This window comes from Antechinus flavipes, chromosome 3 (genome assembly GCF_016432865.1).
Source record: "Antechinus flavipes isolate AdamAnt ecotype Samford, QLD, Australia chromosome 3, AdamAnt_v2, whole genome shotgun sequence".
Taxonomy (NCBI): domain Eukaryota; kingdom Metazoa; phylum Chordata; class Mammalia; order Dasyuromorphia; family Dasyuridae; genus Antechinus; species Antechinus flavipes.
The window spans coordinates 383,187,167-383,475,524 of record NC_067400.1 but is presented as its reverse complement, the minus strand read 5'-3'; the positions used below and the strand labels follow the sequence as shown (position 1 = coordinate 383,475,524).

Genomic DNA, 288,358 nt, shown 5'->3' with positions numbered 1-288,358 from the left:
CAAGGATAAAAATATCTTAAATTCTACAAAAAAAATTATGAACCATTCAAAGGATTAGAGAAATCACAAGCAAGATGCAACGGGTAGGATGGGAAATTCCCTGTCATTTCAGTATCAGTTCACTGAAACAATGTCCTATGGTTTGAATAGATAAAACAGTAACTTAGGAGAGCTGGAGCGTCTTATCTCTCTGATTGCTATACTCTCATCTTTGAATCTATAGTTTCAGCATCCCAATTCAACATCCTGTCCCCAGGATACCAATGCTCATTCTTCTAATTATAATCCAAGAGGTACCATTTTGACCCATTGAACTTCAACCCCCATCATATATTTTTGTGTCCCAGAGGTACTCAGATTATGTAAGAATTAAATTTTTTTCTATTTATTTTCTTATAGTACAAAAGAAAATGATAATGATTTTCCTATAGTCACAATAATTGATCTTTATATATAGATCAAGAGAACTTTGAACATTAAATAGAAAATTGACCCTGAAATACATAAAATCTAGGTTTAATTCTTGCTATTAACACATAATGACTGTCAATGGTCACATCGACACTGAGTATCTTAATGACCTATGCAACTTCCCAAAACTATAAGTTACCTATGAATTGTCAAACTCCTTTGATGAAGGATATTTTCATATCAAGAATTTCCTACACTAAAGAAATATTAGTCCTATAACCCCTTTCCCCCTTCCCACCAAAAAAAAAATGTTTGAACCCTTTAGGACTTTACCTAATTAATTGATTAACAATTATAACTCAAATATGTCTAATGTTATTTTGTGGTTTTCTAAGTTGATAAATGCCCTGAAATTTCTGATTTTGACACACTTGGTCTAGATAATATCCAAGAGTTCTTCTAGCTTTGAATCTATGTAATCTTTTCCCAAGTCATAGCTTCTCCTCTCAAGGAGTTTATAATCTAATTGGAGATACAAAATTATTACATATATTAACAATAGTGAACCATATATGAAAGTATTCAGTTTCCCCTAAGCAGTGATAATTGATAAAACTAGGTTGCTAGAAGATACCCAGAGGAGTAACTGCAATGCTGTTTCATCAGATATCTCCATCTTTCCCGAATCTAAAACAGCATACTCTTCAATAGCTAGGGAGGTAAGCCCATTGGAGATCTCCGAGCATACATATAAAATTCCATATGCTAGAGGTCAAATTCTAGTACCAATTATACTACTTGACTATAAGCCCAATAAAACATCTCAGTTGTCTTGAGAGCAGGAATACTTATTGTTTTCATCTCTTTATCCCTAATATCTAACACAGTGTCTATACCAAGTACCTGATAAATATCTCTAAAATTGAATGTACACTATTGGGGGAAAATCAATTTACCTTTCTGAGTTTCATTTTTCACATCTGGTGTAATAATGGGGATATATTAGATTGGTCTCAAATCTCTTCCAATGGTATTATTCTATGAGCCAATTATTCCTGGTGAAATGAATACAAATGGTTTACGATCAAAAACTGTATATTTCTGATAAACAATTTGTTTATTAAAGTCAGTAAACCCAAAAAATCACTTTATCAGTTGTTTGTTTAACCACTCATTATTCCACAGTATGCTTTCAAAAGATGAAATAATAGAAGCATTAATAGTTTGAATTACCTTATTACTTAACCTCTTTTTTGCCTTCATACAGAGCTAACACCAGGATGGGGTAATTGGTAATTTTCCCAGAGTTCCAAATTCTAGAGGAGATTGACAACCATTCATTTCTTCAGCTTCTTAAAAACAGAGCTTTTCCATGTAGTTAGCAAGATTAACAAATGATAATAATAAGCTATCAGATTGCAGAGTTGGGGATGAATTCCTCCTTGGTTTCTCTCTGCTTACTATATGTCAGGCACTTCAAGCCTCATGCCGTGGTCCAGCCTACTTCTCAACTAAAGTTCCCTTTATGCTGTTTGCCTCAGGGAAGAAAATTTCTAGTTATGGCTCTCCCTACCTAGGCTATTCAACCATAACATAGGACTTATATTTTATATATGGCATGACCTATGATAATTATAATTCAACAGTAATAATAGTACTGTAGCTGTGAGCCAGCAAAGATAAGACATGTCTTATATTTCCAACCCCTTAGCACATGAGAAAATCCTGATTTTATAATGAATTATACTACATTAGGAATAGTCATATTGGCAGTGCTTCAAAAATTCCCTTAGTTACTGGAGTTTGTTCTTTAATCTGATGATGGGTTGTTTAACCCCTTAACATCAATATAATATAGCTTCTAAAGTAAGACTTGCATAGGAAAGTTATCCAGGACAATTCCTTATTATGAATTTTTCCCCATAGGTTAGATATGTAAGTCCTTTTATATACATGAACAAAGACTTCTTTTTCTTGCCTCACTTCTTCATTGCAATAAACCTATTCTTCTAAAGAAAAAAAAATAAAGGAAAAAGCTTGAGAACTAGCTACTACTACTATTTCTGCCTTTGAGAGCTATATAGAAGTCACCTACACAGAGACTCAGACCTGACTTGTAGGGAGAAATTATCATGGATCTGTATAGGATCCTTTACCCTTTACCCAAAACAAAGAAAAACAGATTAGAACTACTCCTTTCTTACAAATATTCAAGCCTCCTTTAATTTTAATTTCCCTTAGAGATGAAAATGACCTAATTCTCTGATAGGTCACTAGGAGCATTCCTAGACAAACCCCAAGATGGTACTACAGGACTTCAGGACTTTATCTTGTCTAATACATAACAAACTACCTCTTATCTTCCCATTACTTACTTGAGTGGGAAAAAGGAGGTGGATTTCACTGTTTCATTCTTGTGAGTCATTTCCATTCAGATAAAATATCTTCTCTTTTGAGCTAGCAGTCTATCTTACTTAACATTATTTTTAAAACTTCATCCTTCATTTTTATATAATAGGAACATTATGATCATAACATTTTGAGCTAGAGGGACCTTAGCAAGAGGCTAGTCTAACTTTGACTATTTTAAAGATGAAAAAACTGAGACATGAGAAGGTTAAAGAGATTTGTCTAAGGCTAACAGGTAGTATGTGGCAGAGTCAATATTGCGATCCTAGTTTTTTGACTCCAAATTCCACTAATGATCCATCCCACTCTATTCCAGGTTTTTAGGCCATGAAGTGTTTCACAACTAGTCAGTATTTCCAAAACTTCATGTTAGTCTGTTGAACAGATGTAGACAAAAGCATTACTGTATATGGTTTCCTCCAATGTGTCTACAAGCATCAATATCAGTATGAAGCCCAGAAACCAGGAATTCTGAAATCTAGTCTACTAATTAACCATGATTTGCATGGAGGTTTCACATTCTTTTTTCATTTAGGCCCAAACTGGCAGTGAATTCTCAAACAAAATTCTTGATAAGTTCTCCATTTAAGCTTTTCTTGCTGATTTCTTTCTTTTTATTTTTGCTTCACTGTCTTAGTTCAGGAAAATTTAACCCAGGTCAGAACAGTGAAATATATTGTATGCTGATCAGAAACTTTGTATAGCAGTTATATGTTCTAATTCTAGGCTAGAATTCAAAATTTGCCCTGTAATTATTTTATTTTAAACTATAGCACATTTCAATAAAATTGCTATGTGGAGTTCAAAACAGTGTTGTAAAAACAACCATGAGCTAACTTATACTTAAATGTAAATGTATATATTAATTCTAAATGACCCAGAAACATGTAAATTTCCCTTGAAATACACATAGACTTTAAAAAGATTTCTTTAAGGAAAGCTGATTTAAAAATCATTCTTTTTCATATTCATAATATTGTTATATTGTTGTAGTTGCTGTTCAGTTATTTCCGACTGTCTGGGACCCCATATAGTGTTTTGTTTTGTTTTTTGCAAAGATACTGAAGTGGTTTGCCATTTTCTTCTTAATCTAGAAGAAAGAAGAAAGGAAGAAAAAGAAGGAAGAAGAAGAAGAAGAAGAAGAAGAAGAAGAAGAAGAAGAAGAAGAAGAAGAAGAAGAAGAAGAAGAAGAGAAGAAGAAGAAGAAGAAGAAGAAGAAGAAGGAAGAAGGAGGAGGAGGAGGAGGAGGAGGAGGAGGAGGAGAAGGAAGGAAGGAAGGAAGGAAAGAAGGAAGGAAGGATGGAAGGAAGGAAGGAAGGAAGGAAGGAAGGAAGAAAAAGAAAGAAAGAGAAAAAGAAAGAAAGAGCAAAAGAACAAGAAGAGAATAAGAAGAACAAGAAGACGAAGACAAAGAACAACAACAACAACAAGAAACCAACAAGAGGAGATATGAATGCCACGATTTTTTACTATTTCCACTGATCATCAGCATATACCAGGCATGGTGACTTATTATTCCTTCTAACCATCTAAACAGGAAACATGATTACTCTATCAGGGAATGAGGAATCTTTTGAATCAAGCTGAAAGAAGAGTTGATTCAGAAAGTACACACTGAGGAGGGACTCCAAATTTTAGACTATGCAGTTTTGGGGTTCCCAGCAATAAGCAAACACAAAGCTAGTATTCTTCTTCATTGCTTACAAAAGGCAGAAGCAAGCTGATCCTAGGAATAAAGTGGCTTTACAATGCTGGAGGAACAGAGAAAATCAAAGATTTCCCAAGGACTCTGTACATGATGTCAAGAATAGGGGTATTTTTGCAACTAGATAAGATAAGTCCTAAAAAAGGACAAGGCAGAGTTGGGGAAGTTTAACATATATCATTTGTGAAATCAATTATAATCTTTCTTTCTACAGGCTACATAATTCTCCAAGATCAACAAGTAGTCAGAAAATGAAAATGAACATCATAGAAGAATGGTAGATTGTCAAGCAGACAATGACCATTTCCAGTGAACAAGATGTTCTTTTCATTTATTTTTCTTAGGAAAGTAGGTGAAAAGAGTCAGTTTTATAAGCATTTCAGTTAGAGTTGGGAGAATGTTCTTTGAATTTTGCCAACTGCACATCTATCTACTAAATGGAAAACCCAAATTTTCTATCTCTCCCTAACATCTTCCCCCAACCTCCTCAAAACATACACCTTAAACCTCTTGGGTACTGAGTTCAGAATTGAATTGAAGCTTTTTCATATTCTGTTCAGTACTGGCATTGATAATTTCATGTTTCAAATTTAAATATCTAGATTATATCAAATATAAACAGATTTGTTAAGCTTCTTGGATATCAACTAAGTCTTTCAGAACAATAGTTCGATGAATCAAGTGTAAATGAATCAGAAATATGTGGATTAAATTTCCCTTAAAATATACACAGGCAAAGAAATTATGGGGAACAGCAGTTTGGCCAAATACATTCCGAATTTTGCTGAACTCAAAATGTTTTTGGAAAAAAAATATCCTGATTTGCCAGACTCAATACTACTAGGCATACTATCTTTAATTATGAGATATATACATATATCTACAATACATATATACATATATATCATTCCATTATAGAATGAAACACACATATATATTTAATACATAGATTGCCACATATATCTTTCTACATTTCATATGTTATATATTAAGTGTGCTACGGAGAGAGAGGCTGTAAGGCCTGGAGAATATTTTTCTTCTCAATCACAGTGGATTTGTTTTTGTTTGTTTTTTCAGATGAGGGAAAAAAAAGTAATGATTTTCTCCCCAATCATTTTATTCCCATCACTGAAGCCCTCAGGGAGAATCTTTTCTGTGTGATAGAGAAATATGTCCTTTCTCTGTGTTGCAGACCTTGGATTCTTTCCAGAGCCCCCTCTTTTGCCCTGGGGCCAGCTCTCATCAGTTTATGATACGCATTTCATTGCCACGCACTGGAAATGGGAAAAAGTTGTCTGAACCAGCAAAATGGTGATAGCTAAAAGTAGCAAGCTATTCTGCTCAGTGTCTGTGTTGCCAGAAACCTGAAGCCAGATTTGATTTAAAATTTATACAAGAAAAAGAACATCAACACTGAAATAGGGACTCTCTTTTCTCCTCTCTCAAGCTCTGTCACCATTTGGTGACCTTTGTATTTTATGCAGGCATTCATTTTGGGTTACAAATGATCCCCTTTCTTTTCCATAAGAATGCTGCACGTTTTTTGTTTTATTTGTAATTTTGTTTTACATCTTCCTTGTGTTCTTAGTCTTCTTTTGCCTAAATTAAGACATCCTGAATTCTGAGACTAAACACAGAAGAATAAGATGTGTTCAATTGGCTTTTGAGAGAGAAAGAAACAGGACTGGAGAAGAGGGGAAAAAAAATCAGTCTGGTACTATCTGCTCATATAGTGGGGTTGTTAGAAGCCGACTGTATTTAAACATCAATGCAGAATGTTGCCTCAGAGTACATAGATTACTGTCGATATGGAAAAATATCTATTACTTTATCCTTGACATAGCCATCCTTATAAACACTAACTAGATAGTTAGAGGAAAAAGATGAATGATAGCAATCCTTATTCTGCAGATAAGTTAACTAGTGCTGTGGAACAAAATGACAGCTCTGAAGAAAGAGAGGCTGAGTCTAAATGGCAGAATTGGGTGGGCCATTCTGAATTCATTTCAATTTGACTACAGTCATGGGTGATTTCCTCACAATTAATTGAATAGTTACAAAGTTCATGAACAAAACAGAAGTAATAATCAGACTACGGAAGAGTTCAATCAGGTATTCGAGGTTGATATGAGCATCAAATGATATAATAATTGTAAAGTACTTAACACAGTGTCTGGTACATAGTGTTATATAAATATTATTCTTATTATCCCAACAAACAAGTGGAATTGACATACAGCAATCTGATCCATTAATCCTTTCTTATGGAGTTCTTTGGTAGGACTGGAACTGGAAGTCATGAAAAGGGAGCACTGTTCCCCTCAAGATCAGCCATGAATTAGAGAAGATAGAAACTATGGGTTTATATCAATAATTTACCACATCATACTACACTCAGCAACAGACTATGTTCCCCATGCAAGGTTTTCTTCCCTGGAATGATTATTTACCAAGTTCAAGCTATATTGGGCTTAGATGTTCCCAGTTCTTTAAGCAGTTATTCCAGAGTCATAAGATCAGAAGCTAGTGCTGAATAAAGATCCCAAATAAGACCAAATTTTAAAAGTCCCCAGGATAGCCAAAATTGGGAGTCAGGAAACTCATGTCCTAGTCTCTGCTCTAATACTTTCTCATGCTGAGTCCCCTTCTTTAAAATGAATCAATTGGGCAAAATGAAACTAACCTTAGTCTCAGTTTATTTTTTCTTATTAATAATTAATTAAAAATAATAATTTCTTATTAATTAACATACACTTATTCTCTCTTCCTTCCACTTTCCTTCCCTCATCTTCTCCCATCATTTAGGTAACAAAAAACCAAAAAAATCATAACAGCAAATATGCATAGTCAAGCAAAGCAAATTCCCTCTTTAGCTACTCCAATAATGCATTTTTTTCCTTCCTTTCTAAATTTGAGCCTATCACCTGATGGGTAGTGTTTTTTTTCTTTAGCTCCTTGGAATTATGGCTTGTCATTACATTGATCAGAGATCTAACATCTTTTACAGTTATTTTTCTTCATAATATTATCATTATATGAATTTTCCCCCTGCTTTTACTTATTTCACTTGGCATTTACTCTCATAAGCCTTCCTAGTTTTCTCTGCTATTGTGTATTTTGTTGTAACTTTTGTCTAAGGTTCAATCTCTATAAGAGTTAAATGCATCTTTGTGGCCATTTTAACTCTTTGGGGACCTCTATTTTCTTTTCTGTAAAAATAAGGAATTAAACAAGTTTCTTCCATTTCTAACACATTTTTGATAATTTTGAGAGTATTGTTGATTTTTCTGTTATTGTGCTATTGCTCTTGTTGGAGGGGAAAAAGAGCTTCTAGTCCTCCTGTCAGTTTCCTTCTCCCCAAATACCATGAGTGACCATTCCACTTTATCCCCCAATCATCAGGTCACTTGGACACCAAAAATACAACAACAACTGACCAGGAGATTGCTGAAAGGAAATTAAACTCTGTGTCATGAAGAAAACAATGAATGATTTAAAGAAGACATAAAGAAATATGCCTCATTTCTTCAAATTCTTTTAATGAATATAATATATATTATCAAATCCAATCACTATATCATATTTTTCACTGTGGTTTTGCTTTGTCATAAAGATGGGTTTAGTAGCTAAAGGCTGGATATGGGAACTTGTTTGACTTCATGTTTGCTACAAAGCTTTTGTTCTTTTTTTGTTTTTTTGTTGTTTTTTTTTTTCAGTGAGGGAGAAGGAAGGAGAAAGAAAAAAGAGATACTTAATAATTTAAATTTAAAAAAAATCTTTGGGGAATATGTAATAAATAACTTATGAGGTCAAACGTCTTTATAAAATGTCACCTTTTAAAAAAATCTCATTTTAATACTCAAGTATTGAGAATAATTAATTTAAAAAGGAAAGTGCCAGATGACCTAACAGCCTGGCAAAAATGGCAAAGCACTCCAGGATCTTTGCAAAGAAAGCTCTAAATGGGATCATAAAGAATCAGACATGTTGAAATGACAATGACAACAACCACAACACACACACATATACTATATCATATATACATATATAGATTTGTATGTGTTACACACATGTATACACACACATATATAGAATAAACTCAAAGTAATTTTGGGAGGAGAGCTAACAAGTGATGGAACCAGACTATGGAAAGCCTTGAATTCCAAGATAAAATATTTGTATTTTATCCAGTGAGTAACAGGGGACTGTAAGTTCAGATCTTAAGGAATTGGGAGAAAAGAGACAGTTAAGAAGTTTTTATATTAATTCAATTGAGAAGAGATGAAGGTGGTAAGACCATAAAAGAGAGGTAAAAATGAAAGATACTAGAAAGCTAAAATACATAGGATAAAATACATTTGCTCAGATACAAAGAGTGACAGAGAAGGAAGGACTAAAGATGATTCTGAGATTTCTAGACAAGGTAATTCTAGGTTCCAATAACATAAACAGAGAATCTTAGAAGAATATGTTTTGAAGAGAAGGGAAGGGGGTAAGTATTTTTAAGCACCTATTATGTAATAGACACTAGATGAAGAACTTTACAAATATCTCATTTGATCCTTGCAATAACCCTGGGAAGTTATTATATCCATTTTGCAGTTGAGGAAATTCAGAGACAGAGAGTTTAAATGACTTATCCAGGGTCACAAAGCTAGTAAGTGTCTTAGGTCAAATATGAACTCAGGTAGTCCTGACTCTAGCTCCAATGCTGTATCCATGATATCATTTAGCTGCAGTGACAGGCATGATGAGTTTGAGGCACCGGCAAGATATTCAGCTGGAGAGCTACAAGAATGAGTGAGTGAGTGAATGTAGATAGACAAATAAGTAGTGAGGCAGAAAGACAGGTAGATAAAGACAGGTGCATGTGCATGTGTGGTTGTATTATGTATTTGAGAGATCTCTGAAAGAAGGTGATAATTAAAATCATTGAATTAAGATGAAATCACCAAAATTTCATGCCATCTTTAACAGCTCCCATCCTTGTAGAATCATTGACTATAGAATCATAGGATATTAGAACTGAAAAGGATCTTAGAAATCATTTAGTCCAATTCCATCATTTCACTAATGAGCGAACAGAATGCTCAAGATGACATAACTCATAAGGACTACAACCCAGGCTGGCTGACACGAGCCAATTCAAATCACCAGAGTGAGATAATGCATATGAAGCAAGACAGCGTATGTGGCCTTATGGATGTGAGGTTAGGTCCTATAGCTAACTCTCCAGTGGACTGTATATACAAGGTACTTCTCTCCTCTGTGCTTCCATCTCTCCATCTGCAAAATAGCAATAATAATGTTTGCCACCTGCTTCCTTCGCAGGAGTACTGTGAGAATTACTGATATTAATTTAAGATCCGTCAGCTTTCGAGGAGAGCTCTGTGAAATTCTGGATGAAAGGCACTGTAAGTATATAAAATATTATAATCTTTTAAAAAGGGCTTAGCACTCATCTATATATCTTCAAAATCAGAGGCATGAAAATAGTAGCAATTCTATTTATGTTCATCTGAAATTGTGGCCAAAAGAGGATTGGCCAAGACATGACGAAAGGATATGGGCTAGGCTGCCCTTCTGCTGTGTGTCTATTCAACATCTGTCCAAGAGGAAGAGATGGACGGTCTCAGCTTGACTGGAGTCCATTATCATTAGTGCATTATTTGATGCTGGATATATTTAAAGGACAGGTTGGGACATAGAAGACTTGGTTAGATGCAAGGATATCATGTCCCCATTCATAACCCTTGGTTCTGCTAGACAAACAGGTAGAAGGTAAAGAGCAGGATTTCTTTCCCCACCCACCTCCTTTTGCTGTTTCTCACCTCTAACCAGTTTAAAAGTTCAACAACTATTTCTATTGGTTTAGGTAAAAAAAAAAAAAAAACTCCCTCTAAGAGGTGATATGGCTAGGATAATTAATTTTGCTCCTTGACTAGAAGGTGAAAAGCTTTTTATTATGTAAATTGTAAATGTCCTAAAGGGAAACTTTATTTCCCTCTCACCAATGATCCCATCAGGATGCCTGAATCAGGATTTTTTTTTAATGTTTATTAGTCCAGGGGGGCCAGTTAGGACATTTCATTGCATATAAGTGCTGGCATTTATGTGTTGCTTCCAAATAAACCTTGTGGCTGTGAGCCATGAGTGGATCACTAAACAGGGAGGAAGGGAGGTGGGAAAAGCAATAGCAAGAAGACATAAAGTAGTATAGTAGTGACCACTGGGTATTACCTGACAGCAATATGGCATAGTGGAAAGAAGGCTGGATAAGACATTAGGAGACCATATATTTGGATTACCACCACTGTTAATTACTAATAAGTGATATTAGGCAAAATACTTATCTCTGAAGTCCTCAGTTTCCTCATCTTCAAAATAGAGGGTGGCATAGGTACAGAAATATTAAAGCAGCTCTTTTTGTGGCTTTTGATGGCAAAGAACTGGAAATTAAGGGGATACCCATCAATTGTGGATTGACTGAAAATTTGTAGAATATAAATGTGATGGAAAATTACTGGTCTGTAAGAAATGATGAAGAGGGTGGATTCAGAAAAACGTGGGGAATCTTACGTGGATTGATGCAAAATAAAGTGAGCAGACCCAAGAAAACAATTTATACATCAATTTTGTAAAGATAATCAGCTTTGAAATAATTAGGATCTGATCAATACAATGATTAACCATAATTCCAAAGTCTTATGATTCCAGCTCCAGATGGAGAGTTTTGGACTTAGAGGGCATATTGAAACATATTTTCTTCTCTTTCTTTTTTTTTGAATATGACTAATGCAGGAATTTGTTTTATATAACTATACATATTTTTGTAATAGATATTATTTTATTACCTTATCAATGGGTGAGGGAGGAAGAAGAGGGAAATAGAGAATTTGGAACTTAAAATATAATGAAATTTTTAAAAATTAGGAGCTTGGACCAGATAGTCTCCAATGTCTCTTATACCTCTAAATCTATGCTATGATCCCACAGATCTCCCCTCTGCTCCTACCTTTCTTTATCTGTAAAATGAGAGGGTTGCATTAGACTTCTTTTAAAGTCCCTGCCAACCTTAAATCTATGTACCTTTGCTTATCCCTTTTCTCTTGTCTTTCTTCTTCATCTGCATAAATCTTCAGTTCTCCCATGATCCCCTTTGTTGGCACTTAGAGGCAGATAATCACCCAGCTCTAGAGAGTATAGAAACTAAATGTTTCTACAATTACAAGAAGGTTGTATCCTCAATTTTTAAAAAAAAATCCTATTTATGGTTCCTATGATGAAGGAATTACTGCCTGAGCATGTTTTTCCCCCCTATCTTTCTCTATCACATTAAGCTCCTATTATATAGCTTTTCTTGGCAACAATTATTGACTCTGGGCCCCATTAAAATTTTGACCCTAGGAAGTGATGCTTTGCTTTCTGTGGCAGCCTTCCATATATAGAAAGATTCCGACCACATCTTAAGAAATTGAAGATGAGGAAATAGGGAAAGGGAGAGGAAAGTTGCAGAAACACCCAATTTCAGGGCAAACATAGTGGGAAAGAAAGGGACATATGGAGGATATGAAAGGCCTCAGAACTCCCTTAAAACTCTCTTTCAAAAAGTCCTAACATCACTCTTCAAGAAACAAAATGTCTTACTTAGCATCACTTCATATGAGTCTTTTAAAAAAAAGAAAAAGAATATCATATTGTAGATTCAGGAATTGAGATGACCAAATAACCTCAATAAATTGGGAACTCAAGGACTAGAGTCAAGTATTTCTTTATTCTAATGACTTTGCCTCATGTTTCTTTTAAGTAATAGAAATACCATCCTCAAAGAAATCTTGTGAGGAAAATCATTGCATCATCTTTGATACTTCCCCCCCCCCTTCATGATACATCTGATACAGTGGCCAAGACTTATTTATTCTGCCCTTACAGTGGTGGCTCCCCTTTGATCCACTCACAGGATCACCACCCTAGGTCAGATCTCATTATTTTCTTGTTTGGATGATTCCAAAAGCATTTTTATTTTTCTACTTGCCTCCAGTTGCCAAAATTATATTCCTAAAACCCAGGTCTGATTGTCACTCTTCTACCCCAATTCTCCCTATTATCTCTAAGAGAAAATGAAAGTTCCCTTGTTTGGCATTCAATGCCATTTACAATTTTATTCAAGCCTGTCTTCTAAAAGGCATAGAGGTGGTGAAGACAGATAAAAGTTCTGGGTCTGAAGTCAAGAAATTCTTAGTTCAAATCTGGTCTCAACCACTAGTTATATGATTCTGAGCAAGTCATTTAGCCACTGTCTGTCTTAATTTCCTCTACAAAAAGAGGATAATAATATTAATAATAAACCTATTTTCCAGGTTTGTTGTTATGCTCAAATAAGCTATTTGTAAAGCACTTAGCACAATGTGAGTACTAAATAAATGCTTGTTTTTTTTATTCCTTTTAACATTCTCTACCATTCCACCAACTGAATATTCTATTTATCCAATATTCCAGTTCCTTTTTCCATGCATTGGCATAGAAAACCCCCATTCCTAGAATGCTTCTCTTCTTAGAACCCCAAACTCCCTTGAAATTTCAGCTCAAGTGTCACTTCCTACAAGAAGTCTTGCCTGACTCCCACATTGCAGACTCTCTATGGAAACTATTTTGTGTTATGTGGGTGTATTAGCCAATATGGGTCATCCCTTGGAGCATGCACAGATATTCTCTACCTGCTGCCAGACTACCAAATGGAAGCTTCAAAAAAACTATTTCTGGACATAAACAGGATATCACACTATGTGATGATGAAGAATCTCCTTGTTGATGGCTGAGTCAGAAGAGTTGATGACTAAGGGACTTATAATGGAAAATGACAAAAAAAAAATCTGAGATTCTCTTCAAACTAGAGAAACATCAACTACACTGGGTAGACTTGTAAATGACTCCTATTTCTGGCAATAACAATAACAGCAAAAACAACATTTCTATAAAATTATTATTTATCAGGCACTGTGTAGGTGCTTTACAATTATTGTGTCATTTGATCTTTACAATAAGTCCTGAGAGATAGATGTTATTAAAACCTCAATTTTACAGATGAGGAAAATGAGGCAGATAGAGATTATATGACTTGTCTAGTGTTGCACATCTAATGTCTGAGATTAGACTTAAGCTCAGGTCTTCCAGACTCTAGGTCTAGAGCTCTATCCATTGCCCTAAAGTACTATCCATTAATGCCATTTCTAGTGACGTCCCACAGGAATTTTTTCTCAATCTTAGAGAATTGTTAGGTTCTACCAAAACTCAGTTCAAGGGTCATCATTTCCTGCAAAACAAGGTTTCTTTTTAAAAAATTTTTAATAGCCTTTTATCTACAGGTTATATGTATGGATAACTTTACAGCATTGACAATTGCCAAACCTCTTGTTCCAATGATTCCTCTCCTTCCCCCCACTCTCTCCCCCCGAAGGCAGGATGATCAGTAGATGTTAAATATATTAAAGTATAAATTAGATACACAATAAGTATAAATGACCAAATCGTTATTTGCTGTACAAAAAGAATCGGACTCTGAAATATTGTACAATTAGCCTGTGAAGGAAATCCAAAATGCAGGCAGGCGAAAATACAGGGATTGGGAATTCAATGTAATGGTTCTTAGTCATCTCCCAGAGTTCTTTCGCTGGGTGTAGCTGGTTCAGTTCATTACTGCTTTATTGGAACTGATTTGGTTCATCTCATTGCTGAGAATGGCCAGGTCCATCAGAATTGGTCATCATATAGTATTGCTGTTGAAGTATATAATGATCTCCTGGCCCTGCTCGTTTCACTCAGCATCAATTCGTGTAAGTCTCTCCAGGACTTTCTGAAATCATCCTGTTGGTCATTTCTTACCGAACAATAATATTCCATAATATTCATATACCACAATTTATTCAGCCATTCTCCAATTGATGGGCATCCACTCAGTTTCCAGTTTTTTGCTACTACAAACAGGGCTGCCACAAACATTCTTGCACATACAGGTCCCTTTCTCTTCTTTAGTATCTCTTTGGGGTATAAGCCCAGTAGAAACACTGCTGGATCAAAGGGTATGCACAGTTTGATAACTTTTTGAACACAGTTCCAAATTGCTCTCCAGAATGGTTGGATGTATTCACAATTCCACCAACAATGTATTAGTGTCCCTGCAAAACAAGACTTCTTAAACACTTTCTAATCACAATCCCTTTTTGCCCAAGAAATTTTTATGCAATCCTGAGTATATAGGAATATAAAATAGTATACAAATCAAACATTTACTGATAATAAATTATAATCTTGCACCCCTCACAGTCAGTGAGACCCCATATGGTGTCACGAACCACAGTTTTAAGAAACTGGGCCATAGAAAACTTATCTTGACCCATCCAGTTGCTAGCATTCTCTACTGGAAATTATAGTTTGTGTGCATTCATGTGTGCATGTGAATATATGCATGCACTCGTACAGGGAGATATATGATAGAGGAGTGAACCAGAAGTCAGGAAGCCTTGAGTTCAAATCTGACTTCAGATACTTATTAGCTATATGATCCTGTACAAATCACTTAATATCTGTCTGTGTCAATAACCTCATCAGTAAAATAGAGCTACTCATAGTATCTGCTTCCTGGAGTTGTTGCAAGGATCAAATTATATATATATATTTGTGTGTATGTATACATATATGTATGTGTACATATAATATGCTTTATATATATAAAACGCCTTACAAACTTTAAAATGCTATATGTAAATATATCTAATATTATTATATCTTGTATTTGATTTTCTGTATATATGTTGTTATCTCCAAATAGAATATAAACTCTTTGAGGATAGGAAATATTTAATTTTTGAACTTACATTGCCATCATCTGAGCCTGCCATATAATAGGCACTTAATTTCTTTATCATTTGTGCCACTGACTTGTATGAAGTCTTAGAATTCATTGATAAAGGAGAGGAAAACTGAGCATAAGGGAATCCTAAATTTGGAGAGAACAGATTTGAAAAAAGATCTCTCTGGAAAAGTGACAATTAAGATCCCATGATTCAAGATTCTACAAGGAATATAAATGCAAGAGGAAGTTCTCAAGAATAAAACTCCAATGACACAGAAATAATTCTCGTGACTAAGAAAAAGCAGAGCTGTCCAAAAAAAAAAATCCTGAAAGTATTTTTTAAAAGACTCATATAAAAGAGAAACAAAGTTCGGCACATCTTATAAAAATAACATCAGGAATGCTAAAATTAGGAATAAGAGGAATATAGCAATAAATGCTAAAGTTTAACAACATCAACAACAACAACAAAAACAACACAGCAGAATTTTTTGGTATGTGGGGAGAAAGGGAAAAATCAAAGGCATAGACTTGTTTCTTGAAGGGATTAACATAATGATGACTTATGACAGAAAGAAGGCAGCACCACTCAATTCTCATTCTATTTTCTTTGTCAAGGGAAATAGTTTTTTAACTTGGAAGGAAGAACAAAAAACTTTTAACAACTCATGCTAAGTTAAGAAAATGTAAGAAAGTACTTGTTTGCTTTTAATGATTATAAATTTCCAAATGTGGATGAATTAAAAGACAAAGTTCTGAAAGAATCTGAGGATGTGATTCCTCAGCCAATAATAATGATCTGTGGAAGATTATAGAGAATGAGAGAGATGGCAAATTATTATACTAAAGAATGGCAAATACTGTTTTGATTTTCAAAAAAAGGGAAGGGAAGCAGTTTGCAATTTTTAAGCTGGTAGGTTTCACTTCCATTACTGGAAAAATGATAAAATATATAATAGTATGTGCATATACACATATACATGTATCTATATTGTGTAAATAATACATACATGCTTAAGACATTATTGTATTGTTATATACATAATAAAATCATAGAACATAAATATGTCATTAAGTATATATATTGTGCAATAAATATCATTTACACATAAATTTTAACAAAAGATATATTAATAATAGCTACCATATATGTATGTATGTCTATATACAAAGTAGTATATGGCTATTCCAAAGACATTCAAACTATATCTTGTCATTCTGAAGAATTGGGATATCTTTTCTCTACTGCTTCTGTTTCAAGCATCCATTTTATTGTGGTTCCCCTCACATTAACATGACCTGATTAATATCCAATTTCCACTTAACCAATTGACATCACTAAATTTTTCCTTCCAAGCAGTAACCAAAGTACCAACATTGCCCCCAGGCAGGCTTAGTAACCTGTTATTGTGGAGATCAGGCTTAATATAGTTTTTACAGTTTTGATTTCCCTAGATTCATATCCAAATTCAGAAGTACTGCTGGGTCAGTCTTCATCTCAATTAACAACAGACTGGGTTTTAGAAAGTTACTCCTTCTTCCTTAGCCATGGATGTTAATCTGGATGCAAAATGTGGCATGGATTTGAGTGGATAACTGGGCTTCAGGTGACTCACCATAATATTTTAGAGACCACAAGGTCATAGTTATTTATCTCTAATCTTTTTCATCTAAAACATAAGAACAAATTCTAGGACAAAGAACCAAGACCTCTATTCACAGGACACATGGCTCAATAGGGAGGATATAAAGTCTATCTCCTCATATCATTATCTTTTTTCTCTCATCAGATATTGTCAGACTGAAAAAAAGTCATATCAAAAGGAAGGGGAAGCCACCTAGTGCTTTTTAAATGGCTCCCAGTTCTGGCTATATAGTTACAGTCAATAGAAGGGATTCCTATTAACTTTGTGGTTAGCAGACCAGAATTAATTACAGAATATATTTATTTGCTCCAAATCTCTCTAAGGCCCTAGATGTCATCGTGACTCTTCTATAAATAAGCTCTTTAGCCTCTTCCACATGGGGATTTGCATCAATGGTACTCCTCATGTTCATAAGGACTAGATTCAGTGGCCAATACCCCATTACATATCATTACTAAATAACAAAATAATGAGTTTGTATATTCTAATAGAACATATAAATGATCACTAAGAGCCATAGTTGTTTCATCAAGAACATGTCATGCAAGATTAATCTTATTCCCTTTTTTGATATGGTTATTCAATTAAGAAAATGTTACAGATCTAATATACCTAGATTCCAGCAAAACATTTGGCAAAATCGCTGCTACTCTTTGAACAAAATAAAGGTGTTTGGGCTCGATGATCGAGTGAATAGGTAGATTTGGAACAAGTTCAATGACTTTGCCCAAAGAATGAATTATGAATGAGTGAGTGTAAACTTGGAAGCAGTCTCCAAAAATGAGTGCTCCTGGGATCTGTGCTTGGCTCTGTGCTGGTGAACATTTTTATCAATGACTTGGTGGAAGCCATGCTTATTAGATTGTAGATGGCAAAAAGGTGAGAAAGACAACTAACATATGAGATGACAACATTGTAATGGATTTTCCCTCTCTTGAGGTCTTTAGGTAAAAGTTGCAGGAACATTTGCTGGAGAGGTTATAGAAGGGATTCCTACACAGACATGAATTAGACTCTTGAAGTCCTTTCCAAGTATCTGATTATATATAATATATATTTATATATAATATGCAATCATGCTTGCATGTGTATATATTGATCATAAATGAATAAGATATACATATATAGTTTATATGATGGATGACAGAATCAGGATCCAAAAATATTTCAGCAATTTAAGATGAGATGTTATACCTAATAAAATAAAACTGTATAAGAATAAATGAAACATCCTATGTTAACTTTAAAAAAAACAACTATATAAATATGGGACAGGGAATACATAACTAGAAATCAATTTACATGAAAATTACCTGAAACTTTAATTGGGATGCTAGCTCAGTAGAAATCAATAACCTCAAAAGGTAACAATGATAAATAAAAATAAAAGTATACAGATCAAGCATTGCACTTTGTTTGGTCAAATGATATCTGGAATGTTGTATCCAATTGTGGGTATTACATTTTAGGAAGGACACTGATCCAGAGGAATTTATTCAGTGAAAAGATGCAAAACTATATCCAACACACATTGGTTAAAAGAAGGAAGAATGTTATATTCTGAAGAAGAATAGACAAGTTTTCAAGTAGGACAGCAGAGAGGTATCATGTGATAAAGATTGGGTCCCAGGAGGTTATAAATAGGATCAATGGGTTAAAGCTACAGGAAAGCAAATTGTATCTCTACACAAAGAAGAGTTTCCTAACAATAACAACCATATCAAAACATAATGTGTTACTTTGGGAGGTAGTGAATTCCCTATAACTGGATGTCTGAAAGTAGAGGCTAAATGGCTATTGTAAAGGAGAGTATAGTAAAGATTCTTGTTTCAGATGGGGACTGGACAAAATGATGTGTAAATTCCGTCCAATTCTAATTAGCTGGGTAGCAGCCTTGAACAAATTGCATCCCTTCCATTCCTCAGTCTTCCCATCTGTAAATGAGGGCATTGATTGAATGATCACAAAAGGCCTTGCCAGTTCTAACATTATTCTGGTTCAATGAGCACATGGTAAAATATGGTCAAATGAGCAGGCTGCACTCCCTATTTTTTTTAGAACGATGCAGCAAAGAAGCTAAATGTATGTATATCGCCCCATTCCAAGTCAGGGAACATACTCTGTTCACAAATCAAAATTATAAGAGCTTGACTTTTAGAAAGTCAGAGCCTTCTGAAAGAGCAACACCTGGAATCCTAGTATACAGATGTTAGAATACTTCTAGGAAAACTCCCACTGAGGCAGCTGTTTGCCTTTGTTGGCTTATGAGAAAGTAAACAACAATCAGAAGCAATGAAAAATTTTTAGGAAGGGGAGAATAGCTAAAAAGGGATATGGGAATGGGGGGGTGGGGGATAGCTAATTTTTTAAAAGTTACCATTTTTTTCTGTGGCTATAGTCAGTTACAGTATAATGATTTGGTGTAGGCAGAACAAACATGTGGAGGATGCCAACAAGTAAATAAAAGGCAGAGGAGGAAGGATCAACATGTTTTGCTGTCATTTCCAAGAAAGCGATCATGTCCCCACCAGCCTCCCACAGTAGATGACCAGAAAAGAAGGGGGAAAAAAGCAAACAAATACCACTCCTTGGAAGTGAGAGTCCTTACTACTGTTTCACAGCACACCCTCCTCTGAATGCTGGCTGGAGACCAGACCAGCCACTTGGCGCAGCCATGGCAGCCTGCTCGCTCTTGGCACTGACTCCACATGGCAGCTGGATGGCTTGTAGTCAGGGTAGTTTTGCAGCTGGTAGTGGTAGCAGTTGGCAAAAGCCGACTGTCCAGATGGGCACTAAATTTTCTTTAATGTTTATAATATGTCAAAAGAGAATAATCCTATGTCAAAGTGGCTTAGAAGAACATTTACTCAGGAGCTTACAGAGATACTCCCTTTTTGACAAGTCTGAATTTGTTTCATTTCAAATATATATGCAAGTCCTTTTTCTTCAGCTTGAAGTCTGGGTACACCTCCATTATTATCAGTAATATCACTGAGCTCCTGAACGGGGGACAGGAACAGGGACAAGGACTTTGATTTCAATTCATAGCTTGGAGTGTTAAGGTTTCACTGATCATTAGCCACTGTTTTAGGTAGGGAAGAGTCTCAATTTGAATTTAGGAGAATGACCGATTCAAGGTTATGGGGAATAGAGGCATTGTTTTTATTAGTTTTTAGTTTTAGTTTTTTAACAAGATCAATGTCAGTCAAGGCCATGAGAATTGTGTCACATGAACAGAATTGACCAGAAAGACATCTGCCTCCCTGGCTCCTAGATCCTTGACAAGGTGAAGAAGAATGCCACAAAGTTATCTCTTCTTTCTTTGCCAGAATTCCTTGGGTGGGGAAAAACAAATAAGCAAAATCAGATTAATTTTATTTAGGGAAAGAAGAGAAGGAATAGTCTCTTTTTCACATAGGAATTTGGTGAATATTTGCTATCAAAAGAATATTCACCAGAGAAATGACTTTCCTGAAACTTTTCCTTACTAAAATACTGTACCAGTTACAAAGAACTATTTGATTTTTAGAAGAGTATAAGTTTAAAAAATGACAGATACAAATCATTCTTCATATTGCCACAAGGTGTTAGTTTGTGAGACTTTGATTTAAATTCTATAATGGCATGTATTATGTGAACACAAGTAATTAAAATTAAAATGCTCCTTCCTAGTTTTCCTAGCTATATATAGAGATATGATTAGTTTTTGGTTTCTACCTGGTATGACAAAGATTTAAGTGAGGCTCCTACAACAATCTTTTATAGATTTCCCCTATCCTTATTTCCATTTTCCCTAACCCTTGTCTTAATTCTATAGTAGCCCTCCTCACATGGCTACAGATTCTTTATTGCCCATCTAAATAGGTTCTAGACTATTTAATCACAGTTCATATATTTAGTTTATATATATATATATATATATATATATATATATATATATATATATATATTCCTTTCACTTTCTGATACTATGTTGAAAGAAACTCTTTTTTTTTCTTTTGAATTAGTTTCATTTCAAAGTCCTCTATTATTTCCTGTCCCTACTAAAGAGCAGATAACACAGAATTCTGAATGAATCCAGGAGTTGGGGTGGGGGGGGCAGAGAAGAGGGAAGAGAGGAAGGAAAGCAGGAAAGATACACAAGATTTCTTTGTAAGACTGAATAGGATTTTATTTCATTCAACTTAACAGCCACTTATTAAGTGGCTACTATAAAACAAGCACTGGGCATATATAGATAAAATGAAACAATACCTCCCCTCCAAAAGCTTACATCCTTTTGAAGGAAAATGAAAAAAAAAAGCACATATAAATGCATATGTGTGTGTGTGTGTATACAAACATATAAAATATATTGAAAATGATTTCTAAGAGATAAGCACAAATAAAACAAGACTTCTAAAAGCACAATGAAAAGTTCAGAAAGAATGTGATAAGCTACTTGGAGAAATGCTATTGACATAGATGGGTATGAATGGGCAGGGAGTGGTTGTAAGGCAGGGGAGGCTATAATGAGCCTTTAATTCTCACACACAGAGATACTAAATCGTTAGTCCTTCAAAGTAGTAAAGATTTGCTTAGAAATCCCCAAAGAGAAACGGAAAGGGAGAGCGGACCCCAGGAAGTGAGAGGGATTGGTATTTGTGCAAGCAGAGTGTTCATATTCTAGTTCTGCCCAATTCTCAAAGTAGTGGCCAGTGGAGTGCTCAAAGCAAATCTGAAAATTGCAATCTGTAAATGGAAGGTTACATTCTCAAATATGAAAAATATCTACTAAAATTAAAAGTAACCCATGTCTGAAAAGACCAATATTATAAATCTTTGTGCAGTAGTTTCTTCATCAGGACTTATATAATGATAAATGACTGGTATTTCTTAGGGAGAGAGAGTATGAGATTAATAAACAATTGGGCCAGCTCCTCTCTACTTTTCATTATACAGGGCATCATATAGGAGGAGGAGTAACTAGCAGAGGAACAAACACACTATCATAAGAACATCGAGAAGCATTAAAAGCACGTCTTTTTGGTGACAGGAGATTTAATTTCCTTTTTGCCTGACATATTTTCATCATGTGAAACCATTACTCTGGGTCCCTCTTTTCCCCACTGTTGACTCCCACTAAAGAGTCACCATTTTGAGAAAGATCTCAACCATGCTTCCTTTCATTCTGATGTTGATCCTCTCTGGACTCTATCTCCTTTTCCTCATTTACTGTATTGCTCTTGTTTATCCTCTAACCCTTCTGCCTTTCTAGCACCTTTATATATTAAATGTTAGCTTTGGGGCGATAGTCTCTATTGTGCTGCCTTGTATTTGTATCTCTACTGCTTAATAGAGTTCCTGGCCCATGATAAAGCCTTAATAAGTGTTTTAATCATCTGTTTTACCTGAATGGGTAAAGTGAATTAGTGTTAATTCAACAAACTCACCTAGTGTGTATTATTACTATGCCAGGCACTGGGAGATATAAAAATGGCTAAGACAGGTTCTGATTTCAAGGTCCTTATAATCTAAGGGTATGTGATGGGGAGACAAGTACATAATAATTGTGATGAAAGAATGAACTATATAGGAGCAAATCCAAGTCCAGCCACAGTAATAGAAGAAATTTGAGGAGCCAGAGATAATTTGTATCTTGAAAAGGGCAGAAGCAGAGAAGATTTTATGAAGATTACCTCTAACCTAATCCTTGAAGGAAGAGAGAGAATTTAACAGACAGAAAAATACAGTGCACTTTACTCACCTGAGTTGGCCTTTAAAGCCAACAATGGTCATGGAAATGAAATGTCTTTGCATTCAGCCCCACTATTTTGTTTTGGAAGAGAAAGTTCAGAAAACCTTGGTAAACTCTGTATCATATCCACCAACTAATCTCTTTCCACTTTCATTCTCTATGACAGTCAAATCTGCTCAGGAATGAGGAAGGAGTCTGATAGATTGTTATTATTGTTTGGCCTTCAGTTACATCACTGATGATGTCTTGACTTTCTGTAAATTGGATTTAAATAAAGCAGAGCTTCAAAAAGTCATCAGTCTTTTTCTTCCAATGGCAAAATAAAAGTGAACGGTCAGTACAGTTCATGACCTTGATGTTCTTTGATGTCTGACCAAATTCCAAGCACTCCACAGCACTTCTCACACAGCTACTACTTCAATATTACCCTTTCATCTGGAGTAGGTCAGATTTGAGCACAGGGAGATGAGCTTTCCTTACTTGGGATCCAGCATTCTATCCACTATGTCACCTAGATGTCTTGTTTTTAAGGATATCAATGTAGCAATCAGGATTCTGATGTCATCAACCAACAGAAAAGCAATCAGGATTACAGTTGGGAAGAATACAGGCCTTTTAAGACAACAAGACAATATCCAATGCAAACAACTCCAATGTAATTACCAGATGATGAGGAGAAATCCCAAACTTGGTAAATAGAAGGGAATTAGATTAATTGTTGCTTGGGGAAGAGGATCTGCTTATATTTCCACAGGTGGAAAAGGCTAACAATGAGACTGTCAAAAGAACTTTAAAATCTTCAGCCTCCAGCCAGCTCCAGTCTTCATGTCATTCCGGTGAAATCTCGACTTGTAGCGTCTTCCTCTCTAGAACTCTCCGACTGGCCCATTGGCCTATTTATGCTCCTTCCAGAGAGAGGGATTATGGGTAGTTCTACTTAGTACCTTGTTTCAGGTTCTGCCCAAAACATCTTTTTGTAAGATTAGATCAACTCTAACTACTTAGCAGTTAGTAAGGATTCCAACATCTAAAACATAATTTTACCTCAAGTGTATGTGATTTCATCAGTATGGATATCAACTACACTAATACAAACTACAATTCCTCTATAGTTAGTGAACAGCCTTTGAAGGGAAGGAGGAAAAGAAGGATCATGAATTTATTAAGTAGCCATTATGTGCCAGGCATTGTGAAAAGTGTTTTACAAATATCTCATTTGATCTAAATGCTCAAAGGGTATGAATAGGCAGTTTTCAGAAGAAATCAAAGCTATTACATGAAAAAAATGTTCTGGATCACTATTGATTACAGAAATGCACATTAAAGCAACTCTGAGGTACCACCTTACACAGATTGGCTAACATGACAGAAAAGGGAAAAGATGAATTCTGGAAAGGATGTGGAAAAATTGGAATATGTACCAATTGTGGAGTTGTGAACTAGTTCAACTGTCCTAGAGAACAATTTGGAACTATGCCCAAAGGGCTATAAAAACAGTATATATTCTCTGACCCAGCAATACTACTATTAGGTCTGTACCTCAAGGGGAAAAAGATGAATTCTGGAAAGAATGTGGAAAAATTAATACACTAATGTATTGTTGGTATAGTTGTGAACTAGGCCAACCATTCTAGAGAACAATTTGGACATCCAAAGGGCTATGAAACAGTACAAATTTTTTGATCCAACAATATTACTACTAGGTCTGTTCCCCAAATATGTCAAAGAAAAGGGAAAAGGACATATTCGTTCAAAAATATGTACAGCAGATCTTTTTTTGTGGTCGTAAAGAATTGGAAATTTAGGGGTGTCCTTATTTGGGGAATGGCTGAGTAAGTTGTGTTCTATGATTGTGATGAAATATGTTATGCTATGAGAAATGACCTGAGAATGTATGTGAACTGACAAAAAGTGAAATGAGCAGAAACAGAACACTGTACACAATAAGAGCAATATTGTAATGATCATCAACTATGAAAGATTTAGCTATTCAGATCAAGATAATGATCTAAGATAATTCCAGAGTACTCATGACCAAAAATGCTATCTACCTCCAGAGAAAAAAACCAACAAACTCAAAGTGCAGAATGAAGAATATCTTTTAAATTTTTCTTTGTGTATATTGCTTTTTCTTGTTGTTTTGTAACATGGCTAATATGGAAATATGTTATACATAACTTTGCAAATATAATAGATATATTGTTTGCTTTCTTAATAGATAGAAGAGGGGAGGCTGGATTTAACTTCAGGTCTTCCTAGCCAGGAAAGCAACTCTGGTTGGAAAAAACATATCACCCTCCAAGAAACTCAGTAATGAGTTTCAGGCAATTCTAAATTCAGCCAGTAAGTATACAATCCTCTTTATCTGAGCTGTACCTGCATGGTTAGTCTCCATGGGCAGAGCTAATTTATACTTTGATTTCCCAAGTAGGCATTTTAGTACTCTTTAGCACTTGGAACTGCAATTCCAAGAGTAGATAAAGTATACATGTTTGGGTTTCTGCTAGAAATTGTATACTTACAACAAACAAACAAAAGGAACAATTTAAACCACACTTAGGAAGCAGTACTTTCCTAACAAATTCAAAAACGGATTAGGATTAAGCCTGATCCTTAATGATATTTATGCTATGTAGGCAGATTGCAAAGTATTTCTACCGTTCAATAATACATTCCATTTAATTGCTCTAATATTGAATAAAAATCCCCAAAGAATTTTAGCTTCCAGCAACGATTTCTGTCTTTCCTTTGGAGTCTAGACTGATAATGATTTACTGAAATGTGTGGCGAACAACATAAGAAAAGGCCTTAAAATGTTTAATATTTGTGGTTATTGTGGGGCAGGGGGAGGGGGATTAGAGATGGAGCAGGCAAGGAAAGAAAAAGAAAGCAATATTGTGGCTCGGTACTAAATTTCCAGATGGAACTATTATGCTTTAAATAGGACATGAATATCAAAAAGCCCTACTGAAAATAGTTGGAGTTGGTCAAGATGGGAAAGCAGGGTTAGGAGAGAGGATTTTTCAAATCAAACCAGTTTTCTATAAAAGTCTTAATGTGGAATTGTCACAGAACCACTTAAGGAAAAATAAAGTCTTTGAATAAGCAACTTATTTGGATTCTTTTCAACAGTGACTATCAGGCTTTCATGAATATCCATGAATAAATCTACAAACATAATTCAAAAAAGAGTGAGGGGGTGTAAACATTTGTAACATTATATCACAAATTAACTTTTATGATCTCGTTATAATCTTTATTTTGACTATGATGGATCACCCCAAAATGTGTCCATACCCTACCACAACAAATCTCTTCCACTAGTGACCCTTGACTTTTCTAAAAGTATATACAATTTTGCTTAATCTATGGCTTGAAATAATTTCTGATGCCTTTAAAAAACCAATATAACTTACTGTACAAAACAACTAAGACTTCAATTCATTGACGATATTTTGGTTAAGTAAGGACTAATTTTTAAAAGTTGTCAAGCATTTATTAAACACCTATTGTGTATCAAGCATGTGACTAACAATGACTAATATTAATATAGCCTTCATGATCTCATTGGAGCTTTGCAACAACCAACACAATGAATAGAACACTGGGCTTGGAGTCAGAAAAATCTGAATGCAAATATGACCTTAAAAATTCACTAGCTGTGCAACTCTCTCTTTGTCTCCGTTTTTTCAACTGTAAAACAGGGATAATAATAACAGAGGGTTGTCATGAGGATAAATTGAGATTATATTCATAAAGTGCTTAAGTAAATACTGTCATTTAGTCATTTCAGTCATGTACAACTTTCTGTGACCCCAACTGAACTTTTTTCAGCAAAAGTACTGGAATTTGCCATTTCCAGCTCATTTTACACATGAGGAAATTGAGGCAAACAGAGTTAAGTGACTTATTTGCTTAGGGTCACCCAGCTAGGAAGTGTCTGAGGTCAGGTTAGAACTGTCAGGAAGATGAGTTTTCTGATTCCAAGCCCAGTGCTCTATCCATTGTGTTACTTAACTACCCTGCCTAGTACATAATGGGCAAGTTAAATATCTGTTTGCTTCCCTTCCCATTTTATGTATAAGGAAAGATGCTCAATAAGTTTAAGTGACTTTCTCATGATCACATAAGTAATTAAATGGGACTTGAGCACTGGTCTTTCTCACTCCAACTACCTACATCATTCAATTTTAATTTTGTTTTTTAAAAATTGAATTTCAGAGCATAAACAAACAAACAAACAAAACTTCTTCTTCTTCTTTTTTTTTTTTTTTTTTTTTTTTTTGGCTGCCTGGCAATCTTGTGGAACAAATGAGGAAGTGTTGACTCTGGAATTGAAGCCCACAAATGCATTCCATTCCCATTTCTGATGCTTGGATAAAATATCCAGTTTGCCTGGATCTGTTTTTTCATCTGTATGTAGAACATAAGAGATTGAAGGATTCTTATCCCATCTCCCAAACACATTGATGAGCCAGGTCCTCAGCAGACAGCTGGCTGCCTCTCCTCCCTTGGGGATCTAGGGGTACTAAAGAGGGACAGTAGAGTTCTAATGCTAGCATCAGGATGGATTAGGAGACACCCTGTTCCTGCAGCCAAGGCCCAACAAGCAAGCAATGAACTAAGTTTAGTTTGACAATAATCCTTTGCATTGTGGATAAACAGTACTGTAATAAAATCAGAGAACTGATGGTCCCTGAGCTTGGGCAAGCACCAGTAGTACCAGATACGAAGCCCTGCTACAAAAGTACTTTTTGTCATTAGGCAACTTTGCCTCACTGTGGCCTTTTATGACTCACCACTGTTGCCACATTATTTAATTCTTTGTCCTGCCACAAATATATATACATATATATATAGATAGATAGATATAGATATAGATATATCAAGATTTAGTCCCACTGCTCTAGTTCTCCTCCTAGAAGAGACCCCAGTACATGTGTTTAGTTTCCCTCTTCTGACAGAAGAAAGTTTTCTGCTTGGAACCACTGTTAGCTCTTTGGTTTTATTTTATTTTATTTTTCAGAGTTAACAGTTGTGATTAGTTCTGTGAAATTTTGGGTATTTATTTTCAGAGTTAACACTAGTGAACTCTATATTCCACTATTTTCTCCACAATATTAATTGTTAGCTAAAATTGATATTTCCCCTATATTATTGATTGATCCAATGATTATAATACTAATCATTCTCATCTCCCAGTAGGGAGCAAATGGGTGTCAGGGAAGACACCTCTGGTGTAAGGACTGCTGAGCCCTTTGCAGGCTGATTTTTACCATTGATATCCATCTGTCACCCGATTCTCACCTTTGGCTCACAGAAGCCATGCTTCAGTAACCTATTTTGGCAGATGGGCTAAATCAGATTGAGAATAATTAACAGAATAATTATCCAAAAGTAAGTTAGGGGGGTGTCTACGCCATATGTGAGAAAACCTTTCTCCAGTGGAATGGGTGAATATGAACAATGTGTTCTGCAGACCAGCAAGGTGATAGAAGGCGGCACTTGGTTAGACACTGAGCTAGGGGCCATCCACTCCATATTGAGTCATCACCAGTCATCTTGGCTTTTGCCTTGTCTCTGGACTTTGATGACTCTGGAAGAGAGTGTGACATCAGCAATTTCACATAACTCTGCCTCATTTAACTCCAATTTAGGCAAAAATCAATGTCTGATTTCATTTCAACTGATGTCATTTTGGTCCTCTTTAAGAATAAGGGACAACAACTGAATAGCAGCAGTCCACTATTCATTTAACCAATTAAAATCAATTAAAGTACAAAATTCATATTATACCATGCCCCACCCCCCACCCCCCCAAAAAAAGCCTGGGGAGAAATGCTCCTTTCTACCAACTCAGTTATTAATGAAAATTGGCACAAACTTAGAGCAATTGCTAAAAAAAAAATCTACATCAAATTCATTTCCAGATGTTGGCTTGGTTATTGGATGAGTTCTTCCTCAGAACTGATCTGTATTTGGAGTGGGACAAGGAAGTTACTGCTCATCACTCTGCCACTGCCTCTAAGAGCCTAAATTATATGCTATCTAAGGTCACTCTAAGCTTTCAATCTTGTGCCCATGTTTAAGTTTTCCAGATGATCACTTTTGGTTTCAATATGACTGCAAAGAACTGTATGGTGGAGTTAAATCTCAAACAGACCCAGTCAAATCTCCTCATTTTAGAAAGGAGAAAAAAGGCCCAGAAAGGGTTACCCAGCACTTCCCCTCCCTGATAACCCTAATACTTCCTTCACCTTGTCTCTTACTAACAGACAGACAGACAGATAGATACGCACATTGTTTTCTAGTTTCTTGTATTAAGAGTGTCTCTCTATCCATGCATGTTGTATAAACAAACAAAAATGTGACTGAGTATACACAGATTCTGGGACACAAAATTAAAAAGGAAAGAAATATTTCCTTTATTTTCTTAATCTTATTTATCTGAACACAGAAAATAAAAATGGTATCAAGGTCTCATGCAGGCAAAAATGTGAGGGGAGAGCTGAAGTGCTGTTGTCAGGGATGGAACAGTAGATAATCGTGTCATCCAAACTTCAGTAAAACCCTTTAGCATTTGTTATGTTCATGTCTTCAGTTAGCTAGCTGAACATTTCTAGCAGACAAAATGTCCCAAAGGATATATGTGACCCACACTGAGAAACAAACACAGAGATGACAGATACGGACAAGATATGAGAACAACAGTGAAAGATGAGAAATAAGGTCTTTTAAACACAATGCTAATTACTCCCAAGGCTGATTAGGAAGAGTTATCTCCTTGATGCTGTTAGTAAATGAATGGCTAGAGACGTCATGCTGCCCAAAGTCCTTTAAGCAGTGAGTGACTCTGGATTTAGTTGAAGGAAATCAAGAAAGATTTGAATTAGTAGAGAAGAATATATCTTATAAACTGCATAAATTAGGAGAATAAGTCCATATAAAGAAAGGGGGAAGGAAATAAGCATTTATTAAATATGTACTTTATAACAGGTACTTTGCAAATATGATTTCACAACAACCCTGGAAGATAGGTGCTATTCTATCCTCATCTTACAGCTGAGAAAACTCAGGTAAATAGAGATTACATGATTTGCACAGTTAATAAACATTAATATAATGAAAGTATTATTCAGTCTCCCTAAAGATTTTTCACAAATCTAGGTATATATATGACATGGTGTAAAATTTTTTGTGTGTGGGAACATAATATTCAATGTTTAAAATATAATACCTGGGGCTACTCAAGGTTGAAGTTACTTCTGAATAATAAATAACTAATAAATAAGTAACATCTGAGACCAGATTTGTTCTCAGGACCTCCTGACTCCAAATCTAATGTTCTATCCACTGAACCACTGTGGAGGGGAAAGGCAGAAGTGACTGTGTGCAAGAGATAGAGGAGAATGCTAGGACAAAGGTAGAATTAGTGCCAGGCTTCTCACTGGGACATGAAGAAGTACGAACTTCATGGAAGAAGCCCTCCTCTTGTCATTATGTCAGTATTTGGATCAGTAATGAGGACACCCCAATCTGATGACCTGTATCTAAATGGTCAGTCTCTGGATTCCAGGTAGGTTGCACATGGTTCTAATGGCTTTAGTTATGGTGTAACTAAAATCAACTTACCGCCAACTGAGTGGCAGTAAGTTAGTCTATGGTACTTGGTAGTGTTCCATTTAGTGACTTGCAAAGGAGCTAGGTAAAGTTAGGGAGTTTCTTCCCTCTCTTCCTCAATCAGTCTATTCTCTTCTACTCTCATTATCACCAAGTCTGGGAAAACTAGCACTTTTGTGTTGTATGGAATGTAGAACAAAAGGCAGTGATTTTTCTGGAGGCCTGGAGGAGAGGGAGTGAGGAAAAAGTCACCATCTCACTTTTTTTCAGCCCCAGCCTCAGCTTCAATCCCATGATTTGTAGAGTGCATGGTGTGTGTGTGTGTGTGTGTGTGTGCTGATCCAAATACTGACAATCAGCTTCTTACTAGAATCATAGGATCATTGAGTTAGAACTTGGAAAAGACCTTGATGGCCATCTCTTCCAACTTCCCTTTTCATACAGATGATGATAATGAAGACCAGAGAAATTAAATTCGATGCCCAATGACATATTGTAAGAGACCAGTGGTAGAGCCAGGATTTAAATCCAGGTTTTATGTATGCAAATCCAGTGGCCTTTTTACTGTACCATGCTGTCTCCACGTTAAAAGAAATTTTTATAAAATTTTGGTGAGATTGTTAACCAGGGACATCATTAAAAGGATAAGATTAATCTTAGCCCAAGGTTTTTAGCTGTCTTCCTGGATAAATATGATGTCAAATAAACCTACGTTACTCACTAAAAAAAAATTTACACTCATTCCTGCCCTTGCCAGGCTTTACTTATTGCTATACTCCCAAGAGATCAAAGGACAAAGCAAAAGATCACTCTCAAGATATTTGAATAGCTAAAAACCAGAAGGTCATGATAGAAAACTGTCCAAAGACAAAAAGAATAGTACAGAAGCCCAGATGAAATGTCATATTGGATAAGGAGGATGAAATACCCAGCAGGGAGCATCAGAGAGATGTTCAATGACCTTACTAGAAGATACAGGTAACTCCATTGCATAGATGTGTCATGGTTATAGGTGCTGCTGTCTCCATATATATGTTCCCTGGTCACACAGGTTCTTACATATGTGCCCTGAATGCATGTTTCCTAATTACTCATGTTCAATGTATATGTGCTCTGTCCAAGTGATAACATGTAAAATGTGGAAGGCTATACTGCATGTATTTATGATAAGTGAAAATACTTTCTTGTTATGTAATCTGCTATGGTTTTTTGTTTGTTTGTTTGCTTTTGCTGAGACAATTGGGATTAAGTGACTTACCCAAGGTCCCACAGCTAGGAAGTGTTAAGTGTCTGAGGCTAGATTTGAACTCAGGTTCTCCTGACTTCAGGGCTGATACTTTATTCACTGCACCAATTAGCTGCCCTGTTTTTTGTTTAAATGAATTTTGATTTAAACTAATGTGTCTACTAAACACATTAGTAGCATTTATGGGTTATAGCTCTGAGTGGACGTTGATCTCACTAACTTCAACTTTGAATAACCCCAGGTATTACATTTTAAACATTGAACATTATGCTCCCATACACAAAAAAAAATTATACCATGTCATATATCTCTAGATTTGTGAAAAATCTTTAGTGATCCTGAATAATACTTTCATTATATTGAAAATTTCTCTATTTCTTGAGCCATTCTTTATTTCTATGCTTTCACTCCTTTTGGGAAAAACTATTAAATGCAACATTATCACCAAATTCATTCTAGTACAATTTAGAGCTGTAAATTAGCAACAGATTTAAATTAATCTTATCTCTTGAACTAAAAAAGGTGATTTGGAAGACAAAGATTAATGATACATATAAACACAACACAAAGTAATATCATATTCTTGATCTTCATGCTCCAAATGTGTTTTAATTCCATGTTCATGAATTATGAAATCGTTTTACTGGATCATATTCTTTTGTCATTCCATCTTTTTCTCTGTCTTGTGACTTCCAACTCTGTTTCTCTATATTCACTCTGATTTCTAATCTCTGCACTCCATAATTTTTTCACATGCTACCACTCCATCACTGGCTACATTCTGTTCACTTTCCTACCTCAAAGTCTTAATGAATCAATTTGGTCCTTCGCCTCCCTTTAGACTGTTGCTCCCTTTAACCTAACTCTGATTTTTATCTTGACAGTGCTTTGTGTTTGAATACTTCTGTAACACATTGCCTTCATTCTTATGCATGAGGGGTTGCATAAAGCCAAGGAAGAATCAGGAAACCATGCTGACTAGGTCTACCACAAATTATTATAAAAACTCAACTAGGTCCTCATTGCATAAAGACAATTCTTTTATAGTTCCCTAATCCCATTCACTACAAACTTTTTCAAACCTTTTTCAAACCCCTCAAACCATTTGGGCTCTTACTCCCCCCACCCCTCTCAACTGAGAATTCTTTCATATTTCACTGAAAATAATTGAAGCCATTCATGAAGAGCTTCCTTTTCTCTCACCCTCCCCATCTCACATTAATCAGATGTCTTCTTCCATCATTTCCTTCACTTTTGTCTTATATGAAGATATAGGAATTGCTCTTGCCAGGGCAACCCTCTCTACATGTAAAAATTATCCATTTCAGCCTCTCTTCTCAAGCAGATTGATCTTCAGTCTCTCTTTGTCCACCAGATGTATATGTACTGGCTGCAAATATGTTCATGTCTTCATCATCCTCAGAAATCCTCATTCATAGTTGTTAATTCCAATCACCCTTTCTCAAACTTTTTTCTTTTTCTTAACCTCACTGAAGTCTTTGACATTGACAATGTCAAACCGTTTCCCCTTGATAATCTCTTCTGTTAAGGTTTCTATGGCAGATTCTCCTCCTACCTGTTTGGGAACTTCTCAGTTTTTATTGATCTTAATCTAGATTGTACCTCCTAATCAAGAGTGACCCTTAAGACACTCATCTGAGCCTCTTCCCTTTTTTCTCTATACTATTTTGATCAGTGATATCATCAGCTTCTATAGATTAAATTATCATTTGTACACAGATGATCCTCAGATCTAGCCCTAATTTCTTTTGACCTCTAGTCTTTTATGTCCAACTGCTTATTATCTATATATGTAATACCAAAACTGCACCTTATATGGGTCAAGAGACTAGATTTGTATTTTAGCCTACCTCCACAGGTTTCATATGAGGGCATACCAAACTGTCTCATGCCTTGTTAAGACCATGACCATCATACTTTTAAGGATTAGGAAAATGGGTCTCCACATATCCATAAATCCAGTTCCCTAGAAACACAAGTTGAGAATGAACCATGTCAATTTCTGGGCTTGCCATATTGTTAGTAGAGAAGATGTCCAGTGTAGGATTTTTTCTTAAAGAAACTAGTACATATTCTAATAAATACCTCTAACTGCACAGAAAATCTGGTTCTCAGGATATTTTTTCCCTTTGTGGTTTAAAATAAACATGTCCATTGCTTTATAGTTTCCTGTAATAATGACATTTGAGTGCAATTGCAAATTCCTATGACAGACACAACTATTTTTACTGTCTGCAATGATTTATAAAGTTCATTTGTAAACAAGAGCTTTGAGAAGCCACTATATAAAGACTGAGTATAAAAGGAAATATTAAAAGCCCCTCTTTGGAAGATGAAGTGAACCCTAACAGATACTGAGGTTTACTGAGAAATATTAGAAATCTTTGTTTAGCACTGGAAGACACCTCAGACTCACAAATGAATGCCCAACTGAAGTCATTCAGAGAATCTTTGTTCAGAATGGGCTTTTGCCAACTGCTTAAATCATTTAGGCAAAGGCCTTTTTATGAGCGTTAAGGGGAGAAAATGGACTCAGAAAAAAACATTCATCAGTCAAAATTAATCCAAATTTAAGTAGCCAAAATTATTTAAATTCACTAGATAGTAGCTCGAAAGTTCACTTCTTTGAGATAGTTCTGGCTTAGTTGTTTTGTAATTATGATTAATATGCCAATAATGATGTACAGAGCCAGGCTACAAATATGATAACTTGGGTTTGAAGAAAGGAAGGGATGGAATTGAGATACTGAAAAGTTAAAAAGTGATTGTGATTGCAAAACCATACAACCAAATGGAGACGGAGAGAAAGACATCGTAAAGCACCACAATTTAATCACTATGGTAACTCACAAAGTATTTTTGCAGAGCTGTTCTCACAGCTCCCCCACGTACAATCAAAACAAATATGCTGAACACTAAAATTTAAAGAGAATTGGTCATTTTATGTGTTGTATTAACACATTTAATAGTGTCATTGTACATAATGTGAAATTTATGTTAAATCCATATAATGTTATAGTAGTCAAGGCTACTTTTGTTTAATTTAATGAGCATGTATCCTAATATAACATGACTCTAAAGAAATGTTTTCAATGCTGCAATAAAGGTGATATGAAGGAACACAGGGAAATATAAAGCAAATAACACATTTTTGGGGAAGTGAAAATTTTATATAGCTGCCTTTCAAAAATCATGATCACACATATGAAGGTCAATTCCCATAACTATTCAAAAGCATTGAGTAGTATACCTCTTTGGAAGATATGACTCCAAAGTTACAATAATAATTGTTCTCATAATAATCCCATTTTGGAATATTTTAAGATGTTTTTCTCCCCAAATTCTTTCTTGGGTGAAATTTTCCATACTTTGTTTCCAGAAAACTAAAAAAAGTAGAAGCATTAACATTTTTCCTTCCCTTTTTTTTTTTTTGCTTTTAAAGAGTTTAAATTATTCTAAAATTCATTTATAGTTAAATTTCAATAAGCAATGACTTTTTTATTAAAGCTTTTTATTTTTCAAAACATATGCATGGATAATTCTTCAACATTAGCCCTTGAAAAACCCTGTGTTCCAATTTCCTACCTTTCCCCCACACCCTCCCCTAGATGGCAAGTAGTCCAATATATTTTAAACATAGTAGAAATACATGTTCAATCCAATATATGTATACATACTTATACAATTATTGTGCTGCACAGGAAAAAAAAGAGAAGCAAAATAAAATGCAAGCAAACAACAACAAAAAAGAGTGAAAATACTATGTTATGTTCCACACTCAGTTCCCACAATCCTCTCTCTGGGTGTAGATGGCTCTCTTTATCACTGAACAAGTGGAACTGGCCTGAATCATCTCATTGTTGAAGAAAGCTACGTCCATCAGAATTGATCATCATATAGTCTTGTTGTTGCCATATATAATGATCTCCTGGTTCTGCTCATTTCACTCAGCATCAGTTCATGTAAGTTTCTCCAGGCTTTTCTGAAATCATCCTGCTGGTCATTTCTTACAGAACAATAATATTCCATTACATCCATAAACCACTACTGGAAAGAAACTTTCCAGTTTCTTAAGCAATGACTTCTAAGAAGTTTTTTAAGTAACAGGTCCTGGAAGTTAATATATCTGGGGAAGACAGGATGTAGTGGTGAATAAAATGTTGAAATTGGGAAGATGTGGATTCTAATCCTGAACTTGAATTTTCTACAAAATGAGGGGATTGGACTTGATGGCTTCTAAGTATCCTTCCATTTCTTAATCTAGAATCTGATGAATATTCCTTAGCATTGTCCTAATCCATTTTACCAAAATAATCTGCTCACCATCATTCCATACTCATCTTCACTTCAGTGTCTCCTTGTCGTTTTTCTTCCACATAATGTTCCCTCTACAAAATGAGGGGATTGGACTTGATGGCTTCTAAGTATCCTTCCATTTCTTAATCTAGAATCTGATGAATATTCCTTAGCATTGTCCTAATCCATTTTACCAAAATAATCTGCTCACCATCATTCCATACTCATCTTCACTTCAGTGTCTCCTTGTCGTTTTTCTTCCACATAATGTTCCCTCTAACCACCATTTCATCATTACTTATTCTCTTAGCAAAACAGATATACTTGAAATCTTTCTGATCTAAACCTCTCCTGGAGATCATTGTACACAGTAGCAACAAGATTATATAAAGATCAATTCTGACAGATATGGCTCTTTTCAACAATTAGATGATTCAGGCCAGTTCCAATGATCTTATGATAAAGAGTCATCTACCCCCAGAGAGAGGACTGTGGGAACTGAGTGTGGATCACAACATAACATTCTCATTCTTTTTGTTGGTTTTTGCTTGCATTTTATTTTCTTTCTCATTTTTTCCTTTTTGATCTGATTTTTCTTGTGCAGCATAATTGTATATACATGATTTAACATATATATTTTAACATGTTTAACATATATTGCATTATTTCCCATCGAGAGGAGGGAGTGGGGAGGGGGGGGAATTTGGAACACAAGATTTTGCAAAGATCAATGCTGAAAAATTATCCATGCACATGTTTTGAAAATAAAAAGCTTCAATAAAAAATTAAGCCTATCTTGTAAATTATTCCTCTATGTTACAGCTCCTTAATAAGTACATAGTTACATGTAAGATCAAACGATATGAACTAACAGGTTTTTTTTTTAAAAGAACTAAAAACTATTAACAACCAAATGAAAAAATGTTTCACATTACTAAGAAAGGCACACTAGTGTATCACTGGTAAAGCTGTGAACTAATATAACCATTTTGGGGAAGCAATTTGAAATTTGGGGAAGTCAATAAAGAGATTAAAAATCTTTATCTTTTAATGCAGAGATTCTACTAGTAGACTAGAAATTCATTGCTAAGTCTCCATATGAATCAAAATATTTACAGCAGCATTTTTTTTTTGGTGGCAATAAAGAATTTAAAACAAAGTACATGCCCATTGATTGAGAGTTGGCAAAACTTACTGTGAGACATGAATATAATGGGAAATTACTGTGTTGACAGAAACAATGACTACAGAGAAGCATGGAAAGATTTAAATAAAAGGATATAGAGTGAAGTAAGGAAAGCCACGAAAACAACATACACAATGAACTAGCACAATTTAAATGGAAACAACAATAAACATAAAATAATTGAATGTGGCTAAATTATAGAATAAGCATGACCTCAAAGAAGAGATATGAAAAGACCTCCTCCAACTCCTTTGCAGAGGAGGGAGATTAATAGGTGAGACACATTTAATATATTTTTCAGATTTTGTTGCTGTACTGAATGGTTTTGTTGATATATTTTTTTTCTCATTTTCTTCTTTTATTTAAAAAATATTCTTTGTTCCAAGGAATGGCCTTCTGGGATGGGGAAGGGAAAGAAATAAAGGAGAGGTAATTTAGGCAATACAAAAACAAAAAATGAACTATAAAAATTATATTTAAAAAATAAGGACAAAGTAAAAGAAATTATGTGTCATATATTGTTTGGAGATATGATAGTAACAAATTTCTGAGAAGAGACCAAACCCTCTATTCTCTTTTGTAACTCCAAAGCATCTGGTGTTCACCATAGTACTCAATCAATTTTGGTCAAATGAATAAATTTTAAATGTACAACTAGTTGTGTGCATAGAAAATCTTATTAGATTTCAGGATGTGTACTTCTCCTGTGAACCTGAGCATGTCACTTAACCTCTAACATCATTTTTCTCATCTGTACAATTAGGGATTCATTTAGATGATCTCTAAAGTCTCTTCTACCTTTCAGATTTTATTTGCTTCCATAATGACCACATCAGAGAATACACACGGGGACAACGGAATTGCCACTGTGCTCCTGGATTTCCCACATGCTTATGGGACTAAGTCTTTGTGCAACGAGTAAAATGGGAGCCTATCCAGCTTTGTAGAGCTAACACTTATGTATTTCTCGCTTAGAGTTCTTAACCTTAGGGCAAGCATATCATTTCTACACATGGGATTTCCATCAACTGCCCTTGTGTATTTCTCCTATGCTTGACATTCCCTTGGAACTTTGTAAATGAAAACTCTGCAAATAGAAAAACCTTATACAAATAACAAGAGGCCAAAAAGGAAGGTGAGATATGAACAAATGATAAAAACAGCAAAAGACATTGTGTTTCTTGATTACCTGGAGCCTAATTAACAGATTGGTCCTCAGCAAGTGACCAGAGAAGTCAGAAGATCACCCTATGACTCTTGGATTGCAGGTTACGTGACAGCTATCGGTTAAGGGTAGAAGAAAGAATATTAATGGCCCACCTGAATGTTCTGACAAAAGCAGACATTCTGTAGGATCAGCTGCCAGTAGAATAGAGATCGTATTCTGAAGTTTTTGGTATATTCATAGCCACAGCATTTGACCTTTGTAAACACAGATGAGGAATTCTGTCTTCTCACTTGCTTTAGTTTATTCAGGACATGTTGAAAATCAATATTCTTATACTGAGTTTGAAAAGTTCATAAAATAAAAAAATGCACAGACATAAAAATTATAACTTATTTATATGTAACTATCACTTCACGGTATATAGCACACTTTATACACGTCTCATTTAAGAATGACAGCAATACTATGAAGTACGTGGTGCATTCGTTTCACACATGAGGAAACTGAGGCTAAGAGGTGTTAAATGGGTTGTCTCAAGGTCATGCAGATAGTAAATGGCACTTACTAATGGCAAAAATCCTAGGTCATAAAGTCAGACAGAATGAGGCAGGAAAAAATGCTTATACCAAGAACTTCCCACTGAACAAAAGGATAATGGAAGGATGCACAAGCAGTGGAATATTATCCACAAAGACTTGAGCACAAGAAATGGCAGAAAAGATACTAAAGCTATACCTCTATGTAGGAACAGAGCTATAGCTAGTAATTTTTACATCCTGAACAAGCAACATGCAATGTACCTTCAAATAATGTTTTATGACAAGCATATTTGGGAGAAGGGAGGAAAAGGTACCTCAGAAGGACCAACACTGGAGAACAAGGGGAGCAGATAATAAGTTTCTAGTTAATAGGGACCTCAGAAGCTGTGTAGTTCAATGCTCCTAATGCTGAGGTCAGTGATATCATCTGAGTTATCAATGATGACAGGAAAATTCCGTTTCATAAATTCTTTTTAAACTCATTCAGGGCAAAAGTCAGTTGTTTCTCTATCCACTGAAGGATGGTAAATGCTGTCAGCATCTTCTGAATGTAGGTGCTCTGGGATAAAGCCTTCATTAGCCCAACCTAATTAGAGCTTTCCATTAGGCTAAAAAAAAAAGTGGTGGGCTCACCATGTGGTAAAATTGGGAGATAGCAGGGGGTGTAACCCAAGGCTGCCCAGGCAATAATAAATATATATATGTATATGTATATGTATATGTATATCTATATATTTAAAACCACATAGAAAAGCCTCTATGGAGAATGCATAGAAAGAAATGAACAAAAAGGCCAAAAAGTGTAGCTATCTGGATTAATGGGTTAAGAGGAGCATCTATAACAAGAAATCATAGATTAGCAGATCTATGGTGCAGTTGATAAAGTGCCAGGTCTGAAGTTAAGAAGACCTGAATTCAAATCCAGTCTCATATATTTACTAGTGTAAACTTAGGCAAAGCACTTTATCTCTTTGCCTCAGTTTTTTGTCTGTGAAATGGAAATAAGTGATCATATTTATATAGTACTATAAGCTTTATATGAAATTTCAATGTGACTTCAGAAACATCCTGAAAAGTAGTATAAGTATTATTTCTTTACAGGTGAAGAAACTTGAACTGAAAGAGATTCAGTGCCTTGTCTAAGGTCACAGAGTGAGTTTATGGCAATGCTGAAACTTGAACTCAAGGATTCTGATTGTAAATACAGTGAGTCTTATTCTACACAAAACTGTCACATGCAAAGGAATGGGTGGTGGAAGAAAATGAAGTCTTAAATAAATGAATACAGAACTAACTTTTTTAAATGGGTCATCCCTACAAAACACCTGGCATTAGCATCAAGAAAAGTCTGGTTTCTTAGGATAATACCTTGAACATGGACTCAGTGAAGGTCTGTAAAAGAAGTAAGATTGCACCAAACTTTTATTTTCTTAACAGGTCAATTATTTTTGCAGACATTCATTTTCTTGGAGCTCTATTTCATAATCCATTTCTCCCCCTACTACATACTTGGAGAGTATAAAGTACCAAATCAAATCCTCTTTAAAAGAAATCTGGAGGTTGCAACTTAAACAGATTAAACCAATTATTTCAGTTGAAGAATTTTTTTCCATGAGATGAAGTTTTAATGAATTACACCCTTATGTAACAGGACATGTTTTAGTTTGTACTTAAAACACTCCAAAATCCTGTCTTTTAAATTACTCACTTGCATATAAAAAGTAATTATTTATTATAAATAGGAAATATTAATTTATTTTTTTCATCTGTGAGATTATAGTACCTTAAAGACAGTAGGGATTTGATAAATATTTCTTAAATCTGGAGGACAGGTAGTGAAAAAATTTTGAGAACTAGCAATTTTTAACACCCTTTCAAGACTATTTTAATCGAATCTATTAATATATCTTCAAGGATAATTTAGATTTTCCATTAATAAATATAAAAATTACTATATGTTATAATAGGGGCAACATATTTTTTCATCCACTTAGCCCTTGTGTGAATAATCAAAATAAACTCTTTTGAGTAGTTAAAAAGCTTCCTCTTCTTCTAGCAAGCTCTACAATGTATAAAGCTTGATACCAGCAGGAAAATGTCATCTTTGAATTAGGGCATTATGTAGATCTTACAATTCATAGGGAATCCCTCTTCAAATTGGGATTTGTGCTAAATCTCCCCTATCATAGTCCAAACACCTTTGGCAAGCATATATCTCTATGTGTGGTGTATCACCTGATTTTTATGATCAGAAGATGGTTATTTCTGTTATATATTTCAGGCAATCTTGAATGATTTTAATGCATGAATGAGAGATAATTTCAAGATCATTTAAGATGGTGTTTTGTTCTATGTAATCAATTGACCTTACGTTGCTGATAGAAGGCTAAAAGGCTATTTTTCATAGTTAGAAAATCTTTATAAGAATATATATGTATATATATATACATACATATATATATATACATATATATGTATATATATATATATATATATATATATATATATATATAGAGAGAGAGAGAGAGAGAGAGAGACAGAGAGACAGAGAGACAGAGAGAGAGAGAGAGAGAAAGAGAGAGAGAGAGAGAGAGGACAGTATCATGCATACATAGACATATATCAATATATGTGTATGTATACACATTTGATTTAGAAAAAAAGCTCTCCTCCAATAAAGTATCTCAAGAAAATCATTAAAGGTCTAGAGAGATATATCAACATAGCTATTTGACAAATTTTTCACTTGTTTATGACACTGTATATAATAAATGACTCCCTACAAATAGATGGTTGACAAATACTTTTTTGAGTGATGTAATGTTCTACTCCAATGCTTCATTAGGCTCATCAAAATCTGAAGTAGTCCTTGTATTTTTGAAGATGATATCAGCAAATTATAAGCCCTGATGGGTCCTGCCTAGCTGGAAAGGTTTCAGAGATTGGCTGGTGATAGACTATGTGCATCTGTCTTTGAGAAGCAGCTTAGCTGAGTATGGAAAGTCTCAGTGCCCAAAGGTTGGTCACAGCTAAGAACCATGTACCAAGCCAATGTTATGTTTTCTCTTTAGTGAATGGTATATCCACATTAATAAAATCACAGCCTCTTGAAAACACTTAAAGTGCAATTCTATTGCATCAAGCCTTTACACTTCAAAGAATAGACAGTCTTCACATGCTAGAAGCATATATATTATGTGTTTTGAAGAAAACAGATTATTTATAACTTCCAGAGGCCAAAAAGGGAAAAATACATACAATAGAAGGAAAACATAAAAAACTAAAGTTTGGGCTTCTTAAAAAAAGAAAAACATCTAATCTTTATTTTTTTGGTCACTTGCCAATTTTTAAATTGAATGACAACATACAGCTATAAGAACTATAAAAATCACTTGACAAATCAAAGAAAAATACTGAATATAAAGATGTTAATAATAATCAAAATATATTCTCATTCTTACCTGAAGAATTGAGTATAAAGCATCAGTCTGAAATAGAATAAGTGAAACATGCTTAAATATATTTGTAATTAGTCTACCACTTTATAAATGACCTAAAAAATCTTTTATGGCGCTAAATCTATGATACTATGATGCTATTATTCTATTGAATAGTTTAAAGGATAATTGACCTTCTTAATGGTGAGTGCACTTGGTTTTAAATCTACACAATTAACATTCCGGCAGTCATTTCTTCTTGTCAATGTCCACATTTTAATGGATAATTGAGGATTTTGAATAGCGTACTCCAACTGATGAATTATGATTGACATAGTCTCTCCTGCTCAAGTTTGGATCAATGATAAATGTGCGCTTCTGCAATCATCAAAAAAGGTTTTTTATAAAATATCTTTCCTACCTTCCCTCCATCCCTCAGCAAAACACAAACAAAAAATCAAACATCAAAAAACTTCTCTTGTTTATCTTATGGTACAAATGTGGCTTTTTAAATAGACTTCTATGTTTTGAACTCTAACCAGTTTAAATGGCTACCTGATTAAGTTGTTATTTGGCCATGTTCCTTAAACACTCAATGATAAACTGCAACATGTGAAAAAGAAACAAAACATTTATTCTGTCCTTTGCATTTCCATAAGGAACAAGATATTTATTCCCAAGGAAAAGCAAGGGCTCATTTTAAAAGGAATAATAATGTCCTGTGTATTTTTATTTCAATGAAAACTAACATAGCAACAGCAGATGCAATGAACTAACATTAATGGAACATAGCCTAACCACTGATGAGCTGGATTAATCATTTCTAATGAGAGATGAAATATTGAATGACCTTCAAGATGGTCCTTTTCAATTCATTTTCTGCACAAGCATTATCAATCGCCAAGAGGAAATCTTATTTAAATGAGAATAAATTTCAATTTGAAAGATAAATCATTAATGTTTGGAAAACTCCATAAGATAAACATGCATTTCCAGGAAGCCAATAATCAGCTACTTCTCTGAATGCCCTGGTTTGGTATACCTGAAATTAAATGCTTTGTAAGTGCTTGATTTTTTTAAACCAAAAAGGCATATACCCAAAATGCTATTTTAGAATCAAAGAAATCTGTTCTGAATCTCATTTCACTATTTAATAGCGCAGCTGAAAAATGACTTAAAGATGTGGCCATATGGTGTGAAAATCCAGAATCAAGGAAAGAATGAAATACTGTAAACATGAACCTAATGTGAAATTTGAAAAGGCAATAAAAGAAGGCACCTCCAGGTTTGGTTAATGAAAAGCTGATGATGAAGATTGTCTTTTATTGATTACATTTGAGGACAGTGACTCACTGGTGATTTCCAAAACATGAATCCTGCATTTAAAGGGCCATTTAACATATTTCAGGGAGGTTCATCTGAATATTTTTCACTCAGCCTGCAATCACTTGTGCAGAAAATTCTGCCCACGAAATATTGCCATACTTTTAAGCACAGCTCATCTAACTCAAAGACACAGGCGGGAAAGAACTCCAATCTGGTAGCCTCAGACTAGAACCTGGCATTTTATTTGCTTAAACATTTTTCAGGGCATTATTATGCTGCATTAAAATTGGGGGGTTCTAGAGGGAACATAATAGGATGAAGTGTGAGGAGCCTAAACTGACACTCACTTTTGACTGCTGGCTCTGCAGGACGTCAGAATCATATGTTTTCATTTTGGAGCCATTTTACAGGCTGTCTTTGTATGGAATTTTTTAAAAGCATTTTCTTTCCATAAATGCTCTTTTAAAGATGAGCTGGTTTCAATGAAAAAAAAAGAATAAATCTAAACCTTCACCCCAACCTTAGGTTAAACCAAGTTTTTACTGATCTTCAGAAGTTCTACATAGTCTTATTCTTTCTCTCATATATGCCTGTCTATGTTTTGATAAATGTGATGTACATCTGGGTACCATGCCATTTGTAAATGTCTGGGCAAATGATGGCCGTCCATACATAAAGGGAGATTGTGTTCTGATCCAAAACATGTATGTGAATCCAAACTAGGGAAATACAACATGGATTAGTCCAGTTCCAGGGAATATTAACAATTAACATTAATCTAGTGCTTTGGAGTTTGCATAGCACTTTAACATGCTATCTCAGTTGTTTCTCACAACAATGCTGTGAAGTCAATATTACAGATGTTATTATCCAATTTTATAGAGCAATTGAGATTCAGAGAGTATGTGACCTGTGCAGGGTCACAGAGTTAGTAAGTGCTTGAAATAGTCTGAGAATCAAGGTTTTCAGAGCTCCAACTCTAGATGATACCATCTGGGAAATGGCACTTTGAATAAAATTTAATACCTTCACACTATGCTGTCTTGCTATCTTCTGGACTCTTCCCAAATTCATTTCTTAGGAAAATTTTAGACAAACACGTTCTTTGAGACACTATCTTTGTTCTTTTGAAGGTCTTAGATGACTTCTTTCCCCCTCAGAATGTGTGGGTGAGAACAGAAGGCCAACTGGGCTGCATAACTTTGGGAAAGCTTCATCTCTGTTCTGTGCTCTTTAACTGTCTCTAACTACCATGTCTCAAGACAACAACAAAAAAAGGAATAATAATGTTAACGAAATTGAGGATAGCTCACACATTAACAGCTAGCTACTGCCCTCAAACGTACATAGAACCCACAGCCAAAGAAGTCAATACGTATGGAAGCCAAGGCAACCACGTGTTAAATGCTGAGAGATCCAAAAAGCATCAGTGATGGGTTCCCAAAATTAAGTGGGATCCTTCTCAACCCTGGGTGCCAAAAACACAAAGTGTGGCTGCGAGAATGGGCCATCCATAAAGAGCAAGAAATAAAAGGACGCACAAAATGTGTCAGTAAATCCTATCTCACCAATTAAATGGAAAAGTCATCAGCCCTCCTAACATTGCTTTCAATCCAAATGCTCCATACTCAACATGGATTTTTTTGGCCCTTCTCCAAAGGCAGTGCCCTAATGTGCTTCATATGAAAATGAAACAAAGGACACCATTCATCATATTTTTCAACAACTGCTTTCTTTTTCTACATTGAAAGAAAAACTTGGCAATCACACCACTAAATTTTTTTTATATATTTCCCCCCCTCAGATGTCAAAGAAAACTTAAAGAGGAAAGAAAATAGCCCAATAGTGAAGGAATGAAAATACACAAAATCCTTCAGGCCCAACAGGGGCAAATCCTTTCATTCATCTGACACCATGCAGCGGAATGCATCTCTGTGAATGTCTGGCAACCCAGAGAGACCTACTACTTTCTGCTTCTGGAAGATGTGGCTACTTAGAGAAACTCATTTTGGCTCCCAGTGTTAACAGCTCTGCAGATTGGTATCATCCAAAGTGACATTTACCAGATGGTGTCATCTAGAAAACTTCTTTTGAACTAAGAAGAGAAAGAGAATCAGGTTCTTAGGCAATACATGCAAATGGAAATTGAATACAGGTGTGCTGTTTCCTTAAGAAAACCTGGTATCTGAAAATATTAGTTTATGCAACAGATACCTACATTCACTTTATGAGGATATTAAAAACAACAATAGCAATAATTAATTATGACAAAGACAAGATAATAATCATTAATTATATGTAAACAAAGAAACATTGGAAAAATGACTAGGCTGTTTTTTCTTAATGAAATGGAAGCATATATGATAGTGATTTAGTATTAGGTTACTGGCACCACAGATTACAGAAAGGTTAGTGTTAAAAGGTCTAAAAGTAATAATTATGCAAAGAAATGGTAAGGATTGTTAGTTATTTCAGGTTGTGAAAATTTAGCACCTACCAAATTTACAGAAAGACATAATCAAGTAACTAGAATTATATACTAGAAGTTCACTACCATTCAGAAACTAGTAAAAGACTCGTATTACAGATACTGAGTCCCAACTATCAACAAAAAATTAGAACCTGACTATTCTCATAAGTTAACACTATTATCCACAATGACCCCAACATAACATTCATTCATACAAATTTAAGAAGAATGTTTTTAATAGATGTCACCGTACAGGAACTAAAAACTTATAATCTACAAATTACATGAAAAGTTCTAAAAATATATACATAGCCTAAGAAAATCAAAATTACATGGGAATAGAAAGAAAGGGGTATATCTCCATTATCTTGTGTACTACTAGAACTATATTCCATAAATACCTCTATGAGCTCTTAGGAGTTAACAATCCAACATTTTTATTTCAAGGACAATGGGTAATCATTTTATCCATCAACATGTTAGTTTGCCAAATATATTGTAGCATATCAACTTATCCCAGAAATGCATCTACCTGAATGCCATCAAATGTGAGAACTAGAATGTTAATTTGCATTTATAAATTAAGACAGTGTGAATTGCTTTACACACATCTCATTTGATTTTCACTTTTATTGAAAAGACAACTGATAGACAATTGTCAGAAATACATAAATCTGTTTGTTTACGATGGTTAATTTAAAAACCTCCCCATTTATCTCCTTACTGTAAGGTTTCTTATCCTATTCTATGTCATAAACTTTTTTTGGCAAGTGATGAAGTCTATTTATTTATTTATTTATTTATTTAATAATAACTTTGTATTGACAGAATCCATGCCAGGATAATTTTTACACAGCATTATCCCTTGAAATCACTTATGTTTCATTTTTTTCCCCTCCCTCTCTCCTCCCCCCCCCAAGATGGCAAGCAGTCCTATATATGTTAAATATGTTGCAGTATATCCTAGATACAATACACATTTGCAGAACCGAACAGTTCTCCCGCTGCACAGGGAGAATTGGATTCAGAAGGTAAAAATAACTCGGGAAGAAAATCAAAAATGCAAATAGTTCACATTCATTTCCCAGTATTCCTTCTTTGGGTGTAGCTGTTTCTGTCCATCATTTATCCAATGAAACTCAGTTAAGTCTCTTTGTCGGAGAATTCCACTTCCATCAGAATACATCCTCATACAATATCGTTGTCGAAGTGTATAATGATCTCCTGGTTCTGCTCATCTCACTTAGCATCAGTCCATGTAGGTCTCTCCAAGCCTCTCTGTATTCATCCTGCTGGTCATTCCTTACAGAGCAATAATATTCCATAACATTCATATACCACAATTTACCCAGCCATTCTCCAATTGATGGGCATCCATTCATTTTCCAGTTTCTAGCCACTACAAATAGGGCTGCTACAAACATTTTGGCACATACAGGTCCCTTTCCCTTTTTTAGTATCTCTTTGGGGTATAAGCCCAATAGAAACACTGCTGGATCAAAGGGTATGCACAGTTTGATAACTTTTTGGGCATAATTCCAGATTGTTCTCCAGAATGGCTGGATTCGTTCACAACTCCACCAATAATGCATCAGTGTTCCCGTTTTCCCGCATCCCCTCCAACATTCATCATTATTTTTTCCTGTCATCTTAGCCAATCTGACAGGTGTGTAGTGATATCTTAGAGTTGTCTTAATTTGCATTTCTCTGATCAATAGTGATTTGGAACACTCTTTCATGTGAGTGGTAATAGTTTCAATTTCTTCATCTGAAAATTGTCTGTTCATATCCTTTGACCATTTATCAATTGGAGAATGGCTTGATTTTTTATAAATTTGAGTCAGTTCTCTATATATTTTGGAAATGAGGCCTTTATCAGAACCTTTAATTGTAAAGATGTTTTCCCAGTTTGTTGCTTCCCTACTAATCTTGTTTGCATTCGTTCTGTTTGTACAAAGGCTTTTTAATTTGATATAATCAAAATTTTCTATTTTGTGATCAGTAATGGTCTCTAGTTCATCTTTGGTCACAAATTGATGAAGTCTATTTATTGACCCTTGCTAAGAAAAAATATTTTTAAACATATAAAACAAAATACATTGTGTTACAAATGCCACTAAAAGTTAGTGAAAATAAAGATGTAATTTTTTTCCTCATCTAAGTTGACAGATATCCTTGAAACCTATCTATAGATTCTTTGAGATCTCCAGGTTAAAAACCTCTGTCCTAAGGAAAGGAGGCATTTATAGGATATTCTTGCCTTGGTGATTCTTGAGTTAAAGAGAAGTATGACAGAGAGAGTGTTCCCCCAGTCCCAAATCATTGAAAATGAACAGCCTGGAAAACTCTAACTAGATTCTGATGAATTTATGAGTGGCCCTAAAATGCATTAATTTCTTTATTCATCTGGATTTAATTCATGATTATGAGATAGCCAGCTTCCAGGTCCAGAACTTGTACTGAGTCACCAAATCATCTAGTGCTAAGGAAAGGCCTTTTCTTGTGGAAAGATCTATATTTTCAAGTACTCACTCTATGTATCACAGTTATGTGCAGAGGAAGGGAATATGCTAATGAGCATGGAAAAGCCAATAGAATTATTAAAGAAGGGCCAGGAGGTTATAGATGGAACAAAGACATTGACAAATGAAATTCTGCTCCTTAGAGAAAGGTGACTATAGCTATTATTTCAATTTATTTTTGAAATCACATTTCTGTTTTTCTCCCTCCTCACAGAGCCTCCCTTCCTTTATTCCCTACTGATTAGTCCCATGATATCTTCCAATGAGCAACCCTACCCAGGCCTGTTGTTTCCATGGCACTATCTATCCATTTTACCTTCTGCCAACCTCTCTTCCTATTGCTTACAACCTTTCCCAACATCAGGGTTTTTTCTAATGAGTCCTGTTTTTTCATTACATGGTCAAAGTACTTAAGCTTTAGCTTCAGAATTTGATCTTCCAGGGAATAGCCTGAATTGATTTCTTTAATCATTGAATGAATTGATCTTCTTCCTGTTCAAAAGTCTGCTCTAGCACTACAATTTAAATGCTTCAATTCTGAGATGCTCACCTTTCCTTATAGTCCAACTCTCACAGCCATTGCTTGCTACTGGAAAAACCATAACTTTGACTATTTTTGTGGTTTAGTTGTGTCTGATTCTTATGATCCCATTTGGAGTTTTCTTGGTAATGATACCGAAATGGTTTGCTATTTCCTTCTCCAGATCATTTTACAGAGGACTAAATCGAAGCAAACAGGGTTAAGTGACTTGCCCAGAATCACACAGACAAATTAAGTATCTGAGGTCAGATTAGAATCAGAAAGATGAGTCTTTCTGACTCTAGGCCAGGTGTTCTATTCACTGCTCCACCTAGCTGCTCCCAACTTGACTATATAGATATTTGTTGGCAAGGTAATGTCTCTGCTTTTTAGTATTCTGTCCAGATTTGTCATAGCTTTCCTTCCAAGTAGCATCTTTTAATTTCATGGATGCAGTTGCCATCTGCAGTGATCTTTGAGCCCAAGAATATAAATCTGACATTGCTTCTATTTCTTCTCCTTCTATTTGACAGAAAATTATGGAACCAGTTGCCAAGATCTTAGTTTTTTTGATGTTAAGCTTCAAGCCAGCTTTTACACTCTCCTCTTTAACCCTCATCAAAAAGCTTATTAATTCCCTTCACTTTCTACCATCAGAGTAGTATCATCTGCAGATCTGAAGTTCTCCCAACAATCTTAATTCTGGTTTGTGACTTTTCCAGTCCATCATATCATATAACGTACTCTGCATATAAGTTAAATAAAGTGATGATATACTCTCTTGTCATACTCCTTTTCCAATCTTAAGTCAATTGCTTATTCTACATTTGATTCTAACTGTTGCTTTTTGGCTTACATACAGGTTCCTTAGAAGACAAGTAAGATGATCTGATATTTTCATCTCTTTGAGGACTTGTCAAATTTTGTTGTGATCTACACAGCCAAAGGCCTTAGTGTAGTCAATGAAGCAGAAGTAGATGTTTTTTTTGGAACGCTCTTATTTTCTCCTTAATCCAGCAAATGCTGGCAATTTGGTCTCTAGTTCCTCTGCCTCTTCAAAAAAGGAGCCTACTCTTCTGGTATTTCTCAGTTCATATATTGCTAAAGCCTAGCTTGAATAATATTAAACATAGCCTTGAAATGAGCCCAATTATTTAGTAATTTGAATAATCCTTGGCATTGCCCGGCTTTAGGATTGGGACATAAATTGATCTTTCCAATGCAGAGACCATTGTTGAGTTTTCTAAATTTGCTGGAATATTGAGTACAGCACTTTTACAACATCATCTTTTAAGTTTTAGATAGATCAGCAGAATTCCATCACCTCCATTATTGTTAGCAATACTTTCTAAGGCCTACTTAACTTCATTCTTCATTCTTCAGTTGTCTGGTTCTAGATCAGTAACCATACCATCGTGACTATTAGTGATTCTAAGATCACATATATATATATATATATATATATATATATATATATATATACACACACACACACATACGTATATATATACATATATATATAAATGATCTTTGTATATATATACATATATATATATATAAATGATCTTTGTATATATATATACATATATATATAAATGATCTTTGTATATATATATATCTTTTCTATGGAACATCCCATCTCTTAAGTGTCAGGTGTTAGGAAATCTAACAAAGGAATCTAATCAAAATATAGGACACTCTCAGGGTCTGAAAATTTGTGACAGAAATATAATAATAAATAAACTAATATTTACTTAGTGTTTTAAAGATCACAAAACAGTTCACCTATATTATCTCATTTAAGCCTCAAGTGAAGGTGCCCTGTAAGTTAGGTAGAGTGGGTATTATTATGTCTAATTTATAAGGAAATTGAGTTTCATTTCTGTGAGAGTAATTGTAGACATTTTTTCCCCAAGTAACCATTTTGCTACTTTGCTGTCTTTAAAAAAATTAATATTTTTGGACAGTATTACATACAGCTTTGACTCATTTTTACACAGTGCATAACTGGTTTTTTTGTTGTTGATCTTTTTTTTTTTTTCGGTAAATCCTTCCTCCTCCAATTTCTCCACAGCCCAATTGAGAATATTTTGGTGGCTTCTTGATATTTAAAAGTTTCCCACAGGTAGAATTTTACTATTTGTCTTATCTGAAAAATTAGCTGTGCTTCTCAGTGATTCTCTTTAATTCTTCATGAATAGATATTTATCTTTTTGTCATTCTAATAGTTCAATCCCTGGTATTAGACTCTTGATTATATTATATGTAAACTACATATAGGCCCCTGCAAGAAAACAGAAAGAATAGAACCAAAGATAGAGTCTCTTCTTTTGACTATCATAGGGAAAAAAAAAAAAAAAAACTTTCTTTTTAAAAATCTCTTACTTTGGAAGCTCCTTATGTTAGAAGTTATTCTGCATGAATTTACCTCTAGTTTAACTAAGAATCATTAAAAGGGGTTTGCTTTTTCTTAAGTCCTCATTATTGCTATATTATACACTCAGATGTGTAGAGGTGTGTATTGTGAGCATCTCCTATGGCTCAAATTAAAATATATCCCTTTTTAGGTCTCTTAATGGGTGTCTGCTTAGTTGGTTGGCCATTGTCTTTCGTTCTCAAAGAGGACCAAAATGATATCACTTATGTTGGAATCAGGTGTCTGATTATGATTGATCAGACCACTATGAGCTCAGAGTGCTCTGCCACAGATCGGACAAAATTGTCCCTGGAATATTGGGGGTGGACTCTCTAACTTGTGCATCTCACATCTAACTCTCACTTGTGGCTCCAAGAAGCTGTAGCTTGCACAGCAGCCACACCATGGTAAACACAGACAAAGTCTGCTCATCAAAGTAAATACGTGCTAATTGATGGAATTTGAATGAAATGTGGCAGAGGATCATTAGAGGAAACTGTCTTCCTTGGAATTTCATCTCGCTGGTTGTGTCACTTGGAATGAGAAGGGGGTGAAGATACATTTGTAGCCCCTTTCATCTAAGGAAAGCATGGGAAAGGGAGCCATTCTGAGGTATTTCCTGAAAATTGTAATATCCATAATAAAAGAGATTCAAGTCCCTGGTCTCTCTGAAATCTCTAGGAAAGGAGTCTAAACATTCTGTGACCTTCTAGGTGATAACTATAGTTGTTTCTAGTTAGTGGGCACACAAGGGAAGGGTCCTAGAGCCAATTTCATTCAAAATCTGGAAGTGCCCTTCACTATCATCAGACAGGAATACTCCATGCTTCATAGAAAGCTTATCAAGCATGGAGAAAGACCTGTGGTCTCCTCTTACCAATTCCTCACTTTGAGAGAGAAAAAGAACTGTGTGCTCTCTTTTCCTCCTACTCGTTGACCTTAGAAATGCTAGATTTGGCTTTGTACAACTCTGATTACTTGTCATTAAAGAAGTTTCATTCCCATTTATGTTTAATTACAATGCACCACAATAATGGCCATGCATAATATATCACTGGTGCAGTTAAATGGTGCAGTAGATAGAGGTCATGACTGGAGTCAGGAAGACCTGATTCAAATCTAGCCTCACATACTTACTAGCTGTGTGATCCTGGACAAGTTACCTAACTCTGTATACCTCAGTTTCCTCACTTATAAAATGAGCTGGAAAAGGAAATGGCAAACCACTCTAGTATCTTTGCCAAGAAAACTCCAAATGGCATCATGAGGACTTGGATACAGTTGAAACTATTGAAAAATAATAATAATTACTAGCATTTATAAAGTATATTAAATATATAAAGTTAATTTTGTTTGAAATTTTATTTGATGTCATTCCTGAGTTCCTTTGGTTTTTATAGTTTGTTCCTCACATCACGTGACTATTTTCTATCAACTTAAAAAAGTCAGAGGGAATATTCTTCAAAAGACTGCCACTATTCCTCCCATTCCCAAACTCCACTTTTAAATTCATTCAGCAGGTATTTACTATGTAAATACTATATACAGGGGCAGCTAAATGATGGGTGGGACAAGGTACTGAAATCAGGAGTATCTAAATTCTAATGCAGCCTCAGACATTTAACACTTAACAGGTGTAAACCACAGTCAAGTCACAACCTCATTTGCCTCACATACACACAAAAAAAATATTATCTGCAAAGTATTAGGAGAGGGGAGACCTATGAGGCAATTGTTCTTAGTCTTTCAAAGCTTACATAGAATAGGGGAAGTAAGACATGCCTACAAAAAACATATTATAAAGCAATATTTATTTTACTGGCAAGCATCATCCTGAGCACCAAATTCTATCCATTTCATGTAGAAATTGATTTTATGCTTAAATATTTTAAAGAGACAACTATATAATTCCACCCAAAAAAGAACATTTCTTAGGGTGACGTAGAGATAGATTAAGACATATCTGGGGATTATGTACCTGAAACAATTTTAAAACTAAAATTAAAAGTTTTTGTTCTACTACTCTACAATAGTATAACAAATGTAAAGAAGAAATTGGAGACAGACTTTCCTATCCCCCAGAAGAGCTCATGGCCAATACATTCTTGAATAACAAAGAGAGAATTAAAAATTTGTTGTGTTTAGTCAATTCATGGCTACTAAAAGGCCAAAATTACTTAAACATGAGGATAACAGAAAAAGGATCTCTTGGTTGCACTCAAACTTTCCAAAGAGACCAAGGTAAATATAACTGTATACACTAGTTTCTATAAAACAGTCTATTAAATTTTTATTTCTCTCAAGGTGATTTTATTTCCAACAATTTTACTTCCATTACTACACTAACAAAGAAATGAAGAAAATCTCAGTAAAAATTCAATTGCCATTCTATATTTATGCTAAGATGTCAGGTGTTAGAATCTGTATATAGCCAGAACTTTTCAAGAAATCCAGCGATCATGCTGAAACAAAGTTTCTGGTTACCATATCAGAAACAGAATATGGTTTGTACATTAGACCTACTCATTCTCAAATGTTGAAGGGAGAAGGATTGAAAGGATAAGCCCTAAATATATTTAAGTTATTGCTGGGATGGATTTTCAAGACCAGATTGATAAAATGCACCACAGGGTAATGCAGACTAAGGAATACAGTTGGACTGGAATCTGTTGACTTGTCAGAATCCAAATACTGAAGAAAGATTGAGTTTTAAAGGGGCATTATAGTCCAGCTTCTCACTTCCAGAGGAGAAACATTATGAATACAGGAATTGGTGAAGAGGCTGGGGACATGAATTTGGAAAGGTGTTCAAGCACGAGTTCAACTGGGGATCTGAGAAGGAAAAAGGGAAGGGGGACTGGCATAGTTGATATTATAGTCATGGAAATGGCTTCACTCTGTCTTTTGCCCCAACAATCCATGCAATAGCTTGAGGCTATGTTTGAAATAGCCTGATTATCTTGTACTCTTGGATTTTTCATCCAGAAATATTTGATAAAAAATGAATATACTAGTCTTTTCTTCCCCCTGTCCTTACACTGCTGAGTTTCAGGAGCAGGCCAAAGCCAAAGCTGACTCCAGACTCTATTCATTGAGCCATCTAGCTGACCATTTCTGAATAGGAAGTTGTAAAAAGGGACAGAAAATGTAACAGATACATTGTCGGCATTGCTTATGTCTCTTCTTTGGCTGGGGACTCTTGAGCTATATGAGAAGCATATAAATTGATCACTATATTACATGACTTTTTCACAGCATGATATCAAATCTTGAATGATGACCTTTGATATTGCCTGAGCCATAAGAGAGAAAAGAGGCTTGGTTAAGCAGGAGAATGCTCTTATTGTCCTCTATGGACAATGACATTTTACCTTATTTTGGTCCTGAACAAGGGACAAAAAGAAAATACTAAAGGAACTTCACGTCAGTGGAGATAACTAATGAAATGAGTTTTAAAATCATAATTCTATTTTTGTTTGTACTTCATTTTTGCAAAGAGAACCAATGAAATCATAGGTGATGTCTTATGTGTGAATTGGATTTAAAGTGAGGCAAAGTTGCAATGAGTTGAAAACTTTACTTTGTCTTCCTGAGTCATTGAAATCCAGTGGCAGGACAGAAGTCAGGATGACTGGCAATGATTTGGGATACAGTGGATAATTTTTCTGTTTTAGACGCCTCACCAAGTTCTAAGTGCTCCACAGTACCTGCTTCAGTCACCATTATGGGCCATTGGAATAAATTACCCTCTTCCATCCATTCTGCCAGGGAAAATCTTCACATGCTTATGGTAGACATCCCCCTAACTCACTGACAGGTTTGATTACCTTCAATGTAGTTTAGTCTTTCTGCTGAAATGATTTGCTACAGGGTGGCTACTGCATATGTTATAACTTCTCAGAGCCACAGATTAATCAGGAAGACACCAAAGGGATGAGCAGCCCTGAAAAGAGTTCATCAAGCCCTCGCACTACAGTGCCAGCCCTCCTGAATACTCCCTACCCCAACTGCCTCCACGGAGGAGAGAGGAAAGAAGCATCTAAGAGGATTCACTATTTTGATAACTGAACATCTCCAAATCCAAGGATAGCTACAAATGCCAAAGGAAAGAACAATGTGCTTTTGCCATTTTGCCATGATATAGGAAGGCTGTGGGTAAATGATGATCCAGATTTCCATCTAGCCTTGCCTGTATACCCAAAGAATTAATTGGATTAATTAGATACAGTTTTATACACATAAACATAAACAAATATAAAACTAGACTAATGGAAGTTCGGCAAATTAAGGTAACTACTCTGATTCCATTGCTACTTCTCTAGCACTAATACCCAGGTCTCAATTATCACTAGGTATAATACCTTTCGGACTTTTTTATGATTCCTTATTTTGCTTTTGCTTCTGTTCCTAACACAGCCTTATACTTGTGGCCCTTTCGATTCCTTATATATCTGACTGGTTCTTGATTTTATCTTGAAGACACTATAATTCTCACCAGCAACTATTTCCAACTCCATTCCCACAAGTCAAACCAGAAAGGGTTCAATTAGTAAAATTTACACTGTTCAATCAAAGCCCTTTATAGTCCAGAAGAATATTATAATTCTGGCCTAGCTGGGTTGGAGATGAATTGTCCCTTCTCCTAAATTTAATACCCTAGAAAGCTGCGAAAGCATAGAGAAAATCTGTTTTAGTTTCTTGGAATATTTATACTTAAGATAAGGATTCAGAAGAGAAGTATTATCCTTATGAAATCAATACACATATTGTATATATAATTAATATATAGTTTATATGTATCTATATGTGTATATATATTCATATATATATTTCTACTGTAGAATAAACTTGGATTTGTAATAAGATTTGGCCAAATCAGAAAGTATTAAAAGCAGTTTGAAAGCTACAAGTTGCTAGAGAACTACTCCTCACTGAGTCATATTTTAAAAATGAATAACAATTAGCCAGCAATTACTGTTAGGAATAATTGCTAGAAGTAAGCTGTTTCTCTATTTAAGAAATAAAATTTAAGCCTTCACAGTGGAGGTGGCGGGGGAGGGGGGGGATAGGGGAGAAGAATAAAATTTCATGGGGATTTTAGTGCTCTAAGTTGCATACCCAATGTAACTTTCATTCTCCTTGTCTTTTTCTCCCATGTGTTAGCACAACAAAACAAAAACAAAAACAAAACAAAACAAAACAAAAAAAAAACAACAGAATGTGAGTATGAAGCCAGAAAATCACCAGGCAGAGAAGTGAGCTAGACTTTCTGGGATACTAGACCCATTTATAAGCAGCAAATGAAATTAATGAGTAGCAGATATCTCATTTCCCACCCAGCCCTCATTTTTGACTTCTTTGATGTCTCCACCATGCTTTATGTAAACTCATAATTGCAGAATCTCATCATCTTGCAAGATCCAATCAGCCTTGTCACTCATACCTCATCAGTAACCTCTGGCCTTCTGATTGGAGTGGAGAGTTATAAATTCCTCCATTTGAGAAGGGAACAATACTGACATTTCTTTAGATATTCCACCATTACACTAATTTTGGACTTGTCTCTTTTCTACAAGAGAAATTTCCTTTTGACCCAACCTCAGTCCTTTATAGCTTGTGTGTGTGTGTGTGTGTGTGTGTGTGTGTGTGTGTGTGTGTGTATGTGTGTGTGTGTGAGAGAGAGAGAGAGAGAGAGAGAGAGAGAGAGAGAGAGAGAGAGAGAGATAATGAAAGGAGGAATATGGCCAACTGAGCTACCTATAGTCTGAGGCAAATGCTGTTAGTGATGAATATATAGGCAGCAAAATCTATATCCAATACCTTGTTTATAACTATTCTTCTTTCCTAAGGTGTTTAGATGTCCATCTATATATATTATGTACCATATAGGAGTGAGGGGGGAAAATGCCTAAGAGAGTTGGGGGGAAGTCACATGGATGATTTCAAAGTTAACCTTCTTATAGACAATGAAACAATGGAAAGAACTTGCAAGGATTTTTATTTCAATCTAGTCTGAAGTCTAAAGCTATACATCAGTCCCAGGTGGAATTCACTCCAGAGTAAATTATAAAGAAACATTATAATCAAAATTTAGTTGAAAAAAGGTTAGAGTAAGCTATGAATGACAATACTTAAGAATCAATGAAAATAATACCTGAGATTTCGTTTTCTTTATTAAAAAAAAACCTTGCTCTCTATAAATCATCTTTATACAGTGGTGCTTAGTAATATTTTTAAGTTCAGCTGTATTAATAAAGGAGTGTTTATTTTTAAAATAATGACTAGCAAGTTAGATTTAAATCTAGCTCTAAGACAAAATATGTGACTTGTGGTTGGATAATGGAACCACATGAATGAGGAATGGCTCCCACCTATTGGCAGTATACTCTAATTTCAGGAAAAGTACTTAAATGTGTGTGTGTGTGTGTGTGTGTGTGTGTGTGTAAGCTGAGTTTGCAAACCTGAACTTACTAAGTTATAGCAAATGTCGTGGATATAGAGTCATCAGCAAAAATCTTTGACAGAGTGAAGGTCAGTTTACAAACTGCTAGTGATAAAACATAAATATAACCTTGTAGTAAGCAGAATTTTTGTCATTTTTTCATAAACTAAAATAATAATAATATAAAAAAGTAAAACAATTACTTTATATGGAATCAGAAAACCTTGATTTAATTGGTGAAAAGAAGAGAGTTCTGGATTTGGAGTCCTAGAACCTGAGTTAGGACCACTCCTCTATAGTTGCCTGTGTTATTTTTGTTAATTTTAAGCTCTCTAAATCTCAGTTTCCTCATCTTTAAAATAAGAGGATTTGATTAAATGACCTTTGAAGTTTCTTTGAGCGCTAATTGCATAATCCTAAAATCTTGACTGAATTAGTTATCTTTTCTATATTACAACTCTTCCCATTGCAGTCTCAACATATTGCGGGTTGACATAAGAAAGTAAAAGGGAATTTTGGAGTTTTGTGGAATCTCATGCAATGACATGGAAAGGTCAGCAGACAACACCAAGTCTATGACCAAATATTTAGCCCAAATTTTGCAATAAGGTACTGTAAATACCCCATAGAAGAATTTAAAAAAACAGACTTCTTTGGGACAAAGGGAGTGACAAAAAATTTTGCATGAATCTTCCAGATTATACTGGTGCCATATCCCTAACACTTTAAAGATGGAAGGGATGACTGCTTTACTAGATGTGAGGACTTGGGCAAATCAGGTAATACTCTCTGAATCTCATTTTCCTTTTCTGGAAAATGACATGGATGAACTAGTTGATTTGAATTACATTCTAGCTATAAATCCTATGAAGCTATAACATGATGATTTATTTTATTAACTCCTATTACATTTACTGAATCACACATTTCCTGTCTTGTCACCTTATGTTTTTATGTCTTGTTTCGTTCTGAATTTCCTATGGTCTAAGATCATGTCATACCTTCTATAGCAGATAGAATAGTGCTTGATGCATATTAGGGACTTAATAAATATTTCTTCATTATTAGTCAACCAATAAGCATTTGCTAAGTGTTTACAACTTGAAAATCCCTAGACAGAGGGGAAAAAAGATTGTGAAGATTCATTCTGATTTTCTTTTACTTTGTTCTATTTCCCTTTCCCCTTTTCATTTGAAAGGCTTGACAAGGTTACTGTGAAGGAGGTAGAGAGATTTGTGGAAAACCTGCTTTATTACAGGCAGTGCCTCTCACCTGTAGGGGCAGAGCAACAACGATGAGACACCCCTCAGAGCAGCCCATGCAAGTTTAGTATTGATATCAAGTGCCACAAGAGTAACTTCTCATTTAATGGAGCCTGAGCTGGGGAATTAGAGGAAGATACAAGACATGCTCTGGGACAGAGTGCTGAGTCTGACGTCGTGAAGATTCAGCTTCCTGAGTTCAAATCTAGCCTCATAAACTTAGAGACTATGTGACCCTAGGTAAATCACTTAATCCTGTTGCTTCAGTTTCCTCATGTATAAAATAAACTGGAGAAAGAAATGGTAAACCACTTCAGCATCTTTACTGAGAAAATCCCAAATGCGGTCACAAAGAGTTAAATGAAAAATGACCGAACAAGGCTCACTTTAACATAGTGGCCACCTGCTGATAGAGTGTATAGATAGGAAAAGATGGGTGGAAGCTTAGAAAAAATGTTCGGGTAAAACTAATGGAGGTCTAGTTGAAAAAGTGAGACCGTAACTAAAAGGGAAAATTAGTAAAGTTTTCAGGGACTGATGGATTGATTCATGGGGCATTTTTGACACTACATGGCTGCATTTTATAGAGTAGAATAAACTATATCAATGAACACCCTGAGTCTATCCATTTGAATATCTTATCTATAGGCAAAACACTATTAATATTTCTTCCCTTACTCCAGAGATATGTCAAATTTTGTTTGGCTAAAAGGTTCATAAAGACACAGATGAAATGAAGGGAAATTGATAAAGAAGAAAACAAAGAGATAAGACAATAGGAAATTGACAAAGAGAACAAACCAGTAGTCTATCATTTTTGAAAAACTTTGATGATCCTGCAGATTCTCCACCTATGTCTATATGTCTCTATTCTCTCTGCTTAGACTGCCAGAGGGCTTGTTCCCATGCCAAAAAGCTTGGAGGATAAACAGGATCTGATATTTAGGCCTCTGCTCCTTCTCCCAAATCATGCTAAAGTAACCTACATCGATGCTTTATGGGGACCAAATCTGAAAATACACATAAATTAAAGGGAAGCAGCCAATTGATCAAAATTCAGACTAGGTGCTTTGGGCACATCCCACATGCAAAGAAACATTTAACCATAGCTGAATAGTTACAGATGTTTTATTAGAGATTGTTCTTAGTAATTGTCTATACCTATGAAAAATAGATTTTCTTAAGAGCCATGTGCAGGCTTGCTTAAAACAATAAGCCTTTCTAGCCCCCAGAGCACAACATACTCTGGTTGTACAGTCTGGATTCTTATCAGACAAATTCTGGGCTATGCCCTGAAGTTTCTGTGGAAGTACAAACAAGCAAGTCAAAGAAATGCTTTAGAAAAGCGAAGCATTGGAGCACGTAGCCTGTCAGTAAGATACTCATATTCCCACAAAGTAAACAGTAACACGAGAATATTTATACTAAACAAAACTATATATCAAGCCTGCTTTTGCTCAGCCAGAGGGAATGATAAATTCCTTACAGATCTCTATTATAGTGGTCCTTTGTTGACCACGGACTCCACTTCCGAGATGGTGGAAACTAATTACAGTTCAAGGCTTTCTTTTCATGTCAAGCAAAGACAGTATCATTCCCTTCCATTTTCTTCTTTTTTCTTTTTTTTTTTTAGCTACATTTTATTTTATCCACCTTTTACTAGAGTGTTTTTATTTCTTATGATCCAATTCCAAAGTTGTTAGAAAAAAATAGCAACCCACAAAATATTTATCACTCCCAAACTTGCTTTCTTCTCTCCTTGGCCCTCTTAAAAGAAATTAGAGTTTCAAGTTTTAAATTGGGCAGGGTAAGAAATACCAAGCAATTGGTAGAGAATAAATTCTCTATTTTGTCCATGTCAATTTGATTTTGTTCTGGCATGGACACAAATGGGGAGCAAAATGAACTGGAAGGCATAGAGAACTAAGTGGGATGATTCCATCTTCCATATAATACCCATTTTATGCCCAAATGAAGAAAAAATAGAATAAAGAATTAGGATTAGAGTTATTTTAGCTTTTTTATATCATCACTTAATATGGGGTAGGGTATATATCAAAGATCAGTTCATTTCATTGGATTTTCTCCCACATTCATAATACTTGCTAAATGCCAGACCAAACAAGGATAATCATTATATTAAATCTAAATTCATTTCACTCTTCCAGATCTGTGTGGATGGAGCTGTTAACATCTCCATACAATCATAGAAGTCCTAAAGAATGGAGAGTTGGAATAAGGAGATTTTCTAGAGAAATATAGTGAAGATAAAATGAAAGGGAAAAGAGGAGAAGAGAAGGAAAAAGGGGCTGGGTGTAATTTAGTGATCTACTGTTCTTTTTTTCAAAATTCTATTATTTATGACTCAAAAATAATAAGCTAATGTAATTTTAAAATTTAAATGCAATTTTAAAATGCAAATTCTAAAGAAAATCTTGAACTGTAATTAGTTCCACCAATCTTAGAAGTTTAAAATTTAAACACAATTGCCTCAAATTTTCAGTTTGATAAAAGGATTTATGTTTGTTTAAATAAATAAGTACATCTAAAGGTCACATACAATAAGTGAGGTCAACTCAAGAAATAGAAAAAGGAAACTTTATCTACTTTATTAATGTGTATTTATACGCTTTGAGGTACAGATTACATTTTCTAAAGTAATCATGGATTTATATTCTAACAGGATCTGCTTCTTCAAAAAGCATTGGTATGTATTGATGTGGGCATTCACAGAATCTGATAATCATTGAAAGTCATCAAAAAAGTAGATTAACTTCTATACATTTATGATTGGATATGATTTTTATACTAAGCCCAAATGAATAACTTCAAATATTGAGAAAAAGTTTGTAGTCCTGCAACAAGTCTGCAAAGAATTGCTAGAGGAGAAGAAAGTTAGGTGTCACTCCTCCCCATGTTATACCCAGAAGCACACTGACTTATCCAGTCAAATGGGAAAGGCACTTCACACCTCACAACTAAGAGCACATATGACAAATACTCAGATATCATGAAGTATTTCATTGTTTTTCCTTTCACTTTTTCCTTATAATGATAAATAATCAAAATAAAACAAAAATTACAATTCTGGCAAGAAAACCAAGTGGTTGGGTCCAAAGCTTAAATACAAAACATACAGAACATTAGGGTAAATAACAAAATACTAAGGAATAAGTGAGCTCATCTTCTTTTGTAGTCCCTTCAAACAAATTCACATCATGTGCTGTTACCAGACAATTTTGTAATCTTTCTTGCTAAACAAAGGTGATCAAAAAGTCCATCATGAAATTCCATTCATTATGGCTAGACAGGAGCACCATGGAAAATCATGAGTACAATTCGATATAAAATCTGTGTATTTACAGACTATCTCTAAAAATTTCAATAAAAATTCTACGCATTCACAGAATATCTCCAAAGATTTCAAAGCACTTTAAAGACACTAATTGTCACAACAACATGTGCTTCACATGTTGGCTTCTTTTCCCTGAAGTTTCTTCCAACAAATGCCATTCTCCTTACCCAATAGCAATGCATTACTTCATCACTCAGCTTTCCCATTTATATATTCCACATCACTTAAAGTTAATCAATCAATTAACAAACCTTTGTTCAGTATGTACTACATGCTAGATACTGTTGTAGATGGCTAGGGAAACTATCTCTATCTATCTGTAGATATCTAACTTAAAAATCATGTTCACAAGCATGATCATTATGAGAAGCAGTACAGCCAATGACAAATTCTGAGAGATAGAAAATCTTGGTTTAGTCCCAATTCTGATGCTTCCTGAGGGAAGCTTAGGGACTATGAGGTGAGGGACTATAAGCAAGTCATTTAATTGTAAAATGGGGATAATTAGACTTATACTACCTACTTCGCATGGTAGTGATAAAGAAAGTAGTTTTGTTTAAACTCAACCAGTCCATAATTATTTATTGGGTTGTAAACCTTAAATCATTTTTAAAGGTGCTGTTATGTTTTTTTAAAAAATGTAATAGATCCCAATATGAACCCTAAACATAAGATAAACCCTGCTCTCAAGATTACCACCAGAGTACATAAAATGCTATAATGAAGGATATGAAAATATGAAAATAGAAAATGGAGTATTTTTTACAGTTCTCCCCACCCCTCAATCATAAAATTACAGAGTTGGAATGGAGGGACCTCAGAAGTCATATAATGCAACCCGAGGCTTGAGAGTCCTGCCTACCACATCCCCTAGCAGTGGTTATGCTGTTCTGAGTTGTGCTAAGTTATATTATTAAGAGGATTGCTATTTAGCCTATGAAAACCCTCTATATTTCAATGGTTTCTGAAAACTAGATCTATTAAAGTATATTTGAAAAATCCTCTATATTTTAATGGTTTCTGAATACTATATCTATCAAAGTGTGTATTAAAATAAGATAATCATCTATCCTAAAGATGACCTGACTCAATCCCAGTAATCTGATTAAAAACTAGGTAGCATAGTATTCTAGATAGAGTCTTAGAGTTAGGGTCAGGAAGATCTGGATTTAAATCTAACCTCAGATATTTATTAACTCTGCTATCCTGGGAAAACCATGTAACCTCTCTCAACCTTAGTCTCCTCATCTGTAAAATGATATTAATTATAGGACATGTCTTCATGTGGATAAAATATATTTTTAAATGCTTTGCAAACTCTAAAGAGTTATGAATGCTAGATATTATTACTATTACAGGAATTATAGTTCATTAGTGGCAAAAGATAGCAATAATATCCAGAGCTTTAATTAGTATGGGACAATTAGGGATTTATGTCCCCATGCTCTATACTCCTCAGCCCTCCCTTCTTCCAGGATAATGTATAATTTCCACAGAACAACAAATACTTAAAAAAAGTCTCTTGATTGTTAAATTTCATTCCAACATAGCTCTCTCACAACTCTTTGCCTTTTCATTGACAGTCTTCCATGCTTAGAATGTTCTCCTTTCTCTCCTTTGCCTCTTGTCTTCCTTGAAAACTCAAGTTAAATCCTATTTTCTATAGAAGGTTTTTCTCAGTGCCTTCTCACCCATGTTAGTACCTATCTTCTGAGATTACTTCTGTTTCTCTGTATGTATATATATAATAAAAAATATATATTCACCATTATATATCCCTATGCCATTATATATAACATATATGATTATACTAACATTATGTATAATATGTATTATTATACTACACGTGTATATGTACATATATTTACATATTCACACAAATATATTGTTTGTCCTTCATTTGATAAGGACCAGTGAGATCATGGTGTGATGTCTTGACTCTTCTGTGAACTGGATTTAAGTGAGGCAGAGTTGCACAAAGTCATCAGCTTCATTCTCTCTTTCAGAGTCATGGAAGCCCACAGATAAAGTGGATAACTTGGGTCTTTTTGATGTCTGACCAGACTTTAAGCATTCCGTCATTCCTGCTTCAGCTGTCTTCATGGCCAAAGGAATAAATTGTTCTTATCTACCCATTCTGCCAGAGAAAGTCTTCACAAGCTTGGAGAGACATGCTATTCCACAATAGGCTTGCAGCCTTTTGATTACCCCTCAACCTGGTTTAGCCCATCTGCCTAGAAGATTTACTGAGTGGTGGCTGCTTCACATGCTACAGCTTCTTGGAGCCACCAAAGATAGATGAGCAGCCTTGAAATGGGCTTGGCAAGACCTCACACTAGAGATGCTCATCCTTCTGGAATACCGTAGACATCACACACACACACACATACTCACGCACACATACTATACACAATTGTTTGTGTATTGTCTCTTTTATTAGAATGTGAGTTCCTTGAGAACAGGGACCATGTTTTAAGCCTTTCTTTAAATCCGTACTAGCAAATACTTAATATTTGTTTACTGGCAATTGGCTTTCATAATCCTTCATCTTCTGATATTTACTGAAACCTAGCTTCTTCCTGAAGAGGAAACATATCACCTCCTTTGGTACTGTTCTTACTACCACAATTCTTTGATTCAATATTGGGAAGAGAAATCGACATATTCCTTGTTCCTCATTTCAGACCTTCTTTTTGCCATCTTCACTCAGAAACCACTTTAATCCATCTGTTTTGCTATCACTTGCATTTTTTTTTTTTTGCTGAGGCAATTGGGATTAAGTGACTTGCCCAGGGTCACAGTTAGGAAGTGTTAAGTATCTGAGGTCAGATTTGAACTCAGGTCCTCCTGACTTCAGGGCTGCTTCTCTATCCATTGAGCCACCTAGCTGCCCCATCACTTGCATATCTTTCCAGACTACTCAGTCTCTTTGACAGTTACGTCCAAAACTGGCTTAGTCTCACATTCAACTCCAATCCCTGGACTTTCAAACACTATCTCCTCAACTATTGTAATTTCTGTAGTCAATACTTCTCACCCACCCAGAAATGATCAAACCTGAAGTACCTCCATCTTTCACGCATATCTGGCCACAAGTGTTAGAACTCCTAATTATGGCTCTGATTTAGGTAATCTTAAGGCACATTTCCCTTTTATGCCCTATATATAGTTATGCTATTTTAAGGCTCACAAAGTGTTTTTACATATTTTTTTTAAACACCACAACAACCTTGTAAAGCAAGTATTCCATGCTTTATTATTTCTTTAATAAGTGAAGTAGAAGCAGAAAGTTTTATTAATCTGATAGGTGTTTCAAAATGAACAATTAAGTAAACGAATAACATCTATTTTTGCCTTTATTCATGTTAATTAGGGCTTATTTGTATATATTTGTATGTATAGATATCTATATACACACATATATACATATATATCATATACATCCATCCACATGAGTGTATATGTATATACACACATATAAATGTGTATATGTAATTTTCACCCAAGAACTGATTTTTTTTCTCTCAAGATCTTTCATAACTGCCACATAGTAGTTAAGTATTCCTGATAATCATAGCAAAATCACAAGGTCATTTTTTGTTTGATATTTAAAGATTCCATTTTTCTATTGCAATGCAATCCAACCTCTGCACATCTTATTGAATATATTTGATAGTGGTTGCCACTTTTCATTTAATACAAAAGCAGCATTTACTGGAATCACATGAAAATGCCTTCCCGTTTCTTCCAGAATTCTCCAATCTTTTCCCTTAGAGCATATTCAGCACAATCTTTACACTCCTGAGGTGTAAACCCAACCAATGCTGTTCCAATGATACCAATTCCCTGATCATGAGCTAGTTTTTTAATTTTAGCCTCTAGAAATTGAGGAGAAATGTAAGAATAGTGATGCCCAAGAATACAGTATGTAATGTATTTTGAGTTTTCTATAGGCTTTTGATCTTCAAAACTCTCCACATTACAAGCAATTTCAATTTTTCCATCATGAGGAAAAGCCATGGCTTGAACACCCCTTAGTCCATCCACATTGGAGCCTCTGATCACACTTGCAATCTTTTTTCCAGTAGCCAAATCTTGAGAATCAATTGTCACATTGCAATTCATCACATAGGGACTGGCACCAATACCTGCAAATCATCAAAAAATTGTATTAATGAATAAGAATGTTTCCATTTGGAGTATTTCAAGAATCTTCTCTTTAATCTGTTGTGATAAATAATAAGACACTTTCTTAGACTTGCTTTCACCGTGAACTAATGTTGAGCATTATTATTAAATGACTTACAACTTTTTAAAAGATTATTTTTGGTAAAGATTGGTAAGATTTGCTTTTGGTAAAACTTGAGCAAAGTTCACTTAGCTTTTTGAGCTGACAGCAGGTATGAGGAAATTAATTATATCAATTTAAAAAGTATTTGGAGGATTTTTTCTGCCTAGATAATTACAAAAAATGCAAAATTATGCAAAAGGCTAAAACAGGAATTCTTAAATTGAGACTAATTGACCTCTCACAGGGTTGATGGATAGAGTTTAGGCATCTACTAATTTAGATAGGAAGAAAATTTAGCCTTATTTTTCACTAACCTCCCTTGTAATCCTATCAATTTTATTTCATGTATTTAAAAATTCTAAAATAATTCTAAATAATTCTAGCTTCATCAAACTGATAAATGGGTCCATGACACAAAAAAAGTTTAAGATCCCTACATTATAAGCAAAGGTATGGCATTCCTACTTCAAACCTCTCCCCTTTCAAATCCATTTTTCTAAAGAATTGATAAGGGAAGTTTCCTACATCAAATACTTAACTATATCATTTTTCTACTTAAAAGATTCGAGAGGCCCACTAGGGTATCATCAATAGCAAATTATTGCAAAACAGTCTTTAACTTCCATCTTGCCATATCTATATGCTGGTTCAAATGGTAAAAGAAATCAGAAAGACTTAAGTGACTTGTCAAAGTTTACACAACTACTAAGTGTCTGAGCCCAGATTTGAATTTAGAAAGATGAGTTTTTCTGACTTAAGGCTTGATACTCTGTCCATTGAGCCATCTAGTAATCCTGGTGATTTTTATAAGAGAAAAGGACAGATATGATAGATGTTGTGAAGATAAAGGTGATAAGATTTGGCAAAGGATTGTGTAATGTGGGATGAATAAGAGTGAGGTGATTATATTAAAGTTTTGAGCCTTGGTGATTAGGAAGATGATAGTGTCCTAAAAGTAACGGAGAAATTTGGAAGAAAAAAAGCTTGGGATGGGAAGCCTAAAAGACATTAGTGAAACAATTAGTCAATTAGTGAAATAAGACTCTAGCTTAGGATTGTAATATAAATCTGGAAATTACCTACAAAGAGATGCTTACTTTATTATAGTTTATTATATAATTCAAATTATATATACATTTTGATACAAAGATTCTATTACTAAGTATATTGCCCAATGGATATCATTGCTAAGCACAATGTTTCCATATACTACAAAATATTTATAGCAACACTTTTTTTGGTAGCAAAGAATGGAAACAAGTAGATATCTATCAATTTGGGAATGGTTACTCATATTGTGATACAGTAATGTAAGGGAATTTTACTCTGCTGTATGAATTTTGAAATTATGAATATGATGAATAAAAAGAAGCATGGAAAGAATTGAGTAAACTGATATAGAGTGAAGTTAGTAGAATAAAAAAAAAAAACAACATGTGCAATGACTACAACAATGTAAATGGAACCACAAAATAAATGTGAATGTTGTGAAATTACGAATAAGCATAGCCCTAAAGAAGAGATTTGGAAAATATCCTCCCCACCACCACCACATCTCCCTGACAATCCTTGAGAAGATGGTATAGATTATTATTTATGTAGTCAGATACTTTTTGATGTGTTGATTAGTTTTACTCATTTTTATATAAGATAAGCTCTCCAACAGAGAGGAGGAGAAATAAAAAAAAACAATATGAATTAATTTTTTAAAAGCAGAGAGAAGACAGACAAGAGAATGGTGGAAGAGAAAATGATCAAATATGTCAAATGCAGAAAAATCAAGAAGAATGAAGATTGAAGATTTTTAAAAGTGTAATTAAGAAATTATGGGCTCAATGATCTTAGAAAAACAAGGATAGACTTGTACAACATAATGAAGAGTAAAATGAACAGAACCAAATGGACATTGTATACAGTAATAGCAATATTGTTTAAAAACAACTTAGAGTGACTAAATAATGTTGACTATTATAAATACCCAAATTAACTACAAAGGACATGTGAAGAAAGATTCTATCTGCATCCAGAGAATGAACATATAAATAGAAGCATGGATGGAATAATTTTATGTATGTACATATTTGTATCTAATTGCAGCCATCTCCAGGGTTGGAGAAGGGAAAAAAAGGAACAAAAAGAAATTTCACATGTTTTTTTATATTTTATCATATATTATATTTTTGTACATTTTCATATATATTGTTATATAGAAGTTCTACATATTATATATTTAAAAGTTCTACACAATAGATTTGCAGTGCAATTATCTTTTTTATAATTCTATGTTATAGAAATGTTTGTTTTATTCCATTAATGAATAATAAAATAAATAAAACTTTTAAAATCATCAGTAGTTTTGGAGAGCAATTTCATTTGAATGATGAAATTAGAAAAGAGACTGTAGAAGGTTTAGAAAAGAGATAATATCAAATGACAAAATCTATCTTAGAACTTTTTTCAAGAAACTTAAAAGAGAGTGAGAGATAAAGGATGAAAGCTAGCTAGATGGGTTCACGTAAGGGTTTTATAAAGATATAGAGATAAATGTTTTTAGACAGTAGGGACAGAGTCTGTAGATGGGGAGAGAATAAAGATTTTAAAAAGTGAGGATGATAGTGGCAATACTGAACAAAATAGGAGGGGCATGTAATCAAAGGTACATGTAGAGGAATTTGCTTTAACAAGAAGAAATGTCACTTCTTCATCTGAGATGGGAGAGAAGGAGGAGACAGTGGGTGAAGATCTCTGAGTGATGTGAGATGAGGAGGGAAGATAGGAAACCTTTCAGTCAATGGCTTCTGTGAGGTAAGTGTCAAGTCTCTCAGTTGAGAGCATTCAGGGAATGATGTCATGGAAATCTTGAGGAGATATGAGAAAATTACAGCAGTACTGAGGATCACTTAAGTCATGGAGCCCAGAATGGGCACCCCTATTCATTATACTCTAGAGATAGTTCTGCTCACATTGCACATACTAAATGTTCATTGCTGAATCTATGATCTGACCAGTATAACTATTCCTCTCACCAAAATACATATTATAACCTTTCCTTACCTTCGTGGTCTATGTGTTTTTCATTATGTCCTTTTGTAAAATCTCCTTTGAAGTTCTATCTGATGTTCTGAGGGCTTTCTCTGTTTCTTTTAATATAAGTAGCTAGTATTAAAATTACTGATAAATATTGATAGATATCTTAATATCTTGGTCTGTCCATATGTGGTCTTTTATTCTTGATAAATAATTGGCTTATCTCCTCTTCCAACCTAGACAAATACCTGATAAAGTTTTCTATATAATTTTTTTTTCTGTGCAAGTCATTTTTGGTATTCTGCTGTAGTCATGAACTTTGAGTATTATGTGATTTTTGATTCCTCTGAGCTCTAAAGACAGGGCTTCTAAATATGTAACTTATTAGTTGGTTAAGTTAATGGCAACATAATAAGCCTCAGTTTTCCATGTCTTCATTTGGGAATATTTACATTTCTAATAGCAAAACTGTCTAGGGGATTAGTGAGAGTGTAAAAAGGGTAACTTTTTTTTCTTGCACTTAACAATTCCTTAGTTATTATTGTCAGCTCATTTTGCTGTCATTTCTTTTTTCTTGCTGCTTTCAAACATATTACTTGTGATATCAGTATCCACAAGAGAGGTGCCTACTGGTTTTTTCTTTATACTTCTGAGATTTGGAATTTTTTTATTTTTACTACTTACTGGCCTGGCTACTCTCATAGTAGTGGTCTCTATACATGTTCAAAAAGACAGGCTTTACTGGAACCAGTTAAACTATTAAATAAGGCACATTTCCTTCTTTTCTCACACATAGTCACAATGAAACATTTCAGTTCTCATGAACAGGCAAGCCCCTTAGTATAGGGACTTCTGCAGGCATGAATCATATTACAGTATTTCTCTATACTGCTGATTTCACCAAAAAATACATTTTCTAGCAGTCAATAGATCTCTCTCTTTTCAAATCACACACACACCAATCACCTACTCCAAATATCTACAGGAAGTAAATCATTGTAACATTTCACAGAGTGCATTTAGACATTCCTTTTACTCACATAAATCCTGATGTACAGTGTTGCCATGTGTGAACTCTGTATGAGTATCTAAGTATGATAGGGAGGCAGCCCAGCTTAGTACAATGAACACTGGATCTTGAGACAGGAGAGACTTTGACTCACATCTTATTTTGAACACTTGCTAGCAACGTGACCCTGGGCAAGTTAATTTTCTTAGGCTCAGTTTCCTCATCTGTAAAATATCTGTAGGATAAGGGTTTTTAATTGGTTAGTTAACCTGTCAAGCACTTTACAAGGCTTAGAACACTTAATGAATGTCAGCTATTTTTATCACATCTGTCAGTCTGTCTCTGTCACATACACACACACACACACACACATCATCTCTCTGGTCTCCTAAAAGCAGAGAGAAATATTGAATTTCTCATTCAATATTTTACTCCATGATTTCACATGAATCCATAATTGAAATAAGATCTTACTATGCCTTCCCATGGATAATTAACTAATACATTAAACCTTAGGAGAAATTTTTTTTAAATTAGATATTATCATGCATTCTAGTAAGTGAACAAATAATCTCTAAGAATTCCAAATTTCTAATCAAAAATAGCCTTTACTACATGGTAGGCTATAGCTCTTTCCTACAAGAATAATGGCAACAATAGCAACAGCAACAACAAAATGTCCCTTCTTCTACTTCATACTTTTCCAGACTTTCACATTCCATCCTTCAACAAAACAAGAGTGAATGACAAAAATAATCCAATAACAATAAACCAGATTCTGCTTTGGAATAGAGAAATCCCACTGATGTTATACATAAGCAGAATTTGGTACTCTATGTTCAATGCAACTTTGAAAGAATTTTTAATTAAAAAAGGAAAGCTAATCATACTATGTCCTTTAGTTAGTTAAGCTGTCTAATTCAAATAATTCCATTCTTGTTTGGAAACTAAAAATCTGATGTGAACGTTTTCTTTTCAAGTTGTTAGCTTCACTCCCCTCCCAAAGTCTACAACAGAATGGTATTCAGATGTTCTGATGGCAGAATGCAATTCTTTGCTGCACGGTTGAAATCACAATTTTATTCCAACACAACTGTCACAACGCCCTCAAGCAAGCTAAAAACAAGAAGGGGGAAAAACTCTGGTATGATTTAATTTTCCATGTGTTCTTTAATGAGAAAATTTATCATTCTAAATATTGGTGTTTACTCCTATTTAAATCCTTTTTTTCTAAAAAGAAAAGGAAACTGAGATTGAGTTGCTATTATGTAGCTTGAAAATATAACAAGCCTGATGTTTTCCTGACAATTCTGTTATTTTCTTGTGTGGAAACACTGTATTTATCATATACTGTACGGCTGGTGAGTCAGATATTATAGAGACCTTATGGTTAACTGATAGTGATATAAACTTTTTATGCCAGATTGTTTAAGCAGAAAAAAACCCCAAATGCACTTAATTAACATCTGATGTGTAGCTTTTTCAAACACAAATGCAATATTTGTGTTTGAGCACTGGCAGTAATGACTGTGAACTCTGCTATTAATGTCTGGTTGAAAGATGCTTGTGGCAAGATCACGTCTGAAGCAACACAAATAAAAACTTGTGTTCAGACAAAACAATGGTGAAGAAAGAGCCCATTAGAAAAATAAAGAAGCAGCCATCAGAAGAGAAACATGTAATTTTTTTTCTCCTTTAGAAACGTACTCACATATCAAAACTACTCTCAAGAGTGGATTCAGATTCCATTATTTTCAATAAATCAAAGGTAGAAATGACTCCATATATTCTTCTCCCTTCTGCCCTTTTCCCCAAATAAGCTTCAATTTAATGAGGTCACAGATAATTTGAGAATTTCTGTTATTTTTATTAATTAACCCAGGTATCTTCTTCTTGAATCAATTGAGTTCAGAGAATCATAGATCATAGATGCTAGAATGAGCCATGAAGGCCATGGAGTCCAGCTATCTCATTTTATAGATAAGGAAACTGAGTCACATAAAGGTTAAGTGATCATCTGGGATTTGAACCAAGTTCCTATTACTCTATGTTCTTCCTATTGTACTGTGCTGAGAAAATCAATTATATAAAATATTCAACATCTTCTTTCATAAGGGTTCTTAATCTGTGCTCCATAGACTCTTCTTGAAGGTGGACAGATTCCAGTATTTCTGTGATAACTGTATTTTAATATAATTGTTTCCTGTGTAATCCTATGAATTTTATTTTATGCATTTCAAAACATTATTCTGAGGAGTCCATAGGCTTTACCAGGCTGCTACATGGATCCATGACACAAAAGTTAAGAATCCTTGATTGATTTATTTGAAGAAAAGCCAATCTTTCTTGTTTATAAGCCACATTTTAATTGCTACCAAATTATTATCTGTTAACAAGGGCAGCTAGGTGGTGGAGTAGATAAAGTGCTAGGCCTGGAGTGAGGAAGACTCATCTTTTAAGTTCAAATCCAGCCTCAGATATTACTAACTGTGTGATCCTGGGCAAATTATTTAATCCTCTTTGCCTCAGTTTCCTCATCTAATGAACTGCTGAAGAAAATGGCAAAGCACCCTAGTATCTTTATCAAAAGGTCACAAAAAATCAGACACAACTTAATAACAATTTTTACCAAGTCAGGATAAATACTAATCCTTACTTCAGAGTGGTTCCCAGGCTAAGAGGGCCCTGAACCTCTGTTCAAGGTTATAGGCAAAGAGTTTCTTCCACATCAACTACTTATCATACTAACCGTGAATAGAATACTTCAAAAAACTTTGTGTGATCTAAAGAAAAAGCATAGCAGCCATAAGGGGTTTGATTAAAGGATCAATATAACTCTAAAGTGCTTAATAAGTCAAATTTACCATAGAGGGAATACAGGACATAAGAGGTAAAAAAAATTAGCAAGAGGTAAAATTTCAGAAAGAGAATAGACAAAAAGATGTTAACAGGATCAAAGAAGTATTTTGGTCTTGTAGTCACAGACAAGATTGTGTTTGATTTCAAATTTGTTCTTATAGTTATTTCATCTTCCTTAAGAAAAGGGAAATAATATTATCCTACTACAATCAAAGACAAAAATTTTTTAATGAATGTTTCTGAATTTATAATTAATTAAATGGTTATTATTTACATTAACAACCTAAATTTATATAGCATTTCAAGGCTTTGAAAAATTTTACATATATAAATACATCTGTATATATGAATATGAATTTAACAATTTAAAACTACTAAATGTGTGTATGTGTTTATAAATGATCATTAAGAACCAGATACTATGGAATGAGTTCCAAAAATATTTGAAGACATAACTACACATAAAATGGGCAGCTAGATGATGCAGTGGAAGGAGTGCCAAGCCTGGAATCAGGAAAGCTCATCTTTCTGAGTACAAATCTTCTCTCCAACACCTACTAGCTATGTGATCCTCAGCAGCTCACTTAATCCTGTTTGCCTCAGTTTCCTCATCTGTAAAATGAACTAGAGAAGGAAATAGAAAACGACTCCAGTATCTTTGCCAAGAAAATCCCAAATGGAGTCAGGAAGAATCAAAGAGGACTGAAAAATGACTGAACAAATATGTCCAAACTCAAATTTTTTCTAGAAAGTACAACTGTGCCCTTCTTTACTTAGCCCTTGTAGAGACAGTTCTCTCTTCATCTCCTTCTTGAGCATGTGGTTTAAGTATCTAAGACACATTATGTTTCAGTACTTTGAGAAATGCTACTTTTCAGAAGATCAACTTGACTGAACAATAAGTACAAGAAATGATGAAATATGCTCCTTGAAATAAACTTCTTTCTACAAATTGTAACTCATTTTCTAAGATGAGGCCTTGAGCTTGGAGAACACTTATAGGTATCTCAAAAGAATCCTCAGAGGAAATTCTCAGTGTGGGGTCACGAGGCACAATATACATCAGTTGAGTTTCTGATGCCAAGAGCAGGATTGTCTGATATTGGACTTCCTGTTTAGAGTGGAGGGAATTGAGCAGGAGCAGATCTCAGTAACCCATTTAGAGAGCTAAATAGAAAGTCCACGATTCCAAGACGTGCCATTACTCTTATCTATGACTCTTAAAACATTATATAAGATTAGAATTCAAAGAACACTTTACTTCTATTTTTTAAACAATTATATACACATGCATGCTTTTTCATATAGCAGAGCAGACTACAGTGTTTAAATTACCCCATAAATGTTTAGGCTTTTTTTTTTTTTTTTGATATGGTGTTTATTTATAGTTCTTAAACTATCAACCATTATTGCTCTATCTTCACATGTTCACAACAAGCTGACCAACCATGAACTTTTAAAAGGAATTTGGCTTAAAAGATTTTTATGTGTTTGGCAGAAGCTGAGAATGTTAATCACTCCTGGACTCATTGTGTTCTCTTTTGTTTATAATATTCTTAGGAAACTTCAAGTTAGAAACCTGTACCCTTATTGATTCTGTTTCTACTCTGGTGATCATGTGATCATATTTGTCATCCTGGAATGTTGACATTAGGTACTGACTTGATAGTAATGTTAATATTTTGTTCTTTTTTTTTTTAAAAGAAATAAACATAACAACAATGAGTTGTTGGTATTGAGCTATGGTTTGTTTTGGTGGAATAGAGTAGGTGAAGAATGCTGACTATGTAGAGTAACCTGAGATAAATTGGAAAAAAATGTTAGAGTTAAATTTAGGAAACATATAAAAGCATTATTATTATTATTATATGGGACCAAACTCATTTAATCAAATGATAACCAGATCTGGTATGCCTTCACTCAAAATTATGCTCTGAAAATGACATTTTAATAAATATTATTTTAGGCAAAAATAGATGATTTTTTCCTCCTAACTTCATTATAAGATGAAATAAAATATGGTTAAAAACTAACCTGCACTTGGACTTTACTATGAATCACAGACTTCACTTACTTTCTAGCCTGGGACATATTAGAAGTAGATATTTTATACAGCTTTAAAAATTATTTTCCACTCACCTTTGAAAAAGTTTATTTCATTGCTACCAGAAGCTGGTCTGGACCTGTTAAATAGGTTGCTGTTTTTGGCTGATTTTATCTAAGAGTACATCAAAGTAAGTTTGGAAGTCCTTGCAATTTTCAAATTGCCTGGTCAAGGTGAAGTTTATAATGCTTTCAAGTAAGATTTATCAAGAAGGAGTGCAAGAAACATCATGGGAAACAGTCTGGGCCCATTTTTTATTCTTTACTAATATAAAAATATTCTAGATCTTTCATCAAGCCAAATGTGGCTGAATTCAAAGACTGACTTCTAGAAACTCTAAACGGACTAATCTTAACAAAAAGCCTACCAAAAAAAGGGGGAGTATAAGAGAAATATTTGTGTAGAAACTAAAAAAAAAGAAAAAAAAGTTGAAGACCACCTCAAAGTTCTTCATGTATTTCTAGAAACAGCTGACCTTAATATAAAGTAGAAAAGATTATTTAAGAAAGTTAAAGACAAATGAGCCAAAGATTAATGTTTAAAAAGTAGAGACAAAATATTCTAAATCCCACATTCATTTAGAATTAAAATGGGAACTAATATGCATACTGGTTTAAAACAAAAATAAAATTTCCTTCCTTTTGGGAAGATTGGCCAAAGAAGAGGAGTAGTATTCATGTTTGATTTTCAGGTGATGATATTTACCAGAAAAACTTGAATTTCCTCAATCAATATTAATAAGATATTAATAATATTATATGCAGAGTGCTATGCCAGGTATAGGAGGGAAAAATAAAGCCCTTCATGAGATTTACAATCTAATAAATGATTTACACTGATATTACCATTCACAATCATACATGGTTAAGTATCTAGGAGACAGGGAAATGCTCTGTGAGAGGTCCATAGACAATGACTCACTCATTCTCACAGAGCTACAAAAATGAACAATTCAATTACTCATCCAGATGTTTGGTCTACACGATACTAAACAGCTGATTGGACTATGTTGTTTATTGAACTGACTGGATGTTTTGGCAACATGTAGATACAGGCTCAATCTGCAGTGCAGCTTGAGTTAAAAAACCAGAGATGAAGTTTCTGAAGTTTTAGTCATTAAATTTACACTTGCTCATCTGTGAACTGAGTTGTAAGGCAATAAGTAAGGAATAAATATTTTTGAGGGAGATAGTTTCTCTCTGCCAGTCATTAGTGTACTGAGCTTGTTCTTTTATTGAAAAAGAAAATATCCACTATCTATATGAGTTTCTATAGTTTAGATGGGACTATATCTGTGTAATCATGATTTAATATCTGAAATTGACAATTTATAGCACATGTAACCAGAAAGTGAACAAGATAATAATAGCTCTCCTCTAAATAGAATTTCATTGTTAATAAATATATACATATATGTACACACATATACACATAGATACAAATATATAAATATAAAACATATACACATATATAGTATTGACACATATTATATATATACTTATATATCTATGTATATTGTGTACATACATATATACTATATAGGTATACACATACATGTGTTTGTGTGTGTGTGTAGTATTTGGTAGGTTCAGTCATGTACCAAGGAAAAAATGATAAGGTCTTTATCCCTCTTGCTCTCTTAGACAGCATATGACTTCCCTAAGTGAGGCATCCATTCCCTGGTCCAGAATCCAGTTCACTGATCTGATCTGACTGTTTTATAATTGATAACAAAGTTCACATTCAGGAACTTCTACTAGCAATATGGACCTGCATTTTGACCTTACTTTGATAGTGAAGCCCATATTTTTAAACTAGGGTTTGGAAAATGCTACAAGACTCAAAGAAATAAATCTATAGTGATGGAGTTGTAGATGGTAGAATTGATATACTGAGGAGAAGCCCACCTAATTTGACCACTCAAAATTTAAGTAAAATTATAATTATTAAAAGTTATTTTCTGGGCATAGAGGAAAAGGCTAATAGAAAAATTAAAAAATGAAAGAATTTAAGAATCTGAATGAAAAATATGATAAAACAGACAATTTAGCAGTTACTGAATGGGAACTACAAAGATTCAGTATTCAGGCATCTTTACAACAATTAATCAGAAACTAGAGCATAAAGAACTCATAAAGATGTATAGAAAGGCAAAAATACCAAAACTTCTTTTAAAAATTGCAATGAAATAAAAATTTTAACTAATAAAGGGAAGATGACAAAGAGTTTTGAATTAAAGTTTAAATGATTTAATCCAAATATGAGTGGTTCAAAGAACAAATTAGAGAAACAAATAATGATATCAAAGCAAATGATAACAATGAGAAAAAAAATTACAACAACTTGAGAGACAGCCAAAGGAATTCATAAGGGAAAATTAATATCTTTAAACATGTTTTATCAAAAGAGAGAAAGAAAAAATTATTTAATTGAACTTATATCTTGAAAAATTACAATAACAACAAAAGTAATTACCAAATACGTTCAAAAATAGGAATTTTGAAAAATAAAAGTAACTCCAGAAATAATTTTTTAAAATATTGTTAGAACTGTTTAAAAGAAAAACACAATAAGATACACAAACCATTCGCTGATTTAATTTTTTTTAAGGATAAGAAGATCAAGACCTTGGACAGAAGCAGCTACACCCAGAGAAAGAACACTGGAAATGAATATAAACTGCTTGTATTTATGTTTTTCCTCCCGGGTTATTTATACCTTCTGAATTCAATTCTCCCTGTGCAACAAGAAAACTGTTTGGTTCTGCACACATATATTGTATCTAGGATATACTGCAACCCATTCAACATGTAAAGGACTCTTGCCATCTGGGGGGAAGGGGTGGAGGGAGGGAGGGAAAAAATTGGAACAGAAATGAATGCAAGGGATAATGCTGTAAAAAATTACCCTGGCATGCGTTCTATCAATAAAAAATTATTAAAAAAAAAAAAAAGAAGAAGAAGATCAAGACTTAGAGAGGAATTTTGCCAAGCTATCACTGACCATGTCTCCAACATAGAGCTTATCTAAATTCCTTCACTAGGAAAACTTTTTGGAGGGATAACTTATAAACTATCTCTAAACTTGTCTGGCTTTCAGAGAACGAATGTAACACTCTTCTCCCCCTGCTAAATAAATAAAATTGATCCTTTTTATGCTATCAGACAGAAAAAAAATGATACTTCTACCTGTTAAGCCACATCTTTTCTCAGGCATAATTCCTATATCAGGTTTAAGAGAGCTGAAATCCCTCCTTGAGAACCAGCCAAGCTGCTTCCGTCTCTGGACAAGACTTCGTTTCTTTGGGTGGTCAGCTTCCCCAAAAAGAAACACACTACAACCAGGCACATGAGTTGTTAGCTTTTCAGCTAAGCCTAAGAAGAAAGGGAAGAAGTCAAGAAGAAAAAATAACAAAAATCAAAATCTTTTAAAATGTCCCATATTTTTATTCATATTTGGAAAGCATACTTCCATGTCATTTTACTTTGAAGTTCATTTTACAACTTAATTTTGTACAAAAGATCCAGAATTCACTACCTATTATACAGAAATACAATTATATACATTTTGATTTGTGCATTTTCTTTCCTGAGTTTTCATGACACTGCTCTCTTTTGATATTCCTATCTGATTGCTTCTTCAATCTTCTTTGATGGATGATGATCAACATTGCACTTTATAGGAATTAGTGTAGACTAGGATTATTTGAGAGCTTCTCTTCTTTAAGTATACTCTATTTTAATAATCTTATCTTCATGGGCTCAAGTATTACCACTATGCAAATAATTTGAAAATCTACATATTCATCCCTCATCTCTTTTTTGAAATATAGTCCCATATCACCAATCTGTGGCCCAAACATTTCTGCTCCTGAATATCCCTTAGACAACCTAAATTTAGTAATATAAATAAAACAGAATTTATTCTCTTTTACTTCAAACTCACTGACCCTTGAAAAAAAGCTTATTTTTGTTGAGGGCATACCGTTCTTTCCAGTAACACCGATTCATGAATTCAACCTCATCCTTGATATTTTTAGTCTCCCTTAGACATGTCAACTTTTGTTGATTCTATTTTTATGCTATTTCTTGCATTTACTCCTTCTTCCAATTCATACAATTATCTCCCCAAATATATCTCAATTCAACAAGTGTTTTTTGAGCATTTACTATATGCAAAGTACTCTGCGAGTAAAGTGCTGGAGATACAAAGACCTTCTTGTTACTTCTTACTTAAACTATATTTCTCAGTAAGTTCTTAATTGTTCCACCTGCTCCACCTTCTCTCCCTTATAATCCACTTCCATATTGTTGCCAAATTGATATCCCCAAAGTCCAGATTAGATCCCACATGAAATTCCAATGGTTTTCCTATTGCCTCTGGGAAAAGATTTAAACTTCTCAACAAGATATTTAAAGTCTATTACAATCAAATCTAAAGTTTAGAGTTGAAACTATCATTCCAGACTTGTTTCATTCTTCATACATTTTATATCCTAGCTAAATTGGCTTATTTGCTATTCCTTTCATATGACACAACCCTTGATTCTTTAGCTTTGCACTATTTTTCACTAAAATGTAAGACCTCCTCATTTCTATCTCCTGAAGTTCCTAGATCCTCATTTCTATCTCCTGAAGTCCCTGGCTCCATTTATATCAACTCAAATACTATAAACTACACAAGGTTTTTTTTCCTGATCTTTCTCTCCCTCTCCCTCTCCCTTCCCTTCTCCTCTGTCCCTCTCTTGTGTCTCTTGTCTTTGTTTCTGCCTCTGTGTCCGTGTCTCTTTCACACACACACACACACACACACACACACACACACACACACACACACACTTATTAGTGCTTCCTCTTCAAACATTTGCTTTGTATACATTCTACATTTACTTATCTATGTATTTTTCTTCCTCCCCCTCCCTTCCCCCCCAGAGCCCAATCCCTAATAAAACAGAAGGCTTTGAGGAAAGATAATGTTTCCAATTTTTTTTTAGTTTGTATCCCTTGCATCTAACACTGTGTGTTGGATATAATAGTTGTTGAATAAAAATCAAATTGAATCTGAAAAATAATTAGTATTATCTAATTTATATGACACGAACTACTTAATATGTGATTTAAAATGGACTATGATTTTTAAAATATTTAGCTATGTGCCACTTTCATATATAGACCTCTAAAAACCTATCTCAAGTTTCAGTTTTTCTGTTGGACAAAGCCTACTCAAAACTATGACCCTGAGCCCCGACAGAGCCCTCCTTTAAAAAATAAGAACAAATCACAGAATTTAAGAATTGCCATTTACATTTCCTTTCTATGATAGCCTCAGGAAAGACTTCAAAGTAAAAGACAGTTACTAAAACATGGCAAATTAAGTGATAAGAAATATTTATAAAGGGAAGGTTATATAGATTATAATTTATAGTTTATTTTGAGATTATAAGAAACCATTGGGGTAACATAATCAGTCATACTTCAGGAATATCATTTAACAACTAAGTGGAGAATGAAGAAGGATAAGGAGAGACTATGGAGATGTCATTATACTGCCTTTGATACTTTCTGCTTGCTGTAATGGTTTTGCTTCCTGTTGGGCATCGTGTCTCTGAAGGGATATCTGTCTGTCTTTGGCTGTTGTGCTCTATAAACTGCTGTCTACTACCATTTATTGGGATGTAGAATCTGTTCATGGTCACTATTTGCCAGAAATTATATCAAGCAGTGAGAATAAAAAGATAAAAATGAGAGTCCCTGACCCCAAGGACCTGAATTGTGTTGGGGAGAGGGAAAAAGGGAAACAATATGCACATAGCTAAATAAATGTAAAGCATATATGCAGTAAATACAGTCATTCCAGGAGCAAGGACACAAGCAATTGCTGAGATCAGGGTAAGCCTTGTACAAGAGGTGGCACCTGAGCTGAAGCTGAAAGAAGTTAGGATTTTTATTAAGTGACTCTGAAGAGGGACTGTACTACAGGTAAGGAGGTCAGCCTGTGCAAAGGACCAGAGGTGGGAGATACAGTAGTGTGTCCTGTGGATGGAATAACAAATGGCACATTTGGAGAACAGGCAGTTCATGAAGCAAAGTAATATGAATTAAGCTTGCAAAGGTCAGGTGGGACCAGGTAACAAAAGAGGCTTTAAATACTAGATTGAAGACTTTTTATTTTATCCTGGAGACAAGAAACCTTGTGAGCTTTTGTCAGCTGGGAAGTAATATGGTCAGTTTGTGCTTAGGGAATATCAATTTGACTTCATGAAGGATGGATTGGATAGGGGAGACAGTAGAAGCACTCTGTTCCTGTTGATACCACATTAAAGATGACTGATTAATCATACATAAAATGATTGTGTATTGGCTGATTAATCATGCATATGTGAACAATATGGTTATGGATTAATCAATCATCTTTAATGTGGTATCAACAGGAAAATCCAGGTCAAAGAATTTGCAATGATGAACCTGGACATACATTACATATGAAATGAGAGATTAGACTGATTGGTCTCTTAGGCTCTTTTCAGCTCTAAATTCTATCATTCTATACAGCAAAAGTTCATCCAATCTGTCTAAAATTAACCAATGACTGTAGTTCTCTCTAATGTATATATACATTTTATTATAGTTGGTCATAGAAAATTAAAAGATTGAGTGAGACTAAACTTTTGGGAATTTAGGGATAAACACTGATTCTCTAAGTACTTTTCCAGTTTTTCAGTTTTTGCCTTCATTCAAACTGTGCATATGTACTAAGACAATAAACATTTATTAAGCACTTACAATGTGCCAAACACTCTTCTAAGCACTGGAAATATAAAGGCAAAAATAGGCCCTACATTCAAAGAGCTCACAGTGTAATTAGGGAAGATGATTTAGAAAATAATGCAACAATAAATAGCATTTATATAATGCTTTCTATATTCCAGGCATTGGGCTAAGTACTTTACAAGTTCTTCACAGCAACCTGTGAGGTAGGGTATTATCCCTACTTTACAGATAAGGAAACTAAGGCAAACAAATATTAAGTGACTTGCCTAGGCTCACCCTGAGGTCAGATTTAAATACAGGTTTTATTGACTCCAGGTGCAGTGCTCTATCCACTGTACCTGCTAGATGCCTAAACAAAGTTTAGTTTCAGTACCTTTTGGAAGATCAGGGTATGAAATAGTCTATACAGGATTATATGATTTTTCTATATATTATCCAGTGAATGAAAGCATCTGAAAGATGTGAGAGGAAGAAAATGGAAGAAGAGGGAGTTCTTAACAAATGGCTTCATTTTTTGCAGTGAAATATAAGGCAATATTCTCAGCTGAAAGTGTGGCAGAAAGAAATCTATGAAAGATTTTAGGAGGAATGAAAAGGTTTGAAAAAGATGCTATGGGGAATAGGATCAAACTTTGCTGATAAAATAAAGAGTATTAACAAAACAAAATTTGGGTCCAAAGCTATCCTCAGTATATTATATATCTCCAAAAAAGTAGCCATTTAATAGATTTTTTTGATTCTTGTTTTACCTTAGCTGGCTTTCTCAGGAATAATGGGCTCACATCTTAATACCCCAAAGCCACTGTATAGTATTGTTTCATTCAGTTATTTCAATCCTTTCTGACTCTTTGTGACCCCATTTGAAATCTTTATGGCAATGATACTGGGATGGTTTGCCATTTCCTTCTCCAACTCATTTTTATAGATGAGGAAACTGAAACAAATAGGTATAAACAAGGTACCCAAATCAGTCCATATTATGAAGAGGCTTCAAATGTCTAATGAATCAATTCATCTTGCTCAAAAGAAGGAACATATCCTCACATAAATAGGAAACAATAAAAGGGCAAACTTCTACAGCCATCTAGATTGTTATGAAGATAATGATTATCATTTTTTCTTTTTTCTCCATATACAGCAGATTTGTTACAATAGAAAAAACACTGACTCCAAATTCAGAGAACTAATTTCAAATTCTACCTTTGATATACAGTAAATAAATGTGACATTGGGAAAATCATTTAACCTTCCTTCCCTGGGTCTACAGTTCCTTATCCCTAAAATAAAGAGCTTCTAAGATTCATTTTAGTTCTTGATCTATAATCCTATGATTCTATTTCCATATGCCTCACCATTATTGTCAGGACTGAGCAGCCTCTTTCTCTCTCCAGCTATATTTTTACCAGGCTGAGACTTTGCTTGCATTGCCTGAGACTTTGAAGATAACATCCCATATAGCCAATTGGCTAGCCTCAGCTCCCCTCAAAATGATTTTTCTTTATCCACTCATACTCATTTATTTTATAATGTTATTCTGTTCCAACTTTAGATATTTATGTAATGAGCTTGGCAATTTCTCCTTTTCAGAAAGAAGAGACTAGTTTGAAATGAAAGGCTTGTTTGTGTAACAGTTTTAGCTTGATATTGTTATCACAAGTGTTTTTCTACAAATGTATACCAGACATGACTGTGGTTGCAATATAGTGTTTTATAGGGAATTTACAGTAATAAAAGTAGTACAAATGGATTGTGTTTAAAAATCAGCTTAATTGATTATATGTGCCTGTCTCACACTAATGTGCATTTTGTGTCTGGAGCATCACTTAATACCATTCTTTTCCTTTCTGTTTTTGTTTTCTCTCAGAAATATTTGGAGCTGTTGGCAGGAACAGGATGAAACTTTTACTTTTTTTTCTTAAACCATTGGAATGGTACTGTGACAGCACAAGGAACATAAAATGTTAAGTTCAGTTCTGTTTAACAGCCCTACGCCGGCCAATACGGATAGCCAAAAGGCAAGTACAATCATCTACTGCTCATCTCTTTTCCCCTGGGAAGAAGCAAAACAAATCCTGTTTCCTCTGGCATCCTGAGAGTATCTGTGGTTCCCAAGAGCTGTCTCTAGCCTTATTCCCCAGATCTTTGATGATGCTCAAAGAAAACTATAGCATTCTTTTGCTCTTAGGTACAGATCAAGATTTTTTTTACTCCTTTTGCCTCATACTCATAGAAAGAAATGCATCACATCTTTCAAAACAATAAGGGTACTAGACCTGAAATTTTAGGAAAGCCAAGACTCAATCTGAATCTTGTTATAAAGTAGGGGTTTTAATGTAGGATCCAGTAACTTAAAAAATATATCTTTTGTTAACTAAATTTCATAATAATTGGTTTCCTTTATTTCTTCTGTGTTTTATTTTATGGATTTAAAAATATTCTTCTGAAAAGGGGCTTATAAGTTTCAACAGATTGTAAAGGGGTCCATGATATAGAAATGGTTAAAAGCCTCTACTCCAAAAGATAACATAGTCTGGTGTTTTTATTTTTTATTAAAGCTTTTTATTTTCAAAACATATGTATAGATAATTTTCAACATTCACCTTTGCAAAACCTTGTGTTCCAAATTTTTCCCTCCCTTCCCCCTATTGCCTCCTGTAGATAACAAGTAATCCAATATATGTTAAACATGTGTAATTCTTCTATACATATTTTCACATTTATCATGCTGCACAAGAAAAATCAGATCAAAAATAAAAAATATTAATAATAAAGAAAACAAAATGCAAGCAAACAACAACAAAAAGAGTGAAAATATTGTGTTGTGATCCACACTCAGTTCCTACAGTCCTCTCTCTGGGTACAGATAGCTCTCTTCATCTCAAGACCATTGAAACTGGCTGTTAAAAAGAGCTACTACAGCCATCAGAATTGATCATCATATAATCTTGCCATTGCTATGTACAGTAATCTCCTGTTTTTACTCATTTTAGGCCTCTCTGAAATCATCTTGCTGATCATTTCTTATAGAACAATGATATTCCATAACATTCATATACTATAACTTATTCACCTACTCTCCTGCTGATGGGTACCCACTCAGTTTCCAGTTTCTTGCTACTACAAAAAAGGCTGCTACATTTTTGCACACATAGGTTCCTTTTTATGATCTCTTTGAGATACAGGCCAAGTAGAGACACTGTTAGATCAAAGGATCTGTGCAGTTTGATAATTCTTTGGGCAGAGTTCCAAATTGCTCTCCAGAATGCTTGGATTAGTCCCCAATTCCACCAACAATGTATTTGTGTCCCAGTTTCCCACATCCCTTCCACATTCATCATAATGTGGTATTTTTAAAGGCAAAAACTACAGGATTTCAGGTTACAAAGTGCCTTTATGATTTTTTTATGTATAAAATGTTGAATGACTTTGTTTACTGAGATCTAATTCTTTCTTAGTTTCTGTAATCTGATAGGAATTCTTCCACTAGTTTAAAAAATGTGATAGTCCTTTTGTAAAGAAGATATTTGGGACTTTTCCTAAACAACAGATTCCTGACAACAAATTAGAAGTTTCCTAAATGACCAGTTCAACATAACAGAATGTGGGCTATTCCTATTTGTTAATCAAATTGAAAAAGGTTCCTTGATTTACTTGATATATCACCACCTGATGAATACAACAGATGGGAGATAGATCATGTTCAAGGACAAATCACATAGTAAGAGTCAGCTGTGAGGGATTGATCTTTCACTTTTTCCCTTGTGGTGCTTTTGGAGAATGCAGTCACTTGTATGGATCTCTTGGGCATAGAGCAGGAAAGATCTGGAATTCTCTGGACAGTGTCATCCTTGAAGCCAGCCTTTTAGTTGATTTTAGTGCCAGTCATTAGGCATATTTGAGCTGGCTGCAAGATTGGACAGCATTATACCTAGAGTGAAGATACTGCTTAAAAGATGAAATGCTATGGCCACAGTGAATGAAGACTCAGAAAAGAAATCTCTTATTTCAAGTCCCTGGCACTGTCAAATTGTTTAACATCAGAAATTAACATTTTATCAAAGATCATGAGACCATTCCATCTGACTTGTAGCTGAAACCTTCCATATGTTTTGTATTCTCAACTATAATATGTGCTTCTTGAGAGCAAGAGCTATCTTACTTTTCAATTTGTATCCCTAGCTTTTAGCATAGTACTTTGCTCATATGAAGCACTTAATATTTACTTTTTAAAAATTTATTCGTTCATTGTATTGTGAATCCTTGTACTTTGGTGAAGCCCATGGATCCCTTTTCAGAATAATTTTTAAGTGCAAAAAATAAGATACATAGAAATATAAAGGAAATAATTTAGGGTGAAATATGATCATCAAAATATTTTTTTAAAAATTCAAAGACCTCTTGAGAGCTTTCCATGGACTTCCATGAGGGCCCATGAATCCCAGGTTAAAAACCCTGATTGTATCATTTCAATAAATGCCTTTGCTTGAGTTAATTTTGTCCTGTGGCTGAATATCAAAGGGTAAACCCACCATTTGGAATAAGAGGATTATCAAATCTGTAGTTTTTGGGGTGCAGACCCAAATAGATCCTTGAACCCAAGTTACCCACTAGGTGATAATCTATAAACATAAATTCTAAGAATAGCCTGGGGAGGAAATACACATATACAGCAACATATTTGTAGCAGCATTTTTTGTGGTAGCAGAAAACTAACCAAAAACAAAAACAAAAACAAACAAAAAAATAGAAATAAAGTTAGCGTACCTTAAATATGGAATAATTACATAAAATGTAGTATATAAATATTATATGATATTAATGTGCTATAAGAAACTATAAATATGAGGAATTCAGAGGACCAAGTATTACTTGTATGAACCAATACAGAATAAAAAAGTAGAACAAAGAGAACAATTGGCACAATAATATAAATGAAAAAACACAAAAAGACATCAGAATTCAGATGAAGTAAATCATGGTTTAGAGGACTAATGATGAAACATCCATTATCTCTCTTGCTTTTGGCATGGTGGACTATAAGCTGGGAGGTTACATATGATATTAGATTCTTTTGTTGGAATGATTTGTTTTTCTTGACTTCTGATACAGAATAAGATCATATGGGAGACTGATAAATTAGAAAGTAATATGAATGTAAAGTACAAAAACCATCAATGAAACATTTTAAAATATGCAGAAGTGCACACAAACACATATGCAAACATATACCCACACATACCCATACACTTTACCATTGTTACTCTCTTCCCTCTTCCTATCAAATTAGGTTCTTTTTTTTTTAAAAAAATTTTTATTTAATAATTACTTTATATTGACACTCGTTTCTGTTCCGATTTTTTTTCCCTCCCTCCCTCCACTCCCTCCCCTAGATGGCAAGCAGTCCTTTATATGTTGGATATGTTGCAGTATATCCTAGATACAATATATGTTTGCAGAACCGAACAGTTCTCTTGTTGCATAGGGAGAATTGGATTCAGAAGGCATAAATAACCCGGGAAGAAAAACAAAAATGCAGATAGTTCACATTCGTTTCCCAGTGTTCTTTCTTTGGGTGTAGCTGCTTTTGTCCGTCATTTATCAATTGAAACTCAGGTCTCTTTGTCAAAGAAATCCACTTCCATCAAAATATGTCCTCATACAATATCGTTGTCGAAGTATATAATGATCTCCTGGTTCTGCTCATTTCACTTAGCATCAGTTCATGTATGTCTCGCCAGTCTTCTCTGTATTCATCCTGCTGGTCATTTCTTACAGAACAATAATATTCCATAATATTCATATACCACAATTTACCCAGCCATTCTCCAATTGTTGGGCATCCATTCATTTTCCAGTTTCTAGCCACTACAAACAGGGCTGCTACAAACATTTTGGCACATACAGGTCCCTTTCCCTTCTTTAGTATTTCTTTGGGATATAAGCCCAATAGAAACACTGCTGGATCAAAGGGTATGCACAGTTTGATAATTTTTTGGGCATGCTGCTGCTTCTTTGCTTATAAGGACAATTAAACACAAGCCTAGAGTACATATACTACAAAATTCTATAAATGTAAATTTCCCCTTAAGAAATAAACAAAAAGAATATAACAGAAAGGAAAAGTTTGTAACATTTCTGGGAAGTCTACTGACCAGTTCTTTGGGCATGTGAACACATTCTAACATCTATTAGTTAACCATAGTATAGAATTAATATTTGACCATGGGAATGTAAAACAACACAAAAACAATGAAACAATCTGCATATGTTTTTCCTGTTTTTATTTTTTTAAATAAAACAGACTGTGCAGACAATCACCTATATATCCAAGGAGGAGCATGATTCATAAATAAAGGATTGGATTTACAATACAGAAGATCTGAATGTGAATCACATCTCAGACACTTAATAGCGATGTGACCTTGAATAACTCTAAGCCTCAATTTTATGATCTATAAAATGGGTCTAAAGATATCCATAATACCCATTTTTGAGGATCAAAAGTAATAACACATGTTAGAGCCTTTGCAAACCTTAAAGCACAATTTGAGCATCTGTTATTCTTAAGCCTAAATTAAACTTTCATTCTACTTTGTTACAAGACTTCAAAAAAGAGCAATACTAGAAGATAGTTTAAGCAATATGACAGTTGAAACTTTAATCAGTTTCAAACTTTGAAAGTTTGGAGACTGAACATTAAAAATATTAAGAATATAGCCATACTTTTTAATCTGGAAAATTATATGACATTTTTTAGCTTGCAATGTGGGGGGCAAGAGGAAAATTTCTCTCTTTGATTGTCAAAATTTTTCAAAAGATAAAGCCTTACTTTTCCCAATGTCTTCATTAAACAGAGCTGTTAAGTATGGCCCCCCCAACCATCCTCATAGAGTACAAAGCTAACCAGTATTCACCCCATATGCTCAGCTTTGAAGTGTGAAACTGTGACCATCCCACCAGTCTATGACTACCATCAAAGCCATCTCATTACGCCTCGTACTGTGAGTTAAAGCACAGGGCCCTAACCACTCCAACACAAACACCGCATTAACAAAGCAACCGCAATATTCCTCCCCCACATGACTTGAACTCAAAGAAATTTCTACCATATGTACATACACATGAGATATGAAAATTTATTGTGCTAGAACATCATTGAGAAGTACGTTAAGTATGTTGACTAAAAGAGGATGTTATTCTAAGGAAATGGAAAAAAAATAAAATGCAGCTGATCTTTATGATTAAAGAACAGAAACATTAAACTGAAAAATGAGATTAAGTGCTATTCCTTAAATTGCCTTTCTTCTGACACATTCTCCTGTTTAGTTTTTTCTTGTGGGAGTGGAATACAATTTAAGAGTAGAAAACAAAACACTGTCACTCCATGCTGGGTGCTACTGTTTACTCTATCACATTTTACTTCTAAAATACAAATAAAGATACAAATAAAGATAAACTGATAATGTCTATGATTCAAAATGAACAGGCTTCTTTCTCAGGCAAGTAATTTCATTGGTAAGTCATGTTTCCATCTACCCTGTTAACAAGAGGTAAATATAAATGTACACATATGTATTTATGTATATATGTATATATACATATATGCACATATTCACACACACAAATATATATGTACATCCATGCATATATACATACCTAGAGACATTCTGAAAACTTAAGAGAAGGTAATTTCAATTGAGTACTTAATTAATGGAGGGACAGTGGGGAAATGAATCCACATGTTACAGCTATGAATTCTAGGGAGGATATAAATTTACAAATTTGATGTGATCATGGCCTTGAGGAAATCTTACAAGGATAAATGAGTATATAGTGTACTGTCTTACCTCTCCTACTTCCTCCATAATTTCTCCCAAATCATTTCTTCAGCCTCCTTATGAGGAAGACACTGAACTTAGCTCTCTCTTCTCTCATTCTGGCCTCCTTCCCTTTTCTACCTAGTCTTGATACAATATTTAGCTGTTTCTACATTGTACTTTCCTCAGTCTTTGAACCACTTGTCCTTTTGAGATTTAGGGGATAAGGGGCTGCTTGCTAAGCGCCAAGATATTATTCCTTTTCCTTCATGAAGTCTATAATACATTCATATGAGTTTATCACATATTCCCCAGTTGTGTTTAGCAGTTTTCAACTTATACTCCTCCATGGCATCCATTACAGAATATACTAGAGTATACTCTTTCCTGATTTCTGCCTACTGAAACCCTCAAAGTTGAAAACAGGCATCATTTCTTCCATGAAGCCTTCTCTTATTTCTACACCTCCATACTGCCAGAGTAGAGTTTATTTATCATTCTATTTACCTAGAGCACATGGTCTGCATTTCTCTCTCCTTTGTCCCAATCACATTCTACTTTGTAGTACAGGTATTTGCCTACATCATTCTTGCAGAATGCATCATCCTTGGTAAAATGCAAATTCCTGGAGTTCAAAGACTGTCATTTTTTTTTGGGGGGGGACTGTTTTTGTATCCTCATTGTCCAGCATAATGCTACAAATATAGAAGCTATTTAATATTTTTTTATTGTATTTCACTATGCTATGTTTCTAAATGGTCCAACATTGCTAAAAGAAATCACAAAATGATGCGTTTTAAATTATCTATAAATTCAAATTAGTTAATTTCAACTGGGTCCTCACAGATTTGTAACAATTTTTTTATTTATTTCTACTAGATCTCTACATTTTGGACCATGGCTTTTCTCTTCTCTATTCTCGTGAAGTCTACAATTTCAATGATTCCCTTCTTACTTTCAAGACATCCATTCCTCTTACTTTAATGAGAAGATTAAAGCCATCGGTTGTAAAATTTTCCTCCTAAACAATGTCCCAACCCATTCTATTTCCCTTTTTTCCAGTAACAGAGAATATGGCTTCTTTCAAATGGTGAAGACTAACTGCTCCACATGTATCATTGCTTCGCTCTTCTTCCATAATTCTGTTCTCTATCAATCTTGCTCTCTCCTTGAATGAATTCTTAATCTCTCTTCTATGGCCTCTTTCCTTTCAACAGCATCACAGTTACATGAATAATAACTCTCAGCATTTATTGACTTTTGATACAAGCATGCTTATAAGAATATAGAAAAGATTAGAAGGTGTCCAAGAGCATAGAAAATAGTATGGCAGAAAGTAAGTTTGGCCAACATCTCATACCATGTATCAAGATAAGGTCAAAATGGGTGCAAGATTTACACATAAATGGTGATACCATAAACAAATTAAGAGAATGTGAAATAGTGAAAGAATTTAATACCAAAGAAATTATATAGAGCATTAAAAAATGTAAAATAGATAATTTTGATTATATAAATATATGTTTGATTGTATAAAATAAAAACTTCATATAAAATAAATTTTTTTTTCCACAAACAAAACCATTAAATTAAAAGGAAATTAAGGAAAGGAAAGGAAAGCAGAAAACTGAGGGAGAAGTCTTTATAGGTATATTTGGTAAAGGCCTCTTTTCTCAAATAGATAGAGAACTGAGTCAAATTGCTACAAGTACATGTCATTCTCCAATTGATGGATAGTTAAAGGATGTGAATAGGCAGTTTTCAATCAAAGAAACCAAAGCTATCTTTAATCATATGAAAAATGCTTTAAATCAATATTGATTAGAGAAATGCAAATAAAACAACTCTGAGGTACATTTCAAATTGGCTAAAGAGACAAAAAAAGGAAATGATCAAGGTTGGAGGAAATGTGGGAAAACTGGAAGACTGATCCAGCAATACCACTGCTGGGTTTATATTTCAAAAACATTAAAAGTGAGGGGATCTATTTGTACAAAAATATTTATAGCTGCTAAGAATTGGAAATAAAAGGAATGCCCATCAATTGGAGAATGGCTAAACAAGCTGTGGTGTGCTTGTGATGAAATATTATTGTAGTAAAAGAAACGAAAAGCAGAATGATTTCAGAAAAAAAACTTGGAAAGACTTATATGAACTAATATAAAGTACAGTGAGCAGAACCAGGAGAAGGCTCTAAACAGTTAACAGCAATACTATATAATGAAGAATTATAAATTGACTTAGCTATTTTTCAGCAATACAATGATCTAAGACAATTCCAAAGAACTAATGATGAAGCACAGTATTTATCTTTAGAAAAAGAACTGATATTATGTGAACATAGACTGAAGCATATCATTTTTTTCCCTTTCTTCCTTTCCTCTTTTGTTTCTTCCTTCCTTTTTTCTTCTTTCTTTCTTTCTTCCTTCCTTCCTTCCTTCCTTCCTTCCTTTCTTTCTTCCTATTCAAATCTTCTTGTACAAAATGACTAATATGAAAATATTTTATATGATTGCACATGCATAAATTATATCAGATTACTTTCCTCTCAGGGAGGGAAGAAGGAAGAAAAGGATAGAATTTTGAACTCAAAACCTTTTTAAAAAAAGTTTAAAATTTGTTTTAATAAGTAATTGTGGGGGAAATAAAATATTATAGTAAAAATAAATAAATGATTATTGGTTTAAAAATAGCATACATGTCTTTCTATAGAGTCATTATCATCTAGACTTTTGATCTATTCTGTGCCAAAGACCTCAAGCAGCTTTACATAAAGGCTAATCCAAAAGACTCTCCCAGTGTCCCAAACAATAAGGGACAAAAATACAGCTATACCGGGAAACGCATTCCATTCTCACCTGGTTCTTTTGGTCTTCTTCCTGTCAATATAGTCAACCCTCAATCACAGTATAAAGAACAGTTAGAAGACACAGGAGATGCTAAATCTCCCTGCTTTTATATATTTCTTATTGGCTACCAAAAGGCATGAAAGAAACTGAGAACATCGTGAGGAAATATTGGTAGATTCTGCCATTATGCTCCTATCACGTAACTTTCCTGCCTCCCTGACATTGCCTACAAAACAAGCTCAGGTATCTTCTATCTTAAAAATATAAACCCATTGACAACATTTCCCTCAAGCTATTCCTATCATTTTTCTCTCTTTCTATGAAAAACATTTGGGTAGAATAGCTTACAAATGTCTTTTCCTACACTTTCTCAACAACCACTTATTTCTCATACCCTTACAATATGATTTTCATCTTCACCAAAAATTTAAGCTAACCTTTGTAAAGTTATCATTAACTTCCTTATTCACCAAACCAGAAGACCATGGAATTTAAATCTAAAAAGGATTTTGAAACTCTTCTAGTTCCAATGACAAGGAGAAGCCACTATAGTGTCATGGAAAGAGTTCTAGATTTAGAGTCAGAGGTTGTAGATTCAGATTTCAATCTTCCATTTACAACTTTTGTCAAAAAGAATATTAGGCAAGTCACTTAAGTTCTTGGTTTTTTCATTTATAACATTGGACTAGATTCTCCCTAATTTTTTTTCAGTCCTCAGTCTAGGATTCTATGATTTTATTTCTCATTCCTAACTTTTTCAACCCTCACTTGACACTGCTGGTCATCCTTTATTTCTTGATACTTTCTTTTCCCTTGGCTACTATGTAGTATTTTCTCTGTACCTTTTTAATAACTTATACTTCATGGGCTCTTCACTCTCCTTTCATCACTTAATACTGAATGTACTCCAAGATTTTGTCATTGTATCTCTTCTCATCTTTCTCTACACTTTGTGTACATTCATTTCCATGGTTTTAATTCTCACATAATAGGCACTTAGATGTGTACCTGTACTTTTTTTCTTTTTATAAGTAATATATTTTATCTAATAAGAAGATCTTGCAGTTTTATCACTGACTGAAATGTTAAATAAACAACAGCAACCTTTTCTTGGCAGGTATGCATGATAAATGCAGGAATGTAGAATAAATAATGTAGGGCAGATATTTGACTTAGCTCTTTGTTGTCTTGTCCCAGATTTTTATGGCAAGCAGGATCATCATTGCCTCAGCTCCACATACCTCCCTTAAGGCATTTTTAGGTGGCATCTTTGCAATAGTCTGAAGGAATACATTCTTACAATTAGGGATTTGATGGAAGTTAAAAGAAATTTTCTAAGTCCAAGTCAGATGGTTGGCTGGAAGCAGGGACTCTGAGCCAGCAACAAAGGAAGATGTAGCCAGATTGGATTTAATCTTAGACTGAGAGTTTCTCCTGGCTTTCTTTAATTATCTAATTGGGTTTAGTTGTCATTGCCTCCTTGGGCTATATAGACTAAAAGAGTTTAACCTTCCCTTTCCTGGGAGGGTTTTACTACCTTCTGTGTCTCAAGTCCGAATAAGCTGTAGCCAAATGTACTTCAGCAAAAAATGTAGCTAGAAACCACTGGAGGCTCCCAACAGATGACATGATGCCCCATAAAGGCTGAGATGCAGTGACCACCAGAGGGGAGCAGAGAGCTGCACAATAACACCAAAAATTGGCTGCTTTATAGTATATGAAGTATGCACCCCACCACACATGTGTCCTTTCCACACATAAGCTCCTATATTTGTGGCTTCATTACATGTGCTCAGGCCACATGTGTTTCCTGTATGTGTGAACCTTCACATGTACTCCCTGTATGTGAGATCATTCAAGTATGTTCCCTATGTCTGTTTACAAAGAAAGATAAATGTTAGAATACATAGAGTGTAAACTTGGATTCAGGAAGGCCTGTTTTCAAATTCTGGCTTAGGAACTTAACTAGTTGTGACCCACGAAAGTCACTTGATCTCTGTCAGCCTCAGTTTCCTCATCTTTAAGATGGGGATAATTATTATTGAGAGGATTAAATGAGTTAATATATGTAAAATGCTTTGCAAATGTGACCATCATCATCATCATTATTATTAAAAGGAAGAAGTCACATGGCCATCAGGCATGTTGCAGAGAATAAGGTATTATCTTAAGGTATCTTCTATCCCCAAGGTGTTTATGATTTTTATATGTAAATCTTTTTTTCCTAAATTTGTCTTAAGTTCCCTAAGGGTAAAAACTGTCAGATAGTCTATAGTATTCTTTAAAAGGTACAATGCAGAGCTAAGAACATATTAAGTAATCAATAAAAGCCCACAGATTAGCTTCATTTATCCTCATGCTATCAGTGTGTGAGACAGAGACATAAAGCTGAGTCAGACAGGAGTCACTTACTTGAGATAATAAAGGCTCTAGTGCTAGAGATACCTGTAGTAAACAGAATCTCTGACCCTGTTCTTAGCCTAGTCCACATTGAAAATATTGTCATTTAAGAACCTTTATCTATTGACCCTAACTTCTTGTGTTACTTGAGACCTTAACCAAAACAGGGAGAAGCAGAAGAAAAGTAGGAGCAGGAGAGTTTCAAAATAACAGACAAGTTTCAAGAGGACCTATATGGTGAACCCATTGCAATCTCTCTTCTAGAGTGTGAGAAGGAAGAAAAGCCATGGGGTGCAGATAGTTACTTAGTAACATCCTCTTCATTTGGGCAATTTTCCTTTATGTGCCTTATTGGTCTAGATTGGATGTTCTCAAACTCTTTCAAATTATAACATCTTCCTCCATTACTCTAAAGACTTTTGAGTCCTAAATTATCCCCTAGAAAAAATTCACGTGGGCCAGATCACTACCAAATGGTTTCTTTACAGTTTTTCAGGTTTGATCTCCTTGATGTTTGCTCCTTGATGAAGGAGCAAAGGGTATATATTATTTGGATAGAAGAGGCTGCTTCATCATATTTGTATAGCCTATTGTTAGCTGTCATAAGCACTAAATCTTTTCCAATACACTTGTCTCTATAACTGAATACAAAAAAGCATCCAAATCTCAAGAGGAAAATGATGAAGTCAAGGAATATTAGGCTCATCACTAAATTTATAGACCATTGAAAACAACCCCTTGGCTCAGCACCTTGGTGCTTTGATTCATTTCTTAAAGGAACAAAGGAAATCTTAGCTTTTGTTCTGGTTTTATACTTTATTTTCTATACTTTATTTCATGTAGCTGACACTATTCTCTAAGAATGTCTGAGAGTCCACCAAAGTTCAAATTCAACCAAAATAACCAGAAAGCAAAGGAGCAAATGTAAGCTTTGGATATTGCAGAACTTCTATCATGGGTCAGATATGGTGAAGGTGATCCCTTTCTAAAGACTCCTTGGCTTAATACAGACTATCCTAAGAAACCCCATTGGTATAGACGTGGAAAGTATGGGGACAGGTATTGGCTACTCGATTTTTATATGGAAATTAACTTCTACATTATTAGGGAGATTTGTACAAGGAAGTGTACAGGGCCAACAACCTTTAGTTTAATCAATATGCTCCAAATAATTAGTGAGATATCCCAAATCAATGGGACACTTTCCATAAAGTAAGAGAAACCCAAATTCATGATTGGCCCAGCTAATGCAGAATTTCTAATTGGATAAGACTGGATTAATGTTATATAATTTTTACAATGGGTTTATAGAACACTCTCTCATTTGAATCTAAAATCAATCCTATGAAATTAGCTGGTACTTTGGTTTCGCATGCTACCTGTTTCTTCCTGTTATTAGCATCTCACTTTCTTAAGGTAATGGAAAGACTCTTATAAAAGTCACCAAACCTGCAACAGTTTGCATTTATTAGCCATCAAACAGCTAACTATCCTTTATGAGTGTTAAATTTACTAAAATGATTAAAAACCTGTCTTCATCACAAAATAATACTTTCAAAACATTATAACAAAAAGGACTCTGATTTGGGGGTCAGGAAAACTGACTAGTAGGAGTACCTACTAGTTACTAAAAAGCTTATTATAGTCATGTGGATACAGTCAAATCATTTAACCTCTGAGGGCCTCAACTGTATCTTTTGCAAAATGTGAATACTAACACCAAAGTGGCTATGAGGAAGGTGTTTTATAAACTATAAGGTGCTATACAAATAAGAGTTATTACTTTATTTCACTTAATTCTGTAGTTCCATTTATTTCCCCCCTTTTTAAAGTACTACAGGTGGAGATCATTCTTGAAGTACTCTATTACAGTCTAAAATTAATCTATGTATAAAGTAAATTATTACTTTCAGAAGTGATGACAATGGTAAGACTATGGGGAAAAAAGAAAAATAGAACAAAACTCAGATTCTGAAAATACCAAAACCTCCTATCCCTAACCAAATACAAGGATGTTTTTAATATGACTATCTCCATAGCAACTGGAGAAGCAGAGTAGATTCAAGCCTTGAAGTGAAAAGTTTTTCTTGATTTGCCAGATCAGCCTATGTTTTGACAGTCTGTAATAGGTAATCAAAGGGTACCGAGACTACCATGCAATAGTGTTGATGCCTTGTGAATCCATGATGGCATCTTTCCTCTCAGCCACAAAAATAATAGAAGCACCATGCTGAATCTACTTCTATGGATGCTGATGACTGTTAATCAAAGTAATTGATATGATGTGCACAAGTTGCATATTTTAACTGGAGAATTCAAAAGTGAATATAGCATCTTCTCTTTAAAAAATGGCCTAAAGAGCACCAGGCCTCTCCAGCACTACAATATAAGACCATAAACCAAAAGGCAAATCTCCATGTAAAATCACATGACTCTGATATAATGGTACCACTGAGAACTATGTCCACAGTTTTGCAATTGGAAAGGGTTCACACATGCAGGAGCATATTATTTGTTGACAAGTGTTGTCAGATGGGAAAGGGATTAGATGCATTCTCATTGGACTTAAAATGTGCAACTACAACTGATATATGTAAGTTACAAAGAAAAAACTTGGGATTTGATATGAGGAAAAATGTCCTTAGTAATGAGAGCTACCTCAAAGGAAAAATGAGTTGTCTCAGGAGGTATTGAGCTCCCCCTCACTGAAGGTCTTCAAGCAAAGACTGGATGATCATTTGTTAAGTATGGTGGAGAGGGCATTCTTGTTCCAGAAAGCATTGGACTATATGGCAACTGACAATCTTTCCAACTCCAAAATTAGGTGAGTCTGTAAAGCAAAAGCCCTGAATAGGAAAAAACATGAAAGAGTGTGGTACATTGCAGTGCCCAAAAAATCTTTAGAAAAACATTCTTTAAAAATTTGTAAAAGCCTACTCATAAGCCAGAGATTCAAAAAAAATAATTTTAGTTAATGATTTGGGATGATGAGCCAAATAAAATGTCCCGGAACTATTCCAATAATATCAAGAGAAGCTCCTGGAAGAAGAAAAAAAAAAGTCAATTAAAAATTACTCTGAAAAATCAGAAAAGAGGGTAGATGGAAACATAATAAAATTGTAGTAAGAAATAAATGCAAATTACATGAATTAAGGGATAAGGACAGGCAGCTTTGGAGTAGGTCAATAATATAGACAGTGTTGTAGAATGGAAAGAGCATTAGAGTGGGAGTCAGAGAGTTGGGTTTGGAATCCTAACTCTACCTCTTGCTTTGTGTGAAACGCTAAGCAAGTCACTCTTTACTGGTAACATAGAGGGGATGACTTTAAATGTTCTTTCCAGCTTTAAAATCTGATCCTGTAAATATACTATAATGTTTTTGTCATTAAGAAACAACAGAGCAATACTTCAAAAGAAAATTAAGAACATGACATATGGAAACCATAACATAATCATACATTAGCTTTTACACTGGTCAAAGTTATCTTCTTTTTTTTTTCTTTTTATATTATATCCAGTTTAGGATTCTTTAACTTGAGATATACAGAATTCACAGAGTATGAAAAGAAAACAAAACAGCTTAAGGCTTGAGAATAGTACAGATGAGAAAAAAGTGAAAGAAATTATCATTATTCATCCTGATGGAGAACAGATAAGAAAGAAGCAAAGAAACAGAATTTTAGAGTTGAGAATCAATGACCATCTAGACTAACATATCCTTGACATAATGACCTTTTACAACACACTCAACAAATAGTCATCCAGTCTTTCTTTGAGGAAACCCACTATCTCCACACAGACAGAGCTCATTCTGCTTTGCAATAGCAGCAGTTGGGAGGAAATTGTTACTGACATCAAGCCAAAATTTCCTTTTATGGGGAACTTTCATCCACAGTACCTGGTTCTGCCTTTTCTGATTGAATAGAAAAAATCTAATCTCACTTCCACATAATAACCTTTACACATTTTAAAGATGGCTATAATGTCTTCTTTGAATCTTCTCCTATCTATTTTAAATATAATCAATGTTTTCAACTGATTTTCATACATCATGGTCTCAAACCTCTCCCTATTCTGATGGTCTTCCTTTGTCCATTTTCTAGCTTATCAATAAGCTAGAATCAACTCAATATCTAGATGTTATCTAGTCAAGTATTTTGTTGTTCAATTGTTATTCAGTCACATTCAAAATAGGACTTTCTTGGCAAAGATGTTGCAGTGATTTGTCATTTCCTTTTCCAGTTCATTTTATAGATGAGGGACCAGAGACAAATAGGGATAAGTGGCCTGCCCAGGGTCACCCAGCTACTAAATGTCCAAAGTTGGATTTAATTCATGAAGATGAGCCTTCCTGACTCCAAGCCTGATACTCTAACCATTGTGCCACCTACCTGTTCCCTGCTTAGCAAAACTATCATATTGAAAGATATATCACATCACCATGTAGCCTAAGATTAAATTCATCTTCTTGGCTATAAATTCCTATTGTTTACTTATATCAAACTTGTGGCTCACTAAAATCCCCAGGTTGGGTTTTTTTTCCAGACAAGTTGCTCTATACTTCTTTCATATTTTACTTGTAAAGTCAATTTCCTGAACCCAAGTAGAAAACAATGCAAAAGAAAGAATGCCAGTTCTGAAATCAAAACACCCGAAGTCATCTCTTTCCCCTGGTGTTTACTACTGTGTGGTTTTTTTGAGCAAGTTATTTAGTCTCCAAGGTCTCCTTTTCCTCATCTGCAAAATGAGGGGGTTGAACTAAATAGCATATGAAGTGTCTCCCAACTATATGATCTTATCATCTATGACTCTAAATCAATTATATTTAATTTTATTAAAGTTTATATTATTAGATTGTGTCCAAACATTCTAGGCTATCAGGACATATTTTTACATCTTTACTATGTCATCCAGTATATTAGTTATCCACGTTACCTTAGTTTCATTGACAAATTGGACAAGAATTCTGTCTTTGCCTTTATCTAAGTCACAAATAAAAATGATATAAGAAGACTAAGTGTAAATCCCTGAGGCTCTCCATTCGAGATCTTTTTACATATATTTTTACATCCTCAATATACCATTCAGTATATTAGTTATCCATGTTACCTTAGTTTCATCAGCAAATTTGACAAGAATTCCATTTTTGCCTTTATCCAAGTTATTAAAAAATTATAAAAAGAAGACTAAGCATACATCCCTAAGGCTCTATATTAGAGATTTCCTTCCCAGTTAAATGTATAATTATTCTTTAAGTCCAACCATTCAACTGATTTCTAATCTATTTAGTTTTACTATAATTGTGTTTAGATCACATCTCTGCATCTTTCTCACATGAAGAACATGAGATACTTTTATCAACCACTTAATGAAAACTGAGCTGTCTCTGCAACAGTACTCTCTGCTCCAGCATTTGAGTAATAGAAAATAAGGTGATTCTGGCTTGATCTGTTCTTGCTGAACTTAGGCTATCTCTTTCATTTCATATTCTAACTCTCATTAGCCATTTCTTAGGTACTATATTATAGAATTTCCCTAAAGATTAAATTAAATAGACTATAGTATATAGATTCTATTTTCTGCCTTTAAAAAAAATCAGAACATCTTCCTTTCTCAAATCACACAGAGAGGTGGCTCAGTCAATAAATCACTTGACCTAGACTCAGGAAGACAAGTTCAGATGTAGTTTCAGCTATGTGACCCTGAGCAAGTCATTTAATCCTGTTTGCCTTAATCCACTGGAGAAAGAAATGACAAACTATTACAGAATTTTTGCCAAGGAAACTCTGTTGGACAGTATGGTTCACAGGGTCATGAAAAATCAGAGAAAACTGATTAATTCAACAACAACAAAATCATACAGAATTTTTTCTGTTTTCCATGACATTTTTAAAAATCATTATCAAAATGAATATGTAATCCTGATGAGTTAACTTCATCAAGGGGAACTAAGAGTTTTCTTAATTATCATCCTATTTATATATTGGATATTGACATCTTTATAGTCATTTTTGTTCTGTCCAGACCAAAAGTCTGGGATATACTTGGGCAAAAGAAATGTATAAATAGCTGTGGAAAGTAAGTATATTTATAGAATATGGGTTTTTTTAGTATTTCCTAATATTAATATCTGATAGGATATTCCAACAAAAAGAGACAATATGTGTTTAAATTGCTTCAAGTCAAGTTTAAAATAAGACTTATTTTAAACACTAGAAAGGATTACTTAACAATAAACATTTTAAAACACTAGAATATATTGCCAGGGTCAGTTGTAAAATTTTTTGCAGATTCATTCCAAAACTGGATAAATAATTATCTTTCTTGGATCATTAATTTAGATCTCTCCTGGACATTAGGGCTGCATGGATTCCCAATGTTTCTTTAGCATTATAATACCTGACTTCTTACTAAGGTATCAAGATTTTCTAAGTCATTCAGCAATTAATAATTTTTATAAAACATAAGTGTAGAGAGCCAGTATTGAACAGGAAGAGTCTAGTCCAGGTATTACTTGAGACCTGCTCTCTGTAAGGACTGAACAAATCAAAGCATTGACTCACCATCTCCCAAACAATGAAAAGACATATCTGAGATAAATTTAGGATTATCTTGATGGAGAATGCATGTGTATCCTTTAACAATGAATTAAAGACATACTTGAGGTAAATACAATGGTATTTCTGCTATTTACAACTCTGTTTCAATAAGTAACTTGGTATTGATAGTTAAAATGGATATTGAAATGTCAAAATATGGTTTGTGCATTAACCCTGGAAATAAATGATATCACCTGAAGATAGCTAATGATGATGTAACACTAACTTAAAAGGTATATAAACCATGGTTCTGGCCTCAGATATTCATTTCAGATTCACATTCTTGATTTTCACTGGAGCTAGACTCCTGCACATAAGTACTCTGGTTTATCTACTTTGATAATAATAGGTCAAAACCTGAACAATTTAGTTTAAAAGAAAAAATATATATATTCAGGCATTTATGATCAACCAACTTTCAGTAGATTCATTTACCATGAAGCAGGAGAGATATTTCTTTATATATGTTGTGTTCTGTTCATCTTTATTTCCACAATTATTTTTAGTTTTTATTTTGTTCATGGTACCCAACTAAGCTATAAGAATTTACTAGAAGAGATAGTATAAAGAGTTTTAATTATAAAGCAATATAACTAGTCTTCTGTAAATATAAGTTGTGTGTCTGAATGACCACTATTCTTTCCAAGTAGTCTCCTAGTGAGGCTATATAATTAGTTAAACAATACTGTCATTATTTAGAACATTTCTTTGGAATTCTGTTAGAATTACCTTAGAAACCATATTATATTGTTTCTAATATCCTCAATGGTATCCTCATCTTCCTTCTTGGAAGGTAGATTTAATTTTTAGAAACAACTCAAAGACAGAGTCAAATATAAAAAAATAGTTAGTTGTTCACCAAGTCATGCTATTTTTTGTTTTTGCTAAATATGAAGGGTAACTATAATAATGAGACTAATATCTTGGGAGATTTTGAAGATGGATCTACAGACAAATGCCAAAGAAGAGTTGGAAAAAGTGTTTGGAGAAAGATAAACAGCATCTAAATAAGTGTATATCATCCAATAGTGATTACTTGGAATGATGGAAATCATTTGGTTATACAAGTTAGAGTGCTTTTTAAAAGAAGCATGTTTTATTATTTTATAGTTATATATCCTATAATTACATGATCTATCAGAGGTGGAAGAGATCATCTAGTCTAACTCTCCTTATTTTGCAGAAAAGGAAACTAAAATCAAGAAAGGGAAAGTGCCTTGCCCAAGCTCATGAGCTAGTTAGTACTTAAAGTATAACAAGAGAGATAAAAGAAAAAATTAGTCAAAATATCAAAAAACATATTTTTCTTTTTTGTTCTATTTTGTTCAGTTGTTTTTTAATTATGTCCAATTCTTTATGACTCCATTTAGGGTTTTCTTGGCAAAGATATTAGAGTGGTTTTCCATTTCCTTCTCCAGCTCATTTTACATATGAGGAAACTGAGGCAAACAAGGTTAAGGGCCTTGCCCAGTGTCACACACAGCTAACTAAATGTTTGAAACCAGATTTGAACTCAGAAAGATGACTCTTTTTGACTCCAGGTATAGCAATCTATCTCCTTTGTCACATAGCTGCTCCTCAGAGCTATATAAATACATACATACATACACACTACATATATATATATCCATACATACACGTAAATACACTAGTATTAAAGCACAAATAACATTAAACTTCTATACACAATAAGAAAATTTTATACAATGTGTTAAGATGTAAACTGGACTTTAAATAGCAGAAGAACCCTAATTTGACAGAATGAAAACAGGCAGGCTGGCTGGCTGTCTTTACCATGAAGCAAACATGATAAAAACCAAAGGGTTCTTTCTCATCTTATCCAATAATGTTTCTATTTAATATTTATTATTATTATTATTAGCATCTATTATTAGGTGTCTAATAAGTATCAGGCATTGTGCTGGGGTGTTAAGGATGTAAAAACAAATAAACAAACAAAAACACACACCAAAAAAACACAGTCCTTGCCTTTAAGGAGTTCACATTTATAGACTATTAAATGCAAAATATGTACAATGGAAATACAATTTTTTGAGGGGAGGTAGGATAGGTTTCCTGTAAGGGGTAATACTTAATCTAAGCCATGAAAGAATTCAGGAAGTCTCCGAAACTAAGGGGAGAAAAAAGGACATTCTAGGAATGAGACATGAATGGTGCCTATAGGTACTAGAATAGAACGTCATGTATAGAATACAGCAAGTAGGATTGTTTCTGTGGAACATAAAGTACAAAAAAGAGAGTATTGTGAAATAAGACTGGATCTGATGGCAAAAAACTTTTAAAAATCAAACAAAAGTTTACCTTTTATCATGGAAGGAAATGAAGCCAATGAAGCTTCTTGAGATAAGAAGTGACAAGGTCAGACTTGTGCTTTATGAATATTTACTTGGCAACAATGTGGAGGATATACTAGAAAAGAGATTTTGGATGAAGATTACTGCAATAGCCCAGGTGAGAGGTGAAGAGGACCTGTGGCTGCATAAGTGGAGAGAAGGGTTCAGATGGGAGATATATTACAAAGAATAATCAACAAGGATTGTCAACAGACTGGAAATGAAGAATGAAAGAGATGAGAAAATATGAAATTACTATAAAGTAGAAAAATTCAGTTACCAGAAAGATGGTTGTGCCTTCAGCAAAGAAAAAAAAAGAAGGGTGGGTTTTTTTTGGGGGAGGAAGTTTCATTTTGAACGTATTGAGTTTCAGACACCAATGGGATGTCTAGTTGGAGATGTTCATTAGACAGTTGGTGATGTGGGATTATGTCTAGGAGAAAGATATAGGCTTGAAATATAGATGTGGGAGCTGACTATTGAGAGTTGATAACTGAATTTACCAAAGCTGATGAGATAGCAAAGAGTCTAGTAATGAGAGAGAAGAGGGGCCTAGGATGCACATAGATATAGATGGGAGGACAGACGTTTACATCAAGAGACTGTTAAAGGAACAACCAATTAGGAATAAGTAGGAGACAATAGTTGCAGAGAAGGGAGAGTAAATAGGAGAGGGCAATTAATAGTGTCAAATGCTACAGAGATCAAGAAGTAATAGTACTGAGAAAAAGTCATTAGAATTGGCAATGAGGAGATCATTAGTAATGTTATAGACAAATGCTACAAATAAGAAGTATGATCATATTTCCATAAAGAAAGAAATCTTAGGTGAATGATGATGTTACAGGTCAGATTGCAAGTGAGACTGAAGGAATTGGAAGCATTATCTCTTTTTGTTTGTTTTTCTTTTTCCTAGAAATTTGGCTGTGAAAAAAAAAGACGTAAGACAATATAGCTTGAGAACATAATAGGGGGAAATGACATCTTTTAAAGTGAGAGATCAAAGCTTGTTTGTTGGAAGTAAAGATAGAAGATTAGGAGAAATTAAAAATTGAAGAGAGGATCAAAGAGGCAAGCTCACTAAAATAGAAGATAGTAAAATAAAAAGCATAAGTAGAGGCCTAGGGATTTACTTCTTCCTCTGAGACTAGAGCAAAGGAGACAATGTGGAGTGATGTAGATATTATTTGAAGTATAGCATTGGGAAAGAGAGACCTTGAGACATATGGCCCCAATTTCTTCAATGAAGTATGACATAAGGTCCTCTGCTAAGAGAGAAGATGATGTACATGTTTTGAAAAGAGAAGGTTTGGAACATATGCTGAGAAGTGGAGTAGAGATCAAATTAGGGAAGAGAAAAAGAATTAGTGTTCAGTAATAAGTTCAACAACAGTTGAGACTGGATAACAAATTTGTAAGGGCCTCGGCACATTTGTGGAGCTTCTAACACTGTTGTTCAGGGGCAATAGATCTGGAACACAAAAAGTAAGCGATGGCAGGACAAGGAATCAAAAGATTTAAGGTGGAAGACAGCGTCCAGCTCAAGGTTCAAGATTTTAAAGGGAAAAAAAAGAAACAAAAGAAGACAGATTGGCCTTGAAAGAAAAGGACAGTTGGAATGAGATTTACAAATTACCAAACATTCAGCAATCCTACTATGATTTAGTGACTTGTGAAAATCCCCATCCTTTTCTACCTCTCCATTTCAATATAAAACAAAACAGCATCTATACCTAATCATCGGTTTAAAATACCATAGTTGACTTCTTTATGAAGGTTTTCCCTCTAAGAGCTGAAAATATCCCACCACTTTTTTGAGAACTTAAGTATTGTGGAATTTGAATAGTTCTGCCTTATGAACATGCTGTTACCAAAAAACAAAAATTAAAAAAATATTGGAAGATATTAGTTGAACAGCTGTGTAGAAAGGGGAATGTAAAAATAAAAACTGCATGTTGGAGCATCAAAATAGTAACCATGTACAGTATACGACTGTTTTTAATCAGAGGAAGATTGAAGCTATTACATTTCAAATCAAATGTTATAAATTAGTTCAAGAATGCAGCTGAGCTCTCATTTAATTAGAAATGTCCATGTTTAAATCATGAGGTACAGTAGCTGCCAACAAACCAAAAGGGCGAGGGAGGGGAAAAGTACTGTAGCCTAGTCCTATGATACACAACTGTCTTCTATACAGGAAGAACATCTGGGGAGGCCTGGGCCTGTTGTAATGAAGTCCTTCATGTGTTAGCTAATTTGAGGTTTAATGTAATTATCTATCATTGATTTAAAGACAATTAAAATCATTATCTGGTCTGGACAGTTTTGAACACTTCCTTCCCCCCTCCCCACCAAAAAACATTTTCTTTTCCCATATTGAACTTTAACTCATTGTTAGATTAAAAATGAAGTCAATGCTGGCCCAAGTTTCCCTGGGAAATGGCTTCTCCAATCATCAGGTCACATTAAAATGCAGGATAAGCTGTGAAATGTTCTTTTGGAAACATAATCATGCTTCCTATTTGTAGCATTCGATGTATCTGTTACCATTTGTCTCATCTAAATTCCAAATTTATAGCCAAAATGTTAGGCAATTCATTATTTTAAAAAGAGAAAGAAAACATAATAAAAAAGGAGATATGCCATTCCTACTGAAGTCATACCAAGAAGAATGCAATTATCCAAAGACAGAATTTCCCCCAACTGTTATGAGCCTGTATATATTGTAATTAACAGTAGTTCAGCTAGACAGTCCAGGCAAAGGATCCTTTCCCCTCCAATTTACCTACTTCAAAAACACCTCAAGTGACATGGCTCAAAATTTCCAAATTAAACTCACCCCTGGGGCAAAAGGCAAGCATGTGACATTTTAGTTCCAAAAATCTTACAGAAGGCAGCGGGTAAGTGAAAGCGAGAAAATCAGAGGCAAAGGAGGAGTTAAAATCTAAGTGGGTTTTTCAACCTCATCATTACCCCCTCTCAAAGAAAATAAGACACAGATGGGCAAAATGCACCACCATACTGCCATAATAGTTTAAGGAACTCATTAGAAACTACCGTTGTTTGCCTCATTATCTATGGTGAACTTACATGAGGAGGTAGGAACCCAATTTTCAATGGTCTTTCTGCTATACACTACTTAAGCATCTCAACATCGTAAGGAAGAAAAGAATAATTTCCCCCCAAATGGAGTTAGTGCCACATGCAATCAAAGAGAGTTATATCGTCACAGACTGTGGTCATACAGTTCCTTAAAGCCCTCCTTTTCAGAGGGAGTCCCCAAGTGACTGCCACACAAGCTGTTTGGATTTGGGAAACCTGTTTACATTTGGGAATAACACACAAGCCCAAACTTTTACTTACTTCTGGCCACCATTCCACACTCTTTGACTCCTACCCCAAAAAGAGGATAGATGGGAATGAGATCCACTGCTCCAAGGCAAGGGTGAATTCCTTCTTGAACCTCCATATCAATCACCTGGAAAGCCTCCACACATGCAGCAAGAACGGAGTTGACTAAGAAATATAAAATTGAGAATGATAATTAAATTGCTTCTAAAGGCTTAATCACAACTTGTTTTTCTCCAATGGTCTGTTCAAGTTGCCTCCCACTTCCATTAATTAAAAATAAAAGACCCAACAAACTCCCTTTGTTGCCATTTAAATTTATTTTTTAACTAACTTTTTTACTCCACAAAGGGGAAAAAAATCACTCATTTTATCCATTTAAATCATTTACTCCACTTATAATAATAGATTTCTTTATATTTTCTCCAAGTTGGCTAAATCTGATTAAAATTCACATTATTTCCAGAATGTTTATGAAACATTTTAATAAATATAATTGCAATCACTGGTCACATAGCAACTTTAGCAACTTGATGATACAACAGTTACAATGCTAGCCTTAGAGTCAGGAAGATCTTTGTTCAATGTACTTTCATACAATTATTACCTATATGACCCACAGCAGGACATCTCCGCAGGACATCTCCAAATGCCTTACCTATTTCTTTAACTTTAAGTTAGGAATAATAATAGCACCCAACTCCCTAGCTTGCTGTAAAAATCAAATGAGATAATATTTGCAAAGCAGTGAGCATAATTTGAGCCACATAGTAAGTGCCACATAAATATTAACTATAATTTTTATTATTTCATAGGATCATACTTGTAAGTACTTGAGATTGCCATTCTGCTATTACCTTTGTATTTACCTATAGTCGGTACCACCTTAAGAATAATAGACAGGAAATTTGTTTCTTTATCATAATAATCAATGCAATTGACAGTTATGAGTTATCTTAGTAAAGTAGCACTTCATTTTTAATAAAACCAAGTGCATCTTTTTTAAGAGTCCAAAACTTTGTTGGGGGTGAAATAAATAAAAAAATAAATGTGTATATGTATATGTGTACATCTATAATCTACATATTTATATATCTATACCTTTCTATCCATGTATCTATCCATCCATCATCTATCTATCTATCTCCTCTACCAAATAATACAATATCAGGATTTTTATAACTCTTTTTCATCACAAAATTTTTAACTGACTTACAAATGATATTTCAGCAGTCCTCACATATAATCTCCATCAACTTGGCACAGTGTCTGGCACAGAGTAGGGACTTAATAAATGCTAGTTGGCTGACAACGTAAAAGCAACTACTTTCTCCATTTTCAAATAGTGACAGTAAATCTCAAATCACTAGCATTAAAGAAGATGAAACTCCTGGTTCTTGACTGCCCCTCTGGGCATAAACTACTGGGCCTACTTCTTCCATATCTAATGAAATAGATGAAACAGTAAAAATAGGAATAACCATTTCAAAATGCTTATCTTGAGCTTTTATTTGAAGGTGACTATTAGCCACCAAGAGTCTGAACCAGTCTTCCACATAAGAAAACAATTAATCTTGTAGTCCCAGAATAATCATAAATAAAATGTAAACAGTTCTAGAGGCGTGGCTGTGTGGCCCTAGGCAAAAGTCATTTAACCTCCCAGTACTGTGGCCAATTCTATAAAACTGTAAATTGCAAAAGTACAGATCTGTTTTGGTACAGCAAACTTATTCACACAATACTTTCCTATATAAATTAAGTCATAGTTCCAATCCCTATCCCTAATCTTATGGTTTGGGGAATTTAGGAAATACTGGTTTATTTGTTTGTTTGTTTATAGTAGACTCCCAATTTAATGGAAAGAAATTGTGTTCTTTAAAAAAAAAAAAAAACCTACATAGAGCACTACAGAGTTAAATAGATAATTAATGAGGAAAAAAAGTCAGCCTTGTGTCTTTCATAGAAATACATCATATAGGGGCAGCTAGGTGGCTCAATGAATAGAGCACCACCCCTGAAGTTAGGACCTGAGTCCAAATCTGAGTTCAAATCAAATCAGACCAGACACTTAACACTTCCTAGCTGTGTGACCCTAGGCAAGTCACTTAACCCCAATTGCCTCAGCAAAAACAAATAAAAAAACATCATATATACATTTAAAAGAAAAAATTAACTCTTACCCAAATTCTCAACAGGTGCTGCTATTGTTATAACTGATCTGTTATAATCATAATCAGAAAATATATTGAGCACTGTAACTTCAGAATGTTCCTTTCCTTTAGGGGGAAAAACACACATACATATAAAGTACAATCTCAGGAATTATTTTAAAGCTTTAATAAAAAAAAAAAAAACATTCTACATGGCATATTTCTTTGACTCCTTAATTTCCAAGGAATATATTTAAGAGAGTAACAAATGATGAATTCTGGGATAAAAACTTGAAGGTGACAATTTTTTAAGAATGAAATAAGTAGAAAAAGAGTAATATGAGCTTTTTGACTTGAGGAGCCAGATTGGATATTGTAGTTCAGTTAGTAGGTCTAAGATCTGCCCCTGGACTCTCTGTGGAGTTGGCTCAAGTTCTGTTAGCTCAAACTGAGACATAATCTCTGGGTTTTGATTCCCACCACTCCAATTGTTCCTCATCAATCTCTACCCTAATCCATATCTCTCAGCCTCTGTCACAATCGTCTTCATATTTCCCTTTCTTCTGACACCCTCAACTCTACTAGTCTGGGTCAGACTCTGACATCTGGCAAATCTGAAGCTTGCCAATTAGTGGTCTGTGTGATGTATGCACCTGTCCATTAGAGACAGGCCTGACACCATCAGCCTTTTCAGAGACCACCAAACAGCCTTCAGATGTTAATGACTTCCAGTTTCCAGTGGCTAGTGACCTAGCCACTTGAATTTGTGACCTAGAGGAGAAAGTTGCCATATCCCTTTACTAAAACTTTCAGCCTCAAACTTATTTTGGAAGTTTACAAGCCTAAGCCTGGCTCTTTAAAAGGCTCTCTTGGGCCTACAAAAACAAATTCAAAGTGAAGGACAAAAGTTTTAGGTAGTAATTAAATCTTTAGTTCTTGCTATTATATACCTTGTCCGAGTATCCTCCTGGCAGCCTAACAATTAATCTTTTTAGAGCAAGGGAAAAAGAGACCCAGGAACCAAAATGCCTAAGGCAGCATTGAACACTTAATTTTAATAATGTGAGAAGATAAACATATGTCATTCATTCATAGCCAGAGAAACATGCATAGAGTACTGCTGTGTGATGAGTTAAGGTCAGACATTTACAACTTGAGCAACTTTACCTAAGACCTTCTAAAATAATTTAAATTTTCTTATTTTTACTTAATTAGAAAAGTCATTTTAAAAAAAGATCCAGTTCTTTTAACTAATTTAAAAATGCATGCTATAGAAACATTTTAAAAATAACAGGTTAATTATCTTATTTGCTTCCATTTATCAAAATGGAATTTATTTTACTTATCAAAAGCATGTAAATGTAAATTACATATGTTATATACATGTTATGTTAATATGTTATGTACATGTATTACAGATGTACACATGTTAATATACATGGAAGCAATCCCTCCCTTTGTAATAGGTTTCTTTTTAAAAATACATTCTATCTTTTTGTGGGAGAAAATTATTTTATTTTTCATCCTCAATTTTTTCTGAAAAGCTTTCATTCTCAGTTTCATGTTTCAATCGAATAAAATGCTGAAAGAATAAAATACTCTTTCCTGCAATTTCTTAAGCATACATACAGAAAAAAAAAAGACTGCTGGCAGGATGAGCTGTCAGTATGAATCTCAGCAGAAGTAAATTGTTTGGTATTTGTAATGGAGCATAATAGCTATAATTCCATTTGAGCTGTTGCCACTAATAAGCTGATAAAAACTATGAGTCAAGACCTGGGCATCCATCAGTGTGTGGCTTCCACAAATTTCTTTGCATATTCACTTAATCACAGAGACAGGTAACTCAATCCCATTAAGTGTTGCTGCTTCTGACAATGATGAGCCAGAACTGGCTCTTAAAGCAAAGAGAATGAAAAAGCACAGCTGCATACCAACTCCAAAGGAGTTTTCTTATCAGCATTTAACAGGTGTTTTCATAGATAGCCCCATCTTCTGCCAGGATCCAAGACAGTAATTGAAATGCATTGATAGCTAAAAACAGCTTTTAAAAACATATTCCCTGTTTAAATCAATACAGAAAACAAATGATTCCATTCAAAGACATTGTTTTAAGTATTGTCTGGTGATGATGGCATTAATGTTCCTCTAATTATTGCCATGTAGAGGATGATTAAGAATAATGCTATTTTATTATACAAATTATTTACATGAGACTTAAAATATATAATGTTCTACAATTGGAAAACTGTGATTAAATATCCCTGTGATGTTATGTCCTCACAAAAATGTCAATAATGTTTCTGGAAGGTTTTTTTTTTTGGGGGGGTGTTATTTATTTTTTTAAGAGTATCATGCTTCAAATATCATTCTTGATCCTTTACTTTGAAGGGAAAAGACTAAAAGTCTTGTTTGCAAATTCTGCCAGTGAATTGCTTAATAATCTTAATTGAGCCATTTAATTGCAAGGGCCCAAGTTCTTGTATTTTTTAAGGAATTAAAAATATTACATCTTTCCCACCAGAAATTCTTCAAGAATAAATTAATTTATAAAGATTCTTTGATTCTGTGGGTGACAAAGTTCTATGCATACACACCTTCTATTAATAAGCAATCAAGAGAGTTAAAAAATGTCATCAAAAGCCATATTAGAATAACATTAAGTCTCAAGAGCAAAGATTCCGTCCTTCTGCACTCCATCAACATGCTATATAGTATGTTTTTTTCAGAAATATGGGGGAATTACAATGTCAAGGGTAAGTAGGCATTCTGAGACAATAGTACACTTAAACATATGTGTAGCTGATTTGTCTCAGTCTCCTGGAGTCTTGCATAATAAATCATCTAGGAAAACACCAGGAAAAGCAAAGAGAGTGAAAGAAAGGAAAAAATTAAGTAAAATAAATAAATGCTTTTGCACTTATTATTTTCAGAGCAGAAAAAATATTACTAATAAATTACAATCCCAACCTAAAATGAATTTTTTCTTACCATTTTCTTCAAAAAGAGCAGCTTTTGCTATTTTCTCAACTACATTTTTTCTTCTGGCTTCAGAAATGTTTAGTAAACAGGCAGCCAAACGGAGCCCCAGTCTGCTAGAAGACATTGTAATTTCTTAAAAGAGAAAATATAAATGATAATTCAGTTTCAGTCCCTATGGATTTATTCACATTTTTTTTGCCTGTCTTCTTTCACGGATTTATTCTTTCATTTTTTTTCTTTGCATAAGATGGCATAGATAAATAGAAAAATAGATAAATAGATATGAATATTTCTTAAAAACAAGACTATAAATTGTAATTATTGGAGAATTTATTATTTAAAGGTTACTTAAATCTTGAATAATAATTATGCAATTATGAAATTAGTAATACTACTGATAAATATCTAGTATGTTAAATATCTATTATGGATCTAATTGAATAAAAGAAGTGTGTGTGACAGTGATAAAGTGTTTTCTTTAGTCACAACATTCCTTTTCTACCCTAAGTTCAGCTATGGTAAGCAAAAAGATATTCCTATAAGTTATAATAAAGACATTATATAGACAAATACTATTTTTACCTTTGTATTAGGTTGGGTATTTAAATTAGAAAGCTTGATATTGACTTAATGAGTTTTTAATTTTTTATCTTTACAATTTCTAAATCTGTCCACAAATTCCCAGGTGACCCTTGGGGTGTGGGGGGATTAAGGTAGAATATATATCCATATAATTATTGTTTCCTCTGGCCACATTGAGGATTGATTTTGCTGTTAAAAAGATTCAGTCTTTGAAGGCACCTAGAGTCTTTCAGGGCACCAGAGTAACAGCCATTTCCCCCATATTCCAAGTTATATTTTAGAGGCATTAAGAACCTAGGATATCTCACTCAAAAATTAATTTCCTTTTCAATATCAGGCCATTATCTGGTCTTGGCACCTCTTCAATTCTGTAGTGAGAAAATCATATGCTATAAAGGAATAATTAACCTATTCTTGAACAAAATGTAAGCTAACTAAATCAAACATGTTGTATGAGGCGGAGCAGAGATTTCACGAAGATTTCACGAAACATATCTGCCATATTTTGTATACTAAAGCTATATGTTGACCTAATCAACTTAATCTGGAGCAGTTCTGGGGCTTCGTGTCTGCTTTAGTTCTATAGGCAGATTTTCACATTCTGACAGCTATCTCCTAATTGAAAATTCATAGAAACAGTTATTAGATTTTATAGACATTAATAACATTGTTGTAATAAAGTCTCTCAGACCTCTCTAGTTACTATGTAAACAAAAAATTGCTTTACACAAGGGGTGTAGGCGTCTTCTGGTTTTCATTTGTTTTCAGTGTGTTTATGTAGCTTAATTGTCTCATCAGGCACTTTCCCAACATAATTATGCTTTTTAACAAATGGTGTTTATGGCAACCCCTAGCAGTGCACAAGAAAGGATTAGTTTCATCCTCTCATTCCACATTTGGATTCCCTGTGGACAACTAACTAACAGAAAGATGGTGTGAGAAAATCCACCTCCCAGCAAAGGCTTGGACTTGGTGCTTATACCAGGAAAAAGAGAGACCCAGGGAGAATTGTATTTGAACAAGTAACTTAGCCATGTTTTCCCTACCCTTCTATATTGATGACACTAAATATTTTTGTGTCACCAACTAATATTAGGGTTATGTACTTTGAGGTTTTTAGGTTCACCTGCCTGGTCACACATGCCTTGGGCCACAATGAGCCATATTTCAAATTGTTTTTGGCAATCATTTCTCCATCTTTCTCCATCCTTGGAGTTAAAATTGCAATGCTACTAAATGCTGAATATCAGAGACATCTTGAGAGTCAAGATGAGTTTCCTAACTCAAGTCATTGAACTACCACTTTGGTTCTCAGTTTGCCATTCTGGAAAATAAGTAGTTAAGCAAAAATATATATTTAAATCTCCTTTTTAAAATTCCTTGATATAATGAATAGGGAGCTGGTCTTGAAGCCAAGAAGACCTGGACTCAAATTTCACCTCTGACAAATACTGACTGCGTGATCTTAGACAAGTCAATAACCCCCCCCCCCCATCCCATTTCCACCATTCTACCTCCAGAGCTCCAGGCAATTAATTCTAAGCCTATAAAATGAAGAGAGATGCTACTCTATATTGGTTTTAGAAGGTGTTTCTTACTAACAATATCATAGATCAGTTCTTTTGTCAGTCATATGATTCCAGAATTTAAGTTGGAAGAGAGCCTTAGAGGCCAATTATTCCACCCTCGTTTTACTAGAGAGTAAACAGGTCCAGAAAGGTTAAGCAACCTGCTTTAAATCCCTTTCCACTACACTATACAGGATTCTTCCCACCAGTACAGTGGTTTGTGATACTTGGGATTGGAAACAATTATAATTACCAGGAGGTTCTTTTGGACCAATTTGTATTCAATACAACAAAAACTTTTATCTAAATAAAGAGAAGGAAAATTATCCTTCCTCTTAGAACTAAGAAAGCCAGTCATGATTCAGGAAGTTGATAATCACAATTAAAATTTGAAGTTCTTAGCTGCAAATGATTTCTGGGAGTATAGTCTTTATCCCCTTTTCAAAGCATCCACTTGGCCCCTTGGGTGTCCTTTCCCCAAGGGCTGGATTCCTTTAGTCCCTAAGGAAGAGTATGGAGCCAGCTGCAACAAAGTTAGAAAATAAGGGTCTCCTCCTGTGCCTAAGCCACCGTGGGGCAGTAGCATTAGCAACAGCAGCAGCAGCAAGCTTTGGTTCTGCTTTCCAGAACCAGGAGAGTGCAGGCAGCTCAAAGGCTTCTTGCTCCACCCCAACTGTCCCGAACAGTAGCTCTGCAGCTGTTCTCAACCCTTAGAATTTGTTCTTGGAAGTGGGTTGGAGCAGAGCTAAAGAAAGAGGGGACTGAGTGGCAAACCACTGGATGCAGATACAGGCCAAAATACAAACCCACAATATTGCTAGACTTGACCTCCATAGGGATTGATTGACCTAAATTCTTTTTACTCATTCTTTTGTATTTTTTACCTTGACCCATTAAGCTCCTTGAAAACTCCTGAGCAATAATTTATTTTCTCTTTCTTGTTCTTGGTCTCAGTTTTCCTCGGCCCTGGCTTTAGACTAAAGCCAGTCCCCACATTTCTTTCTAGTTAAAAATTGGCTTTTTTTTTAAAGGCTTCAGATCTCACCCATTTATTGTATACCAATAAAGGGCTTATTTCCCAGCCCAGATTCCTAAGCATTACAAGGTAGAGCAGGAGAAGTACTCCCATTTAATGTCTCCCTAACTTCAATACCGCAGCTGGTGATGACCTGTGTTTGTAAAATTGCTGAGTACTACCTAGAATGAGTAGGTTCCAGGAACGGGCAGAGACCTTGATTTTTAAAGTCCCCTTTAGTCCCAGGAAGTTACAAAGGACAGGAACTAAGTACTCCTTTTTTCCCAGGCCACTGATTCCTAGCACTCATTTGTTCTCAGAAGCCATGGAATTTCTTTTGCATTTTGCAGCAAAGAGTGAATGACACCATCTTGATAAAGTTCCCTTTTTGAAATGAAATAACCACCAAGTAGCAACTTTGAAAGGAAGAAATTAATTTTTAAATCTATTTTTAATTTCTAATTATAATTTTTTAAAAAACACAGATTTGGAGAAAGTAACATTTATGTGGACATTTGGTTTCTAGCCTAATGTGGCATAAAAATAAGTAACATAATGAGTGTTAAAAAAAATCAGGTTCATGATGCTTCTCACATCATCATCATTGTGCTTAGATGTCACAACAGTATTATGTGTGATTATGTCAGATTCAGCCTTCTCCATCTCTGAGTGTTGGCAGGTAGGAGGGCTGTTGGCAAGAGGAGGGGTGTTAACCTCAGGATCCTGGATTGATTCCAAGTCTGGTAATTACATTCTGCCAGCCAAAATTCATCCCATAATTTTAATTGGATAAATCCTTCCTGGCCTAAGCTACTGCTCTGCCTGTCAAACTGTTGCCACATTTCACCCCAGAGGTGTCTATGTTTCAGTGGTGAAGGAAGCAATTCCTTTGTGGCTTACATATCAGTTTAAATCTGCAAAATGCTTTGGGATCCCTTGGAATGAAAGAAACTATTTGTATATGTATGCTTTATAACGATATCTGATACAAAATGCAATATACAAAAAGACATATTTCTAATGGGTGTGCATGTAGATGTTAACAGCAAAAAACTGAACTCCAGATAACATCAACTCTGTAAGCTACCACAGGTCACTGATGTTCTTTGCCTATGTAGTATGTTGAATTCAGCATTAATTTCTGACTCCCAAAAATCACTTCTTTGTTTCAAGAGTTCTCATGACAAGATACTGGAATTTCATTGCTTTGTATAATATCTTTGATCAAAGGACAGAAAATTAAGAGAATAGTTCATTTTCCCTTTTTCATGATCTTTCTCTTTCTTTCCTTCATGTCATAATCATATATCCAGGAAGAAATAAAAATAAGGACTGGGGCTATCTTTAATCTTACTTTGGCCATTGTGCCAACCAAACATGTTTTTTCATTTCTCCTTTTACTCTACACACAATTCCAGATGTGGATAATGAAACATGATGCCCATCTCTTGACTGAGAAATGATTGATTTAAGAAATAGAATGAAACATACATTTTTGGGCAAGGTCAACATGCATATTTGTCGGAGGCAGCCAGGTGATGCAGTAAATAGAGTGGCTGGTCTGAGGTTAGGTAGACTCATCTTCCTGAGTCTGAATCTAGCCCCAGAAACTTACTACCTGTGTGATCCTGGACAAATCACTTCACCTTGTTTGCCTCAGTTTCTTCATCTGTAAAATGAGCTGAAGAAGGTAATGGCAAACTCCTCCAGTATCCTTGCCAAGAAAATTCCAAATGCGGTCTTGAAGAGTCAGACTAACTGAAAGACTAAGTAATAAATAACATTTATTACAACTGTTTTGTTTTTCTTTTCCCCCTCCCCAGTGGAGTTAAAAGGGAGAGAAAATAAGTGCTTGCTAATTAATTTTTTTTAAGTTAAAAAGGAAAAAAAAACAAAACAATTCGAGGGAAAGCGAGGCCTAAACTGTCCTCAGCAGAAAACACTGTCTTATTGCCTGAACACAGCAGTCTGATCTTACTGGAAAAACATAACAAAACAAAACCAAGAAGTGATAGCAAATACAATTTGAGCAATAATGTTGAAAATATGTGTATCCTGTGAAATGCTATTGTCAACATTCCCATAAATTTAGCCATAATGTATATGGTATTAACAATGACATAACTTCAGAAAGTATTATATGCTATGTTATATATAAAACATAGATATGTATTAATTAAGGATGATGTTTTCCTAATTTTAAGCACTTTCTTCAGAAAGATTTATTTTCTGCGGTTGATTCTTAGTGTACAAGAGTAAGTTTATTTAGTTTACAAATTATTTCTGATCCTTATATTGTCTATTCTTTTATTTTTATTTCTTTAATTATCAAATTTATCTAATAGAGAATAGGTAAGAATAAAAAAAAGAAATAAAACTTAGAAGTATCAATAAATTAAATCTGATTGCTATTTTCTAAAGAACCATGGATTCCTCATGAAAATAAATTGGATAGACACTTTTCTAGTTTCTAAATTTCAGATTTTGCCACCAGAGAATATTAAGTTAATAAACATCTTCACTAACCCAAATGAGTGGAGGTAGATACAAAGAAGGTGATTATCTCCTGGGGTTCCATAAATGTACTGTACCATTAACTAAAAGTATAATTCTCTCTCTCTTTCTCTCTCTCTCTCTCTCTCTCTCTCTCTCTCTCTCTCTCTCTCTCTCTCTCTCTCTCTCTCTCTCTCTCTCGCCCCCAGTCCTTCTTATACAGTGAAGACAAGATCTCACTCTTTCCTACAAGTGTCACCCTACCCAGATTCTTTTCACAATTACTACAGAGAATGGAGCATTCTGCTCTAAGAAAATTACACAAAAATCACACAACTTTCAATGTATAAATATTCAACTTATTTCATGGAAAGGTCTGAATTAGAACTACATAAACAATATCTTATTTGTAAATTGTTTCTTCAAAAAAATAGTTTTTTTTAATTGTGAACAAAAAAACAATGTATAGGATTACATAACTTTCTGAAAATTTTAACAAATGTCTTGAATCAGTTGTTTTTTCCTATATTCAGCCACAAATAATTTTGCTATCTATATTTCAGAACAACCTCCATAAGGTTATACTTACTTTTAACTTTATAGCCTTTGTCCTCAAGGAAAAATGCATACACTTTCACTTGGATAAGGACAAATCAGGTTTATAATGCAGTTCTCACAGATATCAAATCCATTTTCTTGAATTATTTCAAAATTTACTCTTCCCAGAAGTTTTTTCTCTTTCAAGAAAATCAAATCATATATTCATTTATAAAGAGAGTCAATCTGAAGCATGATTGACATTTGTTTTAAGTGGTATTGGTTGGCATTCTAGGTCCGTGTGGCATAGGATGTTTGAAAAGTGTGGGCTAAAGTAAAAGTTAAATGTTGCTTCTTTGCTTTATGTAGTGATAGGAAGTCTAAGCTTTGTTTGGACTTTGTAATACAATTAAAACTGCTTTCTAAAATTATGGTTTTCAATATGACATGTTAGCCTTTTCACATTAATTAAAGAAAAAATAAAGATTTAATTTACATCAAGAGGGTACATAGCAAGTCGCAAGAATGGGACAAAGTAGCTTGCACCTATATGCTGTATCCTGATTTGAAAATAAGCTCTTCATAATTCAGGTCTTGGTAAATAGAGGCAAAACTAAATAAATGCATTACAATGGAACAATATTTTACAAAACATCTGATATAGGAAAAACACCATGTAAAATATGAAAGAAGATACAAAGTTTAGGTAAGACAAGATCTTTGCCTTCAAGAAGTTTATAGCCAGTATAGCAACACAGATAGCTATAATATAAAACAAACTTACCTAAGGACATTAGAGAATGACAAAGCAAATGCAGTTCTTAAGGAAAAGTCATTATTTATTAGAGAAGACTTGAAAGTCTATTATTTAAACAGAAAGACCATTACTTGAGTTTGGGTTTTAAAAGACAGAAAACTTAAACAGGTGATGAAAAAGAGAAAAAAATTCCTGGTGTGGGGGGAAACAGGGAAAATGAGCTTATGATTATGAGTACATTTTGGGTACTATCATTTGCCTCTATTTCCTCATGTGTAAAATGAGCTAGAGAAAGAAATGACAAACTATTTCAAAATCTTTGCTGAGAAAACCCAAATGGAGTCATGGAGATTTGGACATAACTGAAAAGAAGTGAACAACAACACAATGCTGTGAAGTGTGTAGAAAAGTAATATTAATTAAAACTAATAAGGTTGGATGGCACCAGAATATAGAGAGGCTTAAATATCTAGTAGAGGGATTAACTTAAAACAGTAGATTATAAGGACTTACTGAAGATTTTTGAGAAAAAGAGATTTCCAAATCTATACATGAAGATTGACATGAAGGATAGACTAGAGAGGAGATTGTCATGGTAGAAAGACTAATAAAGAGAATACTACAATACCCCAGGTGCATGTTAATGAGGGCCCCTACCAGGGTTTTGGAAGTGAGTATAATATAGAGGGAGACATGATTAAAGTTACTGAATTGAATGTTCTTTTCCTCTCCTGGTAAAGAGTTTTCCTCCTGTAGTCTGCCTTCTCCTTTATCATGTTGCACCAATACAAAGATATTGTAAGAGTAATTTCTGATTTAAATGGTCATTTCTTATATTGCTGTGCATTGTTTGTCACCACCTCTGCTCTTTCTTACTCAGATCACCAACATGCTAAAACTGAAAATAGAATATATATTAACAATAGAAGATTTGCTAGAATTACTAGAAAGAGCATGATCTAGGTCGGAAATGAACATGTGTAAATGGAGTAGCAGAAGCTGCGTATCCAGGAGGGGGTCATGTTCTATACTTTGTGTGAGATTCCCTTCAATCCCAATCAGGACATCTTAAATGTGTATTGAAAAAAATCAATTTCATAAGTGCAAGATGGAGAGAGTAGTAGTTTGTGTGGAAAAAAATTGTGGAGGTTTTAATGGATTGAAATCTCAATAAAAGTCAACAATGGCATATGAGTGGTTAAAAAAAAAGAAAAAGAATTCAATCATAGGCTGCATTAAGAAAGGAATATGTCAAGGCCCAGAGAGATGAGAGACCTTCTGTACTGTACAACAGGCAGACTACATTTGGAGTATTTTGTTAAGTTCTAGGAAATGCATTTTAGAAAGGGATGTTTATCCTGTTGAAGGGAGACTTAAAGGGGGCATAATAGCTGTATTTAAGTATTTGAAAGGCTATCACATGGAAAAGGGATTAGATGTGTTCTGTTAGGTCCCAGAGAGATGAACTAAGAACAATGAATGAATTGTTGCAAAGAAGCACATTTAGACAAGATGTAAGGAGGGAAAAACAACTTCCTACTGCTAAAACTATCCCAAAGTGGGATGGGCACATTCAGACTACAGATCTAAAGCTGGAAAGAGCCTTAGAGGTTAAGTAGTTCAACCCCTTCATTTTATAGATGAAAAAAGTGGGAGTTTTAATCTGCCCCAAGTCACATTAGAGTGATAGAGTCAGAATTCAAAGCCAAATTCAGAACTCTTTCCACTAGGCACATTGCCTCAGGTAAGCTGTCCTCCTCAATGGAGGTCTTCAAGTAAAGCCTGGATGACCACTTGTCAGGTAAGTTGCATGAGGAATTTTTCCTTAGGTGTAATTTATTGCTTCTGAGATACTTCAAACACTATTTTATGATGTTGTCACAAGGCATAAGGAGTTGGAGTTAAACTCTAATTTATTCAAATTTTCTTTGATCTTTTTTAAATTTAGAAAAGCCATTAATGCCTCCTGGAGTTTTTCTGCTGAGCTATTATTATTTCAAGATTATCTGTTCTAAGTGCAAAATTAAAAAACAATTCTTAAAGTGAATTCTGAATTTGCAAAAAAAAAGGGGTCTCTGTGCAGTAATTCTGTAATAATGATGCTCTAGCAAGTAATGAGTTATGAGAGAAAGTTATAAGAGGGTCAAAAACCTAGGTTTGAATTCTGTATTTGTGGCATATCTGTGTGATCCTTGGCAGTTACTTCATCTCAGTCATTAGTTTATTCAACTTTCAGATGATGGGGTTGGCACAAAAATATTTTAAATAGCACTGTTTATGGTATTCAAGAAAAGGCAGGGGTGGGGGAAAGAATAGGCTCCTATCAAATGGCAAATGGCTGAGCAAAATGTGATATATACATGTAATGGAATATTACTGCCCCAAAGGAAATAACAATTATGAAGAAATTGGAGAATCTTGGAAAGATTTGTATGAACTGATGCAAAGTGAACAGTATAAGGACAATATTTATACAATGACTCCAATAATGTAAATGAAAACAATATAAAAGGTCGTTAGAACTCTAATTAATGCAGTGACCACTTTTGGTTTCAAAAGAATGACACTGAAATATACTTTCACTCTTAGAGCACAGAGATGAAAAAGTACAAGTTTAGAATAAGGCATATATATCGTCAGATGTAGTCAATGTGTTGGTTTGTTTTGCTTAATTATATTTCTTTTTTCTGGGGAAGGAGAAGAAGGTACTATTAGGAGCACCATTGAGAAATCATAATGCAACACCCCAAAAAGTATAAAGGAAACATTTATAAAAATATACTGATAAATTAGTCTCTAAAAATTCAATTACTGTAATATACTGTGAAGAAGATGTCTTCCTATTTTCACCATACTACTGTTTGTCCAAACTGTCACTTACTTTCAAACTAACCACTAACAATTTCAATTACTTGTTTTTGACATTTCTGTTTTGACTGTTTTACATTAATAGTTCAGTTATCCAGTAAAAAAAAATACTCAAGAACATAGAATAATACTATACTCTGTTATTCTTCTTCCATCTATGATACAGTGTCAGATGATTTATGAACATAAAGCATCCACAAATAATATAGACATGTTGACTCAAGGATACACTTATGTGTCTTCAGATTGATTCTTTCTGTCCCAATCTCATAAGTTAATTAAGGTTTTCATATAAGATCTGGTCCTTCCCAAATGGAATAACAATCCAGTATTGTAGTCCCATTGAAAAGACATAAATTTGGGGAACATATTTTAAAATATTTTCAATGACTATTGTTTTGCATTGTTATAAGCAGATAAATATTGAATTGAGAAGATGTATAAATTTTGTTTAAAAATTAAAAAACATCAATAATTGTTTTAAAAAAAAGAACTATGTAAGATCATTAACATATCCCCTTCTCCACCCCCCTGATTTAGGAGTAACTATAATATCAGGTGGCTACAACTAAGAGCATCTTTGGACATTTAACCATACGGTAAATTGAGCTAAAGTCACAACAAAACAATCTATGGGAAAGTGAACTACAGTCAGTGAGAAATCTTTCACAAACACACAAAGCTAGGTTGAAGAAATTCTAATTATTTGCCCCTATTTTTGTGAGCTCTATTTGTTATGCTAATGGGTGCTGGTTTTATTTTGATAGACCAGTTATAGGAGCATCTAATTTAGAGATAGTAAATATACTTTAGATGCTCTAGTCAGTAGCTAAAGTCCATAGAGTTTAAGAGATTATAACATCATATGGGTAATAAGGAAGAGATCTAAGATTCAAATTCAGAATTCCTTACTTCAAATACAACTACTATCCATGTAGTATTTTCTCAATTTCTTCACTTTTAAAATGAGGGGGTTGGACTGGAGGATCATTTATTTCTTTCTAGTTCTAATTCTTATGGTCCTAGTGCCAGTCTTCCTAACTGTCATCTTTCTTTCAGACATCTGAACTTTGAACTATGAACTTTAGGAAGTTCATAGAATGTTATGAGAAGCTAGATGGTGGACAGAATGCTGCATCTGGAACTTGGAAGATCTGAGTTCAAATCCAGCCTTGATATTTACTAGTTATATGACCCTAGATAAGACACTTAACTTCTATTTATCTCAATGAGTGTTAAGCCTAAAAATATTGCCCGAGAGAATCTGGTAAAGAGACTAGATGTGTCAATTCCATAGAAAAGCAGAATTCAAAATTAGATAATTATATGGAAAAGACAATTATGAGGGAGATTAAGTAATCATGTCCTTAATCAGGCAGTATGACTGTATTGCATTCATATCCTTCTCAATTGTTCTTCCATTTACAATATTGACATTCTTAATACTCTATTTGGAGTATCCTATCCTATCCACCTACCCACCTATCTTATCACTTCCACCACTTATATGGTACTGTTCCTCTTGAGGGATTTCTTGGTTTATCTATTAGGTTTTGGGAAAGAATACTATTTTTTCTTGCTTCCTACTACCCCTTGCCAATCAGATCATTTTTTATTTTTATTTCTCTTCACCTCATGAGAGCTGGAAGTTTTTATTCTGTATTACACTTCAACTCTTCCAGATGGAATTCTCTTTCTTCAGTTGGTGACATTTGCAGTTATAGGTCTGCCTGTAAAAGTACTTTTGATTCCACTGTTTTTACTGCTGAATATAAATATGGTCAGTGTGAAATACCTGTTTTACTTCTTTAATCTAAATTCATGTTCCACTGTATATTCTTTTGGTTGCTTCTAATAACTTCACTCTCCTGAAATCTGTAAAATTGCTCAATCTTATGGTTTTCTCACAAATTGGAAAAAAGGATCTCAAAACAAAATATTTACATTGTCATAAAACCATATGATTTTTGAAGCAATTTCTTTAAAAACATTGTCATGAATAGCAAAAAAACCCAGTTAATTCTTCTTACCTAATTAATGAAAATATGAACAGCAGAAAAGGCTAGAAAAGTCCTCCAGAATAAAAGTATCTTTCAGGCAGTTTTGATACCAAATTCTCTGGAGAATGATGAGTTCCTTTTTTGAGTAATGAGCAACTCAAAATAGTTGCTCAATGTAAATACTTCATCTTCTAGTCTTATAATAAACCTCAAATATAGCTGAATATAAATATGCATTTAAATTCAATGGGGATTATTAACATTTTCCTAACATATATCCATATATCAGGATTATCTATTTCCTTATATGTATATATTGTGGTTTTCATTAATATTTGTAATAAAAAACCCACTTCTAAAAAAAAGAATTTTTGACTTTATAGACCTTATCCTTGCCAACTGAGAAAAGCATTAGCTCAAGAGACTTGAATTGAAGTCCCAGCTCAGTCCCTTTACAAAATGTTTTTGGAAACAAAAGATGAGCTGACCAGGATTTAGAAGGATAAACATGTCACATATAATATCATGATCTCTAATGTGAAAGAAAAATTATTGACCAAATTCCATGGACTTTTAAAATTAACCCTGAACTATAATGGAAAGTCTTTGGTTTTATGTGACCATGTACTGCCAGTTCTAGCACAGAATAGCTTTTCTAGATTCTGTTTAATAAATAGGTTCCTGGAAACCAGCATATTGGTATGATTAAATAGGATCTAAACTCCATTTGACAGCACCATCTTGTGGATCTTTGAAGAATTCTTTACTTATTTCAGTTTATGTATCATAACTAAATAAGAATTCACATTTATGTACAAATTCAAAGTATGAAAATCACTTAATTCACAACAGCTCTAAGACTTAAGTAATGTAAGTTAAGCTAATGATAAAAAATGACACTTTGGGAATAGCTATAAAATTGGAAACTTTCTCTACTTAGGCTTTATGAACTTCTCCCCTTAAGTAGCATGAAATGAAGTTTCCTAAAAAATATTTGTGTGGAAGATAACATCAACCTTCTGGTCAACTAAGATTGGAGTCATTCTCAATTCTTCACCCTTTGTCACCTGATATACTCAAGTTTTCCAAGTTTTGTTAACTTTTTTTGACTCAACATTTCACACTTTTACCATTTCTTTTCCTTCACACAGTTACAGGTATTATTTGGACCCTCATTGCCTTTCACTTAGGCTATTGCAATAGCCACCTAATTTATCTCCTTGATTTGAATCGCTGCCTTCTTCAACCCATTCTCCACATAGTTGCCAAAGTGATATTTCTAAAGCAGTCTGATCATGGCATTTGAGGACCTCCTCAAGAAATTCATTATTCTCTGTTATCTCCAGGATCGAATATAGACTTCTCAGTTTGGTAATTATGGCTCTCCACGGCCTGGTTCCATTCTGCTTATATAGACTTATTGTACATGACTCATGCATTCTTTGGTCTAGTTAAAATGGTCTTCTTGTTACTCCTCATATTTAACACTTATCTCCCATCTTGGAGCCTTTGCACAGCTTATTCTCCTTATCTGTAATATACTCTCTCCTCACCTCTACTTCTAAGAATAACCTAGTTTTCCTTAAGGCTCAGTTCAAATATCACTTCCTGCATAATACCTTTCCTGTTAGTGTACCCTGGCTGCTAGAGCTTTTCTTCCCCAAATTACCTTATATTTATTTTATATATAACTTCAAATATGCTTTTATATGTACATGTTGTATAATCCTATAATATATAAGCTCCCCAAGGCATGGATTATTTTATTAATGTCTTTCTAACTTTGTAGACTAACACAGGACTTGCCACATTGTAGGTACTTAACAATCATTATTGACTACTTGTATTTGATTTGTGGGAATTTATGAAAAATTTTAAGTTTTAAAAGGTGTTTTACCTACATGATCTCATTTGAGTTGTCGATTTTCTGATTGGCTATATATGGTCCCATAAATTATATGAATAAATTGGAAAGTCTATCCATTATCTTCACCATTATTAGTTCCTCTCCCCTCACCCAAATACCTCTGGTACATCTGCTAGTACTGATCTTTGGTGGAGTTTCGCATTTGCTGTGCAATAATATGGGAACATTCTTTATATCATACATTTAACCAAATGATTAAAGACTTCTTTTTTTGTACCTTGTTCTGGACACAAGTCCTGAAGAAACAATCATCAAAGAAAACATAGTAAAGTTGCCCAGATCCAACCCTACTTTTAGGAGCATATTGCTTTTTGTAAACAATATATAGTTGAAACTGAAAAAAATTCAGTCCTCTTTGTATCTTTTGACACATTATCTGTTCATACACTTATTCTGATAAATTTTGGTTGACTTCTAAGTGCTCATCCCATTCTAAACCACATTCCCCTTTCTATTTTCTCTTCTCTATGGTGATTAATTCTCTCTCATACCCCTACCTCTTTGTTCTATTGGGAGTGCCAGGAAGTGTCAAAAGGACACCTAAGAGTGGTAAAATCAACTTATCCATATTTTGCCTTTTTTCCCCTCTATAAAATATTGGCAGGGAAGCAGTAAGAAATAATGAGAAAAAGCATCAAAAAAGGAAAAAAAGACTTTCATGTACAAAAATATTTACAGCAGCCCTTTTTATTGTGGCAAAGAACTGGACATTGAGGGGTTACCCATCAATTGGGCAATGGCTAAACCAGTTGTGATATTTGAATCTAATTGAATATTGACTTATTATTGTGTTACAAGGAATGATAAGCAAATGGATTTAAGAAAAACCTAGAAAGTGAAGTGAACAAAACTAGGAGAACATTGTACACAGAAACAGCAAAGCTGTATGATAATCATCTATGTATAACTTAGCTCTTCTCAACACTACAATGATCCAAGACAATTCCAAAGGACTCATGATGAAAAATGCTATCTATATCCAGAGAAGAAAGTGATGGAATTGGAATGCAGATTCAGGCATACTTATTTTCACTTTATCTTTTTGGTGTTTTTTTTTTTCTTTTTAGTCTGTTTCTTCTTTCACAACATGACTAATATGGAAATATGTCTTACATGATTGCACATGCATAACTTATTTAAAATTCTTACCTTTTACAGAGGAGGAGTGAGAAGAAGGGGAAAATTTAGAACTTAAAATTAAAAAAAAAATTTAAAAATTTTTCTTTACATGTAATTGGGAAAAAATAAACTACTGGTAAACTGGTAAAAATAAACTACTGGTGTAAAAAAAAAAAAACAAAGAATGGTAAAGTGAATGATTAAGAAGAGGAAAGCCTTTGTTCTACACCATTACATTTTACTATAGGTAGTAGTCAGTAACTAATATATTGCATAATTCAGATTACCCATCTGTATCACTGGCTAACATAATTTAAAGAATTAACCCAGCATAGTAGAGAGATGTCTAGAAGGTCTCAAAGTTAGGGAAACCTGGGTTCAAGTACCTTCCTTGCTACATATTGGTTGGGTGACATGTAGTTAAATCACTTTCCCTCTCAGTAACCTAGGCAACTTCCTCAAACTATAAATTGTAGAGAAGGTGTTAATCTGCATTGGGAGAGGAAATTCCTCAATGGGAGCTCCTTGCCCTAATAAAATTACAATTCTGCTTTCCTTCCCCTTTTCCACCCCAAAAAGGTTAAAATAGAGCTACTGACAATGGATCAGTTGCATCAAATCTAGCTCCTGGGCTACAACATGAGAACAGGTAAGCAATTTACAGGCAGTGATGACCTATCAATAATAAGTCATATGATTCTTAAAAGAATCTTGTCTTTGCATCTCCAGTCTTTAGCCCAGTACATGTTGTTATTATTCAGTCATTTTAGAAATGTCCATCCCCCATTTGGGGTTTTCTTGGTAAAGACACTGGAATGGTTCGCCATTTCCTTCTCCAGCTCATTTTACAGATGAGGAAACTGAGGCAAAAAGGGTTAAATGACTTGCCTAGGGTCACATAGCTAATGTCTCAGGCCAGATTTGCATTCAGAAACATAAGCCTTCCTGGCTACAGGCCTGGCACTCTATCCACTGCTCCAGTTATATATCTGGCATATAGCAGATGATCAATAAATGTTTATTGTTTGAGTTAACATCTTGCGTAAAAACAAAAATGTTTTGATCGGAAGTATGGATATAGCATTGTTCTAAAAGTTAAGAAGTCTATTCCTGACTCCATAGCAGTAATGGTTGTCATTTAACTTCTGAACTTCAGTTTTCCCCATCTGTAAAATGTAGAGGTTCAACTTGATGGATTCTAAGCTAATATGTGGCACTGGACATATGAGTACTGAAATGCTAGAAAAGATCTATTCCCATAAAATAAAGAGCCACTGAGTATGAAATTAGAATAATGTACAGCAGAGAGTTAACACAAAATAAAAGGACCAGAATAAGGACTGGGAACTCACTATTGTTGGATTAAGGAAAGTTGTTGCTTTTAAAGTCTAATCTTAATCCTAACCTCTGACCCATAGAACCAATTTCTGGAACTAGGATGAATTAGATTTAGCAAATTCTTGCTTAATCTAATCAGATAAAAGTCAATAATAGCATCAGGTGTAAGCATTTATTCTGAATATTAAAATGCAGTTCATACTTTAACCATAACATACATGATAGATAGATATTATAGGTATGGATATATTGTATGCTAAAAATTCAATGAATAAGATATAGTTGATTTTTCCCCTTATAGTAGCATTAGGCATATATAAATTAAATGTAATAGATATATTTTATATATAAATAATAATAAAAATTATATATAATATAATAAATATTTATATATAAATAAATAATAATAAATATAGAAATGTATATATACCTAATGCTTTAGGTATATATACATATGAATGAAATTGATATATTTTATTAATATACATAATCTTTTATTTTCATAGTTGTCATATTATAGCAAATATCTAAAATTTATATACAGTTAACTTAAAGGATATGGGTATTAAATGTAATGTATATATATATATATGTATATATATATATATATACACACAAATGCTGACATTATTACACTTAATACTACACATATTACATGTAAAATAATTATATAAATATTACATTTAAACTATAGAAAGAAAATAAATTATAATCTAGTAATTGATAAAACATTAATCAAATTTAATATCAAATTTTCTACAAAACTGACCAAACAAAATATTTTCAGTAGCTATATATTAATCGATTCAATGATGATGCACCAAATCAGCATTTTATGCCCTATTATCCTGTCAATTTTCTTTTTATAATGTTTAAATAAATCATTTTGATACTAATCAATATTTTCTGCCTTGGCTATAAGTTTATAATATTTATAATCAAAGATTTGTATATTAGCATTTTTATAGTTTCCAAAATCTCTTTTGCCAGTAACTAAAAAATGAACAAAATCTCCATAATCATTTTGTAAAACTTACTTAAAATAAGAAATGGTTTTCCTCAGAAAACAGATATTATATGGCTAAATATATGTTTTTTTAAAAAGAGAGGTATGCTGAAAACATTATCCCTTTTACAATGTATACTTTCTCATCCCCCATCCATCTTCAAACAAGGAAAGTTATTTTGAAAATTTTGTTCCCTAAGACTTCTGAAAACTATTTTTGTTTTTAAATTTCAGGGCAGAACAGATTTTAAGTATAGATACTACATTGGCAACGGCAGCTTTTAAAGTGAAAAACAAAACAAAATAAAAACCATCTTTTTGATTTAATTTTGACTTGTCAAAATTCCATTTCCTAAAAGTCCAAAAAATATGAATGATCAACCTCTTTCTGTAAGTAAATGGGATCCTGGTCTATATGAATTTATTTTGAGATCTCTATGGTATATTGAATACATAATTATATCAAACTTAGTTTTTAATATAACAAAATTTATTTAATTTCAAAGTTTTTCCATTATAGCAAATGGTCCAGTCTTAGAAATAGTTGTGCATTTTTATTGTCTCTTTTACTATTTTTAAAAGGTATAAGATTGCCATATAGAAGGCTAGAACTCATTTTTTTTTAACCCCAGAAAAGAGATTGCACAAAGAAATAGTAATAGTAAATAACTTTATTGTAGAATACAATGCAGAGCATGTCAACAAGTAAAAAAATTATAATAATAAAAAAGATAAGCTAAGATACTTTTTTTTTTATCATTGAGGACCCTATAATTAAATATATCTAACAACTCCTATTAAGTTCTTTGCCAGTGATTCACTATTCTGAGTCAGTTTGCAAGTTCTCACTTGAAAGTAGCTATCATCATATCACTTATGATGATAACAAAAATGAGCTCATTTTAGATTAGTCATATAATATCTGCTAGACATTACCATTATAGAAGCATAGGATGTGAAGAGACTTCTAAAAGTCATTTGGTTTCTTCTTTTGTCTCTAGATAGGTCAATGTATATATGGAGTATAACTCTTATTTTAGAGGCTTCCACAATGGAGGCCACACAAATTCCTTCAATAGCCTATTCCAGTGACATAAAATAAAGTTTACAAAAAGAATATTATTCCTTTTACAGATCCTTTTACATCCTTTTACAGATAAGGAAATAAGCTCATAGGAGTTAAAGTGTTTACCTAAGGTTATTCAGGCTCAATAAGAGGTACAGCCTAAGTCAGATGGTTCTGCCAAACTTGGAATAATTTAAGCCTATTTTCCTTTTTGTTTAGTTCCCTAACCATTTACACAGAAACTGTTCCTGATCATGCTCATAAAAATTCTCTATAAACCTGTCCCTCATTAGCCTTCTTTTCAGTTGCTATTTTTGAGACTGTTTCCAGTATTTTTACATTTTGTTTCAGACAATAGACAATGTTCTTAAAATTGAGGTCTAAATGACTTCACTGCTGAGGAAAGTGAGAAGATTACTTCTAGGTGTGGGGAGATCTGGCCATGGTATGTGTTGTAAAATGGGGATTAAGATAGTTACACCTTAATTTCAGTTTGATCATTAACTTTGTGTTAAAAAGCTACATTTTAGAATGACATTTTTCTAGGCTCCAAACCAGTAATGGAGCTCCAAATATTTAGCAGTCTTTCTGGCAACTTTAAAACAAATAATACTGAGAGGTAAACTATTGAGAACCACAATAAAAATTGTTAGTAATAAAACCAGCTAAAGTTGGCCATTGTTCTATGCATTTGAACAGCCTGTCCTTTTTTTTTCTCTCCAAGATGGAAGATCTAAGTATATGTACACATAACCCAAATGGCTAATTCATGATCGACCAAAGAAAATATCATGAAAATATGATAAACTTTCTCATTTCCTGTACTGTGATCTGAAGCAATGTAAATTTAATCTCCATATGTCAGGACTTGACAAATTCTCAGATATATGCCAGAGGGTAGGACATTAGAGTATTTTGCCAAGAATGCAAGCCTATGATCTGGTACTATCATATCTTGGTAGCTGCTGCCCAAGAATGGTTCTTTCTCTTTACTATAGAAGACTTGGACCAAGCAGCAGTGATATTAAAAAAGTGTGAAGAACCACTGATGAGCTCCATCTGCTTCAGGTATTGGTTTAGAACAAATTTATTTTGTTTTTCAATCTCAAAAGTTGGAAGTAGTTACCTTCAAAGAGTGGACTATGTCCTCAAATGCTGCTGTCACAATCTCATAATACTAAAATGTAATACAGAGTTTGGGGAGTTAACAGATGATTGATTTTCTTTCCATCTTAGAAAAAGTCAGGTTACTCACTGGGCCACTGGACAGATACCCAGAACTTGTTCATGATCTTATTCTCAAGCATTTTAGATGCATATTCCTTTTGAAATACCTTTTTATATTTCAAAATACATGTAAAGATAGTTTTCAATATTCACCCTTGGGAAACCTTGTATTCCAAATTTTTCTCCCTCTCTCCTCTTCGCCCCCTTCTCCTAGATATCAAATAATCCAATTCCATTGTATATTCTTGCTATAATATTCCACTAAAGACTAGCTTCCCATAATAATGGGATCTATAATATTGTTACAATTATTGCATATTAGACCCAAGTATCATCTAATTATTTTCCCATTAAATCACAATTTTTTTTCTAGCATTACTTCAATTAGAGTGATTTTACTGTATTTGGTACTTTTTTTCCAACTTAATTGAGCAAATGCTTAGTAAGCATATACTATATAAAAAGTTATAGAGGTATCATGGACAGAAAGCCTGCCTCAGGACCAGGAAGATCTGGGTTACAGTCCTATCTTTGGTGCACTGGCAGTGTGATCCTGGGCAAGTCAATTTCTCAGTGCTCTGGAGCTATGTGATTCTCTAACACTGCAAAGACAGTGCTAGCCAACATTGGATTAAAAAAAAAGAATTCCTTCACTGGGGGCTCCTAATATGAATGATTCTAACCTAACACAAAAGGCATATTAAAGATATGACAAAAATGAAATTGTGTTCACCCTCAAGACATCTCTCTTCTTCGGGGGGTGGGGAGAGTATTAGTTATAATCTCTATAATGATGAGTAAATTTCAAGCAATTTAAAGAAAGAGAGAGCAAGTTTTAATCACCAGAGGCATCTCACTTTTGTCCTTGTATCCCCTGATATGGGTAGATGTGATGACTTTCCAATAATCTTCATTCAACTTGGCTTCTCTAAAGTATTTGCCATTAGAGACCACACACTCCTCCCAAAACTATTCTCTTCAGTTTTGTCCCTCTGTCTCTTTCTGTCTCTCTTTCTCTGTCTGTGTATGTATGTGTGTGTGTGTCTCCATCTCCGTCTTTCTATCTTCCCCATTGAATAGTATTTTTTTTCAATTACAATATAAAAATACTTTTCAACATTCATTTTTGTAAGATTTTGAGTTCCAAATTTTTTCTCTCCCTCCATTCCCTCTTCCCTACCCAAAAGAGCAACAATACAATACATATTACATTTATATAGTCATTTTAAATATATTTCTAAATTAGTCATTTGACTAATGCTTCTCCTACCTGACTTTTCAGTCTTTTTTTTTTTATTAGGTTATCATCTATATCTTGTCCTCTCACTGGGATTATACTGTAGGCTTGTATCTTTGCCACTTTTCTTTCTTCATACTTTCTCAGTTGATAATTTTATCAGATCTCATAGGTTCAGTTATCATCTTAATATGGATAACTCCCAGACTTATTGTATACCAATCTCTCTCTTGAGAGCTATGGATATTCAAACTCAATGTCCTGTAAGCATTTCAAACTTACTAAGCACAAAATTGACTTATCTTTCCCCAAAAATTCCTATCTCTTCTAAATTTCCCATTACTGAAAAGGAAATTACCATTCTTCAGGTTATCTAGGGTCAATGCTTGGTGATTTCCTCAATTTCTAAGTCTTACTTACCTCACATATACAATCAGTTACCAAGTCTTAATTCTACCTCAGTAATAGTTTCTTTTGTTTCTTCTCTACTCATAAAATCACCATACTTCTATGCAAGCTCATTAGCTCTTGCCTAGACTACAGCAATAGCCCTCTAATTGATCTCTTTGTTTTAACTTTCAACTCCAATCTGTCTTCCATATTGCTGCCAAAGGGATTTTCCTAAAGTGTAATCTGACCACATCAATCCCTTTCTCCCTAAATTCCAATGGTTCCCTATTACCTTTAAGAGCAAATATAAATCCCTTTGTTATTTAAAGTTCCTCAACTTAGTTCCAACCTATGTTTAGAGTCTTACAAAGCTCTGTTTCCTTTAATACTCTCTATGATCCAATCAAATGGGCTTTCTTTCTTTCTTTTTTTATTGTTATAGTCCTTTTTTTATTATAGCTTTTTATTTACAAGTTATATGCATGCGTAATTTTTGAGCATTGACAATTGCAAAACCTTTTGTTCCAACTTTTCCCCTCCTTCCCGTTGATCAATACATGTTAGATATGTTAAAATATAAGTTAAATACAATATATGTGTATATGTCCAAACAGTTATTTTGCTGTACAAAAAGAATCGGACTTTGAAATAGTGTATAATTAGCCTGTGAAGTAAATCAAAAATACAGGTGGACAGAAATAGAGGGATTGGGAATTCTATGTAGTGGTTCATAGTCATATCCCAGAGTTCTTTTGCTGGGTGTAGCTGGTTCAATTCATTACTGCTCTATTGGAACTGATTTGGTTCATCTCATTGTTGAAGAGGGCTACATCCATCAGAATTGATTATCATATAATATTGTTGTTGAAGTATATAATGATCTCCTGGTCCTGCTCATTTCACTTAGCATTAGTTCATGTAAGTCTCTCTAGGCCTTTCTGAAATCATTCTGCTGGTCATTTCTTATAGAACAATAATATTCCATAATATTCATATGCCAAAATTTATGTAGACATTCTCCAAGTGATGAAACTCAGTTTCCAGTATCTGGACACTACAAAGAGGGCCGCAAATAGGCTTTCTTTATATTCCTTACATATGACACTCCATTTCCCATCTCTGAATCTTTGCAGTGGACCTCCCATGCCTAGAATATACTTCCTCTGCATTTCTTAGAATCTCTTGTGTCCTTCAAGAATCAGCTCAAGTGCCACCTTCTCCATGAAGTCTTTCTAATAAGCTTGCACTTTCTGAATACAAAAAGACTTGTACTTTCCAATTAAGGATGCTAATACTTTCTCCTTCAAACTTATATATGCTTTTCTCTGCTGACTCTGCTACCACTTTGGTACTGACCCTTATCACCTCATAAGTAAACTATTGCAGCAGACTACTGGTGAGTCTGTCTGTTTCAAGCACCTCCCTATTCCAATATTCCAACCCATCTTCCATTCAGCAACCAAAATGATTTTCCTAAAGCATAGGTCCAACTATGTCACTTCCCCACCCATTCAATAAACCCCAGTTTATTTATTAACACATGTTAATTAAACTCTCTATTGACTTTAGGATTGAAAATGTTTTAATTAACATTTAAAACCCTTCACAACTTAGCCCCTTCCTATATTTCTAGTTTTTTTGCACCTTACTTTCCCTCACATTCTCTTTGATCCAGTGACTGACATTGGCTTTCTGGCTATTCTACAAACAAGACACTGTTTTATTTGGCTTGTCATTTTCTAGTCATGTTCTCCCTCATCAATTCTACCTACTAACTTCCTTAAACTCCCTTTAAGTCCCCAGTAAAATCACAATTGTTATGGGAAGCTTTTCTTAACCCCTCTTACTTCTAGTATCTTTCCTCTTATTTCCTGTTTATCTTGTATATAACTTGCTTTGTGTAAATCTGTTTCCATGTTGTCTGTCCCATTAAATTATAAGCCCCCTGAGGATAGGGACTGTCTTTTGTCTGTTTTTGAATCACCAACACAGTATATGTAGTAAGTACATAGTAAATGTTTATTGATTGGCTGATTGAAACAAATTTTTTTTAAAAAGAGTTTATTATAGTAACCCATGCCAGTGGTGATAAAGTCCTGAATATAGGCAATAATCATGGGAATGAAAGGGAGATATGAGATGTTACAGATTTAGAATAAACAGCACTGGGTAATCAGTTAAATGGAGTCAATGAGGTAATCAGAAGAGAATAGAATGACTCACAAGTTATGAACCTGGATGACTAGGAGGGAAGCGCACCATGCTAGATCATATCCTCAAAATTCTAAGGAAGAAAGTGTACCTAGCAGAGAGCATAGCAATTGGAGACTGAGCTGCTGGATCTTGACAGTTTCTCCCTGAAAAATATTTATATTCATTCAGTCTTCGATTGGAGGTTCTTGAGAAAACCTCTGAAAAGTCTACTGTGCAACATTCTTTATGACTATGAAGGATTGGCAGCCTGGCAGGAGAAATAGATGCCCTACTTGATCTAGCCTAAAAGAAAAGAGAAAGATTGTGTTACTATCAAGACAGTTGCCCATATCTGGAAATTATAGAGGTTAGCATGAAGAGGGAGAGCAGGCCACAGCAGAAAAGCAATGAGGCTGGATCCAGGAACAGTTCATTAAGGTCTTGCAGTCTTTAAAGAGGTAAGATACCCAAGAATGCACCCCACAGAATTTATCCATTACCATTTCTTTGAAATATTCATTTTTATTTATTTGCTATAAAATTATCTTATTTTTATTGGCATCTTTAGTTTTTATTTCTAAATATATTCATTTTTGAATAATTTCTCCTTTCTTTCCCCAGCAAGTCATCCATTGCAACAAAAATTTTGTAAAAAGACAAAAAAATCAGTTTAGTAAATATATTATATATTTTTATTTATTTAGATATATTTATATTTACAAATATATTTACATATATTTATGTTATACATAAATATTTACTAAACTGATTTTATCAGGTTTTTAAAATATATATACAGACATATATAGATAGATATATACATACATGCATACACTCAACAGAAACAGGAAAGTTTGGAGGTAGAGCAGGTCTCTTTTTCAGGTTTTTTTTTGTTTTTTGTTTTTTGTTTTTTTACAAAATCATATATCAACAATGGGATCAATTTTAAAATGGCTCTTATAGATGATAGAGCAGTAGTCCTAAAAAGGAACTTTACCCAGAAGACTCTTTCCTGAAAAATTCTAAGACATCCACTCAAAATAAATATGCTGAAAAAAAAGAAAGCAAAGTCACCACTTAACTAAATTCATGGTTTTAGAATGAAATTTCCAAATAATTAGATGACAGCATTCAGAATATATGTATAAATCCCTACAAAAGACTGCTGTATAATTTGGTGAATATCAAGATGTTATTTTCTCAAAATGAATAGTCGTAAGGGAAAATTAGCTCTCTCATATCAATCACCTTATAAAATGGAATCTTACAGCTTCAAAATGTATTGTGTTGTTTGTAACTGTTAGAATACTATTTAAGATTAAAATTCTTTTGAGAAGGCCATTTTCAGCACTTTCAGTTTTTACTTTAAGTTAGAATTAACATTCTATCTTGAAAAGATTCTTAGTATGTATTTAAAAAAATGTGTAATTCACACAATAGGTACCTGTTGTGTCAAAACTTTTATAAAAGATACATGACTTAGAAAGGCTGAGTGTTTTTTTTTTTAACATGATTTACTGGCTTGTCAGGGTAGGCTGTTTATTTTTTAATCCCTTAAATCAAAAAAAGATTGCTTTTTAATATGCCACAATATAAGACATGTTCTTTCTTTATCTCTTTTGTGGAAGGAGGAGAATAGGAATGGTTTCTAATTTTGAAGATTCAAAAGACTTAATAGCTAGATGAATTATATTTTAACATTCCCATTAATTTGTCCTTAAATAGGGAAAACCCACAATTTTGAGAAACTTATTATTATGGGAGGAAAGGCCCTGATGTATAATTGTAACCAAATATGAAAGCCCAGATTTTCTAAGCTAAATATTGCATGTTCTTCAAAAGATTTACAAATTCTCATAGACACAGAACTTGGAGAATGAAAAGATTATAATTTGACAAATTATAGATTTCATTGTTGTTGTTTTTTGATGTGTGAAACCTACAAACAAATATCAAGAGATTGTATTGCAAAATTGAAAATCCCTTGTTTAGCTTTGCAAGGGACAGTGTCCTATGTGGCTTGCAACCCTGCCTTAAAAGAAAATGCAGTGTAATGTAAAAGACACTCTAATCACTACATCTAATTACAAAGAAGAATAACTCACTAAATTTTTTAAAGATCCTTGGGTGGGAGTGCGGTCGAGTGGTTAGGGCCCAGGACTGCAAGTCAGTAGTCTTGGTTTCTATTTTAAACAGTACCTCCATGACCTTCAGTAAAACATTTAACCTCTTTGTTTCTCAATTTTCCTCATGTGCCAATTGTAGCTAACACTATCCATTGTTAGAGAAATGAGAACTGAACAAGAAATTGAGATTTAAAATTTAGATTTTCAAAGTGCTCCAAGATCACTGAAGAATTCAGAACAACATGAATTCAAATCTTTATTCTGCTTCTTATTTGGCAAGTCACTTAATTATACTAGATCTCTGTTTTCTATAAAATAAAGAACTTGTCCTAAATCAAAGTTCTTAAACTGTGAGACACAACTCCATAAGGAGTCATGTAACTGAATGTGGGTGGTCATGAAAAATTTTGCAACAGTAAAAAGTTTCAAATATTCCACCAAGATTCAATTCTTTATGTAAAAATAAACAAGCACATCCAACTCATTAGTATGAAAATTTGTTTTCATCTGTAATAAATGGCAAAATTATATGTATACCAAAGAATTATTTCAAAATACATTTGATTTATTATCAGTAAATGTTTGCTACATATATCTATTTTATATATCTATATACTCAGGATTCTATAAAAATATCTTGGGCAAAAAAAAGGTCACAAGTAGAAAAATTTAAGAAACCTTGTCCCAAATTATCTCTAAATTACCTTAAAGTTCTAAGTCCCATAAGTGAATGAACTTAGATAGGAGTCTATTATTGTGCTTAGACAAAAAGGTAAGGTTCATTCTTGACCTTGTCAGGACCTAAACATAACAAGAAACACAAAAGTCTCTCTTAAGCTTTTTTTCAATAAACACTTTGAAAGCTATCAAGATAAATTTCAATAATGTCAAAACTCCTTGATGACTTTCTACAGTACTACATCCAGATACTATGTAGAAAATACATTTTCAGGACATTATTTCACAATCAGTACATTAATAACACAACTTATTCCTGTAGTTCCCTCCAAATTCCTCTTTTGCTTTGAAGGAGATGGGAGGTCACAATTGCGCCAAAACTGATCTTTTGCTAGTCATTATTATTATTGTTACTCTAAAATATTTGGTTTCTTCTGCATTGTCACAATTTTGTGTTTTATTGAGGTGTGGTAACTTTTAATGATTCTCCAAGTATTAAGTACAGACAAATAATTATATATATATTCTCTAAACTATTTCAGAGGTATCTGGGGAAAATATAAATAAGTTATTCAAATTCTACTATAACTCTATAAATCAACTACCAAAATAGCTATCAGTGGGAATATTTAACAACTTAGTTAATTGATTATGGGAGACATTAGGATAGTAATTCTTTCCTTAAAAAACAAACAAACAAACAAACAAAAACCAAAAAAACAAAACAAGGCTCTTTCAGAACTTTATGGACTTTTTTGAGGCTAATATATTTCTCTTGTAGATTTTGATCTTTTCAACTAAGGAGTATACCTTATCCTTGGGGGACTCCATTAAGTATAATTTGCTAAGATATTTTGTACACCAAACAACTGGCAAGATCAAGAATAATATTGGAATACTAATGCAGCATGTAATGGAGTTCTTAAGTAGTAAAATATTCAGCCTTTACCAAGAAAGCTCATTCTGTGATCTAATTTTTTTTCTAGCATAAAATGCTCTTTAAAATGTAATTAGTCAAAATATTGTATAATGAAGGGAAATGAAGACTTATTGGAAAAAACTAAAACAGTCTAAAGAAAATTTTATTGAATTTATTTGATTAGAATGCAGGATAAACTGAGGCACATGTCTCAGGTAAAGAATCTTTAAGTCAGAGGTAGAAATACTTAAGGACTATATTAAATCTTTTGTTATCTGTAGTTAGTAAATCCAGATTTGTGTTTTCACTAGTTCAATTTCATAGATAAAACTTTTAAAATATGAAGTGATTATCTATAGTAACAGTTCTTAGACATATCCCATTTACATTAGAGAAATACTTAAAATTTTTCTTTTATTAATATTTTATTTAATTTTTTCAATTATTATTGTTTTGAACAATACTATCCTTAGTTGGCTGTGTCAAAAATATATGTTTCAATCTGTATCCTTTAATCGCATTATTTCTCTGTTGAGAGGAAACTAGATGCTACACCATAAGTCCCTGGGTATTATAATTGGTCATTACATTATTTTAAGCTTCAAATATTTAGGATGTTCTTGTATAAATTGTTCACCTAGTTTTGCTTGCTTTACCTCACATCCAGATATGTCTTCTCAGGTTACTCTAAAACTATCACCTTCATATTTTCAATCCACATATCATAATTTGTTCAATCATTCTGTACCTGATGGGCATACTCTTAGTTTTCAGATTTTTGACATCACAAAATGAGCTGCTATCTCTCCCTCCTCCTCCCTCTTCCTCCTCCCTTCCTTCCTCCCTCTCTCTCTCTGTCTCTCTCTCTCTCTCTGTGTCTGTTTGTCTCTTGTTTCTCTCTGTCTTGTCTGTCTTTCTCCATATAGATAGATAGATAGATAGATAGATAGATATCACATTGACCTTTAATTTTTTTTTGATGTCTTTGGGGTATAGACCTAGTACTGATATTTTTGGGTAAAAGTTTAATTACTTTTTTGGCATAGTTCTGATGTGGAACAGGAATTTTAATCAGTAACTTTAATTCATCCATCCATTCACACACACATTAGGCTTACTTCTAGGACTGTCTGGTTTGCATACTTAAAAAGCATACCCTACTTCCTCCATTCTCATTATGTGCCTGGTCACTTGGCTCCACTCTACCTCTTCCCCAAATCCTCCCTAAATCTTGCCACTCTTTCCTCTGATTTTAAAGATAGGCTGCATTCTGAACACATTGCTTGATCATACATGGTATGTCTTGCTTAATCAAATAGGATTTAGCCCATGAGTCACTTCACATAATAAATGGCATCATTTTGTGACGATAAACATCATGTCTCAAACCACTCTTCCATCTAATAACCTGGTACTTCCTTTATCCAATACTTCTTTAGTTCCAAATTACTTGAATTTCTGAACATAGCTAAGCGAGTTATTCACACACCTATTTTCTGATAGTTACTCTAGCATTTGTCATTTTCCTTTTTTGCCAACTTTGTCAATTGATAGCTATGAGGTAGAATCTCAGGGTTGTGTTAATTTTCATTTCTCTAATCATTAGTGGAACATTTTTAAAAATATAGTTACTGATAACTGGTGTTTCTTCTGATTCCCTATCATGTATGCATTGTGAAAATATTTTAAAAGTTAAACCAGTGACTCCTATTTAGAAATAAAGAATAGTTTAGTGGATAACATAGCTAGACTCGAAATCAGGAAATCAGAAGTTGGAGGTTCTAGTCTTAGCTCTGTCATTATTACCCCCATGACTTTAGACAAATCGCCAACCTGGTCTAAATCTCATTCCTCAATGATAAGATGGAGATAAAATATCTTTCCTGCCTTCCTTATAAAATTGTTGTAGGAATTAGATATATTATCTATAATATTTATATTATCATTCTATTATTATTACCAATTATATACAATATATGCACATATATGAAATCACTTTAAAAGTTGTACAACACTCTATAGACATGCTATATAATTCTGCCCCCGTGTGGAGAATAGAAATAAAAATGCAGACCTTGATTGATTTAAAAGAAGAAGAAAGTAAGCATCAGATATTAAAACAGTTTTGTACTTGTGTTCAAGATATCTATGTTTGAATCTTGTCTCAAATATGTCATTGTAAAAAATGAGAAAGTCACATTGCTTCTCTGAGTCTGTTTTTAAATCTGTAAAATGAAAATATTAGTCGTACTCTCAATCTCATAAGTTTATTGTAAAAAAAAAGTGAGTTACCAACTGTGATAATGAGTTAGTAATATAAAAACTAGCTCTTTCATCTCAAAAAGATTAATTTTTAGAATTGCAAAATTGGCTGTCTCACTTCCTTTCTTAAGTATACATTACCACTGTTTGTCTTTTATAATGACAAAAACACCTGTAGTTTATACATGGTTCTCTTAGTCATTGCTGCTAAACCTTTTGTTCTAACCCCAGGAGTTTTTTCCCCATCAATCCAAATAGTAGTTCACTGTAGTTGCCCACCAGTAACCTTAAATATGCTATAGTACTTTATGGAAGGGAGAGGAATTGGCTTTATATAATGAATAGAACAAAGTCTTTGAAATTTTAGGAAAATAGTGAGTCCCTATGGGCATGTCAATATATTAATCATTCTATAAAAGTAAGATTCATTATTGATAAAAATTAAAAGGTTACTAAGGAATTTTAAAAATAATCATTGTAGTAACTGTTCTATACCATAGTTATCTTGAGTTTATTTTAAATTTGATTTTTAAAATAAACAATTTTTTTGCTAAGTTGCTAATTGCACACACAGATTTTTTATATAATTGGAATGCAGTATCTGTATTTTTAAAAAGGTAAGAGAATTAATTGCCAGTATTGCCAATAAAATATTAGCTGTTCAAAGTGAACAATTAGTTATCACATGGTACCAAAAAACCCTAACACCATAAATGTTGGTAATGATATTCATCTTGCTAGATATAACAAGAAATTTTCAATTCAAGAGATAAAATATTCCACTTTTTACATGTGAAAACTACTATGTGGTATTGACTGAAGAAGAAAGCAAAGTTAAATATTCATAAGTCTATAGAGAGAGCATATTAGAGAGTTGAGAGTATAATATGCAATAGTTGTTTTTAGGTTCTCACAACAGTATTCCTAAGCTCAGTATTATCCACACAAATAAAATTTAATTTAATTGTATTCAGTTCAACAGATGAAGTCTACTCTGATCCTTACTGGGTCTCTTGCCAGAATACTGTTGCCAAATACTCAAATTTGCAGTGTTCTCTAAGCTTCATGGCTCTTGAAACAAATCATTTTCATCTACCCATTCAAAGTGTTGGGGGGGGGGGTGTCTTTACATGCTTGAGGTAGACATCCCCTAGTAAAAAAAGGCCATGGGAAAAGAGGGTGGGAATAGTAGTAAACAAGGAGCTGTAACAACTCTGAAATTGAAGGGAAGGAAAAGAGCATAAAAGAAGCTGTTTAACAATGAAAGTAAAGGACTCACAGCTCATTTTGGATGATTCCAAATCTTATCTGTAAAATAGGAGATTAAAATATCCATCAGTCAAATAGGAAATCAGCATGGTACAGTAGAAAGGATGCTAGATTTGGAGTCAGGGAATGTAGCTTTCAATCCTGGGGTCCCAGATGGAGATAGGGTGGGATGTTTACATATCCCTTATCTTAGATTTCTTGGGTAGAAGCTGTTCAAGAGAAGCATTCAAGAGAATGAGAAAAATCCCCTCAAATGAACCTTGTCCCCTTAAGACTATGAAAGAAGCTGACACGAGGGTTATATTATAATTATGTTTCATTAAATATTCCTTGTAATACTTTTTGTCTTCCATGAAAAATCTAATTTTACCCATATGCATTAAAACATTGAAATAAACTCATTTTTGCTCCAATTTCCTTTCACTTCAGTCACACATGATTCCACAAGATTTCGCTTAGAAGTATAGAAATTTCAGATTCAAAAATTATCTTTTCTGGGAGAAATCGAGGACAGTATTTGCAAATAGCTGTTGGAGATAGTTGTTTGAAATCAGAATATTATCCAACTCCAAATATCCTACCTCTCTTTCCACTTTTATTCTTTGGTTAAATCTATATGTATAACTAGGAATTGCAAAAGAGAGGAAAAACTGGAAGTATTGAGTTAAGAATGAGGCCATAAACAAACCTCAGCTGAAAAAGAATATTTCTCACATCTAGTAAATATAGCTATAATTCAATAGTAAATAGCTTAAAAACACATCATAAACATCATACACAAGAAGTATTAGACAAATCTGATAAGCAATCAAAATAGGCATGGCAATGACCACTTAGCCAAATTCTTCATAAAAAGGTGAAAATGGCAGGTAGCATTGCTTTGATATTGGCAGATGGCATTTTAAATCAATACGGCTATTAGCAAAGCAATAAAGTTGCATTGTTAATGGTTATTTTGACCTAGGGGGATTATAAAGTCATATAAGTGATTCATAATGGTAGCATGAATAGAAAAATACAATATAGAAATCCACTACTGCAAAAACATACAAATAAAAAATAAAGCAAATAACCATTTGTGAATATGCAATCTTTGAGAATAAGTGGTTTATAAAATTTATTAAAAATTATAAAGAAAAGGTAAGTAATTCAGAGAAATTAATCAGCTAAGCAAGTTGTACTAAGACAAAAAGTAGTTTTCAGTTCTTGTATTAAGTCCCTATTATTTGTCCTTTCTTCTCAAAGGACATCAGAAGGTGATGTTTTGATTTTTGTGTAAGATGGATTTAAATGAGGCACTTATTGTATATCATATCATAATGCTTGAAAAATGTAGTGATATTACAGTAGAAAAAGCTGATTTAGTCAGAAAACCTGTGTTTAAATCCTGTTCACTTAATGTCCTGTGTGACATTGGACATATTACAAGCTCTCTGGGTTTCCATTTCCTGTAAAATGAAAGAGATAGAATACATGGCCTTCTAAGGTAACTTTCATTTCTAAATCTATGATGATGAATGGAAAAAACAAGCAAACAAACAAAAACTCTGTCTTTGGGAGATCTCAGATTCAAATCCCATTTTTGATAGTTCCTGTATGACTTTGGTTAAGTTCCTGTAAACTCTCTGAGTCTCAGTCCCCTATCTGTAAAATGCAGTTGGGATACATGGCTTTAAAAGTCCTCTTTAGCTGAAGAGCCAGCTGAAGATAGTAGATCACATATAGTACCAGTATCTACATGAAGATACCCATGGCAATTTTCTATATAAATATTATTTATCCTAAAGTTTAATGTGATGTACCTATCTCAAAACTTGTGAGGATAAAATGAGAAAATCTTAGGAATGTGATTTATAAACATTAGAGCATCACACTAAACTAGCTTAGTTTTGGGAAAACAGAAAGACAGCTGACAGAACATCCTTAGGACATGTTCCTTCAAGTCCAGTTTTAGACTTTTCAGTCTCTTGCTGTGCTCTGAGGGAGGATGTTTGCTCTTGGGCAGAGCAATGATAAAGTGGCATGTGGGTGTAAGGTGCTTCCTTTTTCCCCTTTGCCCGTGAAATTTGGATTGGGCTGCCTTCCTTGTCACACAGAGGTATGGGTGCATTTGGATGCTGATAGGCAAGTGACTGACAAGTGGCACAGTGGATAGAGTACTAGGAATGGAGGCAAGAAGATCTGAGTTCAAATCCAGCCTAAACTGGCTGTGTAACCATAGGCAAATCATTTAAACCCTTATTGCCTCAGTTTCCTTATCTGAAAAATAAGGAGAATAATTGAACCTACTTCCCAGATTACTATGAGGATCAAATGAAATTATAGTTGTAAAGGATTTAGCATAGTGCTTGGCATATAGTTAAGTGCTATATAATTGTTAGCTATTTGTTATTTCAATTCTAAGCACAATTGACCAAAGAATCACAAAAGTTTTGCAACTACTGTTAACTATAAAAATGCCAAAGAGCTCACACAAGTTATCACAACCACAATCTGAAAAATAAAATAAAATAAAATAAAAAAGAGATAATAGTGGTCATAAGCAAAAAAAACTTTCTTTATTCCCCTGGAGAAGGAAAACTAGATCCATGAGCTGGGGCCCCACTTTAGTGTGGGCAAATGTCAATGCTCATCCTAGTGATTATATGGTAAGGTATAGTTCTGACCGCAAGGAGTAATAGCAACAATGAGAGGAATTTGATTCATAGCAGGATTTCATGTACGTGGGGTCCTGCAGGTCATTGTCTGAGGTTAGGGAGTACCTGGGGCTGGTGTAAAACAGTTCTGGCATTTTGCTGCAGCTGAGTTCATCCAGAGAGTGATAAAAAAGGATTGTTGTTATGTCAAATGCAGGGTACCGCCCGCTTGCTGAGCCTTAGCTCTAGAAAACAAGGTGTCTCCTAATAGTAGAAAGAAAGGGATGATCTTCACATGAGGATTCTGACAGCTATTATGTAGGCTGGGGGCAACTAACACAGGGAACCGGCTCTGTGAGGCCACAGAACTCCCATAATTCAAGAGCAGGACTTCTTGCTTGACATCCTAGTTTAAAGGCAGGGAAAGATGGAACATGCTGACCTGGAGCTCCTACCTCCAACCTGCTTCTGGGATTTTTGAAGACTAGGAGCTACGCTAAGAAGCCTAGACTGGACTAAGAGCTAAAGCAGCCAATTAGAAACTATTACTTAGCCAGATCCAGCCAGCTGGGGATCCAGAAAAGCTCTCTGAAAGCAGTTGAAACCCTTGACATTTTCCCTCATGTTTCCCTCTATTCCAGTATAAATGTACCCTCTGCACAGCCATCCAGGCTGATAGGACCACTGGACTGGTGGCTGGAGTAGAGTGCCACCTGGTGGGCAAAATCACGCATTACTTTTCCTTGCCAGTTAATGGAAAAGGTTCACCTTTTTTTTTAGTATATAAACTCACTGTAGGCTACTTACATTAACACAGAACCCTAAGTATCACCCTGAACACTCATCAAACATATACATAATAAACAACACTCAGAACTAGAATATTAGATTGAGAATCAGGATGACAGATTTCTTTATCCATTCCTTTACTTGCTTTATGATTTTGTGCCACTTGCTTTTCTTTCCATGTTTACTGAGTAAGATATAAACTCCTAGAGGAAATATTCTAATTTGTTGGGGTGTTTTGTCCTTGTGACACAATACCTTGCATAATACCTAATATTCAGAAGACATCCAATCAATGTCTGTTGAAATGAGTTTAATTGAAATGAATGTGGTTTTTTTTTAACAGCTGTAAAACAAAATAGTACGGGAATAATATGTAATTCTTCCCTATGTCAGAAATATTTTGAGAATTTTTATATAAAATATTAAAGTACTGCCAAATAGAATAAAATGACAGAGAAAAGCCCAAAAGCATTAGCAGTATTGTCCAGAAGAGGAACCATTAAAAAGGTAAAACTAAGAAATTTTCCCCCTTTTCAATAATTACAGACCTGATGAATTCACTGAAGCTCTTTATTTAGAAAAGGAAAAAGTTGATTAAAAAAATCACCTGGATCAGGAAATAGAGGAATCAATACATAAAAAAGGGAAATAGCAAATAGGAGAGAATAAGAAAAAAGCATCAAAAGTAACTCAGACAGAAAAAAAGCAGTTGAGGAAAAGACTATTTAGAACTTCTGACAGGAAGAATAGAGAACCATTAAAGGGATATTTTGTTATTGAGACAGATTTTTAAGAAATAACCATCCACACAAAAATTCTACTGTAGTAATTGTGATTATAAAGTCACTGGAATGAGTAGAGACATGTTTGGAGTGACTCAAAATGCTAGAATAAAATGCTTTCTTTTGAGATAGAGAGAGAAAGAAAGAAAGAGAAAGAGAAAGAGAGAGAATTAATGACTTATTTTAAAAGATATTTGGAGAAGAAAATGAATTGCTGACAAAACTTGCAAAGATACTATGCTAAATTCTCGGGGATATAAAGATAAAAATGAAATTTTTCAGACACAAATAAGTAAACACAAGAAGCAATTTTGAAGAGAAAAATAACATCAACATTTGAGGATAATGTACACAGTGATATCTTAGGCTAATATGAGGTATAGAGAGGGAAATATAATTTACCATGAAGTGTAGAGTGTATTCCTGGAAGATATATCCCTGGTATGAGCATTGCCAAGCCCTTTTCAGGACTACTTTCCACCTCTGGTGTCTATCTGATCCACCTAACTCATCTGTAGAATGCACTATAGTCATACTCTTGAAAACTATTTCAGCAAATGGGCTAAACCAGATGGGTTGAAAGAACCCATCAATTCTGCCCCAAGCATGTAAAAACTCTCCCCAGTAGAATGGGTGGATGAGAACTAATCTAGTCAACATGTCTACCTAAAGGAATGAATAATAGGCTCATAATGTGATTGCCACTTGTAGAATAATGCCATGCCATTGTCATCAGTGTCTGTATTCCTACCATGACCAATCCTTATGAAATAAAAGAAAAATTTTATAAAGACCTAGAGTCCTTTATCATCAATGTGCCAAAAGAGGATAAGCTTAAAATTCTGGATGACTTTAATGCTAGAGTAAATTCAGATTACCAGACATAGTAGGGAGTCCTTGGGAGTAGAGTTGGAGAGCAATAGCCACTTACTACTGAAGACTTATGTATCTCATGACCTTCTCATCACCAACACTGTTTTATCTAAATGCAATAAAACTTCTTGGAGGCACCCTCACAGTAAACATTGACATTTAATAGACTGTGCCCTTGTAAGGAGAAAAGACAGACAGGATATGAGAATAACAAAGGCAACATGTGGTTCAGAGTGCTGGACCAAAAAACACTCTCCAAGCTAAATAATTGCATTCAACAAAAGCAAAGGCCCCCAAGCAAAAAGAGTACCAAAAAACTTAATGTCAACAGATTAGAATGCTTCTCTGAGCAGAAACAGTTCTTTACTAAATTGGAGGGAAAATTGAGCTAACACATGGTTGGCAATAGTGAAGCAGGAAAGGAGAGGGCTGCTTTCAGAGATTTGGTATTCAACATTACATTTACTCTGGGTCAGAACACTCACAAACATCAAGACTGTTTTGATGAAAGTGATGGGGAATTCAGAAGCTACTTAATGAAAAATAAGAAATCTACAAGGTTTACTAACAATATAGTTCATCTAGCTTTACATAGATTGGTCAACAACAGATCACTAGCCAAGCCCCAGTTGGTCATTGTTTTGGTCCAGGTTAACTCAGAATGAATATAAATAGCATTTGTTTCTGTTTTGGCCAGAAACCTTGAAGGTCTTCCCCTCCTACATTAATTTTTTTTAAGTAGGTAAAAGAGACCATTCTTTGCCTCAATTCTTACCTAATATTAATTGTTGAATGGGTATTGCCTCAGTCAAATGGAGCCCTCTGAAAGACTTTCATTTAAAAAGGCCACTTTTTACTGCAAGCCTAGATCTCCTGTTGTTCTGATCTATATCTTGTCACTGGACGCACATGCCTCTGGAGGAAAAAGCAAGGGTGCTCAGCCCATCTTCATTTAAATCCAATTCACTTGCATGTCATGGCATCCCCTCCCTGATGTCATGGTCCTCTTCAAGAATAAAGGACAAACAAGAAGAAGATAGCATTTAACTCCATCAAAAGTAAATGGGCAAAGTTCAGAGAAATGCAGGATTGTTGGCATTTTCAATGCCAAGATAAAAATTCAATTTTACATTGATAGCAAAAATCCAAAGTGCTTCTGTGATGCCCTGAAGGCTATTTGTGGGCCAAAGACATATGACACATCTCAACTACTCAGGATGAAGGAGATATTGATTGGGATAAGGAAGTTATCCTGAAGAGTTGGGCTGAATACATAGTGTTTTCAATGGATTGTCATCAATCAATGTTGAAGCCACTGAAGGTTTACCTCAAGTTGAAGTCGATCCTTTTTTATTTTCAATTGAAGAAGAGATTTTGAATGGAATTAAACTCTTTTTCTGTGGCAAAGCACCCAGTGCTCCTTCTAATCCGGCTGAATTTTACAAGGTGTGTGTGTGGGAGAGGGGGGGGGAGGTCGGGGGGGGGGGGGGAGTGGTGATCCATTGCTTATACAAAAACTGACTGAAATTTTCCAGATAATGTGGCAAGAGAAGGTTATCCTCCAGGAGTTCAAGGACACTTCCATTGTCTATATTGATAATAAAGTTGACGCATATATTGTCAGAGCTAGCTTAATGTTTGGAAGGGTCTAAAGGAAATTGGGAGAGATGAGCTATTAGACCACCATACTGAAGGTCTACAGAGCTATTTTGCAGATCTCATTGTTGTGTCTGTGAAACCTGGACAGCACTCCAGCACCATGCCAGGAAACTGGATTACTTCCATTTGATTTGTCTCAGGATGATTCTGAAGATTACTGGGCAGGATACCAGACATTGAAGTCCTTTCTCAAGCTAAACTGTTAAGCATTCAAATTCTACTGCACAGAGTGCAATTCTGTTGAGCTGGCCACGTTGTTTAAACACCAAACATATGCTTGCCTAAAACACTTAAAGCAATGTTCATATGGTGATCAGAAAAAGTGATGCAAGAATACTCTCAAGTTCTCTCTTAAGAGAATTGATTGAATGACATGAGAGACATTGGCACAGGACTGCCCAACATGGTGTGCCCACATCAGAGAAGTTTCTGTGTACTGTAAGCAATAGAGAATTGAAGTAGCTCAAAAGAAATGTGAGATATATCTACCTCCAGAAAGAGAACTGATGAGCTCTCAATATAAATTGTAGCATATTTTTTCACTTTCTATTTTTCTTGCTTTTTAAAATATGATTAATACAGAAATATATTTTTCATGATTTCATATGTATAATGAGTTTCATATTGCTTTCTTTTCTATGGATGGGGGAGGATCTTGAGAAAGGAAGAGAATTTGAAACTCAAAATTTCAAAAAAAAATGCTAAAAATAAATATAATTTTTAAAAAATAAAATAAAAAACAACAACAATTTTTGAAAGCCACAAATGTGAGGTGTACAAATTTAGAGAATCCGCACCAAATGTTCACATGGTTTATTTGTGCTTGACTTATAGTGGAGCTTTCTGAGCTCATGTGATCTGATCATCAATCACAGTTGAACACCCTATAACTTGACTAACATAATAATATCATTTTGGAAGCTTTCAGTAATAAAGGACAACTAATTAGGTACCGGGAAAAAAAAAAAGGTAAAAGAAAGGTCTTGCTCTTAAGGAGCATGTCATAATCTAATGGAGGAGGCAACATGAAAATAAGTGAACAAAATTATGTAAAAGAAGTTGGAACTAGTCAACAAAGGAAAGGCACTAGAATTAAAAGGGATAGAAAAGCTTTTTTGAAGGAAATCAGGGAAACCAGGAAGTGATGATGAGGATGGAAAGCACTGTTGTATAAATGTAGAAAACCAGCAAAAATGCCCAGTCATGATATGAAGGGTTTACTTAAGGAACAACAAGAAAGTCAGACTACAAATTCCATGAAGGTGCACAGGACATAAGACTGGAAAAGTAGGAGGAGGCCAAGGTTACGAAGGGCTTTGAATACCAAACAGGCTTTTACATTTGATTCTGGAAATGGTAGCTTGCACATGTTAGGATCCTAACAAATATTTATTAGTTGACTACTGACTGAGAAACAATCACTGGAGTTAAATGTAAAATAGATCTTAGTATGTCTTATAATAGCCTGCTAGGCTATAAGATCCTAGAAGGCAGAGATCATGTTTCATGGTTTTTATAATCTCCATTAGCACCTAGAACAGTGCTTTTTACATAGTAGATGGTTGAAAACATTTTTTTTTGAATGAAGGAATTAATCTTGTCCAAAAGATACTGGAGGAAATCATCTGGAAGCAAAGGTAATCTAAGGAGATGCAGTTGCTCTAATGTGGATCTGAGAAATAATGATACATATGAGACACTGTTTGGCATAACTTGTATGTTGAGAAAATGGATGTTTTCATTTTTATTGCCCAGAACAGGCAGGTGACAGCACTGCCAACTATAATGGAATGCAATCTATATCAATGATAATGATTGTAACAAAAGAATGGTTATCGCCACATCTATGTTTAGTTTACATAGGAAGATACACTGGCCCTTCTGTACTGGACAATGCTGGGAGGACCATGAAACTAGTCTAATGGTACAACTGGTTTGATCTCTTTCTTTCCTTGCTCTTAGATTTACTTGCATGACAATTAGGAACAATCAAGAATTCAGTGTGGAAACTGAAGGGAGCTTTGTCATAAGAACCTCTATTACATCCCACTGAGTTATTACTGGACAGAGTTCTTGAAAGGGGGTTGGGAAATGTACATGAGAAGAGTAAGCATTAAAAGTGATTTTCTAACTTAAAATTAGATAATTGGCTGGGGACAGGATTTCAAGCCAAAGTCAGTCAAATACTTCAAGTAAACATTTGAAGTAAGGGGATCAAAAGAATAGAAAATCTTAGTCTGGAGACTTCTATTGGGTTCTGTCAGTTGCCTTCTATTTCCTCACAAGGTACCACTTTTTAGACCTGCCTCATCATTGCACACAAACTGCTTTCATGTTTTAAACCAAGGTATTACTGTTGACTCTTTTATCTTCCTTTTTTTAGTTTTTTAATCATTTACCAAACTCTATAGGTTCTATATCCACAGTATCTCTTGCATTTATACCCTTTTTTCTATTCCCATTTCTTCTAACCTAGTATAAGTTCTCATTACTACCAGACTTCTACTATACCAGTGGTTCTTAAGTGTGGTTCAGAGAATCCTAGGGAATCTCTGAAACCCTTTCAGAGGGGCAACAAATTCAAAATTTGTTTTTATTTCTAATATGTTATCTATAAATATAACCCATATAAATAAAAATCTTGGGACAGATCCACAATAATTTTTAATAGTATAAAGAGATACTGAGGACAAAAGTTTGAAAACCATTGCACAGGCATTATTCTTCCTACCTCCAATCAATAATTTAGATTGCTGCCAGCCAGCCATTTCATCTTTATACATAGAGTTGGCTATATTACTACTAGATAGTTCAGAGTACAGAGTGCCAGGCTTGGAGTCAAGAAAACCTGAATTCAAATCCAGTCTCTGATATTTATTAATTGTGTGACATTGGGCAAGTCATTTAACTCCTGTATGCTTCAGTTTCCTTATTTATAATGGGGGTAATAATAATACCTGCCTCCTAGGGTTGTTGTAAGATTCAAATGAGATAATTGTAAAATACTCAGCGTAGTATGCAGCATATAGTAAGCACTATATAAATCTTGACTACTTATTAATCTGTTCAAAACATTTCAGTGGCTCCATATTGCCTACCAAGTAAAGTTTAAATCCTTTGGCCTGGCATTCAAAAGCCTCTAAGATCTAGCACCATCCTATCTTTCTAAACGTAATGACCCCCTTCTTCTTCTTTAGCTATTTAATTCCTATACATCCTTTAAAATTCAACTCATCCTTTGGAAAATATTTTGGTTCTCACAAATTGTAATGATTTTTTTCCCCTTTGGACTTCATGTAGCATTATTGTTGCATTTCTCCAATTCAATTTTGTGTGTTACTTTCTAATACAGTAATTAGCATATAAGTCAAACTACTGGCTTCCTTATTCTTGACTAAGTCCAATCCCCTAATAGCTGAGGTTTGATATTGGATCAAGATGAGACAATCACAGGTCATTTAATTGCTAACAAACAGATGGGCCATAGCATAAAGATATTCAAGGAACCTACACAGAGGACACCTCAAATTGATTCATCTGAATGAAGCTCTCTTGCTTGAGTTACCCATCATTTCACCACGCGAAATGTAATAGAGCTCCTGAAGCTCTTTATGGCTTCTTTTTACTATTTGATAAGGAATAGATATTAACCATCTAAGCCAACCAAGTCTCAAGGAATTATCTCAATACTTATTTAAAAACCTAGCCCTACTTGCTAAGGGGTAATAAGAAGAGAAGAGATGGGACATAGTGTTAGGACTTCATTTCTAGTACACTCATGATCACTTGCTCCAACTCTATAATTACACACACACACACACATCCCTCTACATGTGCATAAGCAAACACACACACACATACAATCTACATGTGCATAAGCAAACACACACAAACACAAAATATTTATTATTTCTCCCAAAAGACAAGTTTAGATGAAATAAGAGATTTAACAAAAGCTCAGGTTGTTGGGATAATTTAATTTGCAACTTGGACAATTAGTTGAATGTGTTTTGGAAAGGAATGAAGTTTTTAATGAGAAATCTTTCAAATTCAATAAATAAAAAGTACTTGCTGATTAACTTAATATTTATTCCCAAATCTGCCTTCTTCCATACTTAACATATCTGTCAAAGCTACCACTATTCTAGTCACCCAGTTTTGCAACCTTGTTATTAGTCTCAATCCCTTATTCTCCCTCACCTGACATATCAAAGCAGTGTTCAAGTTAATTCTACTTCCATAACATCTCTTATATCCATTCTCTCCTCTATAAATTACAATTATCCTAGATTAAACCCACATTGTCTTTCAAATATTATTAGTCAAGATGATAGGAAAAAACAATGGTGAATGTTGGAGGGGATGTGGAAAAATGGGACATTGATGCATTGTTGGTGTTGTGAAAGAATCCAACCATTCTGGAGAGCAATCTGGAATTATGCCCCCAAAGTTATCAAACAGTGCATACCCTTTGATCCAGCAGTGTTTCTACTATTGTAGTGGCTAGAAACTGGGAAATGAATGGATGCCCATCAATTGGAGAATGATTGGTTAAGTTGTGGTATATGAATGTTATAGAATATTATTGTTCTGTAAGAAATGACCAGCAGGATGAATACAGAGAGGCTTAGAAAGACTTACATGAACTGATGCTAAGTGAAATGAGCAGAACCAAGAGATCATTATATACTTCAACAATGATACTGTATGAGGATGTATTCTGATGGAAGTGGATTTCTTTGACAAAGAGAAGATCTAACTCAATTTCAATTGATCAATGATGGACAAAAGCAGCTACAACCAAAGAAAGAACACTGGGAAATGAATGTAAACTGTTTGCATTTTTGTTTTTCTTCCTGGGTTATTTTTATCTTCTGAATGCAATTCTTCCTGTGCAACAAGAGAACTATTTGGTTCTGCACACATATATTGTATCTAAGATATACTGTAACATATTTAACATGTATAGGATTGCTTGCCATATTGGGGAGGGGGTGAAAGGAGGGAGAGGAAAAATTGGAACAAAAGTGAGTGCAAGGGATAATGTAAAAAATTACCCAGGCATGGGCTCTGTCAATAAAAAGTTATTATTAAAAAAAATAAAAAATGAAAGAAAAAAAACAATTATTAGTCTCCTAAATTGGTCTTTTCTACAATTCATCTTCCTGTACTAAGTTACCAAAATGTTTTTCCTAAAGCACAAGTCTGAATATATCCTTTAATTCCTCTATAAACTCCAGTGATTATCTATTACTTCTAGGATCAAAAGGAAACCTTGGGGGAAGGAAAAGGAACAACACATTTGATACCTTTCACAATTTGGATCCAGCTGATTTTTCTAGGGTTATTATACATTAGTCCTCTTCTGTCTGGTTGTTGTTGTTATTGTTGCTGTTGTCTTTCATTCTCAAAGAGCATCATGACATCAAAGAGGGGATTGCTATGATATGCAAGTGAATTGGATTTAAGTGAGCAAGGGCTGTGCAAGGTCACCCATCTCACTTTTCCCTCCAGAGCCATCTGGGTTCAGTGGCAAAGGCTAAGGTCTTCCATTTCATCCAGGGCCATCTCCAATCATCTTGATCTATATCAGCCTGATAAGGAAGGCAGTAACAGTCCAAATTTCAAGGGCAAGTAGGGTGAAACAGATAATTACACCTACATTGTTCTTTTCTCGGTTTCATTCACTGGTGTCTTTTTCTTCTCCCTCCTCCTAATTATGAGTATCTCAATGTTCAATATTTGGTTTTCTCTTCTCTATTTACACTGCCCCAGAGGCAGCATCCTTTTTCCAGAATCCAATCTATCACTTTTATAATGGCGATATCCAAATCTGTATCTTCAGAATCAACCTAATATCCAAGGTCCACTTTCATATTTTTTAGAAATCCTTGGTACTTTTATTTGATTGAATATGAATGAATTTACATTTAAATTCCATCATAAGCATAATAAGAGATTACCAAAGGATTCTACAAAATATTGATGAATGACAAGCCATATAATAAAACTGAATGTGAGAAACATCTCTAGTACTGACTTACTAAATGACAAATCCCTTGCTCTTGTCCTTAGTTTTCTCATGTACAAAATGAAAGTATTAAAATTTATAAAGCTTTTATTTTATGTGGGTTGATTACCAAGTATTCTGCACACATTAATAATAGTATCATTTACTATGCTACCTCTTAGTACTTGCTGCTATATTATACTTTTCTTCCCTAGTCTTGTAGCAGACACAATACCACATCTGTTTTCTCAACTCTTCTGTTTTCTGTGAAGAGGCACCTGTTTAGAAAATACCTAAGGAGTTGCTTCTTTTTTGTTTTTTGAATAATTAAAGCTTTGCTATAGTGTTGCCTGACATCTGGATTCACTTTGAAAGACTTGGCTATGCTTTTCTGGCTCTTGGGAGGTGCACATGGATGAAAATGTGGTGATGTGCTTCATTTTGCAGCATCCATTTTATTCTTGCTTTGTTATTTTCCCATTGCAGTGAGTAAAGGATGCCACTTTGTTGCTGCTGCACTGAGATTAAGGGAAAAGAGTCGAGCTCCAGAAATTTAATGTGCCATATAATGTCTGGCTTATTTTCATCCTGGCATTGAGCTTGAATTGATGAAACTCACCTGGGATTGCTCTGCAAAATCAATATCAAGGGACTTCAAAAATTTTATGAGCTGGTACTGAAATAATTTATTTTGGGAGAGATAAAAATCAGAAATTTCCATTATTGCCAGTGGTAATGGAAAAAGGTAAATTATGCCTTAGCATATTTCAAGGCCATTATAATATCACCACCTATGAAAGTGGTATATTTTGGGTTACCATTGTATTGCAAACTCTTTCTAGGATTCTTAATAAAACTTTTAAGATGATTACATGGATTACTTGAGAGAGTTACTTGGTGCCCTGAAAATATGAAAAGAAATAGAGGAATGCCTATAGTATGGCATAGCATGGAAGTCTCATTATCTACTAATGAGATCATAAATCAATTGAAACAAAGCAAAGGTTTTAAATTAAATTCCAGTTAGAAATATATGATTATTGATATTCTCTTGGGCTTTGCCTAAAATTGACGCTATCAAAATTATTTTGACATTTATATAAATCAATCAGCTAACAATTCATAAATTTATACTGTGTGTCAGGCACTAAGAATATACATTCTTAGATTTGCCCGAGGCAAATGTGTGAGCTGGTAGCTGACATCTTGAAGAACAACCTATGTGATCCAAATTAAGCAGGAGCAGAGACTCAGACCTGCCTAGTGCCAGGCTGCACTTGGAAGTGAACTTAATGGAGCAAATATTTTAGAAACTGTTTTCAGTTTGAGCCTACTCTCTATGGGGACTGACAGAGGAAAGAGAGAGAGTTCAGAAGGGAGTAGGAAATGTGCTTACTTCTGTTCTTTCTATAATTTCTGTTAATTAGTTGAATGATATTAGAAGTCTGATCATTGGTGACTATATTGGGAAGAACAAAGTAGGATGAGGGCTTGAGTCAGTGGTAACACTCAGATGCTTCAGGTATACCTCTCTAGGACCACTAAAAGCCTGACGTGGAAATAAACTTTGCCCAAGGAACCTGACTAATCAAATTGGACTAAGAATGTCTAGAGTTTTATATTAGCTACAAATGAATTGAAGAGATAGAAAGGAAATCGGTGATGATGAAGAGCCATCATGGTTCCATCAAAAGTACATGACATGTAAAGTATCTTCAAGCTCTAATTTCTATTAACCAATGAAATAATAAGACTACTTCAATTTTGATCTAATTACCATGTGAAATAAAGTAGATAATGTAGTTTAAAGAAAAATAACATGGCATAGTAGGTAAGAGTCCTTTCAGTCATTTCAGTTATGTCTGATTTAAGGGGGGGGCCTCCATTTGGGCCTTTTTTTTGCACTTACTAGTATTTTCCCCACCATTACATATAAAAATAGTTTTCAACATTCATTTTTGTGAGATTTTGAGTTCTGACCATTTTTTCTCTCACACCTCCCCAGGATAGCAAACAATCTCATATAGGTGATACATATTCAATCATGTTAAACATATTTCCATATTAGTCATGTTGTAAAAGAAAAATAAAAAGGGGGAAATCATGAGAAATTGCATTGACTCTTGATGTGGATGTTATTTTTCATCACAAAACTTTTGGAATTGTCTTGGATCTCTGTATTGCTGAAAAGAGTTAAGTTGGCCATAATATAATGTTGCTGTTACTGTAAGAAATATTTTCCTGATTATGCTTACTTCACTCAGCATCAGTTCATATAAAATTTTCCAGATTTTTGTAATATCTGCCTCATTTCTTAAAGAACAGTGGTGTTCCATCACATTCTTTAATCACAGTTTGTTCGATCATTGTCTGATAGGTATCCCCTTAAATTTCCAATTCTTTACCACCACAAAAATATCTGTCATATTTTTGCACATGTGGGTTCTTTCTTCTTTTTTATGATCTCTTCAGGATAAAGACCTATGAGTGATACTGCTGGATCAAACAGTTTTATAGCTTTTTGGGCATAGTTGATTTGGGACTTTTCCTGGAGAAGGCACTGGAGTGGCTTGTCATTTTCTGCTCTAGTTCATTTTACAGATGAGTAAACTAGATTACCAGAGCTAAGTGATGTGCCTAGGGTCAAAGGGCTAATTAGGGTCTGAGATCAGATTAGAACTAAGAAAGAGAAGTATTCCTGTCTTCAAGCCAAACAACACCCTGGACTACCTACCTGCAGGGAATTCGCACTGTTATCCAGAAGCATGGAAGAGCGAGTCAAATGCTAAAACAGTTTTTATCAGTTGCAGAGAATCTCTTCACGAGAAACAAGAAAGGAGACGGAGTTTGAAAATACTGGCTATCAGTAAATTGATTATTTGCACAATTAAAAATAATTCTTTTAAAATTTCATTTTCCCTAAAGTGTTTTTAGTAATTTTTATTACATAAACCAATTATAGAATTAATAAAATAAAACAAAAAATACTCAAACTACATTAACAATTAAATGAAAAAATTTAAGTGGTTAGAAATGATTAAATGTAATTAGAGTGAAAAAAGTAACTCTTAAAGGGAATCAGTACCTCACTCTGTGGAATTAACTAGGATAGAAGAGATAGCCACTTTTAGCACCTATTCCAGTTGTTGGAAATTAGTGTCAGATATTTTAAAATTGGAAACTGTTTTAAGAAAATATAAATGCCTTATAGATTTTTAAAATCTAAAAACTGTAATATATTATGAAGTTGGGAATAGACATTGCTGTCATTCTAATTTTTAGAGATGGAAAATTCAAATATGATAATTTTAGTGACTCACCTAAATTCCATAATATAAGTGGCAAGATAAAAAGTCAAAGTGGCATACAATAATTATTCCATAATGGTTGTCCCCCAAGTAGCTTATCGCTACCAGTACCAAATACTAAATAACTACTAATAATTACTAATACTACTACTAAATAAATACTAAATAACAGCATTCATAAGGCATTTTACTTCATTATATTTATGTTGCTATACCTTCCATATTATGATTTTTCTTTATTAATTCCAGTAATGTTTATAATCAATGCAACTTTTCTGAGAATAAGGTAATTTCATGATTTTCAGGAAAAAATATTTAATGCATTTATAATATAATTTTAAAAGAAAAGTAAAAATAGTTTTTATAAAAATTTTAATTCAATTAATGTGTACCTACAACATATACATAATACTACTAGATACTACAGGAGCTATAGAAATAAGTTTACAACCTTATTAGAGAGGCCAGATGTAAATGTGCAATATGAATTTATGATAGAATATAAAAATGAATGATAAACACAAAAATTGTTATAGCTCCCCAGAAAAAAAACACATTCACAAATGGACTAGACAATGGGGAAGTGAATTCGGGTTGAATCTTTAAAACTAGGAGGACCAAGTATTTTAAATAACAAAAGTAAAATTAGATACTTGAAACTGCCTTTGGTTATTTTTTTGATTGAAATCTTTGGGTATTTCAATTCAATACATTATTACTTTTCTATATCTTTGCTATCAATGTTTCTAACATCCTAAAGATTTTTCAAATAAAACATGGTTCTACCTATATGGATCAGATGTATCATATTTTATTTACCATATATACATACATGTAAATGTTTATATCTAATTCAAATGCTTTATTTTTCTCTTGTCAAGAAGAAGACATGCTCCTACACATTTCTATGGATTCATTTATTTGGCCATATTCATCTTTTTCTCTTGGAATATCAGTAGAATTTACTACATGTTCATAAAACCTCATAATGTATAGAATAAAATAAAATTTATCATTGTATGTAGTTTCTACTATCTTACTAAGTTACTTGTTTATTTTCCTGGTTTTTCACAGTTTGGATTTTATAATTTGCTTTGTAAAATAATAGAACTCTGCTTGCATCCTAATAAAATATCTGAGGGACTCAGATGAATAGATTTTAGAAATAATAAAATGTATCCCATTTAATTCATCCCAATGGTGAATTTTTAGATAGTGAATTTGATGATGTAAATAATATAATTGAAATGAGGCAGAAAAAAAAGTGTTACTTATCTGATTCTAGCAACAAATAAGCCCATCAGTGAAGTTCCTTCTATGGATGGCAATCTAAAAAGGTAATGTTAAGTGATAATAATAATAATGATAAGGTAAGGTAAGTGATTCTTGTCTGACCCCCAATTCACAATAAAAGAGTGAAGAGTCACAGTAGTATCTGAAAGATAAAGAGGGCTGTTCTTGGCAATGGTGTGCTGCTTCTCAAACAATACAAGGATGCTAGCAATAGCTAAATGTTATTTTACTTTAGTATGACCTACTACATATTCTACAAATTATCATTGAGAAAAGTCCTGTTTCTTCTTTTTGAATGTTAATTAATGAGCCAAAGTCACTTATGTTTGTAGAAGAAACTTACCCGTGGAGCTCTTTGTTTAGTAAAGCCATACATGAAATGGATTCCTAGATGTGATGGCTCTACCTTGAAAACTGAAAGGAAACTGAATCTATTTCAGGAAAAGTTTTGTCTAGCATTCTCATTCTGGAATCTTTTTATTGAAAAATTTCAGAAGGCAATTATTCTTGGTGTACATATAATGGTCAATGAACAATTACTTCCTTACAAGGCAGGCCACACATTTATTCAATAAATGTCAAATAAGCTGGGAAAATTTGTCTTGAAATTATGCTTGACAGTATATACTGAAAACAAATACTTTGTTCAATGGATTCCCTTACTTCAGAAAAGATGACCAGTACACCTGATATTGTGTTGAAGCTTATGAAACTACTGTTCAATGAAGGCTGTGATGTAATTTATTTAAATTATTTTAGATCCCTTGACTTTTCCTTGGTTGGGACTATTTGTCAAAAGTATACAGAACTCTCAAAAGTAATGAAAACAAAAACATGGGCCACTGAATGAAACTCTACTTTCAAAACAGAGAAATGGAGTGATGATGACTTCATACTAGTGTAAGAAATCCAGCTCTGGATGCTAGGAATTTGGTGGAGTAGGTCAGAAAATTCCAGGCTCTCCATATTTCCCCCACAAATAAAACAAAGCCACACCTCAGGGAGAACATAGATTAAAAACAAATAGCAGCTAAGCAGAATGGAACAATCTTCCTAGAAAAATCAGGGAAGAGCTGAAGGAGGCTACCTCAGGGTAGCCTAGGCCCCATCACAGGAACTTTCACTTCCCAGACAGAATGGGGAGTCCCTTTTTCAGGGAAGACTGAGGGAACCTCTGCTGATAAGGAACTTCAAGCCCAGTTGTGCTGCTAAGGGACCCTGGTGCAGAAGCAGTAAGGCAGGAACATTGCTGGCTGCAGGCACTTAGGGGAGGGTAGAGTTCTTGGTTTTAGGTTCTAGGCTTATCTCATACTATTGTAAGCCATATATTGTGGTCTAGCTAAACTAGAATACTTGTCCAGTCCTATACTTTGCTCACAGTTATCTGATTAAATGATTGTCATTTGTTCTTGAAGAGGACCAAAATAACTTCATTATATTGAGGTTAAGGTGAAATGTGAAGACTGTGGCTGCTCAAATCATTAAGAGCTTGGAATGTTTTCTATCACAGGGCAGACACAAAGGGTCCATATGAACATTTGGAGTGTCTCTAAATTTACACATTTCACATTTCTTTTGAGCCATCACAATTCTCCTTCACTTAAGGAGCACTGAACCTTCTTTAATGAGGGACATCATGCTGGGTGATCCTGTGCCAGTGTCTCCTAATAAAGTCCAAAATTCTTCAGAGAAAACTTGAGAATGTCTTTATATAGCTTCTTCTGATCTTTGTGTGAATGTTTGCCTTGGGTGAATTCTCCATAAAATAATCTTTTAAGCAAATATACATTTAGCATTTGAATAACATGACCAGACCATCATAGTTATACTCTGTAGTAGAGTTTGAATACTTTTCTCCAGAACTATAATGTCTTTGTGCTAAATCTTCCCATTGCAATCACTGTCTGTAGCATTCTCGTACATTCTTTAAAATCTAGTTCAAATACTATTTCCTTTATAAAATTTTCCTCAATACCCAGTTGCTTATCATTTCCCCCTTCAGATTCAGATACTTTGTTATCCCTTTTATGTTTTCTCTCATTATCTCTTTCTCATCTATCTATCTATCTATCCTTATGTGAAAAGTTGGACTGAACTCCACTGAGTGATTAAGAATCTCATTAAATCTCATTTTAATATGATGGGGATACACAGAGCATCCAGAAACAGGTACATCTGAGAGATATTCTTCTGCAAGAAGCCTTTCCCTTTTTCCTTTAATGGAACTGTCTTTCCTCTGAAATTGGTTCCAATTATCCTATATACATCTTATTTGCACATAGTTTTTGAATGCTGTGTCCCCCATCAATTATGAGGGAGAGAGGGACTTTTGAAAGTAGGGACTTTTTTTCTGCTTTGTTTTGCATCACAAGTGCTTAACATAGTCCTGGGCATATAGTGTTTAATAAATGTTTGCTGACTTGACCTAAGAAGATTTTTTTCTCCTACTCAACATGTAATTCCTCCTCCAATTAGACTCTGTATTGGTCACAGAAGATAATAGTGACAGATAGCATTGATAGGCATATTTCTCCTTGTCTTATGCCTCATTTGATATTAATAATCAAAAGACTGCTCCAAAATCATTTCTATTATTACACCTTTGAACCAAAATAGTCAATTTTAACATATACAAGAAGAGTGCTTTTCAGAAAGAATTTTCCTATATGGTACAATCTTTATCATCTCTCTTAATTTCCTTTTCTGTAAAATGGGGGTATTGGGCTATATATGACATAAGCTCAAAATCTAAATAATTCTCATAATTGTGAAAGTTTTGGTTTTTTTTTTAATTTCAATGAGGGCAGTTTGATAGACATGTAGAATATTCTCATGCAGCTTCTGTGTAAATGGAAAAGTATTGAGGTTTTCTTGGCCCCTATTTTCAATTAATGAGATTCCCCCCCAAAAAGTTTTCTATTATATTCTCTCTTCTTTCAGATGTCTTGTGAATTGAGACCTCAGTACCTTCCAGGACCTACTCCCTCTATAATACTTGATCTATTCCAGCTGTCCTACTGATTTTTTCAATGTCATTTCTACCTCTTCATGTAACACATCTGGACCTGTGAAATTAAGAGTACAAATGTGGCTCTATTGTCACTGATGATGAAGAGCATGTTATAAAAATTATTTGTAGATCTTTTTCATTTTTTACCTGCTTTCACCACTTTTATTCTTAAATCCCTCAGGATGACCACTTTATACATTTTAATAAGATTTCTACAAAGTCATTTTATCTTTCCACTCCTTTATGAAGTAAAACCTCATAATTTGTGTTGGAACATTTGTATGACACATCTCTGTATTTTACAAGAATAGTTTGTTGGCTGAAGCATTTTCTAGAGCTTTCTATTCTCATTATCACAATTTTTAGTCAATCAATAAGCATTTTAGCTGTTTAATTTGTACAAGATGCTGTGCTAGACACTGGATAATTTAACTGTATAAATATTTATCAAACTCTTATTCTGTGCAGAGCACCATGTTAGGCACTGTTGTGTTTCAGTCATTTTTTTAGTCATGTCCAACTCTTCATTCCTTTATTTGAGGTTTTCTTGGCAAAGATACTGGAATGATTTGCCATTTCCTTCTCTAGCTCATTTTGCAGATGAGAAAACTGAAGCAAAGAGGATTGAGTAAGTTGCCCAGAGACACAGTGCTACCAAGTGTCTGAGTCCAGATTTGAAGAGGAGTCTTACTAAGTCCAGACTCAACACTCTGTCCACTATCAACTGTATCATTTAACTGCCATGCTAGACATTAGGGAATGAATATATAAACATAGTCCCTTTCTGTATATAATTTAAAGTCACAGATTTTAAGATTGGAAAGGGATTTTAGAAGTCGTTTAGTCCAACTCTTATATGAAAGATTCATTTCTGACAAGGGGATTAAAACTTATGCATTACAACAAGAGCAACCTACTTGTCGTTTAAGTGTGTTGTGTCTTCACAGGATTTTGATCTGACTTTTACTTCTTATATTTCCTGACTTACTTCAGTTCAGGTTGCAAATTCTATACACGTTCTTTCATGATGTCACCAACTATTAATGTTCTACCTCTGTGCCCCACCTCTATTCCCAAAATTATCTTGTACCTATTTTTCATTTACTTAGGCATATAATGTTGTGTCAGGACAGTAGAACATAAGTTCCTTGAGGGGAAGGACTGTTTTTTTTGTTTTTGTTTTTATTTTTATTTGTTTGTTTGTTTTGTGTCCCAGTTCCTAGTACTTTGAACAATAAGGAGTAAAATTAATTATAAGAATTATAATATCTAGCATTTATGTGGTACATACTATACTAAGTCTTTTACAAATATAATTTCTTTTATTTTCACAAACCTGGAAGATAAGTACTATTTTAATATCCTACTTTTATAGTAAAGGAAACTGAAGCAGATAGAGATTAAGTGGTTTGACCAGAGTTACATGCATAATGTATGAAAACAAATTTGAATTGAGATCCACCTGACTCCAAACTTAGCACTCCATCTACTGTGCCACTAGCTGTTTATGGTGCTTAATACTTGTTCAATAGAACTAGAAAAAAAATGGTTGGAAGATATAAAGAGGCAAATTTAAGTGATATAAAAATTTACCAACAATCAGAAATATCTAAAAGTGGAATGGATGTCATGGAAAACTATAAAGATCCTCCCCACATATCAATGAATGTAGTATAGTTTTTTTTTTTTTTTTTTTTTAATATTGCTTTACCTTCAAGTGCATTTAAAAAACTTGGCTGAAGTATGAAATCCGAGGTGTGAGTTCACTCCCAATCTGAAAGACCTGCTACATGACAAGATTGGAAACAATAACAATGATTTCCAAGAGAAATGTAAACAAATGGAATGATCTAGGTCAAATAACTTCCTTTTTTCTTTCACTCCTTCCTTTCTCCCTCCCCCTTCCCAATCTATGCTTTTCAAGGTTATAGTCTGAGGTATTCACAATAGATTGTGAGGTAGATTGGTATGAACTTTATGAAATATATAAAATGAAAGTACTTTATTTTCATTTTGCAAATAAGGATATATCATGTGAAAATAAAAATATATCAGTAGATAAGGTTCAAAAAAATTCAGCTCTTCATATAAGCTTAGAAATATAAAAAGAAAACTAGGTTTAGAGCTTATGTCATATAGTCCAATACTCTCACTTTACAGATAAGGAAACAGATAATAATAAAAAAAATTGTACTGTATAGGAAAATGCTTCCTAAAAAGTTCTCTTCCAATTGGAGAAAATAAAATATTAAGTGAAAAAATTTTAATGTAAAATGATTACTGGGAAGTTTGATGTATTCAAGAAGACTAGCACCTGAAGGCTTTTTGAGCCCTTTTCAGGGCTGCTCATCTACTTTGGGTGTCCACATTTCACTCAAGTCTCACCTATGGCTCTAGAAAGCTGATAATTGGCAATGACTACATATGAGTAAACCATCTCAGCATATGGGCTAAACCAGGTTATAAGGATTACCAACAAGGCTTGAATCTGTTAATGAATTATAAATACCAGCATGAACATGAAGCTATCTTCTCAATATTCCAATTGGGGATAGGGAGTCTGTTAAAGGCTAAGCTTTCCTAGACAGTAAATTGGGACTTTAATTACTCTTTTGTTTTTACATTCTCAGTGAAATGTTTAAGTGATTTTGGCATCTGGATGTGGAAGAATAGGGGGTAAAAGAGGAAAAGAAAAGATAATTAAGATCTAGAAAAACTTTTTCAAGGTACTCTTAATTTAGGAAGGGAAAAAAGGTCTTTATATTATTGTATTTATCTCAATGTGACTCAAAATGTATTTCTAAAATGTCAACAAGTCTCTTTTAATTTTTAGCATGAATGTGTGTGGGTGTGTTTATGTGTATTTGTGTCTGTAGACAGCATTGTGCAATAGATAGAAGTCCACTAGAGGAAAGAATAGGCTCAAGAATTGCTAAGCTGAGTGACCATCCCAAGACAATTTCTCAAGTGAAATTACAGGCAACTCTTAAAGACTTAAATAGTCTTAGAAGGAATAAGTTACAACTTTTAAGTTACAACAAGGAAATTTTACCAAGCATTTCCTATAAAGGTGAGATTACAGTTCTGAAAAGGAGATCTTATTTTCAATTTTACTGAAATTAAAATTATTTATCATGTTTGTATCAGTATTTATCAATTGGCTACAATGCATATAAAACAAAATACAGGCACTTAGAGCTTGCATATTAAATTTAAATTCGGATTTTTTATGAAATACTTGATTCCTTTCTTTCCTTTTTTTTTTCCACCCCTTCTCTCCGCCCACCCCCAACTTTGTTCCTCTCTGCTGCTTTTTAACAACCTGTTTAGGGAAAATAAGGCATGGACTTGAAATTCTAAAACATAACAAATTTAGGATACACAATTCATAACCTTAACATGCATATGAAATTGGGGAATGGTGATGAAAATCTAGTAGTTTTGATTTGTTAGTTCCTCTAGTTAGCTACTCTTCTTTTTGTATTTTGATAGTTTGATAATTGTCTAATTCAAAAATCAAAATCCCCAAATGAGAAAGCCAACTGTCTCATGATTTTTAGGGGGAAAGTACTTTATATTCTAATTATTTGCTAACTTTGTATTTAGTCCAGCTCATTTTAAGAATCTTATGATTCTGATTTGGGGATTAACTAGGCTGAAGCTTTGACCACAATACCTTGCTCTTTTATACCATCCATGGGTCAGCCCTATCCTTTCAGGGTGGCTCTATCCCACACATTTCAATTAACCCCATTCAATTGGCAACAAAATGTCCTTTTCATTAGATCTCTATATTACCATAGAAATTAGGACCATATACTTAAAGCATGAAGGAATCACAGAGGCCATTAAATCTGTCATCATACTGAAGTTCATATCTGATCTCAGACACTTAACCTTTCTTGTGTGATCCTAGGCAAGTCACTTAACCCCAATTGCCTCAGGGAAAAAAAAATGACAAGGCAAAAGCTGAGAAACATTTTGAAGGAGAAAACAAAAGAACCATCTGCAAAATCTTGCCTTTATGTAAATTGGCAGATGGATCTTAACCAGAGGTTGGAAATTTTTTTTTTGACTTGAGAGTTTTTAAAACAGTTAAAGTTCATTTCAAATATATTTATGTACATAAATTTATACTGAAAATCATGTCAATTAAACTAAAACAAGTTAACAGTGAGTCAAAAATGACATTCTTTTTTATGATCAGGTTATTTTAATTTTGAATTTAATTATGTTTTTAATTAACTTAAAAAACATAACCTCTTTACTATTAGTACATATTAGGTATAATAAAATCTACTTATTTTATACAACCATAGCATTTTTTAAGTCATCTAAATACAGGTAACTGACCTGCCACTGGCAAATAGATAACTTTATTCTTGCATATTTTATTATGACATAGTGATTAAAATGGTTTAGCTCAGAATAAAAAATTTTATTTTTTTTTTGCTGTGATGTCACTCATATGTACTTTATTGGGTTATAATTCCCACACACTTATTTTCATACTTAACATGCAATAATAACCTCACAGTTTGCATTAGAAGCAGCAGTTATCTTCTGTTTATATTTTTCCACATGGATCAAAGAAAATGTTATAAATCCATAAGTAATTACTCTTTAGGAAATATCACATACCACAGATACATTAAGAACAGTGTCTATACAAGTCAGTTTCCTTTATAAAGCTTGACATACTGTTGGTATGCAATGTGTTACTATAATAATAATAATGTTGTTAAAGCTAATTACCATTATTTCACTATAGATTGTAAGTACATACTTGAACACTCAAGATCAAAGATGTTTACTGTTACTCACAGAAAATATTACCAATATATCTATGTTAATAGTCAGCTTTTAAATTACTTCGAAGAGGATGACATCTTCCAACATTTCAGATTATCTCCAGAATCTGGTGCCTATTCCCTCATTCCTATAGTTAAATTATTACTATCATATGACAGTAGTGTAATATTCCTTTATATTTGCCACAATCACAAAGTAATTATAAAGTTTAACTTCAATTTAGAACAAAGATAAAAAAGTCTTAGAAAACAGTCTTTGCATATATGTGTGTCATACACACATATATCTTTGTGTAACTGCAATCTGCTTGGGGAAGAGGGGAAAGGTAAAAAAAAAAAAATAAAGTAAAAAGTGTATAGCAAAGAACAAAAGAAAATCTACAAGGAAGCAAAGATGGATAGTTATGAATACAATGTGTTCTAATATTAAATATGCTTCTTTGAAATGGAATTTATTGTTACATATTTTGAATCCTCTCCACTGCTCTACTGGGCACATGATAATGTTTTGGTTTTTCCTTATTTTGCATATAAGTTTTAAATAAATCCTAAAAGAATTTTAACAAATTTTTCTGTCTGCTAGGCCTATTCATTCTACTTATTGGTACTTTGCAACTTCCCTATGTAGTTTTAAGAACATAAAAATATTCATTAATAAACTAACTTACAAAAAATTCCCATTCAAACATCAATATCTAATAGAAGCATCTATTAAACGTTAAAAGATTTGAATATCAAAGGACTGAGTAGCTCTAGAAAAACTGCTGAAGTCTTGGAATATTTTTGCTACAATAACAACCCTCTTTATGATTGTGCTTCATAAAGTAATTGTGAAGTGAAGGATGTGGTATTGTCATTATATAAATGTCTAGAAAAAACAAACCCAATATCTGATTCTTTGTTTAGACTCAAGAATTAGCACAATTGCAATTATAATCTAAAATCTGTTTTAAAAAAATCTTCATAAATTTTAGTTTCATTTTTTCAAGAAAGTCCAAATCGAACCTTTTATAAACTATTAGAAATATTGTTCCCCATTTTAAGGGGATTCACTTACATCTAATTAATTACCTAAGCTTCCACACCTTAAAAATGAAGACCTTCACGCTTATACTAACAGACTGAATCTGGGGGCGCTACCGTTTACTGTGTGGCCTGCGAAAATGAATTCTCTTAATCTCGGACGAGTGAGGGAAGTGCATGCTAATCCCTCTTTTCTGTCTCTCCCTTTATAGAGGCTGTTTTCTCCGGTCACTCACCAGCTCAATTTGCTGGGGAATAAAGGGGAGGGGAAACTGAGGGCCCGCGCCTCCATGGGAGCTCTCCACATACGAAGCCTACGTCTCGGGAACTGCCTCCTTTCGAGGACCCGAAAACTTCGGAAAGCATCCCCCAAAACCGTAAACCGGGGCACACAGACACAGCCTAGAATTGTACCTCACAATCCCTTCCTCAGGATGGTTGGACAGCTACTGTTACGGCTCACCCCGACTAATGCGCATGCGCCGCATCAGGGTTTTTTTTTTTTTTTTTTTTAACCCCCCCCCCCCTCACACCCCTCTTTTCTTATGCTCCCCCGCTTCCTTCCCTTCCCCCTCCCAGCTCGGCTGAGAGACTTTCTGACACTTCCGTTTTGAACTGCCCGGCGAGAGCCAAACTTGCCAATAACAAACGCCATTCCTCAAGAAACGCCCAGTCTCCGCCTTCCGTTCTCGGTAACCAGACCCCTTTCCCCACTCCTCCGCTAGCGAGTAGCTCCCTCGATCCCCTTCCTCTTACGCGCGCGGGGCGCGCGGACGTCGCTCGCTGACGACAAGAACGACGCTGCCGCCGCCTCCCGCTCTCCCCTACCGGCGGTTGGGGTTGGTGGCAGGTGTAGCGGCTACGGGCAGGGACCGGGCTGAGCGGCCGCCGCCGACGGTGGCTTCATGAGCCTCCTGTTGTCGCCGCCGCCGTCGCTGCCACTGCTGCTTCTGGTCGTGACCAGAGGCACCTGCGCCTTCTTCTACCAGGCCGGGGTCATGAACGTATGCAGCGGCAGCAGCGGCGGCGGGGGTCGCGCCACCCCTGCGGTGGGCTCCCGCGGCATGGGGCAGGGCATCCAGTGTCTGCGGCTCCCTAACGTACAGGGCGCCGATACGCAGCGCTGCAACGAACTGCTCCTGTTGGCGGCGGCGGGGCTCCGCGAGCAGAACGACCCCCTGGAGAGCCCCGCAGAGAAGGCGAAGCTGGAGACTTTGGCGGCAGCTCCCCAACATCACGTCCTCTACTTCCCTGGAGACGTCCAGGTAAGTGGCAGCCCCGCCCCTCACTCCCTCTAGCTTTCTCTGGGAATCCTTTACCTGGTTTGCGTCTAGGAGCTGAGGAAGGACCCCTCGGCCTGCTCCTCTTCCACCCGACTGCCCTTCTACGTGCCCCCGGGGGGCAGGCCGGGGCCTGGAGAGTTTGCTCTTTGAGGACCCGCCCCCCGGAGCTGCCCCTGCCTCCCCGCGCTCGTTATTCCTGAGTGGCCCGTTAGGGCTGTGGGAGGAGGCAGTGTTCTCGAGTTAACCTGGTGTGGTGTTCGAGGAAAAGCCGCCTAGTACCGGGAATCCAAGCCAGCCTGCCAGTAGTTATGTGATCCAAAAGACACAGCTGGGGGAGGAGAAAGTTGGGCATGTAGTAGTAGTCAGAGGCTCATCTAAGTTCTCAACACTTAATTTTGTTAATAACATTTTGCTTGACAGATTTGAAGGAGGCGGCAAGATTCGTGAAAGTGTGGATGTCTAGTCAAAAGCTCTTCTCTCTGTCATCTTTGCTGATTCCTCCTTTTATCATCTTCTAACCTTAGGTGTCCCGCGGGGTTCTTCCCTGGGGCTTCTTCCCTTCTCCAATAGTTCGCTTAGTGAACTTATTAGCCCCCATATACGTTTAATTATTCTCTCCATACTAATGAATTTCAAATCTACATAACTTGCCCAGACTCTTAAGCAAATGTCCGATCTCTATTTACATATGCCTTTCAACATCCCCAACTGGATGTCCAGTTGACACTCAGACTTAAAACTTAAACATATCTAAAACGAAACTCATCTTTATATCCTAAACACTCCCCCTCCAAATTTCTCTATTATACTTGATTGGTCTTTACTAGTTACCTGGTCTCCCAGGCTGGCAACCTACGTCATTCTCAGCTCCTCATTGTCTCTATATCCAGTCTGTCGATTTCAGATTTCACCTTTGTAACCTCTCTCCAATAGCTCCCTTCTTTAGTACTGCCATCATTTTAGTTGGGAGTGGGAGGTGAGAAGGGAAATAAGCATTCATATAGCATCTGGTGTATCTCAGGCACTGTTCTAATAAGCACTTTACAAACCTCATTTCATTCTCATAACAATCTTAGCAAATAAGTTGTTATTATTTCCATTTTACAGTTGAGGAGACTGAGGCAGACAGAGATTGAATGACCTCTCAACCCTGGGGTCTGTTGGTTGGTTGTTGTCCTTCATACTTGAAGAGGGCCAAAATGATATCATTGTATTGGATTGTATTGGAGTCAAGGTCCAGTGTAACTGGCTAATCAGACCAATACAAACTTAGAAGGGCTATTAGAAATGGGCACAAATAGTCCATGAGAACATTCAGAATGATGATGCTCAGAGTCATACAGCTGACAAGTATCTGATTCTAGATTTAAATTCAGGTCTTTTTGAATTCCTGACTGATTAAAGGCACTTCACCTCATGCATGGAAATATTGCAATAGTCCGTGGTTTTTCGACCCCACATGGTTGTAAATGAATGTGGGATCACAAAATGTGTTATCAGCAAATGTTTGATTTTTTTATATCTTTTGTGTGTGTGTGTGTGTGTGTGTGTGTGTGTATGCTGGATGTCATGGAACAATTTCTTGGGTGAAAAGGGGTCTAGAGTAGAATAAGTTTTTAAAAATTATTTCTATAGGAAGCCCTTCCCATATCTTAATTCAATTGTCTTTCCTTTTTAAATTATTTCCCCTCTATCCCAGATATAGATTGTTGGTATATATTTGTTTGCTTTGTTGTCTTCCCTCATTAGATTATGAGCTCACTAAGGGCAGGGACTATCTTTTGCCCCTTTTACATCCCTAGTGCTTAGCAAAGAGACTTGACCTATTGTAGTCATTTAATAAAGTAAATAACAACAAAAGTACTAGTTTAATGTAAACATTATACTTTTGAGGAAAGGATATGTGTATATACACAGATACACATATATATTCACATATAAATAAGATTTGTTTCTGGAAATTATACAATAATATAGTGTAATTCAAGAAATAATTTATGCATTAAGCCCAGAATAATAAAATAGAATCTCAAAGTTGTAAGGAAATGCAACCTATATCTGAACAAGAAATCCCCTTTATAATATATCTAAAAAGTAACTAGTTGGCCTTTGAAGATTCCTTGTGAAGGGGAACTCACTCCTTCCTCGTTTCATTTTTTTATTATTGTTCAGTGGTTTTTCAGATGTGTCCAATTCTTTGTGACCCTATTTGAGATTTTCTTGGCAAACATACTGGAGTGGTTTGCCATTTTGGCACTATACCCACTGCACCACCTAGCTTCCTGTTTGGATAGTTCTGTTGGAGAATTTTTCCTTATATAAAGCCTAAACCAATCTCTTAGCAATTTTCAACCTGTTGATCTCAATTCTGCCCTTAGGGACCAAGAAGAACAAGTCCAATCTGATTTTCACAAATAACCCTTCAGATAACTGAAAACAGCTGTTGTGTCCCTGTTTAGTATCTAAGGCCACTCCTCTACTTCTTTCCTCATATCTCCACCCCTACCTCCCAGTTTTCTTCTGGCTGAAAATCTTCACTTTCAGCTAATTCTTATTATGTTATGATTTAGTGGTTTTTTTATATAGTTATTTCTTTCTCTGCATCTCCAGTTTAACATCCTTCTTATATTGTGTCACCCCAAACTTGAGAACAGTGATCCAGATGTAGTCTGACCAGGACAAAGCATAATAACTGGCCTATCACCCCTCATCTTGGACATTATGTCTCATTTTAATTTAAATCATTCTACTTTTTTGTTGTTTATATTGTTGATTCAAATTGAAACTTAAGTCCACTGTTCATATCTTTTTCTATTGAATCAAAAATCTACTATGATAGTTGATCAAAGAATTAAACTGAGGTGTAACGAGTTCTGCCTGTATATTTATCACTTTGTTCAGTACTTTCTCCCTAGAATTTATGCTAAAAGGCCATTAAGTATAATAAATGGCTCCCATTGCCTATAGTAATTGTTATCCAGCCTATGTATTCATAATTAGTTATGGTGAGTGACTTGAATCCAGACATGATTTCTCTATTTTTTATACTTGAGAAGCTAATTTTATTCACATTAAATTTCATGGTACTATATTTAGTACATAAAAGCCCTTTAATATTTCATGTTAAAGTTTGTTTGAGAGTTCATTGAAGATGAGTTGCTCTACATCTTACTGAGAGCTGTTAGAATAAACAAAGAAAATGGGTAATAATTTATAGTAAAAATTTATAGATTACTTTAAACATTAAAAATAATGGATTAACTCAATTTTCACTATTGTCTTGTAGACTTTTTGACTATAAATTATTAAAAGCTCACAAATTAGTACAGAGTTTTAAATCATTTGCTCACAGATTAGTACATTCTTAAACCACTTGCTTCATATCAAGTAATCATAGATTAGAAAGACCTTAAAAGTGATCCAGTTGAATACCTAGTGCAAGTCCTCATCCACATTTCTACTTGAACTCTTCCAGTGATTCAACAAAGATTTATCAAATGTTTGTATACTTGGTCACTAACAAAGTAGTTAATTTCAACTTTTAAAATTCTTACAAAATTTTTCCCTAGTTTTGTGAAGGGTACCCACATCTTTCCTATTATCCAGGTTTACAGCTGTGATGTCATTATCATCTCACACTCACTCTATGAATCCAATTAGTTGTTAACTCTTAGTCCCTTCTACCTCCATAACATCTCTTGAATCCATCCCATCTCTTCACACAGCTACCATTTTAGCTTGCATGTAATATCCCTTCTTATTTTATCCCCTCTTACTTGTAATATTACTATAGCTTCCTAATTTGTATTCCTGTCTCAAGTCTCTCTCTCTCTCTCTCTCTCTCTCTTTGTGCCAGTTTATCTTACACACAGTTGCCAATGTGCTTTCTCTAAAGCTCATCTAATTGTTATTCCATTACTTAACTCTAAAATCAAATATAAACTCTTCTGTTTGAGACTTCAACCTTAACTCTGCTTGACAAACTGATTCTAACTCTCTTTCTCATACACACTTTGATCCTGCCAAATTGACCTTAGTATTCTTCATGTGGTACTCCATTACCTATTTCAGTGCTTTTGCTCTTTCTGAATTTATAGTTTTCTTCAAGTACTACTTTGTGTATAAGGCTTTTTCCTGATACTCCAGTGGTTAGTGACTCTCCCCTCTCATCTGTTATCTATTTGGTGTTTTGGTGTATGTGTGTGGTTGTGTTTAATAAACACATGCTTGTTATCTAATTGGCGTGCATATGTACATATTACATACATTTGTACATACATACATATAGTGTCATACATACATATAGTGTTGTCTTGCCCAATTCAGTTGTAAATTCAAGGACTGAAAGTGTTTAAATTTTGTCTTTGTATCTCCAGCACCTGGGACATAGTAGGTATTCATTAAATGCTGCTTGTTTGACTGTTGACTTGAGTTGGAATCAACTTCCCTATAATGTTTACTGAGAGGAACTGGTAATAAAATTAAAGATTTGTTATGATAGTTCTTCAAGGAACCAATCTGAAGAAGTTTTGCCTGTGTATTTTCTAATTTGTTCAGTAGTTTCTCCCAGATTTTTATACTGAAAGAGATACTACGTATTATAAATGACCCTCATGGCCTACAGTAATTGTTATATAGCCTAGCTATTCATAATTAGTTATGGTGGGTGACCTGAAAAGGTATATTTTGGGTCAAGGATAAGCTTGTAATAAGACAAGCATAGAAAGTCTTCTTCTATTATATTAAAGTTGGCATGGTACCTTAAGTGTTGGGGCAAATCCTTAATGAAATCTAATATTGCTGCCACACAGAGTTGGAAAGGAATCAACAAGAGTTGAAGCAAACCTGTCAACTGCCCCTAGGTTTTTTATTGGAGCTCTAGTTGGTGCCAGAAGGTCTCTGTAGGAGACAGAGCTCTGCAGGAACAGGGCTCTGTAGTTTAACACTGTGCTGTTGTACAAGTCAAAGTATGAGGAGCCATTTGAAACAGATCCTATCTCTGGTATATATGTACATTTTATTTGTGTGGAGAACTTAACAGTGCATGTACACACATATATATTCAATACCTATTGCTGTCATTAATTTTAGTAGCGGTAGTTGTGGTATAGTGCTACAGAAATTTCTATTTTTACTCAATTCTTTGATTAACTCAATATATATTATCTCCCAGACTTCCTTCAGGTCCCAGCTAAAGTCTCTTTTGCAAGAAATCTGTTCTTGATCTTCTTTAACTCTAGTGTCTTTCCTTTGAGATCACTCCTTTGGACGTAGCTGTTTGTGTTCTGTCTCCCCTTCAGACTGAGCTTCCTGAAAGCATGAGCTGTTTTTTGTCTTTCTTTTTGCCTTGTTTGAATCCGTAGGGCGTAGTGCAATAATTAGCATGATTAATTAGCACTTAAAATGCATATTGACCTGCTTTGAAAATATTTCATTTTGTTCACGTACCATAATTTCTTTAGCCACTCTTCAGTTGATAAGTACCACTTTAGTTTCCTGTTCTTTGCAAAAAAAAAAAAAAAAAGATGCTACAGTTTTTATACATAAAGCTTTTTTTCCCCTTTTTTAGACTGCCATTTTATATTTTATCAAGACCACATTATATGCATATGGAAAGTTTAATTTGGTGAAGAACAATTACATCATCAAGATACTTTACAATTATTAATTCATTTGGATTCTGCAGTAGCCCTTGTGATGTAGAAAACTATATGTATTATTATTTTCCAAATGAGGAAATTGAGCTTTGAGAGTAAGAGGTTTAATGCTCATGCTTAGGGAGAATTTGAATGCAGAACTTTCTTATTCCAAGTCTAGTGTTCTTTGTATTATGACATATTACCTCACTATACTTATCTCCTGTTCAATGAGGTCACATAACTATTTCCACTCCTGAATGGTGATCGAGTTCAAAATCCTATAATCATGGCAGAATCTTAGCTTCCAATTTTTTTTTCCTTTTTTTTTAATGAGTAAGAGGGATCCTGACAACTAGTTGAATGCTTTCTCATTCTATTTCTTTCCTAAGACTGTCTGTAGGGTATGATCTCTGGTCTGGTAAATGGATAAGTCCAGCTGGAATTGTAGTTTCTTGACCCAGGTTAATTCTACTTCAGATTGTTTATCAGGCTTTTCTTCTTTGTTACTTCTCAACACATCCTAATTGTCTTCATTCTAGGGAGAGAATTCTGACCTGAGATCTGGGTTGAAGACAGGTTGTAGAATTCAGACATTTTGGGGAATGTTCCTGGCAATCCTCAAAGCAAAAGGTGACCCTTTCTGAGAACTATGCATTAAGACTTTTGGATCATTCAGTGCCAAGCAGTTGGCCTGCAGCATTACTAGAAAGACCAGAGAGCCGATCATTTTTATGCTCTAAAAATGTTCTATCTTCTAGATTGTAGGTTGGGGCATAGTCACATATGTACATCAGAATGGGTATCTATTGATTGTTTTAGTGACCACTAAGATGGTACAAAATTTCTCACTCTCTGTAGCCAAAATTGAATCTGTAAGTCTTGAGTCCCAAAATATCCAGTAGTGTGGACATTTGAACTTGAATATCAGAAAAGGATAAGTATTGAGGGTGGATATAAAATGTGAGTTGTATGAGCATGAGGAAAGAGAGAAGGAGGTCTGTTTTACAGACTGTTCCATACATGGCTCTCTGCCTGCACAAATTGTACCCAGGGCGAGCAGGAATGGTGCTGGGCAGCAGCATGGTGTAATGGGAAGAAGTCTGGTCTTGGCATTAGAAGCCTTGGAATCAGTTTATAAGCATGTATTAAGCACCTACTCCATGTGAGGAATAATGTTAAGTGCAGAATACTGTGGTAAAAATAAAACAGTCTCATGTTGGGAAAGATATACACACACACACACACACACACACACACACACACACACACAATGTTATGCCACAGTTTTCTTTAACTGTCCTGACTCAGTTTCCTTGTACAAGTTTCCCTTGTCTCAGTCTCCCTAATTACTCCCCTAAGCTGTAAATCTCCCTCTGGTCCATGAAGGCTGAGGACCAATTAGTCTAAGGATATAAATTGTTAGCCCAAGTAAGATAAACAAGAGAGTAGACTTCCTGATTATCTTCTGTCCTTGAGAAATTTACAACATCCCTTAAAGTATTCCAAGATATTTCACTGACATCTTTATCATAGCCTTTTCCAGCTGGGCTTTTCCCACTCTTTTTCCCTCTTCTTTGTCTCTAAAAGGTATATAAAGGTTAGAGATTCTCCATTCATTGCTGGAGAATGGTGGCTGGCTGTGGATGCTGGATGCTGGATTCTTTGAGATGATAGTCTCCTCCAGACCTGGGACCAACATGAATTCCTTGGTCCCAGTATATCTTTATCTCTGTCTGGCTGGACAATTTGAGACGAGAGTCCTGTCCAGTCAATCTTACTCTCCCATTAATAAAATATTAAAAACTCTCTAATCTCTCTCCTGCCTCAGTTTCTCTGGCATTACAACACATGTCTATATACATATATTTTATTTAAATGTATTATGTACACATGTATATATGTGTGTCTCTGGATACATATATGTATATATACACACATGTTCATGAAAACTAAACAGAAGGTATTGGAAGAAGGGGGAGCGTTTTCTCGTCTTGTATAACTATTAAAAAGTCACTTGATGTTTCTGAGTTGTAGTTTTCTCAACTCTAAAACAGATATAATACCTGCACAATTTACCTCACAATATTGTTTTTAGGGAAGTGTGCTCAGTTCTGTAAACCTTGAAGTACCAAATTGTAACCATAAAGGCATAAAGCTATAATGTTGCCTAGCGGCTGCTAAGTAACACAGCAAGTAGAAAGACCTGAGTTCAGATTTGCTCTCAAGACACTAATAACCATGTGACACTTGGTCTCAGTCTCAATTTATTCATCTGTAAAATGTGGATAATAATAGCATTTGCCAGTAGCCCTTATCTCCCAGTGTCAGTCAGTTGAGATAATATTTGTAAGGTGCTTAGTGTAATACCTGGCATGTGGTAGACTCCTAATAAATGTTTTTTTTTCATTTTCTATATATAACTGGTCATGAATTGTATTTTTTTTTCTTTTAAAGTAAAACAGTTTCCCTGAATGGGCTGTTAGAACATCTGCCATATATTTGGGCACCTCCAATAGCAAGGTCTAGCCATTGTGTATCTATACTGCCAGATAAGTGCAGACAAGTCTCTCTGAATCTAGGCTGATTTCTCATGTATGTATGAGTATGGTCATGCTTTCCAAAAATGAACTAGTCAGAACAAGGGTAGTCCTTACACAATACTAATTATGAATTCTAAAAGAACTTATTCCTGGTAAAGCTGGTGAATGCTAATTGGAACTTTTGCCTTAAGGGCAGTTTCAAAAGTCCCCTTTAGCTCTGGAAAGTAATTAACAACAAGCACTCAATCCTCCTTGCCTGGACTAGGAGCAACAATTTTAAAGAGTATGAGCCAAGCTCAATTGTTAAACATTATGTAGAAAGATAGTTAAAAAATCTGACTCACAGCAGTGAAATCAATAAAGGGGAAAGTGAGTCTGCAGAAAAATTGGTGTGATACTCAAATGATCCCAAAAGTATTTTAAGATGAAACTGCCAGGAAAACACAAATAGACATAATAAATGTACTAAGTTTGCCAATGTTTTTACATCTGTTATAACTGTTCAATGAAGAAACAGTACACTGGGACTCAATAACTCATCACCTGATATTGTATATGAAGAACTGTAAATAACACTCAAAATCAAGCTGGGAAGTGTGGCTGGACCAGAGCAGTCACATAAAGAAAAAATTCATGTTAGATGTGATTCTCCTTTATAGATAAGTTTTTCAAGTTTCTCACAGAGAACTTTATCAAAGGAATGTCAATAAGAAAGAAAAAAGCATAGCTCAGATTAATTTATCCTCAGGATTGATTGAAACAACTATCAGTCCCATATATTTACTTTCTTATTCCTACACAATATTTTAGAATGGTCTGTGCACATGTTGATAATATATCATTGATACAGTTGAAAAAGAAACTTAAGTAAGCTTTTGTTCTTATTATAGTGCTTGGCACATAGTAGGTATTCAATAACTGTTTATTATTGACTTTTCTACCATTGTCTAAATATTTATATACTTGAATAAAAGATGTAGAGAACAAAATCTTTTTTTGTTAGGTTATCAGCATTTTGTTTTTTAATCATATTTTTTCCAATAAAATATTTTTCACTTCTTTTACCTTTTCCTCCCATTGGGGGGGGGGGGAACAATAAAACCCTTTGTAACAAATATGCATAACCAAGCAAAAAAATTCCTACATTAGTCATATTCAGAAATATGTCAGTTTTCCCCTTAGACCATCATTTGTTTAGAAATAGGTAGCATACTTTCAGCATGGATCCTTTGGAATCAAGATTAGTTATTGTGTTGATCAGAATTCTTAGTCTTTCAAAGTTGAGAACATAAGATCTTAATATGTTTGTTTGATTACAGAAAATTAGAGTCTTAGAGCAAAATAAACTTTTCTCTCCAACAAGGTGTCTTGTATTAAAGTCCTTTGAGATAATTTAGTGGGTGCAACCACAGAGAATTTTGTTTAGTGATCCTTGGATTATCAATAACAATTGAAATATAAAACAAAGGTGAAAGTTCACCCAGGGTGTTTATCACTATTATTTAGGCTGTCCCGTACTATCCAAATGGAAGAGATTCCCTATACATGATAAGGTCCTCCAAATGCTCCTGTTTGCAGGTGACATTGTGGTGCTTGCATAAAAGCCCAGAATACTACAGGATCTCAGTGCCCACTCAACAGATATTGACCCAACAATCCATATAGGAAAAAAACAAGTGGATGAAGAATACTTGGTCAGATTATGACATACAGTTGGGTGAGTAGCCCATTTTGTCCTTCAGGTTATCAATCTTTGGTAGATAATATACATGGATAGTGAGCTAGGCCCAGAATTGAAGAGGCCTAAGAATGAGTAAATTACACTTGGAAAATTATGTAGTACTTTGATTTTTCCCCAGCATAAAAATTTAGCTTCTTAATAACAATAATTGTTCAGTCATTCTTTTTGGCTATGAATCATGAATTACCATCAGAATTTCAGGTTATTCAAAGGATAATGTATATAATAATAAACACAAATTAGCTACAATAAATCATGACTACTTTTGCATAAGAAGATACATAAGTTTATCACTGCAGAGATAACATGCATGTTAAAAGATGATAAGTTGATTGTGACATAATATTTCAGAAACAACAAAATATTAAAATACCTAGACAAAGATCTTCATAAAGGTAGATCATCTTTGCAAGATATATAGGAGTGCATGGATGAGAATTTCTCTAATGGCCTAAGGCAAGCATAAGTTGAGATTTACATTAGTACAAGGAAAATCCTTATCAATGAAATGTTATCTTTCAAAAGCATTGAATTATATGTGACTATAGCTTAGTGATACATCTGCCACACTAGATGTGATATCACAAATAACACTTTGGAAATGCTTAGAGGTCCATGAACAATCAACACCAGCCTAAGCTTTGGGGATCTGCAAGATTGGCAAATAAACTTGATCAATCCTTTATGCTGTGCTGTCTATAGTCTTTAATTTCCTTCAGTAGAAAATGATTGCTACTTGCTTGACAGATCCTCAGAATTCTGAAAAATAGTCATCACAGCTTATGATCCCTAGACACTCTTGAATGTCTTGCAGAAAATAACCTCTGCCATTATTTTCAAGCAGCCTAATTTGTGACTGAGATAATATCATGACTTATCCCAAGCAAGGCACAAAACTACTAGAGATTAGGTAGACATCAAGGCTTGAGAAGCGCTTAATGGCAGTGCAGGGATATGGGGACAGGTAAAGTTGGAATTGAAAGAGAGAAGCAAGGATAATCAAAAAAGCTGGGCTAAGTTAGTATTAGATGGTTTGCAGAACAACCAAGTCAAAGTAGCTGAAGGGAGCTAAAAGAGAGGGAGAGCCAGGTGTTAGAAGTAGAGGTTAAGAAGTCAGTATCAGATAATAAGGCAAGAGAAAAAAAAGGGGGGTAGGGGAGAGTACTATAAAGTACTATCACCTGAAAATTTCAATTCTTTTGTAGTATCATGTTGTGCTTTTGGTCCTTGATCCTAAGTCATGATCCATGTTATTTTCCATATTTCCTCTTGATTTAGTCTCTAGGTAAGCAGAGGTAGAAAATGGTAGGGGCAGGATTAGAATTCAGATTCCCTACCTTAAAACTCAATCAAGTGCAGATCATAATTTTTCCTTTTTCAGATTCTCTCACTCCTGACACCTTATCAATAGAGTTAGACCTTTCATCTTGAAAAGCATTTTTTTCTTGCCTTTCATGGATCTTAAAAAAAATATTGTCTTGAAATTCTTCAACTTTCCCAGTAAACCTGAGTTTAGAGATGCATTTCTTAAGTTTTTTTTTTTTTTTTTAACCACCTCAGTGAAACTTGGTGAGTTCCTTAGGCAAAAAGCCCAAATGTAGCCCATGATCTGTAAAATTATTGACAAAGAATTGTAAATGATAAGAATACAAAAGGACTCTGAAAGCACTTTAGTGTAATGTCCTTATTTTACAGAAGAGGATACTGAGACTCAAAGAGGTAAAATGACTTAACTTCTGAATGGTAGATCTGGGACTTGAAACAGGACTGTGATTTTTTTCTAACAAAGCATATAGCCTTCCAGTTCCCTTTGTTCATATCTCTTAGTAGGACTAACTAAAGATCTTGGCTTTCTCTGTAAAGTTTTTTTTTTTTTTTTCTTTCTTGTTTGTCACTGGGCTCCTTGTCTGTTTCCTTAGAATGTATACCTTTAAATCAATTTGGATGATTTTTCCAATTCTTAGTTATTAATAAGCATTAGCATGTTAGCCACATGTCAGCCTATACTGTTTCAGCAAACTTCAAGCACTAATATGCTTGAGTCAGATATTAAGGAAAGATTCTTAATGATGTGAGACCACAGAAGTCTTAGTTTTTTCCTGTCTTCAAATGACTGAAAGCTAATACCTATCCTGTATAAATGAAGTTTACCTATTCTTAAAACTCATCTATCAAGGATTCATCTTTCTATATGTCCTAAAATTTTGTGCCATGGTTTAAATCTTTCTCCACTTTTTTTTTCCCTTTGGGATTAAGGATTAATATGATGACAGAGAACTGTTTGTTTTTTTTTTTTAATAACTTTTTATTGACAGAACCCATGCCAGGGTAATTTTTTACAACATTATCCCTTGCACTCACTTCTGTTCTGATTTTTCTCCTCCCTCCCTCCACCCCCTCTCCCAGATGGCAAGCAGTCCTTTACATGTTAAATAGGTTACAGTATATCCTAGATACAATATATGTGTGCAGAACTGAACAGTCCTCTTGTTGCACAGGGAGAATTGAATTCAGAAGGTAGAAATAACCCGGGAAGAAAAACAAAAATGCAAGCAGTTTATATTCATTTCTCAGTGTTCTTTCTTTGGGTGTAGCTACTTCTGTCCATCCTTGATCAATTGAAACTGAATTAGGTCTCTTTATCGAAGAAATCCACTTCCATCAGAATACATCCTCATTCAGTATCCTTGTTGAGGTATATAATGATCTCCTGGTTCTGCTCATTTCACTTAGCATCAGTTCATGTAAGTCTCTCCAGTCCTCTCTGTATTCATCCTGCTGGTCATTTCTTACAGAATAATAATATTCCATAATATTCATATATACCACAATTTACTCAACCATTCTCCAATTGATGGGCATCCATTCATTTTCCATCTTCTAGCCACTACAAATAGGGCTGCCACAAACATTTTGGCACATATATGTCCCTTTCCCTTCTTTAATATCTCTTTGGGGTATAAGCCCAATAGAAACACTGCTGGATCAAAGAGTATGCACAATTTGATAACTTTTTGAGCATAGTTCCAAATTGCTCTCCAGAATGGCTGGATGTGTTCACAATTCCACCAACAATGTATCAGTCCCTGTTTTCCCACATCCCCTCCAACATTCTGCATTATCTTTCCCTGTCATTCTAGCCAATCTGACAGGTGTGTAGTGGTCAGAGAACTCTTTAAGAAAAATATATCTACATTTTAGAATTGTATTGTTTGATATAGCACTGGAAAAAGATTAGTTCCAATCTCTGCTATGTGACACTTAGTCACTAACCTTGGGCAATAGTGATCTCTCTGGGATTTAGTTTCTTTTTTTTTTTTATGCACTATGGGAGCAGAGTTCTAGTTTGTCCCTAAGGTAGGTGCTTTCATGATTTATATATGCCATTGTAATAAATTTTGAAAAATAGTGTAGCATTGTCAAATGCTTCTAGATGTAAATTTCCATCAAACTAGTGTGTTGTATTGTTTGGGAAAGGACTTTCTTTTAATTATTCCATCTTGATTTGATATTAAGTCTTATAGTTTACTATTACTGGAACAGGATAGTTACCTGCCTTCTTGGTTTATCAGTTGTTCTGTCACATGTATAATCCTTTTAAAATCTTAGAATTAAAGTTCTCAGTTCAATTATGCTATTTTATATTTCCATTCAGAGTGGAATAATAAGTAAAAATCAATCAGACATTTATTGAGTACCTACTCCTATGAAAAATAAAAATTAGTACATTGATTCTAAAAGTGGTACTGTACATATCAAATTTTATATTATTAGATACAGGGGAACCCAAGTAGTTATATTCAGATATTATTAAAGTGAACAACATGGCAGCTATTATAGTAGGTGATTTTTAATCTTGCAAGATAATTATTTTATTGCAAAAAATGAAACCAATTAAAGCTGTAACTATAAGGGGCAGCTAGATGGCACAGAGGAGAGAGCACCAGCCCTGAAGTCAGGAAAACCTGACATCAGACACTTAACACTTCCTATCTGTGTGACCCTGAGGAAATCAATTAACCCCAGTTGCCTCAGCAAAAAAAAGGAAAAAAAAAAGCTAGCAGAACTTATATTTATATAGTGCTTTAAGACCACTAAGAGAAGGGAAATTGAATACATATGTGAGTAAGTGTAGTTTATTAGTACCTAAATATTTCTATTTGGAGCAACCAATCAACTCCATTTTCTACTTAGCAATCCAGAATTCTAAAGTTGTCCCTCTACTGCCCCTTAAAAAAAAGCATATTTTAGGACAATATTTATGCATGTGTATATCTGTTTGTAACAATGATTTTGTTTTGGTTCTTTTCTTACAGAACTATCGTGAAGTTATGGCACGTCATCCTGAGAATTTTCAATGGGAAAACTGGAGTTTAGAAAATGTTGCTTTCCTTCTCGCACACCACTTCACCAATAGTTATATTTGGGTAGTAAAGAGCTCCCGCATGCATTTGCACAAGTTCAGCTGTTATGACAATTTTGTGAAGAGCAACATGTTTGGTGCCCCAGATCACAACACTGAGTTTGGAGCTTTTAAGCATCTTTATTCGTTATTAGTTAATGCATTCACTCTTACACAGAACATTATCTTGTCAAAGAAGAAAAGGTATGGTTTAAGAAAGGAGGCAAAGACCTCTAGCTACTGTAGAGCAAATTCATCTCATGCTTCAAATGGCTGCCAGGTTGAGAGAGAAAGAAAATATGAACAATATGATGACTCTGATACCAACTTTAATCCACCATCTTTTAAAGATGCATCCTTTACTTTAATTGGATTCAGTAAAGGATGTGTTGTTTTGAACCAACTACTTTTTGAGCTGAAAGAAGCCCAGAAAGATAAGAACATAAACACCTTCATCAAAAACATAAGAACAATGTACTGGCTGGATGGTGGTCATTCTGGAGGAAGCAATACTTGGGTTACATACCCCGAAGTGTTGCAAGAATTTGCAAAGACAGGGATTACAGTTCATACTCATGTTACTCCTTACCAAGTAAATGACCCCATGAGGTCTTGGATTGGAAAGGAGCACAAGAAATTTGTACAGATCCTCGAGGACTTTGGCATGGAGGTGACTAGCCAGATTCACTTTGAGGAGGAACCTCCTTCCATAGAAAATCACTTCAGGATTCATGAAGTATTCTGAAACTTGAAGTTTACCAATTTATTGTATTAAGTTAAAGGAAAAAGCACTCTTGTGAAATCAAGTGACAAGAAACAACATTCAATAGCACCTTGTATTGTTAGTTTGGAGAAAATAGAAGCACGGTTACTAAAAATTGGCATGATGTGCTGATGGTATTCATTGAAAGTGAATTCCAGCAATTTTTAGTCATAAGTTGGATTAGTTAACAATTCATTTATGAATTCAGTGTGGTTCTTGCTAATCCTATGGTGTTTCCCTTGAAATTAGTGAAAAAGTTATAACTACTGTCTTTTCAAAGGCATATGATTGATTTAAACTATAAAATTATTATTGATATTTAAATAATTGGAGATTTTGAATATTTACTTCTTGGTAACAATAAAGAAACAGTAACTTATCTTTTTAGCACCCTGAAAAATTTAATATTTGATTTCATTATACACTTGGGTGGGAACATTGTTCTTTTATTTTCTTTAAAAGAGGCAAAAATTTGATGACATTTTCTATTGTTTGGAGTAACTACCAATTTGTGCCTCATTCTTATTGCCATAAAAAGGATATTTACATAATATTGCTTCATCTTGCAACAGCTGTCACTTATTAGTCTTTTCTTCTAGGTCTTATAAAAATATTAAATGTTTGTCTAAAAAATGACCAATAACCCAGTAGTGTACAATTGGCCATTAAGTTTTAACATTCCATCTCAACTTCAGAGTTTGATTTTTAACTGAAAGTTTTTGATAAGACAATACTTAATTCATTTTGGTCAGAAACGTCTTTTGGGAAATTGGTCAGAAACAGAATATCTTCTTCTAACTAATATATACTGTGGTCACATTTAAACATTTCATTTCATGAACTTTATGAAAAAGATCAACATGGGTGGTAAAAAATAAGCCAAAAAATAAAATCATTGCTCCACTTATTACTCTCCTCAAAAGAAGACAAATTCTACAGTTCTGAATCACTGGTTTCTTTCCAGAAGAGTAATCTGCCTGCCAAAAGGAAACAGCTCTCTTTGGCCAAAATGCAAAATTGCTGCAGAAAGAAGTTATAAAGGAAAGTTTAAAGACACAAAATTTAATTTTTGCTCAAAAAATTTTAATTTAGTTAACATTGCTGCATAAGATAGGTAAAGGCCCCTTCTGCCAATTTTTCTTTGACCTAAATACACTTTGAGAAACCAGGATGTTAGTTATCAATGAAAAGAAGTTGTTTGATGAAGACAAAATGATTTTTTTTATCAGAGTGAATACTTGTCACAGTAATTAATCTTTAAATAGTTGTGCAGTAAATGTGATAATTAACTTATGATTTGGGGGGGAATGGAGAAGTAAAATAACAATTACCCTACAGACAATAATAGTATTTTACTCACTGAAAACTAATGAACATAGTACAATCTTGGCTTTGGGTCAACTAATATAATTTCATAGAATAACTTATTTAGTCTTTTCATAGTACCTTTAAAAAAATTGCTATTGAAACATTCCAAAAGTTCAGTGTTTAATGGGAAATGGGATCACTCTTTAAAATGTTCCCTGAAAAAAAACTAAGCAGAAACATCCTATTTTGTATAGAATCCTATTCTGTATCTGAATAGTATCCTATTCTGTATAGAAATACTATGTTTTTAACTTGCTCTTGGATTTTTAGAAGAAACAAGACTTTCTTTAGTTTCTTTTGTGACCAAAAAGTTCCTTTCAACACCCATCCTCCCAACCCCCAGCTCCAATCAACTCCTAACCTTTAAAAAAAAAAAAAAAACCTGCAAAGTGGTTGATAAAATAGGTTGTACCAAATGTAATAGCTGTTTTAATTCCCACATTCATATGTGATTGTACTGTTATCTTACTGTTCTGTGACTAATAAGTGAAAGAGGAGGATTTTTTTTCCCAATGAGATTGAAAAGAGATTTGGGATGGAAAAGTTCAGGGGAGAGTGGTTTTCTGTATATCTTTTAATATTGTGATTATAATAAACATCTCAAGTTCTTTATGTATTAGTGGTAATGTGAATGATAAATATAAACTTCAAAATGCCCTTTTTGAAATTTTCTGGAAAGATAACCTTGTAGAAATCAAGAAAATTATCAGATTCTGAAGCAAGTACTATTATATCGCAACATTACTTTTTCCTGTGCTGTGACCTGTGTTTTAATTATTATTAGCAGTACTTTAAGGCAAAATTTTCTGTGTCAGTTTTGTTTTCTACTTTCATAATTGTAGTAACATGTATACTTTTCAATTTTGCCTTGTGGCACAAGTTGAAAAATAGACGTGAAAACATTGTGAAAGGTTGATCCCACCGTAGCATTAATGTACAATTGTATTAAAATTAGTAATTGATAGAGACTGCTTTTGAGTGTACTTTATATATAAATAAAGAGTTAACTAATGTTGAAATGTTTGAGTAGATGCTACTAATGTGCCAGGTTAGGTTTGGATATGTGAGATATATTACATTTTTGTCTTTCTTGGCTAACCTATATTGTTTAAATTCACTTTGAACATTAAGTATAACAAATGTTATGTAGTCTACTATAAGAACGATTTTTTCTGTCCCAGTTTTGAATTGCTTTGTAAAATTTAGCACTTTTTCATTATAATGCATGTTTTTCTAGAGTATTCATAAATTAATTTACTGTTAATTCTCAAATTTAGTAATTTTTAAAGTTCTGTGAATTGTTTCAGTCCTTCTGGAACATTGTTTATTAAAACTTTTAGGGTCCTACAATGATAAGGGCACTTTTAATCTCTTTTAAGTATTGTTTTTCTGACATAATTTAAATTTTGATATTTATATGGTATGTCATTCCTAGTTGGGCAAAGTTTTTGTAATTATATCAAGTGGGAATATATGAGGGTCTTTTGCTCTTGCCCAGATGGTCTTGCCAATAAAAATCTTGGGGATTTAATAATTATTAAGCCTAGAGTACATGCATTCTCTTGCTTGAAATGCTTCATTCACTTCCAAAAGTGCCTTGCACCCTGAAATAAGACTTTGAAACCATTCTTAAGATTAGAATGATGCATATTATAATTTTTAATGAGCTATCTAGGAAAAAATTATATTTGACTTTTTGTAAAAACTTAAAATATTTTACTATGGCAAGAAAGACTAAAGAAAACAATCTTTGGTTTAGCATCTTAAAAGTTGCCATTCTTAGCCTCATTTCTCATCTGTATGGTATTACATTAGAAAATCTTATATTAAAGTTTTTTGCTTCTCATGAAGAAAAATAGACTGTTGAAGTTATGCCTGAGTGTAGGTTCTGGCTATAATTTGGTTATAATCTAACTAACCTGTTAGGTAAGCATTTGCCAAACTGTTTCATCAAAGCATACTTCAGCTTAATATTTTGGGTTGAAAATCTTTGAAATGAGTTTATATCGTTTCTTTTTTTATTTTAGTCAACAAAGGCATATTTAATTTACTTTCATCTTTCTCGTCTCCAATAATTTGAAGAGGAATTTAATCTTAAACACTTCATAAAGTGTAGTCAGAGGTCCTCAAACTACAGACCGCTGCCAGATGCAGCAGTTGAGGACGTTTATCCCCCTTGCACCCAGGGCTATGAAGTTTCTTTAAAGGCCCACAAAACAAAGTTTTTGTTTTTACTATAGTCCAACAGTCTGAGGGACAGTGAACTGGCCCCCTATTTAAAAAGTTTTTTTTGAGGACCCTTGGTGTAGATATTATGAATTGGACAAGACTATTTGAACTAGCTTCATTATTTTAAAAATATTTCTCTTTTAAGTTTCTTTGCAATATTTAATTACAGTGAGTGCAAAATATTCATATTTTATAATAGAGTCTTTCCCAGTGTCCAGAAATACTTTTTGTTCTACTTTCATAGTTCCCCAATCTTTGGCTAGACTGTTTGGATTATACACACACACACAGAGTAAATTATCATGCTGGGCACAGGCACACACACACTTTGTGTGTGTAAAATTTGGATGAGAAAAAAGCCAAGAGGTTAAAGCTCCTTCAATCTATACTTAGAACTGTTAAAATTTTTTTTTGTTTTTACACCTCCATAAGAGTGCAGTATAGAAATGATTTTTTAAAAATTTAAATGAGGCTCTAAACTAATCCCTTTCTGTTATTCATTTTGTCAGCTATTTAGATACTTTGCTGAATTTCATCTGTAAAAGGAAAAACCTAAGACTTGTTGAATAAATGACTTAACAGAACCCAGCAAGTAAATGAAGCGCTTGGGTCAATTTGAATTATGTTTGATAGGGAAAAAAATACTACTAAAATTTTCTTTGAAAAGAGAAAAATCTTATTTATTTAGCCTTGGCTAATACATGAACATACAAGCTGCAGTGTCAGTAATCCTAAATGCTCTGACTTGCAAGGCTGTTTTTCAAAAGACGTATGGGAAAATCAGAAAAGGAACTATATACCCTATTTTTTTTTCTCTTAATGGAAACTGCTTTTTACAATAAAATTTCAATTTAAGTCCAATTCTTTCCTAACTAGACCATGATTAGACTATTCCTAAATATGAGTGTTTTCATAATCATGAATGTGCCCAGAATGATGTATGCTTTTTTGGTTGCTGTTTGTTTCCATTACATCCTGCTCTTCTTGATCCTATTTGGAATTTTCTTAAGACACTAGAGTTGTTTGCCATTTTCTTTTCCAGCTCATTTTAAGACGAGGAAACTGAAGCAAACAAGATTGACTTGCCCAGGTTCACAAAGCTAGTGTTAGGCCAGATTTGAACTCAGGAAGATACAGTCCAAACACACACGAGTGGTTCTTTTCTCAATGGCAGTAACATTTACTAGGAATTAATAGATTTAAATTATTTTCAGTTTCTAAGTAAATGCTGAGTTAAAAGTTGAAAAACAAAAACTATAGTGAATCCTGGAGTTGTATTAACAGAATCACTAGTAAGATTTGAAGAGAGCCAGAAGCTAACTTAGTCACAGATTGCAAAGCAGGGGTCAGAAGCTAGCAACTGGGAGAGTGGCATAAATGTTACATAACTAGAATACAACTGACTTCTAAAGACAATATGTGATCTCTTAGTATCTCTACCTGGTCCTTTATCAAGCCGTGTCCACATAGGCTATGACACTATTGTAGCATTTTCTTAAGGACTTCAAACTCCAGGAAATATCTAAAGTGGATTTTAGGTAATCAGAAAACAGTAATGGTTAGCAGCGGGAAATATATTGTTAAAAGTTAGAAAATTTCACATGTAGTGTAGTGCATCCCATTTCTAAAAAAAAAAAATCACTGAGTCCTGCCTGGGGAAAAAAAATTCATAATGTCTTAAATTAATTTTTATATCTGATAACTAAGGCAGTAAGGAAATTGTCCAAAAAATAATCAGCCTGATAGATATTTTTGAAGGAATAGGAGTTTAGTATGGGGAGGCTTATCTAGGTCTTGTGACCAACAAAAGGTACATACCTTTGGCAGGGTAGCACTAACTGCAAAAACAACCCCCCAAATTTGTAACTGTTCCTCTTCATAATCTTACCTCCATTAATATTACACAAATACAAAAGTACATGGGATTTTAAATGTGTCTTGTATTTATAATTAAAAATAGAATACACCAAAAGAAAATTTGTCTAAATTCAAAGTAATGTAAAACCATTCAGAATCTAAAAACTGGTATTGCCCTTATATGGCAAATGCCAAGTATCAATCTATAATATAAGGCAGGCTTAAGTTATCTGTGTTAACAGTATAACAAGATAGGAATCTGGGACACATTACCTAATTTTTTCTTTGACCAAACATGTACTTTTCCAACTTTGGATTAGGTAACTTTCAGCATGGCACAGATGGCAGAAAAGCAATGGCAGGTGGAAGAGATGTTAACCTCACATTGGACATTACTTTGGCTTGAGTGGAACCCAAACTCTCTGATCAATTCAGATAAACCATATTAAGTGTTAATTTCAAAATATTACAAGACCTTAGAGGTCATATTCAACAGCCTTGTTTTGCAGATAATAAAGCCCAGAAGTTAGGAAACTTGCCTAAAGACATGTAACTAAATGGTAAAGCTGTTACCTAACTCCTTTTTACAGTCTGTTAACACAATTTAACAATCCTTGATGGGTGTTTTAATGATCAGGCTATGGCACTTCAATTTTTTAAAAGATTTTAAAATAATTTTTTTATTTAGTATTTCTGTACAATGTATGAATTTTCTAAGCAGTTTATTTTAGTGTATTATCTATTCATAGTTAGAGCTAAAAGCTTTATCTTGAATTCGTAACACCATTCGCCGTGCATAAAAATCCCTGTACTCCTCTGGTAACACTTCAAGTGTTTTTAAGGCTCTGTCCAAAATCTGTATAGCTCTTGAGGCTGCTGTAGGATCTTTGTTTCCATAGGTGTCTGTCTTATCATAGCATTCAGAAGAAAGGTGCTTCCAAAAAACATTCACTCCTACTCCAAACTCTTCTGAGATCACATTATGGAACCATAAAGCTAAAAAAAGTTTAAAAAAAGATAAGTTAAAAATAAATTTGCAGTTAAAAAAACCCCAAAATGTCAGTGAAATATCACAAATTGAATGTAGCCAATGTAAGAAATAAATCCCATATCAAGCTTCCTTCGTTAGCACACTCAATGAATCACGTTAACTTTTGTAGAATGCCAACCAATTTAAAGTGTCAACAGCATAATTCTTACTTTCCAAACCTTTGGCAAAAGCAAATTTTCCTTTTAACTTGAAAGGCATAATAAAGTTATATTTGTTTTTTAGTTCTGGAATTTGGGCCTGTAGTTTGTGTTACTTGTTTACATTTCTCTAGTCTTGCAACCACATTAAAGCTCCTATGTTTCATATAGACAGGACATTCCCACTATTTGAGGAGTATCTCTGACCCTGGATTCTGTATAACAATTTACTTTTGTTCTCAAAAATTTCCTGTTTCAGCTGTAATTTGCTTTTTGTAATGTGGTTAAATTTGTATTTAATGTATCCTCAGTTTTACATTTCTGTTGCAATTATGATTGTTGTACTGCTTTTAGATCATTAAAAATAAAAAATAATGGTAAAGCAAAATTTTTGCTTTTATGGAAAGGATGTGTGTGGAAGGGATGAATGAAATTTTATTATGCTCTTATGATTAAGGCATTGTTAGCAGCCGGCTCCTCCACCAAATAGATATGAGTTTAGGTACTAGAATTTCAATTGAGCCTTAAAAACTCAGCATTTTAAAGTGCTATGAAAATGCTACAGCAATATCTTACCAATTAAAAGTAAAAAATAATTATGATAAAATAGATTTTAATAATATGAAACTGAGTACAGGGGAAAAAAACTTGGGAATTCACTCTCTTGGGCTCTTTTAAAAAGCATAATTTTGTTAATGTTACTTGTTTTGATTTTTACTTAGTAGTATTTTTCCAATGATATATAAAGTTTTCAACATTCAGCTTTGTAATATTTAGAGCTCCAAATTTTTCTCTCTCCCTTTTCCCCTTTCCCAAGTCATGTACACTCACATTAAACACATTTTTAAACACTCTGTTGTTATACTAAAAGATGAAAATAGCAGAAAATACATTGCATTAAAAAGTTAAAAGTGGGTCAAAGTTCAATGTTCAAAGTGAGACAATATTTTTTTCTTTTTAAATTGTGTTGGAATACTGAGGAAATTATGCAATAAAAGCATTGCTAACTTAAAGCTAATGTACTAGCTTGTTCTAGAGAAGAAGAAAGCTTCAACTAAACCATCACAAATGTTTAAATTTTGGGTAATACTGCAAATACATACACATATTCATATATAGTCACCAAGAATGTTTTTCTTATATTCAGCTATATAAAAGACATAAATTTTGATCTCAGTTATGAATATAATTTTTCTGAGCTAAAAAATTTTAGGATTAATCAGAGATGTTATTATATTGCTCAATAAATGGGGATGGCATAGATTTTAAAATTAAGTATTGTTTACAGCACAAAGAAATGAGATCTCAAGTCCACAAAAAAAATGCATGCTAAAGGTAGCAGAAATGTTAGGATTAAAGAAATCCAACATTGTGGATATAAGAGAAGTATTCATGTTCTTTAATTTCCTCTAGAAGATGTACAAAAATTGTTGATAAATAAGTTATATTCATAAATTTATGGAGACTACATGATCAGAGCATTTTTTTCCAGTTTGACCAAATGGCTAGAGATAACTATATTTTTATTATGTAAGATAATTTTGGAGAATTCTGCTTTATTGCCAATCATTTAGGAAATAACATAAGATATAACGTTGCACTATAAATACATACCAAGAAGAATGGACAAGAAAAAATATTTAAAAAGCATACTGGTGAATTTTAGCAATCTTACCAGGAATGAACAATACATCTCCTGCTTCAAGGACACATTCAAACCTCCTAGCTTTAAAAAACAGTGGATATTTATTCAGATCTGGGTTATCCAGATTCAGCACCTCTGATTTAGTACCTGAAAAGTTAAAAAAAGACAATACAGATTTAACAAAGTCATGTTTTTTTTTTTTAAAGCAATCACCAATACAAGTTTTGAAAATATATTCTCTACTATATGGTGCAGTTATTATGTTCACATTGGAAGAACAATTATTATTCTGCTGAAACCTAAGACAATTTTCAATGACCTACCCTCCCATTATATCTGTTGAAGCTAATGTAATATAATTAAAGTGTGAATCCAATAATCTAGTTCTTCATATAGTCTATCATTATACATACACTCTTACACAAAGGAGAATACAATGAATCATAATTAGAAACAAGCTCCAAGATTTTTTCTATTGAAATGCAGATTCAGAATTCTAAAAAAATGTAACTGAATAAATTAGGCAGCAAAAATGTTGGCTTAAAGTATAATAGACTACATACCTGATAAATACAAATACTGGGCATCTCGAGGACTGAACAATACAACACGTTTTTTCCCTGTCACTTGGATTAAGAAATTATCCATAACCTATAAATCAGTAAACATTATCAGTGATTTTTTAAAATGCAAAAAATAAAATAAAAATCTGGGACCAACAAGATTTCATTAATCAAATCAAAAATTCATTCCAAATGCTAGTTTTTAGCCTAAAGTTCTTTTTTCATGCATGCCTATAATAACAATACTTAAAATTCTTATGTTGATCTAACAGGACAGGTGAATTTGTATTTAGGACACAATGATTCCTATTACCACCTGTAGCATTTCTATATAGTGTATTGGTTAAAAAAAAAAAAAAAAAAAAAAAAAAAAAGGCCTAGAACTCAAAAGAATTCAATTCAATGAAATAATAGCATAAAATTCAATTGGAATAACAGATTATGTGGATTGCAGTTTTTTTATCTCACCTATGGGTGACTAAACTTAGTCAAGTTCTCTGTGGACTCGGTTTTTCTATTTATAAAATGTTGAGGTGATTAATATCGACTCTACCTGCCTATAAGGCAAAATGGTAACAAATTCAAAAAATGTATAGTAAAAAGCAAATGAATTTTTAGATAACTGATGAATTTTGTTATACAGGCAATCATAAGCAGGCTAAGATCTCTAAATTCCTTATGCAGAAAAGCGATCTGAAAAATTTATCAATGCAATTAATGAAACAAATTTACATTCACCTGTTGATCCAAATTATCATTTTTTTGGTATGAATTACTAAAAATGTTAATATGCAGAGTAATAGATTTTCTTACTAAAGGTTTGTTTTGTTTTGTTTTTTAACTAAAAAGAGAAATCCACAATACAAATAATGTCATTTCTCTTGCAGTCAGTCAGAGGAACATTAATCTTTTCACCTATGAATTCTGTAGCACTGTGGTAATATAACTTAAATTTCCCAAATTTTGACTTCTAATTAGTTACATGTTGCCTTTTACATTCAGGTAAAGGATTTAGTCTAGATAGAAAAAATTAAAACAAATTCACAAGTATAATGTAATTATTTCAAACACTTTTAATAATTACAAACTGTCATTTTCCCACTACTGCCACTAAGAGCAAGACCATTTGGGCAAACAAAAATGTTCCTTTGAAACAAAGAAAAATCTGACTCTTATTCTCAAAAATTTTTAAATAGAACAATCTTTATTTAGTCTGTCCTATGTCAATGAAGACTGCTAAAATCCACTTGAGAAATCTATAAGCTGATTTTAAAACAAAGCAATGTGAGGCAAAAAATTATATTCCTTTATATTGTAGAAACTTTAAGTATGACTTTAATACCTATTGCAAAATTGTTGCATAATATATTACTCTCTCACTCTGTCTCCATTCAGCTCCACCAAATAATAAAAAGAACCTTAGCATTAGACTCTTCTATTTTCTGTTTATTTTTAAGTAGGTATTTTCAGATGAGGAATATCTAATAAAAGTGAATGAATTAACTACCCAAATTAGTATTCAGTGTACTACTTAGTTTTAATTTTCACATTTACGTTGTATACATACATCATAGTGAGTCCACAGCTGTAATCCTGGTGAACTAATACGAAAGACACTAGAAAAGAATTGTTCCTTTTCAAAGAATTCAGGAATCTTGATATCTTCTTCTAATAAAGGAAACTGTTTTCTGATGTCTGCAATATCCTGAATTGAGAAAGATATTAGAAAAGAAAAAATTATTAATGCATGGTAGACTAATATAAATAATCATACAATATGATTAAAATTTCTTAAGCTGTCTGTAAAACTGCATATTCATTTCTATTACTATTAAAACTTAAGTACTTTAGTTTCTCTAGTATTCCTCTTATTAACAAGATAAATTTTATGAAAAGATTTCAGAAATCTTCCTAATGAACAAACATTGCTAAATGTGTGTATTCCCAAGTGTTCTGTGCTCACCTCTCTTTAAAAATGTTTCCCTTATCTCCTCCATTCCCACGGCGTCAGTGATCTCTACTCCTAACATCTCTCCAGTACAATATATTTACAAATGCTGGCTGGATAATTCCATCGTGATGTTCTCAGCATGTTTAAAATAGTTATCTATTGCCTCTCTCCTAAATTTATTCTTCCCCTTGATTTTTCTACTTAAGCTAATGGCACCAGCAGGCTCTCAAGTTTATATTCTTGCAATTATCTCTGGTCTTCCCCTCTCCCTCACCACACGTATCCAATCAATTTACAAATCCTTTGGTACTACCTCCATATTCTTCCATACTTAACCTTTCCTTTCTAATCCTACTGCAACCATCTAAATTAGATTCTAATATCTCACCTTACCTCCTGAACTAGTCTTTCGTGCATTTAATCTATCTCTTCAATTCATTTTCCCTAGAGCTATTTTAATAATCTACCTAATAAGCCACTATGATCATGTCATTCCTCAACTCAAAAACCTTTTAGTGGATCCCAAGGAAAAAAAGTATAAATTTCTAATTCTAGCAATGAAATAAACCCATCTTCACATACTCTCCTTTCAAGTACTGTACATTCCAGCCACAGTTTTGTTTGTCTCTGTTCTCATCCTAACCTTTCCAGGCTGCTTTTATTTGCACCAATCAATCAGCACCCCTGCCTCTCAGTCTGTTAAGTATCTCCTTTTCTTCAAAGCTCACCCTAAAACATCACCTCCACTTTGGCTTGTCATTTCCTTGAATTACTAAATTATGAGCTACTTGCGAACAAGGCTGGCATGGTTCCTAACTCTGTCTTGCTCAGGCCTCACCACACATGGGACACTTATTAGTTGTTGAATTGAATCATCCAAATCACCTCTGACCTGTGACTTCAGAAACACACCCAGCCTCAGTTTTTTGGGAATCCAAGGATTAGGTGGCAATGCTAAGTTAAGAGGAACAGGAAAGCTTTTACACAAGGGGAGAAAGGCTGGTTGAAACTACAATCACTGGCTGAAAGTCATTCATAAATCATAGAGGACAAAAGATACAGGTACTTAAAACTAAAGTCAGAAGAGCAGAACTACAAATTATATAAGAAGTTGTAAAAAGAAGAGAATGCTTATAAGATTTATACAAAATCATATCTGATAAACTTTACATCTCCTGATGAGTATATTGCATACCCTTTCTAAAACCCTCTTCTAATTTTAACAACTTGTAAAGAAATGAATCCCAAACTCTCTAGTTTAATAGAACTCTTATTCTATCCTTAGCAGCAATGAAGAATGGATAACTAGCATTCTTGAATGGTAGATCAAGTTGTATTCTTTCAGTCTGAGAGTTATAAAGATGAATATTTTTTAATGAGTTTTAAGAAAGGGAATTTTAGTCAACACAGATAAAATGGTTTAGCCAATGAAACTATTTCTTTTTCAGACAACTGGAAATATAATATCATAGCCAAATACCCTCAATATACCAAAACTGACTTTGGTCAGTAATTTAACCAAATATTTTATTAACTGTAAAATTATAAGCTAAATAATGATAGGGACTATGTTTTAATAATCTTTATATCTATCCCTTTCCTTCAATTTTATATTTCCCCCCTACTTTCCTGTTCACAAATGAAATAACTTCCCAGTCCCTTGCCGCCAAATAAAATACTACTTCAATTTTCTTTTCTCAAGAAGTATGCCTCTCAGAATGAGTAAATGGATTCTTGGAACATGCTAAATATATTCCTAAAAACAGGCTTGCAAACACAGAAATATACATTAACAACCAAAACTTTAATCCACGTATGTATTACTGTTTAAGACTACATTCACAAGGAGTAAGGCCGTGGAATCATTTTTTTAGGTGTGTATTTGAAAGGAACTGAACACTTTGTGGATACTTGGCAAGTATTAAATGCCTCTGCACGATAGCTCTCTCAGGAGAAGAAATTGATGTTCGGCTTGTCTTCCCTCATTAAATATTTGCTAAATTTTTTATTGTCATAATTAATATTTTTATTTTTTAAAGAATGTAAAAATTAACTCTTCATAATTAGTGTAGTTTTAAACTAAAACATATCCATAGCATCTTGGATTTCTTAATTCTATTGTCACATAGATTTAAATAAGGCACATTTTCCCCTCAGGTCTGGTTTATCTAAAACCTAAATGTGCTTATAAAAACTAGTATTATTCAGTACATGCCCAAGTATTTTTATCTCATTGTGGGGAATTTGGCCTATATTTATGAGACTATGACAGGATCAGAATGGTACTTCTGAATGTGGCAACATGGATAGTAAAGAATGCCAAAATGAATTGAGAGTTCCAAAGGTCTTGGCACTGCTACAGACTAAATGTATGAATATATATATATATATATATATGCATGTTATATATGTGTATGTCATATATGCATAAATATTAATATGTAAATGTAGATTGCAGAGCAAATGCCATTCTGTATTAGTAGAGGGAAATTTTTTTCTCAGAGTTTCCTATACCTAAGAAATCATAAGCCTGAGCCAAAAACAGAAATATACATTTTCTTTCCATCAACATCTTGGATACTTCAGAGAGCAATACTAATAGGAATGTTAAATTGTAAATTTAAAATTGCCCTTTTGGAGCATTTCTGGATGGTTGCTCTATCAGATATGTGAAACTTTTATTGTATCAGAGTAATATTTTCCTATGCTTAAAGTAAATGGGGCTCTTCAAGTAAGATACAAAATGGAGGTAGTGTAGTGTTGCCATTAAGTCCCTTAGAAGTCATTTGCTAGTGATCACAAGACATAATTTGTTCATAAATACAAGTCAAATTCTACTACAATAAACTATTCAGGGTTTGTTCAAACATATTAACACAATTCTTCAACTGAAGAAGCAAAATTTAATTGTAGTATATGCTAGATTTAAATTTTGCTTCAAGAAACATGCTAAATTGATAACTGTTTAAGAATTAGTTGTAGGAGGGATTTCTGGCAACTCAAAAGTTTAGAACTAGGTCAATCATTTCATTTATAGGAAGGAGCCAACAAGAAATAAAGACATGGAGAAAAGCATTTGCAAGAGATTTGGCATGACTTTTGGGCACATGCTCACCTAGCAGAGATAGAAGAGGTGATTTTTTTTCCCCATATTTTTTAAAATTTAAAAGCTAGTGTCTGGGGTCAATTTTGAAGCCTGGAAGAAGAGTTTTTACTAACTCCAGGCCTGGCACTCTATTCACTGTGCCACCTAAAACTGTTCCTCCCTGCTTTGCTACTTTTTATTTTGTATATATTTTTGATAAACAATCCAACGTAATACTCTAAAGGGCACAGTCTGTGTTTAGAATTTTTTTCTAAACAAAGTAATATGAGACAAAGAAGAAAAAAAATTTATCAGACTACATGTTTTTTAAGGGTAAAATTTTAACATTAAAAACAAGGCTTGTCAACATTTATAAAGCCTCTTTGTAATGCTTAGACCAAATTTTCACTGGTTTAGTGTTGCCTAGAAAGCAAGGCACTAATCATGTTCTCCCCATCCCCAGTCCTGTAATCTGGTCCCAGTTGTCTGCTAGCTGTATCTTATATTTCTACTCTCTAAACATTATGTTCTAGCTAAACTGATCTACTTTATAACTGCTGAATTCATACTATGTGCTCTTTCATTTGGGTGCCTTTGTTTACTTTGTTTAGCCAGCTCTGTTCTTCACCTGATGGAATTCCTTTGTATCCCATTCGAATGCCAACTCTGCCACCAAAACTTCCCAGGTTAGTCACAACCTCCCCTAAGACTGTTTAAGAGCAATTTTTTTTCAATTCCTTGATGCACTTGGCATATACTATTGTGTAATATGGTTTCTGTATTTGTGTTATTCCCTTCTTGACTAAAAGATTCATTAGGGAAAGGAATGACTCAATTTAACTTTTCTACCTCCCACTATCCCTAGCATAGTACAACACAATGAATACAGCTAAATTCTTGAATATATTGCTATTTTGGTACTGAAATTCTCACCTTTCTAGGATCTTCACCAAGTGATCTCAAGTAGTACTTCTCATCCTTAACGGAGACCCCCAGAAAAGAAATGACATTAATATTAATTTTTAAATATACATGAATTGGAAAATAAAGAAGTTATGGACTTTTAAAAAAAAACAATCTAGTCAAAAGGCTTTTTATAAGCTCAGTAATTTTACTGTCTTATCCTTTTTTTTTAATGCTCTCTGGTGGCTTGTTGAAGAAATATAAAATCAAATCATGCTAATGAGTAAGTGCAAATAACTCATCAAAGGAATCAAAATAGAATAAAATTCATTATTTCATCTAGAGATATGAATCAGAATTCACTTTAGTACTATCACAAAAAATTCCATTTCTATTAGACAGTATTGAACCAAAGTACTATTTAATACATTTAAAATGCTAATGACATAGAAATAAAATTAGTATTTTTCCTTTTTTGTATTCTTCTGCACTTAGCACAGTGCCTCACACATAGTAAGTGCTTAATAAATATTGATTATAGTTAAAATAATTTTTTAAACAAGTGATACTTAACATTTTATTAAGAATTTTATTTATTCTCCCGGAGGCAATTGGGATTAAGTGACTTGACTAGGGTCACACAGCTAGTAAGAGTTGTGTCTGAGGCTGAATTTGAACTCAGATCCTCCTAACTTCAAGACCTATGCACTATCTATCCACTACACCATCTAGCTATTCCTTTATTAAGAATTTCAGAATTCCCTCAACCACATCTCTTGGTATTAATCACCAATTCAAATAAGGAATCAAGAATATTTCCTGATATTAAATGTCAGAAATATTTTGAATCTAGAATATTTAGCCTACTAGCTAAAGCAAGGAGCAATATTAATTAGAAAGTATTTATCAATACTTTCATTTATTTCATATTTAATAAAAAGCTAATGTGAGGGACAAAATAATCTAGTTTCAGTGTTCAGCCTCTGGCAAAAATATCAATTAATATATTATGGGAGATTATGGTTTAAACACCATAACACTGAATTAAAAAAAATTAAGGATCTAACTCCTAAATATTCATAGCTTCTTTCAACTCTCTATTAGAGATCATGCAGAAGTTTATTTATATCTTGTACTTACTTATATTTTCAGTTTGTACAACCTATGTACTGTCTACCATCAATGTTTCAAGTAGTATACCTATCTAATTCTAGTGTTCTAGGATTTGGTAGACAAGGTCAGATTTCTCCTATTTATGTAACTCTTAACAGGTTATGTTTTACACTTTTCTCTGGCTTTGACACTTGATATTTGCTCAGTTTTGTTTCATTTTATTTCCTACTGGCCTCATTTCTGTGTATGTATAAAAATGTTTTTGTTACACACACACACACACACACACACACCCCTTTAACTCCCTTGAATGAAGCACTATAACTGTTGGACAGTCTAATTCTACTATCTAAGAACAGTGCAGGGAAAAATTAAGTAGGCAAATGGAGTTCTGTTGGCACTTTCCAGGGATACCTTAAGAATCATTCTAGTTTTATACAAAACATGCAGCCTTTAGTACCCATTATCTTGAGCTGCCAGCTCAAAACAAATTCAAAGTGAAAAAGATCATTCATGGTATAACCAATAAAGATTCAGTGAGCAAAATATAAGTTGAATAAATATACTATTATTTAACTACACTAATATTTTAAAATCAATTGTGTTGGTGTGTAAATACCACTATATGATATGAAAACTATTTGGAAGCAATTACCTCTGAAATAAAAAACTCTGTGTGCTTGTTTTCTGCTGCTCTGTGTATAAATTTGTCAAAAGGTAAAGTTCTGAAATACAAAAGAATACCTGAAATTAATCAAAGAACTAATAATGATCTAGGAGCTCTATATGATAGAATTTTTAATAATTAATGTCTTCTATTTTAAAGTACATCATAGTTTAAAATACAAAAAAGTAAAACCTAAATTAGCTGTAGATAAGTAACAGTACAGAGAAAGTTTAACTTAAGTCATGGAATAAATAAGGGTCATGTTATCCTATTTTGTGAAGCCATGAATCTTCTTTTATCTTTACTTCTTTTCTTGCTCCAACTTACCTATTTAAAATGTGGATACTCTAACATGTACACATCTACTTCCCACTTCCCTCATCTGTGCAATAGTCTGAACTAGACCCTATCACAATATTAATTATCTTAACAATTAATTTTATTAATGATAGCTCTTTCTATACATGCATTTCAAAAAAGTACTCAAGGAACTAAAAATATTAAACAGAGCAAAGAATTTTCATTGCTGTAGTCCTTTTCTAGTTTTAAATTGCTATAAATATTTAAGGTCCAGCATATTAAAAAATTTGCAAGTAATTAGCAAAACACTTTTTTTGATGTTCCATTATGAATACAGTAAGCTTCTCAATCTTAAAAAGCCTTTTGTTTTTCTTCTTTCTTTACCTGTATACCACTAATAATATGATCATTTAATTACTTACTAGTATTGCCATAAGACTATGCTTTATGTAAACTTCTAGGGAACTTGGGGAAGTGGTCTTATATTGGGTCCCTACCTTTGTCATTTTCTTAATAGGTTTTTATTTTAATTGTTAATGTTATATATTCTCTTTGAATCTCCTTCTTCCTTTAAAATATGTACCATACTACATATTTCCTATAGTATTAAATCATGAATAATGTTCCTCATACAAAACAAATGAATTAAATCTGAATTTTAAAATACACAAAATCAGAGTATAAAATCAAAACATAATTCTAGTTTTGAAAAAGTGATCCAAATTACAGCACACTGAATCACGGCTAAGTCAAAAGATAAATTTTGTTTATAACTACTGGAATGGCTGTTCAAGGTTATGCAATTATATATTTGAAATAGCATTTTATTATTTTTATAACTTCATAATTATAGATATCAAAAGATTTTCATTTTCAGACAACCCATAAGCAAACATATTTATCTATGTTTACAGACTGTGCCAAGGTAGTTTAACTATTTCTTAACAATTATGATTAAGTAATTTGACAGTAAGTAGATAGTAGGTATTGTCAAAATTATGATTCTTAATTACTGAAGATTTTCATTATTACCTTATTGTAATGGATAATCTACCCTTAATTACACTGCCTGTGAATGACTACATAAAAAGTCATATAAGGCAAAAATAAATAAATAAGCCAACTCATGATTTTACAAGTTTTTAGAACAAGTTCTAATCAGCTTAAAAGATCTGAAAAGAGGTGAAACTAATTCAAAATGACATTCAAACACCATGTGATTATATTTTTGGCATTTACCCCTCTTGAAAACAATCATTAACCACAGGCTACAAACACTCATCATTCCAGAAGGATTTTTTACTCCTTTAAACTAATGAAAAGTGAACAGTGCTTACTGTTTCTTAGAGAAGTTTACAGCAATTAAATCCAATCCTATTATAAATGAAAACCATAATGGTGAGAAATTCAAAGGCACCAAGGAAAAAAGAATGCTTTGGCAGCTTAAGCAATCTAGTAAGAAAGGAATGGTTCAGGATATTAGAAACTCTGTTTAACTGTCTCCAAACCAAAATCTTGGTGAACCTGCACAGATTTCAGGGGCCTGGGAACTGCACTCAGTATTTTTTAACCTCATATTAATGAAACCCATACAATACCATGCTGAATCTATCTCATAATGCCACTAAAAACTTTAAAATTTGGATATTTGACAGAATTTGCCTATACAAAACATGAAAAATATCAACAATATGACTTGAAATTTATTTTCTTTAGTTTTAATGACTAAAAAATTTACAAAACTTCTAATACAATTTTCTTCTAATAAGTGAAAGGCAATACTTTGAAATATTCTTCCCATAGTATGTTGAAAATAATATCCATACTGGGGTTTTTCCAATAAGTTGCCAGGCCAGGAAAAGGGCACAGATATCAAAGTCCAATTCTACTATACATTAAGATATGTAAAATTGAAAATTGATTTTAATTCTATTTTTAAAACATAGTTAAGCTGGCAGAAATTTAATACTCTCCCACCTAAACTCCTTACCCTTGTAATTTCATCCTTCACCTGCGTCCTAGAAAAACATGCTTAAAGGTGAAGTTTATGTCTTGTAATTACTTCTACTCTCTACTCCAGTAGGCTTGGGGTTGATGCAACCAAAGCTGCAACAGATTATTCTTAATATCAGTAGCCTAATCCTTTATCTGAGGACTATTTTCTGAGTGGGGAGGAGCTAAGATGACTCTTAACCCACATCTTCATTAAAATCAGACTGCTTTACTTTTATCAAGAGAGTCCAAATGGGGTACTTTAAGGCCAATCAGAAAAACATGCTTAAGCTTAGAAAATCTTGTGAGCCTTCATTTCCAGCACTTTAGCCATTGAGAGGTCACTGACCCAATTTATTCATTACTGTTAAATGAATTGTTCATGCTTGAAACCTTCTCTCAAATATAATAGATATCAGGTATTCCTTCTAATAAGGCAGGAATAGCTTATCTCTTCCTGTCTCTCCAGTGATACTTTTGTCCATATTATCCCATAAATTAAGCATAGGGGATCCACCCATCATGCCAATTTTCTTGCTTTTTTCCAGATACCATGGTTATCTCCTAGTTAACTATCAGTTATCTCTAATTTTCACCATTAAACCATACATTCCTTTTATGGTATCCTTTATACTACTACATAGTTTAAAAAAAAAAAAAAAAAAAAACAAGAAATTATTACAGGGCAGCTAGGTGGTGAAGTAGACAAAGGGCTAAGCCTAGTCAAGAACACTCATATTTCTGAATTCAAATCTGGCCTCGGACACTAGCTGTGTGACCCTGAAAGTCACTCAGCCTTTTTTGCCTCAGTCTCCTCATCTGTAAAGTGAGCTGGAGAAAGAACAGAAAATTGCTCTAGTATTTTTGCCAAGAAAATCCCAAATGTGGTTATGAAGAGTCAAACAAAACTAAAAACAAATGAACAATATATTATAGCCCGCTCATACCTATCTTGTTTACTCCACTGGCCTTTGGGTGATAATCAAATTCAGTTTTTCAGGTGCTTACAGTCAAAGAGTATCACCAGAAAACTACAGGTTTTAAAAAGATAAATTTTGGGAAAATAATAAATGTTGTAAGGGATGTGGGAATGCTGAAACATGATGCACTGCTGGTGGAGTTGTGATCTTATTGAACCATTCTTCAGAACAACTGAGAGCAATGACCAAAGGGCTATAAAACTGAATTCTGTTTGATCCAGCATTGTCTCTACTGGGCTTGTATCCCAACGAGATCATGAAGGAGGGAAAGGGACTCATATGTAAAAAGATGTTTATAGCAGCTCTTTTTGTAGTGGCAAGGAACTGGAAACTGAGGGGATGCCATAAGTTGGAGAATGGATGAATAAGTTATGGTATATGAATGTAATGTAACATTATTGTCCCATAAGAACTGATGCGCACGCTGATTTCAAAACACCTGGAAAGACTTACATGAATTGATGCTGAGAGAAGTGAGCAGAACCAGGAGATTTTTGTACACAATAACAGCAATATTGTGTGATGATCACAATTAACTCTTCTAAGCAATATACAATGGTCCAAGAAAATTTCAGGAGACTTGTGATGGAAAATGCCATCCACATCCTGAGAAAGAACTATGGATTCAATTCTGAATACAGGCTGAAGAATATTATTTTCACTTTTTTTTTCCTTATAATTTTTCCTTTTTATTTTGATTTTTCTTTCACAACATGACTGATATGGAAATAAGTTTAACATGATTGTACTTATATAACCTAGCTCAGACTACTTGTCCTGGGGAGTGAGAAGGGAAAGGAATAAAATTTGGAACTCAGAATCTTACAAAAATGAATGTTGAAAACTATCTTTATATGTAATTGGGAAAAATAAATACTTTTAAGTGGGAAAAAAAAGATAGGCTTTTGTTTTATGGAGACACCTGGGATCATTAAAAGAACTGCAGTTTCCCAAAGACAACCCAGCCCACTCATCCTGCTGTTCAATTCTGGGCAAAATTCATCATCAGTCTCCATACAGACAACATACAAATACACACACAGGTTGTGCATCTAATTTTATGTCATAATATAGACAAAAGGCATTTTCATCCATTTGGTTTTTTCAGTAATTAGACCAAGCTCTTTGGAGTAGTCATTTAGGAAATACTACATGTTTCCTACTTTAGATTTTAACTGTATAATAGGATTTGATATAGACAGCACAATTTCATGGATAAACAAGAATATCTGGAAGAACTTGCCATCTATAGGCAATCTCAACTTGAATCTAGGCAAGATCTCCTCTTGAGAGTGAAGATTGTCTTTGATGACCATGTTTTATGCTTTGTTTGAAATCATCAGCAGATCAAACAACATTATCTTTATTGTTATATATTTTAAGGAACTTAGCATAGTTTTGAGAAGCTTAGAGAAGATTCTTTAAGGCAACATTTTACTTTATCAATCATTTTGGGTTTTTCTTAAAGTCAACATTGAATGACTCTTGTATTTTCTACATCTTTCAGTCTACATTATGGCAAGAGGTAGTCAGTAGAATACCAACTGTAAAGCCTGTTTATTCCCTTGTAATATTCCTCATGAAAAATGCCCTTAATATATGATGAGTTTTTCTGGCATGGGCCTATGATCTTCACTTTGAGGTAGCTGTAAGTTTATAATATTATGAATTTATGAAACAAAACAAAAAAACTCCATCTGTGTGTATGTGTGAGTATGCATTATTATATAGATACAGATAGATGCAGCTTATAAATCTTTTTTTTTTAATTTTTAATAGTATTTTTAATGTCACTTACTCTTTTAGTTAGGAAGAGGCTATTATCAGATAATTCCTTCTAATGGCATCTCTCTCCTTATTCTAGCCAACTCTGATTAGCCTTACCCAGTATTTCCTTTCTCCTGGCTAATTGTGAATTCCCCTGGGAAATTACCTTTTTTTTTTCTTGCTAATTATATGCTCTCCCAAATCTATTTTTATTTGCCATTCCTGGTATTTATTGTAACCCTTCATTTGTCTGTAACTTCTTTCCTTAAATAAATTTAGCTTTTGCCAAAGAGAATGGTTATTGTGAATTTGTTACATGTATATTTTGAACTAAATATTGTGATCCCAACCACATCACTCATAATAAGGAACAAAAATAGGCTGGAGACATGATATGAAATTATGAAATGGAAATTTCAGAATTATTGATCATGAAAGTTTTATAGGTGATGAACAATATCAAGAGTGTGACCACCTCTTTGTGGCTGAAATGGAAAAGATCATGGAATTTGTGGAGACTGAAGAACTAGGAAGCTAAACTGTTTGAAGGAACATCTATCTGACTGATAGAAATCCTATACTAAAAGGCAATAGTCACATTATAGAGGAAAGCAGTGAATTAGAGACTGAACTATAACTATTCTATATAACTATTATTTTACTCTATTTAAAAAAAAAATAATAACTGTTTTATACTCTTTATAAGGACTCTCTGTAAGACCAAGAATAAATGCCCTCAGATTCAGGGGACCTGAAAATTCTGTTGGGGCACCTGGGTTTGAGTCCCAGCAAACATGAGATAATGACCTTTGATATGCCCCTTAGCTTCTGTGAGCCTCAGCTCCCTCATATTTAAGACAATGATCACAATATTTGCACAACCCATTTCATAGGATTATTGTGAAAATCATATCATACAGAGCATCTTCAAAAAAGTACAATAAAAAAAGCACTACTTTAATTAATATAAAATGAAAGTAATGAAATAGATAAACTCTGAGGTTCTTTCCAGTTCTAAATATATAATTTTACTACTAAATAGCAGTGTGAAATAAGTATAATAAGTTATTTTTCAGTACTGAATAATGATAAAAATTGCTTTAAAAGAGAGATTCTCACCTACCTAGTCACTAAGTCCTGAGTACCTACCACATGCTCAGATTTAAATATAATTAGTCTAAGAAGGAAAAAGAACTATTTACAAGTTGCCTTTCAATGCTCTGATTCTGGTAATTCCCTGAAAGAAACCTAATCAAAGGGTATCCTATGGAAAAGTTACTTCAATTAAAAAAAAAAAATCTTTATATGACATAAATCTAGATTTTTAAAAGCCTTAACTTCAAAGTATCTGTAATATTTTTGTATATATGAATAATAGAACCCAAAAAGCACAAAAATACTTAGAATATTCCCCAAAGTTATTTGGATCACTACAGTAAACCTTAGAAGTGAATACCTATACACAAAGTTCTTACTGATGAAGTCCATCTGTGGAACTGCTGAAACATGAATCTTCACTTCTTTAGCTCCTCCTACTTGACTGATGTAATCCACTGTCCATTTGGTTGTACATGTTCCAAGGTCAATTCCTTTCAGCACTACTGGCTTTCTCTGTTGATTATCAAAATAATAATGAAGAATAATTGTATTACAGGTTAATGTCACTAAAATAAAACAATATCTACAAATTATATGCAAAAAAGATTTAGTGATTTATCAATGGCATATAGGATATAAAAACAAATTTAATAACAATACCAATCTTATTTTTAATGCTTTAGTTTATAAGCCTACACTATGTAATATTGCCTTAATGTCACAATCTCTAGCATCCCACTGCAAACTCCACTACAATTTCACTATGACATAATTTGTCCAATCGCCCACTTGTAACATTATTCTTATGAAACTGTCTTTTTTCATTCCCATAATATCTTATGTTTTTGTGGTACTAATCAATTATGTCAGAATGGATATAACTTTCCAAAGTACTTTCAAAAAAACACTACAGGAAAGTGGTATATTATGTAACTACTTTATAGAAAACTTGTTAGAGCAGAGCCCTGATACTATAAGCTGCCATTACTTAACTCAAGAGAAAAGTGCAATTGTGCAATATTCTTCTTTTGAAGTACAAAGACATCATTTTAATTAAATCAGAAACTATTCTGAGTACATGCAATGGTGCTATGGCAAAAGTACTATATTTCAAGTTAGAAGACCTACGTTCTATTTTCTGCTCAGCAAGTAGCTGTCTCTCTCTGGGTTTCTTCATCTGTAAAAGGAAAGTATTCTATTAGATGATTTCCAGATCTTGTCCATACTTAAATCCTATTAACTATAATTCCAGGTTTGAGCATGGTTTTTCATTCAAAAAAAGAATGTGTCTCAAATTTAATAGCTGATGTTTGTATAGGATTTTAAAGTTTGCAAAGTATTTAGATACAATCTCATAATGTTTGCCTCATTACAACCCAATGAGAAAGATATTTTCAGCTATTATTATTATTTCTCCTTTAGAAATGAGGCAACTGAGGTTCAAAAATGAGCTAATACTTGTCAGATATGGGGATTTAAACCCAGGTCACCAAATTCAGTCTTTATCCATCACAATGCACTGTCTCTCTATGGTTAGATGAGAAATTTGATCTCTTTTGTTGACTGAGTATAGTTGGATATCTGATCAATAAACATTCAAAGAGAGAGATGAATGGAAGAGAAGAAGAGTAAAAGAAAGATGAGGACAGATCACAAAGGCTACAAGAACAATACTAAAAATAATAAGTGATGCAAGAGAAATTACAGGCAAAGGCTGAAGAACAAAGCATTAGGATTCTAATTAAGATAGAAAATGCAAACTCCAATAATAGTATTATAGTATTTTCCTAAAGATAATCTTTTCATCTCAAACATAAGAACTATTCTTTATATAGAAAGAATGTTAAATAAAAACAAAATAAAAGGAAATTAAGAAATATTAACCTCTTATACTTCTCTCAGGAAAGGACAAGTATCATTATGTAAAGCATACTGCATGACTTAAAAGTCTCTTCCAGTAGAGATGGTGGAGAAAGGAAAGCTCCACCCTCTACCACTACAGCCCTCTCCCACTGGAGGATCATCTGCAGCAGTAGGGTGGAGACCAATCCTTGATATCTGACTATGAGACTAGTCTTAAGAGCTTTACTGTTCATATGTAACCTGCTACTTCCCTATGACTTCTCCTGTTTCCTGTACCAAATTATACCCAACTCTACTATCTCCTCTTCATCCTCTCAACCCTAAGCATGCCCATCCTAAATTCACCCATCCCGTTCACGGCGCTCTTTAGAAATTTTGTTCTAAAATGATCAAAGTTCCTTTTCTCTCATACTTCTTCCAGATACTAACTTCATTGAGACTTGGCTTCCCCCAGAATCACTATACCCCGAGTCAGTCTTTCCAGTACTGACTGTACCTTCTTTTACTCTTATTATACATACTGGTCTTTAAGAGAATCCCACTATCACTATACTTACCTTTACCTCTAATACTCAATAACTTTTCCTCCTTTATTATTTTAATTAGTTTACTAAGTCCCCCAAGTCATTCCCTTTCAATTCACAAGTACTATCTTAATCACCACCTTCATCCACTCCTCAACTGATGTCTTTGTAATCAGCATCACATTGGCATTCCCTTATATTCCAGTCTCTCAATTCCTCAACTTCCTTAAATCTCAAGACCAACTCCATCACTTTAGCTCCACTGTATAGGAATGGTCACATAACAGAGCTCACCATTACTCAAGTGTACCATTTATTTAATTAGCATTCTTTTGTGTAACCATAACTTTCCATGATTCCCTAGGCCTCATTTCTCCTAAATACTTTCTTTGCTCTCACTGAGACCTCCAATATCTCCACCCCTCAATGTTTTCTAAAATTATTATCCCTGTTGTCTTTACTTTCCTCCTTTTTCCAGTTTTAATCCAACAAGCTTTCAATTGACAAGTCTTCATCTTTCTTGACTTGTCTGCTACATTTGATATTACTGACCAAGCATCCAGGCAGCTAGTAGTGCAGCGGACAGAGCACTATCCCCAGGAGGATTTGAATTTAAATCTGGGTCTCACACACCTATCAACAGTGAGATCCTTGGCAAGTCATTTACCCCGGGTGCCTCAATTTCCCCAAATATAACAGAGAGATGATAACAACAGCACTTAACTAACTTGCACGGGTTGTTATGATGATCAAATGAGCTATCTATAAAATGCTTAACATCATGCCTGCATACATTAAGCAAAATGAAAAATGTTTATTCACTTTCCTCTTGATCACCCTTTCCTCCTCAACACTTTTCTTTCTTGATTTTTGTTTTTCTCACCCTACTTGTGTAACTGCTTTCAGTGTCCTTTGTGGGGTGTATCCTTAACTGTAAATATTTCCCAAGATTCTATCTTCGGCCCTCTTCTCTCTCTCTGCACTCATTTGGTAACCTCAGAGGTTTCCATGGGCTTAACTATAATTATTATGCAGATGACTTACAGATCTGGATCTCTAGAGCTTCCATCCTGCACTACCAATTATTTTTTGGACATTTAAAACTGAGACAAACTCCAAAGATGAATTTTTCTTTTCTCTCAAACCATCCCCTTCTTATCAGCTTCCTTATTTCAGTCAATCTTTCTGATTTCCTAAATTCATAATCTGGGAATATTCCTGCCTCACCCTACTTATCCCATCAGTTGTCAAATTTTATCATTTCTACCTTCACAATTTTTGTTTCAGTCCCTTAGTCCTACCCTTCTCCCACCCTTCTATTTGCTGTCCCCCATTCCTGGCATGAACTCTCCTCTTTACTCTACCTCAGAGAGAGAATACTCTGAAAGTTCTGGTCTTGAAAGATTTGGGTTCAAATATCAACTCTGTTACTAGCTCTCTATTAGGAGGTTTAGATAAGATGGCATCAGAGGTCATTTCTGGCTCTAGATTCAAATCTTGTGATTGGCATTTCCATTCCTTCAAAACACAACTTTAGTACCATCTTCTGCATGAAGTCTTTCCTAATCTCAATTGTTCGTGCCCTCTTTTTCAAATTAAAAAAACTTTTTAAAACTGCATATTTTATTTGCATTTTATATATGTGTATATATATATATATATAGTTGTCTTCCCCATTAGAATGTAAAATATTTTCACAAAGACATTATTTTGTTCCTTGTATAAAACAAAACAGAACAAAGCAACAGAGTGCCTAGCACAAAATAGTTATTTAATATATGCTTGTTGCTTGACTCCATGCCTAGAAGGTTTTCCCTCCACCACTTTGACTAATTTCTTCCAGTTTTCTTTAAAGTCGCAAGTGTAAACTCCTTGAGGACACTTAATAAATGTGTATTGACTAACTAGAGTTTTAAATCCAGATCCTTGTTTTTCTAACACCCCCTAGTGGAACTTCTTGAATCACTCACATTTGAAACCAGCATCACTCTCAAATCCTCAGTCTCACACCCACAAATCCAATCAGTTGCCAAATCTTGTTTCTATCTACATTATTGTTGTTCAGTTATATCTGATGCTTTATGACCCCATTTAGGGTTTTCTTGGCAAAAAAAAAGTTTGTCATTTGCTTTTCCAACTTTTTTTTTTCTTTTTAACAGGTGAGGAACTGAGGCAAACAAGGGAAAGTGACTTGTCTATTGGGATCACACAGTTACTATTTGAGGCCAGGACTGAACTCAGGAAGACAAGTGTTTGTATTTCCAGACTTGACAATCTATCCACTATGCCATCTGGTTGCCCCTTCTATCTCCATAATTTCCAGCAGATCTCTTCTTTCCACTGAAACTGACATTCCTATGGTAAAGTCTTCTATTTGGATTTCCTTCAATTTATCCTCTACAGAACTACCCAAGTGATTTTCTAAAGTGTATGTCTGGTCAGATCATGCCATTCTCAATAGGTTTTCTCTCTCCAATTCTATATCTCTGGGGTTCCCTATTGCCCTAAAAATAAAATATAAAATTTCTGATATTTAAAAGTCCTTAGAAATTGGTCTTTCCAGTTTCCTTACACATATTCTTTGCTTGGCACTTTGTGATCTAGTTATACTAGCCACTTACAAAACATTTCGGTCCACCCTCCTTGTTTTTACATCAGTTGCTTCCAATCCTAGAATGTACTTCCTCTTTATTCTTTCAAAATCCCTAGTTTCCTCCAAGATTTAAGTACTAATGTCTTCATGAAGTTTTTCCTGGTACACCTGGCTATTAGGATTCCCTTTCCCCAAACTACCTCATTTTATATATATATTCAAATGAATATGTGTTGTTCCCTTATTTAGAATATATAGGAAGGATTCTTCTTTATTTGTATCCCCAAGGCTCAGCACAGGGCCTGGTAACACAGTAAGTCCTTAATAAATGTTTATTGGCTGATGAATACTTTGCTTCATTAACTTAAATATGCATATAAGTCCTGAAGATATCAATCAACAAGCATTTTCTTTTATGAAAGACTGCATATTAAGGCTTGGGAATACACAGACTGATCCCTGCTTATAAGGAACTCCTATTCTAACTGGGAAGACAATTTACAGGACACAGAGTAAATGAAAAGTAATTTTGCAGAGAAGAGGATAATTATTCCTTCAGTAGTTTCAGGTTCTTTGTGACCTCAGAAACTAGAGCAGCTTGTCATTCTCCTGCTCATTTTACAGATTAGAAAACTAAGGTAAATGGGTTTTGCTTGACTCTGCCAAGGCCACACAAATAGCAAGTATCTGAGGACAGATTTGAACATATGAAAATGAGCCCTCAAGATTCCAACCCCAGCGCTTTACCCCTTGTATCATCTAGCTGAACTAAACCATTCCTACCTAAGCACAGAAGTTGAGCTCCCTTACTATATGGCATATGGAAACTGAGCCAGATAAAAGTAACAAACTAGCATGTATATATCATTTTAAGGTTGGCAAAGTCTAATTTTATCTTCATCACAACTTTGGGAGTTAGGGTCTGTTATTATTCCCATTTTACAGATGATGAAACTGAGTCAGACAGCAATTCAAAAATGCCTTGCCCAGAATCACACAGCTATGAAGTGTAGGAGGCAGGATTTTAACTCAAGATTTTTCAGACTCTAAATCCACTGCTTTATGCTAAGCACTAGAGATGTAAAAAGTACTAAGTTCGCAAGCAAGATCCAAAGCACCCAATGCTTGATGAGCTCCAGAAGTTAGAATGCAATCCGTGCAGGAATGGGCAGCAACGCGGCAAGGTTGCAGAGCGCCCTCCGCGCCGCCAGGGGAAGCCATAGCAAGCTACGACTACTCCGAAGTCGCAAACTTCAGACCGGGCGATATGGGGGTCAAGAACTGATATTTATTTCTACAATAGCGCTTTACGGTCTGCAAAGCACTTTACACACATTAGTTCATTTTAACCTCACAACAACCCGGTAAGGTAGGTGGTATTTTAGTTTCCTTCTTACAAATAATAGAAACGAGACACGAAGAAGTAATTTTCCTTTTCTAGCTAAGTCCTATTCGAACCAATCGGGCTTTAATCCACCGTACCACAGTCTGTGTCAATCGAGCCATATCTACAATGAGAGGCTGCTTCTTCAACCGAAAGATAATTAAGTAATTAATTCGTAGAAGGAGTCTCAAAAAGGCACTGGAGACTCAAGCCCCTGACATGTTTGTCCCACGGAAGGGATGCGATGCCAGAACCCAGGCCGGGTATGGAGCATAAAGTAAGTGGCTCCTTTCTACGCTCGACGAACGAAGCTGACCGCCTCACCTGTGGATAAATGCGTTGCAGGAACTCTTCACGCGTGACACCCTCGAGCTGAGGTACTGGAATGCGTTTCGCCATGGTACCTACTAGTGAGTGCCGGATCCTCAGGTTCTCCCTTCATTTCCGGCTTGTCATTTCCGGTCCGTTTGTCCGTCCAGAAACATGACCAACAAGAGAAAAGGCCCACGTGTCAGCCAAGCTGGGGATGGTAGTGGTGGTATTGGCAGTCAGGGAAGGCTGAATTGAAAAAAAAAGTTGTCACTGCAGCCGGGAGGCAAAATTGTAAATGGCCGGACTTCTCCGGAAGCAAATGCAACAGATCCGGCTTGCTGCTGTTGAGTTTCCTGCCCGACTCTCTTTTGCGGTTGCACTGCCCAGGTGGGGGTGAAAGGCCGGCAAGATGGCGCTGGCCATTCAGCTGCCTCGCTTCCTTATCGCCCGGCTGCTGACTGGCAGAGCTGCCCGCTCGGCCCGGTTCGGACCCGCAGAGGCGTTGGCACCCTTCCCTGGCTACTGCTGCTGCTGCCGCCTCAACCTCAGCCTCAGCGCCCCCGGGGCCGGCTGGGCCCGAGCAGCTACGGCCCCTTGCTTCAGCCGCCGCTGCCGCCCCCTCCTCGGCCCTTCCCCACGCCCCGCTGCCGCCGCTGCAGCCGCCTTCGTCCTCCCGGGCCCTGGCCCTTGCCCCCCGCCTCCCGAGAGGAGTTACAGCAGCACGGAGGAATCGCCTCGGCAGCAGCCGCCACGGCAGCAGACCAGGGTAATGTATTTGGGGCTGTTCAACCCCCTTGTCTGGCTCCGCACCCGAGTCTACGCCTTCCTCATTTGGGCCTATTTCGACCAGGAGTTCAGCATCGCCGAGTTCACCGAGGGAGCGAAGCAGGTTTGTCCTCCCCCTCCCAAGGAGTCGTCTTAATCCTTTGCAACCCAATGCCTCGGGGCTTAAAGTGTGTCTGGAGGGGAGGGAGAAGGATGACCCCTGGTTGTCAGTGCCAATGTTTCCTTTAAATTTATACTCGGAAGATCTGGATCCTTGTGATTTGGGGCGAATCACTTAATTTCACACAGTTGACCTCGGCTTCCTCATTTGTATTAGGAGGGAATTGGACAGATCTATGAGAACCTGCCCAACTCCACTTAGTACTCTTTATTGGAAACTGCCTGAATTGGGGATCAGATGAAACTTTTATAAAGGTTATTCATTATTTCAGGTTCAGTTTCTGATGTTTGCTCTCGGAGAGAGACATTCTTATGATAATACCTGTCTTGTCATGAATGTTCCTGTGGCTTTAAGACGGGTGTGTTTTGTTCATCATTCATTGCCTTTTCCTTGACGTGAACAGCTCAACCAAACGAACATCAGAACATTTAATCATAGGAATTTGATAGTCTTCTTTACAGTAACTATAATATAATTAAGATTCTAAATAGAATTTAAATCCTTCACATTCTTGAAACAGTAAATAAAGTGATTGGTTGTAATATTGTATCTGTGTTCAAAAGATTGTTTTTGCCTTATCCCCAGTCAATAAACATTTATTTATTAAGTGCCTATTGTGTTCCCATTCTGTACCAAGTTCTAGAAATAACAAATACAAAAACAAAATAGTTCTTGTTCTGAAAGTGCTTACAAGCCAAAAGAGGAGACCACATACAGATATGAATATGTGTGTGTGTCATATACATGTAACATATTTAACATATAAGCAAATTATACTTATAGCTGAAAGATACCTGAGTGATCAAAGAATACAGTAGCTTAATTCCCCCCCCCCCCAAAAAAAAAAGGACCTGGTTTTAAATCCCAGCTCTGAAATTTACTATTTTTACATGGTTCAGATACACTTTCTGATACAAGGATTAGAAATTTTTTGAATATCAGAAATGCCATATTTCTTTAATCCTGGCTGGGCCAAAGAATGACTGAATGCCACTGATTAGACTCTCACATATTCAGGAGGCATGGAAACTTGAGGAAGACAAAAGATAGTTAGAGATAACTGGTAAAGAAAGGAAGAGAAATGAGTGAGACTTGTCTTATTACTTAGTGTTGTCATTAAGAGCCTCCTATTAACATGTATACTATTATTGTATTTAATTTATACTTTAACATTTAACATGTATTGATCAACCTGCCATCTGGGGGAGAGAGTGGGGAGGAGGGGAAAAATTGGAACAAAAGGTTGGCAATTGTCAATGCTGTAAAATTACCCATGCTTATAACTTGTAAATAAAAAGCTATAATTTAAAAGAAAGAAAGAAACAATTGTAGAACTAAGTGGGGAAAAAAGAGCCTCCTATTAGCAAAAGTTGGTGGAGAAAATGGACTCAAGTTCTAGTCATTTGCTGTTTAGATCTTGAGCTAGCCTTGTAAACCTTCCTGTTTGTCAATCTGTAAAATGGAGATAATAATAATTGACTTCCCTGAATCAGGATACTTGTGATAAATAAATAAGATGGGGTAGGTGAGGTTTTTTGCACTGAATAATAGAATTTTAGAAGTGGAAAAGACTATAAATGTGATCTGGTCAATACCTTTTTTTTCATGAAGACACTATTAACTTGACATCTCAAAACTAAGTAGTAGCAGTGCTTGAAGAAAAATCCACTTTTTCTGTCTTCCCAACAAGTGTCCTTTCTACTATACCAAGGTATTGTACATATTTGACAATACTGTATTATGGCAGAATGATTCTGCTATCTTCTTGAAGAAAAATATATGTGAGGATCATATAACTAATATTTCCATATTTATGAATGAAGATGTATATTTAGAGTATATGTAGTACCATGCTAGGACACAGACCTATCCTTCCTTCAGGAAGTTTACAATTAATCTAAGAAAATGAGACATATATGAAAAGTCACCCCCTCTCAAAAAAAAAAAAAAAAAAAAAAAAAAAAGGCCCAAACTTGTGATTTCATTAGTGCAAGCAACTCCCAATTAAAAAAAAAAACTACTTCTATCAATGCTGATCAACAGCTTAGGGTCTAGGACATTCAAAGGTTAAACAACTTGACCAGAGTCACTCAAATTAAGGACCTCTGATTCCAAATTACTTATTCTGCTCCACCATATATACATACAAACATATACGTACATATATACATATATATGTCCCATATATATATACATATAGTGTACATTTTGTATAGTGGAATGAATACTGAAATATATTATATTATATACTATAAATGTAACTCTGTGTGTGTGTGTGTGTGTGTGTGTGTAATTTATATTTATATACATTTATTCAGACAGGCTTATATGTGTGTAGTACACTAGTTTGAGTGCTAGGTCTAGAATCAGGAAGATCTCATATATGGTTTGAGACATTAATTATGTGATCCTGGGCAAGTCATTTAATTTGTTTGCCTCAGTTTTCTCAACTGCAAAATGGGGACAATAACAATATCTACCTTGAAGATTGTTGGCAGAGTCAAATGAGATATTTGGAAAGTATTTAGCAGTCTCTGGCATAATAATAACTAAATAACTGCTTATTCTCTCCCCTAGAGAATCATAGGAATTTGACAGTCTTCTTTACAGTAACTATAATATAATTAAGATTCTAAATAGAATTTAAATCCTTCACATTCTTGACCATGTGAAAAATGTTTGGCAGATGTAGAAGAGTAGATCTCTTCTAAATCTGATTCATTGCAAAAGTCCCACTGCTTGCATCCTTTTCAAATGGGAATACCACTACCAACTTTTCTCTGCCTCTATTTTTTCTTCTATGAGTAAAATGTTGAGAGTCGTGTCCAACTTAGCATACTTTTGAGTCAATTACTACTGAAAAATCTCATGTTCTTCTTCTATAGTGTGTATTGTTTATACTTGTATATAAAAGGAAAAGCCTCTTTCTTGGTATTGTGAAATATCTAATCTCTTTTTTTTTTCTTTTTTGATGAAGGCTTTTGCTCATGTATCTAAGCTGCTTTCTCAGTGTAAATTTGATCTTCTAGAAGAGCTTGTAACCAAGGAGGTAAAATAATAATTTTTCTTCTTTAAAAAAAAACAAACAAACAAACAAAAAATTAATACTTTGATCTTATATTAAGCGCTAATTTTATGTATTTGAAATATAACAAAATATTCTTTGTAAGCACTCCCAAAGAATGCCAGTATTATATATGTGTGCTGCCAGATAGGTGGTGGTGGGATGCAGTGATAGATTTGGAATTGGAAAGACAGTCCTACCGCACTAACTGCGTGACCCCAGTGAAAAGACTTAACCTCTCCTACCCTCAGTTTCCTCACTTGTAAAATGTGATTAATCATCATATCTTTCTTATAAGATCAAATGAGAGAATAACATAAGTAAAGTGCTTTGCAAATCTTACAGCAATATATGTAGTATTGATTATTTTTAGAAGTTGTCAAAGCAGTGAACTCTGATATTTTAGCTCATGTAAGTTTCAGGTAGTTTGTTGAATATTATCTTATCAATATGCATCCTTCCTCCATTATTAAAGTTCACAAGTCATCTATACCTTCTCATGCTATGTAACTGTTATCAATATCTTCCCATAAATCTTCTACAGGAGTTCCACCTAGCACATTGGGGTGGCTCTTTGAGATCTCTGAATATTGATTGGCTGGGTACTTTACTGTGTTTACTTCCTTGTTTACTATTCCTCACTCTGACTACATGATTGGCTCACCTCTATATTGTTTAATGATTTCTTTGATGTTACTTCTGTATAACACATAAAACAAACATAAAAATAACTAAATTGTAACATAATTAAAGATAAAGTGACATGTTTAAATAGTTTTTTACAACTTTGGATCACGAATAATTTGTTTGACTATTTAGAGCTACTTACATGAGGATTGCTAAACATAGTAATAAAATTTAGAAATGAGAAAGAAAATGTATTTTCTTTTTTTTTTTTCCTAAGCGCTATTTAGTCTTTGAAATCATATTTTAATTGGTGAATTCAATAAAACTATTGGCTTGATTTTTCCAAACTCAGGTACTCCAAGTGTTGAAGGAAAAAGTTGCTTCACTGCCTGACAACTATAAGACTGCACTTGCTGCTGAGTTAGATGAAATTGTATATACTGCAACAGGTGACATCTCCATTTACTATGATGATAAAGGTATGAATTGACATATACATCTGAATTATCCATAGTGACAAAGATGAATTCAGACACATAATTCCAAAATTATGATCTACATTGCTTTTGGATAGTTTTCTTGTGTCGCTTTGATTTTATAGGATCTAAGAATACTGAAATAATAAGCCTATTTTATGAAAACCTGACTCAGAATGAACTATAAAACTGCTCAAAGCTTTTCTCTATCATTCTCTTTATGCTACTTAAAGATGTTATCACATCTCAGATTGAAGAAAATCATCAGTTTGAGATGTATTACCTTCTTTTTGAATTTGCCCTATTCATGAGTCATAATTTGGCTTGAGTTTTCAAGGAAGTAAATATGAGTTTAGTTTTAAAAGTTTCTCAGTGAGTGGAGATAGGTTTGGATGTAAGGTAAAGGAAGAAAAAAACTAAACTACATTGTATCAGCTAAGAACTGATAAATAATATCACCTATCCTGGTTATTTAATAAGAATTTGAAAACAAGTTAAGTTTCAAAACTAAATTGTGTGTAACTTGATTATAGTACATCTGAGTAGAATGGTAAACTTTTATTTTTACCATGAATTTAACAAACAACACAAGCATTCTAATACATAACAAATAAAAAATATTGCATATGAAACAATAAATGTGAAGTTAATGTGAAGGGGGTTTTTTGCTTTTTTTTTTTTTTATTTCCCCCAAGGCATTGGGGTTAAGTGACTTGCCCAGGGTCACACAGCTAGGAAGTGTTATGTGTCTGAGGTCAGATTTGAACTCAGATCCTCCTGACTTCAGGGCTGTTGCTCTATCCATTGCGCCACCTAGCGCCCCTGTGAAGTTATTTTTTAATGGATATTAAATTTAACTATAGTAGTAACAAATTGCCTCATTTGTGGCTGCTTTAGAGTTTCTGGGTTTTTTTTTTTTTTTTTTTTTTTACATTTTTTAAGGTCTTGTTAATATTCTCTTCACTTATTTTTTCCTCTCTATTAGTCCCACGTGGAAACCTTCCTTATAACATTAATATTGTCAAATAAAACAAATAAGAACTATATCTGTGTCTGTCCAACTCATTCTAAGACATGTCTAATCTTGTAATTTCCCCCCATTCAAAAATTTTTTATGACTTCCCTTTTTTTTTTTCTAGGATAAAACAAAAACTCTTTGATCTGGCTTTTAAAGCCTTCCTGGATCTGGTTCCATCTACCGTTCCAGAAGTTTTAGGCATTTCTCCTTGGGAATTTTAATTTCTAACCAAATTGGATAACTAGCTATTTTTTGTTGTCTTTATGTTGCCAGTACCCAGTAGAGAGCAGCTTAAATTTCTTAAGTGAATTGAAAGTCCATTAACTATTATCTTATAACTGATTCTAATAAACATATTTATCTGGTTTTCTAGCTTACAGCAAATTAGAAAGAATAATAGTATTATTAAAGGAAGAAATGCTGATATTTTTACAACTAAGGAAGATTCAAATATAAAACCTATTGCAGCCTAGCTGAAAAGTTTAGCAATATGAGACGTTTTTATGGTGACAAACAATTCAACAATACCCTGAGGATATTGCTTTACTACAACACATAATAATCATGAATGTTAATGATGATGATCTAGAAAAGATGATTATCTCATATATTATCTTTTGGAGGTTTTTTGTGGATAATGAGAAAGTTTTATTAACAGAAATTACTAATAGATGTTGCTAATTTGCTTTTTCTAAAAATTCAGTTTTATTTTGTTTTCAACTCTGAATTCTCTCCTTACCTCCCCTTCCCTTACATCGAGAAAGCAAGGTAAACAAAACCTATTGCAAACATGTATAGTCAGTCAAAACACATTTCTGCATTAATCCTCTTCACAAAATTCTAAAAGCAACATTTTTCAGTCTTCATTCTGAGTCTGTCATCTCTTCATCTGAAAGTTGGTAGCATGTGTTATGAGGTCTCTAGAGTTGTGGTTGATCATTGTATTGATCAGAGTTCCTAAGTCCTTCAGAATTGTTTGCCTTTACAATATTGTTATCTTATATGTTATTTTCCCATTTCTGAAATGACTTCATTTTTCATTTATGTATTCCTTCATCATTTCTTAAAGCACAATAGTTTCCCATCCTGTTCATGTACCATAACTTATTTGGCCATTTACTAGTTGATGAGTACTTCCTCAATTTCTAATTCTTTGCCACCACAAAAAGAGCTACTATAAATATTTTTGTATACATAGGTCCTTCACCTTTTTTTTTTTTTTTTGAGGTATAGACTTAGTAGCAGCATTGCTGGGACAAAAGGTATGCAAAGTTCAGCAGCTTTCTAGACATAGGTTCAGATTTTTTTTCCCAGTGACTGGACCAGTTTATAACTCCATCACCAGTATATTAATATGCCTGCTTTCCTACAACCTCTCTAAAATTTGTTATTTTTCCTTTTCTGTCATCCAATCTGCCAAGTATGAGGTAGTAAGTACATCAGAAGTTGTCTTAATTTGCATGTTTCTATTGGTTATTTAAAGCATCTTTACATTTGACTATTGATATTGAGCAGTTAAGTGGAGTCATGAATAGAGTGCCAGGCCTGGAGTTAGAAGACTCATCTTCTGGAGATCAAATCTGACTTCGAACACTTAATAGCTGTGTGATTCTAGACGAGTCACTTAACTCTGCTTGCCTCAGCTTCTCATCTGTAAAATTGATTGGAGAAGGAAATGGTAAACTATCCAGTATTTTTGTCAAGAGTTAAATGCCAAATGCAACAAAGAGTCAAACACTAATGCGTAACATTGATAATTGAGATTTCTTCCTCTGAAAACTGACTCTTAGTGTCCTTTGACCATTTATAAATTAGAGAAGGGTTCTTATTCTTATCAATTTCGTTAAGTTCCTTAACTATGTTTTTAAAAAATAAGACCTTTATCAGAGATACTTGTTACAAAGCTATTTCCCCCAATTGTTTTTCTAATTTTAAATGCATTTTGTTTATACAAAATAAAATGTTAATATAATAAAAATTATTAACCACTTTTGAATCTTTCTGTGTCTTGTCTGGTCATAAATTATTCTCCTATCTATATATTTGATCAGCCTTCTTTCAGTATTCCCCTAATTTGTGATATTTGTTTTAAGAAGGAAGAAAAATATAGACTGCATTTCAGAAAGATTTTCTTTTTATAATTATTTTTAAGTTTGCATTATTTTATTGTTCAAAAATACTTATGGACAATGCCTCATTCCCGTGTGTGTTTGTTACACACACACACACACACACACACACACACACACACACACACACACAACAACAACTCCTTTACCTAGTTATGCAATGTTTCCTTTAAAACAATTCTGCAATACATATAAACTGATGTTTATGTAGTGCTTTAATGATAGCACTTTACAAATATTGCACCATTTGAATAGCACAATAGCTCTTTAAGAGAGAACTATCTTTTTCATTTTGCACATTAGGAAATTGAGACAGAAAGAGATTGCAAGGTACAAGGGATTTTCCAGTGATCACAGCTAGTGGCAGAGATAAGATTTAAATCAAGTTCTTTCTGACTCCAAGTTTAACACCCTTATCAGACATACCATGCTGCTTCTATCATTCTCATTTTTCATGAGGAAACAGGCCCAGAGGAGTTAAATATTTGCCCAAGATTGTATAGATGGCAATCAGAAGTAGAACTTGAACCCAGGCTTTATGATTCCAAGTCCAGTATTTTTTCTAGTTTAATTATGAAAATGAATTACTGTACTATAGATTCAATATGAAAAGAGGGCCTATAAGAAGTCAGTTTGAATTTAAATAAACTGTGTTCTGCTTTGTAACTTAAAATAGATTGTTCTTTTTATTCTTTTTCTCTCTTGTGGTCAATTTGAATGTTGAATTACATTAAATTAAATATTAAATTACATTATTTGGGGAATCCATATATGTTGAATAAGTTGAGAATATATTTGCAAAAACTTCACAGTGATTTGCTAATTTAGGAATCTGCAGAAAGCATATGTAAAACTTCATGGTGATTTGTCAATTTAGGATCTGCAGAAAGTATATGCATATATCTGATACATAAGGTCATTAGTTGGTAAAAAAATAACTTTTTTAAATGGATTACAATTTTTCAGATAGTCTGAAGGATTACTTTGTTCACACCAGTTGGTTTCTGATTTGAATAGAAACAATATTCCGTAAAAGTGCTTTTCATAGAAAGACTATTTCAATATCCCTGATAAAACTCTAATTGGAACCAAAATATTCCAGATTCAGCTAGTGGATCAGAATGTAGAAATTAAACAACATTCTATCTGGTGTGATCATGATAATTTTATATTTATTTCTTCCTACTTTTCAATGGAAGACAGTTTCTGTTGATTTGGAAATAAAATTGATTTTTGAGATTCTTTAATGTTTTTTTTCTCCAACCAAGTTAATTCATCCTTTCTTTGTGCACCTTTTGACTTGCCATTATATGAAAATCTTACTGTTTTTTTGCATGTCACAAATTTAAAAGAGAGACTTCTGAGTTTATTAATTGTCAGCCACTCCATACACATGCATATACATACATACACATACACACACACACACACACACACACACACACACACACACAGAGTTTGTAGTTGTATATTTGCAATGTTGATGTATTTGCTAAAGTGCATTAAGCAAATAATATTTTTACCACAAATGTTTGTAGTTGTGGCCCTCCTATTTTTAATTTATGTTCATTATTTATTAGGTACAGCAAAGTAAACTAGCTTAGATTAGTCTCATTTGTCAATTTGGGGTTGCCACATTTTCATATTTCAATTTCTTCTTTAGTAATCTTGTTGACAAAACTTTGTATGTATTCTGGTTTTTTGTCTAGAATTATTATGCTAATCTGGGGAGGTAGCTTTAATTTATTTTTAGAAAAATGGTATGATGTATACTTTAACATATTTAATATGTGTTAGACTACCTGCCATCTAGGGGAGGGGGTGGGGGGAAGGAGGGAAAAGTTGGAACAGAAGATTTTGCAAGGGTTAATGTTGAAAAATTACCCATGTATATGTTTTGTAAATAAAAAGCTATAATTAAAAAAGAAAAGAAAAATGGTATGATGGTTGTTAAGGAACATTTGTTAGAATTATATTTTTTTTTACTGCTCTTCACTGATTTTTTTTCCTTTTACATTATAGCTATATTACATTCACTGATAATAGCTATAGGGACAATAATTTGTAAAATCTTGAATGTTGAACTTATTGAATATTGTGTATTTGATATATTTTTGTTTGTTTTTCTTATCAAGGAAGGAAATTTGTTCATATCCTGATGTGTTTTTGGTATCTAACCAGTGCCAAACTCCCTGATGAGACATTAAGCGGAACTAAAATATTTCAAGTTCAACTAGGGGATCAGAATGTAGAAACTAAACAACTTCTTAGTGCAAACTATGAGTAAGTCTCTTGAAATTTCTTTGTTTCCTCCTCTTGAGAGTAGAAAATTTGATACCAAGGAGTAAAACCTCATAATAAAAAAATATATATAATTTTTAAAAGGATTGAGGAAAAAGAAATACTATATGAATTATAGAGGTTTGATTTCATAAACTTAAGAGATAGTAATAGTGCTGAAATTTAGTCAAATGACAGATGGATCATGAAATGCTTGTGGAGACTAAATACTGTGTTCTCATACTATTTGGTCTTTGAATATCAGTACCACAATTCTTAGTTGTCAAAATCAATCATTTTTAATAATAAAATGTATTTGTAAAGATATGAAATATTTGCTTTAATAATAGCCAGTTAAGGAAAAAACATTAGATGTTTCTAGAGGTAAGAAAGTAGTTACTACATTATTGACCTTATTTGTTTTTGCTTTCAATTTTCAATATCCCTTAAAACAAAAAATAAAGGAGAAGGAGGGGGAAGACAATTGAGCAATACAAAGAAATATATCAACCACATCTAACATTATATTTGTATCCTACATCTACAGCTTCCCACCTGCAAAGAAGGGAGAGAGGTTCATTTTCTCATTCCCTTGTCAGCAACTAGCTAATTGACAGTTCTTAAAAAAAAAATTATATTCTTCATTTCTATGTCTTTAAAGTTTAATTTCTTTAGATTTTTCCTTTGATCATAGAGAGCCCAGCATATCTTAATAAAAAGTTCAAATTAGTTTTGTAGACTCTATTCTTTGTTGGTTTTGAAACAGTTACCGTCAGTATTGATAGTTTATTTTATAATAAAGTAGTGATAATAAAAACAAGTGTAATACCTATATATTTGGCAAAATTTAGGTGAAAGGGTGACACTAGAGCACTGAAGCATGTTCTGGTGCTGACATCAATTTAATTTAACAAATGATTATTTAAGCACTGTGTCAGTCCTAATGCCTAGATAAGGAATATTTCCTTAGATATTAAGAAGCAAAGAAAATCTACTTGTATTTGAATGAATGAGAATTATTTTTTACAAAATAATACCCAAAGCAGCAGGATAAAGAAAGACATTCATTATATATTTTTATGTGTGAATACTACTTGCAAAGATAATTAAGAAATTATTATTTTGTCATGTGATACTGAGGCATATCAAATAATGAAATAGTCTTAATTTTAATTTGGCTAGTCACCAGAAAATATGCATTTAAAGCATGAACATACCCTTGAGTTATATGACAATTTTTTTGGTTGTTCATTTGGTAAATTAAATGTTTTGCTTAGGTAGAGGTTCTTTGTTTTGGTTTATATTTATCATTAGATAGATATTTGCTACTTAGTTGATTGTTTAAAAAATAAGATAATTATAAATTATATAATTATCCAAGTATTTTACAATTGATTTTATTATGAGTTCTTTATGCTATCTTTTGTTTTAGATTTCAGAGAGAGTTTACACAAGGAGTGAAACCTGACTGGACAATTGCAAGGGTTGAACATTCGAAATTATTAGAATAATCATCTTTCTCTTGGAAAATCAGCTTTTGGATTTTTAAGAACTGCTGTGACAAACTAAAAATAGAACTTTTTGGATCATTTGATCTCCACATAATCTATTCTGTGGATTAATTTTGTATTTGAAATATTTACAGTATCTTGATGTGACACAATAAAATAATTTGCAGATCCTCACCACTTTATATAAAATACTTTTTAAAAACTAGACTTTTTGATGTTGTAAATGATCACTACGCATATGCCATCAGGCATGGATTTTATTGCCCTTACAAGAGGGATTTTATAGAGGGATTACAAAACCCTAAAGACTTAAATATTTGGTGCTTAATTCACTTACAGAATTTAATCAGGTCCACTATAAGGGTTTTTTGTGTTATTTTCTTTTTAATGATAAATAAAATTCATCTCTTGAGAAGACTAGTTTTGCTGAGAAAGTCACACAAATTGTGATTTTGAACCAACTGAGTATTTTGATAAGATAGTGGTTGCCAAGGGAAGATACCTATACCTGAATACCATTCATCTTTCACAGGCAAATATATGTACAGGAAGTTTAAAAGCTTGAAGTAAATTCACCAACTTCTAAACCTCAAATAATTAAAATGTTAGGTTGGAACAGAGTATTTAGTTGAGTATGTTAATTGGAAACCATCATTCTACAGATAAGAAAACTAAGATACATGGACTTAAGTGACTTGTCCAAAGTTATACAGCTAATTAATGGCAGGCCCAATATTTATGATCCTCAGTTCACTATTTTTCCCACAATGACATAGGCTTGGGCCCAAAATGATTTTCAGCTGTTTAGGAATAGCAGACTTATTTCCAAGTAAAAAGCAGGTCTTACTAGTTCAGGGCTTTTTTTCCAGTATTGCCTGCCTTTTTCTTTCTCTCTCTCTCTCTCTCTCTCTCCTCTCTCTCTCTCTCTCTTTCTCTCTCTGTGTCTCTCTATATCTCACTCTGTCTCTTTCTCTGTCTATCTGTCTTACTCTTCCTCCCTCTCTTCCTTCTCCCTCAACCTTTCCCCTTTCTTTTCTCCTCTCTCTCTTGTTTACTCTTTCCCCCCTTTTTTTTGTTTAAGACTCTGTGACCTTTTGTCACTCAAGCTGGAGGTACAAAACCTCATGAGCCTGATTCCATTGCTTTCACCTGGGTCAGTTCACTTAAGGGCAGCACCTTTGGAACTCGTGACTTTGGTGCTAGACTTAGTGTGGACAACCAGTTGGCTTTAGCCCATTGCAACTCAGAGTTCCAGCTTCCCCAATGTCAGGGACTACAGGTGTGTCACCACTCCCTCTACCAATTGCTTTCTTAGCTTTCTTACTCAAAATTTCTTTGTCATTTTCATAAATATTTGATTGATTTGCCTTTCATATTTTTCCCAGGTTGTTTTGTGCTACATGGATGAAATAAAGCTGTCAATAGAAAAATCAAGAACTTCAAGTTTTATCTCATTTCAAGGAACTTTTAAGTGGCATTTTGCATGTAATGTGATAGGCACCATTCAAAGCAATTCAGCCCCTATAATAATTAAAATCAAATTTTCAGCTTGGTGGTGAGTAGCACTCAATTGTGTCTACTGTGTTTTCCCTGCTTATCCTTCTCAAATTTGGGATTGTTGAATTCCAATACTTAAGAGTAATATAACAACACATAATTTATATATATATATATGGCTTGTTTTTATAGCCTTTTTAAAATCAAGTAAAAAAACTGGAAAAAATTTTCTCTTTACATGGACTTTATTGTTGTATTCTATCTCCAGGAAAATCCTTAAAACTCTCAAAATGACATGCTTATAATTTTGAAATTATCATAACACTTTTTAAATAAATAAAGCAGGTGAAAATTTTGTTTTGATATGAAGCTGCTTCTTGGTTACATTGCCTAGAAATATAAAACATAATAATGAGTCAATGTGTCTTTAAAAAAGGACAAAAAAAATCATTGATATGATTTGAGGCCAGTGTGTGTTTGCCTTATTTTCAGTTTTAGGCCAGGCTTAGTTTACAAACTACATTTTTATTTATATAACATAAAAACCAAAGATCTCTTACTAAAAATTTGTTGCAAGGTCAGTGAGTTTTAAACCTAGTAATCTTGATGCCTTAAAAGATGTTTTATACTTGTAAATTATTTCGGTTGTTATCAGTGCATTTTGAGACAAAAAGAAAAATATTCAGATTAGCCAGAATTTCTTTCCACTGTGGTCAGTCAGTAAATGTTCATTGTGCATTTACTCTTGTGAGTACTATGCTAGGTTTCTGCAGGAGATGGAAAAAAAGGCATAGGAAAGTTTTCCTAGCTAAAATCATTTTCTGATAACATTGTTAATGTGTAATTAATAACATTATTCCTATGTAACTGACTGTTCCTGAAAATATTGCTTCACCACCTAATGTATTTTTGTGGAATTAATTGAAGCATTAAATGAAATGTACCTTTAGATGATATGGTCTTGTTTAGAGAATAATACTATGGCATAGAACTCAACAAGTCATTTAAGACAATATATAAGTGCCACGCAGTCTTGAATGCTATAGGAATTAGAAAGCAGAAAGTCAATAAGAATTATCGTACATCAGTTTGCTTTTCAGGATGCTTTACTTTCCTCTCCACTATCTAAATCCTACCCATCTTTTAAGATGGGCCTTCTTTATGAAAATCTCCCTGCTAATCCTAACCCTTTTGAGAAGCATCATACAGTGAAAACAGCAAAAGGATAGGAATCAGGAAGTTTGGATTTACACAGTTGTGATTGGGAGCAAACAAGTCACTTAATCTCTCCGAATATCAGTTTCCTTATCTGTAAAAATGGGGATAATACTAGCACATTAAAAAAAAAAAAAAAAAAAAAAACCTTAGAAGACATCCTCCACCGTTTTGTCTAGAATCCTCAACATGGATAGGAAGTACATAGGATCTGAAGGGTTTTTATGGGTAGAGACACCACTGGAAGAAAAGTCCGTATCTTTGGGATATGCGAGATCTTCTAAGCAGCCACAGTACTTGCATTACCTACCTCACAGGGTTGTTGTGAGGAAAATGCTTTGTAAACACAAGCTTTATACAAGTGTGAGTCTTTATTAATAAAGAAAGCCTTCATATCAATTCTTACAGACTTTTAGGTCTTCATAACAAGAATATTCTGCTATTTAAAAATTTTTAAATCAGGTATACTGCCCACATGCTATTTGTTTCTTTTTTGCAAACAGTAATCATGTTGTATACTGTGACCTAAGATGGACTAAATCAAGGATCAACTGCCTAGTGGCTAATCATGGTAGTTTTATCTATTTATTCTCATAAGGAAAATAATGTCATGACCTTTTTGGGGAGGAAGGAGGGTTGTGTGATTTTTAGTATGATAAGGGAGACACAGGCTTAAATTGTGTCTCTAATTCAAGTAACTTTTTTTTTTTTTTAAGCAAGGAGAAGGATGGTAAGTGGCAAAAGAATATTTAGACTTGCTTCAAAGTTATCTTGGATCTTAGGAGGAAGAGATAATAGGGTTATCTTAGGCACCAATGTAAATAAGTCCATTAAAGTAGAGTTCATAAAGAAAAATCACTGAAGACTGCAAGAAAAATAAACCAAGAAGTAAGGATAAAATTAGTCTTGCATACATATATAAATGTGAGGTTATCTATATTTACTTTCTTGTCTTTCCCCTTTTTAAAGTACAATTTTAAAAAATAAACAAATTAATTTTACTTGAAATCTGTCATTATTTCAAAATCAGGGATCAAAGAGAGATGAATATCCAGCTTTGTTCCATATTAGTCCAAATATATAGGTTATCCTGTAATGTAGAGTCTATCTCCAAAATGAGATTCTTTTGAAAGAAAAGGAAATATATTGGCATATCCTGAAAAACGATTATAGGCTGCAGATAAGTTTTATACAAGGCAGATTTAAAGAGAATAGTCTATATTCGGACTATTAGATTATGTTTAAGAAGAATGATTTGACAAGGCTTGCTGTAATACCATCATGTTATGTTTTCTCTTTTTCAGACTCAATTCTGTTAGCCTAGATTTGAAATTAACTCAGTTGAGTTGAACCTGGCTGGCTTTGTTGATGAGAAAATGTTGAGAAATTTCACATTATTGGGGGAAGGTATGTAGTGGCAACAAGGTGGTGAGTGGATAGAGTACTGTGCTTGGAGTCAGACGCTAGCTGTGTGACCCTGGTAAAGTCACTTAACCTTGATTGCCTCATTTTCCTCATTCATAAAAATGATCTGGATAAGAAAATAGCAAACTACTACTGTACCTTTGCCTATATCTGAAGAATACCTGAAATGGGCTCATGAAGAGTCAGACATGACTAATAAAGCTAAACTACAGCAACAATTACTATGCAATTTGGGGGTATTTAAAAGACACCTATCAAAGCTTGCCTTTATTTTCACTTCTTTTCAATGATCATCTAAAGCAATGAAATGCAAACTGTGGCAGATAAGATGTAACAAAGACAAACTGAACAAGATAAACAGTTCTTTTTTTAATCCATGATGTGTATAGCTTTTAATAAAATGGGTCATACTGGTCCCCTTAGTAGGTGAATGACCAAGATAAGGAGAAAAAGTCTTCTTTATTGAAAACGAAATAGTTTTGGGTAGTTGGGGAATGTCACAATTGGCCACAGTTCAGAAAGATGAGTTGTCCTGTTGTGGGTAACCCTACCTCTCTGACAATTAAGGAATGTTAATTGCTTTATGGATTTTAAATTTTGACTAGGAAATCAGAACCACCATAATCAGGACACTCTTTAAGGGGAGATCAAACTACCTCTAATTTTACCAGTTAAAGACTAGAAGAATGGCTCCTTGGAGTGGGCCTCAACTGAAACTAGATTTTATTTCCAGGTAATAAAACAGATTTTCAGGTTAAAGTAGTTAGCAAGTCAATGTCTAGTGGGACAATGCTTGATAAAGATTATTAGGCACATAAATGTTTGATTGGATGATTTCTAAATATTTAACTGGGAAATTGGAAGTAATAGAATATTAAAATTGGGGCAACTAGGAGCACAGTGGATAGAGCACCAGCCCTGAAGTCAGAAGGACCTGAGTTCAAATCTGGTCTCAGACACTTAACACTTTCTAGCTGTGTGACCTTGGGTAAGTCACTTAACCCCAATTGCCCGGGGGGTGGGGGGGTGGAAGGGAGTATTTCAGTTGTTCAATCTGTTTTTTTTTTTTTTTTTTTTAATTCCTAATTTGGTACAGGACCTTTTAAATCATTTAGTCCTCATCTTAGATTAAGATGATGAAATTTAGAAAAGTAAAGTGACTTGACAGTTTATTTTATGGAAAATCTACAAAGAAGCCTCAGGGGGATAAAATGAGAAGCTTTGTTTCTTGTTCAAAAGATGAGCTACATAGGTCCCAAACTATGTGTTCTCCGAAAACAGTTTTTATGTTCTATTCACACTGAAATGGAGGAAAAAAAGAACCGAAAGAGAAGTTAGGATTTATATATTTTTTGAATTTCATTCATTCAATTAGAATTTCATGGATTTTTTTTCCCATGAGATAATAAACAAGTATTTTTGTGCATCTGTTACATGCTAAATTACATGCTAAATATTATAAATACATGGAATTAAGTAATTCTCAATCACAAGATGCTTATGCCACCTTATTCTAACTGAATCTTCCACTCCATTATTTAAAACAATTTAAAACAAAATTCATAAATGTAAATCCTAGCGACTTTTTATTTCTCTAGAGTGATTATTGGGATTATAATCAATTTGCAAAAGAAATAGCATTTTTTGGTGCTCTAAATCACTATTGATCAAAGTAATGTAAATTAGGATTAAGACAACTCTGAGATATCACAACATACATCTCAGATTGGTCAAGATGACAGGAAAAGATATTGACGAATATTGGAGGGAATGTGGGAAAACTGGGACACTAATACATTGTTGGTGGAGTTGTGAACTCATTCAACCATTCTGGAGAGTTATTTGGAACTATGCCCAAAGGGCTATCGAACTGTGCATACCCTCTACAGGGCTTATATCCCAAAGAGATCTTAAAGGAGGGAAAGTGACCCACATGTACAAAAATGTTTGTGGCAGCCCTTTTTGTAGTGGCTAGAAACTGGAATTGAGTGGATGTCCATCAATTGGAGAATGGATGAATAAGTTAAGGTATATGAATGTAACGGAATATTATTCTATAAGAAATGATCAGCAGGATGATTTCAGAGAGGCCTGAAAAGACTTACAGGAATTGTACACAGCAACAGTAAGATATAATGATCATCTCTGATGGACATGACTCTTTTAACAATGCAATGATTCAGGCCAGTTCCAGTGATCTTGTGATGAAGAAAGTCATTTACACTCAGAGAGGACTGTGGGAACTGAGGGTAGGTCACAACACAGCATTTTCACTCTTTTTGTTGTGGTTTGCTTGAATTTTATTTTTCTTTTTTGTCCTTTTTGATCTGATTTTTCTTGTTTAGCAAGATAATTGTATAAATATGTATATCTATATTGGATTTAACATTTTTACCATGTTTAACATATATTGGATTACTTACTATCTATGGGAGAAGATGGGAGTAAGGGGGAAAATTGGAATTCAAGGTTTTTCAAGGGTCAATGTTGAAAAATCATCTTTGCATATGTTTTGAAAGTAAAAATTTTCAATAAAAAAAAAGCACCTTTTGTCTTTAGATCAGAGGTTATACAATAAGAACTCTACCCATTTTTACAGACTAGGAGTTCTTAATCTGGGGTCCAGGAATTTATATTTTTTTAAAATTTTAATGTTTTTCAGTATAATTCATTCCCTTTGCAATCCTATATGTTTTATTTTGTGCATTTGAAAACATTATTCTGAGAAAGGGTCCATGGGATTCACAAGCCTATCAAATGGGCCCATAATACAATATTTAAGAACTCTAGCCTATCCTGCTTCATTTTATAAATGAAGAAACAGGTCTAACAGGGTTAAGTGACTTGCTTAAATGTCCCATAACTACCAAGTAGTTGGGTCAGGATTTGAATTTGAGTTTTCTTATTCTAAATACCAGGTGTAATTATCCTGATTCCAGGAAGTTTGTTCCAAAATGTCCTATTTTCGTAATTTAATGAAATGATAATGTTTGAATTATTGATTTACCAGAATATCTTTAAAAGCTGTGCCTCAGGGACAGGTAGGTGGTGCAATGGTTAGAGCATTGACCGTGGAATCAGGAGACTCTGAGTTCAAATCCAGTCTCAGACACTTAATAGTGATCCTGAGCAAGCCACTTAACTGATTGCTCCAAAAAACCCAAAAAACCCAAAAAACCCCTACTCTGTCAGTGAGTAAGCTACTAACCTTTCTCAACATCAATTTCTTCCTATCTAAATTAAAGGGAGCAGACTAAATCATGGACATTCAAATAGGACTTTGATTCCTGCATATGGATTGGGATTTTAAGAATCCCCTTCCCCAGGTTCACTTAACTAACACATGTGAACTAATATACCAATATTAACTATGTTTGTAGCTTCTATCTGAAACTAATTGCCACCAGGTGTCATGCTAATCAAATTACATCAGTAATTGTAATTGAAACTAAATAATTAATTATATGATTGAATTCATGTAACTGCCATACATCTATCTGGATTTTGATCCAGTGGTCTGGTATTTATTAAGTAAAGAAATACATGATTCAATTATTTTCCAAATGCTATCCTAGATTGAATATAATTCTTAGGGTGGAATGAATCAATAACAACATTTAATATATCTCTAAACCAAGCAAAAATGTAATATTCTAAATACCCACAAGATTTTTACAGACATAAAAACTGAAAGCCTTAGACTTCTGAATTCCCCCTAATGTCCAGTACACAAACATTCAATATTTGATTGATTCCATGGCTTTACTACATGAAATGATAATATTTTTCTTTATATACTGAGAACAAGAAAATTTTTAAGTTGTAGCATAAGAGAAAGGTTAGATATAAAGAAGAAATTTTTGCTATTTTAGACTCTAAAAGACAGAGTATATGGACTTGCCTAAAGTATTTAAAAGCCTTCTCTACCATAACTTATGCTGATTTCCTCTTCTGAACTCATAGTACTTGGAATCTGTACTGTCTTTTTGCTTTGTATCATATATAGTTTTTATTATTAGGTATGCTATAGTTTTATACTTTGTTTCTCTAAGTAGATCATAAGTTCCTAGAAAACACAGTTTTATTTTTTCACTGTTTTTCAATGTTTGGTTTTTTGAGTGTAGTTTTTAAATACTCATATGCCTGAGGGAGAGATCAGGATGTACTAAATAATATTGAAAGCCCCTTCCCAGGAACACTATAAAGCCAAGTACTAAAGCTTGCTGTTCGAAGATGAAAGTAATATTATCTCACATGCAATGGTAAACCCCAGACTTAGCATTACAAGGCCTCAATTTCCTTTTCTTTCAAAAATCTTTAGCCGATTGAACTAGTTGATCTTCAAAGGTCCCTCCCAGCTTCAACAATAGTTCTGTGTATTATTATATTCTAACCATGCCTCCTTCCAAACCCTGAAAAAAAAGTAAAGGAATATAAGAGCATGTTATTAATGGAATAAGTCTTTTTTTTTTTTTTCAATCTGTTGAGGCAGAAATTTGAATGCTATTTTATTTTAGGAATTCCTTTGTTGATTTTCCTTTCTCTGACTTGGATACTTCTCTCTCCTTGCTTTCTTAGTCCAATATCTCTTCCTCTTTTATTCATAAAAACTGAAGATAACTACTTTTAATTGCATACAACCTGAAGACTAAAAGATGAAATTTAAAAAAAAATATCCCTTTTGATTCCATTCACTGATTTCCCCTAGGTTGAAATTCTGCCTTTGACCCTTAAAGGAGAGGGATTCTAAAAAAACATTTTTGGAATTTAATAAACTAATCAGGCATTTATTAAGTGTCTACTATATGCCAACCACTGGGAATAGTAGGTAATGGGGATACAGTGACAAAAATGAAATGGCCTATGACCTTAAGGAACTTATGTTCTAGTAAAATGATATGATGTTGGATCTAGGTATACTTTCTTAGTTTCTTCATTTTAATATATCCATCTATACTTGTTACAGCTAATATCTGCCACCCATAATAGACAAATTTTCAAACGAATTAGATATAGTGAGACATCATAGTAATGCCAGCTTCAAAGGTAGAACCAGGACAAGCTCAACAGTTGGCTTGCAGTTGGAGTTTTTCAGGTTTTCAGCTTTGTCTGATTCTTTCATCCCATTTGGGGTTTTTCATTGGCAAAGGCATTTTCTTTCTATTTCCTTCTCCAATTCATTTTACAAGTGAGGAAATGAAGGCAAACAGGGTTAAGTGACTTGCTCACAGTCACATAGTAAATGTCTGAGGTTACATTTGAACCTAAGTTTTCCTCATTCTAAGTCCAATGCTCTATCCACTGAGCCACTTAACAGCCCTTCAGTATAGTTTTAGCTATTCTGATCCTACTTTTCTTTTCCTGAAAAATGTGCAGCAGAGGTTATGAGTAAATAAATGCCCCAAAGGTGAGCCAATGACCCTGAAGGAGCCCCAACTTCTATCTCCTTGGTAATGCCTCTCATAAAATATGACTTTTTGCATTCAGTGATTGTTCATTAAATCATGGGCTAGCTCCTCTATTATTATACTTTTGTTCCTAATATACAAGGCAAAACACTTCTTTGGTCTTTTCCTGCTAATCTAATTAGTGTGTAGGTAGCAAGTTTATTCTTTGAAATCTCTTTAATCAGGATAGAATCTATCCATCAGTCTCCTGGATACCATCACTTTCACAGCCTATCTAATAATTATGATTAGACTACAACCTATGAAGAGCTGAAACTTTTGCATTTTCCCAAGGAGGAAGAGAGCGGTAACTAACTGATCTGCCAAAGCTCTTCACAGTCCGAACTCCATTTGTTTGTATGAAAATTGGCACTTTTACTTTAGATCAAAATAATTAGTCAACTGTTTATCAAGATTTATGTACCAGCCACTGAGCATACTAGGAAAGACAAAAGCAGTTCTTGTTCTCAAGGAATTAAATTCTGATGGAGAAAATAAACAAATGCACATCTCTCTCTCTCTGTCCCTCTCTCTTTTTCTCTGTGGGTCTACACACACACCCACCCACCCACACACACACACACACACACACACATACCACACATCTACAGATATATATTATATAGAGAGATATGGATAGCTATAAATATAGATGTAGTAAATTGAAGATAATTTCAAAAATAATGGACTAATATTAATAGAGCCTGATGAAAACTTCTTGACAGAAGAAGGTGAATTTTAGCTGGGACTTGAGGGAAGCCAGGAAGTAAGTTGAGGATGGAGGGATACCAGGAATGAGGGACAGCTAGTGAAAAATGCACAAAATTTGGAGATGGAGTGACTTGTATGAAGTACATAACAAGGAAACCAGTGTCATTGGTCATAGAATATATGTAGGGGAGTGAAGTAGGAGAAGACTGGAAAGGTAGAAAGGGGCTATATTGTGAAGGGTTTTAAAATTTAAGCAGAGGATCTTTTTCATAATAGAGAATTCTTTTCTATTCTAGAGAAATAATACCCTTTTAAAAATCTAATCCACTTGATGGATGTTCTGATTTGCTTCTTTTGAATTAATATAATAACTGCTTCTTTTGAATTAATATGCATGCTAAAGTGGTATTTAAACATTATTTTGTTAACGGAAAAAAAAAAAAAAAAAAAACTCTGCAAACAGAAAAGCCTGAAAAGAAATCTCAGAGACCCAGAAGAGATCTCCTTATTCTTATGACCTCAAGACCAGGAAAGGTAGGTAAAAGGACAAGAAAAGCATGGAATTTCAGATAGTGAGGAAAAAAAAAAGACACTATTTTTTCTGTTATATAAACAAGAACAAAAATATGCAGACTGAGAAGAGAGATGAAGTAATGATTTCCTAAACAGAGGGACAATTGACCCAAGATTAGATCCAATGCATGGCAGAGTGCTGCTTGCAAGGCAACTATTTGGATCCAATAATTTCTAGGATCCATTGTTCTAACTTGACCAAATATTTGAGTGTGAAAAACGTATTGGCCAGTAGGTGTCCTCCTCCTCCAAAACAAAACCATTACCTACCCACCCCACCTCAGTCACCCTACCCCCCACCCCAAAAAAGCTTAAGCTCTTACACAGAATGAATTATACCAGGAGTCAAACCAAGAATCATTAGGATTGTTTTAAATGTTAAACTCATGCTGTAGTTGATTCCAAGGATGGCCCCTAACTGATTTCCAGGACAAATAGATTGCTTTCAAGGGACTTCTTGTACCTAACATTTTTTATCTTGGGCTTGACTCTTGCCTTTCAATCTTTTCAAGTGACATAAACATGCTGCATTTGAGATTGCAACTATTAACCCTAATGTCTGTCAGCACCCAAGAATCACACTATCAATATCAAATAACTTGGTTTCATGTAGTTTGAATTATGTTAGCTGTCCTGCTGTTTACTTCACTTTTATAGTTATCATTCTTGGAATTGTGTTTTTAACTTAGAGTCCCATCTTTTCAGATTCCCTTTTGTCTTCCATTTGGTTTACTATTGGCTTATTATTTTCTGTTTTCAGGAATCTTTTTATATTTCCAGACCCTTTTCACTGTTGGGCATTAAAATTTCCCTTTTGTCTTCCATTTGGTTTACTATTGGCTTATTATTTTCTGTTTTCAGGAATCTTTTTATATTTCCAGACCCTTTTGTCTTCCATTTGGTTTACTATTGGCTTATTATTTTCTGTTTTCAGGAATCTTTTTATATTTCCAGACCCTTTTCACTGTTGGGCATTAAAATTTATGTACAATGGAGCACAACCTCTCCAAATATTTGAGGGAAATAAATACTAGAAATCCCCCAATTGGGAGCCCCTCCAATACTCTGATGTTAATAAAGGCTGAATGTAGAATGAATTGATGTGGCCTAGTGAATAGAGTGCTGATCTTAATGGGAGTACAGCTCTAGTCTCAAGCCATCAGTAGCTGTTTAACCATTGGTAATCATGAAGCTTCTCCAAGTTCCAGGCAATTCTCAAAAACCTTGTTATTTATCTCTGCTTTGGGGAACTTAGTTCCACATCTTCAAAATTACAGGTCATTGACATATACAACATATCAATATACAATAGCTAATTTATTTAGTCTTCCTTATTTTCTTTCCCTTTGCCTTCTATTAGCAGAAGGAAGTGGGTATTAGAAAGACAGAGATGAGTTGAAGTCTGATAATTGCAGCCTTCCAAATTTGTTCTGATATCTTTTTTTAGACATTGTCTACCTATGGCATATGCATCAAAAATATCCCAGCTGAATATTCCAGTGGCCCATGAGCTTCCCCCAGGGACCTTAACAAAATTGCAAATTAGACAAAAGTTTATCTTTGATCCTTTCTTAACTATTTTGCTAAGAAGAAACATACCCACCAAAAAACATAAAAGTACTGAAGGCTATGCGTGAATAAAATATGTAGTCAGCATGGATAGGATGAAGGAAAAGAAGAAGGAAATAATTTAGATATATTTATATATTATATATTTTCATATTATATATATGTTCATAATTTATATAAGATCTACCTATGACCCACACTTTTTGCAAACATTATCTCATTTAATCTTCACAATAATCCTTCAAGGTGCATGCTGTTATGATCCTTATTTTATAGTTGTGGAGACAGAAGTTAAATGAGTTTCTCAGGGCTACAATCTGCTAAGGGTTTGAGGCTGGGGTTTTATTTTTTTTTTTTTTTTGCCACAGACTGCTTTGGAAGTCTAGTGAAACTTATAGACATCTTAGAATAATGTTTATAAATAATTGAAGGAAATGCTAAATTTCAGTTAGTGTTTGAGAAAAAAAATTTTTTTTTCCTATTCATGTTCATAGGGCTTCTGAAATCTATTCCTGGACTTCAGTCAAAGACCTAGGTTAAAGATCCTTGGCCTAAACACTTATCTTCATGTCAGAATTTTCCTCACTTTCAAATGTGGGGTTGTATACTCCCAGAACACCAAGTCTGAGTGTTCACTTGCTTAAACTGGTACAACTTATACCAGGAATATTCAAAGTCTGTAACAATCTTCAATGGAAATTCTGTTTCAGTACTTTATAAAAATTTGCACCATTATACAAGAACATGGTACTGCATACAGAGAATCCAGGGACTTCTGCCAAGTCTGCAACTTAGCACCAAATCACATCAGAGATCATATCTTTAGGACTATTGTGTCAAGGTATTGTAAAACAGTCAGATGACCTGATGATCTTAAGATCTTGAGATTCTCATTTTAATTTTGGATTTGATAGTATGGGATTATTTGGCTGTTGGCTTGAAAGTTTATCAATGTCAGTATCTATCCATGATGTGTCAGAATTAAGAGATTATAAACTGACAAGAAGTTGTTACTGCTGTTTAAATAAGAAAAGTGTTTGGTTTTTTTTTTAAATAAGGTCAGTTTTTAGCATTGTCATGCAATGTGGGAGAAACTGAGCAAGACAGATTAGAGAACAATTTAATAGTTTTTTAAATGGAGAGATATACTGGGACCATCAGGGCTGGATGAGATTATCACCTCAAAGAATCCATCATTGAGCATTAGACAGCAAGACTCTTTTACAGGATAACAAGAACAATGATATAATGGGGGAGGTACCTGTTTGGGGATAACCTAATGGGGGAAGGCCCTTAGGATGACACAATGGAGGGAGGTTACTGATATTCTAATGACATCTAAAATAGATAAACCTTTATCCTTCAAACATTAAGAAGGAATGATTATAGCCTAAAGATATAAAACCTTTATCTCATCAACCATTTAAGAGGGAATGATTATAGCCTGGGGTTTGGGGGCAGAGCAACTGAGGTAGACTTTTATCTCATCAAACATTAAGAGGGAAAGGTTATAATTTGAGGCAGAGTAACTAAATAGGACAATTAGGGAAACTAGGTCAGGACATCAAAAGGGAAATGGCACAACATTCCACACTCTCTCTCTTCTAACTATTCAAATCTTTGAATTACCTTCCTCTAGAAGGTCTTAGCACCATAATTTTGACCAACCCTATGTGAAGTAAATAGCAAATAAAAATCAAAATAAAGCTAGAACAATGCAAGGACTTATTGCAAGGTCAAGTCTCTCCCTGATAATCCCAGAGTTAATCAGCAATACACAAAGTTCCTTATTGCAATCATGTCAGATTCTCTGCATTTGGGGAACATATGGACAATTCACTGTGAGTTAGGTCTGTGATCATTTGTGCATGACTCAGCCTCTGCTTACAGAGCAGCAGGGCTCAAGACAGTTGTGCTGCCTATTCAGAGGGGCAACCCACTCCAGGGGAGAAGGGTGAGGCTTGGAGTAGTTCCATTTGTCCCTGTCCAGAGGAATAGACAGGACTGCAGAAAGAATCAGATTTCTGAGCAGATTATGCACAGTTAGATCAAGGCAGGCAAACCTCAAACTTTTAGAAGCCCAATATCAACTACAAGGTCCTTTTAAGTACGCTGAAATACTAATTAAGGACCTGGGGAAACAGGAGTGAAGAAACAAATCACAGAGACTGACAGTCCCAAAACAAGTATCTGATTTCTGGTTGTTTCTTAAAAATAATCCCCAAAACTGAGTCTGCCAGGGCAATTCCAACAGGATAAGGGACTTCAAAGTTAAAGCACAACCAACAAATCATAGTTCAGTAAATTTAAGCAAGGAGTAAAAAATGAAAAGGACTATTAAAAGGACTTCCAATTAAATCTGAACTAGTAAGATAAGGAGTAGGGCAGAAGTGGCTAAGAAAATACACCAATTTCCCCAATTTCCTATTTCTTCCTCCCCCTTTTTCCTTCCAGAAAGGAATTATCAAATAACCATCCCACGTATAAATCATATACATATGCATATACACAACAGACTAAAAGTCCTTCAAACATAACAGCAATAGTTACACAAGTTTAACAATTTTTATCTCAACTCTTAAACACACAATAATACAGTTAAAATTCTAACAATTCAACCACTTTCCCACTCCCTCATATCAGTCCAAATTACATCAGGAGAAGGGACGATGGTTCTCAAGAGCTGCTTCCTGCTGAAAATGGGCGAAGCTGCTCAGTCTAGGGAGAGGGATGGGTGTGGTATGGCAGGCTGACAATCAAAGCTTGATCTAGGTCCCAGAAGCAAGTCAATAAATCTGTAATTTGACCAAATCTAGAAACAAAAAACAAATCTAACAAAGAAAAGTTAGAACAGTCTGAGACAGAAAGACTGGTCCACAAGGACTGCTACAAGATGTGGCCTCTCATTAGTTATAAACCTTAAAAAAAACTTGAATATCCAGATACAATATATAGTAACCAATAGATGACCAGACTAAATACTTATTTGCTCAAGTATTTAAGATATAATGATTACAGATATCCATATTGGAAACAGCAAGGTATGATATAATTGAATTAACAATTTCTTATTGACCATTGCTCTGATTATAGAAATCAGGTACAGGAGGAAAAAAAATGCAGTGACATATTAACTACAAATCCAAGAAATTTTATTTCCAATAACAAATCCTAAACAGATATTTACCATAACCTTGGATTTATACAAACAGTTTGCTGCTTTTAAACCAAGAACCAGGTAGCTACAACTTGATTAAAAAATGTTTGAAACAGTTTAGAGGGAGGGGGGAGGAGAGGATTCCATGTGGCTGCCCTTCCCCCCACTCCACCTCCAAAGATTCTCTGGGTGGGGTGGGGGAGGGAAGTTGAACTAAACTTCACTCCAGGCTAACTAGATGCTCCAATAGCTGAAGTAACAGTAGTGAGGGGAAGGGGGAAGGAGGGAGTTTAAATCTTTACCTTTGAACACAAAAGATTCCCTATCCCACCCAACCTTTAAAGTAGCAGAGGTCAGTGGGGAGGGGAGGGGGAAGATTCCATAAAACCCACATATCCAGCAGAGCTGGATTTAAAGCCTAACTTACAATGTTATAGATAACAAACTCTGAACCAAAATACAGCTTTAAATTACCAATAATATAAAACTGCTTTTCCTATCTCATTTCAAATAATGATGGACTCTTCATAAGCTCCAGCTTGGCCAGAGTTGAAGCTTTCAGAAGAGTCAGATCCTTTTTGCTACATATTTTACCTAATTAGAGGCACATGACCCCTTTCAGGCAATTAACAGAACTTCTTTAACAAGCTATTGTTCTTTTAAGATCTTATACTTAAAGATAACCAATTCTAGCCTGCATAGCCAATGGTAAAATTTATTTCCCACTTTAAAACTGCCCTTAGCCAGGAAGGAGAGTAAGAAATAACTTGTAGCCAGATGTCAATATAGGGATACTGATCTGAATGGCCAGGTTCACCAGTAACTATCTGGTGCACTGCTCATGCTATTTCTTTATCATATGTTCCTTCTGGTGGCCATCCTACCCTAAAGGAAGGCCACACTTTTTGGCAAAACAGTTTTAATTTATCCTTTTTCCATGATATCCCATAATCATGGTGTTTAAATGTCTCAGAAAAACGTTTAAGAAGATGATCTAGTGGAGTTTTTGGTTTTGAGACAGATTTTCCCATGATAAAGTGACCTTATACCATATGCCACTAGAACTCCTAATATCTTTTTAAGTTTTTTTTTTTTAACCTTAAGCCACAAAACGGGCAATAACATACAAGACATACAGAACACTGATCACACTTAGACTGCACAATTACAACATTCAGTAGGACACTGACATCAAAACCAGAGCCAAATAGCATCTTAAAAAGAGACTCAGATAGTGACAACCGCATCCAGTTCAACACCAAACAAGAATCAAGCCAAATGGTGTCTTAAAAGGACACCCAAGTAGTGACAACTGCATCCGATTCGACACTAATCAAGAACCAAGCCAAATGGTGTTTTAAAAAGACACCCAGATTTATACCGTGGAATGCCCAGAGTTGTGCCAACTGGCATACAGAACCAGATGTGTCTTAGGAGACACTCAGGTAGTGCCAATCGCATCCAGTTTGACACTACTTCTCAGGATTTTAACACCTGTCAGTGTCCTGTCATTCTGAGAACCCAGGTGTTAGCACAAGCAAGTATCAGACCAGTGTCTAGGAGACACAAAACCAGAGGTTATTATTCAGCATACTGAATAATAATCTCAGAATTCAATGCCCGTCATTCCATCAGCATTCTAATATTCTGAGAATCCAGGTGCTAACACAGACAAACAAAAACAAATCAGAGTGGACTTACTCTCTCCTGGCAGAATCAAGTATCCACTGTCGAGTGTGGTCCCAGCTGGTGAACTGCTCTCTTCCTGGAGCTTCTGGAGGAATCCAGAGGGACAGCCTGTTCCAAGAAAGAGAAAACCCAGATCCCCAACTGTCTTCCAGGCCCAAAGTGGAAACTTGAAATGTCTCTAACCCCTAGTCCCGTTCTCATTTCTTGATATTTTGCTATGAAGCTCCAAAATGTAATGCCGGAAAAACTGAGCAAGACAGAGATTGAAGAACAATTTATTAATTTATTAAATGGAGAGATATACTGGGACCAATGGATCCATGTTTGGTCCCAGGACTGGACAAGATTATCATCTCAAAGAATCCAGCACTGAGCATTAGACAGGAAGACTCTTTTATAGGATAACAAGGACAATGACATAATGGGGGAGGTACCTGGATGGGGATAACCTAATGGGGGGAGTCACCTACGACGACACAATGGACGGAGGTACTGGAGAGATTCTAATGATGTCTAAAATGGATAAACCTTTATCCTGTCAAACATTAAGAAGGATGATTATAACCTAAAGATATAAAACCTTTATCTCATCAACCATTTAAGGAGGGAATGATTATAGCCTGGAGTTTTGGGGCAGAACAACTTTTCTTTGATCTTTTTGGGTTTATTGGTCTCCTCCCCCCCAAGTATTGCTATTGCTGGATCAAAGAGTGTGTATTATTTTATAGTTTAATTTCAAATTAATTCTCCAGCATAATTAGATTAGGACACAATTACACCAACAAGTGTCCCGATTTTTTCATATATCCTCTATTATTTGCCTTTTACTTTTTTTTTTTTTATCATGTTAGCTAATCTGATAAATGTGTGGTGTTGTCTCAGAGTTGCTTTAATTTGCATTTCTCTAATCAATAGTAATTTAGAGCATTTTTATATGACTATTGATAGCTCTGATTTCTACTTCTGAAAACTTCCTGTTTGACTACTTATCATCTTGTAATGGCTTTTTATTAGTTTCCTGTGTATTTATGAAATAAATCTCGTAATGCTGGAGAAACTGATCAAGAGAGAGATTAGAGAACAACTTAATAGTTTATTAAATGGAGATATTTACTGGGACCAAATGATCCATGTTTGGTCCCAGGGCTGAACGAGACTATCATCTGAAAGAATCCAGCCCTGAATGTTGGACAGCAAGACTCTTTTATAAGATAACAAGAACAATGACATAAAGGTACCTGGATGGGGATAACCTAATGGGGGGAGGCACCTAGGATGACATAATGGAGGGAGGTACTGGAGAGGTTACTGATATTCTAATGATATCTAAAATGGATAAATCTTTATCCTGTGAAACTTTAAGAAGGAATGATTATAGACTAAAGATATAAAATCTTTATCTCATCAAGCATTAAGAGGGAAAGGTTATAACCTGAGGCAGAATAACTAAATAGGACAATTAGAGAAACTGGGTCAGGACATTAAAAGGGAACTGTGGCACAACAATCTTTATATTAGAGAAACTTGCTGTAAATTCCTCCTCTTTTTTCCTTCTAATTTTGATTGCATTACTTTTATTTGTGGAAAAGTGTTTTAATTTTGTGTAATAAAAATTATCTATCTTACTTCCCAATATCTTCTCTTTTACTTCTTTGGTCATAAATCTTCTCTTATCCATATTTCTGACAGCTATATTTTCCCCCACTTCCCTAATTTACTTATATTATCTTATATGTCTAACTCATTTATTCATTTTGACCTTATCTTGGTATTGGTTTATATTTTTATTAGTTTTTACCTAAGTACTTTCCATTTTTTCCTGGAAATTTTTGTCAAAATTTGGGGTGTGGGAGAGAGAGGGAGAAAAGTTTGAAACACAAGGTTTGCAAAGATGAATATTGAAAACTATCTTACCATTCTCCAATTGATAAATGGTCAAAGGATATGAACAGACAATTCTCAGACGAAGAAATTGAAACTATTTATAGACATATGAAAATATGCTCCAAATCATTATTAATCAGAGAAATGCAAATTAAGACAACTCTGAGATACCACTACACACCTGTCAGATTGGCTAGAGTGACAGGGAAAGATAATGTGGAATGTTGGAGAGGATGTGGGAAAACAAGGACACTGATACATTGTTGGTGGAATTGTGAACACATCCAGCCATTCTGGAGAGCAATTTGGAACTATGCTCAAAAATTTATCAAACTGTGCATACCTTTGATCCAACAGTGCTACTACTGGGCTTATATCCCAAAGAGATACTAAAGAAGGGAAAGGGACCTGTATGTGCCAAAATGTTTGTGGCAGCCCTGTTTGTAGTGGCTAGAAACTGGAAAATGAATGGATGCCCATCAATTGGAGAATGGCTGGGTAAATTGTGGTATATGAACGTTATGGAATATTATTGTTCTGTAAGGAATGACCAGCAGGATGAATACAGAGAGGACTGGCGAGACTTACATGAACTGATGCTAAGTGAAATGAGCAGAACTGGGAGATCATTATATACCTCAACAACGATACTGTTTGAGGATGTATTCTGATGGAAGTGGATCTCTTCGATAAAGAGAGCTAATTCAGTTTCAATTGATCAAAGATGGACAGAAGGAGCTACACCCAAAGAAAGAACACTGGGAGATGAATATAAACTGCTTGCATTTTTGTTTTTCCTCCCGGATTATTTATACCTTCTGAATTCAAGTCTCCCTGTGCAACAAGAAAACTGTTTGGTTCTGCACATATATATTGTATCTAGGATATACTGTAACCTATTCAACATGTAAAGGATTCTTGCCATCTGGGGGAAGGGGTGGAGGGAGGGAGGGGAAAAATCGGAACAGAAGTGAATGCAAGGGATAATGCTGTAAAAAATTACCCTGGCATGAGTTCTATCAATAAAAAGTTATTAAAAAAAAAAAGAAAACTATCTTTACATATTTTTGGAAAAATAAAAAGCTATTAAAAAAAGAATTGTATGCTAAACCATTTGGTTCATATATGTTTAGTACTGATATTACTTCATTGTTTAGTGCTTCTTTTATCAAGATATAGTTTCCCTGCTTACCCTTTTTAATTAGCTCTATTCTTATTTTTTATTTGAGATCATGATTGCCTTTTAAAAAATTTCATCGAAAACATTACAGATTCTCCTTCAGTCTCTCATTTTGATTTTGTATATGTGTCTCTTTTTCAAGTTTGTTTCTTAAAAATAACATATAATTGGGTTTTGACTTTGAAACCATTCTGTTTTTTGCCTCTATTTTATAGGAAAATTCATCCCATTCCCATTCACAGTTATGATTGCTAATTGTTCATTCCCTCCATCCTATTTTCTTCTGTTTATCCTTTTTTTTTCTTTTTATCCTGTCTCTGCTCTAAAGTTTGTTTTGTTTTCGATCATTGGCTTCTTTTATCCTTTCTTCCTTTTATCACTCCCCACTGATCTCTTATGCACTTCCTCTCCTATCTCACTGATGGGTAAGATAAATTTCTATTACCAATTGAATACACACATATATTTATATACATATACAATACAAACACATAATATTTATATCCACACATCTTAATATATGTGATATTTATATATACATATAATATTCATATATTTATATTACATGTATATTTTCCTCCATAAACCAATTTAGATGTGAGTGAGATTCAAGTGTTACCCTCCTCTCTGCCATCATTTTCCACTCTAGTTTAAAAGACTCATTTTTTGCATAATTCTTTTTTGTAAAATAATTTCCCTTATTTTTCCTCTTTATTTTCTCTTTTCTTAGGGCATCCCTTTTTCTAAGTGATCCAATTTGTTTTTACATTACCCCAATATAATTGTTTACTCCCATCCTCTTTTTCTTTATGGAATCCTTCTAACTACTGCAATAATGATTAAGTTTTTAGAAGATACATGAATTATCTTCCCATCCAGAAAGCTAAACAGTTTAACCATTTTGAGTACTTATGATTTCTCTTTCATGTTTATCTTTTTATGTTTCTCTTGAGTCTTGTATCTGAGAGTCAAATTTTCTATTCAGTTCTGTTGTTTTGATCAAGAGTGCTTGAATGTCTTTTATTTCATTAAGTATCAGTTTTTTCCCTTGAAGGATTATACTCAAGTTTGCTGATTTTTATTCTTGGTTGTAGTTCTAACTCTTTTGCCTTCTGGAATATCATATTCTAAACCCTTTACTTTTTAAATGTAGTAGCTGGTAAATTTTGTGTGATCATACTGTGGTTCCATGACATTTGAATGATTTCTTCTCTCTCTATTTTATTTTTTGAATGGTTCTTTTTGGCTGCCGGAATTATTTTTAATTTGATCTGGGAGCTCTGATATTTGACTATATTAGTCCTGAAAGTGTTTATTTTGGGATCTGTTTCAAGAGGTAATCTATGAATTCTTTCACTATTTATTTTACCCTCTTGTTTGAAGATAATAAAGCTTTTTCCTGGATAATTTCTTGAAATATGATATTTAGGCTCTTTCTTTCATCATGCCTTACAGATAATCTAATAATTTTAAAATTTCCTCTCTTCTATTTTCCCAGTCAGTTGTTTTTCTACTGAGTTGTTTTATATTTTATTTTATTTTTAAAATTTAAATTTTTATCATTTCTTGATGTCTCAAAGATCCATAGCTTCCATTTGTCCAACTCTCATTTTTTAAGGAATTATTTCCTTCATTGATCTATTGTACCTCTTTTCTATTTGGCCAATTTTGATTTTTAAAGAGTTCTTTTCATTATTGAATTTTTGTACCTGTTCTCCCATTTTGCCAATTTGTCAAAGATGTTTTCTTCTGTATTTTTTGTACCCCTTTCACCAAGCTGTTAATTCTTTTCATGATTTTCTTCCATTACTTTCATTTCTTCATCCGATTTTTACTCTAACATTCTTATTTGATTTTTCAATATAATTTCCTAGTTCTTCCAGGAAATTTTATTGGGGTTGGGTCTAATTCCTGTTTTTCTTTGAGACTTTGTTTGTAGAGGTTTATATTTTATTATCCTCTGAGTTTAGATCTTGATCTTTCCTGTCACCACAGTAGTTTTATATGATTAGTTTCTTTTTTTGTTGTTGTTTGCTCATTTTCTCATCCTATTTCTTCATTTGGTGCTTTATGTTAATATTGAGTCCTATTCTCCACCTAGGGGAAGAAGAGAGGAGAAGTATTATCTCAAGCTTCAGGATTTTTCATACTTCTGTTTTTAGAGTTAATTCTAAGGGTTTGAAAGTTTTCAGGACTTACAAGATTGTGTGATTTGAGAAAAGATGTGGTTGCTGCTTTCTTGGCCTTTACTCTGGTCTCTACTCACAAAGGACTCCCAGTTCCTTGGAATTACAATTAATATTGCTTCTCAAGGGTCCTTCTTCCTTGAAACTAGAAGTGATCTAGAAAAAATAACAACAAAATTCATATGGAACAATAAAAAGTTGAGAATCTCAAGGGAATTAATGAAAAAAAAAATCAAATGAAGGTGGTCTAGCTGTACCTGATCTAAAATTATATTATAAAGCAGCAATCACCAAAACCATTTGGTATTGGCTAAGAAATAGATTAGTTGATCAGTGGAAAAGGTTAGGTTCACAAGACAGAATAGTCAACTATAGCTATCTAGTGTTTGACAAACCCAAAGATCCTAACTTTTGGGATAAGATTTCATTATTTGATAAAAACTGCTGGGATAACTGGAAATTAGTATGGCAGAAATTAGGCATGGACCCACACTTAACACCATATACAAAGATAAGATCGAAATGGGTCCATGACCTAGGCATAAAGAACGAGATTATAAATAAATTGGAGGAACATAGGATAGTTTATCTCTCAGACTTGTGGAGGAGAAAGAAATTTGTAACCAAAGATGAACTAGAGACCATTACCGATCACAAAATAGAAAATTTTGATTATATCAAATTAAAAAGCCTTTGTACAAACAAAACTAATGCAAACAAGATTAGAAGGGAAGCAACAAACTGGGAAAACATCTTCACAGTTAAAGGTTCTGATAAAGGCCTCATTTCCAAAATATATAGAGAACTGACTCAAATTTATAAGAAATCAAGCCATTCTCCAATTGATAAATGGTCAAAGGATATGCACAGACAATTCTCAGATGATGAAATTGAAACTATTACCACTCATATGAAAGAGTGTTCCAAATCACTATTGATCAGAGAAATGCAAATTAAGACAACTCTGAGATACCACTACACACCTGTCAGATTGGCTAAGATGGCAGGAAAAAATAATGATGAATGTTGGAGGGGATGCGGGAAAACTGGGACACTGATGCATTGTTGGTGGAACTGTGAATGAATCCAACCATTCTGGAGAGCAATCTGGAATTATGCCCAAAAAGTTACCAAATTGTGCATACCCTTTGATCCAGCAGTGCTACTACTGGGCTTATACCCCAAAGAAATACTAAAGAAGGGAAAGAGACCTTTATGTGCTAAAATGTTTGTGGCAGCCCTGTTTGTAGTGGCTAGAAACTGGAAATTGAATGGATACCCATCAATTGGAGAATGGCTGGGTAAATTGTGGTATATGAATGTTATGGAATATTATTGCTCTGTAAAAAATGACCAGCAGGATGAATACAGAGAGGCTTGGAGAGACTTACATGAACTGATGCTAAGTGAAATGAGCAGAACCAGGAGATCACTTTACACTTCGACAACGATATTGTATGAGGATGTATTCTGATGGAAGTGGATTTCTTTGACAAAGACTCAATTTCAATTGATAAATGATGGACAGAAGCAGCTACATCCAAGGAAAGAACACTCGGAAATGAATGTGAACTATTTGCATTTTTGTTTTTCTTTCCGAGTTGTTTTTACCTTCTGAATCCAATTCTCCCTGTGCAACAAGAGAACTGCTCAGTTCTGCAAACATATATTGTATCTAGGATATACTGCAACATATTTAACATATATAGGACTGCTTGCCATCTAGGGGAGGGGGTGGAGGGAGGGAGGGGAAAAATTGGAATAGAAATGAGTGCAAGGGATAATGTTGTAAAAAAAATTACCCTGGCATGGATTCTGTCAATATAAAGTTATTATAAAACAAAATAAAATATTAAAAAAAAAAAGAAAAAAAAAAGAAACTAGAAGTGATACAGACCTACAGGGCTTCCAATTCCTCCTAACAGAAAGTGCTCCTCTCTGCTCTTGAAATGTGAATTAGGAGTGGACATAAGAAATGGAATTGCAACAAGATTCTGATGGATGTGGCTCTCTTCAACAATGAAATTATTCAAACTAGTTTCAATTGTTCAGTGATGAAGAGTCATCTACACCCAGAAAGAGGACTGTGGGAACTGATTGTTGTTCATAACATAGCATTTTCATTCTTTTTTGTTGTTGCTTGCTTGCATTTTATTTTGCTTTTCTTTTTTTCTTGTGTGGCACAATAATTGTATAGATATGTATGTATATATTGGATTTTACATATATTGGACTACTTGCCATCTAGAGAAAGGAATGGGGGGAGGAATTGGAATACAGAGTTTTACAAGGGTTAATGTTGAAGAATTGTCCATGCATGTGTTTTGAAAAATAAAAAGCTTTAATAAAAAAAAAAAAAAGAAAGAAAGAAAGAAAGAAATGGAGTTGCTAAACAATATCTGGTCCTGTGTCTAGTGCTAGCACAAGAATACCCTGTAATCTCTTTCTGACCAGTTGCCAGGTCCTCTTACTGTCTCTGGTTTTAGAGTTCCCAAAACTGCTGCTACTTCTGTCACCACCACCTAGTTGTACTACTGGTATATTATCTACATGGGCTCTGGGCCAAGCTCCACACCCATGTCACAGATCTCTCTTTCTGACTTCCTATAATGCCTTGAGCTGCAAAAATGTTTGTCTCTGATTCTTTGTTGACTCTGCCATTATAGAATTCAATCTGAGGCATTATTTTAAAGTTATTTGGAATGGATTGGACATATAAGGATGAAGTGTGATAATACATATCAATTACTTTAAAGCTTTAAAATCCTACATAAATGTTAGTTATTAATATTAGTGTTACTTCAATGGATTTGTGATTTTAATGATATACATATTTCTTCTATTGATATAATTTTCAAACATATCTTGTACATTGCTTTCCATAAATTCCCTATGAGGAAGTGTCCAATGTACTATAGGTCTTCCTTTGAGTAATTTGATGCTTCTAGTATACTGGTACAATACTAAGGCTATCAATCTATTATACTTTCCTCTTGTCATGTGACCAACATAATTCATTTTCAAGTCACACTTACAGAGGACATGAAATTTGTAATTGGAAGATGACATTTTAGATGTCATTTAGTTCAAAACCTCTTCCTTTTTATAGACAAGGATCCTGAAGCCTATAGACTTGTCTATAATAATGAAAGTATTAGGTAGCAGAGTCCAGATTCAAACCCAAGTCCTCTAACTCCAAATCCAGTGCTCTACATTGTATGATTTTTTAAAGCACAAATTATGCTGCAACCAACCTATATCCACTATTTTTTGAATCACTTGTATATTGATTTTTCAAAGATTATAGGGTTCCATGATTCAGTGGTCTAAAGGGATACATTGACATTTGTTAGAAATAACTAAAGGAATCTATTTCAATCATATTCAGCAAAAGTATTTATCATTGTCTCAAAGGATAAATTAAGAGAAGTATAACTGGAAGAATTCCCTACCTATAATACTTCTATTTGGAGATGATATTGTACTAATTGTAAGGAGCCTTGGAACATGGTAGAGCATTCTCAATATGGTAAAAGAAGAGTCAAAAGGTCTAAAAGACAATGCCCCAAAGAAGTAAATCCAGTCACCAATTCATGAAAAACAGGACAAAAAATGCATGTTGCACAGATTGTGCCATGGAATTGAATTGAAATTAGCTTATTCATACATCTTGGTTATATTCATGATGGAGAACACTCTGTATTTAGGAGTTAGAGTGGGATTCAAATCCTACTTCAGTTAGTAGTAGTGAGATTTGGGCAACATGCCTAATAGCTCTCAGCCTCATTTTCCTCATCTGTGAAATTATAATAATAGCACCCATCTCAGAGAGTTATTATGAAAATCAAATGAGTTAACATTTGCAAAAGCACCACAAATTTCAAAATGATAAAATAATGTTAGCTAGTACCCAAGAAAGATCATGTGTTAGGTTCAAAATAGGACTGAAAGAAGCAAGGATAAATGGAGGGAAAGTGGGGAAATTCCACAGCACTTTGAGAGTGATACGAATTAGCTAATCACTGTTAGGGCATATCTTTTGTAATTTGATTCTCTTTCAGTGATACTCAATAGTTGAACAATCAAGCTATGATTTTTAAAAGAATCATAGTTAACATTTTCCATTCATCTCTATTAGGTTTAATTACTAGATTTGGACTAAAATGCTGAACTGTGCAGAATCTTTGTGTCAGATTCTGTCTAATGTGTTTAAACAGATCATGCTTGTATAATCTTATTCTCTTTTTTAAAAAAATTAATATTACTCAATAAGTAGGTTAGTAAAACATTTTATTCTCATGTTATTCTTAAGAAATCTTCATGGAGGAATGTAAGAGATGATTTTGAACTTCTACAGATTTGAAAGTGGGTGAATGACTAGAACTGAAGAGTGGTCATTTATAGTTCAATTAAGGATGAGAAGCAGTTCTTTACTAGAACTCCTCATCCTTAATTGAACTATAAATTAATAGAGTACCTCAAAGATATATGCTTAGCCTTTTTCTGTTTAAATGATTTATCAATGATTTGGGCAATACTGTAAATGGAGTGTTTATCAAATCTGCAAGTGACACAAAGCTGGGAGATATAGCAAACAATTAGCTTTATATATGTAAGAAGTAGGGAACAGAACAATAAAAAGTCGAGAATCTCAAGGGAATTAATGAAAAAAAAAATCAAATGAAGGTGGCCTAGCTGTACCTGATCTAAAATTATATTATAAAGCAGCAGTCACCAAAACCATTTGGTATTGGCTAAGAAATAGATTTGTGGATCAGTGGAAAAAGTTAGGTTCACAAGACAGAATAGTCAACTATAGCAATCTAGTGTTTGACAAACCCAAAGACCCTAACTTCTGGGATAAGAATTCATTATTTGATAAAAACTGCTGGGATAATTGGAAATTAGTATGGCAGAAATTAGGCATGGACCCACACTTAACACCATATACCAAGATAAGATCAAAATGGGTCCATGACCTAGGCATAAAGAACGAGATTATAAATAAATTGGAGGAACATAGAATAGTTTATCTCTCAGACTTGTGGAGGAGAAAGAAATTTGTGACCAAAGATGAACTAGAGACCATTACTGATCACAAAATAGAAAATTTTGACTACTTCAAATTAAAAAGCCTTTGTACAAACAAAAATAATGCAAACAAGATTAGAAGGGAAGCAACAAACTGGGAAAACATCTTCCCAGTTAAAGGTTCTGATAAAGGCCTCATTTCCAAAATATATAGAGAACTGATTCAAATTTATAAGAAATCAAGCCATTCTCCAATTGATAAATGGTCAAAGGATATGAACAGACAATTTTCAGAGGACGAAATTGAAACTTTTACCACTCATATGAAAGAGTGTTCCAAATCATTATTGATCAGAGAAATGCAAATTAAGACAACTCTGAGATACCACTACACACCTGTCAGATTGGCTAAGATGACAGGAAAAAATAATGATGAATGTTGGAGGGGATGCGGGAAAACTGGGACACTAATGCATTGTTGGTGGAGTCGTGAACGAATCCAACCATTCTGGAGAGCAATCTGGAATTATGCCCAAAAAGTTATCAAATTGTGCATACCCTTTGACCCAGCAGTGTTTCTATTGGGCTTATATCCCAAAGAAATACTAAAGAAGGGAAAGGGACCTGTATGTGCCAAAATGTTTGTAGCAGCCCTATTTGTAGTGGCTAGAAACTGGAAAATGAATGGATGCCCATCAATTGGAGAATGGCTGGGTAAATTGTGGTATATGAATGTTATGGAATATTATTGTTCTGTAAGAAATGACCAGCAGGATGAATACAGAGAGGACTGGCGAGACTTACATGAACTGATGCTGAGTGAAATGAGCAGAACCAGGAGATCATTATACACTTCGACAACGATATTGTATGAGGACATATTTTGATGGAAATGGATTTCTTTGACAAAGAGACCTGAGTTTCAATTGATAAATGACGGACAGAAGCAGCTACACCCAAAGAAAGAACACTGGGAAACGGATGCGAACTATTTGCATTTTTGTTTTTCTTCCCGGGTTATTTATACCTTCTGAATCCAATTCTCCCTGTGCAACAAGAGAACTGTTCGGTTCTGCAAACATATATTGTATCTAGGATATACTGCAACATATCCAACATATAAAGGACTGCTTGCCATCTAGGGGAGGGGGTGGAGGGAGGGAGGGGAAAAATTGGAACAGAAATGAATGCAAGGGATAATGTTGTAAAAAAAATTACCCTGGCATGGATTCTGTCAATATAAAGTAATTATTAAATAAAAATTTTAAAAAAATATAAAAAAAAAGAAGTAGGGAATAAAAGGCTTGACACCTGAACTAAGTTTAGATAGAAGATAGAGAGATAGATAGAGATAGGTATTTATCTATTCAACTTTAGAACATTCCCTCCCACTCCTGCCACAATTAATGAGAGCTTCACCTTGTTCACTATTTCAGGTGGGCCCTTTCCTAGTCATCTTCTTGTCACCTTTTCTACTAATTTCCAGTAAAATAATAACAATCAAATCAATTCCACTTTTGCTTCTGGAAAAGTTATGTCAGTCTACTCTGTAGCTCCTCTTAGTATCTCTGTAACTTTCCCAACCAAAACAAACCTCCCTAGCCATTTGCAACCCTATTTTGTTCCTTTCTATTAGAATGCAAGTTCTTTGAGGGCAACAACTATATTTGATTTTACACTTAACACTGTGCTTGACACATAATAAGACCTTACAACGTTTTTTTTTTATTCAATTCTAAAAAAAATCTGAGGGTATTAACAGATTATGGTGTAGATATAGGTCAATAGTTTGACATGATAACCAAAACAAAAAAACAAAAAAACAAAAAAACTAATGCAATCAGAGGCTGATTTAAAAGAAACTAGAAATGTGATGGTTCCATTAGTTCTTAATTTGGTTAGACCACATGTGGGTATTTTGCTCAGTTCTGTATGCTACTCTTTAGAAATATCTTTAATAAGTGGAAAGCATGAAAAGAATGACAATCATTTGGTTTTAGGAATTAAGATTATGCTATTTGAGAATTACTTCAAGGATTTAAGGGATTTGAGTCGGAAGAATAAAGTTACATTTGAAGACTCATTGTATGCAAGGGGATTGGACATATCCTACTTGGTCCCAAAGGAAAGAACTAAGGAAAGTTGCAAATAGGTGTATTCAGTGTTGATAAGGAAAAAAAACTTCCTAATAATTGGACACACCCTAAAACAGAATTACCTTAGGAGATAGTAGGTTCTCCTTTAGAGTAGGTCTTCAAATAAAAGGTGTATTATCACTTATGAATATCATAGAGGGGAATGAAGCAGGGGCAGAGGGAAGAGGATTCTTGTTTAGATATATGTTAGATAACTTTTCTAAACCCTCATTTACATGCAGATTATGCCATTATTTGCTTCAAAGGTAAACTGTTTTCAAGATTTTTATAGGACTAAAGGTTCAGTCTATTGGCATTATTTTCTCATCACCTAAGTACAAAACAATCATTTGCTGCTTGGTTGGGGGACCTTCCTAGGGCAGGGAACTTTGCTCATTTGAATCAATTCATGTTATCCACAATATTTAACCCTTGTTGAATATCTTCAACTTCTCTGGTAATTGAATCTCCTTTTGTTGAGTGACATTTTGTTTCAATATTATACTGATGTTACCAGGAGAATGATCTTACTTGAGCCCAGCCTAAAATGTGCATTGGAAGAGATCAGGAGTTCTTCACTTGAGATTCACTAAAATGCTCATGAAGACCCAAGGGCTCTATGGATATATTTCAGGGAATCTGTGAACTTTGATGGCAGGGGGGAAAAAAATCACATTTTTATTTTCACCAGCCTTTTGTTTTCTCTGTAATCCTATGTATTTTACTTTATGTACTTAAAAACAGCATTTTGAAAGGGTCCATAAGCTTCACCAAACTGCTAAAGGTGCCCAAGACACAAAAAAGTTAAGAATAATGCTGATGTCTCATCCAACTCTAAGATTCTAAAGTCTGGGATTTTGTGATTTCCTTTTTGTAACTAAAATGGAAGTAAAGAGATGAAATAGTTTTGTAGATGCAAAGCCCGAGACCCAGAATAGTGAAATAACTCTCAGGTTACACAATCAGTAATTCAATAGACTCAGCTCCTAACTTATCATCTTGTGCTTTTTGCCATACATTGTTACTTCTCCAAAGATACTAGAAAAAGAAAAAAAAAGGACCCTTTCTCTTAACACCTTGAATGAGGGTTCTTTTAGTCATAAAAGGAGAATTTCTGGCTTTCCTGCTGTCTTTTACTTAAGGTTAGACTACCTAAAGTCTGGAAAAATCAGATTAAGATATCAATTAAACCCTCACTGTTGACCAATTAGTTCCTGTTTCATCTGTCTACAAGATATCAGCTACAGCTCTGCTGTTAATTGGCTTACCTGACATAGGTCTTTCCCTTCTTTCATTTGTGTATTGTCTGTAAATCATAATCTTCCCATATTTGTTCTTTGTACTTTCATTATACCCATCTTGCTTGTGTGACCAAAATCTATATTACATAACTTAAAATTGATGTTTGAGGCTCACTGATTATTATTTCTTCTTGTTCGATGATGTCTATGTTCTGAGTATAATAAATTGTGGCTTTTCCCTATCCACTCTGTTGATTGTATGATTAGCAGCAGTGCCTATCAAACAGATCTTCAGACAATTTTTGTCACATGTATAAGGAGCTATCCATGCTAAATACTGTGACTTGGGAAAATGAATGACAACATTGGATCCACTCTTAGGTCACTGGATTCATCTTCTGAGTAACTGCATAGACTTAATGTTCTCAGTGCCCCCTTAACTGCTGAAAGGCTTTCATCTCCATCCCAAGAATACCAATTTCTTTCCCCTTACCTTAGAAGCTTAATTCTAAATTTCCTGTAACCCCAGCCCTATATTTTACATATAGTCTCTCCACTTATTGTCTCTTCTTTTTATCACTCAAAATTCCAAACTCTTTCCCAATGTTTTGTTTTTGTTTGTTTTGTTTTTGTTTATTTTCTTTTACTCTTCTAGCCCTTGATGTTATGGATATATTAAGATTACTTCAAGATTCCTAGTCATCTCTTTTTTTGTTTTGTTTTGTTCTGTTGTTTTTATAAGCAAATTTACTTCCCCACTAACATTAGTAAAGCTTAAATACACCAACATGTTTACTTAATATATTTTCACATAAATTTAAGTACCCATCAAGTGATTGGCTTTGGGATGCTATTATTTATGAAGTATCAGCCAATTTAAAAGCTTATTAATTCTATAACATCTTTTCATTGTCCACAAGTTCATCAGTCCCAAATAGATTAGTATCCTTCTTGGTAACCAATAGCATCTGTATATCTGACTAATATATTGCTTGAAATTTAAGTCAATTACCATATTTAAATTTTTTTTGATATATAGCACACATCCTTATGATAAGCTATAAATCAATACTAAATCGCCATGCTTGTTTTTGCATAAGTAACTACAAAGAGTCTCACTAGGCTTTTAAATAGTATAGTCAATAGAAGGTTGTACCTAAAATCAGGAAGACCAGAATCCAAATTCAATTTCAAACACTCCCCAAGGATGTGATCCTTGGCAAGTCACTTAATCCCTATTTGCCTCAGTTTCTTCATTTATAAAATTGGAATGATAGCTCCTACCTCCAAGGATTGTTGTGATGATAAGATAATATTTGTAAAACACTTTGCAAGCCTTAGAGTGCCATATAAATGCTAGCTCCTATTGTTATTATCATTATAATGCTGTACTTGGGGTTCATGCCATAACCTGAAATATAGATACAGGTCATAACTTCTCCACATCACTGAAGATGGGACTTCATGAGTTACTGTGCCCCCTGAAATCATCCCTTGGTGATCTGATGATGAACCTCTTAGATTGGTTAGTCTTCAAATGACAGACATAAAGTCCATTGTTCAGCCCTCATTTAAAGCTTTTCAGCTTGGTAGGACCTAACCAAATACGCTTTTGATTAGCCTGTTCTTGAGAATTTAGAGTCAAGATGAAGCTTCAGAGTTGAGGTGGGGAGCAAAGAAAGCTTCAAAGAGAGATAGGACTGGATTTTTGAAAGATGAATCATACTTGGCTAAGTTGAGGAAGAATTTCTGACTCATTTAATACTATTAAAATATTCATATATGCAAATATATATTCATATACATGTTTAAATCTGTTTATATACATTTATCTCATGTAAATAATACATTACACTAAATTTCGTTATATTTTATATAATATATAATATATTGTGATATTATACATAATTTAATGTTTGTATGTGTGTATGTGTGTATATAGATATAGATACAGATATATATGTATAAAAGGACTCTGTGTGTATGTGAATGTGTGTGTATGAGTAACTAGGTGGTACACTGAATAAAGTTCTGGACCTGGAGAAAGGAAGACTTGTCTTCTTTAGTTCAAATCCAGCCTCAAACACTTACTAGCTGTATGACCCTGGACAAATCACTTAATCCTATTTGTTTCAGTTTTTCATCTGTAAAATTAGCTGGAGAAGGAAATGGCAAACTATACCAGTATCTTGGCTGAGAAAACCCCAAATGAGGTCATGAAGAGTCAAGCATAACTAAAAAAAATGACTGAATAACAGTATACGTGTGTGTGTGTGTGTGTGTGTGTGTGTGTGTGTGTGTGTGTAAGAGAGAGAGAGAAAAGAAAGAAGGATAGAGAGAGAAAGAGAGAGAAAGAGAGAGAGAGAGAGAGAGAGAGAGAGAGAGAGAGAGAGAGAAAAGAAAGAAGGATAGAGAGAGAGAGAGAGAGAGAGAGAGAGAGAGAGAGATTGAGATTGCTTGACTTTTAATTTCACAAAGAGTCAATTCCATTTCTGGCAAATCTGAGACTATAAACTGAATCTGTGAAGTCAATTCCTTTTCAGCCTTGTGTGGAGTGAAAAAGAACAGTTCTTTCTTCTCCTTCCCTACTTGTGTGAAGAGTAGGCATTTACTGCTGTGTCCAAATAGCTTTCATAAATCGCCTTCCTTCCTCTCTGGAGCCTTTTAGCCTTTTCATAATTCTGAAGATTCCCTTACTCATTCTCACTTCTCCCCATTCCATGATGCCCAATGCAGAGAAAACCAGAAGCCATTTTATTCTTTTTTCCCCTGAATCTGGAGCCCCTGTTCTGCAATTCCGAGCCAAACAACCTTGTATTATTTTCAGTAATGCTTTTAATTTTTTTTTTTACATCTCAATTCTCTTATAAATCCCCTCTTTGCTGACAAAATGGTGGGTAGGTGCTGATTTTGCACGATAGTAGGTAGCAATGTAAAGTATGTCTCCTTTGAGCCTCTTTATCATTGGATTGCTCTTTGCTCTACCTTTTCCATATTTATATCCTTATCAGAGCTGTGCACAGTATTTCAAATGAGCTCCAATGTTCTTCATGCCATGATAAAGTATTGACTGTAATGTAATGCCATAGCTCAAAATTGGTTTTTCAGGATTCTTTTTTCTCACTGTGGATGAAATAGCTCACCCTGTAAATGCTGTAACTTAAATTTTCAGATTAGGCTTTTTACATGGTATTGTGTTCAAAAGCTTTCCTGAAATCCATTTAAATTGTCCCTGTACATAGATGACTTTAACCCCAACATTTTCCATTGTAGCTTTAATCTCACTGATTGGTTGGATATAGTCTCTCTACTGAGAATCCATGTTGATTACCTTTTAATCAATCTTAACTTTCTGAAGTGTTGTACATTCTTTATATGGTTTAGCATTAAAAAAAATAATAATAAAATAAATATATAAAAAACTACCCCTGCTGTGGAATTCAAGTCAATAGTTTTCTAGCTCTTCTCTAAATCCTATCTTAATGGAGAAGCCGCTACAGCTTCTGTCCAATTCAGTTGTCACTATTGATATTTTCTAAGACATTTTCATGGGCTCTGTTAAGTGGTTAGTGAGTCTTTGGGAGGAGGACCTTGGTGCTTGTTAAAGTTTAAAAGGCACTCTGTTTTACAATTTGTCCGTTTCTATGAATGCAGTATATTTATTTCCTATTTTCTTTGTGCTCTTTCTTTGTAATCTGTTTTTGCTTTCTAAGTCACTATCTGGACAGTTTATCTAGCTGGGAGAATGTACGTGACCTATCCTTGCACTTCTTCCTTTCATGCCTGCCTTTTATTTCAACAAATAAAAGGTGTTTCTGCCTCATCTTTACCATTTAGAGCTCATCCTGAACCACAGTTTTCCTGTTAGTCCTAAAATCTTAGTTTAGTTTTTCTAGTCCTTTTAAGACAGGGTAACTTATAAAAATGTTTATCCTATCCTATAAAAATATTATTGAAGATTGTTGTGCTCAGATCAGTAGTTTTAAATTTGTTTATTGAAATTTGACTATTGATTTTTGGGGCATCTATATATAGATTGTTCCAGATAGTATGTCCAGCACATGCTATTTTGTAAACCAATCATTTACTAAATTGATCATGTCCACAGCACATTTTGATTCACATTCATAGATTGAAGCACCCATAATTAAATACTGCTGCTGTTGCATGAATTATTTTATCTAGTTATATTTTATTCAGATCTTTTCTCTTTGCAAGTCTCTAGTGAGTTCCTTCATCTTTTTACAAGTCTTTTGTCTATTTTCCTAAAGCAGAAACTGAATGGATTATTTATTCTGGTTTTGTAGTGATTTGTTTGAAGTCGAACCCAAATTAAGGATGGTATCCTTTTTTGGCCAGTCCAGCTATGTCATATATTCAATCAATCAACTAATATGCCTTTATTAAATGCTTACTATGCACAAGGTATTGGGGAAGCAAGAACAGAAGTGAAACAAACTCTGTTCTCAAGGAACTTAATTTTATTGAGGAAAATAATGTAACATATGGGAATTAAAAAGAACCCAATGTATAAGTATGTGCAAAACCATCTTCACTTTATGCCATGTCTCTATACTTTCTGTGTCACTTGCTCCTCTTCCCTTTATGTCTTATTAAAATGTGACTAAAGCATAAAAAAATTATGTACAAAATAATGCAAAGTAACTTTAGGGTGAGAACGGCTATGTGTAGGAGGCAGTTTACATTCTATTATGGGAAACACCTGCACAGCTTTATTTATTTGTTATTTGCCAAGCTTTTCTGGACCATTGTACTCCAGCTGATGATGATAAATTATATAGTATATTTCATGATTTTGACTGTAGCTTCACATATCCTCTGCCTTTGTTTTCTGGTGTTACCAGCTGTATAATTTAGAATGTAATACAAAGAGTATGTCACAAGCAATATCTACATAATACCTAAATAGCTAGATACTTTTAAAAAATTGAATTTTGGACTTTATCCCCCTCTCATTTTTCTTTAAGTTTTCAGTTGACTATTTGGTACCATGTTAAGACAAGCTAAGCTTCGCATTCATTATCTGAGGACATTTTATTTCATCTAATTATACTCAATTGTAGTAAGGACAGAAGGAATATGATACAAAGGAAAATGTCCTTTTAGAATATGCCAGAGCTCTTAAGTGGGGAGATTTCTAGATCACATTGGACCAGCCAACAGCAATATAAAGTTCCTTTGGATCCTTTTCTCAGGATTCACCCTTTTATGAAGAAAAAACTTGGACTCTAAGTGGGAAAGAAAAGGAACTAGGATGATTTGACCATCACTTCTCAGAATGAATGAATAAATGAACAAGTATTTTTCAAACCTTTATAATGGGCCAGATATTGTGCTAAACACTGAATGAACAAAAATGGGGGAAAAAATGTTAAGTGATTACTCTGTGCTAAACAGTGGGAAAACAAATACACACACACACACACACACACACACACACACACACACATACACACAAACAGTCCTGGGGCTTACATCTTTATAGGGGAAAATAACAGACATATAATATCAGTGGCCCAAGAGAGACATTACCATCAAAGAAGACTCATGCATGGCAAATGGAAGCTAAGGCAACTGACTGACCAACACTTTTCAAGAAGAGTAGTGTGGTTTTGATTACTGTTCCCTGAGCTACAGGTAGAAAAAGAAGAGGATAGATACATGCAGGAGTTGTCATGAAGACTATCAAGAAGCACTACATCATGGTGGGATCTGGATTAAAGTTATAAATAAATAAACAAATGAATGAATGAATAAATGAACAGACAAGCAAATAAGTAAAATATTAAGTTATAAAATAATCAGAAGTTAAGGAACCCAAAAGTCAGTGTCATGTGGAGGCTGAAGTGCAGGAAAATGGGATGAAGATGAAAGTGGTGGTGAGAGTGAGAGCCAGTATTAAATAAAGGCAAGAGAGAAGGAACAGGTGGAAGATAAAAAAAAAAAAAAGTGATACCAGAGCAATTTGTCCTTTCTGATAAAAAAAGGAGAAAATTTCAAGTCATTAGAAATAGAAAAATGAAGCTTTCTTTTCTCACCTCTGCTTTGGGATAAGGAAAGAAGAAGCTTAGAATAAGTTTCAGCACTCCCTCTTTGTGGTTCCATCAAAACTCTTTTCCCAACCTCATCATCCTAGAATCTGTTTATCTCATTCAGCCTCCCTCAGAAAGTAAAGTACAGATCAATTGACTTTTAACACCATTCCATTTAACTATGCAATATCAGTGATGGGACAGCCCTGTCTCTCTGTGATAAGAATTCTTTTGTAATCAATAACCTGGGATTATTATTATTTTTCTTTTACTTGTATCTTTCAGGATAGTTACAGCAAGAAAGAATTGACTGTAATCCAAACTATATCCTTATATTTTGCTTTGGACTCTCGGGAACCAACTTTTATGTTCCATAGGTAATCTAAACCTGACCTTTCAAAATCTTTCCTCTATAGAGAGTGGTTTCAATCTCTTTCCATGGAAGTATATATCCCTTTTTATTATTTTCTTTATTGTTTCCAGGGCAGATGCAGTTTCTTATGTGTTCAAAGTTCTGTTTTGAAAAGACAATTCGAACTTTTCCCTCTGGTGTGATTGACTTTGCAGCCAAATGAGGATGGTTTTCTGTTCCTCTGCCTTGTCTGAATTCCAAATGGAGCTTGAGATAAAATGGAGTACATACAATGGAGTGAAGCTCAAACCTCAATGCTTACATGTTGAATAGTTTATGATGTGTTTCACATCTGATTCAGACAAAAGGAGCTGGTACAAGTGTAAACCTATGGAGACTTCACTTACTCCTTAGGCATTCTGGAAGTCAATTCATACTCATGCACAATGAAAGATGCCCTTTGAGAAACCACATTTCTCCTGCCATATATGAATGAAATCTGTAATTGAGTGGAAGCCAGAGGCCCTATTTGCACTCCAAACATACCCTAGGCAAGGTAAAGGAATTGGGACAAAGATATAGTAAGATCTGGACTCTCACCGCACTTCTTTTACCAGGCACAAGAGAGCTGGACCTTGGAGCTAAACAAAAAAGATTTGTTATAAGGATTTGAGTTTATATATATTGGATTTTTTCTATTTCCCCCCGCCCCAATTTGGGCAGATAAATTATTTAACCTTTTTGTGTCTTATTTTTCTAAATATAAAATATAGTAAATTAAGCTTGATTATTTTTAACACTTCTGTTATAGTTCTAAAATCTACCCCTTACATGTGAAGTTCCATTAGACCATAAGCCCTGAGAACCTTTCCTGTGTAAAAGTGTTAGACTCAATGTTGAGGATATAGAATAGAAGTGCAAAGCCTAATGAGAAATCATCTAGTCCAATTCTTTCATGGTTTAGTTGAGAGAAACTGAGACCAAAATATAGGCGATTAAAGGATCTCTAAATTTTCAGTACATTCTCTTTATTTCATAGATGAAGAGACTATAAGAGAATATAAGTGACTTATTGAAGATCATATGGATAGTAGTAAATAGTTGAGCTAGAATTTGAACCCAGATCCTCATGGCTCCAAAGCCAAAAATTCTTTCCATAAAACCACAGTAAAATCATACATATAATAAGATACAGAACCAAAATTTGAACCTAGATCATTTTATAAAGGTTCTCTCCTATTTGTATAGCATGTTACTGTCATTGATATGAATTTTCACCCATAATATGCCATTTGTTCTTTTTTTTTAAAATTTTTATTTAATAATAACTATATTGACAGAATCCATGCCAGGGTAATTTTTTTTACAACATTATCCCTTGCACTCGTTTCTGTTCCGATTTTTCCCCCCCCTCCCTCCACCCCCTCCCCTAGATGGCAAGCAGTCCTATATATGTTGGATATGTTGCAGTATATCCTAGATACAATATATGTGTGCAGAACCGAATAATTCTTTTGTTGCACAGGGAGAATTGGATTCAGAAGGTATAAATAACCCGGGAAGAAAAACAAAAATGCAGATAGTTCACATTCGTTTCCCAGTGTTCTTTCTTTGGGTGTAGCTGCTTCTGTCTGTCATTTATCAATTGAAACTCAGTTAGGTCTCTTTGTCAAAGAAATCCACTTCCATCAAAATATGTCCTCATACAATATCGTTGTCGAAATGTATAAAGATCTCCTGGTTCTGCTCATTTCACTTAGCATCAGTTCATGTAAGTCTCGCCAGTCCTCTCTGTATTCATCCTGCTGGTCATTTCTTACAGAACAATAATATTCCATAACATTCATATACCACAATTTACCCAGCCATTCTCCAATTGATGGGCATCCATTCATTTTCCAGTTTCTAGCCACTATAAACAGGGCTGCTACAAACATTTTGGCACATACAGGTCCCTTTCCCTTCTTTAGTATTTCTTTGGGATATAAGCCCAATAGAAACACTGCTGGATCAAAGGGTATGCACAATTTGATAACTTTTTGGGCAAAATTCCAGACTGCTCTCCAGAATGGTTGGATTCATTCACAGCTCCACCAACAATGCATTAGTGTCCCAGTTTTCCCTCATCCCCTCCAACATTCATTATTATTTTTTCCTGTCATCTTAGCCAATCTGACAGATGTGTAGTGGTATCTCAGAGTTGTCTTAATTTGCATTTCTCTGATCAATAATGATTTGGAACACTCTTTCATATGAGTGGTAATAGTTTCAATTTCATCTTCTGAAAATTGTCTGTTCATATCCTTTGACCATTTATCAATTGGAGAATGTATGCCATTTTTTCTTAACAAATTCCAGGAAATGGATGAGACAAGCATTATTATGCTGACTTTCTTATTGTTGTTCAGTCATTTCAGTTGCATTCAACTTTTGGTAATCTTATTTGGGGTTTTCTTAGAAGAGATGTTAGATTGGTTTGCCCTTTCCTTCTCCAATTCATTTTACAGATAAGGAACTGAAGCGAACAGGATTGAGATGAGAGGAGTCTTTTTGTCTCCAGATCCCACACTTTATCCACTGTGTCACCTATCTATTCATAATATCTACTTTATAGCAAGGAATCTGAGACTCAGAGAAGTTGTGACCTTTTCCAAGATCACACAGCTAATAAGTCATCTGGAGTCAAAAATCAAGGTTTCTGCCTTCTTCTGGTACATTTTTTTACAATATCATATTTCCCCCTTAAATACAGAAACAAAAATACTAAAAGAAATTTATAGCCTTCATATTCTGGGAGCAGTATGTGAACTATATTTGGTCAAAGGCTGAGATTTTTATTTATAAGATTTCTTTACTTCTGTCTGGTGAATTATACTTAACCACATTTGCTTTGCAACAGTCCTGAGCAATGGCAGAAATGTGTATGGGTTGACTAACAGCATTTAATTTGGTAAAATCCCAGAGCTTTCAGTGAACAAAACAGATCTATTATATATTATTTCATAAGATGAAGCTAAGCCAAAGCAAAACATCTCCAGAATGTCAGCTGGATGAGTTAAATTCTAAGAGTATTGGGTGTGAGCTTTTATTTTTTCTGATTCAAGATAAGTTAACATAGCCAAAACAAAAATTCCTCTGTAAGAATTAGAAGTTTTGTACAAATGAGCTATTAGAGGGGTCAATGTGGCTTTTAATAAGCTGGCACCTTTTGTTGTGCCACAATTCTCTTTTAATGTCCTGACCCAGTTTCCCTAATTGTCCTACTTAGTTACTCTGCCTCAGGTTATAACCATTCCCTCTTAATGTTTAATGGGATAAAGGTCTTATATCTTAGACCTTAGGCTATAATCATTCCCTCTTAATGTTTGATGGGATAAAGGTCTTTATCCATTTTAGACGTCATTAGCATATCAGGAGCCTCTCCAGTACCTCCTTTCATTATGTCATCCTAGGTACCTGCCTTCATTATGTCATCCTCATCCTAGATTTCTCCCCCCATTAGGTCATCCCCATCCAGGTACCTCCCCCATTACGTCATCGGTCTTGTAACCCTATAAAAGAATCTCGTATTGGACATTCAGGGCTGGATTCTTTGAGACTATCGTCTTGTTCAGCCCTGGGACCAAACATGGATCCATTTGGTCCTAGTAAATCTCTCCATTTAAGAAATTATTAAATGCTCTCTAATCTCTATCTTGCTCAGTTTCTCCAGCATTACGCTTTCATGTCTTCAATAAATCACATCATGAAATCTCAAGGTAGCAACTGTATCATCTCATACAAATCATTAATGTTGCTTTAGTGACTTTCTATTGACACCATCCAGTGACCAGATGTCTATGAAGATTAAGAAGTGCTCTTTGTTTTAGTGACTCAAAGGGGACAATTATATTCCAGTTCCCTGCTTCCTTCTTAGCATTCCATGTTCAACAAATCTACTTAATGGAATGACCCCTTCACCTTTTTAAATTCCTCTCCAGTTTTCTATTCTTGATACTGTTCAGAGCAAAGATTGACTAGCAAAATTCTATCAGCCGAAGCAGAAATGTTGCTGCTCCTATACAAAAAATAACATGGATTTTAAGCAGTTCATTTTGGAGGGCTAAAAATTCTTGTTCTTAATTGATTAATTAATCAATTAATCCAGAAATATTTGTTATACAACTACTATATATAAGAAATTGTGAATGTAAATATGTAAAAGATATGGTCTCTGTCCTTAGGCAGATTATAATCAGTTGAGGTTATGAGAAGTACATACACAATTTTATAATTGATAATTTTGTATATTCCCCAGTACCCAGCATGATGCTCTATACTTAATAGGTACTTAATAAATGTTTAATGAATGAATAAGTTAATGCTATAGGGTAAGTTCTGGAAGTTCAGAGGAAAAAGGAGGAGATCACCACAGGCTGTACATTATTGGCAATGATTATTGGAGGAGGTAAGACTTGAGCTGAACCCAAATTAATGAATAGAATTTAGATGGGGTGGGAGGGAAGTCTTCCTAGGCTAAAGTGAATGGTGAGGTGAGAAGCCTTAAGAATGTTAGAAGAATGAATAGGCTGTAGTTGGAATAGATGCTCCATCTTATTATCTATGTCTAATATTGAAATACTTTGATTTAAAAATATTGGCTATTAATATAATTTATACCTTTAAAAACATAATGAGAAAGGAACAATTTAATAATATATTTAACATTTTATATTACAATGAAAGTCCACTAGTTTGGAATAATTAGGGGAGGACAATCTGAATGAAGTTAGGTTGTTTTATTATTTGCCAAGTACAGGTACTAATTCAAAATAGACTAACAAAAAATATCTATGGTTTCTTTCCAGTTCTAAATTCTATAAGCCTTTAGAAGAGAGATTTGTTTAATGAAAAGGTAAAAAATTATTTGTAATTAGCTGATTAGTTGTTTATATGTCAAACCAACAGATGTCACTATGGGGCAAGGTTTGGCTGGGCAAGTCTTCCAGGGTTATGGTGAAAATCAAGTGAAAGTTGTTATAGTAGTAGTTTTTGATTAAGTTCTCATCCTGAAGTTTTTGAAGAAAATAGCTTTTCTTGATTCTTTAGGATTGGAAAGGTGTAAGATATCAGTCAGATAAAAATACAACATGAACTCCTCTTCCAAAGAAAATTTAAGATCATTTTGATTATAAATAACATGGTTGGACTAAGATCCATGAACAGAACCCTCCCTGCCTTGCCTCCTGGGATAAAAAGAACTGGGATATATTGGTCCGAGAAAGGAGGCAGCAATCATTCCTGTAGGAGCTCCTAATCTATGGGTGAAATTACAAAAGTATCTTTAGATAATGGAGCTAATGGGACAATATGACTAGGCCTTATGCATTTGTGCCATTTTTTTCATACAAATACACCCAGTACAAATTGAGAGATTCTAATTCCAATCACTTTCTAGGGGATTTCTTCATATTGAAAGCTTTTTCCATGTTATGGATGACTAGACACTAAGGCCATATTTTATTAGCATGAGCAAAGTGCCACTGCTCTCTACATGAGAGCCTGCTTCCTAGGGAACCATGATAATACTGGATAGAAGTGTTTTGGAGAGATTTTATACCACACAGAGACATTCTGTAACTGGTTTTGCTTCACTAATCACATGATAAACAATAATATCTTTAAATGATTATAGCTATGTAGTCTGAAATGGCAGTGCATTCAAAAGGAATTAGTCAGCCTACCTCTTTCTCTTGATGTCTTTTCTTTGTGTGATTTCTTTGTTGATCATGTCTGGAGATATTCTACAACACCAAGAAAGAGGTAACCAATTTCACTCAAGGAGAGAGAGGCTAGGGAGTATGCATTACCTCTTGGGGCTCAGCCAGGGTACTCCTAAGGGGTTGGGTTATCTATATTCTAATGCCATTGGCTATTCTGAGTGTGCTCCCTAACCTCTACCACAATTGACTAGCATCTCTGTTCCATTTATCCATTTAATATCAATCAGATTTTACATAGAGATATACATTACGAAGACATCTTAAAAAGAAACATGAAACAATTTCCCCTAAGCATTTAGGGCACACTCTTACCTAAGCTAGCCCAGTCTCTGAGGAGTTGGTCTCAGTCTTAATACTGTTTCTTCATAGCTTTGGTCCCACTATATTCACTTCCAAACGTGCATTGCTGTAGGCTGGGTTCCAAAGTTTGCTCCTTGTGGCAGAGATGCTAGACTGGCTACAAGATCTGGCATAGACTTGATTCTCATGTTCCTGTATTTTAAGTGTCTCATTCTCCTGACCTTTCAAAACTCATAATGTCATAGTCTCCAGCTTAATCTCCACCTAAAATGAAAGAACAAATGCCAAGGCCATGAACCAAACTTGGTATTCACAGATCACACCAGTCTTAAAGGGAGAGGGACCATAACCCTCTTCCTGTAAAGGATTGCCTTTCACTGGATGCCATCCAAAACACATAAGGGAAGAGTTAAAAGAGAAAAATTAGATTCAGTAGTGACTCTTGAGTGCACCCTGGATTCTAGCTAAACAGCTGCCCCCAGTTAAAGAGGAGGGTCATCTTTTTCTAATCAGACTAGCACCAGATAGAGAATGTCTGGATTTAATACAGAGTCTCTACTAAGCACTTCTATTATGTATTGTAGTAATGAATTGAGTACTGAAGTTGGAATCTAGAGATCTGAGAAAGAATCCTATTCAGACAATTATTAGCCATGGTAGTTAATCTCTGCAAGAATTAGTTTTCTTATTTATAAAACAGAGATAGTTGTAGTGTGCTTTCTAGAGCCCCCAAGTTGGGATGCCAAAATGTACTATGCTTTTTAGAGCCTCCATACTGGGGTGCCAAAATATACTGTCTGGACTAGCTTTCTGGAGGACTGTGGGACCAGCCCAAGTCCTTGGTCTTATTGGGGGAATGATGAGGCGGGAACCCACAAGGATAGTCAAAGTTGGAGTACATTTGTTATTTTTTTAAATTTTTATTTATTTATTTATTCAATCATTTATTTATTTATTTATTTTGCTGAGGCAATTGAGGTTAAATGATTTGCTTAGGGTCAATAGCTAGTAAGTGTTAAGTGTCTGAGGCCAGATTTGAACTCAGGTCCTCCTGACTTCAGGGTTGGTGCTTTATCCACTGAGCCACCTAGCTGCCCTGAGTCCATTTATCTTAAGTCTCATCAGCTCCTAAATACTTTGATTCAATTACATCACTATATCACACTGAGCAAGTGCTAACTATAAGCACCCTGCTATTAAAAACAGACATTGTCAGCAGGTTCCCTCTGAGCTGAAAGGTCTTATACCTCACTGAGAGTTCCCTCACTGTCTGTGGCTCTCTACAGATAGTAGTAGCACTTACCTCCAAAGATTATGTATCTCTCCACACTCCCAACCCTAGACCCAGTGGGAGGTATTGTCTGATCAGGAAGTCATAGAAACTTAGAATAATTTTATCCAGAGTATATGGATAGAGAGTGGAGCCAAGATGGTGGAGAGGAGACAATACCTCATCTGAGTTCTTTCAGATGTCCCTCAAATTAACAGCATATCAAGCCTCTGGACTGGTTTTGGAGTAACAGAACCCACAAATATTTGAAATATAACAAATTTTCAGCAGAAAATAATTTTGAAGAACTTCAGAAAATATTTCAATTGGGCATGGAAAGAGGCAGGTTAAATGCAGACAATATAGAGACCCAAGGTGATGTGAGCTCTGTGTGCAGGGGAATCTACTGGGAGGAATCTACAGCAGTGTTGGCTACTCTGTCCAGATTGCAAGCTAGTAGATCAGCAGATTAGCTGTAAGACATCCCACACAAATACAAAAGGTAAATCAGTAGCCCCTAAACCCCAGAATATGGGGGGTACCTAATCACGCCCACCCAGCACCTTAAGTTAATCAGCACCGACCCAGCGCAGACACTTCCAACTGTGGAGGAAGCTCGAACAATCTCTTCTTTGCCCTAAAAGAAGACCTCAACCTTTAAAAAAAAGAGCAAAAAAGCAAAAAGAACTCTTACCATAGATAGTTTTTATGGAGAAAGAGAAGAACAGATTTCAAACCCTGAGGATACTAAAAGCAGATCATCTCCAGATGAAGCCCAAAAAGGTAATATAAGTTGGTCCCCATCTCACAAGCCTCTCTTGGAAGAATTCAAAAAGGATCTTAAAAGAGAGTTAGAAAAAAATGGAGAAAAGAAATGGGAACTTTGCAAGAGGGTTTGGAAAAGTAAACACAGAAATTATCTGAAGAAAACTTACAAAATAGATTTAGTGAAATGGAAAAAATACAACTCCTTACAAAATAGATTTGACAAAATGGAAAAAGAAAACAACTCCTTGAAAAATAGAATTTGTGAAATGGAAAAAAAAAAATCCATTGAACAAAACAATTCATTTAAAAATTTAATTGACCAAATAGAGTGTGTGAATAGACAGGACCCACACCTAAATCAATAATTGTCAAGATAGGTTTTCCCCACCCCCTCTAGAAGACAACTTAGCAATAAGATCTTCTATAAGAGTTATGATTTGCAGTAATACCTGGGCACTGGGGGAATAAATAAGATTGTTATCTTGCCATAAGATATTTTCAGTGAAGGAAAATGTCTCCAGAGATCCAGGGAAGATATATTTCCTACCACTACTACTTCGAGACCCATTATTGGATATAACTGTGGAAGCTATTATGGGAAACAACAGGTTTAAATGATCCAGAGACATTCTTGTCCTGCAACTGTGAAGGAACCTTAAGTTTGTCAGCTGGAATTCCAGTATAAATCCTCTGCAGCCCAGCTGCTCAAAAGCTGGCACCATTTCCTGAGGACCCCCAAACAACAGGGAACAGAAAGCAGAACTGAGATCAGTCATAGTGAAAGAACTATGATGCTTCCAGAGGAGAAAAGTTGGTAACCAGGACTGGATGAATATTCAGTCCTGCTAGGAACAGAAGACAGCAGTAAATCCATGGGTTTTTGGTGAGAAAGTGATTTGTGAAAGAGCAATGTGGCCCATAGTCACTAAGAAACATCCTTCCTTTTCAGGGATTCCAAACTCACTTTATTGTCATTCACAGAGACAGTACAATATTCTTTTGAAGAGTGATTCTTTGGAAGGCAAAGGAAGGTTATATCTTGACTTTTAGCATCTTGAATATCTATCCAAGCTACATAATAAGGCTTTCATTTTAATGACTTGAAAATGGCATTGTTTATAACAAGAAATGATTATTTCCTTTGGGAATGTGTGAGATAAAGAAGACCCCAGATTTTATTCAGAAAGGTCAATAAGCTAGATAAATAAAAGTTCTATAAAAGATATCAATCCTGAAGGAAACCTCTGATGCAAGCATTTCAAATATAGAGAGTACAGGACAAAAAAATCAGCTCTGCTAAAAATCCTACTTACCTAGACCAATTCCCCAACAAAGCTGCTCCTTCTCTGAGCTCTAGTCCCAGCTGTGTCACTTTGAATACATGTTAATGATCTCAGTTAAGGCCCAACATCTGTTCCTCAGTTTTCCAACATGGGAAAGGTTCAATGGGAAGGTTAGACTAGATGATTTCCAAGGATATTTCCAGGACTAACTTTGTAATTCTGTTAGACTCTCTTAATTTTAAGTGACAGATTTATATTGAAGAGCCTTTCACAGAACTCCTGAATAAGCATCTTATGCATGCATTCCTGACTCAAATTACAGTTTTGGCAGGCCTAGAATAATTATCCTCGGAAAAGAAATTCTCATATGGAAAATGAGAGCGATGGGAGGACTGAGGAATGAATGAGAAGGGCTTTCCATTAGAGGAAGAAACATTTAAAAGTTCAATTTTAACACATTTGGTCCCCTATTTATAACTGCAATAGAAAAAGAATGGCTAATGACACAGAAGAAGAACCAGAAAATCACAATTCTTTGAAGGTCAAGGGAAAAAAGAGCATCTAAAAGGATAGGAAGAGTCAACAGTGTTAAATGGTGTGCAGATCCAAAGGAGAATGAAGAATAAAAACAGACAAATGGACTTGATGATTAAGAAGGCTTTGGTGACATGAGAAAACAATTTCAGTGAAATAGCAAGGGGAACCAAAATATAAAGATTGAGAGGTGGATGATAAGAAGTGAAAGAGAAGAAAGTAGGTAAGGAAGTAAAGACAGTAGGTATAAACAACTTTTTAAAATAAATTTGACTTTGGGGAGAAGGAGAGAAATCAGAACTGGATAGGATTCATAGGAATTTTTGAGACACATGGGAAAAAACCTGTGAGGAGGGAGATTCAAGATCAATCAATCAATAATCAACCATTTATTAAGTGCTTACTATGTATCAAGCATTGTGCTAAGCGCTAGGAATGCAAAGCAAAAATGAAAACAAACACCAAGAGAGTAAGACTGATTAATGGAACAATCCTGGATGGAGGAGACCAAACGTCAGAGACCAATTAAGGGCACAGGTAAAGGCACTTAATTAAGGAATAAGGATATCTTTTTGTCTGAGATAGAAAGGAGGACATAAGTGATGATAGAGAAGTTTGAATAGTAGGAGAAAGTTAAAAGAACTTGTGTTTGATGGATTTGACCTTCTTGATTTTAGAGAGGAGGAAATGAAGGTCTAGAGAAGTGGTAACTTGACCAAAGTACACAGATATAAGTGGTCAGACTGGGATTTGAACCTCCATTTCCTAATTCCATTGCATGGCATTGCCTTTCAATGAATAAAATAGAAGACCTGTATGGATCTGTATGGAAGTTAAAGTAGGGTTGGGTGTGGGAATGATATTAGGTACTTGAATTGAGAAGAAAATAATCATAACAGTCAGTGTGGGAAGTGAAATAGAATCATTAAGAGTAAAGTTAAAATTGAAAAGCAGGAAAGTTGGCAAGGATCATCATGACTTGTTAAGTTCCTCTAGTGATACCCAGCAAGAATATGACAAGAGAAGAAAATGGTGTTTACCTAGGGTTGAAAATTAACTAGTTAGGAATTTCAGAAGTTTCAGGAGGCAAAGGATTTTGCGTATTGTCAGTGAATCATTAAAGTGGTAGCTATTGAAGGGGTTATTTTTTTTTTTTCTGGAGAAAACTGAAGCCAGAGTAAGGGAAATGAACAGCACCATTAAACTCAGTGCTATTTTCAATAGAACATCAGAATCTTCAATGTGGGGAAATGGGATAGAGTAGGACAAATTTTTTGGGGGGGCAAATTTCATAATAATTTATTATTGTTCAGTTGTATTTGCTCTTTGGGACACCATTTGAGGTTTTCATGTCAGAGCTATTGGAATGGTTTGACATTTCCTTCTTCAGTTCACTTTACTATGACTTATCCAGGGTAACACAGCTAGTGTCTAAGACCAGATTTGAATTAAGAAAAATGAGTCTTTCTGACTCCAGGTCCAACACTCTGTCCATTGCAGTACTTAACTGTCCTTAACAAAAACAACAGAAATTAAATAATAATATAAATTTCATTTTCTTAATTTCATCACAACTCATCAGAGGGTAGGTTCTGGAAAGCAGGAATGTCTTTTATCTTCTTCTATATTGACTATGTTCTATAAGACTTAGGTCCAAATGCCAACTCTGTGACTTGCTTCCTGAATTACTTTGAGCAAATCTTTCCACTTTCCCAGGCCTCAGTTACCTAATTTTAAAAAATGAGTAGGTTGAGTTCCATGATATCTAAGGTTTCTTCCAGTTTTAACTCTATGATACCTTGAGATTTTTAATAAGTCTGCTTTCCTGTCCAAGTAATTAATTTAGTGATTACATTCAGCTTTGTGCTTTTTACAGAAATGTAGGAAGAGTTTTCTGATTTAATTAAGTTGGCATATGATTTTTATTTCTTTCATTATCATATTAATACAGTGACTCAGGTTTTCACTATTTACTAAAATTCTTGCTTTCAGCCTAAAATACAAAGTATATGTATACCTGTACATGTGTGTATACATATATGCACACACAAACATGTGTACATATATATGTGTATGCATTCATTTGTGTGAGGAACTTCTGGTATAGTAATTCCATCTCTAATACAAAATGTTTCCTGAAGGTCATTCAGAGATTAAGTTATTTTTCCAAGATCAAACAGTTAGTATATATAGGACATGAACCCAGGTCTTTTTGACTCTCTCAAGTATATTTTTTAAATTAAATTTTTATTTTTAATTAATCCATTTTGTCTTCTTCCCATCTCATTGAAAATGAAAAAAGAAACTATTTCTATAACAAATGTGAATAATCAAGCAAAGCAAATTTTTTCATTTACTGTTTTCAAAAGTATAAATATGTCATTTCATATTCTGAATTCATCACTTATCAGGAGGTAAAAAACATACTTCATCATTGGTCCCCTTTAAACATGAATGGCACCCTTTGATCCAGGATTGTTTCTACTGGGTCCCAGAGAGATTATAAAAGAGGAAAAGGACCCATATGTGCAAAAATGTTTGTGGTAGCCCTTTTTGTAGTGGCTGGAATTGGAACTGGAAACTGAGTGAATGCCTATCAGTTGAGGTATGATTGAATAAGTTATGGTACATGAATGTTATAGAGTATTATTGTTCTATAAGAAATGATCACCAGGATGACTTCAGAAAAATCTGGAGACACTTACATGAACTGATGCTAAATGAAGTGAGCAGAACTAAGAGAACACTGTTTGCAGCAACAAGATTATGGGATGATCAACTCTGATGGTCTTGGCTCTTTTCTACAAAGAAGTGTTTCAGGCCAATTCCAATAGAATTGTGATGGAGAGAGCCATCTACCTCCAGAGTGAAGATCATGGGGACTGAATGTTGATCACAACATAGTATTTTCACCTTTTTTGTTGTTTGCTTGCTTGCTTTTTTATTCTCATTCAACCCACACACTTTTGATCTGATTTTTCTTATGCAGCATGATAAATGTAGAAAATTTGTTTTGAAGAATTGCACATGTTTAACCTATATTGGATTACTTGCTGTAAAGGAGAGGGATGGGTAGAAGGGAGGGAGAAACATTTGGAACATAAAATTTTGCAAGGGGCATGTCAAAAACTATCTTTGCATGTATTTTTTTTAAAAGCTATTATTATAAAAAGAGAAGCATGGATAATTATTTTGTGAAACAGAGTTCTTATAGCTTTCACAGCTGTTATCCTACAGTGCAATTGTTATATAAATTGTTTCCTCCTGGTTCTGCTCATTTTATTCTTTATCAGTTTATAAAAGCTTTCAAAAATTTTCATTTTTATAATATTAATGTCAGAATGATAAATCATTCTTCCAGTTGTGTTACTTTCACTGTGTTTCAGTTTATACATCTTTCCATTTCTCTTTGAAACCATCTCCCACCTTCCACCATGTTCATCATATAGCTATTCAGGCATTCCCCAACTGATAGACAATCTCTTCTTTTTAAGGTCTTGTCACATGCAAAAATAATGCTGCAATAAAAATTTTTGTGTCAAAGAACCTTTTTCTCTTTCTTTCATCTCTTTTGAGTATAGGTATAATTGGGTAAAATAGCTTGCAAAATTTAGCTTTCTAGGATGATTTTATTCATTCATGGGACCCCCAGTAATACAGCCAAGTATCTGTTTCTCTGAATACCTGCCATGATTTTTTCTTTTCTTTCTTTTTGTTACTTTTTCCAATCTGATGAGTGTGAGGTAAAATCTTATAGCTAATTTGCATTCTTTAATTTTTAGTGTTAAAAAGCATTGTTTCATATGGCTATAGATAGCCAGGGTTTCTTCCCTTGAGAACTGCCTGTTCATATCTTTTTTCAATTGGGAAAAGCCTCTAATTCTTATAAATTTAAATCTGTTCCTTATATATCTTAGAAATGAGACTTGTATCAGAGAAATGTTCCTCTTCAATGAATTAATTATGAAGTGCTAAATAATATGAAGTATCAAAATGTCCTAAAAATTCTGAGTCTAAGGGAATACTCCCAGACACTGTTGTGATGTTTTAAATATTAGAGAGATTATACAATCCATAAATTTACACCGACTGATGGCTAAGTAATTCTACTACTTTAATAGTGCACACATTTGGCACCTCTTGTATTTGAATGGCCCTTAACCTAATTCAAATTCTTATTGCCTTTGGCCTAGATTATTTCAGCCACATTCTATTTGGGTTCCCAGTTTCCTATCTTTTTCCTCGTCTCCATTCTGCCCCACCCCCAACCCCCACTCCCACCAATCTATGTTCTACACAGCTGGCAAAATAATCTTCCAATAGCAAATGTGACCACATGACTCCTTTGCTTAAGGACCTTCAATAGTTTCCTATTGCTTTGGGGATAAATTATAAACTGTTCACTTTGATATTTAAAGCCCTTCATGATCTAGTTCCTGCCTACCTTTATAGGTTTATTACTTATTATTACCCTCCATATGCTTAACTTTACAACCAAACTGGCTTATTTGCTATTTCCTAAATTTGTCATATCCCCGCTTTGTTTGATGCCTTTGTAAATGCATTGATTCCCTCTCTTTCTTCTACATCTCAGAATCCATAGCTTTTCTTATGGGCTTAGCTCATGTGTCTGTCACAGGGAACTGGTCAATGAGAGCCCAGTCCTTATTAGCATGAGCAGCATGCTCTGATTGAAACAATTGCCCACCTAAACCTTAGTCAGGAGCATGTGCAAGTATTCTCTGGTTATTTGTGGTATGCATATTCCATGATGAAGAAAAGGATTCTGATCAGACGCTGAGACAGGACTGGATTTGCATATAAAATACACTAAAAAAATAAGCTAATAACATAAGCTTCTTGGGGAGGGAGGCTCCTGAGGACCCCCCTCTAAACTATAATAATGAAATAGTAATAAGATACCTAACTTTTATATAGCTACTACCATGAACCAGACAATTCTGGTTGTCATCTCATTTAATCTTTACAACAACCCTGAGAAGTAGGGACTATTATTACCCTCACTTTATAATGAAGAAAACTGAAGTAAATAAAGGTAATGTCATCACACAGCTAGTAAATGTCTAAAGCTGGATTGGAACGGAGATCTTCCTGACTTCAGATCTAGTGCTTTATCCATGTCACCCTCTATAAGCAACTGGCAGGCTTCTTATTCTTTTCTGCTCTTGGGCGAAGGAATATCTGAGATGTTATAACCTTGTGACTTCTGAAAGGAAAGAACCACACTCTAAAGGTTGAGAAACTGGAGTCTATCCCAGGATTTGCCAGGAACCACAGGCAAATTGTAGTGGATCGATTCCAGGACCACATCCTGCTACAAGCAAGGAATGAATTGTCAAACACCTATGCCACAGTGAAAAGGGTATTTGATGGGACAAATGCTTTGTAGCCACTGCTTACCTCAAGGATTGAGTTGATAGGTTCAGGGATACCATACTTCTATTCTTGTTATATCTTCTCAGTAAAGATCCCTTTGTAAATGCTAATTGATGTTACCTGGTCAGATTGATAATGGAGACCTACTTAAATACATGAGAAAATATTAACTGGCACTACTTGAATGATATTAAGGAGATAACTGGGGAGAAGCTATTGGGGAAAACATAGCATAACAGGGGCTATAGCTGATAATATTAGAGAGCCCTTATTCCCCAAAGGGTGGCTAGAACTTTAATGGGAAAGAATTAACTGCCTTCTGGGTCTTGCCAATCTAGGGGAATTGGGATAAGGACCTTCAGAGTCTAGAGGGACTATCTGTCCTTTCCCATAGGAAGCCTTTTTCCTATTCCCTCTTTGCCTTCTCAAGTGATTATTTATATAATGTGTGTATTTCCCCAGTAGAATGTAAGATCCATAAGAAAAGCAACTATTTTTTCCTTTTATTTTTGTATCTACAGCACCTTACACATAGAGCACACTCTGAAAAGGGCATGCCATGCTGGATGATCCTGTGCCAGTGTTTCTATGTCATGCAATTAATTGCAAAGTTTTTCAGAGGGACTTTGAAAGTATCTTTGTATTGCTTTTTCTGACTCCCATGCAAGCACTTGCCCTGTTTAAGTTCTCCGTAAAATAGTCTTTTAGGCAAGCATACATTTGGCAATCGAACAACATGGCCAAGAAGAGCTGAAGTAGCTCAAAAGAACTGTGAGATGTATGAATTTGGAAAATAAACCGCAAGTGTTCATATGGACTATTTGTGCCCAATTAGTAGAGCATTCTGAGCTTGTATTGGTCTAATCAATCATAATCAGACACACTATAACTTTACTGTAACATGATGATATAATTTTGGAGCTCTTTGAGAACAAAGTACAAAAAACCAACCAACCAACCAACCCTGCTCATAGTAGGTGCTTAATAAATTTTTATTGGATGGGAGTGTGTCAAAAGAGAAATATTTTAAACTAGAAGAGATTATGAAAATCACCAAAGTGGTTTCATCAGAAATATGATTTTTCCTTATGGAGTTTAAAAGGAAATCTTTTATGAAATTCCCTTATTAGATTACCTGATTTACCTGATCTGCCTATTAGGGTAAATTGAGGCCTGAAAAACTCAGCTTAGTTCCTTGAACTATATTACTCTTCAGATTCATATCTATAGTAAATCCTCTGAGACCCAAGCACATGGTTTTACTATATAATTGAGTGAAGATACATATTAATTGCATAATGGTTTTACTTTTTTTTTCTTGGGTCACATAGACTTAGCTATACACATTCAGTGAATTAACCAAAATGTGGATTGAGCTTGACCAAAGCAGGAGTAACTCAGCTAATAAGGCTGGAGGAGACATTAATTCAATTTTGGCCTCAAATATTTATTAATTTATTCTTTTTATTCCTACCCAGTGACTTGGGCATTGCCCAGTCAAAATTATTAACTGTCAAAGAGCCATATTAAGAGCCATTTGTCTAGGTAAAGGAACATAGTATTATGGATAGAATGCTGGATTTCCAATGTGAGGATTTTAATTAAATCCAGGATCTTCTTGGGTAAAAATGGGTCCTTGGTTCCTTTGAGATGATCTCTAAATGGTCTGCTTCTTTTAAGCAGCCCCCATCCACATCCCACAACAACAACAATAACAAAAGATGCACATGAGTTTCAATCAATAAACATTTATTAAGCTACAAGAGATGTGGGGCTATGCTAAGTGTTGGTGATACAAAGAGAGTCAAAAAACAGTTTACCTTCAAGGACCAAATAATCTAGTAGGGGAGACAACATACAAACAATTACAAAGCAAGCTATGAACACAATAAATAGGAAAAGAATAACAGAGGGAAGGTACTGAAATTAAGAGGGATTGGGAAAGTCTTTCTGTAGAAGGTGGGATTTTAGTTAAGACTTAACGGAAGATAAAGAAATCAATAATCAGAGTGGAGGACAGCAGTGTTTGTGGCACACAGCTGGTCAAAGAGGATAATTTATTTTTCTCAGGACTCAATTTCTGAAAAATAATCTGAAGCCACAAAGGTTCTATGTATTTAAGGATCCCTCTCTCAAAGAGTCAGCTGATCAGATTAAATCATGATAGATAGCTCCCTTGTCCTACATCAGGAGACATTTTAGTCAATGCACTCTTCCAGCTCTTTCTCATCAGTATTGGGTCAATAAGCACATTTTACTCCTTTCTCCTCCCTGGACCTATAAAAGGTGTTACTCTTTTGTATAAGGTAAATCAACCATTTAATTTTTTGACATTTACCCTTTCCATTTCTGCAGCCATGATAGAAGCTATAAATTAACTAGTTAGTATTTTAAAAGCTCTCCTTTTTTTTAAAACCTAAATAATGTCATTTTTGGAGAGTAATGTAACTTATTCGGTGTTTGATGTTTCTTTTTAAATTTCTTTTTCTTTACCATCTTCATTTGGTATATTGAAGTCCATTGTGAGTTCTCTCTCTAATATGAGAACACTATCCAATCAGTGTTCTCTGAATTGATAAATCAGGGAGTCCTATGCATGTGGCTTCTTTTAAGGGTGTAATGGACAATAAATCAACAACTCTTTATTAAGGGTTTGCTATGTGCCAGGCACTATGCTAAGGGTCCTGGGAGTACGAAAACAATGAATGAAATAATCTCTACTCACATCCAGGAGCATCACTACCCAGAAAGGACAGTTGTTTTATTATTATTATTTATTATTACTATTAGCAATATCACAAAACTTGTACTAAACACTTAATGCCATTTAGTGCTAATGTAAGCACAATGCAAAAATGTGTTTACATAGATTATTCTTGTCATTTATTAACTTATAGTCTGACTCAGACAGTACTGTAATCATTGAGGCAGCAACAGTGGATGGAACACTGAATAAAGCATCCTGGAAGACCTGAGTACGAACCTAGCTATAAAATGCTTAAATAGTTGGGCACCTCTGAGCAAGACACACCCTCTCTGTGTCTCACATTCCTCATGGGGACAATGGGGGTAATGATAGGAGATACTTCACAGTGTGGTTGTGAGAATTAAATATTATTGATTTGTACAGGCTAATCTAGGACTTATAGACAATAGAATGATGATGAGTCAAATAAAAAACAGGGTAATATTTATATAATTTACCTTTCCATATATTTTAGAGTATAGGAAAGCATTTATTAAGTTCCTTCCATGCACTAATTGCTTTACAGTTATCTCATTTGATTCTCTCAATATCCCTGAAAGGTAGATGCTATTATTATCCCCATTTTATAGTTGGGAAAACTGAGAAAGACAGTAAATGACTTGCTCAGAATCAAAAAGTTAGTAAATATTTGAGGCCAGATTTGAAATAAGGTTTTCTTGACTCCAGACTTGGAGCTCTATCTACTATGCTTTTAGCATACTGCCTCTATTGCTTTACTTGGAATGATTGGTTTATTCCAGGAGTGAATGCTTTGTATTTCCCTCTGAGAAGGTGCCATCTTCTTTTGGTTGCTGCAGTTTCAACTTTCTTTTGCTGAAATAATCTTATTTCTGGGAACAACATATATTCTTATGGATGGTAAAAAGTATTTTTTTTGTTTGATTCCATTATATCCCCTTCCTATTATATTTTTTTAAAACAAAGAAGAGACATCTCTTTGTTTCACCAACTCTGGAGAGAAACAAAGTGTGAAGATCTTTTCTCTTTTTCTCTTCTTGGAAAGATCTTCTTTTTGAACTGAGATGAGGTGAACTCAGCTTTCTGATTCTAATTATACTCTGCCCTTTATTAGCATGTCCAATAACTCTTAAAGGTGACTCTTAATGGTCACCTATCCTGAAGGAGTTAATATTCCTGCCTACTTCCTAAGAGTAGTGACTTGATGATAATGTATATGCCATAGCAATATTTGTGATTTATTAGGTGATCTGTGTGATTCAGTAGGTTGAATGGTTTCAATTCAATAGGTGCTAACTTTGATTGAATTTATGCATCCGATAATCAACTGGGAAATATTTCTGATTCAATAAGATACAATACACTTCTGCATCTATTTCAATAAATGATGTTTCTCTGTTGCTATACTAGGAGATTCATCTATTTTTTTTTTGAGAGAACTGTATCAGATTTTCAATGCAATAGATTTATCTTGGAAGATAGATGCACTCTTTCCAGTAATATAAGCCAGCTAAGTTAATGTAGTTTGTAGTAATGTAGTCATTTTTGAGGTCAAATTTGTGTGCTGCTGGTAAAATTTACAGTGAACTAGAGATAGACATGACATTTGACTAATTCTGGGGTCAGTTAATGAGGATAAATGCTTCTTTCAACATTCTGTATTCTGTTTAAGACCTCCAAGATGCCATTTTATGAAAACTTAAAGACAAAAAGTGGCCAAATCATTGCCTTGGCCAACAGAGGAAATTTACTTCCTAAGGATTGGCACTGGAAAGAATGTCTTCAACCAAGGCTTTTTCTTACGGAATAACCTTTGTATTCTATTCTGTACATAGCCTTGTCTAGTTTAAGATTCTCTTCTATTCTCATTCTCTAAAAATGACTCTAGTGACTTTCCACTGAAGAATAAATAAGTTTATAGAAGAATAATCCCAGAGCAGAATTTGAACTTCAAGTTTTCTTGAATATTTATTCATAATTTTTCCTTCATGTGACCAATAAGAATAAAACTGAACACTGGTTAATCTCATCCTTAGAGGAGAACAATTGAGTGTATTCTTTAATTAGTTAGTTTCCTGTTTATACTTCTAATATTGTTACGACACCATTAAATGCCTACTATTAAACCTACTTTTAAAACTGCACATGAATAGTATGCTTTCAAAGTAAGGGTTCTAGTGTCAGGACTCTGTCAGGAAACTGTAGAATAATCAGAAAGACAACCAACTAGACTCTTGTTCATCCTGAGATTCAGAGCTTGTATTTTCTCTCCAGAGTCTTTTGTGCTCTTGACTTTGTCATATTGAGATTACCATGCCTCTTACACTACATCTTGTCACTTGTGTTTGCTTTTGCTCAAGGTCCTGATCTCAGTTTTCTGGTCTTCAGCCTAATAGTCTGACTTCGACTTTTAATCATTCTAATTTTGTTAGTTGGGTTCAGCTTTTTTAAACCAGCATGTACCCTAACTCCAATTAACCCTGGTATAGCAGTTCAGCAGGAAAGATCTAGGCTAAGTTGAGGCAACACTTTCTTTTCCTAATTCTTGTGGTCAAGACATTTTTGTCTTTCTTTGTAGACCTAGTCTTTAGCACAATGCTTGATATATATTAAGTATTTAATGAATGTTGATTTGATTTAACTTGACCATATGACTTTATTTTTTTAAATTTATATTGCTCTTCTTTTTAACATTGCCTATATTTCTGAATAAATCTCTCCTCATTCCTCTATCCTAATGCAAGTTGCTTGCAACAAAGAATAAAAAAAGAGGAAAAAAATCAACAGCTCAGCAAAATTTACCAATATATCAATCAAGTCTGACAATATATGGGTGTTCCATTCCCAATTTCCTCTCATTCCTGAAAACAATCATCATAGGATCATAGAGCTAGAGTTCAAAGGATCTCAGGAGCAGAAAGTGAAGCATAAGAAAATTAAATGACTTGCCTAAAGTCTCCTGTCAGAGAAGAAAAAAGGGGACCCCCAATAGATTATTATCTCATTCAATAGAAATACAACAGACCACTGATTTAGAAAGTTCCTTATTTTTCCTTCATGTTACAAATTGTGACTGTGATTTGATTAGAAGACATAAAGTATATGAAATATAGTATAAAGTACTATACATATGAAGCTATTATTAGTAATAGTATTTAGCCATAATGTAAATAAATTCATACTTTCTCTTCCACAGATTTTTAGATTTAAATTCCAAGTAGTTAATCCAAATCTCAATGGTAAATTTTGACTTATGAGTGGCAGTTATTTTCCTTTACCACAGACAAAATTTCATTCTGTTTTCTCACCCATCTTGCTTTATTGGCACCCTAAGCATTTTTGAGTAAATTAAGATGGCTCATTATTTCTTAATGGAGCTTTCCTGATTGATTTGGAAATTGGCAAATGTGTGTTTCCCAGACTTGTTTCATACTTGATTTAGTTGCCATTCTCTAAAGTTCTGGTCAGACCATAGTTGATAAGGTAAAAAGTAGTGAGAGGAGCTCATCAGGATGGATGATATTGAGATCATACCATAGGTGAATTGACTGAAGGAAGTGAGGAAGTTTACTTTAGAGAAGAAAATTTTTAGAGTGAATGTGCAAATTGTCTACAAGTACTGAAAAGCTGTTGTGTGGAAGAGGGGGGTGGATTGTTTCTGATGAGCTTGAGCATATAAGATAAGAGAAATAAGCACAAAAAACCAAATTGAGTCTTGTTGATGTTGTTCAGTCGTATCTAACTCTTTGTGACCCCACTGGATTATAGCATACCAGGCCCTTCTAATCTTCACTGTCCCCAAGTCTGTCCGAACTCATGTTCATTGCTTCCATGATGTTATCTATCCGTTTCATCCTTTGGCATCCTTTTTTTCTTTTGCCTTCAATTTTTCCCAACATCAGGGTATTTTCCAACGAGTCTTGTTTCTCGTTATATAGTCAAAGTATTTAAACTTTAGCTTTACTATTTGTCCTTCCAACGAATGGTCTGAATTAACTTCATTAAGTATTGACTGATTTGATCTCATTGTTGTCCAAGGGAATCTCAGATGTCTTCTCCAACATCACAATTTGAAAGCATTGATTCTTCAATGCTAAGTTTATATTCCTACTGGAAAGCCATAGTTTTGACTATATGGACCTTAGGTGGCAAAGTGATGTCTCTGATTTTTTAATATGTTGTACAGATTTAACACAATTGTCTTTCCATGTCTGCAATCAACATCTGCAGTAATTTTTGAGGCCAAAAATATAAAATCTGACACGCTTTCATTTCTTTTCCCTAGATTTGCTAGGAAGTGATGGGGCTAGTTGCTATGATTTTTTTTTTTTAATGTTAAGCTTCAAGCCAGCTTTTTACAGTCTCCTCTTTCACCCTCATCAAGAAGCTTCTTAATTCTTTTTTTTTCATTTTTTACTATCAGAATGGTACATCTACATGTTGAAGATTGCTGGTATTTTTCTTGGTAACCTTAATTTTGTCTTTTGATTCATCCTGCCTTGAATTTCACATGATGTATTCTACATATAAATTAAGTAAATATAGCTTTGTCATACTATTCTCCTATTCTTGAGCCAAGAATATTCCACGTTTGGAGCTAACTATTTCTTCTTGATTCATATGCAGATTCCTTAGGAGATAAATAAAATGATTTGGTCCTTCTATATCTATGAGGATTTATTACATTTTGCTGTGATCCACATAGTGAAAGATTTTAATGTAGTCAATGAACTAGAAGTAGAATATTTTCAGCAACTCTCTTGTTTTCTCCATAATCCAGTGAAAGTTAACATTTTGGCCTCTAGTTCCTCTGCTTTTCAAAAAACAGACTGCATATCTGGTATTTTTCAATTTACAAATTGCTGAAACCTAGCTTGTTGAATCTTAAGCATAAATTTGCTGGCATAAATGAATGCAATTATTTGATAATTTGAACATTCTTTAGCATTGGTCTTCTATAGAATTAAGGCATAAACTGATTTTTTTTTTCCAATCTGGTGGCCACTGTTGAGTTTTCCAAATTTGCAGGAATATTGAATGTAGCATTTTAATAGCTTCATCTTTGGGGATTTTAAATAGTTCAGCTGGAATTCTATCACTTTTACTAACCTTATTGTTAGCAATGCTTCCTAGGAACCACTTGAACCTGTTGTCCAAGATGTCTAACTCTAAATTGGAAACCACACCATTCAAGGTTATTGATGATGTTAAGCTCTTTCTTTTAGAGTTCTTCTATATATTCTTGCCACTTGTTTTT

General features: G+C 34.3%; 4 protein-coding genes and 1 long non-coding RNA gene across 8 annotated transcripts; 3 read left to right on the top strand and 2 right to left on the bottom strand.

The window, feature by feature from the left end:
- Positions 1-65,816: 65,816 nt before the first annotated feature.
- On the bottom strand, positions 65,817-172,240 carry FTCDNL1 (formiminotransferase cyclodeaminase N-terminal like). 4 transcript variants are annotated; one of them, XM_051985920.1, is made up of 6 exons: positions 171,236-172,228; positions 113,155-113,277; positions 110,194-110,289; positions 108,029-108,181; positions 79,065-79,250; positions 65,817-66,734 (listed from the first exon to the last, which is right to left on the bottom strand). In XM_051985920.1, exons 2-6 carry the CDS (start codon positions 113,267-113,269, stop codon positions 66,307-66,309), a joined length of 978 nt encoding a protein of 325 aa, XP_051841880.1. In that variant the 5' UTR covers positions 113,270-113,277; positions 171,236-172,228; the 3' UTR covers positions 65,817-66,306. The 4 variants fall into 4 exon arrangements, with proteins under 4 accessions (XP_051841880.1, XP_051841882.1, XP_051841881.1 ...); XM_051985922.1 differs by lacking the exon at positions 79,065-79,250 and having other exon boundaries at positions 171,236-172,229; XM_051985921.1 differs by lacking the exon at positions 110,194-110,289 and having other exon boundaries at positions 171,236-172,229.
- C3H2orf69 (chromosome 3 C2orf69 homolog) lies at positions 170,735-189,189 on the top strand. Its single transcript, XM_051985918.1, has 2 exons — positions 170,735-171,181; positions 185,436-189,189. The coding sequence occupies exons 1-2, from the start codon at positions 170,822-170,824 to the stop codon at positions 186,264-186,266; spliced, it is 1,191 nt and encodes a 396-aa protein (XP_051841878.1). The 5' UTR covers positions 170,735-170,821; the 3' UTR covers positions 186,267-189,189.
- Positions 189,190-192,390: 3,201 nt separating this feature from the next.
- Positions 192,391-215,810, bottom strand: TYW5 (tRNA-yW synthesizing protein 5). Its single transcript, XM_051985924.1, has 8 exons — positions 215,679-215,810; positions 209,349-209,503; positions 202,842-202,911; positions 201,104-201,148; positions 196,702-196,839; positions 195,135-195,222; positions 194,602-194,718; positions 192,391-192,734 (listed from the first exon to the last, which is right to left on the bottom strand). Exons 1-8 carry the CDS (start codon positions 215,751-215,753, stop codon positions 192,478-192,480), a joined length of 945 nt encoding a protein of 314 aa, XP_051841884.1. The 5' UTR covers positions 215,754-215,810; the 3' UTR covers positions 192,391-192,477.
- Positions 215,811-216,012: 202 nt separating this feature from the next.
- On the top strand, positions 216,013-227,891 carry MAIP1 (matrix AAA peptidase interacting protein 1). The gene is made up of 5 exons (XM_051985925.1): positions 216,013-216,555; positions 219,590-219,661; positions 220,656-220,782; positions 226,062-226,209; positions 227,639-227,891. Exons 1-5 carry the CDS (start codon positions 216,076-216,078, stop codon positions 227,715-227,717), a joined length of 906 nt encoding a protein of 301 aa, XP_051841885.1. The 5' UTR covers positions 216,013-216,075; the 3' UTR covers positions 227,718-227,891.
- Positions 227,892-228,645: 754 nt separating this feature from the next.
- LOC127554425 (uncharacterized) lies at positions 228,646-230,828 on the top strand. Its single transcript, XR_007951982.1, has 2 exons — positions 228,646-228,996; positions 229,103-230,828. It is a non-coding gene; the product is annotated as an uncharacterized LOC127554425 (long non-coding RNA).
- Positions 230,829-288,358: the final 57,530 nt, after the last annotated feature.

What these genes read in the sequence shown, in the direction of transcription:
- MAIP1 (XM_051985925.1), top strand. Translation starts at nt 216,076, where the DNA reads ATGGCGCTGGCCATTCAGCTGCCTCGCTTCCTTATCGCCCGGCTGCTG. An exon ending in TCACCGAGGGAGCGAAGCAG is followed by an intron (nt 216,556 to 219,589) that starts GTTTGTCCTCCC and finishes TTTTTGATGAAG; the next exon opens with GCTTTTGCTCATGTATCTAA. An exon ending in CTTCTTAGTGCAAACTATGA is followed by an intron (nt 226,210 to 227,638) that starts GTAAGTCTCTTG and finishes CTTTTGTTTTAG; the next exon opens with ATTTCAGAGAGAGTTTACAC.
- C3H2orf69 (XM_051985918.1), top strand. Translation starts at nt 170,822, where the DNA reads ATGAGCCTCCTGTTGTCGCCGCCGCCGTCGCTGCCACTGCTGCTTCTG. An exon ending in ACTTCCCTGGAGACGTCCAG is followed by an intron (nt 171,182 to 185,435) that starts GTAAGTGGCAGC and finishes CTTTTCTTACAG; the next exon opens with AACTATCGTGAAGTTATGGC.
- TYW5 (XM_051985924.1), bottom strand. Translation starts at nt 215,753, where the DNA reads ATGGCGAAACGCATTCCAGTACCTCAGCTCGAGGGTGTCACGCGTGAA. An exon ending in AGTAAGAACTTTGTGTATAG is followed by an intron (nt 202,912 to 209,348) that starts GTATTCACTTCT and finishes TTTGTATTTCAG; the next exon opens with AACTTTACCTTTTGACAAAT. An exon ending in CAGAGTTTTTTATTTCAGAG is followed by an intron (nt 201,149 to 202,841) that starts GTAATTGCTTCC and finishes GTCTCCGTTAAG; the next exon opens with GATGAGAAGTACTACTTGAG.
- FTCDNL1 (XM_051985920.1), bottom strand. Translation starts at nt 113,269, where the DNA reads ATGTCTTCTAGCAGACTGGGGCTCCGTTTGGCTGCCTGTTTACTAAAC. An exon ending in TGCTCTTTTTGAAGAAAATG is followed by an intron (nt 110,290 to 113,154) that starts GTAAGAAAAAAT and finishes TTCCCCCTAAAG; the next exon opens with GAAAGGAACATTCTGAAGTT. An exon ending in GTGTGGAATGGTGGCCAGAA is followed by an intron (nt 79,251 to 108,028) that starts GTAAGTAAAAGT and finishes CTTTCTTCTTAG; the next exon opens with GCTTAGCTGAAAAGCTAACA.